This window comes from Rhinoderma darwinii, chromosome 1 (genome assembly GCF_050947455.1).
Source record: "Rhinoderma darwinii isolate aRhiDar2 chromosome 1, aRhiDar2.hap1, whole genome shotgun sequence".
Classification (NCBI taxonomy): Eukaryota; Metazoa; Chordata; class Amphibia; order Anura; family Rhinodermatidae; genus Rhinoderma; species Rhinoderma darwinii.
In genome coordinates this window covers 81,594,343-81,882,700 of record NC_134687.1, presented here as the reverse complement: position 1 = coordinate 81,882,700, position 288,358 = coordinate 81,594,343, and the positions used below count along the sequence as shown (strand labels likewise).

The 288,358-nt window shown below is 42.5% G+C and overlaps 1 protein-coding gene across 1 annotated transcript; it reads right to left on the bottom strand.

The window, feature by feature from the left end:
• Positions 1 to 249,960: 249,960 nt before the first annotated feature.
• Positions 249,961 to 257,198, bottom strand: LOC142657257 (uncharacterized). The gene is made up of 3 exons (XM_075832598.1): positions 257,005 to 257,198; positions 255,550 to 256,119; positions 249,961 to 250,048 (listed from the first exon to the last, which is right to left on the bottom strand). Exons 1-3 carry the CDS (start codon positions 257,052 to 257,054, stop codon positions 249,961 to 249,963), a joined length of 708 nt encoding a protein of 235 aa, XP_075688713.1. The 5' UTR covers positions 257,055 to 257,198.
• Positions 257,199 to 288,358: the final 31,160 nt, after the last annotated feature.

Genomic DNA, 288,358 nt, shown 5'->3' with positions numbered 1-288,358 from the left:
TTAGAGCTGTCAGCTACTCACTGACAGCAAGCATAGTGGGTCCTGACTTTGTCACGACCCACTAGGCTTCCGTCGATGGCATAGCCGGACGCCATTGTTAGGTGTCCGGTTGCCATAGTAACCATCACCGGCCGGTATCGTGTAGCAGGCCGGCGATGGTAAATTAACCCCTAAGAAGCCGCGATCACTATTGAACGCGGCTTTTAAGGGGTTAATCAGCGGGGACACAGTGATCGGTCTCCACTGTAGGAGCTGCGGAAACTGCTGTACGAGACAGCAGCTGTCACAGCTCCTGTATGTGTCGGGAAGATGGCCGAAATGGCCGTTACTCCCGTGACGTACTATTAGGTCATGGAGCGCGAACGATATAGCTACCATGACCTAATAGTACATCCAGGAGCGGGAAGGGGTTAAAGAGGCTCTGTCACCACATTATAAGTGCCCTTTATTGTACATGATATGATCGGCGCTGTAATGTAGATTACAGCAGTGTTTTTTTATTTAGAAAAACGATCATTTTTGACTATAAGTTATGACCTATATTATCTTTATACTAATGACTTTCTTAATGAACAACTGGGTGTGTTTTACTTTTTGACCAAGTGGGCGTTGTACAGCGTCATACACTTCTCCCCATTCATTTACACACCACATAGCGATATAGCTATATCGCTATGTGCAGCCACATAAACAAACTATAACGTTACTGCAGTGTCCTGACAATGAATATACATTACCTCCAGCCAGGACGTGATGTGTATTCAGAATCCTGACACTTCGCTAACACAAACCCGACACCACAGCACAGCAAGCGTAATCTCGCGAGATTACGATGTAGCCTGTCATTTCAAATGAGATTACGTTTGCCTTGCTGTAAATATCATGTAAATATAGCTACAGAAGTGACAGGATTCTGAATACATATCACTTCCTGGCTGGAGGTAATGTATATTCATTATCAGGACACTGCAGTAACGTTATATTGTGTTTATGTGGCTGCACATAGCGATATAGCTATATCGCTATGTGGTATATAAATGAATGGAGAGAAGTGTATGCCGCTGATTCGTCACCATTCCGGAAGGTTTCCGTTTTTCCGACGGAATCAATAGCACAGTCGACTCCGCTATTGATTCCGTCATTAAAACGGAAAATTGCCGGAATGGTGACGGAAACGGAAGCTGTGGTTTCAGTTTGACTTTCCGTTGCGGGGTTCACCCGATGGAAACCTCCGACGGAATCGCGGAACGGAAAGCCAACACTGATGTGAACAGGCCCTAAGTCTAAATTTACTGTAGTATATTTTTTATACTATAGTTTTTTTGTTAGCATTAGTTAGTCATACCGTAGCGTTACAGGGTTAGCGTCAGTTAGTGATGGATGTTCAGTTTGGTTTTTACTGAAGTTCGTTCTCTAAATTTTACATAGCGTAGCTTTATAGATTTAGTCTAAATTTACTCTAGTATATTTTTTATACTACAGTAAGGGATAATTTCTTAGTGTCAGGAAGTTAGAAGTTTTTTTGCAGTTTCATATTGCCATATTGTTTTGTTTTTTACTGAAGTTTATTCAGTACTTTTTATTCTCTAATTTTTATTTTTATTTTGTACATCTATACAAAAAAGCACAACACATACAACCCCCTAATAAAAATGTCCCAATCATATCAAAGGGTCTATTCAGCAGAGGAGGCATACCCCATCCTGGCCTCTGACATTGAATCGGCCAGCAAGGAAGAAGAGGAAATTGCCCCATTCCTCTTGACCTCCTCCTCCTCATCATCCGCATCCAGTGATGAGGAACCCCCTCAAATGCGCCCCAGGACATCAGCTGAGGAAACCCCCGAAATTACTGAGCTCATGTGGAACCCAGCCCCTGTAAATTATCAGCCTCAGATCCCTGATTTCATGGGCAATTCAGGAATTAATTTTGAGACTGAAGGCTTCACAGAAATAGATTTTTTTAAGGTTTTTTTCAGTGAGGAATTTGTGAATTTAATGGTGGCCCAGACCAATTTATATGCCCAGGAATATATTGCCCAGAATCCCACGTCATCATATGCTAGACCCCTCAGGTGCAGCGGATATGAGGACATTTTGGGGCCTGGTGCTGCATATGGGTCTAGTGAAGAACCTAAAGATTAGGCAGTACTGGAGTACAGATGTTTTGTACAACACCCCAATTTACCACATGGCCATGAACCGGTAGCGATTTCAACGTTTTTGCATTATAATGATAATGAACAGTGCCCGCCCCATGATGACCCCATATATGACCGCCTATTTAAAATCAGGCCAGTCATTGATCATAGCACCAGATTTCAAGAAGTGTACACCCCCGAAATTCAATAGACGAGTCCCTTGTACATTTTAAGGGGAGGCTAAAATTCCGCCAATACCTGCCAAGCAAGAGGGCGAGGTATGGGATAAAAAATGTACAATCTGTGCAAGAGTAGCTCAGGTTACACCTACAGGATTCGGGAAGGACTCCAGGATTGAACCTCCAGAATGCCCCCTCCGTCCTGGAAGTTAGTGGGAAAATAGTGTGGGATTTGGTGCACCCACTGCTGGACCAGGGTTATCACCTTTATATGGATAACTTCTACAACAGCATCCCATTATTTAAATGCCTCTCCACCAGAAATACTGCAGCATGCAGAAACGTGCGCAAAAACGAGAGAGGCCTCCCTAAAACCCTGCTTGGCCAAAGTCTCAGAAGGGGTGAGAGCAGGGCACTTTGCAGCGAGAAGGTGTTGTTTGTCAAGTACAAGGACAAGCGGGATGTTCTTCTCTTGACCACAATACATTGGAAAGGCAACACCCCTGTCCCTGTATGAGGTACCAGTACAGTAACCCCCAAGCCAGATTCCATCCTGGGATATAATAAAATACATGGGAGGGGTTGATCTTTCAGATCAAGTGCTGAAGCCGTATAGTGCAATGCGGAAGACAAGGGCGTGGTACAAAAAAGTGGCAGTGCACATTGTACTAATGGCATTGTACAACGCTTACGTGCTATCTCGATGTGCAGGCCGGACAGGGACATTTCTTCAGTTTTAAGAGGTAGTTATCATGGCACTTCTATTTGAAAACCAGGAAGGAGAGGGACCAAGCACATCTGCTGGAAGCGAGGGCGCCCGTATTGTAACAGGGCAGTACTTTCCCAGCATCGTTCCCCAAACTGCAAAGAAGGGAATGTCCCAGAACAGGTGCAGAGCGTGTTCCAAAAGGGGGATAAGAAGAGACACCACGTATAAGTGTGTCACCTGCCCAGAAAAAATGGGCCTGTGCATAGAGGAGTGTTTCAAAGTGTACCACACATCTATGAATTATTAATTTTATTATTCATGTACCCTTTTTTTATACCACCGTATTACACCCTGATGCCCCCACAATTACAAATTAAAATACCAGCGAAACCCCCCAAAAAATACTACTTCTTATTTTTACCTCTAGCTGGAGATGCCCTAAGGGATGTAGTCTCTAAAATGGGGTCACTTTTAAGGGGTTTCTACTGTTTTGGTCCCTCAGGGGCTTTGCCAATGCGACATGGCCCCTGAAAACCAATCCAGCAAAATCTGCACGCCAAAAATTCTCCTTCCATTCTGAGCCGTACCGTGTGCCCAAACAGCAGTTTAGGACCACATATGGGAGTATTGACGTGCTCAGGAGACATTGCTTCACAAATTTTGGGGTTCTTTTTCTCCTTTAGACCTTGTGAAAATGAAAAAAAACTAAGCTAAAACTACATTTTATGGGAAAAAATTTAGGTTTTCATTTTCATGGCCTACTTCCAATTAATTCTGCAAAAAAACTGTGGGGTCAAAATGCTCACTATACCCCTAGATAATTTCCATAAGGGGTGTAGTTTCCAAAATGTGGTCACTTTTAGGGGGTTTTCACTGTTTTGATCCCTCAGGAGCTTTGCCAATGCGACATGGCCCCTGAAAACCAATCCAGCAAAATCTGCATGTCAAAAAATGCTCCTTCCATTCTGAGCCCTACCGTGTGTCCAAACAGCAGTTTAGGACCACATATGGGGTATTAACGTGCTCAGAAAAAATTGCTTCACAAATTTTTGGGTGCTTTTTCTTCTTTAGACCTTGTGAAAATGGAAAAAACGAAGCTAAAACTACATTTTATGGGAAAAAATTTAGGTTTTCATTTTCATGGTCTACTTCCAATTAATTCTGCAAAAAAACTGTGGGGTCAAAATGCTCACTATACCCCTTGATAATTTCCATAAGAAGTGTAGTTTCCAAAATGAGGTCACTTTTAGGGGGTTTCCACTATTTTGATCGTTCAGGGGCTTTGCAAATGCGACATGGCCTCCGCAAACCATTCCTGCTAAATTTGAGCACCAAAAGCCAAATGGCGCTCTTTCCCTTCTGAGCCCTGCCCTGTGTCTAAACAGCCATTTAGGACCACATGTGGGATCAGTGGCGTAGCTGTAGAGGTCACAGCGGTTGCAGTTGCGACCGGGCTCCTAAGCCTGGGGGCCCCATAGGCACCCCATTGCCACAAGGCGCTAACTGTACAATAGATTTTTTAATGATATACTTGCAGTGACGCCGGCACTAGGCTGAGGGAACCCTTACGTGACGTCACGGTCACATGGTACACTCAGTGTACCATGTGATATCACGTGAGGGGCATTCCAGCCATTCAGGAAGAGGTGCAGACCTAGTGCGGACGGTGGGAGAGAGCATGGAAGTTGAAGCCGATCCTCTTATTCTTCAAGAAACAACAACACGTGGTGAGCCGTAGAGGGAGCCTGTAATGTAATGTATTGTATCGTGCTGTCTGTGTTTGTGGTGGAAAGAGGAGAGCACATAACTATACATTACAAACTATTGGTCGCAACTCCGTGGGGGGTTGAGTGAAGAGCTCCGGGGGGACACGAGCCACTCACCGAGGTTCCTGTTCCAAATGCATCTGCGTCGTCAGGACGCATTTACAGTTGAATTCAATTCTGGAGCAAGGAGCTGACGGCTCCTTGCTCCAGCATTCAATGTGCCGTGAGCGGCTCGGCGCAGGCAGGTGCGATGTAGTGACGTAATCGGAAGCAGCCATGGGGGGCATTATACTGTATGGGGCAGCTACAGGGGATGCATTATACAGCATGGGGGCAGCTATGGGGGCGCATTACACAGCGTGGGGCCGCTAATGGAGACATTATACTGTGTGGAGGCAGCTAATGAGGGCATTATACTGTATAGGGGCATTATACTGTATGGGGCAGCTACGGAGAGCATTAAACTGTGTTTTAGGCAGCTATGCAGGCATTATACAGTATGAGGGCAGCTATGGGGGCATTATACAGTATGAGGGCAGCTATGGGGGCATTATACTGTATGAGGGCAGCTATCGGGGCATTATATTGTGTGTGGGGAATTATACTGTATGGGGGCAGTTATGGGGGACATTATACTTTATGGGGCAGCTATGGGGGGCATTATACTGTGTGGGGGCAGTTATGAGCTATGGGGGGCATTATACTGTGTGGGGGCATCTATGGGGGGCATTATACTGTGTGGGGGCAGCTATGGGGGGCATTATACTGTGTTGGCACCCATAGGGGCTGTTGGGCATAGGCACATGCAGGGGTCTTGTGGTGTTGGGGAGGGGTAGGGGGGCCGAAGCTGAATCTTGCACCAGGGCCCATGAGCCTTTAGCTACGCCCCTGTGCGGGGTATTGTTTTACTCGGGAGAAGTTGCTTTACAATTATGTGTGTGGCTTTTTCTCCTTTATTCCTTGTAAAAATAAAAACATTGTATGTTTTATTGGAAGAAATGTAGATTTTAATTTTTACAGCATAATTCAAAGAAATTTAGCAAAAAACCTGTGGGGTCAAAATGCTCACATTACCCCTAGATTAATTCCTTGGGGTGTAATTTACAAAATGGTGTCTTTTTGGGGTGGTTTCCACTGTTTTGGCACCACAAGACCTCTTCAGACCTGACATGGTGCCTAAAATATATTCTAATAAAAAGGAGGCCCCAAACTCCACAAGGTGCTCCTTTGCTTCTGAGGCCTGTGCTTCAGTAAATTACCACACTAGGGCCACATGTGGGATATTTATAAAAACTGCAGAATCTGGGCAATAAATATTGAGTTGCATTTCTCCGGTTAAACCTTCTGTGTTACAGAAAAGAATGTATTACTAATGAATTTTGGCAAAAAAATGAAATTTGCACATTTCACCTCAGCATTGCTTTAATTCCTGTGAAACGCCTAAAGTGTTAAAATACTTTCTGAATGCTGTTTTGAATACTTGAGGGGTGAAGTTTTCAAAATGGGGTGTTTTATGTGGACTTTCTAACATATAAGGCCCTCAAAACCACTTCAGAACTGAACTGGTCCATGAAAAAATAGCCCTTTGAAATTTTCTTGAAAATGTGAGAAATTGCTGCTAAAGTTCTAAGCCTTGTTACGTCCTAGAAAAATAAAAGCACATTCAAAAAACGATGCAAACATAAAGTGGACATATGGGAAATGTTAACTAGTAACTATTTTGTGTGGTATCACTAGCTGTTTTACAAGCAGATACATTTAAATTTAGAAAAATGCTAATTTTTCAAATTTTCTCTCAATTTTGGAGTTTTTCACAAATAAATATAGAATTTATCAATCAAATTTTTTCACTAACATAAAGTACAATATGTCACGAGAAAACAGTCTCAGAATCGCTTGGATAAGTAAATGCATTCCAAAGTTATTACCACATAAAGTGACATGTTAGATTTTAAAAAAATAGGCTGTATCCACAAGGCCAAAACTGTCTGTGTCTCCAAGGGGTTAAATTATTTCTTAACTTTTTTTTTTAGTCCAACTACGGGACTTTACTATGTTATTACTTGATTGCTTTTATATTACAGTCCTGGCCAAATGTTTTGAGACTGACACTAATTTTAGTTTTCACAAAGTTTGCTGCTTATGAGTTTTTAAACTTTTATTGACAAATACATCAAGTTTATGCAAAGACTCAACATTTACAGTGTTGGCCCTTCTTTTTCAAGACTTCTGCAATTCGCCCTCGCATGCTGGATATCAGCTTCTGGGCCAAATCCTGACTGATGGCACCCCATTCTTGCCTAATCAGTGCTTGGAGTTTATCACAATTTCTGTGTTTTTGTTTGTCCACCCACTTTTTGAGGCTTGACCACAGGTTCTCAATGGGATTGAGATCTAGGTATTTTCCTGGCCATGGACCCAAAATGTCAATGTTTTGTTCACTGAGCCACTTAGTTATCACTTTTGCCTTGTGACATGGCGCTCCATTATGCTGGAAAAATCATTGTTCATCACCAAATTGCTCCTAGATCGTTGGGAGTAGTTGCTCTTGGAGGATAATTAGATACCATTCTTTATTTATGGAAGTATTCTTAGGCAAAATTATGAGTGAGCCTACTCCCTTGGATGAAGAGCAACCCCACACATAATTGTTCTCCGGATGCTTTACTGATGTCATGACACAGGACTCATGGCAGCGCTCACCTTTTCTTCTCCAGACAATCATTGTTCTAGATGTCCCAAACAGTCTGAAAGGGGCTTCATCAGAGAAAATAACTTTACCCCAGTTCTCTGCAGTCCAATCCCTGTACTTCAAGCAAAATTTCAGTCTGTCCTTGATGTTTTTTTTGGAGAGAAGTGTATTCTTTGCTGCCCTTGTTAACACAAGGCCAGCCTCCAAAAGTCTTTGCCTCACTGTGCGTTCAGATGCACTGACACCTGCCTACTGCCAATACTGAGCAAGCTCTGCACTGGTGTTGAACCGATCCCATAGCTGAATCCTCTTTAAGAGATGGTCCTGGCACTTGCTTGGGCAACCTGAAGCCTTCTTCACAGCAATTGAACCTCTCTCCTTGAAGTTTTTTTATGATCCGATAAATGGTTGATTTAGGGGCAATCTTACAAGAAGCAATGTCTTTGCCTATAAAGACCTTCTGATTTAAAGCAATGATGACTGCACATGTTTCCTTAGAGGTAACCATGGTTAACAGAAGAAGACAATGATTTCAAGTACCATCCCCCTTTTAAAGGAACCAGTCTGCTCTTATAATTCAATTGGCATGACAGAGTGATATCAGCTGCCTTGTCTCCCTGTAACACTTTCTTCTGAACTAAGGAGAAGATCACTGAAATAATGTTAGCACTGCAGGTCATTCTGTGGCAGGGCTGAAATGCAGTGGAAATGTTTTTTTGTGTGATTAAGTTAATTTTTGTGACAAAGAATGACTTTACAATTAATTGCAATTCATCTGATCACTCTTCATAACAATCTAGAGTTAATGCAAGTTTGCGTTATAAAAGCTGAAGTAGCAAACTTTGTGAAAACCAACATTTTTGTCAGTCTCAAAACTTTTGGCCAGGACTGTACACTGCAATGCTTCTGTATTGCAGTGTATTATGTATGTTAGTGGCAGGGCCTACTATTGGCACCCTATGATTGCACTGCGAGGGCTCTAATGTGGAGACAGAGGGAGCCCCGTCCCTCTGCAACCATATAGATGCCTAGGTCACTATTAATTACGCCATCTAACTGGTTAAATGGGCAGGCTCTACGGGAACTTTTATTACGCACATTAAAGCAGGAGCCCGGCTGTCTTTAAACAGACGACACAGGACACCCGTGCTGGGCTTATGTCACAGCACTGCCTGTGGCATAAGTACCCTTAATGACTGCCATGAAAAGGCATATGGGTTGCCATTAGGGGGTTAATATAGATGAATGAGCAGGGTAAAGTCATTAAAATGCATGATCTATAATAAAAGAATTTTGATATTTTGCTCATCCATAATAACTGCTGCATTCATTTACCATTCTTAATTCAGTTGTTTAAAACAAATCTTTATCCAGAAAAAAAATCATATAATTTCCTATTTTTCTCTTGAAACAAATCATCACTCACAGCTTAATTTAAAAGTCAACACATTAAAATTTATAGGTAATTGCTGTCTTTAGCAACTAGGGGCCTCAGGCAATTTCCTCAATTGCTTTGACCTTAAGTCTTGCATCAAGAATGAGTAAATCTTGTCGCATTATTAAACCATTGATATAGAAAAACATTCATATTACTTGTCTTGATGTTTTAGGTGGACAATAAAGTATATGTCAGGAGAGGTACTATGGAAACCAAAACACAAATGTAGAAATAATGGGATATATGAGGTAATCTATCATAAAAACTGCTTTACTGTGTTACAAAAATGCAATACTTATACTGTGTCCATCACTCAGAAGGTCCAATTTTCTGTACTAATTAATTTCTTAATATATCTTGATAGCAGTCAGGGCTCTGCCTGCAGCCACCACTAGGGTGAGATTTTATGCAAAGTACTGAATAATGAAATAGTATGCAGTAAGCTCATAAGCTCCCCCTAGTGACATCTCAAGTAGAGATGAGCGAACTTATGAAAAGTTCGGTTCGGCAGGTTCGCCGAATTTCATGAAAAAGTTTGATTCGGACCGAACTAGTTCTGACCGAACCTGTAATACAAGAAAGCCCCTAAAAATCGTGTATAACACTGTTTAAAAGCCCTATAAGCCCTGTATAACACTCTTAGGTCACCCATGAGTGTATCCAAGTACTTTTGAGCTGTCTTTAAGGCAAAGTTAGTGTCAAAGTTACGCCAACATGTATGGCTATAGGAAAACGGATGGGACACGGTGATAACTAACAGAAACCACTGCACTTGTGCATGTTGTATGCTTAATGCATTGTTAAAAAAGGTACAAAAATTAACCATTTTAGGCGGCTGATGCCTGCCAGGGTTCATACATATAAGGTGGTAAAAGAAGAAGCAATGGCTTTTGTCAAGCCCTCAAAAAATGTACCCTTTATGGTGGCAGATGCCTGCCGGGGTTCATCCATACATGGATGTAAAAGCAACAAGCAATGGCTTTTGAGTTCAAGCCCTCCAAAAATTTACCCTTTTTATTGGCAGATGCCTGCCGGGGTTCATCCATACATGGATGTAAAAGAAACAAGCAATGGCTTTTGACAAGTCCTCCAAAAATTTACCCTTTTTATTGGCAGATGCCTGCGGGGTTCATCCATACATGGATGTAAAAGCAACAAGCAATGGCTTTTCACAAGCCCTCCAAAAATGTACCCTTTTTATTGGCAGATGCCTGCCGGGGTTCATCCATACATGTATGTAATGTAAAAGCAACAAGCAATGGCTTTTGACAAGCCCTCCAAAAATTCACCCTTTTTATTAGCAGATGCCTGCCGGGGTTCATCCATACATGGATGTAAAAGAAACAAGCAATGGCTTTTGACAAGCCCTCCAAAAATGTACCCTTTTGTATTGGCAGATGCCTGCCGGGGTTCATCCATACATGGATGTAATGTAAAAGCAACAAGCAATGGCTTTTCACAAGCCCTCCAAAAATTTACCCTTTTTATTGGCAGATGCCTGCCGGGGTTCATCCATACATGTATGTAAAAGCAACAAGCAATGGTTTTTGACAAGCCCTCCAGGCCTGCTTGTAGCAGACGGGCGGCAGTGGAGGTGTATTGGTGGTAGTAGAGGTAGCTAACACAGACAGCAAGGGTGGTAGACTGGTAGTAGTAGTAGCAGCACATTAAAAAAAGAGACTGGACGACAGTCACAGGACAAAGCCCTGTGGTGGGGCAGGCCTCAGGCCTGCTTGTAGCAGACGGGCGGCAGTGGAGGTGTATTGGTGGTAGTAGAGGTAGCCAACACAGACAGCAAGGGTGGTGGTAGTAGTAGTAGCAGCACATTAAAAAAAGAGACTGGACGACAGTCACAGGACAAAGCCCTGTGGTGGGGCAGGCCTCAGGCCTGCTTGTAGCAGACGGGCGGCAGTGGAGGTGTATTGGTGGTAGTAGAGGTAGCCAACACAGACAGCAAGGGTGGTGGTAGTAGTAGTAGCAGCACATTAAAAAAAGAGACTGGACGACAGTCACAGGACAAAGCCCTGTGGTGGGGCAGGCCTCAGGCCTGCTTGTAGCAGACAGGCGGCAGTGGAGGTGTATTGGTGGTAGTAGAGGTAGCCAACACAGACAGCAAGTGTGGTGGTAGTAGTAGTAGCAGCACATTAAAAAAAGAGACTGGACGACAGTCACAGGACAAAGCCCTGTGGTGGGGCAGGCCTCAGGCCTGCTTGTAGCAGACGGGCGGCAGTGGAGGTGTATTGGTGGTAGTAGAGGTAGCCAACACAGACAGCAAGGGTGGTGGTAGTAGTAGTAGCAGCACATTAAAAAAAGAGACTGGACGACAGTCACAGGACAAAGCCCTGTGGTGGGGCAGGCCTCAGGCCTGCTTGTAGCAGACGGGCGGCAGTGGAGGTGTATTGGTGGTAGTAGAGGTAGCCAACACAGACAGCAAGGGTGGCAAACTGGTAGTAGTAGTAGCAGCACATTAAAAAAAGAGACTGGACGACAGTCACAGGACAAAGCCTTGTGGTGGGGCAGGCCTCAGGCCTGCTTGTAGCAGACGGGCGCCAGTGGAGGTGTATTGGTGGTAGTAGAGGTAGCCAACACAGACAGCAAGGGTGGTGGTAGTAGTAGTAGCAGCACATTAAAAAAAGAGACTGGACGACAGTCACAGGACAAAGCCCTGTGGTGGGGCAGGCCTGCTTGTAGCAGACGGCACTGGGGGTGGATTGGTGGTAGAAGTAGTAGCAGCACCAACAGCGGCACATTAAAAAAAGTGTGGACAGGATAGAATCCCGTAGTAGCAGGCGGCAGTAGCAGGCGGCAGCGGCAGTAGCAGGCGGCAGCGGCAGCAGCAGCAGCAATGTCAGATCTAACCAGTGGCATCAGGCACAGGGGTTTTAAAATCCTCACCGATCCACGCTTGATTCATTTTCAGAAACGTGAGATTTTCCAAGCTGTTGGCGGACAATCTTGTTCGCTTAGGGGTGACGAAGCCCCCTGCCACGCTGAATACCCTCTCTGATGCTACACTGGAGGGTGGACAAGACAGTACACCCATGGCAAACTGGGCCAGTTCTTGCCAATGATCCAATCTGCTGACCCAGAAGTCCATGGGGTCTGGGATCAGCATTTCTGACAGAGAAAGGGCACAGTCCAGGTACGAGTGAACCTGGTTGCTTAGATGCTGCACCTGGTGATGGTGAACATCCCTTTGGTGACTACGATGTGTGTCAGGTCGGGGTATTGGATGTAAAAATGTTGTCATCATATTTTCCAAACTGAATTGGCTGCTGCTGCTGCCGCTGCTGCCGCCTATTGCAGAGGTAGCTCTGCCAGAGGCTGTGGAACGATGAGACAGTGGGGAGCGGAGAGTGGCCCCCCGGTCAGACATGCTTGCAGCAGGTGTTTGCCGTTTGAAAGCCGTGACAAGCTGGCTGCATAGCTTCTCTCGATAATAAGCCAATTTTGCCTCCCTCTCGGAAGGCGCAAAAAACTCCCCCATTCTGGCTTTATACCGAGGGTCTAAAAGTGTGGCTATCCAGTACTCATCTCTTTGCTTCATGCTAACAATACGACAGTCAGTGCGCAAGAAACGAAGCATACAGCTCGCCATCCTGGCCAGCGTTTCAGAGGGCCCGGTTGGTTCCATCTCCGCCCCATACTGCCATGGTTGTCCATCATCAAGGTCGTCGTCAGACTCGTCATCACCACCATCACTGTCATGTTGTGCGGCTGCCTCGTCCCCTATCCCTTCCTGTGATTCCATCTCCAAATCCAGCTCCCCTTCAGGTCCTGTTTCCTCATCCTTATCCTCCTCCTCCTCCTCAACATCCATAGCCAGATGTGATCCTTCCTCCATCCTTTACTGAATCATCGCTGTGAGCGTTTGCTCCATAATGAAGATCAGCAGCATAACATCGTTCATTCCGCTAGCGTCACGGCTCACAAATCGTGTGGCCTCTTCAAAGGGCCTCAAAACACGACATGCATCTCTAACCAGCTGCCAGTGCCTGAGCTCGAAATTACACTGGCTCCAAACGCTGCCCGTCTGCTGCATCAGGAAATCATTCACGGCTTTCCGCTGTTCGTACAGACGGTCCAACATGTGCAGGGTGGAATTCCAGCGTGTTGGAACGTCGCAAATCAGGCTGTGTTCTGGGAGATTGTTTTGACGTTGCAAGTCCAGGAGGGCGTGCTTAAATGCATACGAACGTCTAAAGCGAACGCAAACCCTCCTGGACATGGCCAGCACACCCTTCAAACCAACATATGACTTTAAGAAGCGTGTTATGACCAGATTGATCACATGTGCCATGCAAGGAGCGTGTGTCAGGTGACCTAGACGCAGTGCAGCCACAACGTTCTTGCTGTTATCAGAGACAACATTGCCCAGTGTGAGTTTCAGAGGAGACAGCCAGCGTGCGATTTCCTCCTTGATGCACAGCAGCAGCTCCTGCCCTGTGTGGCTTTTCTCGCCCAGGCTCAGCAGGTGTAAGACAGTGTTGTGGCGCTTCACCTTGCACCTATGAAAAGAGGAGGGAGGAGGAGTGGAAGATACGGTGTGTCCTGTCGGGGACGGGAAGACCTCCAAGGAGGAAGGCAAGGAGGAGGAGGAGGAGTAGGAGGAGGAGGATGGTAGGCGCCTGGTGTCCGGAGTTGAACCAGAAAGATACAAGCGTGGAGGTGGTAATGCCTGGCATTGCTGCGGTGGTGCATCGGACTGCAAAATATTGACCCAGTGGGCCGTGAAAGACATGTACTGTCCCTGCCCATAGTTGCTGCTCCACGTGTCGACGGTGGCATGTACCCTGCTGCACACGGATAATTGCAAGGACTGGCACACCTTTTCCTCCATGTGCTTGTGCAAGGCAGGGACAGCTGTTTTGGAGAAGTAATGCCGGCTAGGTATTCGCCACCTAGGCTGAGCGCACGCCATCAATTGCTTGAAGCTGGCGGAGTCGTCCAGGTGGTACGGCAGCGACTGCACCACCAACAACTTAGCCAGGTGTGAATTAAGCCGCTCGACAAGTGGATGACTGGGTATATATTGTTGCTTATTGGACAACGATTCCGTAATGGATAACTGACGGGATGTAGGAGGAGCACTAGATGACAGTGATGATGATGATGACAACGACATGGTGGATAAGGCCTGGCTACTACTTAGATGACAGGGACTCGGAGCAGCAGCAGCAGCAGCGGCAGAGGGGTCTTCATTAGATGTACATGATGATGGTGGGGCATGTCGATTGTCCCACATGGCCTTGTGATGCCGCTCCATGTGTTTATGTAGAGCGGTAGTTCCTACATTGCTGCCCTGCCCACGCCTTACTTTCTGCTTGCAGATACGGCACTGTGCCATGTATTCGTCCTCCGGGAAGGTTCAGAAAAATTGCCACACGGCAGAGTACCGTAAAGAGGTAGTACCACGTCCACCACCAACACCACCACCACCACCACCACCCGAGCTTGCCCCTTGTCTGGCAGGCTTTTTTCGGGAGCCTACACCAGTAGCATCAGTGTCGCCGTCACCGGCTGCTGAGCTGACCCTACCGCTGCAACGTTTGGCAGATTGACTTCTGCCCCTACCTCGGCTTGGCTGTTTATCACGGCCAGTGCCACCACTACTACACTCCTCCTCTGATGCCGTCATCACCTCGTCACCTGGTTCCCACGTCCTGTCTAAAACAACATCATCATCATAGCCTTCCTCATCATCCCCGCCACTTCTGTCACTGTGTTGTGAATGTGATGTGACATCATGGCGGGCTCCATGCCCCCCCTCATTACTGCGTCTCCCACCATGGCTACCACCACCAACACCCCCACTACCGCAGCTATGCGTCTCGGACACCACTTCCACCTCCACCACCGCTGCAACACACTCCATTGGCTGACTCGCGGAAAACAAATCATCATCATCACTATGTTGTCCAGTATCTTCCTTCGCACCCAAGGAGATGTCTCTTAGGACTCTCAGGAAAGATGTCTTCCCGCTAGGAAGACATAGATGATGGAATGGAAACGCTAGAAATACCTATATTACTACTGTCACTGTGCCAAGGAACTGTAGAGGATCTGGAATCCAACGAAACCTGTCTTGAAGCCAGATCGTCAGAGTCTTCCTGCTGAGATGACCGCGAGCCAGCCAACCAGTCCACAATGGTCGTATTGTCTAAAGTAACCCGCCCACCGGAGGAGATGGACAAGTCTGGCTTGCTGATACTGCTACTACTACCAGCAGGCACATGGCTGCTGCTACTAGTGGAACTGGGCACATGTCTTGTGCCACAAATGCTGGTACTGGGTCTGGCACCAATAGATCCAACATTTGGACTGGAAGAGGACAAGGCATGGGTTTTTTCCTCTACCCCGTCCTTTCACAACCTTTTTTTTTACCAGACATTTCACTGCTGGAGTGCAGCAAGTTGAATCAAAACCCGGGGGATGAGCCCCTTCTAAAAGCGTATTCACACTGACACTGGCTTGGCAAATGGCAATGAATGAGAATTTCTATCAGCCACGTTGCAGTGCACTCAGGGAATGCTGGGCGTTGTAGTACTACTACTACTACTACAAAGGCTGCCTGTATTGCAAGTTGGATTGTTATTTGTTTGTTATGTTAACGGCCGGGGATGAGCCCCTTCTAAAACCGTATTCACACACTGACACTGGCTTGGCAAATGGCAATTAATGAGAATTTCTATCAGCCACGCCGCAATGCACTCAGGGAATGCTGGGCGTTGTAGTACTATGTCTACTACAAAGGCTGCCTGTATTGCAAGTTGGATTGTTATTTGTTTGTTATGTTAACGGCCGGGGATGAGCCCCTTCTAAAAGCGTATTCACACACTGGCTTGGCAAATGGCAATGAATGAGAATTTCTATCAGCCACTGTGCACTGACTCAGGGAATGCTGGGCGTTATAGTACTACAAAGGCTGCCTGTATTGCAAGTTGGATGCAACGGGGATGAGCCACTTATAAAAGCGTATTCACACATTGGCTGAGTAGTGAGTAGCGGATGAGCCCCTTCGATTGCTGGATTCCTGCCTTTTAGATTCCTAAAGCTTTCCCTTACTGCACAGAGATGCTATCCCTACAGCTCCTGTCTCTAAAATGGCCGCTGAGCTCCGTGCATAGACTTTTATTGCAGGCTTGAGCCCGCCCCTATGCTGCCTCCCGATTGGCTGGGAGAGCCGTTTGCAAGGCATTATGGGGTAGCCTGATGTCAGGTGATCTTGTGAAATCCTCCATTTTAGATGTAACATGTGGCAGGCGCCAAAATGTAGCCGGGTTCGGTCAAAACGGGTTCTGCCGAACCCGGTGAAGTTCGGATTCGCTGCGAACCGAACTTTTCCGGAAGTTCGGACCGAAACCGGGTTCGGTTGTCCCGGTTCGCTCATCTCTAATCTCAAGCACAATTTTATTAACTAACTTTTTTTTAAATTTGATGTCTATCTAGGGGTTTTGGGGCTTTAAAGATGTTTTATGAAATTAATAGTCACAGAACGTTGGCTTTACAAACAACTTGGTTTTAAAAGGTGGACATTCACTTTAAGCCCGGGGCTGAAAATAGACTTTTGTTGCGCTACAGCCTCAATAGTGTCACATAACTTATAGGCAACAGCTTTCAGTAGCAATAGTCATGACACTCATGAAAAACTCACTCAACTGTTTTTTGTACTTTTTTTTTTGCGTTTTATATTTGTCTGCAGAAAAGTCCCTTAAAAGTTGCATTTACATGAAGCTTAATGTATTCCTATGCATAGCTACACTGTTTTTAACCAGTTGCGGACCTCCCATAGACATTTATTGTCCTGGCGATCTGCACCTATCTCTGCAAAAAAATATTCGTGGTGTTGTATATCCCCCACCTGGATAGAGATAAATAAGTTCTCCGTAATATTGAAAGAAATGAAAATAGATCCGGAGTAATAAAATATAACTTTTACTGAACTTGTTAAAAATAGATAACAAAACTGTGTCAAAGAGTAAGGATATCGAATGCCAATACTGCATGCCAATTCGTATTCAATGATTTATATCAAAATCAAACAAAATTACTGAAGACAGCAAGAAAATATCAGTCCGCCTTAAATAAGGTTTCTTCGTATTGTAATGTATTATAATCACTTTCATCAGGAGGTTTTATCCAATATCTTATCCTCTTGCAAGGACCACATTTATAGATTAGAGTAAAAAGACCTGGGGCAGTTGCCCTCCTACCCCTTATTTTCAGTTGGTAGTCCTTTTGGTCAATGTGTCCGAGGATGGTTATATGGCTTCTCCTGAAGTGATAGATGGTAAGTATTTCTCCCAACGCGTTTCCCTGCTGACCAAGCAGTTCCTCAGGGGAGATGGGTCAAAGCAGCAGTTATATCCAGATTTGAGGTTTAACTGCCTAGATATCAGTATTGCTGTCAATTAGTATCAGACGAAAGCTCATAAGACTGAGCCTGCTTGCAGTGGCAAGGGGTATCCTGTTTAAAACATTCTTGCAGTGGCAAGAAGTTTAGTCCTTCCGGGTTGGAGGTAAACAAAAAGACGCCTGTTCCTGGCGTGTGCCGTCACTGCACTGAGGGATTCCCTGCTTTTTATATTTCCTGACACACCCCCATTTGATCAACCCGCCTCCCACACCTCCCTGTGACGTGTCTGGAGGGGCGTGTATCTGTTGTGACGCGGCGATCCACCCCGCGACCGCCAGCCAGCTTCACACGAACAATCCAAGTTCATGCAAAGACTTGGCTGCCGGCCGCACTGTGCCTCGCCTGCCACAACCCACTCTAAGTTAACCTCCTATATCTCACAATAGGAGATATGATGAATACATCCGTGCAGCGATCGGAGTTCGCTGCCAGGATGTATATAGGGGAACAACCCCTCTTTAGGCAACGTGACAGCCACTGCTCGGCTGTGACGTAACCATGGTAACTCTCTCGCAAAACAGATCCGCGCCGCCAATACGACGCCACGGGTCTGTGAGCGAGAGAGTACATGGACCCTGTGTCCATGTGTTAATTATTAACACATGGACACAGGGTCCATGTACTCTCTCGCTCACAGACCCGTGGCGTCGTATTGGCGGCGCGGATCTGTTTTGCGAGAGAGTTACCATGGTTACGTCACAGCCGAGCAGTGGCTGTCACGTTGCCTAAAGAGGGGTTGTTCCCCTATATACATCCTGGCAGCGAACTCCGATCGCTGCACGGATGTATTCATCATATCTCCTATTGTGAGATATAGGAGGTTAACTTAGAGTGGGTTGTCGCAGGCGAGGCACAGTGCGGCCGGCAGCCAAGTCTTTGCATGAACTTGGATTGTTCATGTGAAGCTGGCTGGCGGTCGCGGGGTGGATCGCCGCGTCACAACAGATACACGCCCCTCCAGACACGTCACAGGGAGGTGTGGGAGGCGGGTTGATCACATGGGGGTGTGTCAGGAAATATAAAAAGCAGGGAATCCCTCAGTGCAGTGACGGCACACGCCAGGAACAGGCGTCTTTTTGTTTACCTCCAACCCGGAAGGACTAAACTTCTTGCCACTGCAAGAATGTTTTAAACAGGATACCCCTTGCCACTGCAAGCAGGCTCAGACTTATGAGCTTTCGTCTGATACTAATTGACAGTAATACTGATCTCTAGGCAGTTAAACCTCAAATCTGGATATAACTGCTGCTTTGACCCATCTCCCCTGAGGAACTGCTTGGTCAGCAGGGAAACGCGTTGGGAGAAATACTTACCATCTATCACTTCAGGAGAAGCCATATAACCATCCTCGGACACATTGACTAAAAGGACTACCAACTGAAAATTAGGGGTAGGAGGGCAACTGCCCCAGGTCTTTTTACTCTAATCTATACATGTGGTCCTTGCAAGAGGATAAGATATTGGATAAAACCTCCTGATGAAAGTGATTATAATACATTACAATACGAAGAAACCTTATTTAAGGCGGACTGATATTTTCTTGCTGTCTTCAGTAATTTTGTTTGATTTTGATATAAATCATTGAATACGAATTGGCATGCAGTATTGGCATTCGATATCCTTACTCTTTGACACAGTTTTGTTATCTATTTTTAACAAGTTCAGTAAAAGTTATATTTTATTACTCCGGATCTATTTTCATTTCTTTCAATATTACGGAGAACTTATTTATCTCTATCCAGGTGGGGGATATACAACACCACGAATATTTTATTGAAAATTACTAAAAGGATATGGCAAATTTCATTGTAAACGCTATTAATACAGAAGCATGGCTACATCAAGCTAAAGATGTCTTTTCCGAAAAAGAATTCTCTCAGAAAAAATATACACCATCTCTAAGATCGGCATTCTCCGAATTGACCAAATGCTACAAGGAACAAGCAACCTCATGGTGGGAAGTCCAGTCCTTTGAAAATTACCTGAAGAGTAATATAGTTCCAAGAGGCCTTAGAATTATGCTCTTGCCCGCAGCAAGACTACAGACCCCGGAATTGATGCACAAGTGGGAAATTGAGGCAACGAACAGTTCCTTGAGATTGATACAAATTTTGCTAGACGAAGAAAAAAGAGTTCTGGACATTACAACTAAAAATCTGAAAGAACAAATTGAGATAGTTGTGAAGTTCAAATCTGAACCGGAATATGCTGCAAAGGAGGTCATTTTGCAAAACACCTTTGAGAAATTCCAATTCAATCTTACAGAAAGAAAACACAACCAATTTGTTCGTGATCTACAAGACTTCAAAGATAATAAAATATATACTTTTGAAGCAAAGAAAGGGAGATCAAAAATTGAAACAGATCAATCGTCATCAGACACTGACCACACAGATCAGGAATCTAACTACCAAAATTGGTCCAGAAGTAATAGAGGGAGAAATCCAACTAGATGGAATAGGGGGAGAGGTTCCCAGTCTAGCAGAAATCCTCAAAAACGATGGGACTTTCTACAAAATTCTGGTATCTCCAGTTTTGCAGGAAACAGTCAAAATTTGGGACAGAATACAGAAACAGCATCTTTTTTAGACCGTGAAGACGCACGAACTCCCTACCAACTACGGAACAAAACAAACAACCGGAAGTAGGAAAGAAGGAACTCACGGTCATCAATCTGTCTGAAAGGACACTAACCAACACGGAGATTTCCATTCTTAGTAGAGGACTTTCATTTGTACCGACTACAGGCTTCGATATCTTTAATTGGGTGAAGGACATTAATTTATTCACGAGGAAATTAAAATGGCATAAATTATACAGCATGAAGGATAAAAAAGAGTGTCTTGAGTTGGGAATAACACTTGAGGAACTACCACATGCAAGGGATTTAGCATGCTTGTTAGCCACAAATGACAAGCAAAGAGGGACAGGTCCCTTCACAAATTGCAAACTTAAGAGCCAGAAAATGCCACCTATTGGAGAGACATCAGTCATTGATGTGTTTCAAGAGTTGGTCATAAATGATCTGAAGAAGATCAATATACAAAGAAAATTGACCAACATAACTAGAAATGAGAATAACGCATTAACCTCCTTAGCAAAAGATGAAAACATAATAATTAAGTCATCAGATAAAGGGGGTAATGTGGTGATACTTGATAAAAAACGTTGTGTAGAAATGTGTTATAATATCCTAAATGACTCCGCTGGCTATGAGATCTTAACAGATGACCCTACTTCGAAATATAAGAAGGATCTCTCTGTAATACTAAATGATGCAATAAAAAATAACCTTATCAGTGAACATGAGTACAAATTCATGTTGATTGATAAACCAAGAACCCCCACATTCTATGCTCTTCCTAAGATACATAAGGGCATCAATCCCTTGAAAGGACGCCCAATAGTGTCCGGTATCTTGGGATTGACACAGAATGTGGGGGTTTATATTGATAAGGTTTTGAGAGGATTTGTTGAAACTCTGCCCTCATACACTAGAGATACTATGGATTTGCTGTCCAAAATTGACGGCTTACCAATTGAAAGAAATACCACCCTATGTAGCATAGATGTAGAAGCCCTTTACTCGTCAATCCCCCATGAAATGGGACTTAAAGCCGTACGTCATTTTTTGGACACCAGAGGAACACACTTTGGGGACCATGGCGCGCTCACATTGAAGCTGCTGGAGTTTGTTTTAACAAGAAACTATTTCTTGTTCAACGGACACATTTACCACCAGCTCAGAGGTACTGCTATGGGCAATTCATGTGCTCCTACATACGCAAATCTCTTCCTGGGCTGGTGGGAAGAAACCATTGTGTTCACCGATGAACGACATCTTCTAAATCTACCAGATTCAATGTGGGCGCGTTATATTGACGATATTTTCGTCCTGTGGACAGGATCCACTGAACAACTCAAGGAATTTGTTCAATCCATAAATCAAAACTATATAGGATTGAAATTTACCTTTGAGTTTCATGAGAATTCTCTTCCCTTTCTAGACGTGCTAATATCCACAGACAACGATTGTAAATTAAAAACCTCAATTTACAGAAAACCCACCGCCACAAACAGCCTTCTGAGGTGGGAAAGTTATCATCCACCCCCACTCAAGAGAGTTATACCTAAGGGGCAATACCTCCGCCTCAGAAGGAACTGTTCTGACACACATGATTTTGAGGTGAAAGCCAAGGATTTGAAGGCAAGATTTGTTGAAAGAGGTTACCCGTCTAGAATTCTGAGTGAATCCTATAGACATGCACAGTCCCAAAAAAGAGAGGAATTGCTTATTCCAAGAAAGAGTGAAGTCATACAACAACCTATACGACTAATAGGAACATATGACATGGCGGACCACACAATCAAGAATATATTGGAAAAACATTGGAAAATTCTCCAGATGGATGCAGATCTAAGTGGGATAGTGACACCAAGGGCACAAGTCACTTATAGAAAGGGAAGAAGCATTGGGGATCAACTCATGCATAGTCACCTTAATACCACACAAAAAGAAGGATGTTGGCTAAGTCGTAAAATAAATGGGTGTTTCAGATGTGGACACTGCAGGGCATGTACATATATACAAACAGCCAAAGTGTTTAATAGTGCCCACACAGGAATACAATATCCAATTAAAAGTTTCTCCAATTGCAGTACCAATAATGTAGTGTACAAAATCACTTGTCCATGTCCTTTGGATTATATTGGGAAAACAACGAGGGATTTTAAGAAAAGAATTTTGGAGCACATAGGTGATGTGCGACATAAAAGAGACAAACCAGTATCCCGTCATGTCCACCTTAAACACGAAGGTAACCCAGACTGTCTTAAATTCATAATAATAGAATGGCTAAGACCATCTATAAGAGGTGGAGATATAGATAGAAGTCTATTACAGAGAGAATCAAGGTGGATTTTTAAGTTGGGCTCGATGGTACCAAACGGGTTAAATGAACAACTCGATTTTGGTTGTTTCATTTAATCCACCATATATCCACTCCATAAAACAATTTGGATAATCAATCTATACAATATGAATCTTGTTATACAGTAACAGTGGAATATAATCTTAAATTAGTTTTGAAAGCCTATTTCAATTTCTTAGCTTACTTGATTGTCAATCTACATTTTGCTACTTAAATATCCTCATCTGTTAAGTCACATGACTACCTAAATAGGGTTTTTTCCTTAAAATAAACAAGCTTTTTCCCGTTTGCCCTTTGAGCATTTGTTGCGGTTCTTGGTTACTTTGTGTGCCGATGTATTTCATCTAGATCGGCGCCTTAGTACCGTTCACGCAGCTGGTGCCCTGTATCAGGGCCCCCCTTATTTCCCCTAATCCAATCACCACTACTTGGTGTTGTCCTCCTATTAACACATGGACACAGGGTCCATGTACTCTCTCGCTCACAGACCCGTGGCGTCGTATTGGCGGCGCGGATCTGTTTTGCGAGAGAGTTACCATGGTTACGTCACAGCCGAGCAGTGGCTGTCACGTTGCCTAAAGAGGGGTTGTTCCCCTATATACATCCTGGCAGCGAACTCCGATCGCTGCACGGATGTATTCATCATATCTCCTATTGTGAGATATAGGAGGTTAACTTAGAGTGGGTTGTGGCAGGCGAGGCACAGTGCGGCCGGCAGCCAAGTCTTTGCATGAACTTGGATTGTTCGTGTGAAGCTGGCTGGCGGTCGCGGGGTGGATCGCCGCGTCACAACAGATACACGCCCCTCCAGACACGTCACAGGGAGGTGTGGGAGGCGGGTTGATCACATGGGGGTGTGTCAGGAAATATAAAAAGCAGGGAATCCCTCAGTGCAGTGACGGCACACGCCAGGAACAGGCGTCTTTTTGTTTACCTCCAACCCGGAAGGACTAAACTTCTTGCCACTGCAAGAATGTTTTAAACAGGATACCCCTTGCCACTGCAAGCAGGCTCAGACTTATGAGCTTTCGTCTGATACTAATTGACAGCAATACTGATCTCTAGGCAGTTAAACCTCAAATCTGGATATAACTGCTGCTTTGACCCATCTCCCCTGAGGAACTGCTTGGTGAGCAGGGAAACGCGTTGGGAGAAATACTTACCATCTATCACTTCAGGAGAAGCCATATAACCATCCTCGGACACATTGACCAAAAGGACTACCAACTGAAAATAAGGGGTAGGAGGGCAACTGCCCCAGGTCTTTTTACTCTAATCTATAAATGTGGTCCTTGCAAGAGGATAAGATATTGGATAAAACCTCCTGATGAAAGTGATTATAATACATTACAATACGAAGAAACCTTATTTAAGGCGGACTGATATTTTCTTGCTGTCTTCAGTAATTTTGTTTGATTTTGATATAAATCATTGAATACGAATTGGCATGCATTATTGGCATTCGATATCCTTACTCTTTGACACAGTTTTGTTATCTATTTTTAACAAGTTCAGTAAAAGTTATATTTTATTACTCCGGATCTATTTTCATTCCTATCTCTGCAAAGACAACTCAGAAAGTCCTGCAGACTTCCATTTTTGGCGCTCCCACCTGCTGCGTGGAGGTCCGGGAATGTGATCATTGTAACAGCCTGTCACAATGATCACAATACTTCCTCCCTTGGCGTCTCCCCCTGGCTGTATGGAGCTTCGTGATTCAGTTGTCTTTAGACAGCTGACATCACAGTGTTTTACCAGGAGACCAATCAGCGTGGTCTCCGGGCATGTGATCAGTGTGACAGCCTGTCACAATTACCACAGAAAAGTTTGTTAGTAAATAACAAACTTTAAACCCCTTAACCCCTTAATGACCGCCGATAAGCCTTTTCACGGCGGTCATTAGTGGGCTTTATTCTGATGCAATAGCCTTTTCACGGCGCTGCATCAGAATAAATAAACAGTGCAGGGAGCAATTAACCCCTTAGTGACCACTAATACGCCTTTTAACGTCATTCACTACTGGGCTTTAGGCTAGGCTGACGCCTTTTCACGTCAGCCTAGTCTAAGTCCTGCACGGGTCTCCCGTGCAGGCTGGTGCCGGGGCTCTGCTGTCTGATGACAGCTGAGCTCCTGCTCCAACGCCCGCGATCGAAGTTTACTTCGATCGCGGCCGTTTAACCCGTTAAATGCCGCCGTCAATAGCGACCGCGGCATTTAACTTTGTTTACAGAGGGAGTGCGCTCCCTCTCTCACCCATCGGCGGCCCGCGAATGCAATCGCGGGTCTCTGATGGGGTCTCATGGCAGCCGGGGGACTGATAAAAGCCCCCAGGTCTGCCCTGGACATATGCCTGTTAGGACGCGCCGGAGGCACGTCCTAACAGATTGCCTGTCAGATTTACACTGACAGGCAATAATGCTCTGGTATACGAAGTATACCAGAGCATTATAGCAGCGATCGGAATATCGCACAGTAAAGTCCCCTAGTGGGACTAATAAAATCAGTCATCAAAGTGAAATAAAGATTATTAATAAAAAGTACAGTAAAAAAATAAATAAAACCATTTTTTTCCATAAAAAGTGGTTTTATTTAGTAAAAGTGTAAAAAAAAAAAAAAAGTACACATATGTGGTATCGCCGCGACCGTAATGACTCCATTAATAAAGTTAATATGTAATTTAAACCGCAAAGTGAACACCGTAAAAAAAAAACGCCAAAAACTATGGCGAAATTGCAATTTTTTTCCATTGCCCCCCAAAAAAGTCATAATAAAAATGAATCAATAAGTCCCATGTACCCCAAAACAGTACCATTCAAAACTACGTCTTGTCCCGCAGAAAACAAGCCCAAAAAATCACTACATTGATGGAAAAATAAAAAAATTACGGCTCTTGGAATGCGACGATGCAAAAACAAATAATTTTAGTTCAAAAGTGTTTTTATTGTGCAAAAGTCGTAAAACATAAAAAAACCTCCACATATGTGGTATCGCCGTGATCGTACCGACCCATAGAATAAAGGTAACATGTTAATTACGTCGCACAGTGAACGGCGTCAATTTAAAAACGCATAGAACAATGGCGGAATTTCAGTTTTTGTTTATAATCCCCCCCAAAAAGGTTAATAAAAGTTAATATAAAAATTATATGTACCCAAAAATGGTGCCATTAAAAAGCACAACTAATCCCGCAAAAAACAAGTCCTCATACAGCTATGTAAACGAAAAAATAAAAACGTTATAGCTCTTTGAATGCGACTATAGAAAAACGAATAAAATAGCTTGGTCATTAAGGCCTAAAATGGGCTGGTCACTAAGGGGTTAAATCTCCCTGCTCTCAGTTGCCAGATGTAGCTGAGGGCTGGGGGCATCCCTGCTCGAATGTGTGAGATCGATATTAGTATCGATCTCACCCGTTAAACCCCTCAGATACGGTGCTCAATAGCGAGTGCCGCATCTGAGTGGTTTTGGAGAGAGGGAGGGAGCTCCCCCTCATCCCTCCGACACCCGGTGATAAGATCACCGAGTGTCTGTGTCTCCGATGGCAGCCGGGGGTCTAATAAAGACCCCCAAGTCTGCCTGTAGTGAATGCCTGCTAGCAGGGCCGCCATCAGGGGGGTATTAGGGGTACTACTGTAGGGGGCCCGGCCAAACTTAATTGAAAGGGGGGCCCGGCAACTGCCGCGACTTGCCTTTGGTAGAAAAAAACAGGCCCCTGCAATGGGGCCTGTTCTTTTCACCAAAGCAATGTCGTGAGCTGCGGGCCCCCCTCTCGTCAAACACCGGCGTGAGCTGCGGGCCCCCCTCTCTAACGCCGCCGCGAAACATCGCGCTCGTTACCGCAAATGCGCGCTCACGCGCGAACGACCGGACACGCCGGAAAGCAACCCGCTCGTGCCCGCCGCCGAGAGGGATGCGGTGCGCACGCACCAAAAGTACAGCGACCAATCAACTGGGAAGAACAGCCAGGACAGCGGCGCACAGTCTAATTACCTGCTGGCACGCCTCCGACTCCGCCTCGGCCTCCTCGTCCAGCGCCTCCTCGTCCGACTCCGCCTCCTCGTCCGACTCCGCCTCCTCCTCCTTCTCCAGAGCGTAGCTGCGTAAGGAGAGGGGGAGGAGTCCAGTTCTTGCGCGGCGGCAGGAGTTCTTCGATCCCCGCCATTGCCTGGAGGTGAAGGACGACATCTGGACCGAAGACATCGCCTGACGAACACTGGAGTGGGAGCATCTCTTCTGACACAGTGAGTAAAATGTCTCAAAGTGCTGTTTATGTATGGCCCTGTTCACACAGAGTATTTTGCAGGCCGAAAAAATCTGCCTCAAAATTCCTTAAAGAATTTTGAGGCAGATTTTGACCTGCCCACACTATCTTGCCGCGTTTTTTGCTGCGTTTTTTGCCTGCGGCGATTGAGGACAGCAGACAAAAAACGCAGGGAAAAATGCATTTTCTGCCTCCCATTGATTTCGATGGGAGGTCAGAGGCGGAACCGCGGCAAGAAAGGACGTGCTGCTTTTTCTTTTTTCCGCGACTGGCTCCCATTGATTTCAGATTAAATCAATGGGAGGCGGTTTTGGAAGTTGTTTGGTGCTGATTCTGACGCAGTGTCCGAGTCAATATCAAGGCCCAAAAACTCTGTGAACTGGGCCTTATTGTTAGGGCTTATTCAGACGAACGTGTAATACATCCGTGCAACGTGTGTGATTTTCACGCGCCTTGCACGGACCTGTGTTACTCTATGGGGCCGTTCAGACTGTCAGTGATTTTCACGCAGCGTGTGTCCGTGTGTCCGCTGCGTAAAACTCACGACATGTCCGATATTTGTGCATTGTTCGCGCATCACGCACCCATTGAAGTCAATGGGTGCGTGAAAATCACGGCCAGCACTTCCGCAGCCGTATAAACTATGAATGAAAACAGAAAAGCACCACGTGCTACAAACATACAAACAGAGTGTCATAATGATGGCGGCTGCGCGAAAATCACGCAGCCACGCATCATACGCTGCTGACACACGGAGATGTTATGGACCTTTTGCATGCGCAAAACGCCACGTTTTTGCGCACGCAAAAAGCACACGCTCGTGTGAATCCGGCCTTAGGGTAGGAACACACTAGGCATGAACACTGCGGATTTTATGCAACACATTTTATTGTGGATAATCCGCAGCGTATCACAGTCGCAGCGGAGTGGATGAGGTTTAAACAAATCTCATCCGCACGCTGCAAAAATAATGGACCTGCAGTGTGGCTTTTTAAGCCGCAGCATGTCAATGTATTCTGTGGGATCGCTGCTCCTCTGTTGCGGAAATGCTGCGGTTCTGCCGCAAAAATCACAAAAGAGAAAAAAAAAAGGTACTTTTTTACATTTATAAAAAAGTTTAGACTTGCCCCGGCCGTAGTCCTGGTGACGCGATCCTCTATTCTTAGCGCAGCCCGGCCTCCTGTCATGACGTTTCATCCCATGTGACTGCTGCAGCGGTCACATGGTTTACAGCGTCATCCCAGGAGGCGGGGCTACGTTCAGAAGAGAGAGATGCGTCGCCAGGACTACGGCCGGGGCAAGTCTAAACTTTTTTTTCCCTGCAGGATTCCCGCAGCGGACACGCCTCACGAAACCTGCGCCACTATTTGGTGCGGTTTTGCTGGCAGAATTCCCTGCGGCTACCGGGGTGGATAAGCTGTGTAGTTTTACTCAGCATATCCGCCTAGTGTGTTCCTACCCTTATGATGTCGCTCCTGGAGCTGCTGACGGTCTCTAAATAGGCAGTTGGTCCAGTAGAATTTGAAATTATTTTTTTTTGTGAACCAGCTTAAAAAAAATACAAAACTTTTGTGTTAGGGCCTGTTCACATCACCGTTCGCTTCCGCTCCGGGGTTCCGTCTGAGGTTTCTGTCGGGTGAACCCCGCAACGGAAAGTGAAAGTGACAGCACAGCTTCCGTTTCAGTCACCATTGATCTCAATGGTGACGGAAACATCGCTAATGGTTTCCGTTCGTCACCATTCCGGCAGGTTTTCGGACGGAATCAATAGCGGAGTCGACTGCGCTAATGGTGACGGAAACGGAAGCTGTGCTGTCACTTTCATTTTCCGTTGCGGGGTTCACCCGACGGAAACCTCAGACGGAACCCCGGAGCGGAAGCGAACGGTCATGTGAACAGGCCCTAACACAAAAGTTTTGTATTTTTTTAAGCTGGTTCACAAAAAGAAATAATTCTAAATTCTACTGGACCAATTTCCTATTTAGAGACCGTCAGCAGCTCCAGGAGCGACATCATAAGGGACACACTAGGCGGATATGCTGAGTAAAACTACACAGCTTATCCTCCCCGGTAGCCGCAGGGAATTCCGACAGCAAAACCGCACCAAATAGTGGCTCAGGTTTCGTGAGGCGTGTCCGCTGCGGGAATCCTGCAGGGAAAAAAAAGTTTAGACTTACCCCGGCCGTAGTCCTGGTGACGCATCTCTCTCTTCTGAACGTAGCCCCGCCTCCTGGGATGATGCTGTAGACCATGTGACCGCTGCAGCAGTCACATGGTATGAAACGTCATGACAGGAGGCCGAGCTGCGCTAAGAATAGAGGATCGCGTCACCAGGACTACGGCCGGGGCAAGTCTAAACTTTTTTATAAATTTAAAAAAGTACCTTTTTTTTTTTTTTTTCTCATGTGTGATTTTTGCGGCAGAACCGCAGCATTTCCGCAACAGAGGAGCAGCGATTCCACAGAATAAATTGACACGCTGCGGCTTAAAAAGCCAAAAGCCACACTGCAGGTCCATTTTTTTTGCAGCGTGTGAATGAGATTTGTTTAAACCTCATCCACTCTGCTGCGACTGTGATACGCTGCGGATTATCCACAATAAAATGTGTTGCATAAAATCCGCAGTGTTCATGCCTAGTGTGTTCCTACCCTAAGGCCGGATTTACACGAGCGTGTGAATTTTGCGTGCGCAAAAATGTGGCGTTTTGCGCATGCAAAAGGTCCATAACAGCTCCGTGTGTCAGCAGCGTATGATGCGCGGCTGCGTGATTTTCGCGCAGCCGCCATCATTATGACACTCTGTTTGTATGTTTGTAGCACGTGGTGCTTTTCTGTTTTCATTCATAGTTTATACGGCTGCGGAAGTGCTGGGCGTGATTTTCACGCACCCATTGACTTCAATGGGTGCGTGATGCGCGAACAATGCACAAATATCGGACATGTCGTGAGTTTTATGCAGCGGACACACGGACATACGCTACGTGAAAATCACTGACAGTCTGAACGGCCCCATAGAGTAACATAGGTCCGTGCGAGGCGCGTGAAAATCACACACGTTGCACGGACGTATTACACGTTCGTCTGAATAAGCCCTAACAATAAGGCCCAGTTCACAAAGTTTTTGGGCCTTGATATTGACTCGGACACTGCGTCAGAATCAGCACCAAACAACTTCCAAAACCGCCTCCCATTGATGTAATCTGAAATCAATGGGAGCCAGTCGCGGAAAAAAGAAAAAGCAGCACGTCCTTTCTTGCCGCGGTTCCGCCTCTGACCTGCCATCGAAATCAATGGGAGGCAGAAAATGCATTTTTCCCTGCGTTTTTTGTCTGCTGTCCTCAATCGCCGCGGGCAAAAAACGCGGCAAGATAGTGTGGGCAGGTCAAAATCTGCCTCAAAATTCGGTGCGCGGTTCCAGGCGGTCGCGGGTGCGCATGCGCGGGAGTTTGCGGGTGCGCGCGATCGGTCGCACTGGCGGCAGGGTTTGACGGCCCCCATGACGACCCCCATGCCACCCAGGGCCGCCATCAGGGGGGGTATTATGGGTACTGATGTGAAAGGCCCGGCCAAACCTAATTGAAAGGGGGGCCCGCAGCTCACGACATTCTTTTGGTGAAAAAAACAAGCCCCATTGCAGGGGCCTGTTTTTTTTTCTACCAAAGGCAAGTCGCGGCAGTTGCCGGGCCCCCCTTTCAATTAGGTTTGGCCGGGCCTCTCACATCAGTACCCATAATACCCCCCCTGATGGCGGCCCTGGGTACCATGATATAGTGCTGGACGGAGTACCGTTAACAGGCGGTGCCACGGTAGGGGGGCCCAGAAAATTTAGCTGTAGGGGGCCCTGAAATTCCTGATGGCGGCCCTGCCTGCTAGGCTATGCCAGAGGCATGTCCTAGCAGATGCCTGTCCGTTTTAAACGGCCAGGCAGTTATACACTGCAATACAGAAGTATTGCAGTGTAATATGCGATCATCCGATCGCTTTGACAATAAAGTCCCCTAGTGGGACTAGTAAAAAAAAAGTTTAATAAAGTCAATAACAAAAAAATTTGAAAAAAATGAAAAACCCACTTTTTCTCCTTACAAAATGCTTTACTATTAAAAACCCCCGAAATAAAGCAAAAAAGTTACACATATTTGATATAGCCGCGTCCATAATGACCCCGACTATAATGCTATTACATTATTTAACCTGCACGGTGAACACCGTAAAATATGAAATAAAAAACATTGCAAAAATTGCTGTTTTCTGTGAATCCTGACTTTAAAATAATATGATAAAAAGTGATCAAGAAGTCGCTCCAAAATAATACCAATAAAAACTACAAGTCGTCTCGCAAAAAAAAGCCCTCACACAACTGCATCGGCAAAAAACTAAAAAAGTTATGGCTCTTCAAATATGGTGACACAAAACCAAATAATTTTGAAAAAAAAGTGTGTTTACTGTGTAAATAGTAAAACATACAAAATCTATATAAATTTGGTATCGTTGCAATTGTAACAACCCGTTGAATAAAGTTATTGTGTTATTTATACCACACGGTAAACGGCGTAGATTTAGGACGAAAAAAACAGTGGCAAAATTTCTGATTTTTTTCTACCCCCCCCAAAAAAAAGTTAATAAAAGTTAATCAATAAATTATATGTAACCCAAAATGGTGCTATTAAAAAATACAACTTGTCCCGCAAAAAACAAGACCTTATACAGCTATGTCGACTCAAAAATAAAAAAGTTATAGCTCTTGGAAAGTGATGATGGAAAAACGTAAAAAATGGCTTCGTCATTAGGGCCCAGAATGCAAGCAAGGGGAAGGGGTTAAAGAGGCTCTGTCACCACATTATAAGTGCCCTATCTCCTACATAATGTGATCGGCGCTGTAATGTAGATCACAGCAGTGGTTTTTATCAATTTTGATGGAGTTATGACCTATTTTAGATTTATGCTAATGACTTTCTTAATAGACAACTGGGCGTCTTTTTACTGTTTGACAAAGTGGGCGTTGTGGAGAGAAGTGTATGATGCTGACCGATCAGCGTCATACACTTCTCTCCATTCATGTACTCAGACATCGTGATCTTGCGAGATCACGATGTGCTGTCACTTACTCACACATTAACTTCACTGAAGTGTCTTGAGAGTGAATAGACATCGCTTCCAGCCAGGACGCGATGACTATTCACAATCCTGACACTTCGGTAACGTTTGTGTGGGACTTACAACACAGTATATCGAGATCATGCTGCGCTGTCATTTACAGCGTGATCTCGCGAGATCACGCTTGCTGTCATTAAGTCCCAAACAAACGTTACCGAAGTGTCGGGATTGTGAATAGGCATCGTGTCCTGGCTGGAAGCCAGGGCCGGCGTCAGCCCCCGGAAAATCCGGGCAAGTGCTGGGGCCCACTCCACTTGGGGGAGCCCACTCGGCTACCGGCTGCTGCCGCTGCCGTCTTTAAGGCATCATTGTACATATATAGACAGTGATGTAAGAAGGGGAGGAGTCCCAGGAAGAGCGCCAACTGCTCTGCTCCGGGACTCTGTCTCTGGGAAAGCCCCTGACATCGCTGTCCATATATGGACAGTGAATATGGACAGCGATGCCAGGACCAGAGCAGTGTCCCAGACTGACCGTGCTGGTCCCGCCTCCAACTGAGCCTGTGTCCGCAGGACGCAGATTCAATTGCGTTGTATGCTGGAGCCTTGCTTCAGCATTCACTGTGCCGTGAGCCGCTCGGCACAGGCAGGCGCGATGTAGTAACGTCACTACATCGCGCCTGTCTGAGACAAGTCACTCACAGCACAGTGCAGAGGAGGAGAAGGATCCTCCACACGTCGTGGGAACGGGTGTAGGTAAGTAATTATGTTATTATTTTTCTATTAGGTACATATGGGGGCATTATACTGGCTATGGGAGGGGGGTCCTATTGTAGCTGCTGATTGGGCATTATACTGTATGGGGGGCATTATAATGTATGGGGCAGCTATGGGGGACATTATACTGTGTGGTACAGCTATGGGGGCATTATACTGTATGGTGCAGCTATGGCGGCATTATACTGTGTGGGGGCAGCTATGTGGAGCATTATAATGTGGGGGGCAGCTATGGGGAGCATTATACTGTGTGGGGGCAGCTATGGGGGACATTATACTGTGTGGTGGATTTATACTATGGGGGCATTATACTGTGGTGGTCAGCTATGGAGGGCATTATACTGTGGGGGCAGCTATGGGGGCATTATACTGTGTGGGGGCAGCTATGGGGAGCATTATACTGTGTGGAGGCAGCTATAGGTAGCATTATACCGTGTGGGGGCAGTTATAAGGGCATTATACGGTGTGGGGGGCCGCTATGGGGGCATTATACTGTGTGGGGGCAACTATGGGGAGCATTATACTGTGTGGGGTGCAGCTATGGGGAGCATTATACTGTGGTGGTCAGCTATGGAGGCATTATACTGTGGGGGCATTATACTGTGGGGGCATTCATCGGGTCTGTCGCGCAAGGCAGCTGGGCATAGGTGTGCGCAGGGGTCTGGTGGTTGGGGGGGTAGGGGGGCCTAAGCTGAATTCTTGCACCAGGGCCCATGAGCCTTTAGCTACACCACTCCCAGGCAGAGTGCTAGTAGTGCTCTGCCTGGGACTATGGATCTGGGGTTGCCCCTGACAACTCTGTCCATATATAGACAATTGACATCAGGAGCTGTGTGGCCCTACCTAACATCTATATGGGGGCACAAAGTGACGATTTTTGGCATTTTACTGCCGCAGTGAGTTCCCCCGCAAAGGGGCCCACAAAGTCTGTGTCACCCAAGGGTCCAGATAAACCTGGAGCTGGCCCTGCTGGAAGCTATGTCTATTCAGTGTCAAGACACTTCAGTAAAGTTAATGTGTGAGTAAGTGACAGCACATCGTGATCTCGCAAGATCACGATGTCTGAGTACATGAATGGAGAGAAGTGTATGACGCTGATTGGTCAGCATCATACACTTCTCCTTACAACGCCCACTTGGTCAAAAAGTAAAAACACGCCCAGTTGTCTATTAAGAAAGTAATTAGCATAAATCAAAAATAGGTCATAACTAGGAAATAAAAACCACTGCTGTGATCTACATTACAGCGCTGATCAAATTATGTAGGAGATAGGCCACTTATCATGTGGTGACAGAGCCTCTTTAAGGACCCAGCCTGTTTTGGCCTATAAGACAAATCTGACATGTGTTAATTTATGTGGTATTAACTTTGGAATTCTTTTACCTATCCAAGCGATTCTGAGATTGTTTTCTTGTGACATATTGTACTTTATGTTAGTGAAAAAATGTGGTCGATAAATTCAATTTATTTTTGAAAAACACCAAAGTTTTGAGAAAATTTGCAAAAATTTGCATTTTTCTAACTATTAATGTATCTGCTTGTAAAATGTATAGTAATACCATAAAAAATAGTTACTACTTAACATTTTCCATATGTCTACTTTATGTTGGCATCATTATTTTAACGTCCTTTTCTTTTTCTAGGACGTTACAAGGCTTAGAATTTTATCAGCAATTTCTTACATTTTCAAGAAAATTTCAGTTCTGAAGTGCCTTTGAGGGGCCTATATTTTAGAAAGACTCCATAAATCACCCCATTTTAAAAACTGCACCCCTCAAAGTATTGAAAACAGCATTTAGAAAGTTTCTTAACCCATTAGGTGTTTCACAGGAATTAAAGCAATGTAGGGGTCACATTTACAAATTTATTTTTATTTGCTGAAATTTATTTGTAATCCATTTTTTTCTGTACCACAGAAGGTTTTACAAGAAAAATGCAACTCAATATTTTTGCCCAGATTCTGCAGTTTTTAGAAATATCCCATATGTGGCCCTAATGTGTTAAATGACTGAACTACAGGCCTCAGAAGCAAAGGAGCAACTAGTGGATTTTGGGGCCTCCTTTTTATTACAATATATTTTAAGCACCATGTCAGGTTTGAAGAGGTCTTGTAATGGCAAAACAGTGAAAACCCCCCAAAAGTGACCCCATTTTGGAAACTACACAACTCACGGAATTTTTCTAGGGGTATAGTGAGCAAGTATTGTCAGGGATCATTACCATGTATATTGTTTGAAAAATATTATCCTTACATATATATATATATATATATATATATATATATATATATATATATATATATATATATATATATATATATTTATATTAAGTATATTACACAAAGAGATTGGATTAATGGAGTACAAAGAGCCTGCATAACACGCCTATGGAAGACACCGCCCCCTGGAATGCAAAGAGGAGTGTGCAGAAGAATGTACAGGAGAACTTACAGCTGAGGAGCCAATGGGACTTAAGCAAGTCCCACATCTCTAGGGAAGGGCATGTGTCTTTTCTCTGTGTGTTTCTTTGTTCTGAATAAAGGGCAGTTCTCCTCCTGTCTGATCGAGGGAAAGCTGTGTACCAACACCTTTGGCTGGTTTACTTCTTTCCAGGCATGCCTTCAGCTTTCAATTTACAGAGGTGGTTATTCGGTGTGAAATAACAGGGAGAATGGAGCTACCCTGATATACGGACCTGACATTTTTGGCGCCCGACGGGGACCTCACTCGAGGATATATCAAAATCCGGATAACCGACAATCACAGGGTGAAACAGAGGACCCAGTATTGCCCACTGATAAGGAATTTGATCACCTCCACAATAACACGGTAAGCGAGTTGATTTTATAAATCTTCGTCTTATCTGTGTTAGTGGACAGTCTTGTGGCGATCTGTAGAACCCTTTTGTTGATTTCCTGGATTATCACAGGCGACAGAGGTGATATTTTCCGCTGTGAGGTCGAAAACCTGTGAGACCTTAGTCGCGCCCGACTAACCATCCTCTGGGTAATTAGGGACTAGATAGAAATTATAACCTGTCTTATACAGGGGCACGCGGGCACAGTACATGTGTGATAAGTCGTGGATAGTATTATATGAATACCTATATAGTTACAGACCAAACAGTAACGTTTCAATTAAACGTCCACATATATCAAAAAAATATAGAATGAATACCTATAAATGTACATGTGGACAAATCACACATCCACAAAGGAAGAAAAATAGAACCAAGTACAAATATGTACATTGTAATAATCACATAGCTTTATTTGAAATACATATAAAAACATATTGCCCATCAAGACCTAAAATGAGACACACGGTTAAAATACAAAGATGTGGGGAACGCCCGATTATGACACAATGGAATATACTCAGAAAAAAAACAATGTATGAAAGGTAGTTCTAAAAGGCATACTATTAATGGAAAAATCCAGAAACCACAAATGTGATGTAAGTTGCCATGCCAATACAATGACACAATCAATAGATAAACAGCGAGTATAAAAGGAAGGAAACATACATAACACACTAGTATGTGTGTGAACAGTATATCAAGGGAGTAACCGAGGTTCAAACCCGGTCCCAAAGAATGTACCAACCTGTATAAGTCATAATAATCCTTAGGGTGAACACCACACCATGAGCCCCGACGCGCGTTTCGCGGTAGCTTTATCAAGGGGTACTGACAGGAGAGGAGATAGACGCTCAATTTATACAAGGAGTGGGCGGAGTTAGTTGAGACAGAGCCAATAGTAGAAAACTGCTGCAAATGAATGCTAATAAAATGCAGGTGATATCGTGAATGTACATATCATTAAAGACGGACTATGTATAATTACCTTGATTGTGCTAAATAGACGGCAGATACCACCGATGGTTGCCTAATGTGTGTTCGCGGAGCACGAATGCGCATGCGCATAAACGAAAATAGGAATGCGCCATGAGAGGGAAGTGTAGATGCCGGAGTATGACGTGTCACACTCCGATGGCCATCTTTAACACTGGAAACAGTCAGGGCAAGATGTGTACCGAGACCATGTGACGATTATAGATTTCAGGGTAAATGTAAAAAAGACGCCATAAGAGAGCAGTGTAGATGCCGGAGTATGACACTCCAGTGGCCATCTTTAACACTGGAAACAGGCAGGGAAAGATGTATGCCGGGACCACGTAGTGATTATAGATTTAAGGGTACAACATCTATAGACAGCAGTGGCCCGTTAGGAACAAACAGTGTACAGACACAATTTTCTACCAAATAATAAAAGGAGAAAAATAATTTGTACACAGGACCATAAGTTAATAACGATCATAATAGAACAATTACATAACACAAATACATACACAAGACATAAAATTAATAGAGACAATAATACAATAAGTGAGGTGCACTTATGGTACACTGATTGTTTATATAATTATAAAAAATATATAAATATATGTACACAACTCTAAATTACATATGCACACCATACATACATGTAAACATATACATATACATGGAACCAATGAACCAAATGTTTATATGCACAAAGAATATATATGAGCCCAAAAAATATATATATATGTTAAATAAAGATTAAATAATGAAAAATATATTTTATTATTTTTATTTTTACATTTTTGTACTTTTTTAATTCTTTATATATAGATAAAATATATAAATAGATACTTAAAAATAAATACCTAAAAATAAAATGTGATAAAGGTGAGTGACCACACGTGCACAGTGAAGAGTGAAAAAATCATAGTTTTATTAAAAAACTAGTACAAAAATATAAAGTGATACACACGTGAATAATGACACCTGAAAGAAATTCAATTGATTATCAATCACAACATATAAAATTGAATAAAGAATATATAGAAATATATAAATAGTGTTATGACAGTCAAGTAAATATTATATGTCCAAATAAAATTATCGAAAAAATATAAAGTGTATTAAATAATAATACATAAAAATGTATATAAATATAAAGTGAGAAGGTGTGAAGTGTATGGATACAATAAAAATATATATATATAAGAAATATATGTATTATACAGTGAATTATAATTAGATAGGCCTATCATGACAATACTCATGAGAATATACAAAATAGTGCTAACAAAGATGATTAAAAATGTGTTTTAATATTAAATATGTATATTATAAAGTAATAATTCATGTATATGTATATACATATATCCACAAAAATAAATGGATCAAAAAAGAAAAAAGAAAAAAAGAAAAATACGAAAAAAACCATAATAAATAAATCATTATTGGGCCAAAACATAATAGCTGTGCTATAACACAAGCGCATGAAAAGAATCTATATTGAGTACCCCCTGAGAAAGCTACAAAAGATATGGCACACCACTGCATGAACTAATTGGCAACTTTGAACACAAAATATTTGGACATATATGTGTAGTACAAAGTCCCGGTATTCCAATGGATGGAAGCCAAATGCGACAGCAGATCCTATGGAAATACAAAGAACAATATCAGAAACAAACTCAGATTATCACTATCCCAACAATATACACAGAGCCAACATCAACCTAATCCTATCACAACTCGAAATGCAATATATATACACCAATGGAATAAAAACAAATGATGCCATGGGACCATAGGGAAAATTTATAGAAAAGAGGCAAAGGACATTTTTCCGTTTAGCCCAAAAGGCGAACTGGTCTTCAATTTTGTAATCCATTTGCACTCGATACGTTCTAATTTCCGAAAAGTATCCCCTCCACGTGATCCGGTAATGATTTTGTCAATACCATGAACCTTTAGATCTTGCCAACTACTATTGTGAAATTCGCGAAAATGTCTGGGAATGGACTTCAGTTTGTCTATTTCATCCCAATTATTTCTCTCAATAAGTCCAGCCTTTTAAATGTCCCTGACATGTTCCTGGATTCTCATTTTCAACTCTCTTGTAGTCATACCTACATAAGAGAGACCACATGGACAAGTAGCCATGTAGACCACCCCCGTTGTACTGCAATTAATAAAATGGACAATTTTGAAACTTTTTTTATTTTCAGAATCAAAAAATGTGTCAGTTCTTACAATTAATTTGCAGATTGAGCAGTGGCCACAGGAGAAAGATCCCCATGTGGGCCCTTTGGACCCAAACAAAAAGGTCTTTGGATTAGGAATACTATAATGACTACGGACCAAATGGTCACCCAGAGTTTTACTTTTTTTGGCGGTGAGTTGAGGTTTAGAGGGTAGAAACTTCTTAAGATCAGGATCGCTGAGAAGTATGGGCCAATGGAATATACTCAGAAAAAAAACAATGTATGAAAGGTAGTTCTAAAAGGCATACTATTAATGGAAAAATCCAGAAACCACAAATGTGATGTAAGTTGCCATGCCAATACAATGACACAATCAATTGATAAACAGCGAGTATAAAAGGAAGGAAACATACATAACACACTAGTATGTGTGTGAACAGTATATCAAGGGAGTAACCGAGGTTCAAACCCGGTCCCAAAGAATGTACCAACCTGTATAAGTCATAATAATCCTTAGGGTGAACACCACACCATGAGCCCCGACGCGCGTTTCGCGGTAGCTTTATCAAGGGGTACTGACAGGAGAGGAGATAGACGCTCAATTTATACAAGGAGTGGGCGGAGTTAGTTGAGACAGAGCCAATAGTAGAAAACTGCTGCAAATGAATGCTAATAAAATGCAGGTGATATCGTGAATGTACATATCATTAAAGACGGACTATGTATAATTACCTTGATTGTGCTAAATAGACGGCAGATACCACCGATGGTTGCCTAATGTGTGTTCGCGGAGCACGAATGCGCATGCGCATAAACGAAAATAGGAATGCGCCATGAGAGGGAAGTGTAGACGCCGGAGTATGACGTGTCACACTCCGATGGCCATCTTTAACACTGGAAACAGTCAGGGCAAGATGTGTACCGAGACCATGTGACGATTATAGATTTCAGGGTAAATGTAAAAAAGACGCCATAAGAGAGCAGTGTAGATGCCGGAGTATGACACTCCAGTGGCCATCTTTAACACTGGAAACAGGCAGGGAAAGATGTATGCCGGGACCACGTAGTGATTATAGATTTAAGGGTACAACATCTATAGACAGCAGTGGCCCGTTAGGAACAAACAGTGTACAGACACAATTTTCTACCAAATAATAAAAGGAGAAAAATAATTTGTACACAGGACCATAAGTTAATAACGATCATAATAGAACAATTACATAACACAAATACATACACAAGACATAAAATTAATAGAGACAATAATACAATAAGTGAGGTGCACTTATGGTACACTGATTGTTTATATAATTATAAAAAATATATAAATATATGTACACAACTCTAAATTACATATGCACACCATACATACATGTAAACATATACATATACATGGAACCAATGAACCAAATGTTTATATGCACAAAGAATATATATGAGCCCAAAAAATATATATATATGTTAAATAAAGATTAAATAATGAAAAATATATTTTATTATTTTTATTTTTACATTTTTGTACTTTTTTAATTCTTTATATATAGATAAAATATATAAATAGATACTTAAAAATAAATACCTAAAAATAAAATGTGATAAAGGTGAGTGACCACACGTGCACAGTGAAGAGTGAAAAAATCATAGTTTTATTAAAAAACTAGTACAAAAATATAAAGTGATACACACGTGAATAATGACACCTGAAAGAAATTCAATTGATTATCAATCACAACATATAAAATTGAATAAAGAATATATAGAAATATATAAATAGTGTTATGACAGTCAAGTAAATATTATATGTCCAAATAAAATTATCGAAAAAATATAAAGTGTATTAAATAATAATACATAAAAATGTATATAAATATAAAGTGAGAAGGTGTGAAGTGTATGGATACAATAAAAATATATATATATAAGAAATATATGTATTATACAGTGAATTATAATTAGATAGGCCTATCATGACAATACTCATGAGAATATACAAAATAGTGCTAACAAAGATGATTAAAAATGTGTTTTAATATTAAATATGTATATTATAAAGTAATAATTCATGTATATGTATATACATATATCCACAAAAATAAATGGATCAAAAAAGAAAAAAGAAAAAAAGAAAAATACGAAAAAAACCATAATAAATAAATCATTATTGGGCCAAAACATAATAGCTGTGCTATAACACAAGCGCATGAAAAGAATCTATATTGAGTACCCCCTGAGAAAGCTACAAAAGATATGGCACACCACTGCATGAACTAATTGGCAACTTTGAACACAAAATATTTGGACATATATGTGTAGTACAAAGTCCCGGTATTCCAATGGATGGAAGCCAAATGCGACAGCAGATCCTATGGAAATACAAAGAACAATATCAGAAACAAACTCAGATTATCACTATCCCAACAATATACACAGAGCCAACATCAACCTAATCCTATCACAACTCGAAATGCAATATATATACACCAATGGAATAAAAACAAATGATGCCATGGGACCATAGGGAAAATTTATAGAAAAGAGGCAAAGGACATTTTTCCGTTTAGCCCAAAAGGCGAACTGGTCTTCAATTTTGTAATCCATTTGCACTCGATACGTTCTAATTTCCGAAAAGTATCCCCTCCACGTGATCCGGTAATGATTTTGTCAATACCATGAACCTTTAGATCTTGCCAACTACTATTGTGAAATTCGCGAAAATGTCTGGGAATGGACTTCAGTTTGTCTATTTCATCCCAATTATTTCTCTCAATAAGTCCAGCCTTTTAAATGTCCCTGACATGTTCCTGGATTCTCATTTTCAACTCTCTTGTAGTCATACCTACATAAGAGAGACCACATGGACAAGTAGCCATGTAGACCACCCCCGTTGTACTGCAATTAATAAAATGGACAATTTTGAAACTTTTTTTATTTTCAGAATCAAAAAATGTGTCAGTTCTTACAATTAATTTGCAGATTGAGCAGTGGCCACAGGAGAAAGATCCCCATGTGGGCCCTTTGGACCCAAACAAAAAGGTCTTTGGATTAGGAATACTATAATGACTACGGACCAAATGGTCACCCAGAGTTTTACTTTTTTTGGCGGTGAGTTGAGGTTTAGAGGGTAGAAACTTCTTAAGATCAGGATCGCTGAGAAGTATGGGCCAATGGAATATACTCAGAAAAAAAACAATGTATGAAAGGTAGTTCTAAAAGGCATACTATTAATGGAAAAATCCAGAAACCACAAATGTGATGTAAGTTGCCATGCCAATACAATGACACAATCAATAGATAAACAGCGAGTATAAAAGGAAGGAAACATACATAACACACTAGTATGTGTGTGAACAGTATATCAAGGGAGTAACCGAGGTTCAAACCCGGTCCCAAAGAATGTACCAACCTGTATAAGTCATAATAATCCTTAGGGTGAACACCACACCATGAGCCCCGACGCGCGTTTCGCGGTAGCTTTATCAAGGGGTACTGACAGGAGAGGAGATAGACGCTCAATTTATACAAGGAGTGGGCGGAGTTAGTTGAGACAGAGCCAATAGTAGAAAACTGCTGCAAATGAATGCTAATAAAATGCAGGTGATATCGTGAATGTACATATCATTAAAGACGGACTATGTATAATTACCTTGATTGTGCTAAATAGACGGCAGATACCACCGATGGTTGCCTAATGTGTGTTCGCGGAGCACGAATGCGCATGCGCATAAACGAAAATAGGAATGCGCCATGAGAGGGAAGTGTAGACGCCGGAGTATGACGTGTCACACTCCGATGGCCATCTTTAACACTGGAAACAGTCAGGGCAAGATGTGTACCGAGACCATGTGACGATTATAGATTTCAGGGTAAATGTAAAAAAGACGCCATAAGAGAGCAGTGTAGATGCCGGAGTATGACACTCCAGTGGCCATCTTTAACACTGGAAACAGGCAGGGAAAGATGTATGCCGGGACCACGTAGTGATTATAGATTTAAGGGTACAACATCTATAGACAGCAGTGGCCCGTTAGGAACAAACAGTGTACAGACACAATTTTCTACCAAATAATAAAAGGAGAAAAATAATTTGTACACAGGACCATAAGTTAATAACGATCATAATAGAACAATTACATAACACAAATACATACACAAGACATAAAATTAATAGAGACAATAATACAATAAGTGAGGTGCACTTATGGTACACTGATTGTTTATATAATTATAAAAAATATATAAATATATGTACACAACTCTAAATTACATATGCACACCATACATACATGTAAACATATACATATACATGGAACCAATGAACCAAATGTTTATATGCACAAAGAATATATATGAGCCCAAAAAATATATATATATGTTAAATAAAGATTAAATAATGAAAAATATATTTTATTATTTTTATTTTTACATTTTTGTACTTTTTTAATTCTTTATATATAGATAAAATATATAAATAGATACTTAAAAATAAATACCTAAAAATAAAATGTGATAAAGGTGAGTGACCACACGTGCACAGTGAAGAGTGAAAAAATCATAGTTTTATTAAAAAACTAGTACAAAAATATAAAGTGATACACACGTGAATAATGACACCTGAAAGAAATTCAATTGGTTATCAATCACAACATATAAAATTGAATAAAGAATATATAGAAATATATAAATAGTGTTATGACAGTCAAGTAAATATTATATGTCCAAATAAAATTATCGAAAAAATATAAAGTGTATTAAATAATAATACATAAAAATGTATATAAATATAAAGTGAGAAGGTGTGAAGTGTATGGATACAATAAAAATATATATATATAAGAAATATATGTATTATACAGTGAATTATAATTAGATAGGCCTATCATGACAATACTCATGAGAATATACAAAATAGTGCTAACAAAGATGATTAAAAATGTGTTTTAATATTAAATATGTATATTATAAAGTAATAATTCATGTATATGTATATACATATATCCACAAAAATAAATGGATCAAAAAAGAAAAAAGAAAAAAAGAAAAATACGAAAAAAACCATAATAAATAAATCATTATTGGGCCAAAACATAATAGCTGTGCTATAACACAAGCGCATGAAAATAATCTATATTGAGTACCCCCTGAGAAAGCTACAAAAGATATGGCACACCACTGCATGAACTAATTGGCAACTTTGAACACAAAATATTTGGACATATATGTGTAGTACAAAGTCCCGGTATTCCAATGGATGGAAGCCAAATGCGACAGCAGATCCTATGGAAATACAAAGAACAATATCAGAAACAAACTCAGATTATCACTATCCCAACAATATACACAGAGCCAACATCAACCTAATCCTATCACAACTCGAAATGCAATATATATACACCAATGGAATAAAAACAAATGATGCCATGGGACCATAGGGAAAATTTATAGAAAAGAGGCAAAGGACATTTTTCCGTTTAGCCCAAAAGGCGAACTGGTCTTCAATTTTGTAATCCATTTGCACTCGATACGTTCTAATTTCCGAAAAGTATCCCCTCCACGTGATCCGGTAATGATTTTGTCAATACCATGAACCTTTAGATTCTGCCAACTACTATTGTGAAATTCGCGAAAATGTCTGGGAATGGACTTCAGTTTGTCTATTTCATCCCAATTATTTCTCTCAATAAGTCCAGCCTTTTAAATGTCCCTGACATGTTCCTGGATTCTCATTTTCAACTCTCTTGTAGTCATACCTACATAAGAGAGACCACATGGACAAGTAGCCATGTAGACCACCCCCGTTGTACTGCAATTAATAAAATGGACAATTTTGAAACTTTTTTTATTTTCAGAATCAAAAAATGTGTCAGTTCTTACAATTAATTTGCAGATTGAGCAGTGGCCACAGGAGAAAGATCCCCATGTGGGCCCTTTGGACCCAAACAAAAAGGTCTTTGGATTAGGAATACTATAATGACTACGGACCAAATGGTCACCCAGAGTTTTACTTTTTTTGGCGGTGAGTTGAGGTTTAGAGGGTAGAAACTTCTTAAGATCAGGATCGCTGAGAAGTATGGGCCAATGGAATATACTCAGAAAAAAAACAATGTATGAAAGGTAGTTCTAAAAGGCATACTATTAATGGAAAAATCCAGAAACCACAAATGTGATGTAAGTTGCCATGCCAATACAATGACACAATCAATAGATAAACAGCGAGTATAAAAGGAAGGAAACATACATAACACACTAGTATGTGTGTGAACAGTATATCAAGGGAGTAACCGAGGTTCAAACCCGGTCCCAAAGAATGTACCAACCTGTATAAGTCATAATAATCCTTAGGGTGAACACCACACCATGAGCCCCGACGCGCGTTTCGCGGTAGCTTTATCAAGGGGTACTGACAGGAGAGGAGATAGACGCTCAATTTATACAAGGAGTGGGCGGAGTTAGTTGAGACAGAGCCAATAGTAGAAAACTGCTGCAAATGAATGCTAATAAAATGCAGGTGATATCGTGAATGTACATATCATTAAAGACGGACTATGTATAATTACCTTGATTGTGCTAAATAGACGGCAGATACCACCGATGGTTGCCTAATGTGTGTTCGCGGAGCACGAATGCGCATGCGCATAAACGAAAATAGGAATGCGCCATGAGAGGGAAGTGTAGACGCCGGAGTATGACGTGTCACACTCCGATGGCCATCTTTAACACTGGAAACAGTCAGGGCAAGATGTGTACCGAGACCATGTGACGATTATAGATTTCAGGGTAAATGTAAAAAAGACGCCATAAGAGAGCAGTGTAGATGCCGGAGTATGACACTCCAGTGGCCATCTTTAACACTGGAAACAGGCAGGGAAAGATGTATGCCGGGACCACGTAGTGATTATAGATTTAAGGGTACAACATCTATAGACAGCAGTGGCCCGTTAGGAACAAACAGTGTACAGACACAATTTTCTACCAAATAATAAAAGGAGAAAAATAATTTGTACACAGGACCATAAGTTAATAACGATCATAATAGAACAATTACATAACACAAATACATACACAAGACATAAAATTAATAGAGACAATAATACAATAAGTGAGGTGCACTTATGGTACACTGATTGTTTATATAATTATAAAAAATATATAAATATATGTACACAACTCTAAATTACATATGCACACCATACATACATGTAAACATATACATATACATGGAACCAATGAACCAAATGTTTATATGCACAAAGAATATATATGAGCCCAAAAAATATATATATATGTTAAATAAAGATTAAATAATGAAAAATATATTTTATTATTTTTATTTTTACATTTTTGTACTTTTTTAATTCTTTATATATAGATAAAATATATAAATAGATACTTAAAAATAAATACCTAAAAATAAAATGTGATAAAGGTGAGTGACCACACGTGCACAGTGAAGAGTGAAAAAATCATAGTTTTATTAAAAAACTAGTACAAAAATATAAAGTGATACACACGTGAATAATGACACCTGAAAGAAATTCAATTGATTATCAATCACAACATATAAAATTGAATAAAGAATATATAGAAATATATAAATAGTGTTATGACAGTCAAGTAAATATTATATGTCCAAATAAAATTATCGAAAAAATATAAAGTGTATTAAATAATAATACATAAAAATGTATATAAATATAAAGTGAGAAGGTGTGAAGTGTATGGATACAATAAAAAAATATATATATAAGAAATATATGTATTATACAGTGAATTATAATTAGATAGGCCTATCATGACAATACTCATGAGAATATACAAAATAGTGCTAACAAAGATGATTAAAAATGTGTTTTAATATTAAATATGTATATTATAAAGTAATAATTCATGTATATGTATATACATATATCCACAAAAATAAATGGATCAAAAAAGAAAAAAGAAAAAAAGAAAAATACGAAAAAAACCATAATAAATAAATCATTATTGGGCCAAAACATAATAGCTGTGCTATAACACAAGCGCATGAAAAGAATCTATATTGAGTACCCCCTGAGAAAGCTACAAAAGATATGGCACACCACTGCATGAACTAATTGGCAACTTTGAACACAAAATATTTGGACATATATGTGTAGTACAAAGTCCCGGTATTCCAATGCATGGAAGCCAAATGCGACAGCAGATCCTATGGAAATACAAAGAACAATATCAGAAACAAACTCAGATTATCACTATCCCAACAATATACACAGAGCCAACATCAACCTAATCCTATCACAACTCGAAATGCAATATATATACACCAATGGAATAAAAACAAATGATGCCATGGGACCATAGGGAAAATTTATAGAAAAGAGGCAAAGGACATTTTTTCGTTTAGCCCAAAAGGCGAACTGGTCTTCAATTTTGTAATCCATTTGCACTCGATACGTTCTAATTTCCGAAAAGTATCCCCTCCACGTGATCCGGTAATGATTTTGTCAATACCATGAACCTTTAGATCTTGCCAACTACTATTGTGAAATTCGCGAAAATGTCTGGGAATGGACTTCAGTTTGTCTATTTCATCCCAATTATTTCTCTCAATAAGTCCAGCCTTTTAAATGTCCCTGACATGTTCCTGGATTCTCATTTTCAACTCTCTTGTAGTCATACCTACATAAGAGAGACCACATGGACAAGTAGCCATGTAGACCACCCCCGTTGTACTGCAATTAATAAAATGGACAATTTTGAAACTTTTTTTATTTTCAGAATCAAAAAATGTGTCAGTTCTTACAATTAATTTGCAGATTGAGCAGTGGCCACAGGAGAAAGATCCCCATGTGGGCCCTTTGGACCCAAACAAAAAGGTCTTTGGATTAGGAATACTATAATGACTACGGACCAAATGGTCACCCAGAGTTTTACTTTTTTTGGCGGTGAGTTGAGGTTTAGAGGGTAGAAACTTCTTAAGATCAGGATCGCTGAGAAGTATGGGCCAAAAACGGGTCACAATCTTTCTCATCTCCCATTGTGTATTATAGGGAGTAATGAGTCTCACCGTGTCATCCTTTCTTTTGTGTTTATATTGGGTGAGAAGATTGTTGCGATTAGTGTAACGTGCTCTCTGGTATCCCTTCTCAATATCAAAATTAGGGTACCCGCGTTGTAAAAAGTGAGTCCTCAAACATTGGGATTCAGTTTCAAAATTGGAGTCAGAGTCACATACACGTCTTTCCCTTAAAAATTGCCCAGTTGGAATAGCACGTATTGTGTGGGCGGGGTGAAAAGACGATGCATGTAGAAGAGAGTTGACAGCTGTCAACTTTCTGAAAATAGTGGTGCTCAGCTTACCTGTATCTTGTACTGTTATTTTAATGTCCAGGAAATCCATGGTGGTTTGGCTAATAACGCTTGTTAATTTGATATTTAGTGTGTTGGTATTCAGGATAGATAGAAATCGATCCAATTCTATACGAGTACCCTGCCAGATGAAAAGGATGTCATCAATGAAGCGCATCCAACCCACAACACAACCCGACACCATATCCATAGCCTCCCGTACAATTTCCTGTTCCCAGAAGCCTAAAAATAAATTAGCATATGATGGCGCACAGGTCGGGCCCATTGCGGTCCCACGTAGTTGTAAATAATGTTTGTCCCTGAACACAAAGTAGTTGTGCTCAAGGACAAAACGCATGAGAAGAATCAAAAATTCGACCAATTCATGGTCAAGATTGCATGAGCGCAAAAAATATTGGACAGCATGGAGACCCAATTCGTGGTTGATGCAGGTATACAGGGATTCCACATCGCAGGATACAAGATACATATCCTGCTCAATGGTAACCCCATCAAGACGCTTCAATACATCAGTAGAATCTTTGACATAAGATTGAAGACTCTCGACACAGGGGCGAAGATAATAATCAAGATAGCGACAAGTGGCCTCACATAAACTACCACATCCTGACACAATTGGCCGTCCAGGTGGTTTCTTACAATCCTTATGCACTTTAGGTAAAAGATATAGTGTTGGAGTGATCGGAAATTTTACAATGAGACCATCCATGATTTTCTTATCAATGATGTTATTATCGCGAGCCTCCGACAATAACATATCCAGCTGGCCCTTGAACAAATTGGTAGGGTTATGCATTAACCGCGTATAGCAATCTGCATCCCGTAATTGCAGGGGCGCACGGGCACAGTACATGTGGAATAAGTCGTGGATAGTATTATAACCTGTCTTATACGCGGGCATGCGGGTACGGTAAACTGTGCGATAAGACGTGTGATAAGTCGTGGGACAGGCGCATGCGGGGTGCAACGCACTGATAAGTCGTGTATTAAATTGTAGGTAATATATTAACCAGGTCAGAGAGTTGTAGACCGAAAATTGATATATAAATTACGTGTATAATATAGACTGTTAGAATGGATGGTTTACGGTCCATATTCAAATCTCCAGGATCGTCCGTTTCCGGACAGTCCTATTCGTATGATTTAGTGAAGCGAAGGGAAGGGAAGCAGTATGTGAGTAAAATGAAGAAATTGATGGATGTGTGTGGGATCCATAGAGGAGGTAGGCTCCAAGCCGCAGATTGGGCAAAATGTATTCGTGAGAACAAAGGGAAGTTAGAAGATAGTAAGTTGATGGAAAGTGCTTTAGCATGGCAGCGAACAGCCATAGCGGTCAGCAAAGAGGGATTTGAAGAAGCAGAAGTTAGGAATAAGAAAGGCATTATATTATGTTATATGTATTATACAACAAAGGAGCAGCCCCCACCTTATAATGGCCGCCATCCCTCATTTTAAGTGTGCCCTTATTGTGGCCAGCAAAACCCTCTTACAATTGAACAATGTGTTTCCAGTGGGAGAGGCCGTCCCTCACCTCCTGATGAGTTCACGTCCGGCTCAACCAAATCAGCCTGCCCAAGCCCAACCCCTAGACCAATCCCTTCCGCACCCACCGACACGCCCAGTACAAACGGAACTGACATCAGTACGTCACAGGAAGTTCCTACCCCCGGCGGCCATCTTACTACTCCACATGAAGCTACCATAGAGTCACCATTACCACTATACCCAGTCCTTACACCAGATGGTGCCTATTATGTCCCGAAAGATTTTGTGCCCCTTTTCCCTATTGTCCCCCCAGCCATGACTGGGCGCTTCCCGTCCATAGATGACTTTCTTAATAGCCCGGCCTTTCAACGTGAAATGGCGAAGAGAAGGAGTCAGTGTGAACCGGATGAAGACAAGGAATCCCAGCATGAGTTACATGCTGTGAAAGAGGATTGTACGCTCCCCCTCCCGGTCAGTCAGATCCCGGGCCGTGTCACATTTCACATACCAGTGTCCCCACCAGTGGAAGAGAGGGATACTTTCTCTAATGCAGGACACCCACAGTACTGGGAACCATTAGCAAAAAGACTGGTGTGGCCTACTGACACTTTGTTGATAGCAGGAATGGGTGATATTGTCACCCAGCGAGTGGATGCAATTGTCAACCCAGCTAATAGTAAGCTCCGCCATATGCGAGGGGTGGCCAGAGCAATAGTACACGCCGGAGGTGTCGGAATCCAACGTGACAGCGATCTCATAGTTCAGGAACAGGGCCCACTTAGAGTGACAGATCTGGTATCCCCAGGCCCAGAAAATCTCCCCTGCACCCTGATAGTACATGCAGTAGGCCCTGTGTATGAGGCCGAGAATCACGAGCACTGTGTTCAACAGCTTCAAACAACTGTCCGCAGGATTCTGGATTTCGCCAATTATAAACGTCTCACAACCATAGCACTCCCAGCTATTAGTGCAGGAATTTTCGGGTTCGAACCTCAAGCATGCGCACAGGCAATTGTTCAGGCCATACGACATCACCCAGCAGTGCCGTCCCTGGAGGAAATCAGATTAATTAGCAATGATGATGTTACTGTCCAAGCACTGAAGCAGGCCAAGCAAGTTATCCCCTCACCTTTACTTAAGGAGATGTTCCCTGAAGATCTGGATGAACTGCTACCTGGCCTACCCCGCCCACCGGTCTACCCACCCCCTCCTACAGCCTTACCTCTAGTTCCCATATCCACACCCATCGTGGTACTCCCCGATGCGGCACTGCCTCAGGAGATCGGGATTACATCAGCCGCCTCCTCCGCCATCCCCGACTCTCCTCCAGTCCCTGACCCACCTACGACCACGTCCCAAGGTGACGCACCTAACAAATATGTGGCCTTCAATCCGACGCAAGTGAAAGAGATTGTGAGCCAACTCCCGGACCCAGACAAGAATCCTATGCCGTTCTACAGGAGACTCAGACAAATTCAACAGACATACTCAGCGGCATGGAAGGATTTGCAACTCATCACTAGCATCAAGGCGGGGGACAGTTTCTGGCCCATAATCCAGTCTGCCTTAGATGATACACAAGTCCCAAATCAGGTAACTTATGAATCAGGAGATGTGTTTTGCCGCCAAATACAAGGGTGGGCCAGGGATAGGTTAACGGAATCTTCCACGAGTATTTCAGACTGCACCCAAGACACCACGGAGTCAGTGGAGAAGTTCTATGCCCGGATACAATCCCTTTTCCAAGACCAGGGGTTTGATGTTAAAGTCAAAATGCAACAGGTGTTGTTAGTGACCTCCTTTGTTAATGGTCTCAAGGAGCATATCAAGAAGAAGTTGGTGGAGGGAAGGCCGGAATATGTTGACATGGATCCCAGGAAGGTCCTCCTCATAGCTAAAGCAATTGAAAAGCAACCAGCCCCCCGTGTGCCAGGATATCAATACAATTATGTACGCCGGACCAGCAGAGCAACGCCCCCCTCTCTACCCGCAACAGGCTTACCGTCCTCCTCAACGATCTTACGAGCCCAGACCCATACAAGCGAGACTAACAAGGAAATATCCTGACACTCAGGGTCCCGGAAGGGCCAGTGGAGACCTCGCCTGTTATGGATGTGGGGAACCGGGGCACTTTAGGCGGCACTGCAGAACTCGTCCGGCCAATCGACCCGATCCACGACCTCAAGGAGATTACAGTAGCTCTCCGGAACGCCCTTACCGACCATAGGGAACCGGCAAGCCCGTGCCCACCATGGCCTCTGTTACTGCACAGTCTGTACCTATTTCTTCTGTTAGGATCCTGGTGGGAGGCCACTCTTTGCCTTTTCTAGTGGACACGGGTGCAGCCAGATCAGTCATAAGAACTAAGGATCTACCTGCTGACAGTTTCATATCTGAAGATTATATCTCCTGCGTTGGTGTAGACGGCAAGCCATCTTCTTCTAGGCTCACCTACCCCGTACCTGTTGGGGCCCAGCAAAAGATTCTCTCCAGATTTGTGGTTTCCAATACCTGTCCTCTCAACCTGTTGGGAGCAGACTTGTTACAAAAACTTCACGCAATTATCCGCTACGAAGACTCTGGAATGTACCTCGATTTGGACACTCCTCTGTCCCAGGAAGAGACCTGTCAGATCAGGGCTATCCCTTTGCTTCTACACCAACCCCCTCCCACCCCCATTCCGGAATATTTCTACAATTAGATCCCCGATTCTTTGTGGTCCACAGGCCCGGAAGATATAGGGAGATTACCCGTTCCACCTCTTCAAGTGTTCCTCAAAGAAGGTGTGCACATACCACGGCTCCCACAATATCCTTTGAAGGCTACACAAGAAGCTTCCTTAGGAGCCCAGATTCAGGGACTACTACGGAATGGAGCCCTTATCCACTGCATATCTCCAGCCAATACCCCCCTCTTCCCTGTGAAGAAGAAAACTCCGAAAGGTGAGCCCGATAAATTTTGCTTGGTCCAGTATCTGAGAGCAGTTAACGCTGCCACGGTACTAGAAACTCCAGTGGTCCCCAACCCGCATACTCTGCTGAGTAACATTCCGCCCGAATCTACATACTTCACGGTTATTGATTTGGCCAATGCTTTCTTCAGTGTCCCTCTACATCCTGATTGTCAGTATCTTTTTGCGTTCACCTACAGGGTAGCTCAGTACACTTGGACAGTTATGCCACAAGGAGCACAGAACTCACCCAATCACTTTTCTCAGGCCCTCTCCATGTGCCTGGATCCTTGGATACGAACTCACCCTGAAGCCACACTCCTCCAATACGTGGATGACCTACTCCTTTGTTGTCCGGACAAACAGACAAGTCATCATCTCTCTACGCCTGCTCCAGTTTCCAAATTCATTGTAAGGTCTCTCTGAAGAAGCTCCAGTGGTGTGCCACCAAAGTTGTTTTCCTAGGACACTGCATTTCTCAGGGGGTGAAACACCTTACTGAAGAACGGAAGTTTGCTATTCGAGATATTCCCCTCCCAAGGGGAGTGCAACAACTCCAAGCGTTCCTGGGTATGGTCACCTACTGTAGACAGTGGATTCCCAATGCTTCTTCCCTTATGCAACCACTGTATGCTGCCTTAAAGGATGTAGTCTGGAATCCACATCTACCTGTGTAAGCCGTGGATGCGGTAAAAAGACTCAAAGACCTGATTGTCTCCGCGCCAGCCCTTGGCATCCCCAACTATCAACGACCGTTTTTCCTCTTCGTGTCAGAATACCCGGAGTGTTAACCCAACACCATGGCGGGACACACCGTCCCATTGGATATTACTCTTGTAAATTGGACTCTGTCTCACACAGCTGTATGTCTCAAAGCTGTGCTGGCCGCCAAGGAATTGCTGGATAAAACGTCTGACATTCTTCTAGGACATTCAGTTACGATATTGGCTCCACATGATCTTAAAGCCATCCTTGATCGAAGCCAACAAAAACATCTTTCTACACAGCGGCATATGAGACTCCAATGTTCTCTTCTTCTCCCAGAAAATGTGACCCTACAGCGATGCACAATCCTGAATCCGGCCACACTGCTTCCTCTTTCTCGGGGGGATTATACAGATGGGTTTTCTTCTCACACTCCTAACCCCCCGCTTATGACGGATCATGATGATCCAGATGCCCACGAACACGACTGCCTTCAGGTTATGCACCATGAAACATCGCATTTGCCCACAGTGATTGAACAGATGATAGTCAATACTGACCTTACCCTCTTCACTGATGGATCCAGATATGCGGATGAATGGGGGTCTTTCCACACTGGATATGCTGTGGTGTCCTCTGCCACGGTCATTACAGCCGGGTCTCTTCCGCCGCACATGTCAGCGCAAGAGGCGGAGCTGATAGCCCTAGCTGAAGCCTGCAGACATGCAGAAGGACGAACCGTCAATATCTATACTGACTCTAGATATGCATTCGGGGTGGCGCATGATTTTGGTCAGCTATGGGCCATACGGGGCTACAAGACAGCCACCGGATCCCCTATCAAGAATGCAGAGGCGGTGGAGAATTTACTGGAGGCCCTCCAGCTCCCCCTGCAAGTGGCAGCAATCAAAGTTAAAGCACATGGGAAAACCTATACGGCAGAAGCCCAAGGAAATCTGTTTGCGGATCAAGAGGCTAAGCAAGCAGCCATAGGGCCTCGAGAGGAGGCAGGTGTGTACGTAATGACGAGGAGGGGTAAAAGGAAAGAAGAAGAGCAGGAGGGGGAGAAAATGGATAATCCAGGAGTTAGGACCCTCCAGGAATTTCAAAAACAAGCCCCGACCCAAGAGAGAGAAGAATGGCTCAGAACAGGGGCAATACAATCGTTGCAGGATGAACTCTGGAGAAAAGGGAACAGAATATGTCTACCTAGAGCACTTTACCCATCTACAGTACAATGGGCCCACGGAATAGTACACAGAGGGAAGAATCAGATGATTGCTGCCATAAACAAACTATACGTAGCACCCGGCATTTCCACACCAGTTAAGCAATACACCCAAAGCTGTGAAATCTGCAATACCTGCAATCCAGGAAGAACTGAGCCCACTCCAAAGAAACACTTGGCAAGACCATTGTACCCATTTCAAAGGATACAGATAGACCATATGCAATTACCAAAGAGTGGAAGGTATGAATATGTCCTGGTGGTGGTGGACATGTTCTCAGGATGGCCTGAAGCATACCCAGTGTCCAACATGACAGCAAGAACCACGGTGAAGCGACTGCTGACAGAGTTAGTCTGCAGATTCGGCATCCCTGAAGTCATAGAAAGTGATCAGGGACCAGCATTTATTGCAGATGTGACCAGAGACATTTGGAAGATGGTGGGTGCAGATCTCGGACTACACACCCTGTACCACCCTCAAAGCAGTGGCAAAGTTGAAAGAATGAACGGTGCTCTGAAAAGTAAAATTCTTAAAGCCACTAAAGAACTGTCCCTGCCATGGCCCGAAGTATTGCCCATTGCTTTGTACTCGGTTAGAAATACCCCCAAACAGCCAACAGGACTCACCCCATATGAAGTCCTCTTTGGGGGTCCTCCCAGAATGGGATGTTACTACCCACAACAGCTTAGTCTAGGAAATGATAGTCTTGTTAATTTTGTTATTTCCCTCAGTAAAGAGTTGACAGTAACACATGCTGCAGTGTTTTCTTCCATTCCAGATCCAGATTCTGTCTCAGGGGTGCACAAGCTACAACCAGGAGACTGTGTACTGGTGAAAAGACACATCAGAGGGGCCTTAGAAGCCAGATTCGAGGGTCCATACCAGGTCCTCCTGTTCTCACCCACTGCAGTTAAGCTGGAAGGAAGGCCTCGCATTTCAAGAGGGTCTCTTCCAAAGAATGACTATCACCATGTACATCCTTATCCTTTTTCATGTTATTGCACAGAGTACTGAGGGGGGACATGTAGGAATCTCCCAGGCTGATGGGGTGACCACTTTTTGGTATACTTCTTCTAGTACACATGTAGCTACATACCAGTTTGAATTTGAGTCTGTAACATCCTTCAGAAACAAACATAGTTGTGTCAAACAAACATGCGGATATTGGAATGCTTATCACCTGTGTGATCGAGGCACTCAATATATATGTGTAACAGACAATTATTACGGCAATCATTGTACATCCTGGAAGGCGGTGGGCTGGAACACGGGGGACCATTGGGGATATCGTCCACAGAGTGCCTTAGAAAAGAAAGACATTAATGGGAAGTCACTTCTAACTAGAATGACGTTATCAAGGAAAGCCTGTGGTCTGTCAGGATTAGACTTGATCCTCACCATAGAAAACCCTAGTAAAACAGACCAAGACACATACTGTTAAGGATCTGCCAGGCACAGCTTCTGTATCCACGCCCACAGGTAATCAGTCTGCACCTGCTTCTATGTCTGTGAGACTGACTCCATCTTCCACCACTCAGGATGGCAGGCTTAGGAGTGGGAGAGCCTATCACAGCCTGGCCAGACGGAGCTAGCTCCCGCCCTCTGTCTATTTATACCTGCCTTTCCTGTTCCTCCTTGCTTGTGATTCTTCTCGTTTTGTTTCCTGGCCCTACTGCAGCTTCTTGAACCATTTGACCTTGCTTCATATTGACCCTGGCTTACTGACTACTCTCCTGCTCTGCGTTTGGTACCTCGTACACTCCTGGTTTGACTCGGCTTGTTCACTACTCTCCTGCTCTGCGTTTGGTACCTCGTACACTCCTGGTTTGACTCGGCTCGTTCACCACTCTTGTTGCTCACGGTGTTGCCGTGGGCAACTGCCCCTTTTCCCTTGCTTCTGTGTACCCTTGTCTGTTTGTCTGTCGTGCACTTATTGAGCGTAGGGACCGTCGCCCAGTTGTAGCCCGTCGCCTAGGGTGGGTCGTTGCAAGTAGGCAGGGACTGAGTGGCGGGTAGATTAGGGCTCACTTGTCTGCTTCTTACCCCCTTCATTACACATACATATTAGGGACCTATGGGGGAGTAAACAGAGAAATGGGAAAATTCAAACTAAAAGATATGGTAGACTCCCGAGAATGGAGAAAGTTGAACCCTGATAGACTGATAAAAGTGTTGCTATCCCAAATACAGATGCATAAAAAAATGATGGCCATGGCTGACCCAGGATTGGAAGACACTATGGCCGTAGAACCAGATTTGGGGACCATAATGTCTGGTTAGAGTGGGTACAATATACGACATGGAAAGTGAATAAGTCCAACTGCTTTGTGTGTGCAGAAGCCCGGCCACACCTAGGGATAGTACCACTTAATATTCCTGACGATGCTGAAGAATGTTTCCTAAGCCTATACACTAATATAACATTAGACCACACATTATGCGAGTCCTGGAAAAAGGAATACCCCATAGTCACCACGACACCCAAACAAGCCCAGGGACTTACCATTTACAAAGGCAACTACACATGTTACACCAATACAGAAGGGAATGGCCGGCTCCTAGGGAACTTTCCGGAAGGGTACTGTTCAAAGTACAGCTCATTAAATGCATCTATCACTCAGAATCAGGTGCAGTTTTTGGGCGATATATACTGGATATGTGGGGATATGAAAATCAGAACCAGACTTGAGGGGCAATGGAAAGGAGAATGTGCATTGGCTAGAGCAATTATACCTTTCCACATTCTTGGTGAAGGTTCAGATGAAGACCCAATGAAAGGATCTTACCCCCGCAGAAAGAGGGAAGCATCCCCAAGGGGAAGCTTCGATCCACATGTGTATATAGATACAATTGTTGTCCCGAGGGGGGTGCCAGACGAGTTCAAGGCCAAAGATCAGGTGAAGGCAGGATTTGAGTCTCTTATTCCAATTATTACTGTTAATAAAAATGTAGACTGGATTAATTATATATATTACAACCAGCAGCGGTTTGTAAATTATACCCGAGATGCTTTACAAGGGTTAGCCGACCAACTAGGGCCCACCTCGACTATGACATTCCAGAATAGAATGGCTCTTGATATGATGTTGGCTGAAAAAGGTGGGGTATGCCGAATGATAGGGACAACCTGCTGTACGTACATCCCCGACAACACCGGGCCCAAAGGGAAAGTCACAATGGCCATACATAAGTTGGAGAGCTTATCTCAGGAGTTGAAAAGGAACTCAGGTATTACCGACCCATGGGACCAGTATTTTTCATGGATGACTGGATGGCAGAAAATATTAGCACAAATAGGAGTAGTGATAGTGGTCTTTTTAATACTATTCTCTGTCCTTGTGTGCTGTGTTTTCCCTTGTATCAGGAAAATGATGACGAAAGCTGTAGAACAGACTGTGCCCACTATGTTTACACAAATAGACACCGACAGTCCCTTTAAAGACAATCATCCTATATACCGAGGAGAATAGGGACAGTTAGGACCATTCAGAAACCTTGGAAGTCCAGGTACAAAGGGGGGTTACTCATCAGGAGTAGCTCGTCTCAAGCTGGTGAAGAAATCCAAAACCCCTACCCGCCTGGTTCGAGTGGTCAGTGGTAGGTTGATAGGCAAGATCAGGGATAGAATAATAATATTTTTAGGGGGGACTGTCAGGGATCATTACCATGTATATTGTTTGAAAAATATTATCCTTACATATATATATATATATTCAGTATATTACACAAAGAGATTGGATTCATGGAGCACAAAGAGCCTGCATAACACGCCTATGGAAGACACCGCCCCCTGGAATGCAAAGAGGAGTGTGCAGAAGAATGTACAGGAGAACTTACAGCTGAGGAGCCAATGGGACTTAAGCAAGTCCCACATCTCTAGGGAGGGGCATGTGTCTTTTCTCTGTGTGTTTCTTTGTTCTGAATAAAGGGAAGTTCTCCTGCTGTCTGATCGAGGGAAAGCTGTGTACCAACACCGTTGGCTGGTTTACTTCTTTCCAGGCATGCCTTCAGCTTTCAATTTACAGAGGTGGTTATTCGGTGTGAAATAACAGGGAGAAGGGAGCTACCCTGATATACGGACCTGACAGTATGACACCACCGTTTTTATGCTGAATTTATTGGAATTAGGCCGTGAAAATGAATATCTATATATTCTGAAAAAACATAGAAGTTTTTAATTTTTACAAGGAATAAAGGAGAAAAAGCACCCCAACATTTCTAAAGCAAATTTTCCAGATTATAGGAATACCCCATATGTGGTAATAAATTTCTGTTTGGACCCACTGCAGGGCTCAGAAAGTCAGGAGTGCCAATCCAGACTGACCAATCCCAGCCATCTCCAGGCGGGGACAGCTGCGATCGGTCCCGCCACTAACGTATGTGACAGCTGAAGTCACTGTTCTGTCACAGCGTGTTTACATGCTGTGACAGATTAACTGCAGGATGAGAATGCTCGTCCTAATGCGGCAAGCACCCACCGCTCAGGACAAGTATTCTCGTCCTGTGTCGGCAAGAGGTTAAATTGGTTATATTGGCTGTCAATACAGGGAGAGAACAGTATCTATCTATCTATCTATCTATCTATCTATCTATCTATCTATCTATCTGTCTGTCTGTCTGTCTGTCTGTCTGTCTGTCTGTCTATCTATCTATCTATCTATCTATCTATCTATCTAGTGTAATGACGGGGTAGGGAGACAGACAGGTGAGCCCCAATCTACCCGCCACTCAGTCCCTGCCTACTTGCAACGGCACGTCGTAGGCGACGGAGTACAACTGGGCGACGGTCCCTTCTCTCACTATGTGCACGGCAGACAGACAGACAAGGGTACAAAGAAGCTAAGGGAAAAGGGGCAGATGCCCACGGCAACACCGTGAGCTACAAGAGTAGTGAACGAGTCGAGTCAAACCAGGAGTGTACGAGGTACCAAACGCAGAGCAAGAGAGTAGTCAGTAAAGCCAGGGTCAATATGAAGCAGAGGATAAATAGTACAAGCAGCAGCAGCAGAGCCAGGAAACAAGCAGAATCACAGGCAAAGGAGAAGCAGGAAATGAAGGTATAAATAGACAGAGGGCGGGAGCTTGCTCCGTCTGGCCAGGCTGTGATAGGCTCTCCCACTCCTCAGCCTCCCAGCCTGAGTGGTAGAAGAAGGAGTCACTCTATCAGACTTAGGAGCAGGTGCAGACTGACTAACCTTCGGGCGTCGACACAGAAGCTGTGTCTGGCAGATCCTTTACAGATAGATAGATAGATAGATAGATAGATAGATAGATAGATAGATAGATAGATAGATAGATAGATAGATAGATAGATAGATAGATAGATAGATAGATATGAGATAAATAGATAGATAGATAGATAGATAGATAGATAGATAGATAGCTTGATAGATATGAGATAAATAGATAGATAGATAGATAGATAGATAGATAGATAGATAGATAGATAGATAGATAGATAGATAATTATCCTCCCAATGATTATACCAATTGCTAATGTTGTTAAATATTACAATTGTCAATTTGTTATAGATGTAGTAACCATAGATCTTGTGCTTGTATATCTGTAGGCTGACAATTATGTTTTATATGTACATTTTATTATTTTGTCGTTAACGCTCCATTTGTTGACATTCATATGGTTGTCTCCAATGTCTGAAGCATGGTAACCTTGTCAAATAAATAATACCAATGAATGTAGGAGGGTTTGACCATTACATTTGATTGCAGCTATCTGATTGACAGCATTTACTGATGTTATAAGGCGCTGATTAGCACATATGTACGTACGCACTGACCTACACAGATACTCATACATAGACACAGCTAGAGAACATCATCTGGTGAGGTCCTTAATCGCCTCTTTGAACTTTACAGAATGGCAATATCAGCCATTATGCTTAATCAACCATTCATGCATTACCATCTGCCTTTTCAGCTGCTGATCTGGATGGCAGAAAATTCTGTTTATTGATTTCATATGTTTCTCTAGATTTACTCGCTATAAAAATGTAACAAAATGCACGTGGGTGCTGATTACGTAAGTTTTGCACAAAAAAAAGTTCCCATTGCTCCCTAACAAATGATAGCGTTCAGAGTAAGTAAAAATTGGCTGTCACATCTTAATAAAAAAGTAGAATAGGGACATATATCAATGTCAATGTTAAGTAATATAGCAAATGATGTATTAATTAATACAGCAATGACTTAATAACATAAGGTATGATAGGGGCCGTGCAATGTAGTAGGAAGGGCACTGTCTTACTGTGGCTACGGGATTATCCAGGAGACCAGCACATGTTATTGGCTGGGTGGGGTCAGGTGCCCTCACCTGGGCTATTATAGGTACAACTCCCTGTCTATTAGCAATCGTCTGTACCCTAGATCCTACAGGAGAGAGAGTTGCTGCCATCTTTCCGTCCCTGGTTGTTTTGCACAATTTTGTTTATTGCATTGTTTTTTGTCTGTTTTTAAAATAATGTAAACAAAATAAAAAACAAGAGTGAATCTGGAATGTAATATTTTCCAAATGCTTTCATTAATTTTCATGTGTTGTTAAAGGGGAAAACATGGCTGCTTTCTTCCAGAAACAGCGACACACTTGTCCATGTGTTGTGTCTGGTATAGCAGCTCAGCTCCATTGCCATGAATAGGGCTTAGCTGCAATACCACACACAACCTGTGAACAGGTGTGGCGCTGGTTTTGGAAGAAAGCAGCCTTGTTCTTGTACAAACCCTTTAAGTCACAGCTGGCAGTAGGGATGTCTGAAACCATTGATATAACACTGGGTAATTAGCTATGGGTATATGATGCCAGTGCCAATTTTTCTGTTGGTTAGCCTCTAATGCTTTAAAATAAAAACAGTGGCCAACCCGCAGCCTTGTTTTTGGTTGGGGATAAAATGTAGGCCTGATTTTGGAGTGGTAAGTAAGGAGGTTGTGTGTTCCCACAGTCTAAAAAGTACAGCCATTTGATATTTTTAAAATGTTAATCATAAAAACCTCTAAACTCATCTTTGTGGATGTTAGAGATGGAGGCATTTACATAGGAGGGAGAGCACCATAGATAAGATCAAACTGGGATCTTCCCTATTGATGAATGCCTGTAGGGCTCCAAGATTGAGGAAACGACCACCCCTCCAGAAAGATTGCTGGATAGGCTATGCAGTGTTACATGGTCTACAGTATTGCATATCTTGGCAAATTCTAAAATAGCATTGTAGTTCCCTGTTAGTCCGGAAAAGCTAACAGTTGATAATTTTTGCATTGTTGTAATCCATTGTTTGGATCTTTTTGAGGATCTCCTGCAATCAAACATAACTGCCAGTAGCCAAAAGTGGATCCACAAGAAAATGTTGCCATACTAATGGAAAATGAATAGCATATGGAATACTCAGTGGTGCACAACCTGCAGCCCGGGTCCACATTCGGCCAGCAATGCCTTTTCTGTGCAGCACCCAATCTTCAGGACACAAGAATACTTTTCTATATCCTGGTGGTTTTGAAAGACATTTGTATAGGGGGACACTGTATGGCTGGCACAGTTATTGCGGTTCTGTGTGTCTGGCACTATTATGGGGGAAAATGTGGGGCTGTTCTATTTTCAGCAACTTAATAATTCAATTTAGGCAAAACTTTTACTTTGTTACGCCTAGTGCACACCATGACTGGTATTATCTTTGGTGCACTTTGCATCCATGTGTCATGCATTCCCACCTCAGGCTCTACATTAGGCATAACACAGGGGCATTCCCATCTCAAAGGATATTACATAAATGTCTGCTAGGTTCAGCACTCCAGAGAGGAAATAAATCTGAGAAATGACTGCGCAAGCATGCTCCTTTCTTCATAGGAGTTGTGAAATGCAGATCTGTTTCCATAACTCCTATAAAGTACAATGGTTATAGTCTAATGCACTAGTTCTTCTCTTCTCTGGAGTACCAAACAAGAGAGCAGGGAACCTCCGTCCAAAAGATATCCATCTCTGATAGGAATACCCCTTTAAGTGAGAATGTGGCCCCCAGATGGGAAAAGTTTGTGCACCCTTGGACTAAATAATACATAAAATATAGCAATATAAGAATTGATCACTGATATGCAATAGAGTAATGTACTTTACACCAGAGATCTGATGACTTATCCTTGTACATTCAAGTTGTAAAATACTTTCAGTGGAAATAAAATAAAGGATTACCCTGAGAATAATTATAATTATAATTGTCAAGAATTTCTGTAAAGTTTAGATATTAAAGTTGCAGAAGGTCTTGTAGTCAGTGTTCTTCCAAAGAGAAAAGAAAAGTACTCAACGAGATTTTAATAGAGCAATTTACCTCTAATCAAAAATAAGAATTGAGTATGCCATTTGCATTCTAATAGAAAATGCCATCAGAAACTTGCTGTGGTGTTCTCAGTAATTGATTAGTGGCAGCGGTGAAATGAATAGAACCCCAACCTCTTTAAACTATGCAAGAAAGCTGATTAGTTTTTACTTCCCTTCAGCATTTTCACTGTCAATGTCCTCCCTACTACTGTTTCTTATATTGCTATCAATGGAAAGAATATACAAGAAACATTTATGTATGTGACTATACACAAATGCACACCACAGTCATAAATAAATAAATATATATAGATATACAGTGAAGGAAATAATCCCTTGCTGATTTTGTAAGTTTGCCCACTGTCAAAGACATGAACAGTCTAGAATTTTTAGGCTAGGTTAATTTTACCAGTGAGAGATAGATTATATAAAAAAAAAAACTAAAAATCACATTGTCAAACTTATATATATTTATTTGCATTGTGCACAGAGAAATAAGTATTTGATCCCTTTGGCAAACAAGACTTAATACTTGTTGGCAAAACCCTTGTTGGCACAGCAGTCAGACATTTTTTGTAGTTGATGGGGAGGTTTGCACACATGTTAGATGGAATTTTGGCCCACTTCTCTTTGCAGATCATCTGTAAATCATTAAGATTTTGAGGCTGTTGCTTGGCAACTCGGATCTTCAGATCCCTCCATAAGTTTTCGATGGGATTAAGGTCTAGAGACTGGCTAGGCCACTCCATGACCTTAATGTGCTTCTTTTTGAGCAACTCCTTCGTTTCCTTGGCTGTATGTTTCGTGTCATTGTCGTGCTGGAAGACCCAGCCACGAGCCATTTTTAATGTCCTGGTGGAGGGAAGGATGTTGTCACTCAGGATTTGACGGTACATGGCTCCATCCATTCTCCCATTGATGCGGTGAAGTAGTCCTGTGCCCTTAGCAGAGAAACACCCCCAAAACATAATGTTTCCACCTCCATGCTTGACAGTGGGGACGGTGTTCTTTGGGTCATAGGCAGCATTTCTCTTCCTCCAAACACGGCGAGTTGAGTTAATGCCAAAGAGCTCAATTTTAGTCTCATCTGACCACAGCACCTTCTCCCAATCACTCTCAGAATCATCCAGATGTTCATTTGCAAACTTCAGACAGGCCTGTACATGTGCCTTCTTGAGCAGGGGGACCTTGCGGGCACTGCAGGATTTTAATCCATTACGGCATAATTTGTTACCAGCTGCCTTGAGATCATTAACAAGTTCCCCCGTGTAGTTTTCGGCTGAGCTCTCACCTTCCTCAGGATCAAGGATACCCCACGAGGTGAGATTTTGCATGGAGCCCCAGATCGATGTCGATTGACAGTCATTTTGTATGTCTTCCATTTTCTTACTATTGCACCAACAGTTGTCTCCTTCTCACCCAGCGTCTTACTTATGGTTTTGTAGCCCATTCCAGCCTTGTGCAGGTCTATGATCTTGTCCCTGACATCCTTAGAAAGCTCTTTGGTCTTGCCCATGTTGTAGAGGTTAGAGTCAGACTGATTAATTGAGTCTGTGGACAGGAGTCTTTTATACAGGTGATCATGTAAGACAGCTGTCTTTAATGCAGGCACCAAGTTGATTTGGAGCGTGTAACTGGTCTGGAGGAGGCTGAACTCTTAATGGTTGGTAGGGGATCAAATACTTATTTCTCTGTGCACAATGCAAATAAATATATATAACTTTGACTATGTGATTTTCAGTTTGTTTTTTTATATAATCTATCTCTCACTGGTAAAATTAACCTAGCCTAAAAATTCTAGACTGTTCATGACTTTGACAGTGGGCAAACTTACAAAATCAGCAAGGGATCAAATACTTATTTCCTTCACTGTATATATATATATATATATATATATATATATATATATATATATATATATATATATACACGAGAGAGAGAGAGAGAGAGAGAGAGAGAGAGAGAGAGAGAGAGAGGGAGAGAGAATCTATAGTGGTTTATGTTGCTAAAGATTATAATTCTGAGTTAGTGAAATTAGATCGTGATGTCTTTATTGCGCTTTTGGCAAGTTTTGCCTAAGACAAAGTATAATATTATATTAAAATATTTAAAAGTACAATTAAACAAATATTTATATTTTAGAAGGATTAAAAGATATGGTTGCTGAGGCTTCAACTATGGGGTTATTATTCAGTTTGGTTACACTTATTAACCCATTCATGACCAAGGGTCATTGATGCCCCTGTGTCCAGGTCAAATTTTCCATTTTTGATATGCAAACAGTAATATCTTTGCAACCGCTCTGAATGTCACTACTATTTTTACTTTGTTTTGTTTTTTTTACAAGACTTATGAGGCTTTCATTTTCTAGATTAGTTTAATTAAATCCATGTTTTGTTATGAGCAGACAAATCACAAAAAATGCAAAAAAATGTTTTTCTTGTAATTTTTATATATATTTATCTAATATATATATATATATATATATATATATATATAGATATATACATATATATATATATATATATATGTACATATATATCTATATATATATAGATATATATATGTATTGTATAGCTCTGTAACAATTAGTCCTCTTCTCTCTCCGTCTCTCTGGATCGCTGTGAGGGGAGAGTGAAGAGGGCTATATCCACATGACCGTGAACAAAATGGCAGTCAACAACAGATTAACTGTCAGTTTTTCATGGCTGTTTTGCATCAATGTGTCTCAAAATTTGAATCCATTTCCAGGCCGTCTGACCGTTTTTAACCGCCATTTGCCATCCAATTTTCATGTACGCTAACTTCTTAACGCTCCAAGACAAATATATTCGTCATGGCGCAGCATTACTTAATGTTCCATGATGAATATATTCATCATGGCATCAAACCATCACCGTGTCTTAGTGCAAGGTGACAGAGCTATGATGACAGCTGTTACAGACCGCTGACCATCACCGCCAGCCGGCCCGGGACCAATGAAAGCAGTCCCGGCTTGGCAATCACTCTTATTGGTCCGTGAATTTTCACGGACCAATCAGAGCAATGTCCTATTTAAATGAAGTGGCGGGGGAACGGAGCCTGTAATCTCCGTTGTCAGAGACAGCAGAGGAGCACAGCTAGCCGTCTTGGGACCAATGACAGCAGTCCCGGGTCGGCGATCACTCTGATTGGTCCGTGAAAATTCATGGACCAATCAGAGCAATATCACTTCTGGACGTACTATTAGGTCATGATGAGCGCATCGTTCGTGCTCCATGACCTAATAGTACCTTGATGGGAGGAACGGCCATACAGGAGCTGTGACAACTGCTGTCTCGTACGATTGCGGTGTCCCTGCTGATTAACCCCTTAGAAGCTGCGTTCAATAGCGATCGCAGCTTCTTAGGGGCTAAAACACCATTGACGTCCCGTGGCATGATCGCGGGCGCCAATGGTTGCTATGGCAACCAGAGGCCTAACAATGGCCTCCGACTATGCCATCTACGGAAGCCTAGTGGGTCACTATGCTTGCTGTCAGAGAGTAGCTAACAGCTGTAATACACTGCACTACGCATGTAGTGCAGTGTATTAGAATAGCGATCACAGCCTCCTGCCTTCAAGTCCCCAAGTGGGACAAAAAAATAAGTAAAAGAAAAGTTGTATAAAAATAAAAAAATAAAAGTTCAGAAGTAATAAAAGGAAAAATCCCACTTTTTACCTTACCAGTCTTTATTATTAAAAATAATAATAAATAAACTATACATAATTGGTATCGCCTCATCCATAACAACCTGAACTAAAGTATTTCATTATTTATCCCGCACGGTGAACGCTGTAACAGAAAATAATAATAAAACATACGGGAATCACAATTTTTTGGTTACATCACCACCCAAAAAATGGAATAAAAAGAGGCCAAAACGTTGCATGTGCCCAAAAATGGTACTGATCGAAACTACAGTTCGTTACGCCAAAAAAACAAGTCTTCATACCGCTTTCTTGTTTGAGAAATAAAAAAGTTATGGCTCTTAGAATATGGCAACACAAAAAGTAAATAATTTTTTATAAAAAGTATTTTATATTGTGCAAACCAAACACCATAAGACATAAAATAAAATATAAACATATGATATCGCCGTAATCGTATCGCCACTCAGAATAAAGTGAATATGTCATTTATAGCGCATGGTGAACGCTGTAAAAAAAAAGGAATAAAAAACAATAGTAGAATTGCTGTTTTGTAGTCACCACGCCTCTTAAAAAATAGAATAAAAACTGATCAAAAAGTCGCATGCACCCCATGAAAACTGCAATGAATTCCTCAAGGGGTCTAGTTTCCAAAAGTCACTTTTAAGTGGTTTTAAGGGGTTTTAAGGGGTTTCCCCTGTACTGGTACCTCAGAAGCTCTGCAAATGCGACTTGGCACCCAGAAATTAATCCAGCAAAATCTACATTCCAAATAGTGCTCCTGCCGTATTGCCGTAATCGGGAGAGATTGCTTTTCAAATGTTGGGGTGCTATTTCTCCTTTATTCATTGTAAAAATTAAAAATTTGTACCTTTTATCGGAAAAATATGTGATTTTCAATTGCACAGCCTAATTCCACAAAATGCAGCAAAACCCCTGTGGGGTCTAAACGCTCACTATACCCCTCGATAAAGTCCCTGAGGGGTATAGTTTGCCAAATGGGTCACTTTTGTGGGGTTTCCACGTTTTTTGCACCACAAGACCTCTTAAAACCTGACATGGTGTCTAAAATATATTCTAATAAAAAGTGGGCCTCAAAATCCTCAAGGTGCTCCTTTGCTTCTGAGGCCTGTGTTTCAGTCCATAAGCGCACTTATGGACTGAGTTGCATTTCTCTGTTAAACCTTCTGTTTTACAGAAAAAAAGAAAATAAACAGGATTTTCTGCATAAAAAAATTAAATTTGTAAAATTCACCTCTACTTTGCTTTAAATTCCTGTGAAACGCCTAAAGGTTTAATAAACTTTCTTAATGCTGTTTTGAATACTTTGAGGGGTCTAGTTTTTAAAATGGGGGTGTTTTATGGGGGTTTCTAATATGTAGGCTAAACAAAGCCACTTCAGAACCGAATAGGTACATAAAAAAAAATGCTTTTTAAATTTACTTAAAAATATGAGAAATTGCTGCTTATGTTCTAAGCCTTGTAAGGTCCTAGAAAAATAAAAGAATGTTCAAAAAATGATGCCAACATATAGTAGACATGGGAAATGTGAACTAGTAACTATTTTGTGTGGGATTACTATCTGTCTTACAAGCACATACATTTAAAATCAGAAAAATGCTATTTTTTCAAAATTTTCTCTAAATTTTGCTATTTTTAACAAATAAACACTGAATTTATCCACCACATTTTACCATTAACATAAAATCCAATATGTCATGAGAAAATAATCTCAGAAACGCTTGGATAGGTAAAAGCATTCCAGAGTTATTAGCACATAAAGTGACATGTCAGATTTGAAAAATTGGCTCGGAGCATTAAATAGGATCTGTCACCAAATTTCAAGTGTCCTGTCTCCTACATAATCTGATTGGCGAGGTAATGTAGATAACAACTGTTGTTTTTATTTTGAAAAACGATCATTTCTGAGCAAGTTATGAGCAATTTTAGATTTATGCTGATTCGTTTCTTAATGTTTTTACTTTTGACCAAGTGGGCATTGTGAAGAGAAGTGTATGATGCTGACCAATCAGTGACCAATCAGTGTCATTCACTTCCCATTGTTCCAGCCCAGCTTCTTTCACTGCACAATCACGCTGGGCTGGAACAATTAGAAGTGTATGACACTGATTGGTCAGCGTCATACACTCCTCTGTACAACGCCCACTTGGTCAAAAGTAAAAACAAGCCCAGTTGGTCATTAAGAAACTAATTAGCATAAATCTAAAATTGCTCATAACTTAAAACCTTAATAACCTTAAAACCACTGTTATCTACATTACAGCGCCGATCAGATTATGTAGGAGATACTTATAAACTGGTGACAGAGCCTCTTTAAGGCCAAAACTAGGCTGTGTCATTAAGGGGTTAAAGAAATGGATGCATTTTAGTCATTAGGGTTTTTTTTGTTTCAAAACCCTAAAAACACTACAGTGCCCATGTAGATAGTAATGCAATACCACTGTAGATAGTGCCACATTGCCCACATAGATAGTGCCAGTGCCCACATAGATAATGCCCACTGTAAATAGTGCCACAGTGCCCAAATAGTGCCACAGTTCTCCCTGTAGATAGTGCCCATATAGTGCCACAAACAGTGCCCATGTAGATAGCGCCACAGTGTCCCCTGTAGGTAGTGCCAATATAATGCCACACGTACGCATATAGATAGTGCCACGCCCCCTGTATAGAGCATCCCCTGTAGATAGCACCACACCCCCTGTATATAGTGTCGCCCCCTGCAAATAGCGCCACTCCCGCTGTACAGAGCGCCACCCCACTGTAGATAGTAACATCTCCCCTGTATTTAGCAACATCCCCCCCTGCAGATAGCGCCACCCCCCCATAAATGGCACTCCGTTCCTGTAAATAGCATCACTGTAGGTCCCTGTAGGAGCGGAATCCCTCTGGCCGGGGATTCCGCTACTACAGGGAGGCCCTGATGTCTCTGTCCATATATGCAAAAGTAGAGAGATACCACAGCACTGAACCGCCAGAGTGGTGCACGCCTCCTCAGAACCTGGTCCACGGTCCTCAATATCAGGCAAAAAAAAAATGGACAAGGAGACAGCACTTGCAAAAATGTAACAGCCTTTAATCACCCATGCAACGTTTCAGTCCACCAGAGAAAGGTGGACTGAAACGTTGCATGGGTGATTAAAGGCTGTTACATTTTTGGAAGTCCTGTCTCCTTGTCCATTTTTTTGTCTGTCCATATATGGACAGTGACGTCAGAGATTAACTCTAAAAGCGGAATACCCTGACAGAGCGGGGATTCCACTCCAGGGGTAGCCCCTGATGTTACTGTACATATGTGGATAGTGAAACCAGGGTCTTCTCCAGTAACGAAATCCCCGGCCAGAGTGTCGGCCGGGGATTCCGCTCCAAGAAAGAGTCACTAATGTCACTGTGCAAATGGACAGTGACATAAGGGGCTCTCTCTAGATGTGGAATCCCCGGCCAGTGAATCTGACACTGGGAGGGAGCTTAGGTGGTGCTATCTACAGAGTTTTAGGCTACCTACAGGGGGTAGTGTGTAACGCTATCTACAGGGGGAGGGGGTGCAAGGGCTTAACTAGGAAAGACTGGGCCCCATAGCAAGCTTTCGACTGGGCCCCCCCTCCCCTGGGTGTCACACAACTCCCCCCCTGTAGATAGTGCCTTTTTTACAGCCCCCCTGTAGATAAGGCCATACAGCCCCCCTGTAGATAGCGCCATACAGCCCCCCCTGTAGATAACGCCATACAGCCCCCCTGTAGATAGCGCCATACAGCCCCCCCTGTAGATAGCGCCATACAGCCCCCCTGTAGATAACGCCATAGAGCCCCCCTGTAGATAGCGCCATACAGCCCCCTCTGTAGATAGCGCCATACAGCCCCCTCTGTAGATAGCGCCATACTGCCCCCCCTGTGGATAGCGCCATACAGCCCCCTGTATATAGCGCCATACAGCCCCCTCTGTAGATAGCGCCATACAGCCCCCCCCTTATAGGGAACGCCATACAGCCCCCCCTGTAGGGAACGCCATACAGCGTCCCCAACCCCCCAAAAATATGCGACCTACAGTGTGTCCTACAAAAGACATGTATCCCCTATCCACAGGATAGGGGATACATATGTGATCGCTGGCATTGATAGGCAGAACGGGGGACTGAAAGTCCCCCAATGTTCTCCATGACTAACCTCTGACTTCCGGCGTCTGCGCAGCTCAATAAAAATGAAAGGAGCGCTGGTCACGCATGCGCACAAGCGCGACCGGCGCTCCATTCATTTCTACGGAGCTGCCGACGCAGACCCCGGAAGTCCGAGGTTTGTGATGGAGAACTTGAGGGGACTTTCAGTCCCCCGTTCTCCCTATCAATGCCAGTGATCACACATGTATCCCCTATCTTGTGGATAGGGGATACATGTCTTTTGTTAAATCTAGAGTGGGGAGATACCTCCCTGCTCTGCCGTAGTGTTCAGTGGCGTCGCGCTGTAGCAGCCATAGCGGCTGCTAGCGGAGCCTCCGGCCATGGTGGGGGCCTGTGCCGGCGGGCGACATGGGCCCCCTCATGCCGTGGGCCCCGTAGCAGCCGCTACGGCTGCTACGACGGTAGTTACGCCACTGTGGGGGTGTATTCTGGGGCTCTCAAAGCCCCGGCTGACATGAGAGTGCAGCACTGCTGACACTGAAGCAGCACTGAACTCATTAAACCCGTTCCAGGCGTTCAACGTCTATATACGTGACAACTGTACGGGGCATCAGCAGTTAATGTGTATATAGCCGTATGGCAGTCGTGAAGAGATTAATGATATCTGGATGGGTTCCATTGGATTCCTTTGCATAGGCTACAGGCTTTGAGATGCTCACACCTGTATCGGTGTGTTCTGTTGTTCTGCTCCGTCAGAGGAGCAGAACAAGAGAAAAACGGAAGAAAGTTCCGTTGCGCAACGAACAACGCCGACTATAGTCGGAACAAATTTACTTTAATAGGTTTCTGTCAGGCTTTCCGTCGCGGTGTCCATGATTTTACCAGAGTAAATAGCAGTAATCTCGGCCGGATCTGCGATAAAGGCCCCTAACGGAGCCCCCAACACAGATGTGAATGTGTCACTTTCTGATTTTAATGTGCTAATCATTTTTCCCCAAAATTTTATGTGAAATTACAAGCAGTAATAATAAAAATAAAAAAGTAATAAATAACATTAATCATAATAACAATTACCATCATCTTTGGTACATGTACACATGTTGAAATTGTACTGCCATAAACAGGCACAATAATCAATAACAATCCTCATTTTCAAATGTGCAAATCATAACACTATGAAGACTAATAGGAATCAATGATATAAAGCTTTTGCCTGGTTTTATAAATGAGTGGTAACTTATTTAATATCTTATTTAACATGTTATAGACAAGTTATCCAAACAGTACAGTAGGAAAATGACATTAGGCATAACATACATACATGTATACATTAAAATGTTTTTATGTCCATTGGTAAAAAAACACAAAGATATAACAGTCGGACAAATCATAAGTAAATAAAGTTGCGTTATACAAGACAAAACATTTCAAAGAAGATATAAAAAATAAATTGTTGCAGAGAGAGAGAGAGAGAGAGAGAGAGAGAGAGAGAGAGAGAGAGAGAGAGAGAGGAGAAACCATGTAACATTGACAGTTATATTATTCCATTGTACAGAAACTTCATTAAGAAAAATGCAGCCTTATAAAACCGAAACACCACTGACTACCATAATACACACAATGAATCGGATCATCCAATCACTGTAAGAAAACGTTTACTTTTTTACTCACAGTACTTCAGATCCATTTTTTGGTAGCAATATATAGCTCATATCTTAATTGAATCTCTACAGTCAGTGCAAACACAGATGTAGCAGAGCTGAATTGATCATTGAACTTTCTGTCACAGAGCTCCAAATCCTCTGATTTCCTTTGCGCAGCATGTTACATTTTAGGGCTCATGCACACGGTTGTATTACAACATTGTTTAAGGGCTGCCACTAAGCACATACTGTACCTCTGATTTTATATGATCTCATATGGAGGCATATAGACGTTTTTTTTTCCCCGTTGGATTCCGTGCAAATCCAACATTAAAAAAAGTGAACTCTACATGTACAAAAATATTCTGCCCTAGCATTGCTTCTAGGGAAGAATTGAGAAGAATAGCTCCACACACACGAAGTCTGACGAGCCTGTACAGCAGTGCACAGAGGCTTTACAGTTCTGTACTAGGGAGCTGTACGGGCTCCATGCAGTGCCGTACAGCTATGCCTTGTGCATGAGCATTAATTAAATTAACATAGCTATTTTATAATTAATATAAAATGCTTCAGATTGTGTATTTTTTTTATAATTATTTACATTATTCTATCATAATATATATTTATTATATAGTTAAAGCGTACCTAACTTTTCAGGTAACTTTTCAGAATAAGCTGTCATTTGTGTGTACATGAGGAACTACACTATTTCTGGCCGTTATATGACATTATTTAGCAGTTTGCCCCTATGCATGGTGTAACTCTAAGGGTATGTGCACACACACAAATTACGTCCGTAATTGACGGACGTATTTCGGCCGCAAGTACCGGACCGAACTCAGTGCAGGGAGCCGGGCTCCTAGCATCATACTTATGTACGATGCTAGGAGTCCCTGCCTCTCTGCAGGACAACTGTCCCGTACTGTAATCGTGTTTTCAGTACGGGACAGTAGTTCCACGTAGAGGCAGGGACTCCTAGCATCGTACATAAGTATGATGCTAGGAGCCCGGCTCCCTGCACTGAGTTCGGTCCACTACTTGCGGCCGAAATACGTCCGTCAATTACGGACGTAATTAGTGTGTGTGCACATACCCTAAGGCCCCATGCCCACTTCAGTTTTTTCCTTCAGGGTGCTAGACGTTTTTCTGACGGCTAGCACCCTGACCCATTCATTTCAATGGGGCCATGCACACTTCAGTTTCTTTGACGGTCCGTTGCTCCGTTCCGATCCAAAGTAGAGCATGTCCTACTTTGGTCCGAGATTCCGTGACCTTGAGGCCCATGCAAGTCAATGGGGCCGTCAAAAAAACTGAAGGCACACGGAAGGCATCTGTGTGCCGTCCGTGTGTGACAGAGTCGTTGCCTAGCAACCGCCGGGCGGGCAGAAAAACATTACAAAAATATTACACTAATCGGCAGCCACTCAATCACTGATAGAGAAAAGAGGCTGCTGATTAAAAAGAAAATAAAAAGCATTTCATACGTTCCCGGTCGTTGTCTTGTTGACGAGTCCCTCTTCTTCCTCCAGTCCGACCTTCTTTTGTGACGCGGCAGCCTGTGATTGGCTGCAGAGGCGGTCACGTGGGATGAAGAGTCATCCCTGGAGGCCGGCCGCCTGACGTGCATGACCGCCACTACAGCCTGTGATTGGCTGCAGTGGCGACATGGATGAAACGTCATCGCTGGAGACTGGACAGGAGGAAAGTAAGTATGAATTTATTTATTATTTTTTTTTATTACATTAAAATTTTATTTTCCGCGCGCCGAGCATGGTACTGTCAAGGTTGCAGAAAGAGTTACCTCCGATCAGTGCAGCCCATTAACTCTTTCAGCACCATGGACAGTACCACGCTCAGCGCACGTAAACGGAAACACGGAGTGCACACGGCCGCTAAAACGGTCACACGGATCCGTGAAAACTGTGGCGGAAGTGTGCACGAGGCCTAAGGGTATGTTTACACGCACTGTTTTCAGATGTAATTTGGCCATTTTACGCCTCGAATCATGCCTGAAAAAACGTCCCTAATATGCCTACAAACATCTGCCCATTGCTTGCAATGGGTTTTACGGTGTTCTGTTCCCACGAGGTGTAATTTTACGCGTCTCTGTCAAAATATGGCGCGTAAAAAAACGCCCGTGAAAAAGAAGTGCATTTCACTTCTTCGGACGTTATTGGAGCCGTTTTTCATTGACTCCATTGGAAAACAGCTCTAATAATATCCGTAAAATACGTCGCGAAAAACGCGAGCTGCTACAAAAACGTCTGAAAATCAGGAGCTGTTTTCGCCTGAAAACAGCTCCGTATTTTCAGACGTATTTTGCTAAGCTGTGTGAACATACCCTTATTCTCATGTTTTCCCTCAGCTAGTGGGTGGAGAATAAAAGCTATCATGTCTTCTATACACAGCACACAGAGAAGAGAAGAATCCTGCTCACCTATCTCTGTCTATCATATATACAAATACATAGAAGCAGCAGCATGAAGGACATTATGCAGCAGTACAGAGATTCCAGCACTGGGGTAACACAGCAATCTTACCAGCAGCCTGTGTCTTTCTCACTCTGCTCCCTCCTCCTGCTCAGCCCTCCCCTCTTCATAGACTTTTATGGGCAGTGTTTGTGTCTGACTCACTTTCTCTCTGCTCCCTCCTCCTTCTCCCCCCAGATTTTGCTTGACAACGGGAAGAGAGGGGGTTGGACAGATCTTTTATCTTGACTCTTTCAATTACTTTTAAATGGCTTTTGTTGTGTGATATCACGCTCCAGCAAGTTATTAGAGTAGGGATTAAGATGGCTACATCCGTATCTATCTATCTATCTATCTATCTATCTATCTATCTATCTATCTATCTATCTATCTATCTATCTATCTATCTATCTATCTCTATAGATATACAGTATATACATAAAAAAGTTAGACAAAAATGTTTACTTGTCTGAAATGTAAATTGTTGCCTTTAATTTATTGGATATTTACGAGTGAGATTAGTTATCTAGCACTATCATTCCTAGATCTTAAGATCACTAAAACTAAGGAAGGTACAATTCGAACTAAAGTGTACCGCAAAGCGACAGCAACAAATACCTTTTTACAATGGGAGAGCTGTCATCCCTATCCCCTAAAATGAGGCATCCCCAGGGACCAATTCAGGAAGATACGCCGGAATTGTAGCTCTCTAGATGATTTTGAGCTACAGTCACAAGATCTTGCTACTAGATTGAAGGAGAGGGGTTTTCCCAAAGAGGTAATTAAAAAGGCTTATGAGGTGGCAAGAGATTCTGACAGAATGAGTCTCTTAGTTCCAAAAAAAAAAGAAAAGATGAAAAAAATCACAAGTCATATGCACTTTTGACTCCAAGCAATCAGAAATTATGAAAATACTACAAAGATACTGGCGTATTCTCAGTGCAGATATGGACTTGGCGGATCAGATCACTCATCAGCCATCAGTCACGTTCCGAAGGGGAAAGAATATCAGGGACAGAGTGATGCAAAGTTGCTTTGATCCTATACCACAAAAAGGAACATGGCTAGATAGGAAGATTCCAGGTACATACAAATGTGGTAGTAGTAGAGCTTGCAACTTTATCCAGAATGGGAGAAAATTCAAAAGTGCCACTACCGAAACCGAGTATGATATACGAGATTTTGTGAACTGCAAAACAACAGGGGTGGTGTATCTTATCACATGTCCATGCCCACTGAATTATGTGGGTAAAACTATTCGGCAATTTCGACGCCGAATTAGAGAACATGTAGGAGATGTGACAAATGTCAGAGATGCTCCCATATCTAAGCACATACATGAAAAACATCATGGAAGAGCAGAATGTTTAAGATTCCAGGTGATTGAACTGGTCCGTCCTCCGAAACGGGGAGGGGACTGGAACAATCTAATCCTAAGAAAAGAGGCCCAGTGGATCTATAGACTGGCATGTATACAGCCAGAGGGTTTAAATTATCAGACAAACTATACCTGCTTTATCTGAACATGTATTCATCTAGAGTCATCTATTACAGTCATATGAGCGGACATTGTACTTGCTTTATTTAAATATACATTCATCTGGAGTCATCTATTAATTTTTAAGTCTCAAACATTGGTATACAACATGGACAAAATGTACTATTGTATAAAACACTATTATTGCCTACTCATCCACACCTAGTCTGTGACCAGAGGGTTTGTTAGATTAGGGGTTGCCAGAATGCAGTGTTGAGCTGGACAGCAATCTTTGTTCTCACGTTAATATTTTGCTCCGCCCCCTAGATGTGAGGGCTAGAGGCAGTAATGAGATGCACTCTGCGGCCTCTCTTTGCGCCTGCGCATTCAGCATGACGATGGTGATGGGTACGTCAAATGACGCGACGGGAGTCACATGACCATACGTCACGGTTGACATGGGCAACTTTGATTGGCCAGTTTCGAGGCTTAGCCTCAGCCCAAGGGGAGGAGTATTAATTATATAAACTCGGAGTCCTGAGTGAAGCGTGCCGCTGATATCAATGCGAGCATGATTCCGTGTGTGTAACAGAGTATCTGTTACAAATCTATATCACTGGCGCAGTAGCCAGTCTGACAAAAGTACAGACCCCTGATGAAATTATATATAGAAACGCGTAGGCTCAGATGAAAGAGGGGTCTTAGCGTAGGTGACAGCGGTATCGTTGGGCAACCCCAGCACTGGGGTACATAGGAGCGGTAACTGCAGGCTCTGGTGTGGTGCAGGGTCCCATTCGCTGATACACCAATGGTTAAATGCTGTTTGATCCCATATATTCAAACTTACTCAATTATAGGAGGGTTCGCAAACGAACCAGAAATTGCAGTATATATTTATACATTTCTAAACAAGCACGGTGGGCTCTTCTCACAGTGGTGATTGTACCTCTGTTTTTAGAGAGTTATTCAATAAAAATTACAAGTTTTACTCATTAGTCACTTCAGTGAATTGCAATCTTTAATACTTTGTGGGAGCACAAGTTAAATATCATAAAAACAGTGAATCACACACACACACACACACACACACACACACACACACACACACACACACACACACACACACACACACGTATCTACAGCAACACTACACTTTTGTAGAATATATCGTACGGTGAATATATTCAGCAGCATGGTATGGAAAGCAGAGTAGAATGAAAACACTGGCAGGTGAAATGATAAAAGACTGACTGTTCACAGCTGAAGATGGGGTTACTGTTCTCCATATAACAAATTGCTTCTGTCTAAGCTCAGGGGAACTAGCCACTAGAACACTCGATAAAGAATTCTACAATGATGTCTGTATAATGAAGTGTAATACAAGAGTGTTATCTCTGGACTTTGAGCACAAACCCTGTTGCACATTGATGTTTAAATTTATGTCACGTTCCTATCAGTCTTACACACTTTACACTATTTTTATACATTTAAATTCTCCTAAATAATAATCATATAGGCAAAATAAATTATTATAACGTAGTACACTCAATAAATGTGCACATTTTATACTGTTATCTTTTATACAGATAGTTTGCAGATGGTTACAATGATCTTTCTTGGCTGTATAGATCTGTAACTTTAATACTGTGGTTTTTTTTTTACATTTTTATTTATAAAAAAAAGTATAATCGAAAAAAGCTAACCTAGTAAAAACGAAATTAAAAAAATATATATTTTTAAAAAAAATCAATAAACTCTTCCAGGTAGAATATATATATTTTTTTAATATAGTTTACATACGGGGCGTAACTACTGGGGGTGCAGAGGTAGCAGTGGCATCTAGGCCCTGTTGTCTGATGGTACACAAAGGCCCCTCTGCCACATAAGAAGACACCAGTACTATAAACGGCACATGGTTGATGGGGGGCCTTGTTACAGATTTTGCATTAGGGCTCAAATGCTTCAAGTTAACTACCCCCCCCCCCCCCCCACAATAACACAAAATAAATGTTTCTACTTTTGTTATTGAAATACGTAAGCTCATTGTATATTGGTAATAGAAATACTGTATTCTTCATACATACAATTGGTTGTTACTGAGAGCTTCTGTATTTCTGATAATAGGACATATTCACTAAACTATACTGTATATGTCTATTGGTCATTTTTATACCAGTGAATATGATATTCTGAAGCTTGTTAAAGAAATACTCGAGGGAAAATCCTAGTTTTCAAATGTAATTATTCAATAGGGAATTCTGCAGAATGCCTAGTGAAAAATCTCTGCCAGCACTGGGTCTGTTAGACGGCACGGGAATAAGTTTGAGCAGCTGCCTAGCAGCAAGTCTAACCATTAAAGCTGACCATGATGGGTTTCCAAACTCTTGGGGCGGGACTGCCTCAATAAGACAATACATTCTCTGAAGAAAACTACCCTAGCCATCAGCCTATGACTGGGGGTCTGGTTCCTGAAGACCTTGGTGATCAGATTTAATTTGCAGCCATCGACACATCTCCACTGCTGCACTGCCGCAGGGAAAATGTAGTTTAACATAGTGCCCTTTGAAATCAAGGGGGGCCATGTAATGTATGCAGGGCCACATACGCCCCAAAAAAGAGCCACTATTTTTCTAGAGGCTCTAGCTAATAAAGGGGATCCAGAGTGGGAAAACCCCTTCTATAACATCAATATGCTTTAATAGGGCATATTTAACAGGGATCATCATTGAAGTGCAATTTAATGAAGTCCTTCTATGTGAATATATTTAAATATAACAGTAATTGATACTGATTCCTCGCAAAATTGTGTTTATTCCAGAATACAGGTATACCCACCCCTCTTGTCCTGTGGCTCCTGCAATGAGATGTCATACAAGGCAGTCTCTGTTCAATTGAGCTTGACTCGATGCCTCTTTACAATATGCTTGGGGTGCATATTATGTGCCACCCATCCATCATTTCTATCAGCAGAACCATCCCCTCAGAGGCCAATCTGCCTATATGTTCACTTTTCCAAAAGGGTGAATGATGCATTAAACTGTACAAGGAACTTAATGGCCTGATTTTTTTGACCCTTTACATAACTTGCAGATGATAACATGGTATTGAAATGTTCATTTTTCTAATTTTTATTTTAGACACATCTTTGCATACACTCTAATATTACTCCAGTCCTACTCTGGTAAAACACGTTTGCCTTTGTTGCTGTAAACATTAAAAACCAATTTTTTTTTCAATCCAGGAAATCATTAAATCTCCAACTCCTCATTTGTAGAATCTCTAAGATTACAAACCTAGGGGATGGAGGGGTACCGGATACTGCACCCAAAATTAAAATGTAGCTTATCATTGTACTTAAAAGATTTTAGAGTAAGTTGTGCGATCCCTTCAATAATGAGTGAATGGAAAATTGTTAGATTAGCCATTCCCTAAGTAATCTGCTAATTTATCTTTTTTAGTGCAACGGCAAATTGTTACCTAAATGATTAATAACAAGTTAGCATATTTAAAGTAAAGATATTGGTCATGAAGGAGTCATGCGGATGTGCTGGGATCCAGTATATGATGCAATTAGAACATACTTTTAATGACTATAAACTGTCAGGTAAACAATATTTTGGACAAATAACTGAATGACAAGCGCATGTAAGTATTATATAGATGTGAAATGCTGTATGCCACAATTACGCTTGACATGTGTGACAGCAACAGTATGAGGTGACCATAGGCTGATCACACTGCAATACTAAGAAGGTTTGGATGTAAAGGTCTGAATGTTCTGCGAAAAGCACTAAAAATAAAAAATATAGACACAATGACGACTGGACAAAAGATGAATTTTCTATACTCATTGTGTTGTATAAAATAAGATTTAGTTTGTAGATATGTCGGAAAATAATACAATGACTATATATTTTATTATGATAAAAGTTGTGCAAAATTAATACATTTTAATGGACTTTCATAAAAACTGGAGAAGAGGAAAAAAAAGCAATTACATTTATCTCATAATAGTGGAAAGACTTTTCCTGCACACTTAAAGGATATGCCATAACATTATGATCATTGGGGGGACTCTGACATCAGGGACCCTCCCGTTGATTCCCAAGAATGAGGGGGCCAAGGTCCCATAGTTTTTCCCCCTGCATATCGGCACTCTCTCCCACTCACTCTGCAGGGAACAGGTCTATTCTGATAATGGAGCTGTGTTGCAGTTCCCTTCAGAGTGGATGGATGGGTGCACCTGTAATGGATTTGCCTGACACAGCTTCTTTGTTAACGCCCGTGGTTAATCAGACTGCATCTGTGCCCAGGTCTGTTAGAGTGACTCCATCTGCTACCACTCAGGCTGGGAGGCTGAGGAGTGGGAGAACCTATCACAGCCTGGCCAGACGGAGCTAGTTCCCGCCCTCTGTCTATTTATACCTTCATTTCCTGCTCCTCATTTGCCTGTGATTCTTTCCTATTTCCTGGCTCTGCTGCTACTGCTATTATTATTGACCTTGCTTCATTTTGACCCTGGCTTTACTGACTACGCTCCTGCTCTGCGTTTGGTACCTCGTACACTCCTGGTTTGACTCAGCTCGTTCACTATTCCTGTTGCTCACGATGTTGCCATGGGCAACTGCCCCATTTCCCTTAGCTTCTGTGTACCCTTGTCTGTTTGTCTGTCGTACACATATTGAGCGTAGGGACCGTCGCCCAGTTGTACGCCATCGCGTAGGACGGGCCGTGCAAGTAGGCAGGGACTGAGTGGCGGGTAGATTAGGGCTCACCTGTCTGTCTCCCTACCCCGTCATTACATAATCACAGGCCCATATACCTTTTCTACCCTGGTTCCTGACACAACTATGGACCCCCTTGAGACCCTGGCTCAGCAAATGCAGGACATCTCCCTACAGGTCCAAGCCCTGGCTCAGAGGTGCAACCAGCGTGATGCTACCCTGGTAGTGCCCCCCCACCTCACCTCTTGAACCCCACCTGAAGTTGCCTGACCGGTTCTCAGGGGACCGGAAGACTTTTTTCTCCTTTCGGGAGAGTTATAGGCTCTATTTCCGTCTAAGGCCCCACTCCTCAGGTTCTGAGAGCCAGCGAGTGGGTATAATTATGTCCCGGCTCCAGGATGGGCCCGAAGAATGGGCCTTCTCCTTGGCTCCTGACACCCCTGAACTTTCCTCTGTTGATCTTTTTTTTTCTGCTCTCGGGCTCATATATGACGAGACTGACAAGACTGCCTTTGCCGAGAGTCAGCTGGTGGCCTTACATCAGGGTAAGAGACCCGTTGAGGAGTACTGTTCTGACTTTAGGAAGTGGTGTGTAGCTTCTCGCTGGAATGACCCTGCCTTGAGGTGCCAGTTTAGATTGGGTCTGTTGAACGCCCTGAAAGACCTGTTAGTTAGCTATCCCTCTTCGGAATCTCTAGATCAGGTTATGGCTTTAGCGGTACGTCTTGACCGACGTCTCAGGGAACGACGACTCGAAAGTTTTTGTGCTTTCTCCTCTGGCTCCCCCATGATGGCTCCCGAGGTTCCGTTGCTTCGTTCTTCCACGGAAAACTCGGATGAACCAATGCAACTCGGGGCCTCCGTGTCTCCCCAACAACGTAGAGAGCTCCGCAGGAAGAATGGTCTCTGCTTCTACTGTGGGGATGACAAGCATCAAGTGAACAACTGTCCTAGGCGTAAGAATAAGCAGCCGGAAGAACTTCCGTGCCTAAGTGACCATCGGGGAGGTCACTTGGGCGCACAGGTATTTCCCATTAATATGAAGCCAAATAAATTATTGCTTCCCTTTCAGGTCTCTTTTGGTGGTAGGTCTGCCACCGGCAGTGCATTCGTGGACTCAGGGTCTTCTGCTAATATATTATGTCTGTGGAATTTGCTATGTCTCTAGCTATGCCTTTAATTGATTTGCCTAAACCTGTCCCGGTAGTGGGTATCGACTCCACTCCACTTGCTAATGGTTATTTTACGCAGCATACCCCTCTTTTTGAACTCATTGTGGGCTCTATTCATTTGGAGCAGTGTTCTGTGTTGGTGATGCAGGGATTATCGTCTGATTTGGTTTTAGGCCTTCCTTGGTTGCAGATGAATAATCCCACGTTTAACTGGAATACTGGGGATCTTACTAAATGGGGTAATGAATGCATGACTTCCTGTTTTTCTATTAATTTGGTTTCTCTCGCTGAGGAGGTGAACACTCTACCTGAGTTTATTCAGGATTTTGCTGATGTTTTTTCTAAAAAAGCCTCTGAAGAGTTACCTCCTCATAGAGAGTACGATTGCGCAATTGATTTGGTACCAGGAGCTAAGCACCCTAAAGGTAGGATATTTTATCTCTCTTGTCCTGAATGTGAAGCCATGAGAGAATATATCCAGGGAAGCCTGGCCAAGGGTTACATTCACCCCTCTACTTCTCCGGTAGGTGCTGGCTTCTTCTTCGTAGGGAAGAAGGATGGTGGTCTTAGGCCATGCATCGATTACCGGAACTTGAATAAGGTCACTGTAAGGAACCAATATCCCCTTCTTTTGATTCCTGATCTCTTCAATCAGGTTCAGGGGGCCCAATGGTTCTCTAAGTTTGATCTTCGGGGGGCTTATAACCTTATCCGGATCAGGGAAGGGGATGAGTGGAAGGTCATTTCGAATACCTCGTCATGCCCTTTGGGTTGTGTAATGCTCCAGCGGTCTTCCAGAATTTCATAAATGAGGTTTTAAGAGACTACCTGGGGGTATTTCTTGTAGTGTACCTTGATGACATACTTGTGTTTTCCAAGGACTGGTCCTCCCACATTGAGCATGTCAGGAAGGTGCTCCAGGCCCTTAGGGAAAACAAACTCTTTGCTTAAACTGAAAAATGTATGTTTGGGGTGCAGGAGATACCATTTTTGGGTCAAATCCTCACTCCTAACGAATTCCGCATGGACCCTGCCAAGGTTCAGGCTGTAGCGGAATGGGTCCAACCTGCCTCCCTGAAGGCTTTACAGTGCTTCCTGGGGTTCGCTAATTATTACAGGAGATTTATTGCTAACTTCTCGGTCATCGCTAAGCCTCTTACGGACCTTACTCGCAAGGGTGCTGATCTCCTCCACTGGCCTCTGGAGGCGGTTCAGGCTTTTGAGGTCCTTAAGAGGTGCTTTGTCTCTGCCCCAGTGCTGATTCAGCCTAACCAAATGGAGCCATTCATTGTGGAGGTTGACGCCTCCGAGGTGAGAGTGGGTGCTGTCTTGTCCCAGGGTACCAGGGGTCTTACCCATCTCCGTGTGCCTACTTCTCCAGGAAGTACTCCCCCACTGAGAGTAACTATGACGTTGGGAACCGCAAACTCTTAGCCCTTAAATGGGCATTTGAAGAGTGGCAACACTTCCTGGAGGGGGCTAGGCACCAGTTAACGGTCCTTACCGACCACAAAAATCTGGTTTTCCTAGAATCTGCCCGGAGGCTAAACCCGAGACAAGCTCGATGGGCGTTGTTTTTTACTAGATTCAACTTTGTGGTCACCTATAGGGCTGGGTCTAAAAATATTAAAGCTGATGCACTGTCGCGTAGCTTCATGGCCAGCCCTCCTCCCGAGGAGGATCCTGCTTGTGTTTTGCCCCCAGGTATAATCATATCCTCTGTTGATTCTGACTTAGCCTCCGAAATTGCGGCTGATCAAGGTTCAGCTCCCGAGAACCTTCCTGAGAACAAGCTGTTTGTTCCCCTGCAATTCCAGCTAAGGGTACTCAGGGAGAATCATGACTCTGCTCTATCTGGTCATCCAGGCATCCTGGGTACCAAACACCTCATTTCTATTACCTATGGGTGGCCTGGGTTGCTTAAAGACGTTAAGGCCTACGTCGCTGATTGTGAAACTTGTGCTAGGTCCAAGACTCCCAGGTCCCGACCAGCGGGCTTACTATGTTCTTTGCCCATTCCCCAGAGACCTTGGACCCATATCTCCATGGATTTTATCACCGATCTGCCTCCATCCCAAGGCAAGTCGGTGGTGTGGGTTGTAGTAGACCGCTTCAGCAAGATGTCCCACTTTGTACCCCTCTAGAAACTACCCAATGCCAAGATGTTAGCTACCTTGTTTGTCAAACACATCCTGCGTCTCCATGGGGTTCCTGTCAATATTGTTTCTGACAGAGGGGTACAATTTGTTTCATTGTTTTGGAGGCCTTCTGTAAGAAGTTGGAGATTGATCTGTCCTTCTCCTCGGCCTTCCATCCTGAAACTAATTGCCAAACTCAGAGGACTAATCAGTCTCTAGAACAATATTTAAGGTGTTTTTTCTCTGACTGTCAAGATGATTGGGTCTCCTTCATTCCCCTCGCCGAATTTTCCCTTCATAACCGGGTCAGTAACTCGTCGGGGGTCCCCCCCTTTTTCTGTAATTTTGGGTTTAATCCACGGTTCTCCTCCGTTTCACCTGGTGGTTCCAGCAATCCCGAGGTAGATGTCGTTCATCAGGAACTGTGCACAGTCTGGGCCCAGGTTCAGAAGAACCTTGAGGCGTCCCAGAGCATCCAAAAGACTCAGGCAGATAAGAGACGTTCTACTAACTCCTTGTTTGTGGTCGGGGATCTGGTGTGGCTGTCCTCCAAAAATTTGCGCCTTAAAGTCCCGTCCAAAAAATTTGCTCCCCGGTATATAGGGCAATACAAGATCATTGAGGTCCTTAACCCTGTCTCCTTCCGGCTGGAGTTACCCCGTCCTTTCAGATACACAACGTGTTCCATGCCTCCCTCCTGAATAGATGCTCCCCATCCTTGGCTACCTCGAGGAAACCTCCGGTCCCTGTTCTCACTCCTGAAGGGGTAGCATTCGAGGTGGCCAAGATTGTGGATGGCAGGATGGTCCAGGACTCCCTCCAGTACCTGGTCCATTGGAGAGGTTACGGGCCTGAGGAGAGGACTTGGGTACCCGCCCGGGATGTTCATGCCGGGTTATTGCTCAGTTCCATCTTCGGTTCCCCAACAAGCCAGGTCCACCTAGGAAGGGTCCAGTGGCCCCTCATAAAAGGGGGGGGTACTGTAATGGATTTGCCTGACACAGCTTCTTTGTTGACGCCCGTGGTTAATCAGCCTGCATCTGTGCCTAGGTCTGTTAGAGTGACTCCATCTGCTACCACTCAGACTGGGAGGCTGAGGAGTGGGAGAACCTATCACAGCCTGGCCAGATGGAGCTAGCTCCCGCCCTCTGTCTATTTATACCTTCATTTCCTGCTCCTCCTTTGCCTGTGATTCTTTTCTGTTTCCTGGCTCTGCTGCTACTGCTATTATTATTGACCTTGCTCCATTTTGACCCTGGCTTTACTGACTACGCTCCTGCTCTGCGTTTGGTACCTCGTACACTCCTGGTTTGACTCGGCTCGTTCACTACTCCTGTTGCTCACGGTGTTGCCGTGGGCAACTGCCCCATTTCCCTTAGCTTCTGTGTACCCTTGTCTGTTTGTCCGTCGTACACATATTGAGCGTAGGGACCGTCGCCCAGTTGTACGCCATCGCCTAGGACGGGCCGTGCAAGTAGGCAGGGACTGAGTGGCGGGTAGATTAGGGCTCACCTGTTTGTCTCCCTACCCCGTCATTACAGCTCCGCTGTGGGAAGATCTGTGGATCGGTGGGGTCCCAGCAGTTGGACCCACAGCAATATGTGGTCACTTTTAATAATGGGAAAAACCCCTTTAATGTACACTATATTCTAATTGTTTCTCTATTGTTTTGTCTTGCATTTTAAAACCACACAAAAATACTGGTCAGCAACTACTAATGATCAAATCCAGTCAGTGTGTGGCTTTTGATTTACTCCTAATAGGGTAGATGTATAAGACTATGCCTGCCTTAATAAAAATCAAGCTGGAGTAAGATGCGACAAATTTATTACGAGGCACTCGACTCTTAATACAGCTGTTGCATCCTATTGCTGTTCGTGCACCACTGAATGAAATTACGCTGGTGTAAATTTCCGCTATAAGTGACATTAGTTTCTAGTGTAAATTATATTAAATGCTTTGGGCTGCAGGTAGCCACACCCTTCTGCTAAGCCCTGTCGACTATTTTAAAAAAGGCTAGAGATGGAGAAACTGCAATTTTTGGTCTGTTTGCAAGATTTCTGTGCCAGGAGACTGGCCTAGAAAAGTTGTTACATTCCCCCCTAATGTGTCTTATTAAACAGAAGTCCTGGCTATAAGTCAGTGTGAACCCATCTTCATCTCAGGAATTTGCGGATTTCTATTTTCTAACTAGTCGTACACTGGTGGAGTCCTAATCCAGTGTTTTGATTTGAACAGATCCCTTTCGACTTCACCATCAGCCACTACAGAGCTCTAAATCCTATCCACTCATGCTGCAGTAGCAGGCACAGCACAGTTCCGAGGGTCAACCCCCTACCAATCATACATTGATGACCTATTCTAAGGATAGGACATGAATTGAAAATCCTGGATAACCCCTTTAATTTCTAAGGTTGTACTCTGTGTGATAAGTGAATATTGATGATATTTAGCAAAATTAAAAGTAAGGAATAAAAATACATTTTCCGTTTGCGAGAACATCATCTGTCAGTAACAGGAATTTATTGTCAGACTTGTTCATTGTGTGAGTTCTAGGAGCTGGCATACTGTATGACAATTGAAAATACAAATGGCAGCTGAAGACAAAAAAACACATCAATTAAAACTTTAAATCAAGAAAGCTTATATAAGATATCACAGTTTCAATGGATTATTTGCCAATATTCAACACTTCACATTTGTGAGGACTAAAATAGGATCTACCACATCTTCTGGTGTGCCAACTGTCTGTAAGATCATAGGAAAAATATCTATTACTTCTACACATACAAAGCAAAGAGAATTTATATTTTTCCCCTCCAATTGTCACATTATTGTCACTTTTCATTTTTCTGTTGTCACTTTTCATTTTGACTGTCATCACAAGCACTGGCATAATCTGCACAATTCTGATATTTTTGTAGTTTCATGCTGAAAAGAAGACAGAAACTTTGAGCAGGCTATTCTTTCAAGTAGTTTTGGAAATCTTACCCTTCTTTCTCTTAAAATTTAAGTTAATGTGGAAGACATATTTAAATGCATAATTAATGTCATTGTGCTGTTTTTAAAAACATATGGATTCTTCTTCATATAGAGTCTATTAGTGGTTATAGTAGCATTTGAATATAAGATTTAATTATTGTAATTTAAAAGTTCTGGCTCGTAATGAAGAAAAAGAATATAATTTAGATTTCAATTTTAGATGTTGGGAATATTCCAGCTGTGATAAGACAGAAGGTCATTCTTGTTAACCCTCTTATTTCTATGTTTTATGAGCATTCAAATTTTGCAGGTTTTGCTAGCCTTAATATATGGAAGCAATTCAATCAGTTTTGATTGAGAAAGTAAGACCTAATGCACATGACCGTGGGTTTTCGTCCATGTGCTGTCTACAATTTTGCGGATAGCACATGACTCCATTAATTTCTATGGCCCTGTGCACATGACCATGATGATCACGGATACGTGTAGGGGCTGCGAGTCCGGGCTGCAAAAATTCAGGACATGTCATTTTACTGGCCGTATTTGCAGATCATGTGACCTACTCAGGGGGTTGGGACAAACTGGTGACATCATTTCCAGCCTTCCTTTTTTTCTTTTGCAGATTTGTGAATAGTGATGATACACGGATGCACTATGGAAGGTTTTTTTGGGGTCAAATGGACAGCAAATACAGACAACGGATCCGTAGTTTTGTGGACAATAAAATCACCATTGTCTTGTGCATTAGGCCTAATTCTTGTTATGGGTGAGTTCTTTAAGGCAGGAGCTGCGTAGAGATTTTCTCTGTGTGATGGGCTGCAGGAAAATCATGTGTGATCTTACAGGCCATTAAAATATGTTACATTTTTGCAAGGATGTGATCTTGATGAGCTTGTAATGCAACTATTACATGGAATCTGACAAGGGGAGTAAAAAGGGTTGTCCAAGATTAGAAAAGCATGCCTATTTTCTTCCAGAAACCGTGTCACACCTGACCACAAGTTGTGTGTTGCATTGCAGCTCAGTCCCATTCACTTCAGTGGAGCCAAGCTGCAATACTAGACACAACCCATGCACAGGTGGAGCGCTGTTTCTAGAAGTAAGCAGCAATGTTTTTCTTATACTGTACAACCCCTTTAAAAATGGCTCTGGTGTGGGGCTAGATGACACGACTGTTGTGACATTCTCCACCAGAACCTGAATAAATAATAAGCAATAAAGGGATAAATCGGGTCAGCAAGATTATTTAGGTAACCATTGCTTTTCAGATATGTCCTAACTGGTATCAGAGAACCCCCAAAGTACCAGGAAAAAAAATGACACAACCACTGCTAATTAGAAATGTTGAGACCACATAGGATAAATTGAGAGGAGATTAAATTGGGGGTGTCTGTTGCATTGAGAGGAGACTAAATTGGGGGTGTCTGTTTTATAGTCTTAGTAAGTCTAAGAGGCGGATAAGCCATAAAAAAACATGAAACTATGGTGTGCTTTGGTTTTTATAGTAGTGGTTAAATATCTTGGAGTTTGTTCTGTTGGCCAGTTATGTTAAACTGTATTGGCTATCTCGTGATGTTCTGTTGACTATTGCCAATGTGTATATTTGCCCCCCATCCCCCTGTATGATACATTTTTTTAGACTCATTTAGTGAGGTGTTGTCATTTCCACCTACAATATTCTCTACCCTAGAGGTTTTGACACTCCCTTGACCATATGTCCTCAATTTGCTCTCTTAGTACTCTCCATCTGATTTGGACAAGGAAATAGTAATTTAAATTATATTTTGTCTCCAGATATAAGACTTTTCCACATAGACATGACCCTACCCTCTCCGCAATCTCCTGCCTGGGCAGAGCATTTTAGCTGCAATACAGAAGGCATATCCAATCCTTCTGCCCAGTTAGTTTCCTCTTCTCAAGTTGTTCCTCTCACTTAATACAGTGGAGAGTCTATGTATCTAGGCTTCCATTTGGTGTTTTAAGACGTCAAACTGGTTCATGGTTGCCTTATGGGAGAATGACCTTGGCTTGGCTGATACTTTTGTGGTGAAGGATTCTTGTGTCTTAGTAGCTAATTTGACATCAAGGTGACCACTAGCTTTGGCTAACATTTTAGTGTAATGTGGTGGTCACCTTGCTACAGGAGCAGTACATACTTTTACCTACAAAATTATGAAGGCAAGGCCAGTACGACCTCCCTGATTTTTCCTGTTTGGGGAGTAATGCTGCATCCTTTATTGCCGTTTTTCTCATTTCATACACAGCACTAAGAAATGAAAGCAGAAATTTCCTTTTGAAGAAGCCAATAAGAAAGAAATGAAACATGAATGTTTCCAAAACTGAAAAACAGAAATATTTCAGAAAATAAGTGCATTTTGCAATAAATAAAAACAGGCTTGGGTACAAAGTAAAAGACAAAGGCGCATATAAAAGCTAAAATAATAGTAGTATTTAAAATTGTTCACTGTACAGCAAATGTATATGTAACCAACCCTGCAAAAAGTAATTATGTGTTGTGAAATGTAATGCATTTAATGGGTCTTTTGTTGTTCTTGTCAAGTTTATGTGCATTAGGTGACAACTCATTTTGCTGTTGAATAAACACATTACTATTTACATATATCATTTTGACAGTTCATTTTCAATGATTAAAACCACATATATTAAAACTCTAAACTGATATTTATTTATTTATTTATATATATATATATATATATATATATATATATATATATATGTATATTGTATATTGTATATATATGTATATATGTATATTGTAAACAGTCAGTAGGAAGACTGGTTGAGGGTAGGTATGTGCCACTCAGATTTCTGATCACAGTAGTGTAAATCTTGGAGAAGTCTGTTGCTCATCAAAGTTAGTTGGTGAGCAGGGGTTTTTAAGCTCGATCTCAGGGTCCGGGATTTAGGATTGGCTGTAGAGATTCTGGGTGGGATGGCCATTCCCATAGCTCCACTCCAGGTTTTGGTTCTAGAAGTTGTGAGTCTCAGCTGGCCCTGATTAAAAGGGAAGCTGACAGTGTGATGGTGTTGAAGTGTGCCAGAGAGTAAGGAGGAAGGAGACTGGTTTTCCTCCAGGGAGACTCTGCTTCCAACGAACACCTAACAAAGGACACTTGCACGGTCAGGTGGTGGCTGCTACAGGGTGAAGACTTTCCATATTGTTTTCCATGAGTTATATTGTTTCGTTTTTTTTTTTTGCTTTACCCGGTGGAGACAAGCCCTGTGTAAAAAGGATCTGTTTATTTGGTGCAAATAAAACGTACCCGCTGCTTTATTTAAAACGTTCCCCTGACATTCGCCAAACCCAGACTCGTCCATCAGACTGCCAGACAGAGAAACATGATTCTTCACACCACAGAACACGTTTCCACTGCTCCAAAGTCCAGTGACGGCGTGCTTTACACGACTCCATCCGACGTCTGGCATTGTGCTTGGTGATGTAAGGCTTGCATGCAGCTGCTTGGCCATGGTAGCCCATGCCATGAAGCTACCAGGGCACAATTTTGGTGTGGATGTTCACTGGGAGCAGCTAACAACTAAGGGATCATTTGCTTAGACTAACGAGGGAATATGACAACAACGCTTAGGCATGGAGAGGAAGGGCAGAGCCCTTTATATAGCCCAGGACGTAAAGGGATAGGTTAGGGAACACTTAGTTGGTGTGCGCGCTGGCTCTCTGAGGCCGTGTGTTGGCGTCTCCTGGGAGGGAGACGCTGACAAGCCTTTAGTGTCCCGTGGTCGCGGCTGCCAGTAAGTACAGTGTGCCGACAGTCAGCGACCGTGGACACAACAGTTGTTATCATTGTACACACAGGACATATCATCAAGAAGGTCTAATAGGTAATTTGTGAATCAACTCATGAGAAATAGACCCTAGTGGCAAGTGATTGGTTACAAAGTCACCTCCAAATGGGGTTGTCTTCTGCTGGACCTTTAAGGCCCATTTTTGTGTTAGAGCTTGTTTTGTACACGTTTGCCACTTAAGTGACTTATGGCAGTAGCTAGAACTGCAAGTGAAGCATGACCTATTTGTCCCACTATTAATGATTAAAAAGTGCTGGGCAAGACCTAGGAAACATGTTCTAATGAGGATATTGAGGTGGATTTGGTGGGGAAAAGCAATAATTGTGATGCGGCTCAATGTGGGAAGCATGCAAAAAAAAACTGCTTGTTATGTGTCCTAGCCCAATGTAAGCACTTTTCCCTTTTAAAAAATGGTGACAGGGTGACAGGTGTGGGGGGGGGGGGTCATAACCCGAAACACACACAGATATTCAATGTCAGTGTGGAAGAAATTACTGCAAAATGTGCAGCTGAGCAGCTATAACCCACATCAACAGCCGAAGAGCCATTGAGCAGCAAGCTTACTATGAGCTTACATGTGAGAGGTGCCTGTGCCAAACATGGATTTGTATTTTTCCCTCTATTGTCTTATACGCGGCAATATGTCTTTTACTAATTCAATCATCTATGAAAAAATCTTATTTTTTCTTGGCACTCTGACAGAATATCCAAGAAAACACAAGTAGGCTAATATGTTTTTTTCATAAAGCTCTTGTAAATGTGGATTATGTGAATAATAAATTATAATATCAGGCAATTCAAGCAGTAACAGACATTAGATTTATCCAAGCTATAATTGCTATATATATATATATATATATATATATATATATATATATATATATATTGCATATTATTCATTCATCTATGAATAATTAATATGTTTGTTCATGGTTTTCATTTCAGTGAATGTATAAAAAAGTAGAAATGAATAGATCAGTGGGCTGTTAAATTAAAAAAGAACAATGTAGAAGAGTTACATTTAATACCCGCCTGGTTCACATGACAAGTTTGCACGTTACATGACTCTAAGAGCTTTTAGGTAACACAACATGCAGCTCCCTGTCCAGTGACATGAAGTTTTGCTGGTGTTCATATACTATAATTAAATATGAAAACGCATTAAAGAGCAATCGGCAATACTGATTGTGACATTGTGTCTCACAGTCACCTTATTGTGCATTCTTTCTTTAGACATTCAAAAAATTTGTGAATATGTGGACTGGATAATAAGTGCACATATATTTCATGCATACAGTTGGTATTATTCAGCTACAAAGTAGCAATCAGTAAGACATCATTTGCAATAAAGTAAAACTGCCAGGGACCCGGGAAGACATATGGGTTTCATAGTTTATATCTTCTTTCGTTTCTCAATGAGTGCGGTGTATAGGATAGAGGCAGTGGCTGCGCTGTCAAAAAAGCAGATAGTGGCTTGTTGGCAACACATCACCCTGTGTAACATGGGATGTGCTGTCAACAAGATGCAAATGTATGGGGAGAAATAATTGCATTAACCATCGTTTATCCCCATAGTTTCCAATCATTGCTCTGTTTAAATTGAGCAAATGAGTGCTGTTTAGCGTATTGTCGATCGGCACCCTGTCCATGTAGAAGGGCCTTTAGTCTACTGATACTTTTCTGACCACAAACTCCCTTTCATTGCAGCTGCCATAAAGCACCCCCCTTTCCGAGCTGGACTGTCTATAAACACAATACAGGAAGGATGTGCTTCCAAATTGGCTACCCCCAGGGAAGATTTACAGACCGAAATCTAATTAATGAAACTAAAATTAAATACATGAGACAATTCCTTTAACTTATAATTCGTTAAACAAAATGTTGTGCTGATTGATTTTATAATATATTTTTATAGGGGACGGAGCTGCTTTTTGGTCATAGAGCTCTAAATTCCCGGCTCCCCTGCACATTAACATAACGGCACATGATAAAATTCTGCCCTACATTTATCTGTGCACTGGGTTTGGGATTGCAGTTAAAGAGGCTCTGTCACCAGATTTTGCAACCCCTATCTGCTATTGCAGCAGATCGGCGCTGCAATGTAGATTACAGTAACGTTTTTATTTTTAAAAAACGAGCATTTTTGGCCAAGTTATGACCATTTTCGTATTTATGCAAATGAGGCTTGCAAAAGTACAACTGGGCGTGTTGAAAAGTAAAAGTACAACTGGGCGTGTATTATGTGCGTACATCGGGGCGTGTTTACTACTTTTACTAGCTGGGCGTTGTGCATAGAAGTATCATCCACTTCTCTTCAGAACGCCCAGCTTCTGGCAGTGCAGACACAGCCGTGTTCTCCAGAGATCACGCTGTGTCGTCACTCACAGGTCCTGCATCGTGTCAGACGAGCGAGGACACATCGACACCATAGGCTACAGATGATTCTGCAGCAGCATCGGCGTTTGCAGGTAAGTCGATGTAGCTACTTACCTGCAAATGCTGATGCTGCTGCAGAATCAACTGTAGCCTCTGGTGCCGACACGATGCAGGACCTGTGAGTGACGTCACAGATCTGCACTGCCAGAAGCTGGGCGTTGTGAAGAGAAGTGGATGATACTTCTCATCAGAACGCCCAGCTAGTAAAAGTAGTAAACACGCCCCGATGTACGCACACAATACACGCCCAGTTGTACTTTTACTTTTCAACACGCCCAGTTGTACTTTTGCAAGCCTCATTTGCATAAATACGAAAATGGTTATAACTTGGCCAAAAATGCTCGTTTTTTAAAAATAAAAACGTTACTGTAATCTACATTGCAGCACCTATCTGCTGCAATAGCAGATAGGGGTTGCAAATTCTGGTGACAGAGCCTCTTTAAGTTCTGATTCAATTCCAGGCATAGAGAACAAAAGAAGGTGTTTCTGTGTCTGGTATAAGTATAAGTGTAGCAGCCCCTTGATTACTGGAACCTGTCGATGTCCCAGCAGTCAGACCTGCAGAAATCACGTATTGATGACATATCTAAGCAATGTCATCAAAAGCTAGTAGTACAGAACCCCTTTAATGGTAATACTGGAAAAAAAAAATTTGATGTATAATTAAGACACATTTGAACATAAAAATGACTTTCTTATGTTAATAATAGTTTGTTGTAATAGATATTTATTTAATTTTAATTTTCACTTATGTTTACATTTACAGTACACATTTAATTTGTGCGGATTTCGAGTTGAGTTTTATTTTTTTTGATAAATTTAAATTTAATTTGAAAGAATATATCACATAAAGCTTATAATCAGTTATTTTTTCAATTACTACATCTGCTCATGGAAACATTTAAGTACGTATTTAAATTTTTCCATTTTGAAGATGTCTCTTTGGCAATATTACGGCTTCTTAAAAATTCTTAATTACCATATGACTTAGCAAAATAAACAAGTTTCTAAGAATAATATGTGCAGAATATAGTTCTCATGCTGGGAAATGTACCTTTATTTTTGAAGACTTTTAGCCATCATGGAAATACTCAATTAACCCCTTCCCGCTCCTTGACGTACTATTACGTCATGGCAGCTCTATCGTTCGCGCTCCATGCCGTAATAGTACGTCTTGCAGTTAGAACAGCGGTGCGCGCGCCCGGCGCGTTCATGCGCTGTGATAGCTGCTGTTTCTGACAGCAGGCTATCACGGCATAATGGGACGGGACCATTTACTATGGTCCCGCCTCGCCGATCGCCGCTATTGGCTAGTCAGTGAGTAACTAGCCAATAGCAGCGATCGGTCTCATTCAGCACAGCAGTGCTCGAGCCCGGCGTTCCTGAGCTGTGATAGCTGCTGTTTCTGACAGCATGCTATCACAGCATAATGGGCCGGGACCATTTACTATGGTCCCGCCTCGCCGATCGCCGCTATTGGCTAGTCAGTGAGTAACTAGCCAATAGCAGCGATCATTCTCGTCACTTCCTCTCTCTGACCTCACATCCTGCTGCAACCGCCCTGAACGCCCTGTTGGAGTTAGCGAGGCGTTGAGATCGGTTGTGAGCAGAGAGTCAGAGAGAAAAGAAGTGAAAAAAAGTGAAAAAAAGTTTCTAAAACAACATTTTTTTTGCTTCCCACCACCCCATCCACTACCCACTCCTGTTCCCTTCCTCTTTGAGTTCTACCCACGTTTTTTGGTCAGTGATCTCCTATCACTGACCACTTTTCAGTCTTCAGGACCACATTTCTTGGTCCCTGGGGATTTTTTTTTCATTTTTTTCTATATAAAACATAAAACAAAAAAAAAAATATAAAAAGAAAAAAAAGAAACAAAAAAAAATAGTTAGTTTAGCCAATTTTGAAAATTTAACTGGTTAGTTTAGTATTAGCCCCTTCCCGCTCCTTGACGTACTATTACGTCATGGCAGCTCTATCGTTCGCGCTCCATGCCGTAATAGTACGTCTTGCAGTTAGAACAGCGGTGCGCGCGCCCGGCGCGTTCATGCGCTGTGATAGCTGCTGTTTCTGACAGCAGGCTATCACGGCATAATGGGACGGGACCATTTACTATGGTCCCGCCTCGCCGATCGCCGCTATTGGCTAGTCAGTGAGTAACTAGCCAATAGCAGCGATCGGTCTCATTCAGCACAGCAGTGCTCGAGCCCGGCGTTCCTGAGCTGTGATAGCTGCTGTTTCTGACAGCATGCTATCACAGCATAATGGGCCGGGACCATTTACTATGGTCCCGCCTCGCCGATCGCCGCTATTGGCTAGTCAGTGAGTAACTAGCCAATAGCAGCGATCATTCTCGTCACTTCCTCTCTCTGACCTCACATCCTGCTGCAACCGCCCTGAACGCCCTGTTGGAGTTAGCGAGGCGTTGAGATCGGTTGTGAGCAGAGAGTCAGAGAGAAAAGAAGTGAAAAAAAGTGAAAAAAAGTTTCTAAAACAACGTTTTTTTTGCTTCCCACCACCCCATCCACTACCCACTCCTGTTCCCTTCCTCTTTGAGTTCTACCCACGTTTTTTGGTCAGTGATCTCCTATCACTGACCACTTTTCAGTCTTCAGGACCACATTTCTTGGTCCCTGGGGATTTTTTTTTCATTTTTTTCTATATAAAACATAAAACAAAAAAAAAAATATAAAAAGAAAAAAAAGAAACAAAAAAAAATAGTTAGTTTAGCCAATTTTGAAAATTTAACTGGTTAGTTTAGTATTAGCCCCTTCCCGCTCCTTGACGTACTATTACGTCATGGCAGCTCTATCGTTCGCGCTCCATGCCGTAATAGTACGTCTTGCAGTTAGAACAGCGGTGCGCGCGCCCGGCGCGTTCATGCGCTGTGATAGCTGCTGTTTCTGACAGCAGGCTATCACGGCATAATGGGACGGGACCATTTACTATGGTCCCGCCTCGCCGATCGCCGCTATTGGCTAGTCAGTGAGTAACTAGCCAATAGCAGCGATCGGTCTCATTCAGCACAGCAGTGCTCGAGCCCGGCGTTCCTGAGCTGTGATAGCTGCTGTTTCTGACAGCATGCTATCACAGCATAATGGGCCGGGACCATTTACTATGGTCCCGCCTCGCCGATCGCCGCTATTGGCTAGTCAGTGAGTAACTAGCCAATAGCAGCGATCGGTCTCATTCAGCACAGCAGTGCTCGAGCCCGGCGTTCCTGAGCTGTGATAGCTGCTGTTTCTGACAGCATGCTATCACAGCATAATGGGCCGGGACCATTTACTATGGTCCCGCCTCGCCGATCGCCGCTATTGGCTAGTCAGTGAGTAACTAGCCAATAGCAGCGATCATTCTCGTCACTTCCTCTCTCTGACCTCACATCCTGCTGCAACCGCCCTGAACGCCCTGTTGGAGTTAGCGAGGCGTTGAGATCGGTTGTGAGCAGAGAGTCAGAGAGAAAAGAAGTGAAAAAAAGTGAAAAAAAGTTTCTAAAACAACGTTTTTTTTGCTTCCCACCACCCCATCCACTACCCACTCCTGTTCCCTTCCTCTTTGAGTTCTACCCACGTTTTTTGGTCAGTGATCTCCTATCACTGACCACTTTTCAGTCTTCAGGACCACATTTCTTGGTCCCTGGGGATTTTTTTTTCATTTTTTTCTATATAAAACATAAAACAAAAAAAAAAATATAAAAAGAAAAAAAAGAAACAAAAAAAAATAGTTAGTTTAGCCAATTTTGAAAATTTAACTGGTTAGTTTAGTATTAGGGTTAGTTAGTGTCAGGGAACCGTCAAAAAGCGTAGTTAGGTATAGTGTCAGGGAATTTAGCGTCAGGAATCGGTCACCGTAGATAGGCTTAGCGTTAGGGATCCATCACCGTAGTTAGGTTTAGCGTCAGGGAAGCTCGGAATAATTAGATAGGTTTAGTGTCAGGCACCCGTCACCGTAGTTAGGTTTAGTGTCAGGGAAGCTTGACATAATCTAGATAGGTTTAGTGTCAGGGAATCGTCGCCGTAGTTAGGTTTAGCGTTAGGGAAGTCCACATAAAATTTAGTTAGGTTTAGTGTTAGGAACCCTCGCCCTAGTTAGCTTTAGTGTCAGGGAAGTCCACTTGCTCTCTAAAAACAAAACACACATTTGTGCTAGTTGTGCTATCCTATTGCTCCCAGTTAGGGATTTATTTTTTTGCAGTATATACATTTTGTCTTCGCACAACAAGCATGTCCCAACGGACATTTACTGCTGAAGAGGCGTATGCATTTCTGGCCTCCGACACAGACTCGTCGGATGGCGATACAGTATTTTATTTGTCTACCTCCTCATCCAGCGATGAAGAGGAGGGACCCCCTAGGAGACGCCCCAGGACCACCACCATAGTAGAAATCCCTGAGAGAAGTGACCCCACAACAAGTGATACCCCTGAGCGAAGTGACCCCATTTGGACACCCACACCAGACCATTATGAACCCCAAATCCCTGAGTACACGGGCAGCCCAGGCATCAAATTTAACACGGCAGGGTTCAGTGAGATGGACTTTTTCAAGTTCTTCTTCACTGATAACTTTATAGAGCTAATGGTCACCCAGACTAATTTATATGCCCAACAGTATATCACCAAGAACCCCAACTCATTTTATGCCCAATCCCAGAGGTGGACTCCTGTAAACGCAGCAGAGTTGGGCAAGTTCTGGGGACTGCTCTTGAACATGGGGCTTCTAAAAAAGCCATCCATTAGGACCTACTGGAGCACGGACATCCTATACCACACCCCGATGTACCGTATGGCCATGTCCAGGATGCGTTATGAGGCAATACTTCGCTTCCTACATTATGCCGATAATGAGCAGTGCCCACCCCGAGATGACCCCAGTTTTGACCGTTTATATAAACTGAGACCCCTATTAGACCATTTCAGTGCCCGGTTTGCCCAAGCATACACCCCCGAGAAGTGTATTTCCATTGATGAGTCCCTGGTACATTTTAAAGGGAGGCTTCAATTCCGCCAATACCTGCCAAGTAAGAGGGCAAGGTATGGCGTGAAGTTGTATAAGCTGTGCGAGAGTGCATCAGGGTATACATATAAATTCAGGATATATGAAGGGAAGGACAGCAGTATTCAGCCCCCAGAATGCCCCCCCTTACTGGGAATTAACGCAAAAATTGTGTGGGATTTGGTGCACCCACTGCTGGACCAGGGTTACCACCTCTACCTGGATAATTTTTATACCAGCGTCCCGCTCTTCAAGTGCCTCGCTTCCAGAAGGACTGCGGCATGCGGCACTGCTAGAAAAAATCTTAGAGGCCTCCCTAAAACACTGCTTGGGCAAACACTCAGAAGGGGTGAGAGCAGGGCACATTCTAGTAGCAACATATTGTGTGTCAAGTACAAGGACAAGAGAGATGTCCTTGTATTGACAACAATACATGGCCACACCAGTACCCATGTACCTGTACGAGGTACCAGTACAGAGACCCCCAAACCAGATTGCATCCTGGACTACAATAGGTACATGGGAGGGGTGGACTTGTCAGATCAAGTCCTGAAGCCCTACAGCGCTACGCGGAAATCGAGGGTGTGGTATAAGAAGCTGGCCGTGCACATCATACAGATGGCATTGTACAATGCGTACGTGCTACGTCGATGTGCAGGCCAGAGGGGAACTTTCCTGGAATTTCAAGAGGTGGTTATAAAGAACCTAATTTTTGGCGACCAGGAAGGAGGGGCACCCAGTACTTCTGGAAGCGAGGCCACACGCATCGTACCAGGGCAACACTTTCCAGGAGAAGTTCCCCAAACTGGCAAGAAGGGAAAAAGTCAAAAGAGGTGCAAAGTGTGCTATAAGAGGGGGATAAGGAAGGACACAACATACCAATGCGACACGTGTCCCGAAAAACCAGGGCTCTGTATGAAAGATTGTTTTAAAATTTACCATACATCCATTGATTTTTAATTTACCCTGATGCACTCCGCACAGCTTATCCCCCTCATCTTTCCCTTTTGAGCCCTGCCATGTGCCCAAGCAGCAAATAACAGCCACATGTAGGGTATTGCCGTACCCGGGAGAACCCACATTACAATTTATGGGGTGTATGTCTCCGGTGGCACATGCTGGGCACAATATATCGGACACTGAAATGGCATATATGTATAGGAAATTGCAAATCTCACTTTGCACCATCTACTGCGCATTACCTTTTACACAATAACTGTTGGGTCAAAATGCTCACTACACTCTAGATGAATGTCTTAAGGGGTGTAGTTTTTAAAATGGGGTCACTTCTCGGGGGTTTCAACTGTACTGGTACCTCAGGGGTTCTGCCTACATGACTTAGCACCAGAAAAGCTCCAGTAGGCTAAATGGTGGTCCTTCCCTTCTGAGCCCTGTCGTGTGCCCAGGCAGCTAATAACAGCCACATGTAGGGTATTGCCGTACCCGGGAGAACCCACATTACAATTTATGGGGTGTATGTCTCCAGTGGCACATGCTGGGCACAATATATCAGACACTGAAATGGCATATATGCATAGGAAATTGCAAATCTCACTTTGCACCATCTGCTGCGCATTACCTTTTACACAATAACTGTGGGGTCAAAATGCTCACTACACCACTAGATGAATGTCTTAAGGGGTGTAGTTTTTAAAATGGGGTCACTTCTCGGGGGTTTCAACTGTACTGGTACCTCAGGGGTTCTGCCTACATGACTTAGCACCAGAAAAGCTCCAGTAGGCTAAATGGTGGTCCTTCCCTTCTGAGCCCTGTCGTGTGCCCAGGCAGCTAATAACAGCCACATGTAGGGTATTGCCGTACCCGGGAGAACCCACATTACAATTTATGGGGTGTATGTCTCCAGTGGCACATGCTGGGCACAATATATCAGACACTGAAATGGCATATATGCATAGGAAATTGCAAATCTCACTTTGCACCATCTGCTGCGCATTACCTTTTACACAATAACTGTGGGGTCAAAATGCTCACTACACCACTAGATGAATGTCTTAAGGGGTGTAGTTTTTAAAATGGGGTCACTTCTCGGGGGTTTCAACTGTACTGGTACCTCAGGGGTTCTGCCTACATGACTTAGCACCAGAAAAGCTCCAGTAGGCTAAATGGTGGTCCTTCCCTTCTGAGCCCTGTCGTGTGCCCAGGCAGCTAATAACAGCCACATGTAGGGTATTGCCGTACCCGGGAGAACCCACATTACAATTTATGGGGTGTATGTCTCCAGTGGCACATGCTGGGCACAATATATCAGACACTGAAATGGCATATATGCATAGGAAATTGCAAATCTCACTTTGCACCATCTGCTGCGCATTACCTTTTACACAATAACTGTGGGGTCAAAATGCTCACTACACCACTAGATGAATGTCTTAAGGGGTGTAGTTTTTAAAATGGGGTCACTTCTCGGGGGTTTCAACTGTACTGGTACCTCAGGGGTTCTGCCTACATGACTTAGCACCAGAAAAGCTCCAGTAGGCTAAATGGTGGTCCTTCCCTTCTGAGCCCTGTCGTGTGCCCAGGCAGCTAATAACAGCCACATGTAGGGTATTGCCGTACCCGGGAGAACCCACATTACAATTTATGGGGTGTATGTCTCCAGTGGCACATGCTGGGCACAATATATCAGACACTGAAATGGCATATATGCATAGGAAATTGCAAATCTCACTTTGCACCATCTGCTGCGCATTACCTTTTACACAATAACTGTGGGGTCAAAATGCTCACTACACCACTAGATGAATGTCTTAAGGGGTGTAGTTTTTAAAATGGGGTCACTTCTCGGGGGTTTCAACTGTACTGGTACCTCAGGGGTTCTGCCTACATGACTTAGCACCAGAAAAGCTCCAGTAGGCTAAATGGTGGTCCTTCCCTTCTGAGCCCTGTCGTGTGCCCAGGCAGCTAATAACAGCCACATGTAGGGTATTGCCGTACCCGGGAGAACCCACATTACAATTTATGGGGTGTATGTCTCCAGTGGCACATGCTGGGCACAATATATCAGACACTGAAATGGCATATATGCATAGGAAATTGCAAATCTCACTTTGCACCATCTGCTGCGCATTACCTTTTACACAATAACTGTGGGGTCAAAATGCTCACTACACCACTAGATGAATGTCTTAAGGGGTGTAGTTTTTAAAATGGGGTCACTTCTCGGGGGTTTCAACTGTACTGGTACCTCAGGGGTTCTGCCTACATGACTTAGCACCAGAAAAGCTCCAGTAGGCTAAATGGTGGTCCTTCCCTTCTGAGCCCTGTCGTGTGCCCAGGCAGCTAATAACAGCCACATGTAGGGTATTGCCGTACCCGGGAGAACCCACATTACAATTTATGGGGTGTATGTCTCCAGTGGCACATGCTGGGCACAATATATCAGACACTGAAATGGCATATATGCATAGGAAATTGCAAATCTCACTTTGCACCATCTGCTGCGCATTACCTTTTACACAATAACTGTGGGGTCAAAATGCTCACTACACCACTAGATGAATGTCTTAAGGGGTGTAGTTTTTAAAATGGGGTCACTTCTCGGGGGTTTCAACTGTACTGGTACCTCAGGGGTTCTGCCTACATGACTTAGCACCAGAAAAGCTCCAGTAGGCTAAATGGTGGTCCTTCCCTTCTGAGCCCTGTCGTGTGCCCAGGCAGCTAATAACAGCCACATGTAGGGTATTGCCGTACCCGGGAGAACCCACATTACAATTTATGGGGTGTATGTCTCCAGTGGCACATGCTGGGCACAATATATCAGACACTGAAATGGCATATATGCATAGGAAATTGCAAATCTCACTTTGCACCATCTGCTGCGCATTACCTTTTACACAATAACTGTGGGGTCAAAATGCTCACTACACCACTAGATGAATGTCTTAAGGGGTGTAGTTTTTAAAATGGGGTCACTTCTCGGGGGTTTCAACTGTACTGGTACCTCAGGGGTTCTGCCTACATGACTTAGCACCAGAAAAGCTCCAGTAGGCTAAATGGTGGTCCTTCCCTTCTGAGCCCTGTCGTGTGCCCAGGCAGCTAATAACAGCCACATGTAGGGTATTGCCGTACCCGGGAGAACCCACATTACAATTTATGGGGTGTATGTCTCCAGTGGCACATGCTGGGCACAATATATCAGACACTGAAATGGCATATATGCATAGGAAATTGCAAATCTCACTTTGCACCATCTGCTGCGCATTACCTTTTACACAATAACTGTGGGGTCAAAATGCTCACTACACCACTAGATGAATGTCTTAAGGGGTGTAGTTTTTAAAATGGGGTCACTTCTCGGGGGTTTCAACTGTACTGGTACCTCAGGGGTTCTGCCTACATGACTTAGCACCAGAAAAGCTCCAGTAGGCTAAATGGTGGTCCTTCCCTTCTGAGCCCTGTCGTGTGCCCAGGCAGCTAATAACAGCCACATGTAGGGTATTGCCGTACCCGGGAGAACCCACATTACAATTTATGGGGTGTATGTCTCCAGTGGCACATGCTGGGCACAATATATCAGACACTGAAATGGCATATATGCATAGGAAATTGCAAATCTCACTTTGCACCATCTGCTGCGCATTACCTTTTACACAATAACTGTGGGGTCAAAATGCTCACTACACCACTAGATGAATGTCTTAAGGGGTGTAGTTTTTAAAATGGGGTCACTTCTCGGGGGTTTCAACTGTACTGGTACCTCAGGGGTTCTGCCTACATGACTTAGCACCAGAAAAGCTCCAGTAGGCTAAATGGTGGTCCTTCCCTTCTGAGCCCTGTCGTGTGCCCAGGCAGCTAATAACAGCCACATGTAGGGTATTGCCGTACCCGGGAGAACCCACATTACAATTTATGGGGTGTATGTCTCCAGTGGCACATGCTGGGCACAATATATCAGACACTGAAATGGCATATATGCATAGGAAATTGCAAATCTCACTTTGCACCATCTGCTGCGCATTACCTTTTACACAATAACTGTGGGGTCAAAATGCTCACTACACCACTAGATGAATGTCTTAAGGGGTGTAGTTTTTAAAATGGGGTCACTTCTCGGGGGTTTCAACTGTACTGGTACCTCAGGGGTTCTGCCTACATGACTTAGCACCAGAAAAGCTCCAGTAGGCTAAATGGTGGTCCTTCCCTTCTGAGCCCTGTCGTGTGCCCAGGCAGCTAATAACAGCCACATGTAGGGTATTGCCGTACCCGGGAGAACCCACATTACAATTTATGGGGTGTATGTCTCCAGTGGCACATGCTGGGCACAATATATCAGACACTGAAATGGCATATATGCATAGGAAATTGCAAATCTCACTTTGCACCATCTGCTGCGCATTACCTTTTACACAATAACTGTGGGGTCAAAATGCTCACTACACCACTAGATGAATGTCTTAAGGGGTGTAGTTTTTAAAATGGGGTCACTTCTCGGGGGTTTCAACTGTACTGGTACCTCAGGGGTTCTGCCTACATGACTTAGCACCAGAAAAGCTCCAGTAGGCTAAATGGTGGTCCTTCCCTTCTGAGCCCTGTCGTGTGCCCAGGCAGCTAATAACAGCCACATGTAGGGTATTGCCGTACCCGGGAGAACCCACATTACAATTTATGGGGTGTATGTCTCCAGTGGCACATGCTGGGCACAATATATCAGACACTGAAATGGCATATATGCATAGGAAATTGCAAATCTCACTTTGCACCATCTGCTGCGCATTACCTTTTACACAATAACTGTGGGGTCAAAATGCTCACTACACCACTAGATGAATGTCTTAAGGGGTGTAGTTTTTAAAATGGGGTCACTTCTCGGGGGTTTCAACTGTACTGGTACCTCAGGGGTTCTGCCTACATGACTTAGCACCAGAAAAGCTCCAGTAGGCTAAATGGTGGTCCTTCCCTTCTGAGCCCTGTCGTGTGCCCAGGCAGCTAATAACAGCCACATGTAGGGTATTGCCGTACCCGGGAGAACCCACATTACAATTTATGGGGTGTATGTCTCCAGTGGCACATGCTGGGCACAATATATCAGACACTGAAATGGCATATATGCATAGGAAATTGCAAATCTCACTTTGCACCATCTGCTGCGCATTACCTTTTACACAATAACTGTGGGGTCAAAATGCTCACTACACCACTAGATGAATGTCTTAAGGGGTGTAGTTTTTAAAATGGGGTCACTTCTCGGGGGTTTCAACTGTACTGGTACCTCAGGGGTTCTGCCTACATGACTTAGCACCAGAAAAGCTCCAGTAGGCTAAATGGTGGTCCTTCCCTTCTGAGCCCTGTCGTGTGCCCAGGCAGCTAATAACAGCCACATGTAGGGTATTGCCGTACCCGGGAGAACCCACATTACAATTTATGGGGTGTATGTCTCCAGTGGCACATGCTGGGCACAATATATCAGACACTGAAATGGCATATATGCATAGGAAATTGCAAATCTCACTTTGCACCATCTGCTGCGCATTACCTTTTACACAATAACTGTGGGGTCAAAATGCTCACTACACCACTAGATGAATGTCTTAAGGGGTGTAGTTTTTAAAATGGGGTCACTTCTCGGGGGTTTCAACTGTACTGGTACCTCAGGGGTTCTGCCTACATGACTTAGCACCAGAAAAGCTCCAGTAGGCTAAATGGTGGTCCTTCCCTTCTGAGCCCTGTCGTGTGCCCAGGCAGCTAATAACAGCCACATGTAGGGTATTGCCGTACCCGGGAGAACCCACATTACAATTTATGGGGTGTATGTCTCCAGTGGCACATGCTGGGCACAATATATCAGACACTGAAATGGCATATATGCATAGGAAATTGCAAATCTCACTTTGCACCATCTGCTGCGCATTACCTTTTACACAATAACTGTGGGGTCAAAATGCTCACTACACCACTAGATGAATGTCTTAAGGGGTGTAGTTTTTAAAATGGGGTCACTTCTCGGGGGTTTCAACTGTACTGGTACCTCAGGGGTTCTGCCTACATGACTTAGCACCAGAAAAGCTCCAGTAGGCTAAATGGTGGTCCTTCCCTTCTGAGCCCTGTCGTGTGCCCAGGCAGCTAATAACAGCCACATGTAGGGTATTGCCGTACCCGGGAGAACCCACATTACAATTTATGGGGTGTATGTCTCCAGTGGCACATGCTGGGCACAATATATCAGACACTGAAATGGCATATATGCATAGGAAATTGCAAATCTCACTTTGCACCATCTGCTGCGCATTACCTTTTACACAATAACTGTGGGGTCAAAATGCTCACTACACCACTAGATGAATGTCTTAAGGGGTGTAGTTTTTAAAATGGGGTCACTTCTCGGGGGTTTCAACTGTACTGGTACCTCAGGGGTTCTGCCTACATGACTTAGCACCAGAAAAGCTCCAGTAGGCTAAATGGTGGTCCTTCCCTTCTGAGCCCTGTCGTGTGCCCAGGCAGCTAATAACAGCCACATGTAGGGTATTGCCGTACCCGGGAGAACCCACATTACAATTTATGGGGTGTATGTCTCCAGTGGCACATGCTGGGCACAATATATCAGACACTGAAATGGCATATATGCATAGGAAATTGCAAATCTCACTTTGCACCATCTGCTGCGCATTACCTTTTACACAATAACTGTGGGGTCAAAATGCTCACTACACCACTAGATGAATGTCTTAAGGGGTGTAGTTTTTAAAATGGGGTCACTTCTCGGGGGTTTCAACTGTACTGGTACCTCAGGGGCTTCTGCATACATGACTTAGCACAAGAAAAGCTCCAGTAGGCCAAATGGTGGTCCTTTCCTTCTGAGTCCTGCCATGGGCCCAAACATCAGTTTATCACCACAAATGGGGTATTGCCGCACTCAGGACAAATTGGGCAACAAAATGGGGTGTTTTATTCCTTGTGAAAATAAGAAATTTTGAACAAAAATTACATCTTAATGGAAAAAAATATCATTTTTTTAATTCACAGCCCAATTCAAATAGGTGCTGTGAAAAAACGGTGTGGTCAAAATGATAACAACAACCATAAATGAATTCCTTGAGGGGTCTAGTTTCCAAAATGGGGTCACTTCTGGTGGGTTTCCATTGCTTTCATACCTCAACACCTCTTCAAACCTGGCATGCTGCCTAAAATATATTCTAATAAAAAAGAGGCCTCAAAATGCACTAGGTGCTCCTTTGTTTCTGAGGCTTGTGTTTTATTCCACGAGCGCACTAGAGCCACATGTGGGACATTTCTAAAAACTGCAGAATCTGGACAATACATATTTAGTAGTATTTCTCTGGTAAAATCTTCTGTGTTACAGAAAAAAATGGAATAATATTGAAATTCAGCAAGAAAAATGAAATTTGCAAATTTCACCTCCACATTGCTTTAATTCCTGTGAAATGCCTGAAGGGTTAAAAAACTTTCTAAATGCTGTTTTGAATACTTTGAGGGGTCTAGTTTTTAAAATGGGGTGTTTTATGGGGGTTTCTAATACATAGGCCCCTCAAAGCCACTTCAGAACTCAAGAGGTACCTTAAAAAAAAGGCTTTTGAAATTTTCTTAAAAATATGAGAAATTGCTGTTTATGTTCTAAGCCTTGTAACGTCCAAGAAAAATAAAAGAATGTTAAAAAAACGATGCCAATCTAAAGTAGACATATGGGAAATGTGAACTAGTAACTATTTTGGGTGGTATAACCGTCTGTTTTACAAGCAGATGCATTTAAATTCTGAAAAATGCAATTTTTTCAAAATTTTCTCTAAATTTTGCAATTTTTCACCAATAAACACTGAATATATCGACCAAATTTTACCACGAACATGAAGCCCAAAGTGTCACGAGAAAACAATCTCAGAATCGCTTGGATAGGTTTAAGCATTCCGACGTTATTACCACATAAAGTGAAATATGTCAGATTTGAAAAATGGGCTCTGAGCCTTAAGGCCCAAACTAGGCTGCGTCCTTAAGGGGTTAAGCAACATAAGCAACAGCAGGAATAGCAACATGATATTATTGTAGGAATTAGAGTTTTATGTGATGTGCATACCTGTTATGTACTCACATCAAGAACCAGTTTTTCTTTACTAAGATACAAACATCAAATGTAGAAAAAAATGATCAGACAATATTATATAGATAGAAAGATAGACGTAAGACAGAAATTAAATAGATAACAAACACATTATATCATTCAATCAATCAATCAATCAATCAATCAATCAATCAATCAATCAATCAATCAATCAATCAATCAAATCAATCAATCAATCATTAATTCTCTATTCGTAAAAGTTGATCTATTATAATAGGTCTGTACAGCAAAAAACAGTTTATATACTGTATTCCATGTCATATTTATTTCCTGTATATGTACATATGAAGGTTACACTAGTCATTATTGCCCTGACTGACTTTGCAATTGCTATTCACGATAGTGGCAACACTAACATAATAGTGTTAGAAATTTGTCACCGTAGTTCGTTTTAGCATTAGGGATCCATTCACTGTAATTAGGTTTCATGTCAGGGAAGCTCGGAATAATCTAGTTAGGTTTAGTGTCAGGCACCCGTCACCATAGTTAGGCTTAGTGTCAGGGAAGCTTGGAATAATCTAGTTAGGTTTAGTGTCAGGGAAGCTCGGAATAATCTAGTTAGGTTTAGTTAGGGAATTGTCGCCATAGTTAGGCTTAGCGTCAGGTAAGTTAATAAAAAAATCAAGTTAGTTTTAGCGTTAGGAACCCTCACCCTAGTTAGTTTTAGTGTAGGGAAGTCCACTCATTCTATATTAAAAAAAAATAAATAACAAAAATAAGTTTTGGGTAGTTTAGGTAGCATCCTATTGCTTCCAGTTAGGGAATTATATTTTTATTTTGTTCTTTTCAAGTTTTCGAAAGTTTTTTCTTTTTCTGCTGTATACACAATACACATGTGTAAGAACATAATTTACACGTGTCACACATAAATAATAAAAGATGTCCCAAAAGTCATTTTATGCCGAAGAGGCCTATGCATTTCTTGCCTCCGACACAGACTCGTCGGATGGGGAGACTTTTTTATTTGTCAACCTCCTTATCTAATGATGAAGAGGTGGGACCCCCAAGGAGACATCCCAGAATAAGCGCCACAGTTGAAACCCCTGAGAGAAGTGACCCGGTCGCAGTTGAAACCCCCGAGTGAAGTGACCCCATTAGAACCCCCACAACAGACAATTATGAACCCCAAATCCCCGAGTATACGGGCAGCCCCAGGATCAAATTTAATACGGCAGGTCTCAGTGTGATGGACTTTTTCAAGTTCTTTTTCACTGATGACTTTATAGAGCTTATGTTCTCCCAGACAAATTTATATGCCCAACAGTATATTACTAAGAACCCCACATCATTTTATGCCCTATCCCACAGGTGGACCCCTGTAGATTCAGCAGAGTTGGGCAAGTTCTGGGGACTTCACTTGAACATGGGGCTTCTGAAAAAGTGGTAGCGGACTACCGCCGTTCCTTACCTGGCGACGCCCTCGACCACAGTCGGTTGTCTTCCTGCCAGCGTCTCCCTCCTAGGAGATGCCAGCACTCGCGGCCGGCTGGCCCTGCTCTACCTGGTAAGATGTGCATGCGCGGCCCTGGCCTTGAAGGGGTCAACGCGCGCACATGCTTAAAGTTCCCTAATCAACTCCTGCCCATCCTGGACTATAAGAAGTGCTCCACCCCTCTACTCCCTGCCTGAGCGTTGTTGTAGTTTTCCATGTCTGTATTGCAAATGGTCCCTTAGTGTTTTCCTGCTCCCAGTGTTCCTTTGTCCTGCCTCCTATATCCTGTAAACCGTGCTGTGTGCTGTGCCTTGTTCTGAGCCTGTATAGTACATGAGCCGTACCTTGCCTCACCTGCTGGAATACTCCACGTCGGCTGTCGCCTGTCATTCCGGGTACCATCCGCCATGTCTGGTGCAAACCACCACCTCTGGCCCCATCTGTGCCAGAGCCCTTGCCACCATGCGAACTATCCCAGGTACCCGTGTGCTACACTCCTACCATAGACTTTGTGCGTAGACTGTGAGTTGGTCAGCCCCCTCACTACTAAGGTGGAGCGGCCTAGTGGGCACCACATACCCGTAGATTGTGACACCAACCATTAGGGACTACTGTAGCACAGACATCTTATACCGCACCCCGATGTACCATATGACCATGTTCAGGATGCGTTATGAGGCACTTCTTCGCTTCTTACATTATGCTGATAATGAGCAGTGCCCACCCCGAGATGACACCAGTTTTTACCGTTTGTATAAACTGAGACCCTATTAGACCATTTCAGTGCCTGGTTTGCCCAAGCATACACCCCGAGAAGTGTATTTCTATTGAGGAGTCCCTGGTAAATTTTAAAGGGAGGTTTCAATTCCGCCAGTACCTGCCGAATAAGAGGGCAAGGTATGGCGTGAAGATGTATAAGCTGTGCGAGAGTGCATCAGGGTATACTTACAAATTTAGGGTATATGAAGGGAAGGACACCAGTATTCAGCAGAATACCCCCTTACATGGAGTTAACCCAAAAATTGTGTCGGATTTGGTGCACCTACTGCTTGACCAGGGTTACCACCTCTACCTGGATAATTTTTACACCAGAGTCCCACTCTTTAAGTGCCTTTCTTCCAGAAGTACTGTTGCATAAGGCACTGCTAGAAAAAAATCTGAGAGGCCTCCCTAAGGCTCTGCTTGGGCAAACACTCAGAAGAAGTGAGAGCAGGGCACAATCCAGCAGCAACATATTGTGTCTCAAGTACAAGGACAAGAGAGATGTCCTTGTATTGGCAGCAATACATGGCCACACCAGTACCCATGTACCAGTACGAGGTACCAGTATGGAGACCCCAAAACCAAATTGCATCCTGGACTATAATAGGTACATGGGAGGGGTGAACTTGTCAGATCAAGTCCTGAAGCCCTTCTGTGCCATGCAGAAATCGAGGGTGTGGTATAAGAAGTTGGCCGTATACGTCATACAGGTGGCATTGTACAATGCGTACGTGCTACATCGATGTGCAGGCCAGAGGGGAACTTTCCTGGAATTTCAAGAGGTGGTTATCAAAAACCTAATCTTTAGGGACTAGGAAGGGGAGGGCACCAGTACTTCTGGAAGCGAGGCCACACGCATCGTACCAGGGCAATACTTTTTAGGAGAAGCTCCCCAAACTGGCAGTAAGGGAAAGAATCAAAAGAGGCGCAGAGTCTGCTCAAAGAGGGAGATAAGAAAGGACACAATATACCAATGCGACGTGTGTCCCGAAAAACCAGGGAGTGTTTTACAATTTTTCACTTAATTTTTAATTTACCCCAGGTTTATTTACCCTGATGCACTCCGCACAGCTTATCACCCTCATCTTTCCCTTCTGAGCCCTGCTGCATACCCAGACAGCAGATAACAGCCACATGTAGGATATTGCCGTACCCAGGAGAACCCACATTACAATTTATGGGGTGTATGTCTCCGGTGGTACATGCTGGGCACAATATATCGGACACAGAAATGGCATATATGTATAGAAAATGTCAAATCTCACTCTGCACCATCTGCTGCACATTACCTTTTACACAATACCTGTGGGGTCAAAATGCTCAATACACCTTATCCCTAATCAACCCCTGCCCATCCTGGACTATAAGAAGTGCTACGCCCCTCCACTCCCTGCCTGAGCATTGTTGTAGTTTTCCATGTCTGTATTGCAAATGGTCCCTTAGTGTTTTCCTGCTCCCAGTGTTCCTTTGTCCTGCCTCCTATATCCTGTAAACCGTGCTGTGTGCTGTGCCTTGTTCTGAGCCTGTATAGTACATGAGCCGTACCTTGCCTCACCTGCTGGAATACTCCACGTCGGCTGTCGCCTGTCATTCCGGGTACCATCCGCCACGTCTGGTGCAAACCACCACCTCTGGCCCCATCTGTGCCAGAGCCCTTGCCACCATGCGAACTATCCCAGGTACCCGTGTGCTACACTTGTAATGGGGGTACCAGCCTCCTGCACCCTCATGACATGATAGGGGTCGCAGCCCCCTCGCCTCCCACCATCTCCACGAGCCTTAGGTGTCCTTTTGTGCTCTCAGCCCCTTCTGGGCCTCGTGTTTTCCCCCGTTTGTGTGACGTCAGGCCGCTTGCAGCAAAGGTTAGACATATGTCTTAGAAACAATGTGTAGAAACCGTAAAGTTAACAATGACCACTGGGGGGCAGTGGAACACAGCAGGAGTGAGAAAACAGACAGGCCATTAGGACAGAAAAAGGGAGGAACAAAAGCACAGATGAAGAGAGAGGGAAGGGGAAATTGGCAGGACCCCAGGAAGAGGAAGGAGGAGGAAAAGAGGGAGGAGACTTGGGGAGGAGAGAGGATGCAGAGCGGAGTGGGGACAAGAAAAGAGGACTTGCAGTGTGACAGAGAGAGAGCACAGTGACCAGGCTGCCGCCATTTGTAGGAGAAGTATCCTTGGCTCAACGTTCCTAAAAGAGGACTAGCTGGACATTCACTACAGCTCAGCGGTGTCAGGAGACACAAGGGAAAAGACGTCATCTTCATCAACAGAGGAGCAGAAATCGGAGGTAAGGGTGGTATGCCGCGTGGTAGTGAGTAGCTCTCACTCTGACCCGCGGAGGCGCACGCGGTAATATATCCGCCGGACTCACGCCGTAGCCAAAGGGCGAGGGGCATAGCTTCCACCTTTGGGGATTCCGCAGTGTGAGTGGTAGCACCACAGTGATCCGCGGAGACGGCCCATTCCTTCTTGAGACCTGCCGGGCCGGGTCAGTGAGCGCCAGGCGCAGCCACCCAAGGGCGAGTGGGACTCCCACGAGGGCGAGGGCCCCAGCTACTGAGAGACTTGATTTGAATACTGCATTGTTTCTATTTGGCCTGTTTGAAATTGTGATTTTTCAGTAAACCGTTGATTAGAAAAGAACTGAGTAGTGTTGTGGTGTCCACGTTTAGTCTTACCTAACACGTGGCGTCACGAACAGGATGAGCCAACCAGGAACTTCAGCGGAGCCTGCCATCAGTGCCCCAGCCCCACCCCCAATTCTGTTCCCTATGGGGGCAGCCATGTTAAATGTGCCCAAATATCACGGAAAGAGCGTGACGCTTATGGATTGGGCTGAGAGGCTAAGAGCAGCGGCCCGACTCTACCAAGTACCTCCCCCACACCAAGCGGATCTCGCATTGAGCCTGCTAGAAGGAGATGCTCGGGCAGCAGTAGTAGTCCTCCCAGTCAGTCAAAGAGCGACCCTGGAAGACATCATTGCCAGGCTCGAAACCCTATACAGAGACACTACCTCAGTTACCGATTTACGAAAAAAATTCTATACCCGTAGTCAGCGGGAAGATGAATCTGTCCAACAGTACTCGGTCGCACTCCAACGATTGTGGAACCGACTTAGCAAGAAAGATCAAGAGGGGTGTGCGGCTGTTCCTGACCCGGACAGGGTGCTGCGGGACCAATACGTGTCTGGGTTGAAGAATAGAGCGCTAAGAAGGAGCCTCAGAGACTATATACGGACGGAGCCGCATACCGCCTTAGTGGACGTAGTTCGAGAGGCCATAGAGTGGCAGCGCGAGGGAGAGGATGGTGCTCACGTTAGTGTACACAACTCTACCAAAAGCGGACCACCTCCGAAAATGGACCCCACACCAGAGAGTGCTTTCCTCCGAGACTTTGCCAGGGATGTGAGGGAGTCCATGAGGGAGATGAGAGAAGAGATCAACCAGCTGAAGGCGGCAAGTTCTACCCGGGAGGACCGTCCTCGGCAGAGAAGATTTGATCCGGCCGAAATTCGCCGATGTTGGGAATGTGGCCGACCAGGACACCTGGCAAGAGACTGTCAGGCCCCTAGGATGGAACGGCCACCTTTAAACTAGAATCACCCGCGGCTGAGGGCCAAGCGGCGGGGACCTCCAATTCCATCGGCCCGAATGATCAATATCACCGTATCGCAGGCAGATCGCCCATCTTACAGGCCCGGATAAAGGGGATAGACGTGAGTTGCTTGTTAGACACGGGCTCTGAAGTTACGACGATGGCAAAGGAAGTGTATGAGAGACACTTTGCGGGGTCTGATGAGTTGGAGAACCCTTGGCTCACCTTGACAGCTGCCAACAACCTCCCCATCCCAGTGGTTGGAATGACCTGGTTAGATATGGAGCTGTTCGGAAAATCAATCCCTAGACAGGCCGTGTTGGTCGTGCCTAACTATGCCCGGCCGGGTGTTCCCGTAATCATCGGCATGAACATACTACGAGAGTTAGACGGACTCCTGTTGCGGGAGATGGGAACCGTCTACTGGGAAAGAGTCGGCGGGAACACCCGAGTGCAACAGTCTCTTCAACAGTTACAGAGAATCTGCCGACAAAAAGAAAGAGTAGCCCAAGAGGAAGGACAAGTGGGTACTATTAGGTCACCCCGAGGAAAACCCCTTCAACTGCCCCCTAGACAAGAGTTAACGCTACCATTGGAGGTGAAGACACATCTACGGTTGAGGAATGCTACTGTGATAGTAGAACCACTTAGCGACGCCTCTCCAGCCTCCAACTGGATGGTGGGAAGGACCGTGTGCCGAATAGCGCGGGGCTGCGCCACCGTTCGGCTGATGAATCTGGATGATGTGGTGACTGTCATCCCTCCCGCCACAGCTCTAGCGGCAGTACATGTTATACGACCTCAAGATGTAACTGAGTCGGAACCCCACGGGCAGTCCAACGAGCCAGAGCCCGAGGAGACAGAGGAGGCTGGAGGGACACTGACCTGGCTGTGGCAACAACTAAAATTGCAGGGGGTGGCCCCCGACCCGGAGTCTGAACAAGCACTACGGGCGCTCCTACAATGCTACTTGACTGCTTTTGCTTCTCACGAGGAAGACTATGGCTGTACCGACGCTATAGAACACGCCATTCACACTAGGGGTGCAGTCCCAGTGCGGGAAAGATACAGAAGCATACCACCTGCATTGTACCAGGAGGTCAAAGACCTAATCCAGAAGATGTTGGAGGGCCAAGTGATCCGGGAAAGTACAAGCCCGTGGGCTGCGCCAATTGTGCTAGTGCGGAAGAAGGATGGCACCCTACGATTCTGTATCGATTATCGCCGACTGAACGCATGCACACATAGGGACGCTTATCCCCTCCCGAGAGTGGAAGAGTCACTCACAGCACTCCGTCAGGCTCAGTATTTCACTACCCTCGATCTAGCCAGTGGGTACTGGCAAGTTCCCGTTCGAGAGGAAGACAAAGAGAAGACGGCATTCATCACACCAATGGGGCTATTTGAGTGTAACCGGATGCCATTCGGGTTGAATAACGCCCCAAGTACATTTCAACGGTTGATGGAACACTGCCTAGGAGACATGAACTTCGAGTCCATCATGATTTACCTAGATGACATCGTAGTGTACTCCAGCACCTTTCCAGAGCACCTGGGTCACCTGGAGGCCGTACTGAGCCGTTTGACGAGGTTCGGGCTGAAACTAAAACCGACTAAATGTCGGATTGCGAGACAGAAGATCAACTACTTGGGACATGTAGTCAGCCCAGAGGGAGTGGCACCTGATCCTAGCAAGATTCAAGCCGTCATTGACTGGCCACCACCCAGCACATCTACCGAAGTGAGAGCCTTCCTGGGGCTGGTAGGATACTACCGGCGATACATCCAAGATTTTGCCAAGATTGCCGGTCCACTCCACGAACTGTTACGGGGGCAGCCGGCAGAACGGCGGGGGAAACAGAGTACATCGGTGGCCAACCGATGGGGCCCGACTCAGGAACAGGCCTTCCAACAGTTAAAGGAGCAATTAACGACTGCGCCCATCTTGGCATTCGCGGACTATTCACAGCCGTTCCAACTCTATACTGATGCTAGCCTGCACGGTTTGGGAGCGGTGCTGTCACAGAAGAGAGATGGAGTGGAAAGGGTGATTGCGTACGGTAGCCGGAGTCTGAGGCCCGCCGAGCGGAACCCCCTGAATTACAGTTCCTTTCGCCTTGAACTCCTAGCTGTAGTCTGGGCCGTTACGGAAAGATTTGCAGAGTACTTGACGGGAAGCCGGATAGAGATCTATACTGACAATAACCCGCTTGCTTATCTACACACCGCCAAACTGGGTGCACTAGAGCAGCGCTGGGTGGCACGCCTCGCCCGGTTTGATTATATAATTCGCTATAAGCCTGGGCGCAACAACGGCAATGCGGATGCCTTGTCCCGGAACCCGACAACGAACCCTGTCGGGGATCAGGATGAAGAAGTGGAAGAGGTGGAGATCCCGCCACTGCGGGTGGCAAGCAGGGTGACGCAACTGGAGGTCAGAAATGGAGGGCCCGAAGTGGGTGAACTGTACAGTCGTCTAGAGTGGCAGGAGAAACAGAGGTCTGATAAGGACCTAAAACATTTACATGGGTGGCTTCTGGCCAGACGGCGGCCGACAGGGTCCGAACGTGCTCAGCTGACACGAAGGGGATGCCAAATTGCAAGACAACAGGAGCGGCTGCTCCTTCGAGGTGGAGTCATTTACCGCCGGCTCTGGATGGCGAAAGAGCAACGAGTCGTGTGGCAATTGGTGTTGCCGATCAAAGAAGTAGAGTCAGTCTGCCGGACCCTACATGAGGTCGGAGGACACTTCTGCGCTGTGAAAACGGAGGCCCTGGTCCGAGGTTATTTCTACAGCCCACAACTGAGTGAGACGGTGGAGCGGATATGCAGGACATGCGCCAACTGTGCTATCCACAAAGGACCAGTGCAGACTACCGTGCCACAGGCCATACACACGGGGGAACCCTTTGAACTGTTAACAATGGATTTCCTTACCGTCCATGAAGTGACCTCCGGACACAAATACGCATTGGTGTGTGTAGATCATTTCTCCAAATATGCGATCGTCATCCCCACCAGGGACCAGACAGCACCCACCACAGCCAAACTAATATGGACTCACGTTATACGGCCCTATGGGTGTCCACAGAGACTGTTAACTGACCAGGGTCCAAACTTCGAATCACAGCTGATTCAAGAGCTGTGTGTGCTACACGGCATACGGAAGTCGCGAACGACACCCTATCACCCTCAGGGCAACGGGGCGTGTGAACGCTTTAACCGGACTCTGTTGGGGATGCTGAGAACTTTGGGCGACGATCACCAAGAGCGGTGGCCTAATTATGTGGAAGACGTAGTATGGGCATATAATAATACCATACACAGTACTACTGGATACACTCCTTATCAGCTCATGTTTGGCCGAATGGGACGCCTACCAATAGCCTTACTCATGGAGCAACCTGAAGAAAATAGTGGGCGAACCCCGTCTCAGTGGATAGTGGAGCACCAGCGCAGGATTCAGCGAGCTCGAGATCGAGTACAAGCAGCAAGGAGACATGAACAACCCTCGATAACGGCCGGACCCAGCCAGGCCATAGAACCATTCCACCCTGGGGACAGGGTATTGGTCCGCAACAAACAAGCACAACGAGCCAGTAAGTTGGCACCACGTTGGGAGCGAGTGCCCTATGTCGTTATCCGAAGTGCGAGTCCACAACTCTCAGTGTACGAAGTACAGCGAGAAGACGGAAACGGCAGGGTACGGAAACTACACCGAAACTTGCTGAGACCCTGTTCGTTTCCAGCTGAGCAGATGAGGGAGCTGACACCGGCTACGGCACCTGACACTACCCCCGCTGAACCTAGTGGCGAATGGTGGGTAGTGGTCCCGGTCGCGGATGTCCCATCCTCAACAACAGGTGAAAGGGACCAAGAAGAAGGGACGGTACGTTACCCCCGTCGGGAGAACAGAGGGACCTTACCGTCCCGTTACAGGGATTTTGACTGTAGTGCCGGGGACTGCACTATTTCCTCAAGGGAGATGTGTAATGGGGGTACCAGCCTCCTGCACCCTCATGACATGATAGGGGTCGCAGCCCCCTCGCCTCCCACCATCTCCACGAGCCTTAGGTGTCCATTTGTGCTCTCAGCCCCTTCTGGGCCTCGTGTTTTCCCCCGTTTGTGTGACGTCAGGCCGCTTGCAGCAAAGGTTAGACATATGTCTTAGAAACAATGTGTAGAAACCGTAAAGTTAACAATGACCACTGGGGGGCAGTGGAACACAGCAGGAGTGAGAAAACAGACAGGCCATTAGGACAGAAAAAGGGAGGAACAAAAGCACAGATGAAGAGAGAGGGAAGGGGAAATTGGCAGGACCCCAGGAAGAGGAAGGAGGAGGAAAAGAGGGAGGAGACTTGGGGAGGAGAGAGGATGCAGAGCGGAGTGGGGACAAGAAAAGAGGACTTGCAGTGTGACAGAGAGAGAGCACAGTGACCAGGCTGCCGCCATTTGTAGGAGAAGTATCCTTGGCTCAACGTTCCTAAAAGAGGACTAGCTGGACATTCACTACAGCTCAGCGGTGTCAGGAGACACAAGGGAAAAGACGTCATCTTCATCAACAGAGGAGCAGAAATCGGAGGTAAGGGTGGTATGCCGCGTGGTAGTGAGTAGCTCTCACTCTGACCCGCGGAGGCGCACGCGGTAATATATCCGCCGGACTCACGCCGTAGCCAAAGGGCGAGGGGCATAGCTTCCACCTTTGGGGATTCCGCAGTGTGAGTGGTAGCACCACAGTGATCCGCGGAGACGGCCCATTCCTTCTTGAGACCCGCCGGGCCGGGTCAGTGAGCGCCAGGCGCAGCCACCCAAGGGCGAGTGGGACTCCCACGAGGGCGAGGGCCCCAGCTACTGAGAGACTTGATTTGAATACTGCATTGTTTCTCTTTGGCCTGTTTGAAATTGTGATTTTTCAGTAAACCGTTGATTAGAAAAGAACTGAGTAGTGTTGTGGTGTCCACGTTTAGTCTTACCTAACACACTCCTACCATAGACTTTGTGCATAGACTGTGAGTTGGTGGGCCCCCTCACTGCTAAGGCGGAGCGGTCTAGTGGGTCCACATACCCGTAGATTGTGACACCAACCATTAGGGACTACTGTAGCACAGACATCTTATACCGAACCCCGATGTACCATATGGCCATGTTCAGGATGCGTTATGAGGCACTTCTTCGCTTCTTACATTATGCTGATAATGAGCAGTGCCCACCCCGAGATGACCCAAGTTTTTACCGTTTGTATAAACTGAGACCCCTATTAGACCATTTCAGTGCCTGGTTTGCCCAAGCATACACCCCGAGAAGTGTATTTCTATTGAGGAGTCCCTGGTAAATTTTAAAGGGAGGTTTCAATTCCGCCAGTACCTGCCGAATAAGAGGGCAAGGTATGGCGTGAAGATGTATAAGCTGTGCGAGAGTGCATCAGGGTATACTTACAAATTTAGGGTATATGAAGGGAAGGACACCAGTATTCAGCAGAATACCCCCCCTTACATGGAGTTAACCCAAAAATTGTGTCGGATTTGGTGCACCTACTGCTGGACCAGGGTTACCGCCTCTACCTGGATAATTTTTATACCAGAGTCCCACTCTTTAAGTGCCTTTCTTCCAGAAGTACTGTTGCATAAGGCACTGCTAGAAAAAAATCTGAGAGGCCTCCCTAAGGCTCTGCTTGGGCAAACACTGAGAAGAAGTGAGAGCAGGGCACAATCCAGCAGCAACATATTGTGTCTCAAGTACAAGGACAAGAGAGATGTCCTTGTATTGGCAGCAATACATGGCCACACCAGTACCCATGATGTACCAGTACGAGGTACCAGTACGGAGACCCCAAAACCAAATTGCTTCCTGGACTATAATAGGTACATGAGAGGGGTGGACTTGTCAGATCAAGTCCTGAAGCCCTACTGTGCGATGCAGAAATCGAGGGTGTGGTATAAGAAGTTGGCCGTATACGTCATACAGGTGGCATTGTACAATGCGTACGTGCTACGTCGATGTGCAGGCCAAAGGGGAATTTTCCTGGAATTTCAAGAGGTGGTTATCAAAAACCTAATCTTTAGGGACTAGGAAGGGGAGGGCAACAGTACTTCTGGAAGCGAGGCCACACACATCGTACCAGGGCAACACTTTTTAGGAGAAGCTCACCAAACTGGCAAGAAGGGAAAGAATCAAAAGAGGCGAAGAGTCTGCTCAAGGAGGGAGATAAGAAAGGACACAATATACCAATGCGACGCGTGTCCCGAAAAACCAGGGAGTGTTTTACAATTTTTCACTTAATTTTGAATTTACCCCAGGTTTATTTACCCTGATGCACTCTGCACAGCTTATCACCCTCATCTTTCCCTTCTGAGCCCTGCTGCGTGCCCAGACAGCAGATAACAGCCACATGTAGGATATTGCCATACCCAGTAGAATCCACATTACAATTTATGGGGTGTATGTCTCCGGTGGTACATGCTGGGCACAATATATCGGACACAGAAATGGCATATATATGTATAGAAAATGTCAAATCTCACACTGCACCATCTGCTGCGCATTACCTTTTACACAATACCTGTGGGGTCAAAATGCTCAATACACCTCTAGATGGATGCCTTAAGGGTGTCGTTTTTAAAATGGGGTCACTTCTTGGGAGTTTCAACTGTACTAGTACCTCAGGGGCTTCTGCATACATGACATAGCACCGGAAAAGCTCCAGTAGGCCAAATGGTGTTCCTTCCCATCTAAGCATTGCCGTGTGCCCAGGCAGCAAATAACAGCCACATGTAGGGTATTGCCATACCCAGGAGAACCCACATTACAATTTATGGGGTGCATGTCTCCAGTGGCACATGCTGGGCACAATATATCGGACACTGAAATGGCATATATGTATAGAAAATTTCAAAACTCACTCTGCACCATCTGCTGCGCATTATCTTTTACACAATACCTGTGGGTTCAAAAATGCTCACTACACCTCTAGATGAATGACTTAAGGGTGTAGTTTTTAAAATGGGGTCACTTCTTGGGTGTTTCAGCTGTACTGGTACCTCAGGGGCTTCTGCATACATGACCTGCACTAGAAAAGCTCCAGTAGGCCAAATGGTGCTCCTTTCCTTCCGAGCGCTCCCATGGAACCAAACAGCAGTTTATCACAATGAATTGGGTATTGCCATACTCAGAAAAAATTGGGCAACAAAATGGGTTATTTTATTCCTTGTAAAAATACAAAAAAATCAGTGGGGTAAAAATTGTCACAACACCCATATATTAATTCCTTGAGGGTTATAGCTTTCAAAATGAGGTAATTTCTGGTGGGTTTCCATTGCTTTGATACTTCTGGTGCTCTGCAAATGCAACATGGGATCCAAAAACCAATCCAGCAAAATCTGGACTGCAAAGAACACATAGTGCTCCTTCCCTTCTGAGCCCTCCCATTGACCCAAGCGGCAGTTTATCACCACAAATTGGGTATTACCGCACTCAAGAGAAATTGGGAAACAAAATGGGGTATTTTATTCCTTGTAGTTTTGTGCAAAAACGACATATTATTGGAAAAAAAATTAAAAAATCTAATTCACAGCCCAATTTAAATAAGTTCTGTAAAAAAAACTATGGGTTCAAAATGGTCACAACACCCATAAATAAATTATTTGAGGGTGTAGTTTCCAAAATGGGTTCTTTTTGTTTTGTTTTTTTTTCAATGTTTTGGCACCACAAAACCTCTTCATACCTGGCATGGTGCCTAAAATATATTCTAAAAAAAAAGGAGGCCCCAAAATACACTAGGTGCTCCATTGCTTCTGAGGCCTGTGTTTTAATCCAGTAGCCCACTAGGGCCACATCTTGGGACATATTTAAAAACTGCAGAATGTGGTAATACATGTTTTGTTGTGTTTCTCTGGCAAAACCTACCTTCTGTGTTGCAGTAAAAAAATGGATTAAAATTTAATTTCTGCAAGAATAATGACCTTTGCAAATTGCTGTTTGTTCTGAGCCTTGTAATGTCCTAGAAAAATAAAAGAATGTTCAAAACACGATGCAAACATAAAGTAGACATATGGGAAATGTTAATTATTAACTATTTTGTGTGGTATAACCAGCTGCCTTACAAGCAGATACATTTAAATTCAGAAAATTGCAAATTTTTCAAAATTGTATCCAAATTTTGCTATTTTTCACAAATAAATGCTGAATATATTGACAAAATTTTACAACTAACAGAAAGCCCAATGTGTCACAAGAAAACAATCTCAGAATTGCTTGGATTCATAAAGTCATTGCAGAGTTATTACCACATAAAGTGACACATATCAGATTTGAAAAATCGGCTCTGAGCCTTAAAGAGGCTCTGTCACCAGTTTATAACTGCCCTATATCCTACCTAATCCAATAGGCGCTTTAATGTAGATAACAGTTTTTTGTTTTTTTTAAAGAAACGTTTACTTTTGACTAAGTTATGATAATTTTTAGTTTTATGCTAATTTGTCCCTAATGCCCAACTGGGCATTTTTTTACTTTTCACCAAGTGGGCGTTGTAAAGAAAAGTGTATGACGCTGACCAATCAGTGTCATACACTTCTCTTCATTCATGCCCAGCTTGTTTCACAGCCCCACGTGATCTCGCGAGATCACACTGGGACGGGACTTCCTCCCACAGGTCCTTCACCGGAGCATCGGAAGAGTCAACAGTCATCGCCTCCATCCGTGCTAGGACGTTTATCCGAATCTGCAGCGGCTGGAGGCGATGTCTGCTCTGTCTTCCATGGCTCCGTTGAAGGCCCTGTGGGAAGAAGTCCTGTCACAGCGTGATCTCGCAAGATCACACTGTGCTGTGAAGCAAGCTGGGCATGAATGAAGAGAAGTGTATGACGCTGATTGGTCAGCGTCATACACTTTTTGGCATTAAGGACAAATTAGCATAAAACTAGAAATGATCATAACTTAGTCAAAAATAAACGTTTTAAAAAACAAAACAAAAAAACTGTTGTTATCTACATTAAAGTGCCTATTAGATTAGGTAGGATATAGGGCAGTTATAAACTGGTGACAGAGCCTCTTTAAGGCCCAAACTAGGTTGTGTCATTAAGGGGTTAAACAAAGCATAAATAGTAAGTTTGTATAGAAGTAATTCATAATTTTGCCTCCCCTTCCTGCCTTTTCTGCCATGCCACTCTATTAGTCCAATCATGGTCAAGTTTTATTGAAGTGCTAGAATCTGGAGACACCTGGGGCATCGGTGGAGGGGCAGATATTTTCCAAAAATAGTGCACAAAAATGTTTATAGTAAGTATCTGTCACACATTAACCCTGTCCCAAAATAATCTGCCTGATTCACAGGCACTGGAATCTATATATTATGCGACAGTATACCTCAAGTTAGTCATACAGTGAGAAAATAATACTGTCATACTGTGACATATAATACCTCCATGCAGTAATACAATTTTTTCACTGTAGCATGACCAAATACCACCAAATAGTGACCGTATAATACCTCCATTCTGAACATATTATACCTCCATTCTATTGCCAAATATTACCACCAAATAGTTACTGAATAATACCGTCATGCAGTCACTGATAATACCACCATATAGTGGTCAAATAATTCCATACAGGTGGTGTGCAGACTGGAAAAGTGAGCACAGTACTGATATGATTGTAGTTGCTTGCTATACTCGCTTCTCCATCCGGCCCACACAAAGATGAAGGATTTTACGGCTACAAATTTCCGTAGAATTCCGTTTACATTAAGGATGCCCTGTCTCCTCGCTTCATCACTACCATTCTGTCAACTCAAACACCCTCTTTAACCTCTTCAGGACGCAGCCAATTTTGAACCTTATGACACAGCCTCATTTTTTAAATCTGACATGTGTCACTTTATGTGGTAATAACTCTGGAATGCTTATACCTATCCAAGCGATTCTGAGATTGTTTTCTCGTGACATATTGTACTTTAAGTTAGTGAAAAAATTTGGTCAATATATTAAATATTTTTGTGTGAAAAACACCAAAATGTAGAGAAAATTTGCAAAAAATTAGCATTTTCTAAATTCAAATGTATCTGCTTGTAAGACAGATAGTAATACCACACAAAATAGTTACTAGCTAACATTTCCCATATGTCTACTTTAGATTGGCATTGTTTTTGAACATCCTTTTATTTTTTTAGGACGTTACAAGGCTTATAAGTTTAGCAGCAATTTCTCAAATTTTCAAGAAAATTTCAAAAACCTATTTTTTTAGGGACCAGTTCAGTTGTGAAGTGGCTTTGAGGGCCTTTTATACTAGTAACCCCCACAAATCACCCCATTTTAAAAACGGCACCCCTTAAAGTACTCAAAACAGCATTTAGAAAGTTTCTTAACCCTTTATGCGTTTCACAGGAATTAAAGCAAAGTGGAAGGGAAATGTGCAAATTTCTTTTTTTTTTTTTGCAGAAATTCCATTTTAATAAATTTTTCCTGTAATACTGAAGCTTTTTACCAGAGAAAAACAACTGAATATTTATTGCCCTGATTCTGACGTTTTTAGAAATACCCCACATGTGGCCCTAGTGCACTACTGGACTGAAACACCGGCCTCAGAAGCAAAGGAGTACCTAGAGGATTTTTGGGCCTTCCTTTTCTTAAATTATATTTCAGGCACCATGTCAGGTTAGAAGAGGTCTTGTGGTGCCGAAACAAAGGAAACCCCACAAAAGTGACTCCATTTGGGATACTATACAAAATGAAGAATTCATCTAGGGGTGTAGTGAGCATTTTGACACCACAGGTGTTTCATAAATTTCATTAGAATTGGGCAGTGAAAATGAAAAATGACATTATTTTCCAATAAGATGTAGCTTTACCTCAAAATTTTTATTTTTTTCAACAAATAAATGATGAAAAGCACCATAACATTTGTAAAGCAACTTCTCCAGAGTACGGAAATACCCAACATGTGGTCATAAACGGCTGTTTGGGGAAGCGGCAGGACTCAGAAGGGAAGGCACGCCATTCAGCTTTTGAAGTACAGATTTTGCTGGTTTGATTTCTCAGCACCATGTCGCATTTGTAAAGCTCCTAAGGTACCAGTACAGTGGAAACCACCCAAAAGTTACTCCATTTGGGAAACTACACCCCTAGAGGAATTCAACTAGGGGTGTAGTGAGCATTTTGACCCCCCAGGTGTTTCATAGATTTCATTAGAATTGGGCAGTAAAAATGAAAAATGTCATTTTTTCCACTAAGACGTAGCTTTAGGTAAAAATGTTTCATTTTCTCATCAAATAAAGGAGAAAAATCACCGTAACATTTGTAAAGCAACTTCTCCAGAGTACGGAAATACCCCATATGTGGTAATAAAGTACTGTATGAATACACATCAGGGCTTAGAAGGGAAGGAGAGCCATTTGGCTATTGGAGAGCAGATTTTGCTGGATTGGTTTTTCTGCGCCATGTTGCTATTGCAAAGCCCCTTAGGTACCAGTACAGTGGAAAATACCCAAAAGTGACTCCATTTGGCAAACTACACCCATTTAGGAATTAATCTAGGGGTGTAGTGAGTATTTTGACCCCACAGGTGTCTCATATTTTATTAGAAATGGGCAGTGAGAATGAAAAATTACATTATTTTCCAATAAGACGCAGCATTAGTTAAAAAAATTTCATTTTCTCAACAAATAAAGGAGAAAAAGCACCATAACATTTGTAAAGCAACTTCTTCAGAGTAGGGAAATACCCCACACGTGGTCATAAACTGCTATTTGGAAACACAGCAATGCTCTAAAGGGAAGGAGCGCCATTTAGTATTTGGAGTGGAGATTCGTTTTTTGACACCATGTTGCATTGAGCTATAGTACCAGTACAGTGGTACCCCCCGAAAAATTACCCCATTTTGGAAACTAGATCCCTCAAAGAATTTATCTAGGGGTGTAGTGAGCATTTTGACCGCACAAGTGTTTTGCAAAAATGAGTAAACAATAGATGTTGCAGATTGAAAATGGCTGTTTTCCACAGATATGCCATTTCAGTGCCCAATGTGTTGTGCCCAGCTTGTACCACCGTAGACACACATCCCATAAATTGTTAAGCGGGTTCTCCAGAATACCCCATATGTGGTCATAAATTGCCGTTTGGGCACACTGCCAGGCTCAGTTGGACCACCATTTGGCTTTTGAAGCGCAGATTTTGCTTTGTGTATTAGTGGTATTTCAGCTTATAATGTGGGGGCATATGTGAGCTGGGCGGAGTACATCAGGGTATATGTAATCTGGGCGGAGTACATCAAGGTATATGTAAGCTGGGTGGAGTACATCAGGGTATATGTAATATGGGTGGAGTACATCAGGATATATGTAAACTGTGGAGTACATCAGGGCATACGTAATATGTGCGGGTACATCAGGCTATATGTAAGCTGTGAGGAGTACATCAGGGTATATGTAAACTGTGAGGTGTACATCAGGGTATATGTAAGCTGTGCGGAGTACATCAGGGTATATGTCAGCTTGGCGGTGTACATCAGGGTATATGTAAGCTGGGCAGAGTGCATCAGGTCATAATAGGATGATGTAATAATGGGGAGAATGAATAATCCATGGATTGCTGTGGTACGCTTTGAACCAATCCTTTATACACAGGCCGGGTTTATAGGGTATTATACAAAATATCTGCGCTCCAGTGTTGCCTTATATTTGACTTCTTCACTAGCCCTATAAGCCGCACAAGGCCCTAAAGTTTCCTCATCTCCGCTGCATCTACAAGGTCCACCTGTGGGGTCCAGCAAATGTCGATGTGGGGCATTTAGTGAAATTCTACTGGACCTAAAAATGAGTCTGGGCCGTCATTTAGAATAATTGTAATGATGGGGGTAGGGGAACAGACAAGTGAGCCCTAATCTACCCGCCACTCAGTCCCTGCCTACTTGCAACGACCCGCCTTAGGCGACGGGGTACAACTGGGTGATGGTCCCTACGCTCAATAAGTGCACGACAGACAAACAGACAAGGGTACAAAGAAGCTAAGGGAAATGGGGCAGTTGCCAACGGCAACACAGTGAGCAACAAGAGTGGTGAACGAGCCGAGTCAAACCAGGAGTGTACGAGGTACCTACCGCAGAGCAGGAGAGTAGTGAACAAGCCGAGTCAAACCAGGAGTGTACGAGGTACCAAACGCAGAGCAGGAGAGTAGTCAGTAAGCCAGGGTCAGTATGAAGCAGGGACAAATAGTTCAAGAAGCTGCAGCAGGGCCAAGAAACCAAACGTGAAGAAGCACAAGCAAGGAGGAACAGGAAAGGCAGGTATAAATAGACAGAGGGCGGGAGCTAGCTCCGTCTGGCCAGGCTGAGATAGGCTCTCCCACTCCTAAGCCTGCCACCCTGAGTGGTGGAAGATGGAGTCAGTCTCACAGACATAGAAGCAGGTGCAGACTGATTACTTATGGGCGTTGACACAGAAGTTGTGCCTGGCAGATTCTTTACAGTACCCCCCCTTTTATGAGGGGCCACCGGACCCTTTCAAGGTGGACCTGGTTTATTGGGGAAACAAAGGTGGAACTTCCTCACAAATACCCCAGCGTGAACATCCCGGGCGGGTACCCAAGTCCTCTCCTCAGGCCCGTATCCTCTCCAATGGACCAGGTACTGGAGGGAGCCTTGGACCATCTTGTTGTCCACAATCTTGGCCACCTCGAATTCTACCCCCTCAGGGGTGAGAACGGGGACAGGAGGTTTCCTCGAGGGAGCCAAGGACGGGGAGCAGCGTTTAAGGAGGGAGGCATGAAACACGTCGTGTACTCGAAACGATGGGGGTAACTCCAGTCGGAAGGAGACAGAATTGAGGACTTCAATGACCTTGTACGGCCCTATAAACCGGGGAGCAAACTTCTTGGACGGGACTTTAAGGCGCAAGTTCTTAGACGATAACCATACCAGATCCCCGACCATAAACAAGGGGTTAGCAGAACGTCTTCTATCTGCCTGAGCTTTTTGTCTGCTCTGGGACGCCTCTAGGTTCTTCTGAACCTGGGCCCAGACTATGCACAGTTCCCGATGAACGACCTCTACCTCGGGATTGTTGGAACTACCAGGTGAAACGGAGGAGAACCGTGGATTAAGCCCAAAATTACAGAAAAAGGGGGAGACCGCTGACGAGTTACTGACCCGGTTTTTAAGGGAAAATTCGGCGAGGGGACTGAAGGAGACCCAATCATAATGACAGTCAGAGATAAAACACCTTAAATATTGTTCTAGAGACTGATTAGTCCTCTCAGTCTGGCCATTAGTTTCAGGATGGAAGGCAGAGGAGAAGGACAGATCAATCTCCAACTTTTTACAGAAGGCTCTCCAAAACAATGAAACAAATTGTACCCCTCTGTCCGAAACAATATTGACAGGGACCCCATGGAGACGCAGGATGTGTTTGACAAACAAGGTAGCTAACGTCTTAGCATTGGGTAGTTTCTTGAGGGGCACAAAGTGGCACATCTTACTGAAGCGGTCTACTACAACCCACACCACCGACTTCCCTTGAGATAGAGGCAAATCGGTGATAAAATCCATGGAGATATGGGTCCAAGGTCTCTGAGGAATGGGCAAAGAACGTAGTAAGCCCGCTGGTCGGGACCTGGGAGTCTTGGACCTGGCTCAAACTTCACAAGCGGCGACGTAGGCCTTAACGTCTTTAAGCAACCCAGGCCTCCAATAGGTTCTAGAAATTAGGTGCTTGGTACCCAGGATGCCTGGATGACCAGATAGTGCGGAGTCATGATTTTCCCTAAGTACCCTTAGCCGGAATTGCAGGGGAACAAACAGCTTGTTCTCAGGGAGGTTCCCGGGAGCTGAACCTTGATCAGCCGCAATTTCAGAGACTAAATCAGAATCAATAGAGGAAATGATTATACCTGGAGGCAAAATACAAGCAGGATCTTCCTCCGAAGGAGGGCTGGCCATGAAGCTACGCGACAGTGCATCAGTCTTAATATTTTTAGACCCAGCCCTATAGGTAACCAAAAAGTTGAATCTGGTAAAAAATAACGCCCATCGAGCTTGTCTCGGGTTTAACCTCCGGGCAGATTCTAGGAAAACCAGATTCTTGTGGTCGGTAAGGACTGTTACCTGGTGCCTAGCCCCCTCCAGGAAGTGGCGCCACTTTTCAAATGCCCATTTAATGGCTAAGAGTTTGAGGTTGCCAATATAATAGTTACTCTCAGTGGGCGGAAACTTCCTGGAGAAGTAGGCACAGGGACGGAGATGGGTGAGGGACCTGGTACCCTGGGACAAGACAGCCCCCACTCCCAACTCGGACGCGTCAACCTCCACGATAAATGGCTCCATTTGGTTGGGCTGAACCAGCACTGGGGCCGAGATAAAGCACTTTTTAAGGATCTCAAAAGCCTGGACAGCCTCAGGAGGCCAGTGGAGGAGATCAGCACCTTTGCGAGTGAGATCTGTAAGAGGCTTAGCGATGACCGAGAAGTTAGCGTTAAATCTCCTGTAATAATTAGCGAACCCCAGGAAGCACTGTAACGCCTTCAGGAAGGCAGGTTGGACCCATTTCGCCACAGCCTGGACCTTGGCGGGGTCCATGCGGAATTCCTGAGGAGTGAGGATTTGACCCAAAAATGGTATCTCCTGCACCCCAAACACACATTTTTCGGTCTTAGCAAACAGTTTGTTTTCCCGAAGGACCTGGAGCACCTTCCTGACATGCTCAATGTGGGAGGACCAGTCCTTAGAAAACACAAGTATGTCACAAGTACACTACAAGAAATACCCCCAGGTAATCTCTTAAAATCTTATTTATGAAATTCTGGAAGACCGTGGGAGCATTACACAACCCAAAGGGCATGACGAGGTATTCGAAATTACCTTCGGGCGTGTTAAACGCAGTCTTCCACTCATCCCCCTCTTTGATGCGGATAAGGTTATACGCCCCCCGTAGATCAAACTTAGAGAACCATTGGGCCCCTTGAACCTGATTAAAGAGATCAGGAATCAAAGGAAGGGGACACTGGTTCCTTACAGTGACCTTATTCAAGTTACGGTAGTCAATGCATGGCCTAAGACCACCATCCTTCTTCCCTACGAAGAAGAAGCCAGCACCTACGGGAGAAGTAGAGGGGCGAATGTAACCCTTGGCCAGGCATTCCTGGATATACTCTCTCATGGCTTCACGCTCGGGACAAGAGAGATTAAATATCCTACCCTTAGGGAGCTTAGCTCCTGGTACCAAATCGATAGCGCAATCGTATTCTCTATGAGGAGGTAACACTTCGGAGGCCTCCTTAGAGAAAACATCAGCGAAGTCCTGAACAAACTCAGGTAGTGTGTTCACCTCAGGGGGAGAAATAGAATTAACAGAAAAACATGACGTCAAGCATTCATTACCCCATTTGGTAAGATCCCCAGTATTCCAGTCAAACGTGGGATTATGCAACTGCAACCAGGGAAGGCCTAAAACCAAATCGGACGATAATCCCTTCATCAACAGTACAGAGCACTGCTCCAAATGCATGGAGCCAACAAGGAGTTCAAAAACAGGGGTATGCTGTGTAAAATAACCATTAGCAAGAGGAGTGGAGTCGATACCCACTACCGGGACAGGTTTAGGCAAGTCAATCAAAGGCACAGCTAGAGACATAGCAAATTCCACAGACATGATATTAGCAGAAGACCCTGAATCCACGAAGGCACTGCCGGTAGCAGACCTACCATCAAAAGAGACCTGAAAGGGAAGCAAGATTTTATTACGTTTCATATTTACGGGAAATACCTGAGCGCCCAAGTGACCTTCCCGATGATCACTTAGGCGCGGAAGTTTTCCGGCTGCTTATTCCTACGCCTAGGACAGTTGTTCACTTGATGCTTGTCATCTCCACAATAGAAGCAGAGACCATTCTTCCTGTGGAACTCTCTACGTTGTTGGGGGGACACGGAGGCCTCGAGTTGCATAGGTACCTCCGAGTCTTCCGTGGAAGAACGAAGCAACGGAACCTCGGAAGGCATCATGGGGGAGTCAGAGGACAAAACACAAAAACGTTCAAGTTGTCGTTCCCTGAGACGTCGGTCAAGTCGTACCGCTAAAGCCATAACCTGGTCTAGGGAGTCAGAAGAGGGATAGCTAACTAGCAGGTCTTTCAGGGCGTTCGACAGACCCAACCTAAACTGGCACCTTAAGGCAGGGTCATTCCACCGAGAAGCTACGCACCACTACCTAAAGTCAGAACAATACTCCTCAACAGGTCTCTTACCCTGACGTAAGGTCACCAGCTGACTCTCAGCAAAGGCAGTCTTGTCAGTCCCGTCATAAATGAGTCCGAGAGCAGAAAAGAAAAGATCAACGGAGGAAAGTTCAGGGGCGTCAGGAGCCAAGGAGAAGGCCTATTCTTGGGGCCCTTCCTGGAGCCGGGACATAATTATACCCACATGCTGGCTCTCAGAACCTGAGGAGTGGGGCTTTAAGCGAAAATAGAGCCTACAACTCTCCCGAAAGGAGAGAAAAGTCTTCCGGTCCCCTGATAACCGGTCAGGCAATTTGAGGTGGGGTTCAAGAGGTGAGGTGAGGGGCACTACCATGGTAGCATCAGGCTGGTTGACCCTCTGAGCCAGGGCCTGGACCTGTAGGTAGAGACCCTGCATTTGCTGAGCCAGGGTCTCAAGGGGGTCCATAGTAGTGTCAGGGACCAGGGTAGACTAGGTATATGGGCTTGTGATTATGTAATGATGGGGGTAGGGGAACAGACAAGTGAGCCCTAATCTACCCGCCACTCAGTTCCTGCTTACTTGCAACGACCTGCCCTAGGCGACGGGGTACAACTGGGCGACGGTCCCTACGCTCAATAAGTGCACGACAGACAAGCAGACAAGGGTACAAAGATGCTAAGGGAAATGGGGCAGTTGCCCACGGCAACACCGTGAGAAAACAAGAGTGGTGAACGAGCCGAGTCAAACCAGGAGTGTACGAGGTACCAAACGCAGAGCAGGAGAGTAGTGAACAAGCCGAGTCAAACCAGGAGTGTACGAGGTACCAAACGCAGAGCAGGAGAGTAGTCAGTAAGCTAGGGTCAGTATGAAGCAGGGACAAATAGTTCAAGAAGCTGCAGCAGGGCCAGGAAACCAAACGAGAAGAAGCACAAGCAAGGAGGAACAGGAAAGGCAGGTATAAATAGACAGAGGGCGGGAGCTAGCTCCGTCTGGCCAGGCTGTGATAGGCTCTCCCACTCCTAAGCCTGCCACCCTGAGTGGTGGAAGATGGAGTCAGTCTCACAGACATAGAAGCAGGTGCAGACTGATTACCTATGGGCGTTGACACAGAAGCTGTGCCTGGCAGATCCTTTACAATAATTTTGCATCATTGCGTTTTGAGAGTCATAACGTGTTATTTTTCCGTTGACGGAGCTGTGTGAGGGCGCGTTTTTTGTGGAACGAGCTGTAATTTTTATTGGTTCCATTTTAGGGTACATGCGATTTTTTTATCACTATTTATTCCATTTTTTGGGAGATGAGGAAACCAAAAAACAGCCATTCCAGCACGTTTCTTTTTTTTTTTTTTGACAGTGTTCACCGTGCAGTATAAACAACATGTTAACTTTATTCTGCGGGGCAATACGATTACAGCGACACCAAATTTATATTGTTTTTTACGTTTCACTACGATCCCACAGTAAAAATACTCTTTTCTAAAAAAAATCATGTTTTAGTGTCGCCATTTTCTGTCAGCCATAACTTTTTTATTTTTTAGTTTATATCGCTGCGGGACAGCTTGTTTTATGCGTGACAAACTGTAGTTTCTATTGGTACAATTTTGCGTTACTTGCAACTTTTTGATCACTTTTTATTAAAAAATATTTGAGACAAGATGACCAAAAAATAAAATGCTGTCATTGCTTTTCATTAAAAAAAATTACGGTGTTCACCGTGCGGTAAAAATAATGTGATATTTTTATAGATCAGGCCGTTCCGAACGCGGCGATACCTATTATGTATCGGTTTTTTTCATATTTTCCATTTTTTTTCTAATAATAAAGGAGTTGATCGGGAAACAGGGCAAGTGTTGTTTTTATTATTTATTTATTATTTATTAACTTTTATTTATTTTTATTTTTTTCACATTTTTTTTTACATTTTATACTTTTTCTTTTACACTGACCTGGGGACTTGAAGATCTGGTCTTCTGATCCCTGGTACAGTGCACTGCACTACTTATGTAGTGCAGTGGATCGTAACTGTCATTCTTCATTTGACAGTTAGCGTATTAGGTCCTGCCTCGGGCAGGACCTAATAGGCTACCGTACCTTGGCAACCAGGAAGCCTAGTAACGGCTTCCTCGTTGCCATAGCAACAATCACCACACGCGATGCATCGTGGGGGGGGGCCCGGGGGTTACAGAGGGAGCTCCCTCCCTCTGTCAACCACTTCAATGTGGCGGACGTCATTGACAGCCGCATTGAAGGGGTTAAATGGCTGCGATCGGCGGTAACAGCCATTGCAGCTGACAGCCGCTGAAGATAAAGCGCACACAGCTCCTGTGCTCGCTTTATCTGCAGGGCGTAGCTGTACGGCCAAATGCGGGAACTCACTCAGAATTTGGACGTACAGTTACGCCCAAATGCGGGAAGGGGTTAACCCCTTAGTGACCAGCCTATTTTAGGCTCTAATAACCAAGCTATTTTTTTTTTCGTTTTACTATAGTCTCATTCAAAGAGCTATAACTTTTTTATTCTTCAGTCAACATAGCTGTATGAGGACTTGTCTTTTGTGGGATTAGTTGTACTTTTTAATGGCACAATTTGGGGGGGATCGAAAAAAAAACTGAAATTCCGCCGTGGTTCTAGGCATTTTAAATTGACGCCGTTCACTGTGCGGCATAAATAACACATTACCTTTATTCTATTGGTCGGTACGATTATGACGATACTACATATATACAGGTTTTTTATGTTTTACCGCTTTTTCACAATGAAAACACTTGAACTAAAATTATTAATTTATGCATTGTCGGTTTCCAAGAGCTGTAATAAAGCTGTAATAAAGCTGTAATTTTTTCGTCAATGTAGTTATATGAGGGCTTGTTTTTTGCGGGACGAGATGTAGTTTTGATTGTTACTGTTTGAGGGCACGTGGGACTTATTGATAAACTTTTATTATTACTTTTTTGGGGGGCAATGGAAAAAAAAAATACATTTTCGCCATTGTTTTACGGTTGCGGCGATACCATATATACGTAGTTTTATTTATTTTTTTACACTTTTACTAAATAAAACCACTTTTTATGGAAAAAAATGGTTTCATTTATTTTTTTACTGTCATTTTTATTAATAAACTTTATTTCAGATTTATTACTTATTTTATTAGTCACACTATGGGACTTTACTATGTGATCTTTAGATCGCTGCTATAATTCTTTGGTATACTTAGTATACCAAAGCATTATTGCCTGTACTTGTAAGCCTCTGTAGTGTCGCGGGCCGTCCGGTTTACTTACCTCCCGACGGCTGCAGCCATGGATCTGTGAGGGCTGGTCCCCATCTCCTTCCTAGGAGACACCAGCACTCACTCCTGCTCTGGTCCGCTGTGTCCAGTAGGGTGCGCGCGCACGCTCGTGCCTGCTCTTAAAGGGCCAGCGCGCACACATGAAAACAATCATCATCATCAACTCACATGATTTCCTGGACTATAAGAAGGCCTCTGCCCTTCTGATCCTTGCCTGAGGGTTGTTTGTCATATCCTAGTTTGTCTAAGCAAATGGTCTCCTAGTGTTTTCCAGTTCCAGTGTTCCCTGCTCCTGTATCCTGTGCTATCCCGGTCAAGTGCCGTGCTGTGCTGTAGTTGTGGGGTGCTGTATCTACACCTGTCCTGCTGCTCCACGCCTGACGTCTACCCGCTGCCTAGTCCCAGCCGAGCCTGCCTTGCTACTGTCCCAGCTGCCACAGGTACCTTATACGAACTGTGGACTGTGACCTGAGCCCTGTTGGCCAGCTGCCATACCACAAAGGCAGTACGGCCCAGTGGGTCCACGAACCCAACGTGACAGCCTCTGGTGCGTCCTAATAGGCATATGTCCAGGGCAGACCTTGGGGCCTTTATCAGGCCCCCAGCTGCCATGACACCCCATCGGAAGCCCACGACTGCAAATTACTTAAATGCCACGGTCGGTAATGACCACGGCATTTAATGGGTTAAAAGGCCACGATATAAGTAAACTATGATTATGGCCGGTGGAGCAGGAGCCCGGCTGTCATCAGGCTGTCATAAGCCATGCAGGGCTTAGACTAGGGCGCCATGAAGAGGCAGCGGCCTAGCCTAAGGCCCCTTAGTGATCTCCATTAAAAGGCATATTGCTATGTACTAAGAGGAAGTCCTGCATATATGTATGTGTTCGGTTCGCAATATTATTTTTGTATACATTATAGCATTATTATTTATATGTACAGTATAGCGGTATTATATACAGTACTGTGCAAAAGTTTTAGGCAGTTATGGAAAAATGCTGCAAAGTAAGAATACTTTCAAAAATAGAAGTGTTAGTATTTTTTTGAGCAATTAACAAAATACTAAGTGAATAAACAGAAGAGGAATCTAAATCAAATCAATATTTGATGTGACTACCCTTTGCCTTCAAAGCATCATCAATTCTTCTAGGTACACTTGCACAAAGTCATGGATTTTGTAGGATTTAACCAATTATACCAGACAGGTGATAATGATCATCATTTTCATATGTAGCTTGAAACAGAGTCAATAACTGTAACAGATCAACTGCGCAGGAGGCATAAAACTGGGTGAGGAATAAGCCAAACTCTGCTACAAAGGTGAAGTTGTGGAAGACAGTTTCATGTCACAGGTCCACCATGGCAAGACTGAGCACAGCAACAGATACAAGGTAGTTATACTCCATCAGCAAGGTCTCTCCCAGGCAAAGATTTCAAAGCAGACTGGGGTTTTAAGATGTGCTGTTCAAGCTGTTTTGAAGAAGCAGAAAGAAACAGGCAACGCTGAGGAACACACACACAGTGGTCGGCCAAGGAAACTTGGTGCAGCAGATCAAAGACACATCATGCTTACTTCCCTTTTAAATCGGATGTCCAGCAGTGCCAAAAGCTCAGAACTGGCAGAAACCAGTGGGAGCCAGGTACACCCATTTACTGTTAGCAGAAGTCCGTCTAGAAGTGGTCTTCATGGAATAGTTGCTGCCAAAAAGCCATATGTACCTTAGACATGAAAACAAGGCAAAGCGACCCAACTATGGGGAAAAACATAGGAACTGGGGTGCAAAGAATTGGCAGCAGGTGCTCGGGACTGATGAGAGAAAATTGGAAATATTTGGCTGTAGCAGAAGGCAGTTTGTTTGCTGAAGGGCTAGAGAGCGGTACAATAATGAGTGTTTGCAGGCAACAGTGTAGGATTGTGCAGGTTCCTTGCAAGTTTGGGGCTGCATTCCATCAAATGGAGTTGTGGATTTGGTCAGGATTAATGGTGTCCTCAATGCTGAGAAATACAGGCAGATACTTATCCATCATGCAATACCTTGAGGGAGGAGTCTGATTGGTTTAACATTTATTCTGCAGCAGTGCAACTAACATACAGCCAATGTCATTAAGAACTATCTTCAGTGCAAAAAATAATAAGTAGTAGTTGGTGATGATATGGCCCCCACAAAGCCCTGATCTCAACATCATCAAGTCTGTCTGGGATTATATGAAGAGATAGAAGGATTTGAGAGAGCCTACATCCAGGGCCGTATTTAGAGTTGATGCTGCCCTAGGCACTTTTAGTGCTGACAACCCCCATGAGTCCCGAAGTTATGGAAACAGTGTAGCTTGTTGGCATTGCAGCTACAGCGCTGGACCCAGGAAAGGTAAGTATAATTATTATTTTGGGTTTTTTATGTGTTGCTAATGGTTTTTTTGGTGTTGGTTTGTGTTTTATTTACAGGTTCGGTTCTCAGACTACTTCGGATTTGAGGACTACTTCGAGGATGGCTGTTTTTATTTTCAATAAAATAGTTAACGAGGGTTGTGTAGGTTTTTTTATTTCAGTAAAATATTTTTTCTGTGTGTCAGTGTTTCTTTTATAACTTTATTACCACTGCCTTAGTAATGGCCGCTCTCTGATTGACAGTGTCCATTACGAAGGTGGGGCTTACTGTTAAAAGGCAAGCACTAACCCACATTATTACCCCTGTGACAACTTGGGGTATGTTAGCTCACAGGATCGCCATCTCCAGGGTAAGATGGTTTGCACACTTAAGAATTTTCACTCCAACACAGTGGATTCGGTATGAAACTGTCCGCAACCAGCTTTATTTTCTTCATACATGAAAAGCAGTTTTATAAAACAGTTCAAAAATAAACCCTAGGCCGTCCAGCCTCTAACTAAACATACAGCTTCCCTAGCTATCAGGGTGAAAGGCCTTCTGCCCAGCACTTCACAACAAACAAATGTTCTTACCAGATCTTCTGACTCCCACAGGCTGGCAATATCTGTCTTCCTCAGACTGGGAGCATTCTATGAATAGATCACACTTTTCTTAAAGGAGCCTTAACAGCTGGCAGCTAATGTGAATCCTAAGGCAGCCCAAACCCTGGACTGTCCTGAAGACAGAGTGGAACTTTTACTATTTTCTTCCACTCCAGCAACCCAGACCTTTTAAATAAATAATTCTGGGCCCAAATCCTGCCCCTTAGTAGCTGCACTGCTACATATCCTCCCCCTCTGATCACAACCGTAGGTGGGATCACTTGACTACAACCCCCAGGGTCAAAGTTCCTGCATTGTAGTACCATCTGACGTGAACCACATGATATACCATCTAATTGGAGGCACTGTCCTACATCAGATATTTGCCTCGTGTCTGTCATTCCCTTATCAATATCTGAACTTCCCACTAGGAGAGGGACACAAGACACTTTCTCTGCAATATCAAATAATTGACAACATTTCAATTCATGTTTATGAGATACAGTTTCTTCAACCACATCAAGTGTTACTTTACCAGAGGTTTCAACCAATTGCTCTGGCAGTGGTAAAGATGAGTATACATCCCAGTCATGTGACTCCGTGTGATCCACCAGATCCATTTTGTACTCTGAAGTTTATCTTGATCCTATTGAGTTGTCAGAGACAGATGTGTATACATTACCACTATGTTCTCCACTGCAATCATATAGATGTGCAGCAAACTCTAAAACGTAACAATCAGTTCTCGCAGTTGTGGGACACACTTTCTGTTGAACACACCTCAAAATCACATCTTCTTGGTTGGTTTAATTAAACATTAACAGCATGGGAATAATTTACATCCTCCATATTTGTCTCTTTCTCACCTACCCAACACTGGGGCATCATAATATCAATCTCATCCCGAGTACATGCTATATAGGAAGGTTTGAAGAGGGTTGGATCCAGCGCTGGTTAGAGTAAAATGGAAACTGTTTCCAAGTTTAATTTGGTCGGTTTCTAATTCTGTCAGTTTGGATTCTTCTTGTTTTGTTATTAGTTTCATTAATTTAATGGAGCAGTCTGATAGCGTTTTGTTCCATTCTTGTTGAAAATTTTCTGAGTAAATGAAAGTAGGTGTCTTCCTTAATCGTAATCCTCTCGGGATCATATCTTTTGAAATGTAATTTTTCAAAGTGGTGAGGTCCCACCAGATTTTATCTTCTTGTGCCATGTATTTTTCTAGGCTGTAAAAGAGATCCTCCATATCCTGGTTACCTTCATTTGATTTTTCCGTATTGCCGAAAACTCTTTCGGCTAGTTCTGATCTTGTTAGTTGTACCTCATGTGCCATATTTTTGTAGTTTTGTAAGTTTAAATGAGTTGCAATATCATAGAAGGAAACTCCGTCTCCAATGTAGTTTAGAAAAGTAGGTTTAAAAACAATGACGATAATATTTCTAGCCACGATATTATTTCAATCACAATAATAGGTAATAGATTTTCCTTTTTCCTTTATATCTTGATGTAGCAGACTTTATATAACTACCTCTTTGTACACCATTCACATACAAAATATTCGTACATGCATATGTATGATGAAAAATGTTTTCAATCCCATGTGGGATACTTTGGAGTATGAGCACGAAATTGTTTGTAAAAAGAGAGGGGAAAGGGGGGAGGAATCCTCCAGCTCACCTGACGCAATCATACTCACCAGCTATAACAAAGCGTAGTATTCACTCCTATCAAAATATAGGAGATGTCAAGCCTATCACGGTCCGATCAAAAAACAGCTGTCTTACCGGAAACATATAAATTAACAGGGCCTCTCAGTTTTAAACCTACCACAGCCATGATTAAGGACGCAGGAGACGTCTGAAACGCGTAGGCTTCTTCTTGGATCGATATCCCCTCTTGTACACCAGGACTCCAACCTATGGACCCCTTTTTAGAAAACAACCAAATTAAACTTGGAAACAGTTTCCATTTTACTCTAACCAGCGCTGGATCCAACCCTCTTCAAACCTTCCTATCTACACATCGTGTGCCGACACGAGGATTCGTGCGCTATCAACGACACCAAGCTGAGTGTCAGGTGAGCTGGAGGATTCCTCCCCCCTTTCCCCTCTCTTTTTACATACATGCTATATACTGCAGGTCACTGTGCCGATCAGAACAAGGGGTCTCTCCTCTATCACACACGTCATCTTCTGCGACTATCTTCTCAACAAGAGGTTGTAGACCTTTCTCTATTGAAGGTGCATAAGCTATTTGCTCTGGAGTATTAGCACATGATTCTTTATCACTCCGCATTTTACTTTCATGTGACATTGTTACGTCAGTTACTGCACATAAATGGTCAGGAGTTAACTCTTTGTGTGCTGACATGGATGAGCACGTACATTGACTCGGCTCACTACAATCTGCCTGACTCGCTCTGAGCCCTGGAATCTGAGCATCATAACATATACACCCATTGGATGTGGCATGCAATGTATCATCAGCTACAACACCACTTTCAGTAGCTTTACTCCCTTCCATCTTAGAGTCTAAAACATGTTTATGTTCACAAATGCCAGAAGTCTAGCAAGCAAAATGGGGGAGCTGGGGGCCTTGGTACTGGAAGAAAATATAGATATAGTTGGTGTTGCTGAAACATGGCTGGACTCTTCACATTATTGGGCTGTAAATCTACAGGGTTTTACACTGTTTCGGAAAGACAGGGCGAATAGGAAAGGTGGTGATGTATGTCTGTATGTGAGAGGTGATATGAAGGTGAGTGTGAATGAGATATTAGAGGGTGAAGATTGTGAGGAGGTTGAAACCTTGAGGGTGGAATTACAAAGGGAGGTAAACACTGAAAAAATTACTTTTGGTGTAATCTATAGACCCCCCAATATAACTGAGGAGATGGAAGTCAGCTATATAAACAGATGGAGCTAGCTGCACAGGCTGGTACTGTAGTGATAATGGGAGATTTTAATTACCGGGATATTAATTGGTGTCATTGTTCGGCTTCAACTGCAAAGGGGAGACATTTCCTCAACCTGTTGCAGGAAAATTTTATGGGCCAGTTTGTGGAAGACCCGACTAGAGGTGAAGCTCTGTTGGATCTGGTCATTTCTAATAATGCAGAGCTTGTTGGAAATGTCAATGTTCGTGAAAACCTCGGTAACAGTGATCACAATATAGTTATATTTTACCTATACTGTAAAAAACAAACACAGGCTGGGAGGACAAAAACACTTAATTTTAAGAAGGCCAATTTCCCCAGGATGAGGGCTGCGATTCAGGATATAGACTGATAATAGTGGAAAAAAAGGGGACCACCGGCGCTGCTATAGACGATGTCGAGGCAAGAGATGATGATTAATGTTTTAATGAAATAATGAAAGAGGCTACGCGTTTCGACGCCGAACCGGCGTCTTCATCAGGCCAATACACATTGTGCGATGTGCACACGTTTAAATACAGAATGAAATGAGACATAATTGCTAAAAAAAGAAAAAAAGAACCGCCAATACGGGCGGGTCAAAGGTCACATATATAGATTACATAATACTAATATACAGAACACCGCATTACAAAGTTTGTTCAGAGTAAAAAGTGTTTACATAAATACAATATGTTTAATACAATTAAAAATACAAAAATTAATAGCAGCGTATTATGGATGAACATATTAGATCAAAAACAACACACAATCTTTGGGAGTCTTTATATTAATTGGATTCAGATTACGTATTAGCCTTAGTATTAGTATAAGAATGCAAACAACATTCTATAAAATGTGTTGAAAAGAAGGATTACCGTAATATAAAAGGGAATTTTCAAAGCGTCCCTGAACTCCTAGGTAACGCTAAGATAAGGTGGCCGAAAGGGGACATATATACTGAATGGACCGCATTTGGAACGCAACAAGATACTCACACGATCACATGGGCAGTGAGCCGCAAAATGAAACGCAGGATACTAAATGGACCGCTTATGGAACGCAACAAAGTACTCACACGATCACATGGGCAGTGAGCCGCAAAATGAAACGCAGGAACTATAAGAATATCGGCAAATCAATACAAGGGAAGGTTACAAAAGGTACGTAAAAGGACTAATTTAAAATTGCGATAATAAATAAAATATGGAAATGCAATAAAACTTGATGCATTGATAATCGGTTGCTTATGTTAAATTAAATATACTCTATAAAAAATAATGTAACTGCAATAAGAAAAACAATAAGAGTGAAACGTATATTCAAAAGGCATATATAATATATAAACGTTAATATAAAAACTAGGACAAATCTAACATTAATCGAAACATAGTGAGCAAGGTACAATTAGACCTAGTATGCCTAAAATACGTTTACGTATATATCAGATTCAAATTATTCTAGGGACGTTTCAGTGAGATCATTTAGACCACTAGGGTGTAGAGTCTCAAGTTTGAAAATCCAGAAATTTTCTCTCTGCTTTAGCCTATTAAACCTATTTGGCACATCTAATGGGATTTGTTCTATTGGTGTTATGACGATATTTTCAAAATTGCACTTATGTTTTAATGCACAGTGGCGGGACACACTGTGCTTAAGGAAACCTTGTCTGACATTAAAACGATGTTTATTAACCCGATTCCTCAGCGTTTGGGTAGTTCGACCTACGTATTGTAAGCCACAGGTACAGTGTAACAAATAGACTACATACGAGCTCCCACAGTCTAAATGATTTTTAATGGGAAAAAAGGCCCTAGTTTTGAATGAGGAGAATTTGACTACTTTGTCAGAAATATTAGCGCAACAAAGGCATCTCTTGTGCCCACAGGAATAAGACCCCTTATTAATTGACAAAGGATCTACAAATTCCTTTTTTATATCAGGTAATTTACTAGGTGCTAATATGTTTCTCAGGGTTTTTGATCTTCGGAAAGTAATTAGCGGTTTAGCTGGGAGCAAGGGTTTAAGGAAAGGATCACTAGTCAAGATGTGCCAATGTTTCAAAAAGATAGATCTAATGTGTTTGCTACCTTTATTGAAGGACGTGATAAAATTCAAATTGTATTCAGTTGGTTTGACTTTCTTACTGTCGGTAACACTTGGTACTATTGTTTGGATACATTCTAGTTGTGTCATGCCTCTAGCTCTTGATTCTGCCCCCTTAATCAAAGTCCTAGGAAAACCTTTATCTATGAACCTTTTATTTAGGATATCACACTCTTTATTAAAACTATGATCGTCAGAGCAATTCTTTCTTATTCTGCGGTATTGGCCGAAAGGGACATTTTTAAGCCAGGGAGTGTAATGTGCACTACTGAAATCCAGATAGCTGTTTACGTCCACACTTTTAAAATGGGTATTGGTAGAAAAATGACTGCCATTATTAGTAATCGTAAGATCTAAAAAGTCAATAGTGGTACCCGAAAAAGTATACGTGAAATTTAGACCGAAATTATTATTATTTAAAAGATCCATAAAAGCAATAGCAGAAGCCATGTCACCTTTCCAAATAAAAAATAAATCGTCAATATAACGTTTATAAAAGACGATATTGTTAGAAAAATTATGTGCATTCAAAATATGGGATTCCTCAAAACAGCCCATGTACAGGTTTGCGTAGGAGGGTGCGAAACGCGACCCCATTGCACACCCCTTTACCTGTCTATAAAAATAATTGTCAAATGTAAAAACGTTGTGTGTTAGAATAAAATGTATGCATTCAATAATAAAATTAAGCTGTTTATTGGAAAAACGAAGGTCCGATATAAGAAATGAGGAGATGGCTTCCATACCAAGAGTGTGTGGAATGTTGGTATATAAAGAAGACACATCAGCAGTTAAAAAACTCAGATCAGATATGTCACGATTAGATTGCAATTCGAACAGCTCCCTAATCAATTGGGTGGAGTCCTTGAGGAAAGAAGGTAATTTTAAAACAAACGGTTGTAGGTGGATATCAATAAAATGGGACAAATTATTAGTAAGGGATCCTATTCCAGAGATAATAGGTCTACCTGGAGGGTTTGACAAGGACTTATGTATCTTTGGGAGATGATACATGAAAGGGGTAGCAGGAAAAGGCACAGTGAGAAAACTCCTCTCTTTTTTGCTTAATAAATCATCATTAAAGGCTGACTCAATGAGTATTTTATATTCATGTTCATACTTCGGAATGGGATTAAAAGTGAGTTTTTCATAAAATAATGTGTCCGATAATAATCTCAAAGCTTCATCAACATAATCTCCTCTGTCTTGTACCACGATACCACCCCCTTTATCCGCAGAGCGTATAACTATATCAGACATTTTTTGCAACTTTCTCAGGGAAATACGCTGAGATTTAGACAAATTATCAGGAGTATTAGAAAATTGTTCAATAGTCTTAAAATCATTACTAATTAAATTTGAAAATATTTCAATTGCCGGACCCCGATGGTGGAGAGGATAGAATCCAGATTTAGGTTGTACATTGGTTCTTACAGGCAAGGTAATATCTAATGGAAGAGTAGCCGGAAAAGGCACAGAGGGAGATATTGCAAAATGACGTTGGAGGGTGAGCTTGCGCAAAAATTTATTAAGATCCATAAAAAGGTCGAATTCATCAGGGGAAGACGTGGGGCAGAAGGATAGTCCTTTGGAAAGTAAACTAAGTTCATTGTCATTAAAGATGTGTTTAGATAAATTGAAAATTTTTACTGAGTCAGTCTGTATTTTTTCTTTGGTGAAAGGGGAAGGGTCCTTATGTAGACTTCTGCCCCCTCTACAACCTCTGAATCTACTTCTAATTTTCTTTTTGATGAGGATTTTGGAATTTTTTGAAAATAAGTGCTGATGCTCTGAGTCTTTGAGTGGTGAGATATTGGATGGACATCTTGGGATGGGAGATTGGGGCTGATAGGGGGCATGGTGAGGTGGGCAGACAGACCTAAAAAAGAGGGAGTGTGATTGGTAGAGTCAGGGAAAAGGATAAGATCATCAGAGAAGGCCTGTGAGACCAAGGGAATGGGGTGAATAATGGGTAAACTGGATGGGGGGGGACAGGTGGAACATATGGTGATATCTATGGAATCATTGAAAATGGAAGTGTCAGATAAGAAACCAGGAGGTGTATCTGGAATAAGATTTAGTAATTTCAAATGTGCATCTAAATCATGAGACCTAAATGCATGCTGCGGAATTAAACCCAAGGGCAGATAGCTGGACGTAGGTTGAATAAGAGGGAAAGTTAGACTGGCACTAGATGAGGAGTGAGAATTGGCGTTAACTGGACAAGACAGAGAGGGAATAATACAAGGGAGGGCAACATTAGTTGTAACTGATTGATCAAAAATGGGTCGTCTAGGGGATGAAAAATCCCTGGCGCCTTGTTTGTGATCTAATCTAGATGATGCAGTGGCACCATTAGCGCGGTAAACACTTTTAGGCAATAGTCCTTTAGTTGGTAGAGGTACACCTAATGTTTTATTAAGTGTTTTGGGAGTGTTAATAGGAGGGAATAGTTTGGTAGTAATAGGACGCGTGCAGGTCCAATCGCCAAGTTTATTATTTAAATAATCTTTCCTATCCCTTTCAAATTTACGCATTTTTTTGGAAATTAAAGTTTTTTCAAAAATTTGCAATCGATCCAAGATGGAGTATTCTAATTTTTTAAAATCAGGATGTAGACAAAAAGGGTCAAACTGGCTAATAAGATCCTCTATGGTAGAAGCAAATGTAAGGCATAATTCAGACCTTTTATATATCAGGCGGTCAATAAATCCCATACTGCAGTGTTCAATGTATTTGAACCAATTATCGCTAAAATCCTTATCAGCAGGATAAGGTGAATTAAAAAACAGTCTCAGACCCCTAGGAGAAATCTTCTCAGATACATATCGATTCAAAAAATAACAGTCTATACTATGAAACGCTTCTTCTTTAAGCATGTCCTCCAAACGTAAAAAAAGTTCAGTCATAACTTTGGTTTGTTCAAGGTCTAAATCCATTTGACAGCAAAACTCGTTTTGCTTGTGCACGGACCTGGCAGCAGCTTTCTGGCTATTGAGATACTTAACGGTATCCACTAACAAAGGTGAGTATTTTTCCTACATTAGATTGCTCCTTGTACTCCCTTGCTTTATTGCACTATGTGGCGCCGTGTATCTCTTTTTCTTCTCCCTTAGTACATCGTGCTGAGCGATTGACACACCCGGTCCGTGGGTGTATCGTCTCGGGTCTATCAAGGATTTCTACTTTGGACACAGCTATCGTTGTGTAGAGCCTTGGACACTGGCTGCCTATCCCATTATCTCATTCTATAACCCTCCTTACTGTCGTAAGAATTGATTAAGAACTGTCGTAAGATTTGATTGAGAATCTTTTTGCGACTCAGATTACTGCTGTTGAGTTTACCTTTTCGCTCGGTCATGTTGGAATCTATTACGACGAGGGTTAAAACCCTGGAGTCTCTAATAACACAAATGACAAGTGTGAACTCGGGTTCCGTTGACACAACATTACCGGATGTACCTATAGACCTTGAACAAACCAAAGTTATGACTGAACTTTTTTTACGTTTGGAGGACATGCTTAAAGAAGAAGCGTTTCATAGTATAGACTGTTATTTTTTGAATCGATATGTATCTGAGAAGATTTCTCCTAGGGGTCTGAGACTGTTTTTTAATTCACCTTATCCTGCTGATAAGGATTTTAGCGATAATTGGTTCAAATACATTGAACACTGCAGTATGGGATTTATTGACCGCCTGATATATAAAAGGTCTGAATTATGCCTTACATTTGCTTCTACCATAGAGGATCTTATTAGCCAGTTTGACCCTTTTTGTCTACATCCTGATTTTAAAAAATTAGAATACTCCATCTTGGATCGATTGCAAATTTTTGAAAAAACTTTAATTTCCAAAAAAATGCGTAAATTTGAAAGGGATAGGAAAGATTATTTAAATAATAAACTTGGCGATTGGACCTGCACGCGTCCTATTACTACCAAACTATTCCCGCCTATTAACACTCCCAAAACACTTAATAAAACATTAGGTGTACCTCTACCAACTAAAGGACTATTGCCTAAAAGTGTTTACCGCGCTAATGGTGCCACTGCATCATCTAGATTAGATCACAAACAAGGCGCCAGGGATTTTTCATCCCCTAGACGACCCATTTTTGATCAATCAGTTACAACTAATGTTGCCCTCCCTTGTATTATTCCCTCTCTGTCTTGTCCAGTTAACGCCAATTCTCACTCCTCATCTAGTGCCAGTCTAACTTTCCCTCTTATTCAACCTACGTCCAGCTATCTGCCCTTGGGTTTAATTCCGCAGCATGCATTTAGGTCTCATGATTTAGATGCACATTTGAAATTACTAAATCTTATTCCAGATACACCTCCTGGTTTCTTATCTGACACTTCCATTTTCAATGATTCCATAGATATCACCATATGTTCCACCTGTCCCCCCCCATCCAGTTTACCCATTATTCACCCCATTCCCTTGGTCTCACAGGCCTTCTCTGATGATCTTATCCTTTTCCCTGACTCTACCAATCACACTCCCTCTTTTTTAGGTCTGTCTGCCCACCTCACCATGCCCCCTATCAGCCCCAATCTCCCATCCCAAGATGTCCATCCAATATCTCACCACTCAAAGACTCAGAGCATCAGCACTTATTTTCAAAAAATTTCAAAATCCTCATCAAAAAGAAAATTAGAAGTAGATTCAGAGGTTGTAGAGGGGGCAGAAGTCTACATAAGGACCCTTCCCCTTTCACCAAAGAAAAAATACAGACTGACTCAGTAAAAATATTCAATTTATCTAAACACATCTTTAATGACAATGAACTTAGTTTACTTTCCAAAGGACTATCCTTCTGCCCCACGTCTTCCCCTGATGAATTCGACCTTTTTATGGATCTTAATAAATTTTTGCGCAAGCTCACCCTCCAACGTCATTTTGCAATATCTCCCTCTGTGCCTTTTCCGGCTACTCTTCCATTAGATATTACCTTGCCTGTAAGAACCAATGTACAACCTAAATCTGGATTCTATCCTCTCCACCATCGGGGTCCGGCAATTGAAATATTTTCAAATTTAATTAGTAATGATTTTAAGACTATTGAACAATTTTCTAATACTCCTGATAATTTGTCTAAATCTAAGCGTATTTCCCTGAGAAAGTTGCAAAAAATGTCTGATATAGTTATACGCTCTGCGGATAAAGGGGGTGGTATCGTGGTACAAGACAGAGGAGATTATGTTGATGAAGCTTTGAGATTATTATCGGACACATTATTTTATGAAAAACTCACTTTTAATCCCATTCCGAAGTATGAACATGAATATAAAATACTCATTGAGTCAGCCTTTAATGATGATTTATTAAGCAAAAAAGAGAGGAGTTTTCTCACTGTGCCTTTTCCTGCTACCCCTTTCATGTATCATCTCCCAAAGATACATAAGTCCTTGTCAAACCCTCCAGGTAGACCTATTATCTCTGGAATAGGATCCCTTACTAATAATTTGTCCCATTTTATTGATATCCACCTACAACCGTTTGTTTTAAAATTACCTTCTTTCCTCAAGGACTCCACCCAATTGATTAGGGAGCTGTTCGAATTGCAATCTAATCGTGACATATCTGATCTGAGTTTTTTAACTGCTGATGTGTCTTCTTTATATACCAACATTCCACACACTCTTGGTATGGAAGCCATCTCCTCATTTCTTATATCGGACCTTCGTTTTTCCAATAAACAGCTTAATTTTATTATTGAATGCATAGATTTTATTCTAACACACAACGTTTTTACATTTGACAATTATTTTTATAGACAGGTAAAGGGGTGTGCAATGGGGTCGCGTTTCGCACCCTCCTACGCAAACCTGTACATGGGCTGTTTTGAGGAATCCCATATTTTGAATGCACATAATTTTTCTAACAATATCGTCTTTTATAAACGTTATATTGACGATTTATTTTTTATTTGGAAAGGTGACATGGCTTCTGCTATTGCTTTTATGGATCTTTTAAATAATAATAATTTCGGTCTAAATTTCACGTATACTTTTTCGGGTACCACTATTGACTTTTTAGATCTTACAATTACTAATAATGGCAGTCATTTTTCTACCAATACCCATTTTAAAAGTGTGGACGTAAACAGCTATCTGGATTTCAGTAGTGCACATTACACTCCCTGGCTTAAAAATGTCCCTTTCGGCCAATACCGCAGAATAAGAAAGAATTGCTCTGACGATCATAGTTTTAATTAAGAGTGTGATATCCTAAATAAAAGGTTCATAGATAAAGGTTTTCCTAGGACTTTGATTAAGGGGGCAGAATCAAGAGCTAGAGGCATGACACAACTAGAATGTATCCAAACAATAGTACCAAGTGTTACCGACAGTAAGAAAGTCAAACCAACTGAATACAATTTGAATTTTATCACGTCCTTCAATAAAGGTAGCAAACACATTAGATCTATCTTTTTGAAACATTGGCACATCTTGACTAGTGATCCTTTCCTTAAACCCTTGCTCCCAGCTAAACCGCTAATTACTTTCCGAAGATCAAAAACCCTGAGAAACATATTAGCACCTAGTAAATTACCTGATATAAAAAAGGAATTTGTAGATCCTTTGTCAATTAATAAGGGGTCTTATTCCTGTGGGCACAAGAGATGCCTTTGTTGCGCTAATATTTCTGACAAAGTAGTCGAATTCTCCTCATTCAAAACTAGGGCCTTTTTTCCCATTAAAAATCATTTAGACTGTGGGAGCTCGTATGTAGTCTATTTGTTACACTGTACCTGTGGCTTACAATACGTAGGTCGAACTACCCAAACGCTGAGGAATCGGGTTAATAAACATTGTTTTAATGTCAGACAAGGTTTCCTTAAGCACAGTGTGTCCCGCCACTGTGCATTAAAACATAAGTGCAATTTTGAAAATATCGTCATAACACCAATAGAACAAATCCCATTAGATGTGCCAAATAGGTTTAATAGGCTAAAGCAGAGAGAAAATTTCTGGATTTTCAAACTTGAGACTCTACACCCTAGTGGTCTAAATGATCTCACTGAAACGTCCCTAGAATAATTTGAATCTGATATATACGTAAACGTAATTTTAGGCATACTAGGTCTAATTGTACCTTGCTCACTATGTTTCGATTAATGTTAGATTTGTCCTAGTTTTTATATTAACGTTTATATATTATATATGCCTTTTGAATATACGTTTCACTCTTATTGTTTTTCTTATTGCAGTTACATTATTTTTTATAGAGTATATTTCATTTAACATAAGCAACCGATTATCAATGCATCAAGTTTTATTGCATTTCCATATTTTATTTATTATCGCAATTTTAAATTAGTCCTTTTACGTACCTTTTGTAACCTTCCCTTGTATTGATTTGCCGATATTCTTATAGTTCCTGCGTTTCATTTTGCGGCTCACTGCCCATGTGATCGTGTGAGTACTTTGTTGCGTTCCATAAGCGGTCCATTTAGTATCCTGCGTTTCATTTTGCGGCTCACTGCCCATGTGATCGTGTGAGTATCTTGTTGCGTTCCAAATGCGGTCCATTCAGTATATATGTCCCCTTTCGGCCACCTTATCTTAGCGTTACCTAGGAGTTCAGGGACGCTTTGAAAATTCCCTTTTATATTACGGTAATCCTTCTTTTCAACACATTTTATAGAATGTTGTTTGCATTCTTATACTAATACTAAGGCTAATACGTAATCTGAATCCAATTAATATAAAGACTCCCAAAGATTGTGTGTTGTTTTTGATCTAATATGTTCATCCATAATACGCTGCTATTAATTTTTGTATTTTTAATTGTATTAACCATATTGTATTTATGTAAACACTTTTTACTCTGAACAAACTTTGTAATGCGGTGTTCTGTATATTAGTATTATGTAATCTATATATGTGACCTTTGACCCGCCCGTATTGGCGGTTCTTTTTTTCTTTTTTTAGCAATTATGTCTCATTTAATTCTGTATTTAAACGTGTGCACATCGCACAATGTGTATTGGCCTGATGAAGACGCCGGTTCGGCGTCGAAACGCGTAGCCTCTTTCATTATTTCATTAAAACATTAATCATCATCTCTTGCCTCGACATCGTCTATAGCAGCGCCGGTGGTCCCCTTTTTTTCCACTATTATTGATCCATTTGACAGCAAAACTCGTTTTGCTTGTGCACGGACCTGGCAGCAGCTTTCTGGCTATTGAGATACTTAACGGTATCCACTAACAAAGGTGAGCATTTTTCCTACATTAGATTGCTCCTTGTACTCCCTTGCTTTATTGCACTATGTGGCGCCGTGTATCTCTTTTTCTTCTCCCTTAGGATATAGACTGGGAAGAACTAATGTCAAATAATGGTACAAATGATAAATGGGAGATTTTCAAATCTACTTTGGGTAATTATAGTGCAAAATGTATTCCTATAGGTAACAAGTATAAACGACTAAAATTAAACCCCACATGGCTTACACCTTCTGTAAAAAGGGCAATACGTGACAAAAAAAGGGCATTTGAAAAATACAAATCTGAGGGTACAGCTGTAGTCTTTGTAAAATATAAAAAGCTTAATAAAATCTGTAAAAAGGTAATAAAATCAGCAAAAATACAAAATGAAAGGAAGGTGGCCAAGGATAGTAAAACAAATCCCCAAAAATTCTTCAAGTATATAAATGCAAAAAAGCCAAGGTCTGAACATGTAGGACCCCTAGATAGTGGTAATGGGGAGTTGGTCACAGGGGATCAAGAGAAGGCAGAGTTACTAAATGGGTTCTTTGGCTCTGTATATACAACAGAAGAAAGAGCAGCTGATGTAGCCGGTGCTGTTAATATATCAGTGGATATACTGAATTGGATGAATGTAGATATGTTGCAAGCTAAATTAAATAAACGTACACAAGGCCCCGGGACCAGATGGGTTACACCCTAGGGTTCTTAAAGAGGCTCTGGCATCTACATAAGGAGATCGGCGCTATAATGTAGGTGAAAGTAATGCTTTTTATTTAAAAAAACGATCTGTTTTCACCACTTTATTAGCTTTTTTTAGATTTATGCTAATGAGTTGCTTAATGCCCAAGTGGGCGTGTTTTTACTTTAGACCAAGTGGGCGTTGTACAGGGGAGTGTATGACGCTGACCAATCAGCGTCATGCACTCCTCTCCATTCATTTACACAGCGCATAGGGATCCTGTTAGATCCTTATGTGCTGTCTTATACTAACCCATAAACAATACAGAAGTGTTTAGACAGTGAATAGACATTCCACGGGATGTCTATTCACAATCTCTGCACTTCGTTACTCTGTCGGTGGTAGTTACAGCAGAGGACGCGTAATCTCGCGAGATTACGCGGTAAATGACAGGTTACAACGAGATCACGCTTCCTCAGCTGTAACTACCTTAGAAACAGTAACGAAGTGCAGAGATTGTGAATAGACATCCCGTGGAATGTCTATTCACTGTCTAAACACTTCAGTATTGTTAATGTGTTAGTATAAGACAGCACATAAGGATCTAACAGGATCCCTATGCCTTGTGTAAATGAATGGAGAGGAGTGCATGATGCTGATTGGTCAGCGTCATACACTCCCCTGTACAACGCCCACTTGGTCTAAAGTAAAAATACGCCCACTTGGGCATTAATAGAAATATTTGCCTGCCGGCAAAAGGCCCTTTTTAACAACTACAAGCAAGATAAAATAACAGCTGACAGCAAACTACATTTTTTACAAGACAGCTACATCTAATTTTCATGCAGCTTCCCAAGGAATAGGACGAAGCAGCATTCATGACCTATCTCCCCTGATGAATCAATGGGTCAGAGGAAACGCGTTGGGAGAGAAATTGGGAGAAAAATTACCTTACTTCAGAGGTCCAACTAAATCCAGGATTTTACAGACAACTCCTGAAAGGAACACCATCATCCCATAAATAAAGGGGTAGGAGGGCAACTGCCCGAAAAAATCTTATGTCTCCAGTATATCCTATATGACAAACAGAGCATCTAAGTGCTTATGAGAGAACCTCTGAAATTAACAAATTATTGAAACTATATGGATTAGGAAACCCTAAAAGGTGGACTATTTTTGCTGTCTTCAATATTGTTGTATATGCATACTGAAAAAAACAGAATAATTGCACACAACTGTGACAAATGAATTGAATTTATGCGCACATATCGCAAAAATGCTTATGTTTTAAAGAAATTTAAGTAAAAGTTATTTTTTAATATACTCCGGATCAATCTTGTTTATTTGTTATAATTTACGGAGAATACTTGCTAAGCCAACATTGTCTAGGTGGTAGACGATATACAATACCACGAATATATATTACAGATTAATCCCTAAAGGATATGGCAAGTTTCATTGCAAGTACCATAAACACAGAGGCATGGTTGCACCAGGCAAGAGAAGTATTTTCTGAGAAAGAGTTTTTTCAAAAGAAATATACGCCCTCTCTTAAATCTGCATTTACAGAACTGACGAAATGCTATAAGGAACAATCCACATCATGGTGGGAAGTGCAGTCTTTTGAAAATTATCTCAAACATAATATAGTGCCAAGAGGGTTGAGAATTATGCTCATGCCCGCTCTACGACTACAGACTCCAGAATTGATGCATAGGTGGGAAACAGAAGCCACTAGTAGTTCCCTCAGACTCATACAAATTTTGTTGGATGAAGAAAAGAGAGTCCTGGACACCACAACTAAAAGATTAAAAGAACAAATAGAAATTGTCCTTAAGTTTAAAACAGAACCTGAATATAACGCCAAAGAGGCTACCTTGCAGAATGTCTTTGAAAAATTTCAGTTCAATCTAACAGAAAGGAAGCATAATCAATTTGTACGGGACCTGCAAGATTTCAAGGATAACAAGATCTATACATTTGAAACCAAGAAGGCAAGGTCCAAAATTGAAACGGATCAATCCTCAACAGATACAGATCATACTGATCAGGAAGCCAACTACCAGAACTGGACTAGAGGAAACAGGGGACACAATTACTCTAGATCAACGAGAGGAAGAAGTTATCCAAGTAGCAGAAATCCCTCTAGAAAATGGGACTTGCCACAAAGTTCAGGCACCTCCAGTCATTCAGGAATAACTCAAGGCTCCGGTTTCAACTTGGAAACATCCCCTTTTCTAGACAGGGAAGGTCCGAGAGTACCATACCAGCTACGGAACAAACCGAGCAATCCGAAATAATACAAAAGGACAAACTAACGGTCATAAACCTGTCAAAGAGGAATCTAAACAACACGGAAATCTCTGTCCTCAGCAGGGGTCTGTCTTATGTACCAACTACCAGTTTCGATGTCTTCAACTGGATCAAAGACATTCACTTATTTACAAGGAAACTAAGATGGCATAAATTCCATAGGATGAAAGATAAAAAAGAGTGTCAAGAATTGGGAATTACGCTGCAAGAACTCCCACATGCACGAGATCTGGCGGAATTACTGTCTGTAAACGAAAAACACAGAGGAACAGGTCCTTTCACTTCTTGTAAACTAAAGAGTCAAAAGATGCCTCCTATCGGGGAGACTTCGGTTATAGATGTGTTTCAAGAAATGGTCATTAATGACCTCATGAAAATTGATGTACACAAAAAATTAACGAATCTGACAAGAAAGGAAAACCAAGCATTAATCTCTCTGGAAAAGGACGAGAACATTGTGATCAAAGCCTCCGACAAGGGGGGAAATGTCGTCATTTTAGAAAGGGAGAAATATATAGAGATGTGCAACAACATCCTCAGTGATCCTGGGAGTTACAAAATTCTCACGGAAGACCCTACTACCAAATTTAAAAAAGATCTAATTAAAATACTCAATGACGCCAAAAGTAACAACCTCATCGACGAACACGAGTACAAATTCATGATTATCAACAAACCAAAGATCCCCACTTTCTATGCTCTCCCCAAGATACATAAGGGCATAACCCCTTTGAAAGGGCGCCCTATTGTATCTGGCATTGGGGGATTGACACAGAATGTGGGGATCTACGTTGATAAGTTCTTAAGATCTTTTGTAGAGACCTTACCCTCCTACACGAGAGATACGATGGATCTACTGTCTAAAATTGACGATTTACCCATCGAAAAGGGTACAATCTTGTGTAGTATAGACGTAGAGGCTCTATATTCCTCTATTCCTCATGAAAAAGGACTTGAGGCAGCACGGCACTTTCTAGACACAAGGGGGACACACTTTAGGGACCATAGCGCGCTCATGTTGAAGCTGCTGGAATTTGTCTTAACTAAAAACTACTTTTTGTTTAATGGGCGTATGTACCACCAGCTCAGAGGTACGGCCATGGGTAACTCATGTGCCCCCACGTATGCAAACCTATTTCTGGGCTGGTGGGAAGAAACTATGGTCTTTACTGATGAAAGACTCATAACAAATCTACCAGCTTCAATGTGGGCGCGTTATATCGACGATATTTTCGTGTTGTGGACAGAACCCTTGAAAACATTTGAAGGGTTTGTTGAACGGTTAAATCAAAACGACATAGGTATGAGATTCACATTTGAAACTCACCCAAAAAAGCTCACTTTCCTTGATGTACTTACATCTATTGAAGAGGATGGTAAACTCAAAACGTCAATCTACAGAAAACCAACTGCCACGAATAGCCTTCTGAGGTGGGAGAGTCATCACCCATATCCATTAAAGAAAGGTTTTCCCAAAGGGCAATACCTCCGCTTAAGAAGAAACTGCTCAGATATACGGGATTTCAGAAAACAGGCAAGAGATCTGGAAACACGATTTATCGAGAGGGGCTATCCATCTACGGTCTTAAAAGAGTCATACAAATATGCATACTCTCAGAATAGAGAAGAACTACTGACCCCTAAAAAGAAAGAATTCTCCAAGCAACCGATAAGACTAATTGGGACTTATGACCTAGCAGATCACACGATTAAGGGCATACTCGACAAGCATTGGAAAATCCTCGGTATGGACACTGACATAAGAGAAACCATAACTCCAAGAGCACAGATTACCTACAGGAAGGGGAGGAGTATAGGTGACCAAGTTACTCATAGCCACTTAAACACCATAAAGAAGAGAGGATGTTGGCTGAACAGAAAGATTGACGGATGCTTCAAATGTGGACACTGTAAAGCATGCACCTATATACAAACAACTAAAATTAATCAGAGTGCCCATACAGGAATTTGTTATCCCATTAAAAGTTTCTCAAACTGCAGCACCAAAAATGTTGTTTATAAAATTACCTGTCCATGTCCCTTAGACTACATTGGAAAAACAATAAGGGAGCTCAGAAAAAGGCTACTCGAACATGTAGGGGATATCCTGCATGACAGAGATAAACCAGTCTCCCGGCGTTTTCATCTAAAACATAAAGGGGACCCAGAATGTCTACGATTTACGACACTTGAGTGTCTACAACCCGCGGTGAGAGGGGGAGATCTAGATAGAATCCTATTGCAGAGAGAGTCCAAGTGGATTTTTAAAATGAGATCAACTGCACCAAATGGGCTCAATGAACAGTTGGATTTCGGATGTTTCATCTGAGTCCACTCTTATACATATATGTCCCAGCCATTCATTTTTCCCGTCTAAATAGGATAACACTTGACTCCTACATTCCAATAAAAAATAAAAAATAAAAATAATCAAAAATAAAGAATAAAAAATAAAAAAATAAAAGTAAAAAGTAAAAATAAAACACTAAATACTTTGAAAACATTTGAATAAAACTGGAGGTGCAAACAACTTGCACCTTTACATTTGTTCACTTTTTTCTCGCTGACTAGAACCTATAAACGACCCCTCCATCGGAAGTAATAACATATATAACTTTAAGAGTATAATAATATATATATTTATACAAGAAAATAATAACATTAATGGTGTGAATATTCTGCAGTTCCGTAACCATTGCTTGCTCTAGTGTTTAAATAACGTACTATAGAAAGGAATAGTTTTAAACCAAAAACTTAGCCAGATAATATCCTCTATTTGATTAACCATTGAGTTATGATTATTGTTTTCCCTTGTAAAAAACATCTCTTTTCCATAACACTTTAGTATGGTCTGTAGTGCTTAGGGATAGACGGAAGCCATATTCTTGGATCTGTCTCAATACACAAATCCCCGCACTCAGCCGTCCTATCACAAGGTCCCCACCTACCATACACCCCTCTTTGCCCTTAGATCGCGCACCCCCAATGCAGGCAGAGTTTCTCTGCCTGTATTTACCGATCCCTGTGCAGACCAGTGGCGTCTATTTTAGACGCCTGGTGCTGCACAGCTGATCGGTCTCTTGGGTTACGTCGCGACCTATCCCTGGCCGCGACGTCACCATGGGGGGCGGAGTTATCTCCGTTCCCCTGACTACGCGTCTGCAGGCAGCGATGATATCCATCGCTGTATGCAGACGCTCACTGAACATCTCCTCCACTAGGAGATGTCTAGGGAGCACGATCTGGGGACATAGGACGGAGGCCTGCGGCATGCTTGCGTCACCTCAGACACAGGGAAATCTTCCCTTGTGTCGGCGGCGGCGGCCCTGCGGGTCCCCGCCCCCTTCAGTACACACCCCCCCCCCTACCTCATCTAAACACATCACTGGGGAGGTGTGTCACACCTGGGAGGTGTGTATGGGTGGGAGGGAAATGGATTATATAAAAAGAGACAGGGAATCCTTCAGTGTAGTGACAGCAGGCGTCAGGACCAGACGCCGACACTCTGCCTCCAAACCGAGAGGCCATTCTCTTGCCACTGCAAGCATGTTTTGCAGACAGCAAACTACATTTTTTACAAGACAGCTACATCTAATTTTCATGCAGCTTCCCAAGGAATAGGACGAAGCAGCATTCATGACCTATCTCCCCTGATGAATCAATGGGTCAGAGGAAACGCGTTGGGAGAGAAATTGGGAGAAAAATTACCTTACTTCAGAGGTCCAACTAAATTGTAAAGGATCTGCCAGGCACTGCTTCGGGGTTAATTCCCAGAATTAATCAGTCAACACCTGAGTGTACATCCCTGAGACAGACACCAGCTTCCTCCACTCAGGCTGGCAGGCTTAGGAGTGGGAGAGCCTATCGCAACCTGGCCAGACTCAGCTAGCTCCCGCCCTCGGTCTATTTAAGCCTGCTCTTCCTGTCCATCTGTGCTTGTGAATTCTTTCCTTGAGGTTTCCTGGCCCAGCTACAGCTCCTGCTACTTTTTGATCCTGCTCCATACAGACCCCGGCTTACCGACTACTCTTCTGCTTTTCGCTTTGTACCTCGCACTCTCCCGGCTTGACTCGGCTCGTTCACTACTCTGTTGCTCACGGTGTTTCCGCGAGCAACTGCCCATTTCCCTTGCTTGTATTCCCTTGTTTGTTTGTCGTGTTTGTCATGCACTTACTGAGCGCAGGGACCGCCGCCCAGTTGTACCCCGTCGCCTAGGGCGGGTCGTTGCAAGTAGGCAGGGACAGAGTGGCGGGTAGATTAGGGCTCACTTGTCCGTTTCCCTACCCCCCCCCACCATTACAAATTCACAAGCCCTATACCTAGTCTACCCTGGTCCCTGACACCATTATGGAACCCCGTGAAACCCTGGCTCAGCAAATGCAGGGTCTCTCCCTACAGGTCCAGGCCCTGGCTCAGAGGGTCAACCAGCCTGATGCTACCTTGGTAGTTCCCCTCACCGCACCCCTTGAACCCCACCTCAAGTTGCCCGACCGGTTCTCAGGTGACCGGAGGGCTTTTCTCTCCTTTCGGGAGAGTTGTAGGCTTTACTTTCGCTTAAAGCCTCACTCCTCAGGTTCTGAGAGCCAGCGGGTGGGTATAATTATGTCCCGGCTCCAGGAAGGGCCCCAAGAGTGGGCCTTCTCCTTGGCTCCTGGCGCCCCTGAACTTTCCTCCGTTGATTGTTTCTTTTCTGCCCTCGGACTTATTTATGACGAGACTGACAGAACTGCCTTTGCCGAGAGTCAGCTGGTGACCTTACGTCAGGGTAAGAGACCTGTTGAGGAGTATTGCTCTGACTTTAGGAAGTGGTGCGTAGCTTCTCGGTGGAATGACCCTGCCTTAAGGTGCCAGTTTAGGTTGGGTCTGTCGAATGCCCTGAAAGACCTGCTAGTTAGTTATCCCTCTTCTGACTCCTTAGACCAGGTTATGGCTTTAGTGGTACGACTTGACCGACGTCTCAGGGAACGACAACGTGAACGTTTATGTGTTTTTTCCTCCGACTCCCCCATGATGCCTCCCGAAGTCCCGTTGCTTCGTTTCTCCCCTAAAGACTCAGAAATACCTATGCAACTCGGGGCCTCCGTGTCCCCTCAACAACGTAGAGAATTCCGCAGGAAGAATGGTCTCTGCTTCTACTGTGGGGATGTCAAGCATCAAGTAAACAACTGTCCCAAGCGTAAGAATGCTGTCAGAGAGCTCCCGCGTCTAAGTGATCATCGGGGAGGTCACTTGGGCGCACAGGTATTTCCCGTAAATATGAAACATACTAAGATATTGCTTCCCTTTCAGGTCTCTTTTGGTGGTAGGTCTGCTACCGGCAGTGCCTTCGTGGATTCAGGGTCCTCTACTAATATCATGTCTGTGGAATTTGCTATGTCTCTCGCTATGCCTCTGATTGATTTGCCTAAACCTGTTCCGGTAGTGGGTATCGACTCCACTCCTCTTGCTAATGGTTATTTTACACAGCATACCCCTGTTTTTGAACTCCTTGTTGGCTCCATGCATTTGGAGCAATGCTCTGTACTATTGATGCAGGGATTATCGTACGATTTGGTTCTAGGTCTTCCCTGGTTGCAGTTGCATAATCCTACGTTTGACTGGAATACTGGGGAGCTAACCAAATGGGGTAATGAATGTTGTACGTCATGTTTTTCTGTTAATTCTATTTCTCCCCCTAAGGAGGTGAATACGCTACCCGAGTTTGTTCAGGACTTCGCTGATGTTTTCTCTAAAGAGGCCTCCGAAGTGTTACCGCCTCATAGAGAATACGATTGCGCTATCGAATTGGTACCAGGAGCTAAGCTTCCTAAGGGTAGGATATTTAACCTTTCTTGTCCCGAACGTGAAGCCATGAGGGAGTATATCCAGGAATCCCTGGCCAAGGGTTACATTCGTCCCTCTTCTTCTCCAGTAGGTGCTGGCTTCTTCTTCGTAGGGAAGAAGGATGGGGGTCTTAGGCCATGCATTGACTACCGTGGCCTGAATAAGGTCACGGTAAGGAACCAGTATCCCCTTCCTTTGATTCCTGATCTCTTTAATCAGGTTCAGGGGGCCCAATGGTTCTCTAAATTGGATCTACGGGGGGCGTATAACCTTATTCGCATCAAAGAGGGGGATGAGTGGAAGACTGCGTTTAACACGCCCGAAGGCCATTTCGAATACCTCGTCATGCCCTTTGGGTTGTGCAATGCCCCTGCGGTCTTCCAGAACTTCATAAATGAGATTTTGAGAAATTACCTGGGGATATTTCTTGTAGTGTACCTTGATGACATATTGGTGTTTTCCAGGGACTGGTCCTCCCACATAGAGCATGTCAGGAAAGTGCTCCAGGTCCTTCGAGAAAACAAACTGTTTGCCAAAATCGAAAAATGTGTATTTGGGGTACAGGAGATACCATTTTTAGGTCAAATCCTCACTCCTCATGAATTCCGCATGGACCCTGCCAAGGTTCAGGCTGTGGCTGAATGGGTCCAACCTGCCTCCCTGAAAGCGCTACAGTGTTTTTTGGGGTTCGCTAACTATTACAGGAGATTTATTGCTAACTTCTCGGTCGTCGCTAAGCCTCTTACGGACCTCACTCGCAAGGGTGCTGATGTCCTCCATTGGCCCCCTGAGGCCGTCCAGGCTTTTGAGACCCTCAAGAAGTGCTTTATCTCGGCCCCCGTGCTGGTTCAGCCCAACCAAAGGGAGCCATTTATTGTGGAGGTTGACGCGTCCGAGGTGGGAGTGGGGGCCGTCTTGTCCCAGGGTACCAGCTCCCTCACCCATCTCCGCCCCTGTGCTTACTTTTCTAGGAAGTTTTCGCCCACGGAGTGTAACTATGATATTGGCAACCGCGAACTTTTAGCCATTAAATGGGCATTTGAAGAGTGGCGCCACTTCCTGGAGGGGGCTAGGCACCAGGTAACGGTCCTTACCGACCACAAGAATCTGGTTTTCCTAGAATCTGCCCGGAGGCTAAACCCGAGACAAGCTCGATGGGCGTTGTTTTTTACCAGATTCAATTTTTTGGTTACCTATAGGGCCGGGTCTAAAAATATTAAGGCGGATGCACTGTCGCGTAGCTTCATGGCCAGCCCTCCTTCGGAGGAAGATCCTGTTTGTATTTTGCCTCCAGGTATAGTCATTTCCTCTATCGAGTCCGATTTAGTCTCTGAAATTGCTGCTGATCAAGGTTCAGCTCCTGGGAACCTTCCTGAGAACAAGCTGTTTGTTCCCCTGCAATTCCGGCTAAGGGTACTTAGGGAAAATCACGACTCCGCACTATCTGGCCATCCAGGCATCCTGGGTACCAAACACCTCATTACCAGAAATTATTGGTGGCCTGGTTTGCCTAAAGACGTTAAGGCCTACGTCGCCGCCTGTGAGGTTTGTGCCAGGTCCAAGACTCCCAGGTCCCGACCAGCGGGCTTACTGCGTTCGTTGCCCATTCCCCAGAGACCTTGGACACATATCTCCATGGATTTTATCACCGATTTGCCTCCATCCCAAGGCAAGTCGGTGGTGTGGGTGGTGGTAGACCGCTTCAGTAAAATGTGCCACTTTGTGCCCCTCAAGAAGCTACCCAACGCCAAGACGTTGGCTACCTTGTTTATCAAACACATCCTGCGTCTCCATGGGGTCCCCGTCAATATTGTTTCTGACAGGGGGGTACAATTTGTTTCATTGTTTTGGAGAGCCTTCTGTAACAAGTTGGGGATTGATCTGTCCTTCTCCTCTGCTTTCCATCCTGAAACCAATGGCCAAACGGAGAGGACTAATCAGTCTCTAGAACAATACTTAAGATGTTTTGTCTCTGACTGTCAATTTGATTGGGTTTCTTTCATTCCCCTCGCCGAATTTTCCCTTAATAACCGGGTCAGTAACTCGTCAGGGGTCTCTCCCTTTTTCTGTAATTTTGGGTTTAATCCACGGTTCTCCTCCGTTTCACCTGGTTGTTCCAACAATCCCGAGGTGGAGGTCGTTCATCGGGATCTGTGCACAGTCTGGGCCCAGGTTCAGAAGAACCTAGAGGCGTCCCAGAGCATACAGAAGGCTCAGGCCGATAGAAGACGTTCTGCTAACCCCCTGTTTGTGGTCGGGGATCTGGTGTGGTTGTCATCCAGGAACTTGCGTCTCAAGGTTCCGTCCAAAAAGTTTGCTCCCCGGTTTATTGGGCCGTATAAGGTCATTGAGGTCCTCAGTCCTGTCTCTTTCCGGCTGGAGTTACCCCCGTCTTTTCGTATACACAACGTGTTTCATGCCTCCCTCCTGAAACGCTGCTCCCCGTCCTTGGCCCCCTCGAGGAAACCTCCTGTTCCCGTCCTCACCCCTGAGGGGGTGGAATTTGAGGTGGCCAGGATCGTGGACAGCAAGATGGTCCAAGGCTCCCTCCAGTACCTGGTCCATTGGAGAGGATACGGGCCCGAGGAGAGGACTTGGGTACCCGCCCGGGATGTTCACGCTGGGGTATTGGTCAGGAGGTTCCACCTGCGTTTCCCCAGTAAGCCAGGTCCACTTAGAAAGGGTCCGGTGGCCCCTCATAAAAGGGGGGGTACTGTAAAGGATCTGCCAGGCACTGCTTCGGGGTTAATTCCCAGAATTAATCAGTCAACACCTGAGTGTACATCCCTGAGACAGACACCAGCTTCCTCCACTCAGGCTGGCAGGCTTAGGAGTGGGAGAGCCTATCGCAACCTGGCCAGACTCAGCTAGCTCCCGCCCTCGGTCTATTTAAGCCTGCTCTTCCTGTCCATCTGTGCTTGTGAATTCTTTCCTTGAGGTTTCCTGGCCCAGCTACAGCTCCTGCTACTTTTTGATCCTGCTCCATACAGACCCCGGCTTACCGACTACTCTTCTGCTTTTCGCTTTGTACCTCGCACTCTCCCGGCTTGACTCGGCTCGTTCACTACTCTGTTGCTCACGGTGTTTCCGCGAGCAACTGCCCATTTCCCTTGCTTGTATTCCCTTGTTTGTTTGTCGTGTTTGTCATGCACTTACTGAGCGCAGGGACCGCCGCCCAGTTGTACCCCGTCGCCTAGGGCGGGTCGTTGCAAGTAGGCAGGGACAGAGTGGCGGGTAGATTAGGGCTCACTTGTCCGTTTCCCTACCCCCCCCCACCATTACATAAATCCAGGATTTTACAGACAACTCCTGAAAGGAACACCATCATCCCATAAATAAAGGGGTAGGAGGGCAACTGCCCGAAAAAATCTTATGTCTCCTGTATATCCTATATGACAAACAGAGCATCTAAGTGCTTATGAGAGAACCTCTGAAATTAACAAATTATTGAAACTATATGGATTAGGAAACCCTAAAAGGTGGACTATTTTTGCTGTCTTCAATATTGTTGTATATGCATACTGAAAAAAACAGAATAATTGCACACAACTGTGACAAATGAATTGAATTTATGCGCACATATCGCAAAAATGCTTATGTTTTAAAGAAATTTAAGTAAAAGTTATTTTTTAATATACTCCGGATCAATCTTGTTTATTTGTTGCCATTAGTAACCTGTTCTATATCACATACAATGTCAGTGACAGAAGCATACACTGTAGTAGCATCCACTGAACGCGGCTTGTTGCCATTAGGAACCTGTTCTATATCACATACAATGTCAGTGGTGAAGCATACACTGTAGCTGCATCCACTGAACACGGCTTGTTGCCATTAGTAACCTGTGCTAGATCACATACAATGTCAGTGGCTGAAGCATACACTGTAGTAGCATCCACTGAACACGGCTTGTTGCCATTAGTAACCTGTTCTATATCACATACAATGTCAGTGACAGAAGCATACACTGTAGTAGCATCCACTGAACGCGGCTTGTTGCCATTAGGAACCTGTTCTATATCACATACAATGTCAGTGGTGAAGCATACACTGTAGCAGCATCCACTGAACACGGCTTGTTGCCATTAGTAACCTGTTCTATATCACATACAATGTCAGTGACAGAAGCATACACTGTAGCAGCATCCACTTCACACGGCTTGTTGCCATTAGTAACCTGTTCTATATCACATACAATGTCAGTGGTAAAGCATACACTGTAGCTGCATCCACTGAACACGGCTTGTTGCCATTAGTAACCTGTGCTAGATCACATACAATGTCAGTGGCTGAAGCATACACTGCAGTAGCATCCACTGAACACGGCTTGTTGCCATTAGTAACCTGTTCTATATCACATACAATGTCAGTGGTGAAGCATACACTGTAGTAGCATCCACTGAACACAGCTTGTTGCCATTAGTAACCTGTTCTATATCACATACAATGTCAGTGGCTGAAGCATACACTGTAGTAGCATCCACTGAACACGGCTTGAAGTCTAATTCCTGTGCTTTCCCCATCTCCTTGGAATCAATGAGCGTTACATCAGTCTCCTTTTCTACAGGATAAGAATGACCTGCAGGGGGTATTATTTCTAAACGTGCTTCAGTCACATCTATTGCACCATGCAGATTTTCATCACAATTATTAGGTATGGCCGGGCTGTACTCCAGGTTACCATCAGCAATCCCAACCTCTAGCGAAATCTCCTCAGATACACCTGGTTTATTACATGATACGTCTGTGTCCAAGGACACATCCACCACCGCATACACCTCACTGGCTCCATTTAATAACTTCTTCTCTGCTGTAAAATGTGGAAATGTCTTCTCAGCATCTCCGGTATCAACCTCTATGAGAGAACTTTCAGTTTTACTTGGGGTCACCCCCTACAGCTTGCATTTTGTCAAATTCACCCACTCCTTCCGTGAAACATATTTGATCATAGTCAATCGCAGATGCACAAAGTAGCTGGTTGCCAGTAGCAACCACATTCGTTTCACCCAAAGCTGACATGGCAACATTATTATCTGGGTTACTATTAGCAACAGCACGCACATCACATGTGATACTCTCGACATTCTCAACTCTGGCCTCCAGGGGCGCACTTGAACTCATCTCTTCTGTCTCGGCTCCTATTTCTTTACCAGCCCATTCACACGCTGCATTTACCTGTTCAGTCTGGGAGCATTGTGTGAATAGATCACACCTTTCTTAAAGGAGCCTTAACAGCTGGCAGCTAATGAGACTCCTAAGGCAGCCCAAACCCTGGACTATCCTGAAGACGGAGTGGAACTTTTACTATTCTCTTCCACTCCAGCATCCTAGACCTTTTAAATATATAATTCTGGGCCTTAGAAACTGTCCCTTAGAAACTGCACTGCTACACCCTGTACCCACCGACACCAGAGGTACCAGGAAGAGCTGGGTATGATCCATAATCCGACCATCTGCAGTGATGGTCGGGCACTGGGTTCGCCCATGGCTGATATTTTTAGGCTAGCAAAGCAAAAAAAAACGTTGCCCTACCCACCCTGGTAATGCTAGTTTGCAGCTGCTATGCTGTATCTAGCTGGTTATGAAAAATGAGGGGGGGACCCCATATTGTTTTTATCAATTTTAGAGTAGGGACCCATTTTAAAGAGGTCGCCGTAAAGTGTCAAGTGGGCTAATCCAATTTGATAAAAATGTTCATGTTTATAACTTTTTGCCGAGCGGCTATAGATCAAGGTATATACAGTGGATGTGCAGTCCATGTCTAGTCTCACAATACTGATACAATTATCTGAGTGCGTGACAGTTAACTAAGCAGTGACAGCTCTAAGCTGTAATTGGTTAGCTTACATCCCATGGTCCCAGGTAACCTTAGTTCACTGGCCTATTTTTAAAAGTAGGCCAATGAACTTACGTAACCGGCCATCACGTGACGTAAACTAACCAATGACAGGTAATACAAAGGTGGAGGAAACCTCCAGCTCACCAACTCGCCTCCTGACAGTCCTGCTTCGCCCGGATCTCCGCAACGGTCCACGGTAGGCAATGGTACAAAAAAGAAAGGATTTGATCCAGCGCTGCAGTGATGTACATTAAAAAGGAACGTATTCCCACTTTTATTGGTATCAAAAGATTTGTTAAAATTTCAATAACAGGCTTGGCGTCACTGCTTAGTTTACTGAGCCTTCTAAGTGAAACATAATCACCCGTGATGCGCCAGAATTTTGGCGCATCTCGGGTGCGTGTGCCACTATGAATCTAGTGCTGGAATTCTTTAGATACAATGGAGTCCTCGCGCCAGGAGTTACTAGCATCGGCCCGGGATCACTATTTACGCTTGCCGTTGATGCAGGCTTGGTCTTTTCTGATCGCGCCTGCTTCAGTGGAACAATGCCAGATGGTGCGATGACATCATCGCGACGCCTGCGCCACAAAAACATCGCCGAGTGGCGAGGAAGGGAACTGATGGTTCCCTTGCCTCGCCTGCGCTTTCAATTGTATTTGCGACGCAGATACAATTGAAGCAACCCTCTGGTCCCGGGGACTGGGACATACAACATGGTAAAACAATACATACATTACCTGGTGCCCTCCAGTTGTGCTGTGGGTCTGCCGTTCCCCTCAGCGCTGTCCAGAAATGGCTGCAGCGCTACTTAAACTATGAGTCTTAGCAGGGCCAGCCTTAAGTTGGATGACACCCTATGCAGATCTCTTTATTGCTGCCCTCCACAAGCCAAAATGTAACCACATATATAGACACGCACATGCTGGTACATATATACTGTACATACATAAAGGCACATATTTAGACATACAGGCATGGCCGATTCTAGCTTTTCTGCTGCCTAAGGAGAAAATTGAAATGGCTCCACCCAGATCTTGATTGACATTCCCCTGGCTGTTCTACATCACTAGCAGCCTCCTCCAGCGGATGCGCCGTTGCCCTGTACTCCCCTGGCATGCCTAGTGCAGCAATGAAGCTGGGCAGTGTACACATCGCTGCACGGTGCGTGCCTAAGCAGTTCAAGGCAATGGCGCATCCGAGAAATTTGGAGGAGACTAGTAGTGATGTATAACAGCCAGTGGGATGTCAATCAAGCATTGAAAGAAGGGTTTGGAGGCAGGAATATGTGACTCTTCAGGATAGAGGCACCACCCCATGACCTTTTAACGAGTAATTACCATACAGTGTGCGTCGTTTTAAAGCTGATTTTATAGATTTTGCTGCATCTAAATAAAACATACAAGGGAACGTTTGCAAATATTGTCAGTTCATGTATTACCGCATTCAAGGGGTTAAAACTACCTGACAGGTTGCCATTAAGTATACAATGAATTGAAAATAATTCCATCTACCCTGCAATTTTGTTATTATAAATATATCATATATAATTACAGCTCCAGAACCAAGCTTATACATATATACAGTACCAGAACCAAGCTCAGTACATATATAAGCTCAGTGTAACGTCTGAGGTCGCTGACCACAAACTCCTTCCATCCAGTCGACGCCCTTCTCTCCAGAGATGTCTGCACATGTGGCCATCCTGTTCCACAGTGACCACCAGGGTGCGCTCGCAAGCTCAGTCCAGACAAGGAGCCAGGTTGCACAGATTGAGCTGAATGCTCCCAGAGCACTCTGGACTATAAGAAGGGCCCAGCCCCTTCCTGCCATGCCTGAGCCTTGTTGTCGTTATCCTAGTATGTCTATGCAAATGGTCTCCTAAGTGTTTTCTAGTTCCCAGTGTTCCCCGTTCCTGCTACCTGTAACCTATATCCCGTGCTATCCTGGTCAAGTGCCGTGTTGAGCTGAATTCGTGCTGTGCTGTGTACCACGCCTGTGCTGCTGCGCCACGCCTGGTGCCTGCTTGCTGCCTAGTCCCAGCCGAGCCTGTCTTGCTACTGTCTGAGCTACCACAGGTACACTAAACAAACTATAGACTGTGACCTGTGTCCTGTTGGCCAGCTGCCATACCGTCAAGGCGGTATGTCCCAGTGGGTCCACATACCCAACGTGACACTCAGTACATAAATAAAGCAATAGAACCAAGCTCAGTACATAAATGCAACACCACGACCAAGCTCAGTACATAAATACAGCACCTCAGAACCAAGCTCAGTACACAGATACAGCACCAGAACCAAGCTCAGTACATATATACAACACCAGAGCACAGCTCAGTACATAAATACAGCACCAAAACAAAGCTCAGTACATAAATACAACACCAGAACCAAAATCAGTACATAAATACGGTACTAGAACCAAGCTCAGTACATGAATACGGTACCAGAAGAAAGCTCAGTACATGAATACGGTACCAGAAGCAAGCTCAGTACATAAATACAGTACTAGAAGCAAGCTCATTACATAAATACAGCATCAGAACCAAGATCAGTACATAAATACAGCACAAGCACAAATACAGCTCAGTACAGAGATAATTTGCAAATTTAGTGCAACCCCTGCCATATAGGTTTATAAAACTACAGCTCCCAGCATGGCCTGAACAATGGTAAGGATATGCTGGTAGTTGCTCTTTTACAAAAAAAGAAAAACATGCCACCCATTAACTCGCTGCAGATTATACAGTGACTAAAATACTGATTAGAGGCAGAATAAACATTTACATTTCTGCAGTTTGCCGCTCAGATGTCTTCAGCTTCTCACTTCCAAACATTTCTGCACCTATAAACGAAGATAAAATTATCATGGTGCCACACACTATGGCCCACAAATATAATAGCCCCATACACTGCACCTCTAATTATAATAGCGCCATACAATGTGTCCCTGATTATAATAGCACCATACACTGTGTCCCTGATTATAATAGCATATACACAATGTCCCTGATTATAATAGCACAATACACTGTGTCCCTGATTATAGTACCACCATACACTGTCACACACACACACACACACACACACACACACACACACACACACACACACACACACACGCACACACATGCACACACACACACACACACACACACACACACACACTGCCCCTATAAATAGTGCTCCCTATAGCGTCCCCTGTAGATAGTGTGCTACATAGAACCCCTTGTAGTTAGTGGCCCCCATAGAGCCCCCTCTAGATAGTGGCCCCATGGAATCCCCTGTAGATAGTACCCTACATAAATCCCATGTAGATAGTGGCCCCATAGATCCCCTGTAGATAGTGCCCCACATATAGCCCCCTGTAGATAGTGCCCCACATTTAGCCCCCTATAGATAGTGTCCCATATATACCCCCCTGTAGATAGTACCCCACATATAGCCCCCTGTAAATAGTGCCCCACATATAGCCACCGTGTAGATAGTGCCCCACATACAGCCTCCTATAGAAAGTGCCTCACATAGAGCCCCACATATAGGCCCCCTTTAGATAGAGCCCCACATATAGCCTGCTCTGTAGTGCACCACATATAGCCCCCTTGTAGATAGTGCCCCACATATAGCCCCCTGTATTTAGTGTCCCACATACAGCCCCCCTGTAGATAGTACCCCACATATAGCCCCCTGTAGATAGTGCCCCACATACAGCCACCTTTAGAAAGTGTCCCACATATAGCCCCCCATAGATAGTGCCCCACATATAGCCACCACTGTAGATAGTGCCCCACAGTTAACCCCCTTTAGATAAAAAGCCCCACATATAGCCCGGTCTGTAGATAGTGCCCCACATATAGCCACCTGTAGATAGAGCGCCACATATAGGCCACTCACACTTTTAACAGAAAAAATATTTGACATACTCACCTGATCCCGTTCCCGCGCCGTCCCCTTTCAATTCAGGCCTCTCTTCTAAGCAGGTCTGCTAGGGGCGGAATGACGCAAGAGGCGCGATGACGTCATCGCGTCACTTGCGTCATTAAAAGATGCAGAATGGCAGGGCAAGACATTCTGCCCTGCTATTTAGCGCCTTTCATAGATAGTGGCCCCAATAGAGTTCCTTGTAGATAGTGCCGTACATAGAACCCTCTGTAGATAGTGGCCCCCATAGATCCCACTGTAGATAGTAGCCCCAGTGGATACTCCCCCAGATAGAGCCCCACATATAGCCCCCTGTAGATAGTTCCCTACATATATCCCCCAGTAGATAGAGACCCACATATAGACCCCCTTGTAGATAGTGCCCAACATTTAGCCCCCTTTAGACAATGCCGCACATATAGCGCCCTGTAGAAAGTGCCCTACGTATAACCCTCCCGTAGATAGTTCCCCACATATAGTCTCCCTGTAGATAGAGACACTCACACTTTTAACAGAAAAAAATAAAACTTTACATACTCACCTCATCCCGTTCCTGCGCCGTCCTCCTGCAATGCAGGTCTGCTCTCTTCTAAGCAGGTCTGCTGAGGCGAAACAATGCAAGCGGCAAGATGACATCATCGCGCCACTTGCGTCATTAAATTGTGCTGAAAGGTAAGGCACAAAATCTATATACACATACACATACACAAACACACACACACACACACACACACACACACACACACACACACACACACACACACACACACACACTCATATATGCATGCACATACTGGAACATATACAAATACATAAATAAACGAAATATAGAAGCTGCACCGTAGCATGAAATGTGGGTGCTAGCCTCAGGGGAAACTTGACATGATAGCCCAAATAAGTACAACCACAATCCAAAGAAGAGGCAGTACTCCAGTGGTATAAAAATCCAAAATTTATTCCCCCAACATACAGGCAATGTTTCACCTTCCCATTGAAGTCATTCTCAAGCTTTATTCACCCAACATATACAGTGAAGGAAATAAGTATTTGATCCCTTGCTGATTTTGTAAGTTTGCCCACTGTCAAAGACATGAACAGTCTAGAATTTTTAGGCTAGGTTAATTTTACCAGTGAGAGATAGATTATATTTAAAAAAAAACTGAAAATCACATAGTCAAAATGATATATATTTATTTGCATTGTGCACAGAGAAATAAGTATTTGATCCCCTACCAACCATTAAGAGTTCAGCCTCCTCCAGACCAGTTACACGCTCCAAATCAACTTGGTGCCTGCATTAAAGACAGCTGTCTGACATGGTCACCTGTATAAAAGACTCCTGTCCACAGACTCAATTAATCAGTCTGACTCTAACCTCTACAACATGGGCAAGACCAAAGACCTTTCTAAGGATGTCAGAGACAAGATCATAGACCTGCACAAGGCTGGAATGGGCTACAAAACCATAAGTAAGACGCTGGGTGCGAAGGAGACAACTGTTGGTGCAATAGTAAGAAAATGGAAGACATACAAAATGACTGTCAATCGACATCGATCTGGGGCTCCATGCAAAATCTCACCTCGTGGGGTATCCTTGATCTTGAGGAAGGTGAGAGCTCAGCTGAAAACTACACGGTGGGAACTTGTTAATGATCTCAAGGCAGCTGGGACCACAGTCACCAAGAAAACCATTGGTAACACATTACGCCGTAATGGATTAAAATCCTGCAGTGCCCGCAAGGTCCCCCTGCTCAAGAAGGCACATGTACAGGCCCATCTGAAGTTTGCAAATGAACATCTGGATGATTCTGAGAGTGATTGGGAGAAGGTGCTGTGGTCAGATGAGACTAAAATTGAGCTCTTTGGCATTAACTCAACTCGCCGTGTTTGGAGGAAGAGAAATGCTGCCTATGACCCAAAGAACACCGTCCCCACTGTCAAGCATGGAGGTGGAAACATTATGTTTTGGGGGTGTTTCTCTGCTAAAGGCCCAGGACTACTTCACCGCATCAATGGGAGAATGGATGGAGCCATGTACCGTCAAATCCTGAGTGACAACCTCCTTTCCTCCACCAGGACATTAAAAATGGCTCGTGGCTGGGTCTTCCAGCACGACAATGACCCAAAACATACAGCCAAGGCAACAAAGGAGTGACTCAATAAGAAGCACATTAAGGTCATGGAGTGGCCTAGCCAGTCTCCAAACCTTAATCCCATCGAAAACTTATGGAGGGAGCTGAAGATCCGAGTTGCCAAGCGACAGCCTAGAAATCTTAATGATTTACAGATGATCTGCAAAGAGACGTGGGCCAAAATTCCATCTAACATGTGTGCAAACCTCATCATCAACTACCAAAAATGTCTGACTGCTGTGCTTGCCAACAAGGGTTTTGCCACCAAGTATTAAGTCTTGTTTGCCAAAGGGATCAAATACTTATTTCTCTGTGCAAAATGCAAATAAATATATATAATTTTGACTATGTGATTTTCTGTTTTTTTTTTAAAATATAATCTATCTCTCACTGGTAAAATTAACCTAGCCTAAAAATTCTAGACTGTTCATGTCTTTGACAGTGGGCAAACTTACAAAATCAGCAAGGGATCAAATACTTATTTCCTTCACTGTAGTTGGGTGAATAAATTTTGGATTTTTATACCACTGGAGTGCTGCCACTTCTTTTGGATTGTAGTTGTACAACTACATAAAGGCACAATATATAGACACACAGGCACATGTATACATGCACAGAGAGACATATATACCCACACATTCGTACATATACACAGTACAGATAATGTAATAGACATTACCTGCAGCACAGATAGCACACAGTGATAACTCTCTGAGCACAGATAATGTAGTAGTGTTGCCTGCAGTCTTATATAACATCACAGAAAACACACGGTGATAACTCTCTGCAACTCTCTCAATGTAGCTACTTACCTGCAAACGCTGATGCTGCTGCAGAATCAACTGTAGCCTCTGGTGCCGATGTGTCCTCGCTCGTCCGACACGATGCAGGACCTGTGAGTGACGTCACAGCGTGATCTGGCAGAAGCTGGGCGTTCTGAAGAGAAGTGGATGATACTTCTCATCAGAACGCCCAGCTAGTAAAAGTATTAAAAACGCCCCGATGTACGCACATAATACATGCCCACTTGGACTTTTACTTTTAAACACAGCCACTTGGACCTTTGCAAGCCTCATTTGCATAACTACAAAAATGGTCATAACTTGGCCAAAAATGCTCGTTTTTTTAAAAATAAAAACGTTACTGTAATCTACATTGCAGCGCCTATCTGCTGCAATAGCAGATAGGGGTTGCAAAATCTGGTGACAGAGCCGCTTTAAAGTCCTACTTTTTTTGGTTGATTTTATCTTTTTTTTTTTCTTCTTGTAACAGATGCATGTGAAACACACTTCAGTTATTTTTGCGGTTATATTCTGGTATTTAACTTCTTGGGATTCTTTACTCCATCACCAGAGTCGTAACTTGAAACCCCTGAACTTTAATACAAAATCACTAACAGAGCCACCAACCTACTGTGTGCCATTTGCAAGACTGGTGTGTTCTTACAAGGCAGAGGGGACTTTTAGTGACTGCTGCCTCTGCATCCCTTATAGCTGCAACCCTGTCCACCAAACCAAACTTAGTTTCTGCAGAAGGGACAATTTTTAAATAAATACTCATGGAACTATTTCTTAGGCTGGGTTCACACGACCTATTTTCAGACGTAGCGAGGCGTATTATGCCTCGTTTTACGTCTGAAAATAGGGTTCCAATACGTCGGCAAACATCTGCCCATTCATTTGAATGGGTTTGCCGACGTACTGTGCAGATAACCTGTCATTTACGCGTCGTCGTTTGAGGGTATGTTCACACGATGAGAGGCATTTACGGGTGAAAAGACAGACTGTTAACAGCTGCCTCGTTTCACACGTAAATGCTCCTCATCGCATTTTGCGAGCCGTCTGAGACGCTCGTAAATCTTGAGCTGTGCTTCATTGAGTTCAATGAAGAACAGCTCAAATTACGTGGCAAAGAAGTGCCCTGCACTTCTTTGCTGAGGCAGTCCATTTACGCGTCGTCGTAAATTACAGGGTGTCTGCACAGTACGTCGGCAAACCCATTCAAATGAATGGGCAGATGTTTGCCGACGTATTGTAGCCCTATTTTCAGATGTAAAACGAGGCATAATACGCCTCTTTTACGTCTGAAAATAGGTCGTGTGAACCCAGCCTGACAGCTGTCAAACGACGACGCGTAAAAATACAGCCTCGTCAAAAGAAGTGCAGGACACTTCTTTCAGACGTAATTTGAGCCATACTTCATTGAACTCAATGAAGCACAGCTCAAAATTTACGGCTGTCAGACAAGCCTTGCAAAATGCGATGAGGAGGAATTACGGCTGAAACGAGGCAGCTGTTTTCTCCTGAAAACAGTCTGTCATTTCAGCCGTAAAAGCCAGCTAGCGTGTGCACATACCCTTATATGCAATGATGTAGGTAAAAACTGATGTGCTGATTTTTCCATTAGTTTCTTTTTTGTGCTTTGGATTTTCTTCTCACAGACCTGCAGTATTCTGATAATTAAAATAAAACAGAAATTAAAAATTTGGTAAAGCAAAATGGTATTCATTATAGCATGGACAATAGAATGGTCATTAGTAGTGTGACACCATATTGTTGTCGAAGCAACAATGGCATTATAATAATTTACAAGGCACACCATGGTCACTATGGCAATTATGACAGTATAGTGATCTTTTGTGGTGTGATGATTACATCATAGTTGTTAGCATGGCATTGGTGATATTATTACAATTACCATAATAGCTATGATAACAGTGATTACCTTATGTTTCTTTTTCTTTTAAATTTTCTTTTTATTTAACAGTTTTTACATAACAAGTAATAAATGCAATATTGAGTAAAGTTTTCACAATTTTTTTTTAGTATAAGTGAAAAGTACAAGTGGTATTGGGCAATATAAACTGAACATTAGAAATAGAGTGGTAATACATGGATCTGAATACATTCAGTGTTAATACGATTGGAGAGAGTCTGGGAAGATCCAATCAAGAATGAGAAAAGTGTCCATCATGGACGTGAAGTTATGTGGAAATAAGGAAAGCTGGAAAGGAGGAGAGAGGGGGGGTGAAGGGGGCTACGTGCATTTGAGGGATTACCTTATGTTTGACACATCATAATAATGGCTTCTGTGGAAATTATGGCACTCTTTCCGTAACTCCCATAGTAGTGAATGGCAGTTATGGAAGCAGCGTAGCATGCGAGCTACGCTGTTTTTGTAACTACAATTCAGTTCAGTTCGATGGGACTTACGGAAAGAGCGTAGCTCAGTAAGCTACGCTGTTTCCATAATTCATGGTCGGAAATCACACGATTCAGCCACAACAGAGCAGTGGAATGTGGTTTAGGGGGCCCCGTTCTAGAGATATGTGTGGGTTCCAGAGGTGGAACCCGCATCTATCTGACATTTATGACATATCCTGTAGATATGTCATAAATGTCTCTGATTGGAAACCCCTTGAAAGGGAATGTAGCGTATTGTAGTCATGTTTTGTGGCATTTGTGAATGTGAAGGGAATATAGAGGACGAGCCGTCCCTATCATCTTTTGTCAATGGTGTGATCCTGTGTTCTGTCTCTAGCTTTTTAATAGAGGTATTAACTTTCATTTTAATCCTGCCTCGTATAATAATGGGATGACTGCTAACCCTGCCATTAGTGTACAAAGGATAAGCACAGAAGTGACAGAAAGTGTTAGCCTAGTGTGAGAATACAGTAGCCAGTGTGATTACTATAATATTTTTGTATTTTTTATATATATATATATATATATATATATATATATAGTGACATGGTTAGTAACAAAATAAACACCACTTGAAGTTTAACATGAAAACTTTATTTAAAGAAATAGCTGATAAATAATAAGACTTCAATGTCCTTGGAGTCAAACACATTCCATTTATAGATAGGGGTTTACATAACATTCTTTCTGCTTGCTCAATTCCTTACCTTTTAGGTACATATTAAATGTATAACATATAGAGGCAGTTATCAAAGTGAATTGTTGAATGAACATACATCACTGTCATGCTTAGGGGAGATAACAAGTTCCTGGAATTCCAAATCATGTATTGAGGTTGAATGAGGTCTCTGTCCTATCCTGTGTACTGCTGTTGATGTCTGATATGAAGGTTATTGTCTTTAAAATCTACCATATACTTAGAATTCCCAGAAGTCTATACTCAAAATGTGTACAGCCTTATCTGGTAATTGAGCAAAAAGAAAATATTGAGAAGAAACCCTATTGGTCTACAGGGTATGTACATCTTTGCAATAATTTTTTTTATTACTCCAATGTATCTAAAATAAAATAAAAATAAACAACTTTGCTATAAAAATAACCCACTATTGTATGTCCATAGCACTTGCAGACTATATGCTCTCTCTATGGTTACAGACTACAAACATACTCTGTGTAGTCAGATCCTACAATCATATTGCCTTTCATTTGTCCTCTACTGATTGCTAACATACATTTGCTAAATCAGCAAGCAGTAGGGGGAGACAGTTGGGGGAGGTATAAAATGTGGATAGTTCTGCTGCCAGTGGATGAAGGATGATATGAGATTAAAAGCGGCTTCCAGTGGAGGGGGGATATGGAGAAAGTTGCTGTCGATAGGGAGGGGTGGGATGGGGAAGAATTCTGCTGCCAGATAGGGAGGGGATAAGAAGTGGTACTGCTAGTAATGGAGGGGATGAGAAGCGCCGCAGGGGAAGAGGGTTGTGCTGGGTTATTAAAAAATATCCATGGGTGAGAACGCAGAGGACATGTCAACTGTGAGCAACTTACTGCAAGGAGTCACATTTCTACATGCACAATTGGTACCAGTAAAAGGCATCTGCACACTTTGATGTCAGTCTCATGTGTATTCTTATGCAAGACTAACATTTTTGGTGTATTGGCATAAGAGGCAGGCAGGATAGTTTGCAGTGGCCATTGAACATTACCTGAACTGGAGCTTATTTCATCCTACATGCTGGCTGCAGAGCTCTAAAAAACTAATTTCTTGGCCAAATGTCCATGCTTTTAACCATTTAGCCATGTCCTTACATTATTTCCATGCTTTTGCCATCTCACTATTTTCAGGTTTTTTAGCCATGTTTTTATGTTATTTTCATGCTTCTCAGCTATGTGGGTATTTAATTGCATGTCCTTATACACTCCGCCTAAAGTCCTTATTTTGTTATCATTACTATGCTTTAAAACTATATCCTAGTATCTTGACCCCTTGCCGTCTGAGTCTTTTTTTTTATTTTTTTAATTTCCATTTTTTCATCCCAGTCTTCCAAAATACTTTTTTTTTCAGTTAACATCCCCGCATAAGGGCTAGCTTTTTTGCAGGACGAGTTGTCGTTTTCAATGCTACCAATTATTGTACCATATAATGTACTGAAAAACAAAAATGTTATTCTTTGTGGGGTCGAATAGGTAAAAAAGCGATGGAATGAAGGGCTCCCCCTTCTAACGGCTTAGATAGTGTAGTCGCTATTGACCGCGGCATCTAAGTGGATAAACGGCTAGGATAACTCTGATCCCGGTCATGATAGTGAGGTCAGAGGCGTAGCTAGGGGTTTAGCACAGGGGGGACAAAACATATCTGAGTGGGCCCCAAACCAGTGAGCACCCCCTAACACATGTTTTCAACTGAAGAGGCGTATTCTAATTATATATCAGCCATCATCCCTGTATATAACCCCCATCATCCCTGTATATAACCCCCATAATATCTGAATATAACCCCCATCATCCCTGAATATACCAGCCATCATCCCTGTATATAACCCTTGCAGCACTCAGGTTTACAAAAAATGTGTTGCTCTTTATTCACCAAGCAATAAAAGTTGCAACGTTTCAACCCATGCTGGGTCTTTATCAAGCATAATAACAGTTAATCAGTTCACACTTTATATAGCATATAACATATGCCATCACTTCCTGAACTAATTTCATATAAACAACATGTGTATAACACTAGAAAATACATAGCAAGACAGATAAATATCCCCCATAATATCAACATGTTACGTAATACCCAAATATATATGGATCGCCAAGAGAAATACCTGTATATCAGTACATTTAAGCTCCTAATGTTTGCAGCGTCCACAGCTCTCAACTGCGCATGTCAGGCCCTCCCTGTTATTATTAAACCAAATACTGAAGCCATAGTCTTAAAAATAAAGATACCCATAAGATGAAAATTGTCTTTATTAATCCATATTGGACAAAAACAGTTGACTACAACTGTATATATACAACATATACACAAAAGACATATAAAATAGTAAAAACGTATAGTAGAGCAGTGGAGGACACAGCAGCTTGCAATATCTGCAGAAAGTACAAAAAAGCTACAAATGGGAAGCATAGCTATGCATACAGACAGTGTAGCATAGAGGAGTGTAATACAAATAAGCAGTAAATACTGACACTGAGCAAGCCCAGTCAGTCATTTAAAGATGGCATAGTAAATACTAGTATATAATACTCCATTGATAATTAATTAATCTATGCCATACCAATAGCTATATAAGTCCTAAACTACATAGAAGGTAAAACCAAGCCAAAGCATTGTTGAATATCCCATATGTTTATAATCCCATAAAGAGGGAGATGGTATTAGTCCAAAATGTATAGACATTTAAACATACATCAGTCAAGGATACAAATACTACAGATCTGAATTGGTCATACTGCAGACAAGCCTCCTGCCGTGTCCTCTCATGGCACCCTCCAATGCACGTTTCGCAAATCCTTCTTCAGGGATAAGTAAGGTGAGGGGGTAGAGAGGAGGCATTTATGTGGGCAAATATTCAAATCAATTAACTTACTATTAAGGCGTTAGATGGTAATATAACCATGTCAGTTGATACTTCTGCCAAACCACGCCGTCGGCGCGCTCAGAGAAGCAAATATGACGTCACCCATCCCAATAGCGCGTTGGTGCATGCGCAGTGAGCGCACAACACCACAATGGCCGTCTTGCTAAGGTGCAAGGAATACTTAAAATTAGAACCAAGCAGTAATCACTATTCTGGTTGAGGTCAATAGATATATCCATGGAGAATCAACATGAATAATATAGAGGGACAGTCATATAGATTCTGGGCTAATACCGAACCAATACATGTATGAAAATAGACAGTAAGTTGTATAAATACCTCAATAAATATATTACTGGATTCATACAATTGATCTAGCAATTTAAAAAACAGATTAATCCCAATCATTGGAACATTATTTTGGATAATTAATCTATATAAATACATATACAAGATTATAATAATACATATCCACTAAACCCAAATATTAATAATAACTGTGAAATATCAAATGTGTGTACAAAAATAAATAAATATATATAAGTGATATCGATGTGATAGATAAGCAAATTTTGTAATATTTTATAAGGATAATAATAATATGTGTTAAGGATATATAAATATATACAGTATATCCACATTAACATCCCCTTAAATTATACATACACACATATAACACGTGTATATATAAATATTAAATATAAATAAATATGCAGAAATCAAACGTACTCATACAGGTGCTGGTGAATATGAGAAATAAAAACAAAGTGAAAAAATATGTGAAATGTGCAAAAAGCATATGAAAATATATGTTGATAAGTAGACAATTCTAATACAAATACAGGTGAATGTCAATAATAGAAAATAAGAGTATAAACATAATCTTAATAAAAATATATGTAGATTGATGAAATCATCCGCATTATCCAACGTCATCTTTTAATCCTATATGGTGAAGATCACTCATTCACATACCATACTAAGAAAAGATTTAAAGCATAACAAAAAAGAAATTAGAGTATATAATGTTCGAAACAGTCCAGCAATCATAATAGCATAGATATAAGTCCAATATAACCACCCATACTAATGTCCCTAGCCCTACAATAACCAGATATGCAGCCTACTATGGGGGAATTAATAAGTGCCCCCGTATATATATATACGCCCCATAAATAAAACTACCTCTCAGAGCCCTACCCACCCAGATATATGTGGTACAATTAAAGAACCACAAAAATTATTAGACAATATTCCTATAAAGTTTTATTATTTATTGTGCTAGTTATTAAATATTAATTTATTTGTAAAATTATTTTTGAGCAGGTGTTACTGAAGATCATATAATACTGACAAATACGATGAAAAGGCCAATATGTCATTTAGCCCCATTGTTGAAATCGTTTTCAAAATTCGATAACTATTATCTTCGATGAGGCAGGCAGATAGTCCCAGGACACACAGCAATCCGAGATCAAAACTGATCAGAAATTCTCAAGGCTTCCTTCATAGTGTATTCCAAAATTATCTCCCAAATAATGTGAATTACCTAAAATATATATAAAAACAAGTAAGCAATTATTCAAAAAACATCTGATAATTTCCCACAATAACACGACCAAATGGTCGGGCACTAGATCATAAATATACTCCCAATGATGACGTGGCCAGAGCCCTGCCATAGGGCACATAGTTAACAAATACCCATAGTCCTGAACTTCTTATTCAACCCTTTAGGTTCCAGGGTATCCAATTCATAAATCCACTTCAATTCAAGTTTTTTCACAGCATTTTCCCTGTCTCTCCCTCTCCTCATTGGGCCCACCCCATCGATTATTCTGAATCGCAGCTGCGAGATATTGTGTCTGTGTCTAATAAAAATGTTCCAGGACAGGCAAATCGACCTTCTTACTCCTAATAGTGTACTTATGTTGATTAATGTGTTCAGCATTCCTGAGTGGTCTCTCCCACATATAAATGTCCACATGGACACTGTATAACATATATGATAAAACTTGATTGACAAGTGAATTTTTTTTAATCTTATATGTTTTTCCAGTCCTCAAATGTACAAAAGTATTTCCCCGCATTACATTGTTGCAATTGCAACATCCAAGGCAAGGAAAGCATCCCTTCTTATTAATATTAGTCTTAGTTAAAGGGCCAATATCTGCACGTACCAAGCGATTTGGACAGCATATTTCGAGGAGAGATTGGTGTACCCATCCAGCTTCTTCCAATTTATGGGGGGCTGGATGAGGTACATAGATGATATCTTCTTTGTATGGCACAGTAGTGAATAAAAGCTATAGGAGTTTATGGAGGAAATCAACAGTCATTTCCCGGAACTCCAATTCACTATAATATACTTTAGGGACAGTATGCAATTTTTGGATACAGTTGTTTTCAAGAAAGACAATCGGCTTGTCACAGATTTATTTGTGAAACCGATTGATCGTAATAATTTATTACACTTTAATAGGAGTCGCCCTCGGGGAACAGTGGAATCCCTGCCATATTGCCAACTCCTTAGAGTAAAAATAATAGTCTCAGATGATAGAACTGTTGAAAAGAGACTTAATACCATGTGTAACAAATTCCTTGAAAGAGGTTACCCTAGACCTGTCCTTGAAAGGGCTATAAATAAAGTTAAGGAACGTGACCAAAGTGATCTACTTGTGAAAAACTCTGGTAGGAAGGTATATAAGAGAATTCCTTTTGTATCTACATTTTCACCTATTAGTTGGAAGATTTCCAAAATTCTCAGGCATTATTGGCCTATTCTTAGTGATACATTTCCCGAGAGGATTGAATTTCAAGATTCCCCTATGATTTGTAGATCCCCTAATTTAAAGGAATCGCTTGGTACGTGCAGATATTGGCCCTTTAACTAAGACTAATATTAATAAGAAGGGATGCTTTCCCTGCGTTGGATGTTGCAATTGCAACAATGTAGTGGGGGGAAATAATTTTTTACGTCCCAGGACTGGAAAAACATATAAGATTAAACTATTTTTCACTTATCAAAAAAGTATTATCATATGTGTTATACAGTGTCCATGTGGACATTTATATGTGGGAGAGAGCACTCAGGAATGCCGTACACGTATTAATCAACATAAGTATACCATTAGGAGTAAGAAGGTAGATTTGCCTGTCCCGGAACATTTTATTATACACAGACACAATATCTCGCAGCTGCGATTCGAAATAATCGATGGGGTGGCCCCAATGAGGTTAGAGAGAGACAGGGAAAAGGCCCTGAAAAAACTTGAATTGAAGTGGATTTATGAATTGGATACCCTTGAACCTAAAGGGTTGAATAGGGAGTTCAGGACTATGGGTATTTGTTAACCATGTGCTCTATGTCAGAGCCTGGCCACATCATCATTGGGAGTATATTTATGATCTAGTGCCCAACCATTTGTTCGTGTTATTATGGGTAATTATCGGATGTTTTTTGAATAATTGCTTACTTGTTTTTATATATATTTTAGGTAATTCACATAATTTGGGAGATAGTTTTAGAATACACTATGAAGGAAGCCTGTAGAATTTCTGATCAGCTTTGATCTCAGATTGCTGTGTGTCCTGGGACTATCTGCCTGCCTCATCAAAGATTATAGTTGTTGAATTTTGAAAAGCCTTATTATTGTTCCAAATAATGGGGTTTAACACCATGATGTAATGCTATTATATCGACTTAATATCTTCTGATCCTATTATATGGGATTATGTATATATCCCTTCTACCTTATAGTTAATATACATGTTAAGGCCTTAGAGCTTATGATTATTATATTTCATAATTGTTCCCCTATGGCTTACTTAAGATATTAACTTTAAGATTTTGGTAATATTAACCTGTATGCTCTTTTGGTGAGGCACGCAGAATCCTTAGTAAGGGTAAAATAGAGATGTGATTTGGGCTCCGTTGAGGACTTGCTACCGTCATTTGGTTGCCTTGGCAACCAGCCTGTAAGGGGGTCGAATACTGTACTTCCCCTTACGTAAAATAACTGAGTGTATGTTTTTTATTAAGTCTGTTCCATTGTCTATTTGTTTTGCCTTGTATGTATTGCATGTGTATCTGCTGTAATAATTTACTTTGGCCACTAGATGGCCCCATACTGGCAGGAACAGATAGAAAGGAGGAAGCAGGAAGTGACATGCAGAGCAGTGTGACTGGAGAAAGACTGGAGGCCCAAAACACTGACACCATGGAGTAAGCTGGTGAGCTGTAATAGACACATGTGGCAAGGGCTTGAGTCAGGGACCTGAAAACCCTGAGTACTGAGTGGTGCTGTACAACAACTAGGTCCGAGTAATGACATGGAGATTCAAGCCAGTTTATGGAACATACGGAACGATGAGCAGTAAAGACTTGTCCTCCCCTTTTTATAGCCAAGGACTGTTCTCCTGAGGACACGAGTGAAGTAAGTGCCCACAATAGATGGCTACCCGGATCACAGATAAGTCTGTGTGTGCAGTGCCTAGATATGCCAGGTGGGGCGGGAGCCGCCAAGGACTATAAATACTCGGATTGCTAAGCGCGGCATAAGCCGCGGAGTACTGCTCGAACTGTATGCCAGATGGGGCGTGAGCCGTTAAGGGCTGTAAACAGCCGGATTGCCAAGCGGGGCAGGAGCCGCTGAATAGGCCTAAGTGCTGGATTGCCAGGTGGGGCGGTGGCCGTCAAGGGCTGTAAACACCCAGATTGGCAAGCGGGGAGGGAGCCGCTGAATAGACATAAGTGCTGTATTGCCATGCTTAGCACAAGCCATCAAGGGCTGGTAATGACCAGCTTGTCATAATTACCATCAGCCAATGTATATAGTTGCATTTATTAAGAGACTGTGTTATTGCATTTGTAACCTTCAAGAATTCTGCCTCTCCAAGAGAGTTAATCTCCAGTAAAGTTTGAACATTTAATCAATTTTGTCTATGATAGTCTTGTACCTGTATAAAGGGGGCCTGCAATTTCTCCTGGTGTGGACTATTTAGTTGCAAACCAGACTTGATAAGTTAGCCACGTGTGGCTGCAGTCCATCCCATGCCCCCTCTAACACTTGGCGTAGTCGGCAGGATGAGTCTCAATGGGTCAACCCCTGCATCATCCACGAGTGTACTCACAGTCCCTGTGACAGTGTTCCTGAAATTTGCCGGGCTGGCTATAAGAACTTGCAGCAGAGATTGCACAACTAAAAGAGGCAAGTACAACCAGTGGAGGTTGTGTCCATGACCCCAGAGAGGAAACAGTCAAACCTCGTAGTGGCTGGAGGAGTGGCCAGCTTGGACATTTTTCCAGAAGGTGTCAGTCTTTAAAAGGCCACAGAAAACAAGTTGCTCCCATTTAACAAAAAGACCTTGCTGTGGGACGTGAGCCGTTAAGGGCTGTAAACACCCAGATTGCCAAGCGGGGCAGGAACCGCTGAATAGGCATAAGTGCTGTATTGCCATGCTTAGCACAAGCCATCAAGGGCTGGTAATGACCAGGTTGTCATAATCACCATCAGCCAATGTATATAGTTGCATTTAGTAAGAGACTGTGTTATTGCATTTGTAACCCTCAAGAATTCTGCCTCTCCAAGAGAGTTAATCTCCAGTAAATTTGAATATTTAATCAACTGTATTTGTGATATTCTTGTACCTGTATAAAGGGGGCCTGCAATTTCTCCTGATGTGGACTATTTAGTTGCAAACCAGAATTGATAAGTTAGCTACGTGCGGCTGTGGTCCCCCCCCCCATGCACCCTCTAACAAGCCCTCTGCTATTAAGGCCCCATGGACACGAATGTGCTTTTGCGGCCGCAATTCCTCCGAAAATCCACGAGAGAATTGCGGCCCCATTCATTTCTATGAGGCCATGCACACAACTGTAGTTTTACTGTCTGTGCATGGCCCTGGAGCCCGCACCGCAGAAAGAACGGACATGTCTTATTACGGCCGTCTTCTGCGGTCCAGGCTCATTGAAAATAATGGCCGCGGCCATGTGCATTGCCCGCGGCCATGTGATTTGCGGGCGGCTTGCGGCTGACAGTCTGCTGCCGGCCGACCCGAAAATCACGGGCGTGCACATGGCTACGGTCGTGTGCATTAGTATAATATGTCTCTGCTATGTGAATAGATGCAAGCGCATAGGGGCTCTCAAGCGCGCATGCACTTCCGCATTGAGATTGCGATGTGCTACCTTGGACACGGGAGATGCTGGATGTTAATAACAGGGAGGGCCTGACATGTGCAGTAGAGATCTGTGGACGCTGCAAGCATTAGGAGCTTAAATCTACTGATATACAGGTATTTCTCTTGGCGATCCATATATATTTGGGTATTATGTAACATGTTGATATTATGGGGCATATTTATCTGTCTTGCTATGTATTTTTTACTGTTATACGCATGTTTATATGAAATTAGTTCAGGAAGTGATGTCATATGTTATATGCTATATAAAGTGTGCACTGATTCATTTTTATTATGCTTGATACAGACCCAGCATGGTTGAAACGTTGCAAGTTTTATTGCTTGGTGAATAAAGACCAACACATTTTTGGAAACCTAAGCGCTGCAGTTTTTCTCATTTATATTGCATACAAGTGGTCCCTCTGAACCTGGGACGTTTATACTGCTTGCACCATCCCTCGCTGGCATATTTGCATTTCTCCTCTGGGATATCTATTTGGTTGTGCTGCTGACTTCCGGAGAACTGTATATAACCCCTATCATCTCTGTATATACCAGCCTGGCTAGTATTTACAGATAAGATAGGGGTTATAAACAGGGATGATAGCTGGTATATACAGGGATGATGGGGGTTGTATACAGGGATGATGGCTGGTATATTCAGGGATGATGGGGTTATATACAGAGATTATGGGGGTTATATACAGGAAAGATGGGGGTATATAAGGGCATGGTGGCTGGTATACACAGGGATGATGGGGGTAATGCAGGGATGATGGCTGGACTACCCATCCTCCCTGTATATAACAACCATAATCCCTGTATATAACAACCATAATCCCTGTATATAACAACCATAATCCCTGTATATAACAACCATCATTCCTGTATATAAACCTCATCATCTCTGTATATAGCAGCCAGGCTACCCTGCCGTATAGGTTTCTACGGCGTAAAACTACTGCTCGCAGCATGACCTGAACAATGGTAAGGATATGCTGGGAGTTGCTGTTTCATAAAAAAAATCATAACACCCATCATCTCCCTGCAGATCATAAAGTGATCTTCTCCATCCGGTCCAGACCTCTATGATGACTTCTCCCAGCCACAGCCCATTTCTGCAGTTTGCCGCTCAGATGTCTTCAGCTTCTCACTTTTCAAACATTTCTGCACCTATAAACGAAGATGAAATTCTCATTGTGACACACACTATGCCCTAAATATGATAGCGCCATACACTGCGCCTCTAATTATAATAGCACCATACACTATGTCCCTGATTATAATAGCGCCATACAATTTGTCAATGATTGTGATAGCACCATACACTGTGTCCCTGATTATAATAGCACCATACACTGTGTCCCTGATTATAACAGCGCCATACACTGTGTCCCTGATTATAATAGCACCATACACTGTGTCCCTGATTATAATAGCACCATACACTGTGTCCCTGATTATATTAGCGCCATACGCTTTGTCCCTAATTATAATAGCGCCATACACTGTGTCCCTGATTATAATAGTACCATACACTGTGTCCCTGATTATAATAGCAAAATACACTGTGTCCCTGATTATAATAGCACCATACACTGTGTCCCTGATTATATTAGCGCTATACGCTTTGTCCCTGATTATAATAGCGCCATACACTGTGTCCCTGATTATAATAGCACCATACACTGTCCCTGATTACAATAGCGCCATACACTGTGTCCCACACACACACACACACACACACACACACACACACACACACGGTGCCCGCTGTAGATAGTGCCCCCATAGAGCCCCCTGTAGATAGTACCCACATAACGCCCCCTGTAGATAGTACCCCCATAGAGCCCCCAGTAGATAGTACCCACATACAGCCCCCTGTAGATAGCGCTCTACATATAGCCCCCTGTAGATAGTGCCCCACATATAGCACCCCCTGTAGATCATGCCCTACATATAGCCCACCCTGTATATAGTGCCCAACATATAGCCCCCTGTAGATAATGCCACTCACACTTTTTAAGTGAAAAAAAAAAACTTTACATACTCACATGATCCTGTTCCCTTGCTGTCCAGTGGCAATGCAGGCCTGCTCTCTTCTGAGCAGGTCTACTGGGGCTGAACGACGCTTGCGTCGTTGAAGGGTGCTGATTGGCAGGGCAAGTCATTCTAATCTGCCAATCAGTGCCATTGTTAGGCGCTGAATGGTCGGGCATAGAACATGACCGGCCATTCAGCGCTAAATGCATGTAATTGTATCTGCGTCTTTTAGACGCAAATACAATTCGTGCAGGAGGGGGTGGTGTCTGGTTTCTGTTGCGCTGCCACCCCCTCAGACAGGCAGCTGGCCGCCTTGTGTGGCATGGCCATGGCGGGGGCGGCAGTCATGGCCGGGGTGGTCACGGTAGGGCCCATCTCACCGCGCCCCCTACCCCCCACTAGCTACACTACTGAGTGAGGTGTTGGCTGCAATAAACATTTGACACCCTCTGGGTATGGAGCGTGCTAAGCTGTGAGCCCGCTTTATACCCCCCTACAAATTATGACGTACAGTTACATTGTATGCTGGTAAGGGGTTACTTTACTAATACCTAAGCCCTTTCCATATATAAAGGAAGATTTCTAAGGTACACTAATTTTGAGGTTCCCTCTGGGGTGTGGATTTATTTGTATTACTATAGAGGTGGGAAATTACTGCAGAAGCATGGGGCCAAAGATGTCTCGGCAGGAAACTCTACGGTCGTCAGGAAAAGTTGTTACAGGGGTCTTGGCTGGATGGAGAAGCTAAGAAATGAGAATGTCTACAATCAAAAAAGACGTCACCAGTGAGCCACTAGATTAATCTGTACTGTAATCACTTATATGGTCTGTGGACTGCCTGTGTAGATTCGGTATCTACCTCTATATGGTCACTGTATCATGCTATCATGAAATACCTTACCACAGTCTCTATTGAATAACCATACGCTTTGTTTTTTATGACCATGCCCACAAATATGTGCCAACTTGATAACCTGCTTCTGCTGCTAGCTCTGCCTACGATATCTCAGACCCTAGAGCCCTGGCACTTTTTTGGGGGACTACACCCCCTTTATTCAACCTTATATAACTTTTTAAAACCTTGTCAAGTGCTGTGAACCGATGCTACCAATATTTTCTACCACAGCAACTGTATCTTAATTGATATCCTGTACATGCTAATGAAATGCAAATAAAGGCTGAGTGATAGCATCTGAATGTGTTCTTCTGAATGTATTTAGCAATCTTTGATGCAAATTAAGCATATAGACAAAAACTACATTAAATTAAATTGTCTCCTGAGGATTGATTGCTTATTTATTATGCTAATTATGCATTTGACTCACATAAGACTCCCAGAGGAAAATAGAAAAGAAAAAGTATAGAAAAAGTAAAATAATTGACTTTGTAGTATTTTTGCTCATATACTATTTGTTAAAAGGTTCATCTTGCTGTGATTGATAATGCAATTAGCTTGTGATATCTTAGCTGCAAACAATTCTCAGGCAAATTCTATCATGCTTCCAGATGTCTACCTGCTATTAATAGTTAACAAACACAAAAGAAACAAAACAAAGCAGATGGAATCCCACCGCCTAAATTAACACTGGGTATAAAACCCAGAAGGATTATTTGTTGTGTGGTTTTTGCATTGATTATATGACGTTATCAAAGTTTATTTCTAAAGGAATCGTTTATTCACGCAAAGTTTTATTATTGAATGTACTCTCCTAGAATGCTAATGAACACAATATATAAAGTTTACAACAGTTTTGGACTTGGGTGGATTTGCATACTACATATTTATGTATTTTTATTTTTTTCGTTCAAAGTACTGCATATAAAAAAAATATATTGAATATATGAAGTCTTCCTCTTATCAACCAAAATAATCTATAAACAAATTAAAAATGGGGGGAGATTTATCAAAACTAGTTCAAGAGAAAAGTGAAGTAGTTGCTCATAGAAACCAATCAGATTTCGTCTTTTTTTTCAAAGGGTAGGATAGCATATAGTTAGTACTTTAGCATCCATATTATGGCTACAGTACACAGTTCTCCTGTGGTACTGCTGAACCCAACTTTGATGACCATAGAACTCTATGGTTAATTTAGTTCAGATCAGTAGAATCCCCAGGGAGTTACCAAGCAAAAATTTTATGGTTGTAAAAAATACATTTTTCTCTACGCTTATTTTGCTTATAACCCCATTAGTGTTATGTTATTTCAGCTTCCTCCAGACCCAACATATTTTAAAATAAATAAAATAAAAAATAGTAAAAGCAATCAAATTAAAATAAATAAGTTATAAAAAAAAAAATGGAGAAAAATAACGAAAAAAATAAAAAAAATAAATAAAAATCCTGTGAAATAACCCATCCGCAATTAGGGACTCTTTTTCAGGATATGTACCCAGATAATAATGCAGCATATCATAGAATATATGTTAGATGAAATTTACACAAATTATTACCTGTTATTACTTTTTCTCTCCCTGCTTCCTCCTCTATCTGCTCTTACACCTACAATAAAAAATTCTGTATACAGGTGCTTTGCGCCTATTTACAGAACCAATGTGCTACCTAAAGGTGGAAGGCAAGCAAGTAGAAAAAAATGGCATTTGTTCTTGGGCATTATAACAATGAGGTAGCTGGGGCAAACGTCACATATTTGGCACCGTTATACATGGCAGAGTGCAGGTATTGTTTTATGTCATAAATTTGCCTGGTTAAACTGATTATGTTAAATTAAAAAAAGAAAGGAAAATGGACCCCCCCCCCCATTTCCTCTCTAATTTAGTGATAAAAGCACTGGCCCTTTAAGAAAGGGAGGCAACTTCAGCTAAAGTCAGCAGCAGTGAGCAGTCAAAGTCTCATGAGCTTTTGACTGCTCTGTGAGATTTCCAGCTTCTAAGTTGGGAGACTCCATTGTCAGGGGGGAGACTGTGGGTGTGCAGCATGTGTACACAGTGAAGATTTATTCTGCTATCTTACGTCATGCTGGATATTATATTAGCATCAATGTAATATGATTCCTGTGTATTAACCCCTTCCCGCAAAATCACGTACAGTTACGTGATGGGAACTGGTGTTTTAACACATTCCCACGTAACTGTACGTGAAGGAGTTGGAGCTAGTTCAGGAGCTGAGCCAGCGCCATCACCGCCGGGTGCCAGCTGTATGTTACAGCTGGCACCCTGTTGTAACGGCCAGGACTGAAGCTAGCCTCCGATCCGGCCGATTAATCACTCAGATGCTGTGTTCGATAGAGATCGTAGCATGTGACGAGTTTTTAGCCACCGGCACCCCAGCAACGTGATCGCTGGGTTGCCGGTGACTGCAATGGCAACCAGAGGCCTAATACTGGCCTCCCGTTCTGCCAGCAACGGAAGCCTCCTATGCCCTGCTTGCGCAGCGGGGCCTAAAAGGCTTCCGGTACCATCGGCAAGAAGCTGGCCGGTGTCATCAGCAGTAGGTGTCCACTGTATGTTACAGCAGACACCCCACTGTAATGGCAGGAACCGGAGCTGGCTTTGATTCCTGCCCTTAACCCCTTCGATGCAGCGATCCAATGCAATCGCTGCATCTTAGTGGTTTGTAGCAAATCAGCAGCCTGCCATGCGATGGCAAGGCTGGCGACTGCCACTATGGCAACAGGAGGCCTAACAATGGCCTCCTGTCTGCCATTACGGAAGCCGATTAGGCCCCGTCCGGAGGCGGAGCATGATCGGCTGGCTATCAGTGAACAACTGACAGTTCTAATACATTGCACTACATAGGTAGTGCAATATATTAAAACATCAAACAAACAGTCGAAGCTTCAAGTCCCCTTGTGGGACTAAAGAAAAGTGTAAAAAAAAAAAGTGTAAAAAAAGTAAAAATAAAAGTTGTAAAAAATACAATAAAAGTTTCAAGTAATAAAGTAAAACACAATTGCCCTTTTTCCTCTATCAAGTCATTTATTATTGAAAAAAACAATAAAGCCATACATATTTGGTATTGCTGCAACAGTAACGACCTGAACTATAAAAATATTATGTTATTTATCCCGCGCAGTGAACGCCGTAAAAAATCAAATAAAAAATACTGCCATAATTGCTGTTTTTTTGGTCACCTTGTCTTACAAAAATTGAAATAAGAAGTGATCAAAAAGTCACATGTATCCAAAAATGGTACCTATAAAAACTATAACTCGTCTCGCAAAAAACAAGCCCTCATATAGCTCCGTCGGCTAAAAAATTCAAAGGTTATGGCTCCCACAACATGGCAACTGAAAAAATACATTCTCTTTACAAAAGTAATTTTATTGTGCAAAAAGTTGTAAAACATAAAAAAGTGCTATAAATTAGATATCACCGGAATCGGACTGACACGCAGAAAATACTTTACATGTAATTTATAACGCATGCTGAATGTTGTATACAAAATACTAAAATAATATGCCAGAATTGCTGTTTTTTTGTCACCTTGCGTCCCAAAAAAAGGATAAAAAGTGATCAAAAAGTCGCATGTACCCCAAAATAGTACCAATAATAACTACAGCTCGTCCCACAAAAAAACAGCTCACATACCACTACGTCTATGAAAAAATAAAATTAGTTAAGGCTCTAATAAGTCAAGAAATAAAAATATCCAGTTGTGCAGCCCGAGGGGAACATTTCTTCTGTTTCAGAGGCGAATTATAAGGCACTAAAATTAGGGAACCAGGAAGTGGATGGCCCAAGCATATCTGCTGGAAGCGAGGGCGCCCGTATTATACCAGGACAATACTTCCCAGTAAAATTCCCCAAACTGCAAATGTGCGTAGTGTGGATCAAAAGGGGGATAAGTAAAGACATTTATCAGTGTGACACCGGCCTGTGCAGAAAGGATTGTGTCAAAACTTATCACACATCTATGGATTATTTTATTCTTTTTTTTTAACTTATTATTATACCACCTGACTATGCCCCTGATGTACTCTGCCGGTTTACATGTATCCCCACATTATAAACTGAAATACCAGTAAGACTCCAAACAAAACTACTACCAAGCAAAATCCATGCTCCAAAAGCCAAGTGGCACTACCTTCCTTCTAAACCGTACAGCGTGCCCAAACAGCAGTTTACTTCCACATACCCGTGAGAACCCTTTTAACAATTTTTGAGGTGTGTGTCTCCAGTGGCACAAGCTGGGCACGAGATATTTGCCACTGAAATGTCATATCTAAGGAAAAAATTTAATTATTCATTTGCACCTTCCTCAGCGCAATCATTTATGGAAAAGACCTGTGGGGTGAAAATGCTCACTACACCGCTTAATAAATGCCTTGAGGGCTGCAGTTTCCAAAATGGGGTCACTTGTCAGGGGTTTCTTTTATTATTTCACATCGGAGCCTCTGCAATTGTCAACCAATACTGTGTAAGTCGCCAAATTAGGTCTCAATTTTACATGGTACTCTTTCACTCCTGAACCTGGTTGAATGTCCAGGTAAAAGATTAGGGCCACATGTAGGGTGTTTATAAAACTGGGAAACACAGCATAATAATTAGAGTGCTGTCTTGTTATGGTGGCACAAGCTGGTCACCACATATTGGCAGATCTATGGAAAAAATCTCATTTTCACTCTGCATTATCGAGTGCACACCAATTTCTGCCAAGCACCTGCAGCGTTAACATGCTCACTACACCCCTAGGTGAATACCTTGAGGGGTGTTGTTTCAAAAATGGGGTCACTTCTGGGGGGATCCACTGTTTTGGTCCAACAGGGACTTTGCAAATGCGACATAGCGCCCAGAAACCAATCCAGCAAAATCTGTACTCAAAGCAAATGGCGCTCCTTCCCTTGTGAGCCCTGCTCTGTGACCAAACAGCAGTTTATGACCACATATGGGGTATTGCCGTACTTGGGAGAAAATGGTTTACAAGTGTTGGGGTTCTTTTTTTCCTTTATTTTTTGAGAAAATGAATTTTTTTTTAGCTAAAACTACGTCTTATTGAAGAAAAAGGATTTTTTTTTATTTTCACTGCCTAATAAAATCTATGAAACACTTGTGAGGTCAAAATGCTGACTACACCCCTAGATTAATTCTTCAAGGGGTGTAGTTTCGTGAATGGAGTCACTTTTTGGGAGTTTCCACTGTACTGGTACCTTAGGGGCTTTGCAAACGCGACATGGTGCAGAGAAACCAATCCAGCAAAATCTGTACTCCAAAAGTCAAATAGCGCTCCTTCCCTTCTGAGCCTTGCCATGTGCCCAAACAGCAGTTTATGACCACATAGATAATTTCCTTAAAGGGTGTAATTTCCAAAATGGGGTCACTTTTGGGGGATTTTTACTGTTTTGGCACCTCAAGAGCCCTCCAAATTTGATATGGAGCCTAAAATATTTTCTAATAAAAAGGAGCCCCCAAAATCCTCTAGGTGCTCCTTTGCTTCTGAGGCCTGTGCTTCAGTCCATTAGCACACTAGGACCACATGTGGGATATTTATAAAACTGCAGAATCTGGGTAATATATATGGTGTTGCATTTCTCTGGTAAAATGTTCTGTTTTACAAAAAAAGTTGATTAAAAATGAATTTCTGCAACAAAAAAAAAATTTAATTTGAACATTTCACCTCTACTTTGCTTTAATTCCTAAAATGTCTAAAGGGTTAAGAAACGTTCTAAGTGCTGTTTTGAATACTTTGAGGGGTGAAGCTTTTAAAATGGGGTGACTTATTGGGGGTTTCTAATATGTAAGGCCCTAAAAACCGCTTCACAACTGAACTGGCCCCTGTAAAAACATTTTGGTGTTTTTCACATTTAAATACTGAATGTATCAAGCAAATTTTGCCAGTAACATAAAGTCCAATGTGTCACGAGAAAACAATCTCAGAATCGCTTGGATAGATAAAAGCATTCTGAAGTTATTACCACATAAACATGTCAGATTTGAAAAATGAGAATCTGTCCTGAAGGTCAAAAGTGGCCAAAGAGGGAAGGGGTTAAGGAGTAACAGGAGCAGGAGGAATCTAGAAGCAGCAATAACAGAGGTAAATCTTGTCACAGCTTTCTTCTCAGTGTATGTCTGCTGCTAGCTCTGTGTGTATGGAGAGACTCAGACTAACCCTTTACAACCAGCTGTCTCCGTTTAGTCTAGCAGATTAACCCTTTGCAAGCAGCTGTCTCCTCCTCTAGCTGGGCTGCATAATACAGAGGAAAATCCTTTTACATCGCTGATAAAATAACACTAATCTGTATGAAGTTCAGTCTCCTGGCTAGAGGTGAGCCAATTTTTCCACTTGATTTGCGCTTTGCTGATTCGACAGCCCATAGAAGACATTGGGGTATTAAATCACCAGGTTGAATTTGCAGAATTTATGAGAAAAATAGTTAAATCAATTCTGTTATTGTATTCTACAGACCAGCATATCAACAAAAGGGCACAGTAGGCAAATTATTTCGCTCACCCCCTAATCCTGGCCAGATCTGAGCACAAGGCTCCCCTTCACAGTTGGTTCTTCCCAAAAAAAGTGAATCTAATGAGATTTGGACCTTATTCTGCTGACATAAAAGTAAAAGCTGTGTTCTGTAATACTGAGGTAAACCCTCTATTCTGCTAGTGATATGTACAGGAAATAATTCTCATAATTTAATCTACTGTCACATTTTTTGTTTTCCTCAGAATTGATAGGTCCTCCACTTTGTAAGGAGTTATAACAAAATAAATGTTTGTAATACTACAACCTGAGTATTACAAAAGCATTACCTTTTACCTATATTACAAAGTATTACCTATTAATATTGATACTGCTCTCATGCAATCGTTTTGCTTATTTAATCAGTTGCCAATCAAGGTAAATATATTCCTTAATAAAAAATAAAAAAAACATCTAATGTGAAATTTGAATAAATCTGAAAGCGAGATGCAGATAAAAGATATAGCCATTACCATGAAGTACTGTTAAAATCAGGAAACAGAAAATGAGCCTATTGTAGTGTAACAGCAATAACCACTCAACCATTTTCTTATAAAAGTTCCATGCAGTCAGTTTCATGTTCATTCTTCCAGGTTTACGGCTTTTTATTTAAATTAAATTAGATTCACATTTTTGTCCATGGCTTATCACCTCATCACATTCCAGTTCTGTCCTCATCTGTATGGCTGGCAGCCAAACTTTCCATTTAGTAATTGGCAGTCTGTGATACATAAGGCCAGTAGAGGTCTGTCTTTGATGTCCATGTAAGGCTAAATTCACGTTACATTCGGGACTATGGTTTGAAATGTTGAATATATGGACAGAAGTATGACTTGAAGCTCCTGGGCCCAAGTGTATGTCACCCAGGGCCAGCCTTAGGGTAGATGGCGCCCCGTGCGAAATTATCTTTCGGCGCCCCACACCATTATAAAAAATGCCCCATAAAAAAGCATAATTCCTCCCCACAGTATAATGCCCTATATATTGCCCCCCACACAGTGTAATGCCCCTTTAGTGCTCCACACACAGTATAATAATAATATTTAATAATGTAATATATTATAACGCCTTCAAGGACACAGTATTTTGTCCTCTAATTGTGCCCACACAGTGTTATGCCCCCTAAGTGCCACACACATTATATTGCCCCTACACAGTATAATGTCCGCTTAGTGACCTCCACAGAGTATAATGCCCGCACAGCCCCCCTTGTAGAAAGTGCACCCTGTAGATTGGGCCGTACAGCCTCCCTGTAGACAGTGCCATAATCCCCCACCTCCTCCTAGTAGACAGTGCCATACAGCCCCCACCTGCCCCTTGTAGAGTGTGATACAGCCCCACCTCCCTCTTGTACACAGTGCCCCCCACCTCCCCCTTGTAGACAATGTCATACAGCCCCCACCACCCCCTTGTAGACAGTGTCATACAGCACCCACCTCCCCCTTGTAGAGAGTGACATACAGCCCCCACATCCCCCTTTTAGAGTGCCATACTGCCCCCAGCTCCTTGTAGACCGTGCCATACAGCCCCCCACCTCCCCCTTGTAGACAGTGCCATACAGCCCCCACCTCCTTGTAGACGGTGCCATACAGCACCCATCTCTTATTTGTAGACAGTGCCCCCCAAACCAAATTTTGTTTACTCATCTAGGCCCTGTTCCCACGACGAGTGGAGCTGATCCACAATGCCGATAACAGGATCCTTGCGTAGGCCGGCTTGATCCAGAGATGTCATCACACCGACTGCGCAGGGATCCTGCCCCGGGGCCTTATAGGCTGCAGGCGCATCTGTAGCCTGGTACAGAGTTTCTCAACCTTTCCGGACTTGAGGCACCCCTGGAAAAAAAAAATTCCTCTGGGCACCCCTACCAAAAATTGTTTAGAGAAAGACAGAAAATAGCTAAAAATAAGCACTACATGCTTAGAGTATGTTCACACAGCGTTTTTTGTAAGCCAAAAAAAAATCTGCTTTTGAATTGACAGCGTTATTTGATTGGGGTTTTTTTGCGTTTTTTTTTAAGCCGTTGAAGCTAATGCAAAAGACGCAGCAAAAAAAGCTCCAAACGAACGCCACAGCTGTTTTCTTCCTCCTATTAATTTCAAATGGAGGTCAGAGGTGGAAACCACTTGAAGACCATCAGCCCCCACTCACAGTGAAATAACCATCAGCCCCCCACTCACAGTAAAATGACCATCAGCCCCCCACTCACAGTAAAATGACCATCAGCCCCTCCACTCACAGTAAAATGACCATCAGCCCCTCCATTCACAGTAAAATGACCATCAGCCCCCCACTCACAGTAACATGACCATCAGCCCCCCACTCGCAGTAAAATGACCATCAGCCCACCACTCACAGTAAAATGACTATTAGCCCCCACTCACAGTAAAATGACCATCAGCCCCCACTCACAGGAAAATTACCATCAGCCCCTCGACTCACAGTAAAATGACCATTAGCCCCCCACTCACAGTAAAACAACCATCAGCCCCCACTCACAGGAAAATTACCATCAGCCCACCACTCACAGCTGCCCCCTGTAGATAGTGCCACACAGCCCCCTTGAAGGTAGTGCCACTCACAGATGCCCCCTGTAGATAGTACCACACAGCCCCCGGTAGATAGTGTCACACAGTCCCCTTGTAGGTCATGCCACACAGCCCCCTGTAGGTCGTGCCACACAGCCCACTTGTAGGTAGTGCCACAAATCCCCCTTGCTGCACAGCCCCCTTGTAGGTAGTGCCACACAGCCCCCTGTAGGCAGTGCCACACAGCCCCCTTGTAGGTAGTGCCACACAGCCCTCTTGTAGGTCGTGCCACACAGCCCCCTGTAGGTCGTGCCACACAGCCCCCTGTAGGTCGTGCAACACAGCCCCTTTGTGGGTAGTAGGGATGTCACGATACCAGAATTTGGACTTCGATACCGATACTTCGTGTAGTATTGCGATTTCTATACAAAAACGATATTTTGCCAACAGTAATAAAAAAAAGTTCTTCCATTTTCTGATGTGAGGCGCGAGGTGTGATGATGAATTTAACCTCCATTTGCCTCACATTGATAGTACTCAACCCCATCATGTTTCTCAGTCATAATGGGTTAATGTGTAAGGTACATGATGGGGTAAATTACTACTAATGTGAGGCACATGGAGGTTAAATTCATCATCATCATCGCATCTTGTGCCTCACATTAATAAGTGAAAGAAGTTTTTATTTTATTTTTTTACAGCGTACACATCATAAATGATGCAAAAAAATTGTTGTGCAGGTTATTACGGCCGCGCCAATACCGAATATGTGTATGTTTTATGTATTGAGACTTATTTTAATGTTTATTGTAAAAAAAAAAGGCTTATGTGTTTTTTTTTTTAAATTTAATATTACTTTATGTTTTTACTTTATATTTTAAAGTTTAATATACTGGCATATATCAGATATATGCCTGTACATTAGCCTGTGTATGTATAGTACACAGGCAGTTGTTAGGACATACCTAAGTATGCCCTAACAGGAAATATGGTAAGACAGCCCTGGGGTCCTTCAATAGACCCTGGGCTGTCTGCCCATATATGGTATGGCTGTCGATCGCGTCACAGGAATTCCGCGATCCAGGGGCATCCCCCCATCTCACTTTCCCCTGAATGCTGCAGTCAGCTTTGATCGCAGCATTCAGGAGAATAGCGGCGGAGATAAGAGGTTTCTCTGATCTCCGCCGTTATAGAGCGGGGCTGCGGATGTGTAATACAGTCATTGCCTCGCTCCTGACATTAAGTGCGTGCGCGGTCAGCATGAGGTGATGCGGCCGGCGCTGCACTAATGAGCGGCGGCGCAGGCACCGAAGACAGAACACGGGGGTGTTTTGCAGTGCGGCCCCCATGTTCTGTCTTCAGTACCGCCGCTCATTAGTGCAGCGCTGGCCGCATCGCATCATCCTGACGGCGCGCACTTGTCAGGACTCAGGAGCGGGGCAATGGCTGTATTACACAGCCGCAGCCCCACTCTCATACATTCATGTATTACTATACTTAGCTGTGCGGCCGCACAGCTTAGTATCAAAATACATGAAACAACGGTATCGAACCATTTGGGGATGCACAGTATCGAAACAGTATCGAAGTTTCGATGCATTGTGCATCCCTAGTAAGTAGTGCCACAAATCCCCCCCTTGCCGCACAGCCCCCTTGTAGGTAGTACCACACAGATCCCTTGTAGTGCCACACACCCCCTTGTAGGTAGTGCCACACAGCCCCCATGTAGGTAGCGCTCCCTTCCTGTAGGTAGCGCCACTGTAGCTCCCTGTGGCTGGGGATTCCGCTCCTTGACAGAGTGCTTGATGTCTCTGTCCATATATGAACAGTGACATCAGGGGCAACTAACTCCTGAAGCGGAATCCCTGACGTCTCTGTCCATTTAGTCGGGGGGTGCTATCTACAGGGGTTCTGCAAAAAAATCTCCTCCTCCTCACATCCACTTCACGCTATAAGGAGGAGGAGGAGAGAAAGCACGTCCGTGGCAGTTGTCCAGAGGAGTGTCGCGGCACCCCTGGAGGATTCTCATGGGAACCTCATGTTGGTAACCACCAGCCTAGTAGATCGCAGAGCAGGGAGATACCTCCCTGCTCTGCTATAGTGTTCAATAGTATCTGCGTCTTTAGCAGGGCCGTATTTACAACTCACGTTGCCCTAGGCACTAAGCCTGAATATACCCCCATTAAAGGCCTATTTAGTTTAGCCAATTATCATCATGATTCGCTAGTTTCTGACCAATTATAATGATATTTGGTCAGTGTTAACAAAGGAGAAGATCAATGATAAAAACTTTGCTTATCGTTAATCTCAAATGAGAAAAAAAAAGGTAATACATCCGGCAGTAGTCATAGCGATGCATATTCTGTTCTGAGCGTAGCCCGGCCTCCAGGGATGACGATTCATCCCATGTGACAGCTGCAGCCAATCAAAGGCTGCAGTGGTCACATGGACTACAGCGTCATCGCAGGAGGCCGGGCTATGCTCAGAGAGAGAGAGGGACTACGGTTGGGAGTATTAGCTTTTTTTAAAATTTATTTCTGCAGTCTTTCCGCCCAAAAAACTGCACCAAAATTTGGTGCCGTTTTTCAGGTGAAATTCCCTGCGGTTCTCAGGACGTATACACTGTAGTTTTACGTATCCACCCTGTGTGTTCCTACCCTTATAATCAAGTTGCTCTCCCCCACAAATATTATCTCGAAGGGTAAGGCCACATGGAGCGGCCGTGACACGGTCGCAACGCAGCTAACAACGATGCCGGCACCATGTTCGGTGGGGCTGTCATACAGCCTGTTAGTGGCCGCACGTATTCCAGTTACATTCGCATGTGCACTGCCGCTCCATTTATTCTCTATGGGAGCGCCGGAGATAGCCGAGTGCAGTATTCGGCTTTTTCCGGCGCTCCCATAGAGAATGGATAGGGGGTAAGCTGTTGTAATTTTCAAAATCGTGCGGCCATGAATTAATACACCCTTTATGGCCGCACGATTTTGCAAATTACAACAACTTACCCCCTATACATTTTCTATGGGAGCGCCGGAAAAAGCAGAACACTGCACTCGGCTATCTCCGGCGCTCCCTTAGAGAATGAATGGAGCGGCAGTGCGCATGCGAATGTAACTGGAATACCCCTTAAGGAGGTATTTGACAGCCGCTCCTACATAGTGCCAGCGCGGTTGTTGGCCATGTTGCGACAGTGTGAGGGCCACTCCGTGTGGCCGTACCCTAAAGAATCCTTTCTCCCCATACATAACGCCAAGTTCCCCTCCGCCATGATTCATAATAAGCTCCTACACCACAAAATAAACTATACAGAAGTCCCCTTCCCCACAAAATACATTTATAAAGAATCCCCCCACACTCCTATAGCATTTAGGGCAATGTCCCCTCACCCTCAAAATCGATCAGTAAAGAATCCCCACACACAAAGCACCTATAACCTAGTCTCCCCTCCCCCACAAAATCGATCTTTGCAAAAAAAACAACATCCTGTTACACATCACTTAAAGCTCCCTCTTTCCTCCTCCCTCACACAGCACATAAATAAACATGGATTAACCTAAAGCTGCTGCTCTTACTGGATTCCGGAGCCCCGTGGAGGAGTCTTCACTGTGGCAGCAGCACAGCAGGAAGGAGCTGTGGGAGGCGCTGAGTCTGTGTTACTGTGCAGTACAGGCTGTGCTGATCGGTGGAGCAGACAGAGGCCCCTGCTGCTCCACCAATCAGCGCTCACTTCACACAGCAGTGGAGAGGAAGGAACATTTTTCCTCTCTGATGTGCGGCTCGTACCCGCTGGTGCCCCCCTTGCAGCATGGCGGCCGGCGCCCTGTGCGACCGCACGTGTAGCACATAGCTAAGGCCGGCCATGATGCCCCCCCCTGCTTACCATGTGCGATTTATTAGGGTCTATACTAGGGACTTGAGTCTATTGAGGGATCTGTAAAAACTGACAAAAATAGGGCATGTCCTATTTTTTTCATGGGTCTGTTAAAACAACGGCCGTGTGAACAGCCCCAATGAATTGCATGGGTTCCTGTACTGTTCGTTAAAAAAACTCCCTCAGGCACCAGGGCCCAGGTGTGACTGCTACCTCCTATAGATAAGGCTCTATACATTTGCATACCTCTACCCTTAAAAATAGATATACGGCACTATATATGTTTTTTTCATATACAGTTGTATTGTAAACCATAGTCGACTATGCTTTTCAGTACAGTTGGGACTGAAGGATCCTGACCAATGATAAGCTAAAAAAAAACACCCCTTCTGATATACATTTACCCATAAATTAGGTTTTCGCAGCATATATGCCAACTGCAGCAAAGATGTAGTTTAAATTAACCCTACATTGAATGTCATGTCATCTCTTCGCCTAGGATTGACTGGGAAACTGAACTGTTTACTTTCTCTGTTCTAGTTATGTGTGTTGTCCATTCTGGCTCCTGAGCTACTTTTTTTTTATCCAGTGCATTGGTCCCCACTGCGCATACCCGTCTTGTACTTACAGTACGGAACTACTGGGCAAGCGTGGTATAACAAAGATCCAATGCCCGCATTGAAAAAAAGTAACACATCTGCGCATGCTGGTCTTGCTAAATGTGAACTACGTCAGGACATAACCATTGGCAACGCGATCCAAACACTGGTAGGATTTGTGGTACTTACTGCAATGATTTATTAGGAAAGCGACAATTTGGGGGTTGTGCCATCAATAGAAATTGCAATATATAAACTCAATATACATTTTAGAATAACTTTGTAAAGTAATGCTATTAAAAAAAAATCCTCGCAGAAATATGGTCATTTTGCTTGTAATAGCACCCCTTGGTTTTCAAATGTATAGATCTCTGCACATCATTCTAGAGAATGTCAAAGACTGTCAGATGTGCATGCACAGTACAATACAGTTAAAGAGGCTCTGTCACCAGATTTTGCAACCCCTATCTGCTATTGCAGCAGATAGGCGCTGCAATGTAGATTACAGTAACGTTTTTATTTTTAAAAAACGAGCATTTTTGGCCAAGTTATGACCATTTTTGTAGTTATGCAAATGAGGCTTGCAAAAGTCCAAGTGGGTGTGTTTAAAAGTAAAAGTCCAAGTGGGCGTGTATTATGTGCGTACATCGGCTAGCTGGGCGCTCTGAAGAGAAGTAACATCCTCTTCTCTTCACAACGCCCAGCTTCTGACAGTGCAGATCTGTGACGTCACTCACAGGTCCTGCATCGTGACGGCCACATCGGCACCAGAGGCTACAGTTGATTCTGCAGCAGCATCAGCGTTTGCAGGTAAGTCGATCTTACCTGCAAACGCTGATGCTGCTGCAGAATCAACTGTAGCCTCTGGTGCCGATGTGGCCGACACGATGCAGGACCTGTGAGTGACGTCACAGATCTGCACTGTCAGAAGCTGGGCGTTGTGAAGAGAAGAGGATGTTACTTCTCTTCAGAGCGCCCAGCTAGTAAAAGTATTAAAAACGCCCCGATGTACGCACATAATACACGCCCACTTGGACTTTTACTTTTAAACACACCCACTTGGACTTTTGCAAGCCTCATTTGCATAACTACAAAAATGGTCATAACTTGGCCAAAAATGCTCGTTTTTTAAAAATAAAAACGTTACTGTAATCTACATTGCAGCGCCTATCTGCTGCAATAGCAGATAGGGGCTGCAAAATCTGGTGACAGAGCCTCTTTAAAGAAACAGGCATGTATTTAAGTCTAGACATACTTCTACATCTCAGAGTACACAGAATTCAAGCAGTTAGGGTTAAAGCCATTAAATAACCTCCTCACCAATCGCTGCTACTCTCCTTATCAGGGACAGAAATAAGAACTTTCATTCAGCACAAACAGTGATGTGCTGATCTAATGGCTTTTTCCATCACTGCTTGCAGTCTGTATACTTCGTATTGCCCATGCTGGGCTTTTTTTCTCCCTGTCAACGGAACACAGACGGTGATGTGAACACAGCCTTACAGAGCTTTACTAGAATGATGTGTAGAGACCTATACATTCGAAAAACATGGGGTGCTACTACAAGCAGATAATTGACATATTTCTGCGGGGAAGTTTTTTTTTAATAACAATACTTTACTAAGTTACTCTAAAATGTATATTGAGTATATACACCGTCGAGTCACATTATTATGACCACCAGCTAATATCCAGAGTAACCGCCGTGCACCGACAGCAGCTAGAGGGGCATGGAGTGACTCAATAAGGTGCTGGCGGGTTGTCTCAGATATCTAGAGCCATGCTGACTGCAGTGCATCCCACATTTGCTGGAGGGTGCGTAGGGGAGGATTCATAGAGTGAACAAGACAATCGAGTGCTCTTCCAACCACTGTAAGACATTTCTAGCCGTGTGAGAGTTTCGCATTGTCTTGCTGGAAGATCCCATCTGCCCCAGGGAAGACAAATAACATGTATGGGTGGACACGATCTGCAACGATGGATTCATACCCAAATAGGTTCAGAGTGCCTTCCACATGAATGAGTGGGCCCAGAGAATGCCATAAAAAGATTCCCCAAACATAACGCTGCCGCCACCATCTTGTGTTCTTCCAGCAATGGTTGCAGGGTGTTTGCTCTCTGATGTTTCTCTCCTGACACATCAACGTCCATCCGTTCGATGAAGCAGAAAACGTGACTCATCGGAGAAGGCAACCAATTATCCAATTATCGGTTGTCTAATGCCGATTCTGCCATGCAAATTGAAGCCTTTTTGTTTAATGCATCTTTATTAGCATACAAGCAGTGACCATCCATCTGCTTCGGAGCCCCATAAGCAGTAGGGTTCGCTGAACTGTTGTTTTAGACACACGTCTTGTAGCCCCCTGGTTGATTTTTACGGTGAGCTGCTCCACTGTAGCGTGTCGTTCGGCCCTCGCACACCTTCGTTCACCTCTCACATCATTGGCATGTGGTGCTCCGCAGCTTCCACGTCGATTATTCCCAATGGTGCCATTTGTCCACTCACAATACACCTTCACCACAGCAGCACGCAAACGGTTCACAAACTGCCCTGTTTGAGAAATACTGCCACCCTTGGCCCGAAAGCCAATAATCATCCCTTTTTGCAAATCTGATAAATCACCCCTTTTAACCATGGCAACAATGAGTGATATGTCCTCAGACAGTCTATCGCACACCGTATATACCCACCAAGCCAGGCCACGACACATCACTTCCTTCATGGACTACGCGCTGACGACGTCGAGAATAGGAGTTGGTCATAATAACGTAACTCGACTGTGTAAATTGCCATTTTTATTGATGGCACAACCCCTTTAAGTCTTTCTCTTCATTGTGGGAAACCCCTTTAAGCATCGAATAATTGTTGCTAACCTATATCTTTAATTTCACAATATTACAAGCAGTATGATAAGGAAAATACCAGCAAGAAATATGTTGGTTTTCTACCCTTTCTCTGCTTCTTTTTAAAAGCTGAAGTGGTTGGAAACATGATTGTGAGTTTAACTCTGATAGAATAAAAAACTGAATTCTGAAAGCACATGCAAAGGAAATGGTATCTGACTAGAGTTATCATCAATTGATTGAGGAAGATGTATTATTAGCTGAAGAAGGCATGGCTGACAAGTCAGAAGAGAAAGAATAATGTACTTATGAGGAAAAGAAGACAGTTGTCAAAAAAGATGTATTGGATACAGTTGATTTCTTGAGCAACACTGATTACAGAATTGTTGGTTAAATTCTGAAGAAGCTGTGACATACTTTATCTTGAAGAATAAAGCAAATATCTCTGGAGGGAAGATGCAGCATATTATCTAGGTTAAAAGTTTACCTTATTCTCCAACTATAATAATTCACAGGGTTGCCTAAAAAAAATCGTAGTTTTTGAAGTGAAAATAATAGAGATTTTTTTTTTTTACATTAATTATCTAATAGGTTTAATGTCTGAGCTAAAGCAGTTACTTTACATCAATACAAGCTTGCCGTGCTCATCTTTGGGTTTGTGAAAAGACCACATTATAACCCAAGGCAGAAAATTACAGAGGGTAACAATCATTTTTTTTTAATAGCTAATAGTTTTTCTGTTAGGTCCAGTTCACATGAGGTTTTGTTCATCCTGTTTAGTGTCCATTTTTTTGTTTGTTTAAAGATAAAACATATGTTTAAAAGCAAGATGCCGATCCTGTTGCATCTTATATAAATCTTATATAAGATGCAATCATGTTTTATGTCAGGAGAGAAATATTTTGCATGTTATTTAATTTTTTTACGATGCAACAGTATTGGCACCCTGTTGCATACTGTTTTTAAACATAAATTTTATCTTTAAACAGCAAAAAAAATTTACAAAAACTATTTGCATTGTTATCACCAGGGCCATTTTCAGACCTTGATGGGTCAAGGCAAAAATGCATTAAGACCCCTTCTCCAAATAATTTGTTTCAGAGACTAAACTGGTCCTGATTTAACTTTATGTTACATGTACTGTATATGTCAAGGGGCGGGATATATTAGGCAGCAAGGGAACATTCAGTTCTTGAAGTTGATGTGTTGGAATCAGGAAAGATGGGGAACCGTAAAGATTTGAGCGACTTTGACCAAGGCTAAAATGTGATGGGTAGATAGGTCTTATGTGGTGTTCCCAGTTTTCAGTGGTTAGTACTTACCAAAAGTGGTCCAAAGAAGGACAACCGGTGAACCGGCAACAAGGTCATGGACACCCAAGGCTCATTGATGTGTGGGGAATCAAAGGCTAGCCTGTCTTGTCCAATCAAACAAAAAAAACGATTGTAGCACTAATTGCTGAAAAGCTTAATACTGGCTGTGAGAGAAAGGTGTCAGAACACACAGTGCCATACAGATTTCTGCATTTGAGGCTGTGTGACCGTAGACCGTTCAGAGAGCCTGTGCTGATCCCTGTCGACCATCAAAAGCATCCGCAATGGGCACGTGAGCATCAGAACTGGACCTTGGAGCAATGGAAGAAGGTGGTCTGATCTGATGAATCACTTTTTATTTTATATCATATAGTTGGCCAGGTGTATGAGCGCTGCTTACATGGTAAGATGGCACCAGGATGCACTATGGGAAGAAGGCAAGCCGGTGTAATGCTCTGGGCAATGTTTTGCTGGGAAACATTGGGTAGTGGAATTCATGTGGATATTACTTGACACATACCACCTACCTAAACATTTATCTTTAATGGCAATAGAATTCCCTAAAAGCAGTGGCCTCATTCAGTAGGATAATGTGCCCTGCCAAACTGCGTAAATTGTTAAGAAATGGTTTGAGGAACATGACAAAGAGTTCAGGCTGTCAACTTGGCCTCCAAATTCCCCAAATATAAATCCGACTGAGCATCTGTTGGATGTGCCGGAAAAACAAGTCTGACCCACAGTGCCGTCGTCAGCACCCGGCGAACCCGGGCAAGTGCCGGCGCCCACTACCCTTGGGGGGCCCAGTCGGCCGCCGGGTGCTGTCGCTGCCATCGTCATGGCATCACTGTCCAGGGCCAGTGTCAGCACCCGGCAAACCCGTGCAAGTGCCGTGGCCCACTATCTTTGGGGGGGAGCCCAATCGGCCGCCGGGTGCTGTCGCTGCCGTTGTCACGGCATAACTGTCTATATATGGACAGTGATGTCGAGAGGAGAGGAGTGCCAGGCAGAGAGCTACAAGCAGCTCTGCACCGGGACTCCGTCTCTGGGGAAGCCGCTTGACATAACTGTATGGACAGTGATGTCAGTGGGAGAGTAGGCGTCCCAGGCAGAGAGCTACAAGCGGCTCAGCTCTGGGACTACGTCTATGGGGAAGCCCCTGACATCACTGTATATATATGGACAGTGATGTCAGAGGGAGAGAAGGAGTCGCAGGCAGAGCGCTACAAGTGGCTCTGCTCCGGGACTCATATATGGACAGTGTTGTCAGGAGCAGTGTCCCAGGCAGAGTGCTAGTAGCTAGAACACAAGAGAAAGAAGGAGTCAAAAACTATTGAAAAATATAAATTGCCAAAGGCATAGAAAAATACAAATTTTATTGGACAATACAAATAACATGATTAAAAATAGACTACAAATCAGAAGAACTGTATATCTCCAATGGTATAGGAGGGGAACTAGGGTCACAGTAATTGAACAAATAACAGTACAAAGAACAACTTCTATCAGTCGCTTTAGGTAGTTACAATGTAGTTAATACAAAAGGAACGAAGGTTGTCTACAGACATACACAGTGTTACTACATATCATCAAAAACGATACTTCTAATAACAGGTAGTGAGAAAGAAACACAGTGGTAAACAGAGAAAGTCTCCATATAGTCACACCTGTTATCTAAATAGACATAGGGTATTTAGACTGAGCCTGTCTTGAGCACAAACAGAAAATAAGTGTATTGATAGATATGTAGATAGTATTACAGGTATTGAGTTTGCAGTAAAACCAGCGCTAGTACTAACCCATATAGTTCCACGGATGTAGTGACTCCCAGGTGTGGAGAGACCCCAACGCGCGTTTCGCGTGGATGGCTTTTTCCACACACCCCTTGAAAAAGCCATCCATGCGAAACGCGCGTTGGGGTCTCTCCACACCTGGGAGTCACTACATCCGTGGAACTATATGGGTTAGTACTAGCGCTGGTTTTACTGCAAACTCAATACCTGTAATACTATCTACATATCTATCAATACACTTATTTTCTGTTTGTGCTCAAGACAGGCTCAGTCTAAATACCCTATGTCTATTTAGATAACAGGTGTGACTATATGGAGACTTTCTCTGTTTACCACTGTGTTTCTTTCTCACTACCTGTTATTAGAAGTATCGTTTTTGATGATATGTAGTAACACTGTGTATGTCTGTAGACAACCTTCGTTCCTTTTGTATTAACTACATTGTAACTACCTAAAGCGACTGATAGAAGTTTTTCTTTGTACTGTTATTTGTTCAATTACTGTGACCCTAGTTCCCCTCCTATACCATTGGAGATATACAGTTCTTCTGATTTGTAGTCTATTTTTAATCATGTTATTTGTATTGTCCAATAAAATTTGTATTTTTCTATGCCTTTGGCAATTTATATTTTTCAATAGTTTTTGACTCCTTCTTTCTCTTGTGTTCTACTTAATATTGATTGGAGTTTCTATTGTTACTGGGGAGTTCAATAATCCGCACTTGCTGGTGACTTAGCCCACATATTTCATAGTCCCATGAGACATATGTTGACATTAGAGTGCTAGTAGCGCTCTGCCCGGAACTACAGCTCTGGGGTTGCCCCTGACAACACTGTCCATATATGGACAGTGACATCAGGGGTTTCTCCTGAAGCGGAATCCCCAGTCAGAGCATCGCCAATGTGTGGTACTACCAGGGAGGGTGGCTGTGTGTCACTACCAGGGAGGGGGCTGTGTGGCACTACCAGGGAGGGCAGCTGTGTGGCACTACCAGGGAGGAGGAAGCTGTGTGGCACTACCAGGGATGAGGGAGCTGTGTGGCACTACCTGAGAGGCGGAGGCTGTATGGCACTACCTGGAAGGGTGAGGCTGTGTGGCACTACCAGGGAGGGGGGCTGTGTGGCACTACCAGGGAGGGGGGCTAAGTGGCGCTACCAGGGAGAGGGGCTGTGTGGCACTAGCTACAGAGGGCACAAAATTTATGGGGGTAGAAACTGGAGGACTAACGTCTATATGGGGGGATAAACAGGGCCTAACGTCTATATGGGGGCACAAAGTGAAATTTTCTGCCATTTTACTGCCGCTGTTAGTTCCCCTGCAACGAGGCCTACTAAGTCTGTGTCGCCCAAGGGCCCACATAAACCTGGAGCCAGCCCTACTGACCCATGAAGGCTCCACTGCGCTACTTGTAGGACTTACAGGATCTGCTGCTACCACCTTCACAAGTCTTGTGGAGTCCATGCCTCGACGGGTCAGAGCTGTTTTGGCAGCACAAGGGGGACCTAAACATTATTAGCCAGGTAGATTTATTGTTATCGCTCATTGTCATATCATGTATTAAACATACAATTTGTATGATAGTTTTTAAATCATAGGAACATATAAAATACTGGTTTTAAAAAGTGTTTTGGAAGAAAACCTTTCACTCCAAAAATTATTTGTTTTTGAAAAAAAAAATTATTTGCAATCCACAGACTTAGACAATGTGACGTTTCGGTCAAAATAACCAGACCTTTTTCAAACAGTCGGATTTATTTTAGTATGAAGAGGAGCTATTCTGTGCTGCGACGTCCGCCGCTAGCAAGGAAATGACATTTAAAAAGTGAGCTGAATCTGTTACCTGCACCATATTTATTAAGCATGTGGCTGCCATTTTTTGTATCTTTTCGTCATATTTTCAGATTTCTGTTTATGAGTACTGTATGTCCACACCTATCCTGGGCATTTATACTTTAATCCAGCCACAAACTTTTCGTTGCCAGCATAGCGAGACTTCTGTTTCTGATCAAAGTGAATGAAACTGCAGATGGCTGTGGATAATTTGGCAAATTTATGAAGCATGTGCAACTTTTTCCATACTAATAAACTGTCAGGCTGCCTATGCTATTTTAGACAGGGTGTACATTGCGCAAAATATCAGATTTTAGCAAGCATGTTTCAACAGATCTAATTCACCCCAAATATTCTGATTTCCTGCATTTGGGACGCATCTGATAATTTGTGCGCTGCTTTTGAAAACAGAAAACTTTCAGCATGACTTTTCCTAAGTGTGTCCAATTGTCTCTGTATTAAAGAGGCTCTGTCACCACATTATAAGTGCGTTGTACAGAGGAGTGTATGACGCTGACCAATCAGACCAATCAGCGTCATACACTTCTCATTCTTCCAGCCCGTTCTTACAGTGTGATTGTGCAGGGAAAGAAGCGGGGCTGGAACAATGAGAAGTGTATGATGCTGATTGGTCACTGTTTGGTTAGCGTCATACACTCCTCTGTACAACGCCCAGTTGGTCAAATATAAAAACACGCCCAGTTGTCTATTAAGAAACTAATTAGCATAAATCTAAAATTGCTCATAACTTTTTCAAAACTGATTGTTTTTCAAAATAAAAACCACTGCTGTTATCTACATTACAGCGCCGATCAGATTATGTAGGAGATAGGGCACTTATAAACTGGTGACAGAGCCTCTTTAAAGACATATTTCCAAAACGTAAAAATGTTTAATTCTATTTCAATTTTTACAAGGCTCACTAAAATTTGACAAAAAAGTTGTGGGTTTTCAGCAAGAATGTCATGTGTTTCAAAATATGGCAACTTTTTGAGGTCTGAGTACTTTTCCAAGGCACTGTATTTTTTTTGAATAAAATATTAGTTTCATACTTTTGGAAATTACTAAGTGCATTCAGAATAAAACTGTTGCAATTTTTATAGGATGCCATTAGAAATGATTCTGGGTTTATTATTCTTTTATATTTCTGTGAAACCCCATAATGCATTTCACTATTACTATCGTTCACAGTGGCTGACATAATAGTCAAATAAAGAGAGATGTAGAGGAAAATAAAAAATAAACCTGGGATAGAAGCAATGGACCATATAAACTTTCATGTCTCGTGCTATGAATGATAAATTGAATTTTTCATGCATTGCATGAATTTTTCGATTGTAATAAATGATGCTTGGACCAAGGATGACTTATGGGATCCTGATGTGGTTCTCTAGGGGCTAAATTAATGAACACGGATACTGTGAAAAACAGACTTCTTTTCTTATTATTAAAATCTTACAACTGTTCAACTCTTACAAATGCTTGCTACATGTTTAATATTCCCAAAAGTGCAGATAGGTATTAAGTATATGATCAGAAACTTAAAATATATAAAACATTTTATAAAGGTTCAACTGTAATAATCATGTTAATAAAAATGAAATACAGACTTTTATCATTATATTCTATGTAATATGAGAGCAAAGAAAAAATTCTTCCTCCCAAAGTATCTAGTTTTATTTTACGAGGATGTTAAAAGTGACTATCCAGTCCCCTGACCCGCCAGTGGGAAATAAATGGTGGGGTTAAGAAAAAAAAATACTCACCCAGTCTCAATTTTCTCACAACTCCCCTTCTGGCTCGTTGTTCAGGGGTGTAGAGGCCCCTTGCACTCTGGATGTGGTTTTAAACTTTAACAACTGGCCTATCAGCATCTACGGCCTTTCTCTGCAGCTGCTGCCAACATCTCTATGCATAAGTCATAAAGAGATAGCACTCTTGAGCAGTGCTGTGGCCCCCGAAAGGCCACTTGCCATGGCGGCGATTTTTAGGGTCACATGATCACGACCCTGGTATGGTGCTAGCATCGTGGTCATGTGCTTCAGCATCAGAAGATCAAGAAGGAACTGTTTACGTGCAGGGCCAGTCTTCAAGTGGGTTGAATGGGGCTCCCAATTTCTTGGGGGGTGTGATGGAGGACTGCACATGGGTCTTGTTGCCATGCTGCATGTATCCGGTGGGACCCTCTCTGGTAAGGATTGAGGCTATGACTGGGGGAACCTGAAGGTTTGTGAATTATCATGTGTATCTCAATAATAAGGCTTGATTTGGAGGTGTAAAGGTGTTTCACTTTGCCTCCTTTTTATGGTAGGGTAAAGTGAACCCTATTGCTGTGTATAATTAACATTGGGGCTACCATCATTTTGAATAATGGACAAATGAGTTGTGCTCGTGTGAACCCCATCAGGGTAGAGGTAATGGACTATGGACGGTATGGACGCCATATCTTCTCTGTAGGCTACATGACTGCATTTTTGTCCCTCACCACCCATTAAAAGTAGGGACCAGAGCCTGTGGATGCTGTGAACTCTACCATTAGCTTAATGTGTTTGTTTTGGAAGGTAGGTTGTAGAATCTAGGGAGCTTCTTGGAACTGAAATTCTCTAGAAGGGTTAGACTCCTCTCTCTCTTAAGTTGACCATAGACAAGGAGACATACAGAACGATCCTGAGTACCTGGTCCCAATCACTGGCCGCAGACTTGGCTAATGCTGTGGATGGGAATTCTGAGACTTTCTCCTGTGTATTTGAGCTGCTTATACAGGGTCTATGTGTATGCTACAGTACTTTGCTGCAGGTATGTGATAGGCACGCTACTGGTATGAAGTAAATGTGTATGGTGGCATGCTCTTTCTCAAATAGGGCACCCAATGTTTCAATTCTTAGACTTCGTCATGTCTACATTATGTCCTCTTAAAGGGAGACATCATCAAAGACAACTTCTTTCAGAATGCGGCTGCTGCATCGATCAGACAGACATCTCCCTTGCAGTGGCTGCTGCGCTGGAAATGTAGTATTACATGGTGGCAATTAGGTATACAGCTTAACCCAAATGTTCACTTTTAACCACCAGTTTACATATGGAATTAATCTATAGAGAAAGTTGAGTCACAGGAATAGATTTACTATTCAAATTGAGCCAGAATTCTAGAGTACATGGCGTGCGTCAAATTTTTGACAAGGGGCATGACCTAGCTAAAAGAGGCATGGCTTAAAATGCAACATTGTGCAGAAAAAATTAGACAAAATTTTGGCGCAAGGAAATGCTGTAAACTAAGCATGTCTAGCAAATTTATCATGCAGCATGCATTTCTGGCTGCCTTGTCTAAGTTTATACATCTAAAACTCTGACAGTATTAGTAAATCTGCCCCACTTAGTACATACATTACATATCCTGTATTGATTCTGTATCATACTTCAGAGCTGCATTTACTATTCTGCTGAGGGAGTCACTGTGTGCATACATTACATTACCTATCCTGTACTGATCCTACAGTCCAATAAAACAGGAACCACTCCCATAAAGCAGCTCTCCATTCTGTCTCATAAAGGGCGGGCCCAAGCAGGGTACCCCTTCTATAACATCCCTATGCCATAATAGGACTTATAGACAGGGGATGTCATCATGAGACAACCCTTTTAATTTTTGGGTGTACAGTTTAAACCAAATGTTCATTTTTGACCACCAGTTTATGTATGGAATTAATGTATATAGAAAGTTGAGTCACTGTGTACATACATTACAAATCCTGTACTGATCCTGCATTCGATCCTGTTATACTCCAGAGCTGCACTCACTATTCTTCTGGTGGAGTCACTGTGTACATTACTTATCCTGTACTTATTGTGAGTTACTACATGTATAAAACTGCAGAGTTGCACTCACTATTCTGCTGGTGCATGAAAGTTTTTTTTTTTTGCACACACGCAGTGTATAAATCATGCAATACCTTACCACAATCCCTATTTGCATAACCAGGCTTTTATTTTAATGAACAAGCCCACAAATATGATGCTAACTGCATCTTTTTTTTGGCACTACAGACCCAGGAGATCATTCTAGACACTGCACACTGTTCATAAGAAACCCTTTCTGCATTGATAGATGGGCATTCTTGATTGACATATTTATTGGTAAAGCTTCTCCTTATTTTCGTGGATATAATAAAAAAAATATTCTGCTAATATTACTCTCCACTTATGGTGTTAGATGGTAATTTATGTAAAATTTTTAAGTAGAATGTAATACTATTAACTTTATGGAAAGTGAATGGTCCATCGTAATTACATTTTACTTCAACCTCAATGTATCATTGTTTCTTTTCTATCTGAATGCATTTCTTTTAACACCCTCATTATAGTTTTTACAAAGCACTATGAGAAAACACAGCTTTTATGCTAAAATTGGTAGGGAAGCAAATATGTTAGCTAAAAATGCATTACAGAGGGAACTAATGCATGTAGGTCAAGTACATATAATAAATTAGTAAATCAGTAGAAATTTATGAGGACTTGGATAAATATAGAAGAAATCTTCACTCATGTAAATTATTATTAGTGTTTCAGAAGTGTGTCACAATTTTAATAATTGGGTCCATGTAAAACGTAAAACTTATGTGGTTTCCTCCATAAGCTATATTCTGTAAAATCTATGCAGTGATTCAAACTCCCTCTATGATTATTATAATGTTGACTGGACGGCATAATTCACCACTTCTTGTTCACCATTTAAAGTGAAGCTATTTGTTAGAAATGCTACAGTGGTTACCAGCTGGAGACTAATAAAATTGATTTATGGCAAGGCTGGAATTACCTGCAATTGCATTTCCAACATATTCTCATTTTCTGTGTCATTTCTGGTTTGATTATAATTAGATTATATAGATCATTAAAGTATTCCAAAGCAGTTCAAAGTAGTAAAAGTAATTGCAAATAATGGTGTAAAAAAGTAAATTAGATTCTCATCCATGAAATTCTGTTCATGGAAAGCGCAGTATATATTGAGTATTTCTAAAGCGGGGTTAATTCTAGTATATGACCAATAATGTGTCAAAAAGGTAACTAACATTGTTCAATTACATTGTTTATGGGTTTCTAGCTAATGCTGTACATTTCTTGTATGTTTTGTTTCTCCTTTTATAAAGAGTCCTTCATTTTTCTATTAAAATTGCTAAGGTAAACACAACAAGATAACAACATGGGGACTAAATAAGATATTTGGATATACAGTTAGGTCCAGAATTATTTGGACAGTGACACAATCTTAATGATTTGGGTTCTGCATGCCACCACATTGGATTTGAAATGAAACAACTGAGATGCAATTGAAGTGTAGACTTTAAGGTTTAATTCAAGGGGTTGAACAAAAATATCCTGTGAAACGTTTAGGAATTGCAACCATTTTTATCCACAGCCGCCTCATTTCAGGGGCTCAAAAGTAATTGGACAAATTAACATTACCATAAATAAAATGGTTTTTTAAATACTTTGTTGAGAATCCTTTGCAGGCAATGACTTCCTGAAGTCTGGAACCCAAGGACATCACCAAATGCTGGGTTTCCTCCTTTGTGATGCTTTGCCAGGCCTTTACTGCAGCTGTCTTCAGTTGTTGCTTGTTTGTGGGTGATTCTGCATTAAGTTTTGTCTTCAGCAAGTCAAATGTTAAATACTTCTGTGTCAAAAAAGACAAAAGTATAGAAGGTATGATAACTTTATTGGCTAACCATAAAAGCCTCTTTCGTCAGGCAAGTTAACAAATGAATGACTTAGAAAAAAAGCACAACATTTAAGATATTACACAAAGACAATTAGTACATGAGGTGATACATCATTAAGATAAGCCGGGGCAATAAAACTGAGGTTATAGGGGTGACGACTTAGGAGATAAGGGATCTGGAGTCAGTCTGATGGGGGATGTGATGTGTGTCCATGTAGTGCAGGGGTCTCAAGCACACGGCCCGCGGGCCGCATGCGGCCCCTGAGGCTGTCATCTGTGGCCCGCAGGACACAGAGCCGCTAGTATAGGCTCTGCTCCGGTACTCTGTGAAAACCCTGACATCGCTGTCCATGAATGGACGGACACGTGATGTCAGGGTGTACCCCAGAGCGGAGTCCCAAGCAGAGCGCTAGCATAGGCTCTGCTCCGGGACTCTGTGGAAATCCCCGACATTGCTGTCCATATATGGACAGTTTTGTCAGGGTCATCCCCAGAGCGGAGTCCCGAGCAGAGCCCTAGCATAGGCTCTGCTCCGGGACTCTGTGGAAATCACCGACATTGCTGTCCATATATGGACAGTTTTTGTCAGGGTCTTCCCCAGAGCGGAGTCTCGGGCAGAGCGCTAGACTAGGTTGTGCTCCGGGATGCTGTGGAATCTCCTGACATCGCTGTCCATGAATGGACACACAATGTCAGTGTCTTCCCCAGAGTGGAGTCCTGGGCAGAGCGCTAGCATAGGCTCTGCTCCGGGACTCTGTGGAATCCCTTGACATCGATGTCCATGAATGGACACGCGATGTCAGGGGCTTCCCCAGAGTCGGAGTCCCGGGCAGAAGGCTAGTACAGGTTCTGCTCCGGGACAGCGATGTCTAGGGATTCCCCAGAACTGGACTGTGGTGTCAGAAGAACAGCTGGAGTCCCAGTAGTAGCACTAGTAGTGCTCTGCCCGGGACTCCAGCTCTGGGGTTGCCCCTGACATCTCTGTCCATATATGAACAGTGATGTCAGGAGCAGAGCTGGAATCCCAGGCAGGGTGCTAGAAGTGGCTCTGCTCCGGGACTCCAGCTGTGGGCAAGCCCCTGACATCACTCTCCATATATGGACACTGATGTCAGTTGCTTCCCCAGAGTTCCGGAGTAGAGCCTATACTAGTGCTCCACTCTGGGACACCGGCTCTGGGGTTGCCCCTGACATCACATTCCGGTCCAGGAGGATCCCCTCACGTCACTGTGTATGAACAGTGACATCAGGGGCTCCTCCAGCAGAGGAATCCCTGGCCAAAGCGTCGGCAACGCTCTGGCTGGGGATTCCACTCCTAGAGGGAGCCCCAATGGAGCTATCTACTGGGGGTGTATGTGGCACTATCTACAAGGGGCGTGTGTGGCATTATCTACAGAGGGCACTGTGGCATTATCTACAGAGGGCAATGTGGCAGCATCTACAGAGGGCACTGTGGCATTATCTACAGAGGGCACTGTGGCATTATCTACAGAGGGCATGGTGGCATTATCTACAGAGGGCACTGTGGCATTAACTACAGAGGGCACTGTGGCATTATCTACAGAGGGCACTGTGGCATTATCTACAGAGGGCACTGTGGCAGCATCTACAGAGGGCACTGTGGCAGCATCTACAGAGGGCACTGTGGCAGCACCTACAGAGGGCACTGTGGCAGTATCTACAGAGGGCACTGTGGCAGTATCTATAGAGGGCTCTGTGGCACGATCTAAAAAGGGGCTGCCTAATTTTGACATTTGTGTGTCCGCCAAACGCTGCCAACTGAGCCGCCTGTAAAAGTGGATTGTTGAAATAAGCACGTGGAGAAATCTTGCAAATTTCCAGTAAGTTTAAACCTAGCGCTATTATTATAGTAATGTAGTATTATAGTAACGTAGTATTGTTGTAGTAATGTAGTATTATAGTAACATAGTGTTATAGTAGTTCAAATAACTAATTAGATAACAATAATTTTGTAATGTATCAAATTTGAAAGTAATTCGGCCTGTCAACTTCACATTTTTTCTATATGTGGCCTACTTACCCGGCCGGGTTTGAGACCCCTGATGTAGTGGCTCATAAATTCGGGTGTTAAACTGTTGTTTTTAAAATGACCCCTCAGTATTCGGACCTTTAAATCTGCCAAACTGTGATCAGGTACAGAGAATTGTTTTCCCACGGGTGTATCCAGCTGCTTTTTTATTGTATGTCTGTGAAGATTCATCCTGTCTTGTAATTTTTGTATTGTTTCACCAATGTATATTCCTTTATTGATGCACCTTGTACATAGGATCATGTACACTACATTGGAGGATGTACAGGAGAACGTGCCAGTGATTTTATAGTCCTGCTGCGTGTTTGGTATGTGGATGGTGTTTGATGACAAGATGTTGGTACAGGTCTTGCATTTTCTACTGTTGCAAGGAAAGGTGCCAGTGTCTGATGGTGATGAGAGGGCACTTCTGACCAGGAGATTCCTTAGGTTTAGTGGCTGTTTCTATGCAAGGAGAGGTAAATCAGGGAATATTTCCTTCAGTTTATTGTCTTTGTTAAATACAGGTTGGAGATCAGCAGCGATTTTCCTCAAGATGTTCATTTGTGGGTTGTATAGGACCACCAGGGGCACCCTGCTGTTGTATTCCTTCTTTTTGTACTCCAGAAGATTGCTCCTTGGAATTCTTGTTGCTCTGTAGATCTGGTCATCTATAATCCTTGGATGGTACCCCTGTTGTAGGAATGTATACCTCAGTGATAGCAGGTGTTGTTTTCTGTCTTCACTGTCTGAACAGATTCGTATATACCGCAGAGCCTGGCTGTAGATGATGAATTTCTTTATGTGTCTTGGATGAAAGCTGTTCCATCTCAGATATCCTTGACGGCCTGTAGGTTTATGGTAGATTGTTGTTTGTATGGTATTGCTTCTCATGTATAGGGTCATGTCCAGGAAATTTATTTGAGATGTTGAGTAGTTTATAGTGAGTTTGATAGTAGGATGGAACTTGTTGAAGCAAGTGAAATGCATGCTCGATCGGGGTGATATCTGGTGATTGACTTGGCCATTGCAGAATATTCCACTTCTTTGCCTTAAACTCCTGGGTTACTTTCGAAGTATGTTTTGGGTCATTGTCCATCTGTACTGTGAAGCGATGTCCAATGAACCTTGCTGCATTTGGTTAAATCTGAGCAGAAAGTATATCCCTGAACACTTCAGAATTCTTCCGTCTGCTTCTATCTTCAGTCACATCATCTTTAAACACTAGTGACCCAGTGCCTTTGGCAGCCATGCATGCCCATGCTATCATACTGCCTCCACCATGTTTTACAGAGGATGTGGTGTGCTTTAGCTCATGAGCCGTTCCAAGCTTTCTCCATACTTTCTTCCTTCCATCATTCTGGTACAGGTTGATCTTAGCTTCATGCTGTTTCAGAACTGGGCTGGCTTCTTTACATGTTGTTTGGCAAAGTCTAATCTGCGTTCAATATCGATTGCGGCTTCTTAGGGGTTAAACCACCATTGACGGCCCACTACATGATAGCAGGTAGCAATGGTTGCTATGGCAACCAGACACCTAATAATGGCGTCCGGCTATGCCACCTACGGAAGCCTAGTTGGTCCTGACAAAGTCAGGACCCACTATGCTTGCTGTAGGCGAGTAGCTGGCAGCTCTAATACACCGCACTACACATGTAGTGCGGTATATTAGAATAGTGATTAGGGCCTCCTGCCCTCAAGTCCCCTATTGCGACAAAGTAAAAAAAGTGTAAAAAAGTAAAAAAAAATTGTGTCAAAATAAGAAAATAAAAGTTTTCAAAGTAATAAAAATAAAAATCTCCCTTTTTCCCTTATCAATCCTTTATTATTAATAAAAAGAAATAAACAAACAAATATACTATATATAATTGATATCGCCGAGTCCGTATCACCCTGAACTACAAAAATATTTTGTTATCTATCCCGCGCGGTGAACGTCGTAAAAGAAAATAATAATAAACCATACCAGAATCACAATTTTTTGGTCACTTCACCTCCCAAAAAATTGAATAAAAAGAGATCTAAACTACAGTTCGTTACGCAAAAAACAAGTCCTCACACGGCTTTCTTGATGGAAAAATAAAAAAACGTTCTGGCTCTTAGAATAAGGCAACACAAAAAATAAATACATTTTTATAAAAAGTATTTTATTGTGCAAACGCCATAAGACATAAAAAAAACTATAAACATATGGTATCGCTGTAATCGTATCGACCCGCAAAATAAAGTGAATCTGTCATTTATAGCGCACGGTGAATGCTGTAAAATTTTTTTAATAAAAAACAATAGTAGAATTGCTGTTTTTTAGTCACCACGCCACCTAAAAATAGAATAAAAACTGATCAAACAGTCGCATGCACCCCAAGAAAACTACAATGAAGTCCTCAAGGGGTCCAGTTTCCAAAATAGGGTCACTTTTAAGGGGTTTCCCCTGTACTGGTAACTCAAGCTCTGCAAATGCAACATGGCGCCCAGAAACCAATCCAGAAAAATCGACATGCCAAATAGCACTCCTGCCTTTCTGAGCCCTGCTATTTGTCCAACCAGCAGTTTATGACCACATATGGGGTATTGCCAGTAATCGGGAGAAATTGCTTTACAAATTTTGGGGTGCTTTTTCTCCTTTTTCCTTGTCAAAATTAAAAATTCGTACCTTTTATCGTAATAATCTGATTTTCAATTACACAGCCTAATTCCACAAAATGCAGCAAAAAACCAGTGGAATCTAAATGCCCACTATACCCCTCAATAAGTTCCTTGAGGGGTGTAGTTTGCCAAATAGGGTCACTTTTTGGGGGTTTCCACTGTTCTGGCACCTCAAGACCTCTTCAAACCGGACATGGTGCCTAATAAAAAAAAGGCCTCAAAATCCACTACGTGCTCATTTGATTCTGAGGCTTGTGCTTCAGTCCATTACCACACTAAGGCCACATGTGGGATATTTCCCAAAACTGAAGAATCTGGGCAATAAGAATTGAGTTGCGTTTGTCTGGTGAAAGCTTCTGTTTTACAGAAAAAAATGGAGTAAAAAGGATTTTCTGACAAAAAAATTAAATATGTAAATTTTACCTCTACATTGCTTTAAATTCCTGTGAAACACCTAAAGGGTTAATAAACTTTCTAACTGTTGTTTTGAATACTTTGAGGGGTCTAGTTTCTAAAATTGGGTGGTTTCTAATATATAGGCCCCTCAAAGCCACTTCAGAACTGAACTGGTACCTAAAAAAAGAGGCTTTATTCAAAATATGAGAAATTGCTGCTTATGTTCTAAGCCTTGTAACATCCTAGAAAAAAAAAAATACTGTTCAAAAAATGATGCCAACATATAGTAGACATATGGGAAATGTGAACTAGTCACTATTTTGGGTGGTAAAAACGCTCTGTCTTACAAGCAGATGCATTTAAATTCAGAAAAATGCTATTTATTTCTAATTTTCTCTAAATTTTGCTATCTTTCAGAAATAAACACTGAATATATTGACCAAATTTTACCACTAACATAAAGCCCAATGTCTCACGAGAAAATCGCTTGGATAGGTTTAAGCATTCCGAAGTTATTACCACATAAAGTGAAATATGTCAGATTTGAAAAATTAGCTTTGAGACTTACGGCCCAAACTAGGCTGCGTCCTTAAGGGGTTAAAGAACTGTAATTCCTAAACCCCTCCTCAAATTAGGTTGTGAATACCCTCAAATTACAGCTGAGAGTCTGTACTTTAAGCCCATATTGATTATATAACTGTAACAGAGTAAATATATTTCTAATATTTAGAATAAAACAGCATTTATGACACGATAACTCTATAGCAGATATACATTATGGTTTAGTTTATAAGTCTACAAGGTTTACAAGGTAAATTCTAATCAACAGCTGTTTTTTGTCATTGCCATTATTACTCATGGTTTTACAAGGGATTGTAATAGTCTTTTGCCATTTGACTATAGATCTAGCATTGGTTTTGCAAATTGGAAACACAAATTATAAAAAATGTATGCAACATCTCCAACATCTTCTTAGTACATCGTGTTCTATCAAATAGAAGTAGACTAGACTGATATGATGAATATTTGTGTACAACTGCAATTCACAATGGGTAAAACACATCATCTGAAAAAGTGTGATTTGTGCATTGACGTTACCTGAGAAATGAAACAATTTGGAGAACAATGGCGTAGTGATGCGGAGAGAATCTCAACTGAACAAACTAGGAGTCCCCAGAAGCAGATACAGGAGCTGAGTGAGCCCGCATGTTTTGGGTCTCTGATGACATCACCCTGACCTCTGACAAGATTTTGTCCATATCTAAAAGTCATTTTACACGGCCCAATATGGGCCATGAAAATAAGCGCCGATCAAGAAGACAGCTTGTTGATCAGCACTTGTTTGCACTTTTCACAAGGAGCTATGATCAGGGAGAGGTGAATACCCTGACTGGTTGTATTTCAGGTGTTATCTCAATATACAGTTTATAGGTCATTTGCATACATAGACTATAAAAGCCTTGTGAACACATTGGCATCAAAGTACAATAAAGCTTGGAGAAAGCCACATGATTTAATGAATTATGTTAAAAATTTAGAAAAAGCAGGTCATAAAGGCTGCGTCTTTACTGGTTTAACTGGATCGAATCAACTACAAAGCCGGCATTCTGAACCTAACCACAGCGTGAATTATATTAAAAAAATTACTTCACTACAGCTTCAGCCATGAAGATGCAAATTTCTATGTTGCAGTTCCAGAAGATATATGTAATCATTTGTCAGGTAACAGGAAATATTGATGCTATTTTCTTTCTGGCAGAGACTTTTATTCCATAGAAAAAGACAAGAACTGCTAAAATAATTTTCAGAGAATCAATCACAATTTTTTTTTATGTTAATGACGTTTATTTCAGCAATCTTGAAGCTCTACATCTGTTGACACTTAATACATTTTTGCTGAGTACACAAAGCATTCCGATTTTATTTATTATATCAACATCTATTAATTTTGCACATACCGAATACAGTGTAGTAAGAAACAGGCAGCTAGGAGAGACTCTTATGTAACTTTAATTCCACATAACTATCTAGGACTGACATTAAGGGGGAGTTCACACTGAGTTTTTTTTACAAGTTTTTTGACACGGAGACCGCGCCGGAAACGCGGCAAAAAACATCCGAAAATGCCTCCCATTGATTTCAATAGGAGGCGGAGGCATCTTTTCCCCCGAGCGGAAAAACCGTCTCGCGGGAAAAAGAAGGGACATGCCCTATCTTTGGGTGTTTACGCCTCTGACCTCCCATTGACATCAATGGGAGGCAGAGAAAGCGTATTTCGCTGCGGTTTTTGCCAGTGGCGCTCAATGGCCGTGGGCGAATCACGCCGCGAAAATCGGCGTGCAGGCAGAGCAAAATCTGCCTCAAAATTCCAAATGGACTTTTGAGGCAGATTTTCCGCCTGCAAAAAACTCTGTGTGAACCCAGCCTAAAGGGGTAAAGTATTGAATGGGACAGTGGTGCAATACCTTGCATGGCCACTACAAATGTAATGGCGCGTGCAAGTACGAACAGAGAGTAGAACCATATAAACAATAACGAGGCTGCGGAGCTCATACAAGTGCTGCAGACCCTTTAAACAGCTGATCAGTGGGGGTGTCGACAGTCGGACCACCCAATCAAGTATTGATGGCCTTTAATTGTAAAAACACGGATAACTCTTTTAAGGAAGTTCTGGGCCCAGTACATCAAAGGAGTCTGGGCCCCAGCCTCCCCATTACTATGTGTGTGTGTGAGTTGGGGGTGCAACAGAAAGTTGCAGGAGGTGGGGCAGGAAAGAGATGCACCTTGGCAGGGTCTCTGTAGAGGGACAGGGAAGAGAGAGTAGGTGGTCATGGGCTCTATCAGAGGGGAAAGGGGTTGGAAGGCTCTGTCAGGGTGTAGGGGAACTACATAAAAAAAATAATAAGTGCAATGAAGTGGCTTTCTGTACAGAGCACAGTCACTGACCAAGATTCAGTGCTGGCTGCTTCCGGCTCCTGCAGGTGCAAAGATTTTCCACTGACGTGGCATTCCTGTACAGATTCTCTAACTCTTTCTCCCACATGGCAGCCACATCATCTGCGTAGACCCCAGAACAGATGCCAAAATCACATCTGCTCTTAGACCACATACCAAAATGAATTCATACCCCAAACCGGATCCCTAAATTGATTTAGACACCAGACCCCTAAATTAATTCAGATCCCCAATCAGACCTCATACCAGCAACCAAATCCTTCTATTAACTCAAAGAATCATAGACGACTCATGGCAGAAAAAGATCACATGGTCCATCTAGCCTTCGGTTATATTAGTTGTTTGTTTTTTGTTTTGTTTTTTTAAATCTTAGGATAGATGTATGTTAAAATTTACTTACTGTTGATTTTCTAACTCCCATCAGGTGGAAGTTTGTTCCAAGCATCTTCTACTCTTTCTATAAAATAATATTTTCTGACATTGCTTCTGATCTTCCCCCCAACTAATTTAAGATTGTGTCCCCTTGTTTTTGTGCTTAGTTTCTTATTAAACACTTCCTTCCTGAAAAACACTTCCCTTCTAAGGGGTCCCAATCCAGACTCCTAAACTAATTCAGACCCTGGACCAGACACCTAAATTACTTCCGACCCCTAACCAGGTCCATAAATTATTTTAGACTCTAGGCCAGACCCCAAAATTAATTCAGATCCTGGACCAGACATCTAAATTACTTCTGACCCCTGACCAGGTCAATAAATTATATTAGTCTCTAGGCCAGACCCCAAAATTAATTCAGATGCCCAAAAAAATTCATACCCTAGACCAGATCCCTAAATGAGTTAAAGGGGTTTTCCAGCTTCTGACAACTGATGACCTGTCCACCGGATAGGTCATCAGTACATGATCTGTGGGGGTCCGACACCCGGGCCCCGCACAGATCAGCTGGTCCGGTGCCTCCGTACAAGCCATAAATGGAATAGCGTCCGAGCTGCAGTACTCTAGGTCTGCTCCTATTCAAGTGAATAGGACCGGACCTGCAGTTCTGGAGCACAGCCACTTTGCTATGTACAGAGCCAACTGTTTCCATGCTCCGTACATAGCATTATGTGCCACAACATCCGGTGCCCGCAGGCCACCGGAGCGGCTTATCGGTGCAGGGTTCGGGTGTCGGACCCGCACCGATGACATACTGATGACCTATGCGGTGAATTCAGACCCCAGACCAAACCTTTATGTAACGTACCACCCCTGATCTCATCAGAATGTTGTGTACGGCAGCACATACAAGGTCCTCATGCCAGCATCAAAACTTTGTATGCTCCACCTTAATCAGCGTTCTGATACTGCCTAAATAAACGTAAACAGTATCTGAATACTTTTACTAACTAATCATATAGCGTACAGTATATCTTCCAACAGTAGAATAAACTATGTACTTCAATGAAAAGAACAATTAGACTGGGGTTATAATAGGTTAAAACGTGACCTTAAATATTTATTTTAAACTAAAGCTGTAACAACATTTAATAAAACACATATTGATATATGCAATACGTGCTACCACATGTTATTTAATGTCGGTTACCAACAATAAGGGATGAAAACTGGGACCAATGTTGGTACCTTTTTAGACGCCTTGGTTTCCGATTAATCTGGTTGAAAATCATCATTATTATTGTGATTTGAAAACTACTAATATGTTGTGTATATTTATATAACACTGTTACATTGTCCCTCCCACAGATTGGCTGCAGTGTATCAATAGGGCTATCTAGCTATTCATTGGGTTGACTATCTAGCCCTAGAGGAGCCTCCAGTTTGCTGTATGGCAATAAGCAGGTTGTTGAAATAATCATTGATCCCTCTGTCTGACCTAACAAAGCCCCACGCGTTTCTTCACAATTTATTGTGTGCTGCAGTTATTCATCAGGACATATTCATGTTTTAGTACTCTCTCTGACAATACAGCAGTACTTTTAAACAATGTAGCAACACCCAATCGTGCTCAGCATCGGCATAATTGCAAGCCTCTCTCTGTGGCTATAGACTCCCGGCTATAACAGGACTAAACCCCTCCCCTAGCTGAGTCATAACTCAGACCAGCCAATCCCCACTTAGGAGGGCCGGGGATCCGAAAACCCCGCCAAGATGGTTATGGACTCGGCAGTAAATGGCCAATTAGGCCATTACGTCGATGAGAGCCACAACACCACTGTATAGAAACTATGTCTAATGGATTCGCTCATATCGCCTATCAAATAAAAATAATTAGGGTGGTGCATTCTACATAAAATATTAATTGTATATATTTTACTAATAAATAGAGACGGGATATTTAAACACAAATAGTAATTAACCAGATAGGAGATACGGACAAATACATTAGATATAGTCTCTATTCACACTTATATGTATTATTATGTAAATAGGTTAAATAGCAAACTTATTGCTATTTATATCCCATACTCAGGTTAATATAACTGCCATTTATGGACACATTCAACTGTATTTTAGTTTTTGGGAAAAAAAAACCTTTAAAGGGAATCTGGCACTAGATTTTAGGGCGCTGTTGTTGTACTCTCAGTTTTAACATTTTGTCTACAAAAAAAATAAGTGTGTAAATTACCAAAGAAGAGTCTTGAGATGAGTCCAACTGCATCCTGCACATGCTCAGTGCTCAGATGAAGCCGAGGCAAGTACACCTGGACTCATCTCAAGACCCTTCTCTGGTAATTTACATACAGCGCACAATGTGTTATAACCTCTTTTAAGAGGGGCAGTTAAGAACGCTAAACCCCAGCTGTATTTTTATTATTATTTATTTTAAAGCGCCATTAATTTTAGGGTGTAAAAATGAGAAGGGGTTTAAATTTATGACATGAGACAAAAAAAAAAGTCCAATAAACACAAGCTTAATAATTGACAAAGTGGTACAGAAGAATAGAGAACCCTGCCCATGAGGGCTTACAATCTACATCAGAAAGGGAAAGGAAACAGAAGGTGACGGTAGAAGTGTTCATCCGGTAGAGTAGTTCATAACAACATCCTTGTGGCTTAGTGCCTTCAAATCTAGTGACCGATTCCCTTTAGTTAACTTATAGTGAAATGTTCTATTACTCTCTAATACACTTTGTCTTTCACTTCGTTACCATTTTCAAGATCTCTGTTTGGTTTCAGTGAATGAAAACAGTGCATGTTTACATTCTGAGGCTAAGAACTTGTATTGACCTACTTCTGCTCTCAGCTTAGAAGTTGATGAATTTGCATTCAGTCTAGGCAATCATCTGTGATCAGTACGCCCTGGACTGTAGACTTGTAAATATTGTTTATAAACTGTAGCAAACTTTTAGTTTGAGATTGAATTTTTTTTGTAAAAATTGGCCTCAGAATTCCTTCAGGAATATTGTGGCAGATTTTGAACTGCCTGTGCTTTTTATTTTGCGTTTTTCACTGCGTTTTTGCCCACTGCCATTAAATCTAATGCGAGAACTGCGGGCAAAAAATGCCAAGAAAAAAACGCTTAGCACCTAACGCTGCAGGTTTTTTCTGCCTCTCATTGATTTAAATTGGAGGTCAGAGGGAGAAACCTCAGCTGGAAACAACAAGCTACTATTGTTTCCCGCGAGCAGCCAAAATCCGCCCACAAAAAGAAAAGCCTCTGCCTCCCATTGAAATCAATGGGGGCGATCTTAGCAGTTTTTTGGCGATGATTCCAACGCGGTTTCCACATCAAAATCAGTGCCAAAAAACTCTTCGTGAACTTACCCTTAGAGAGGTTGATGCTGTTGCTGATGTATTTAGCTGTATAAGGTTCCTGTTATATGCAACTCTATGTCATCCTATTGGGCTTCCATTTAAAAAAACCATTATAAAATATAATAATAAAAAATATATAGTATAAATCCTAGGCTACACCATAGAATAAGTCATCTATAACAAAAACCCATTTTCAAATGTCCAATTAGGAAATTCTAAATTAATGGGGGGTGGGCTGTTCAGAATTTATCTCTTGCTAGAGTAGAGAGCAGCTACAAAGATTGTCTCTCTCTCTTTCTCTGGAGGACCTGTCACATCCATACAAATAAAATAGACAGCTCATTAATTTAAATAGGCACTGTGTAATGCTCCTTTTCCCCTATGGTGGTGCCGCAGGGCAGTTGAGTACTTGCTGCCGGGTTCCCCCACAGATTATAGCTGATTACTAGGGATCTCAGGCAGGTAATTATGGGAACTCTCACACTTGTAAAGGAAGCTGTTTTACTACTAACATGATCATATGTAATTGCCATTCATCCATTTTTGGAAATGGAGGAACCATACTTTAAAACATACTGGAAATGTGCACTCAAAGGACCAGATGAATACTATTAGAACTGATTTCAGCAGAATAATATTTTAAAAAAAGGCTTTCATTTTATTCTGTCAGAAAGTTACAAACTTTAGACTCCTAGTACACATATTTTCTCCTGGGATTTCTGCATTTATTTTATCATGCAACGCAAAAAATGTACACATTTTATTAGTTTCTTCTATAATTTTTATTTATTTTTACCTTTTTTAAATGTTAATTGTATGGCATTTCTTGACATTTTATGTTCACTCAGAACTAAATATATTAATTATTTGACCCTTGTTTGTTTATTTCCCTAAAATACCTTAAATTAGCAGATACAAAATACATGAGATTCACTTTGTTTCCCCATACAGCAATCACATTGTCATTTTGTGATGAGATTGACATTTGAGTTACATTGTGGAATTAATTTTTACAATATTATTTCTTCAATCAAAGTTTTTTTATTATTTCAAATATAATAAAAGAGAACGAGTTTGCAAACAGTGCAAACAAGAAAACTTACAAAAAGAATCAATATAAATGTGAATGAAAAAGGGGTGATGGTAAGGCACAATGAGAGTCCCCCAGGGTGGGGTGAAAAATGCTGGGATGGCCCATATAGTGTGGTGATCCAAAAATGATGACATCTCAGCAGGCTCTGGATGCACATACAGCGTGGCTGGAGAACGGGTAACATCAGGTGCAGCTGTGCTATCAGGGTGGGCCCATGGAATGCTCTCTGGGATCAAAGCAGAGCAAAAGAATAGCATTAAATATCACCTGCTGGGGAAGGCACAAAAGAATAAGAAAAAGGAGGGAGGGGTGGAGGTAGGGAGGGGACAGTGTAAGACACGGAGGGCACCAAGGGAGGAGACTACAGGCCCTATTCAAGGGGATGTTATGGCCACCCGAAAAAGAGGGGACAAATGAAGGGCACACGAGGTAAAGAGCACACAAAAGAAGGGATGAAATGGCACTGTCATCCCAATAGGGAGCGGTATATGGAAGAAGATTGGAAGGCAGTCCAGTGGAACAAGTGTTGGCACATCGACTAGATTCCTCTGAAATCTGAGCAGTGAGATTCTTAATTTTCTGTTTCTTGGCCACCTTCCTGTACCATCCTCCAGGGTTGGGGGTTAACAGACCTCAAACGGTGAGGGATAATCTATTTTACTGCTTGTAAGAGATGGCATGTGAGGGATTTTTTATATTTGGATTAGGTCATGTTAATTAAAGTGTTGCTTCAGAGATGACAGGAATGACAATGCTCATCACTTTACGGATGATTTGGAAAATAGCAGACAAAAAAAAAGTCATAAGAATGGTCAGCCCCACCAAATATGCAGCATGGTGCTCCCTTTCTTGGGGTATAGGTCCTGTGCAATCCACACCCAAAGCTTGATTTGTGTATGGTGGCACAGATCAAAGAGGCAGGAATAGCCAGGTAGTATAAGTGGCAATCAGGCAGGCTAACCCCACCCACATCTTTTGGGCAGCCAAGTACCTCATGGCGAATCTAAGGACGACCCTAGGACTACATAAAAAAGCAGAAAGAACGCTGGATTTAGGTCCAAAATGAGGATGGAATGTGCATGAGGATGGTTTGCATGTGGTAGAGCTACTTGGGCAGAAAGTTCATTTTTAAGAAATTATCAGACAATTCTGTTGAGTAGGCAAATGTGCATACAAATAATACCTGAAGTAATTTGCTTATACAGTTTAACAACTTCGGGGGAATTTATCAAACTTTCTATGCCAGTTTTCTGGCTTAGAAAAGTCGCAAAATAGCCCAAAAGACTGTTGGCCTCTTTATGCCGCTCTCAACAGTTTTCTGGAAAGGGAGCATGACTCCAAAAAAAGGAGAGGCCACAGCGGCCCAACAAATGAATTATAATTTAATATAGCAAAAAATCTAGCGTAGATTTCAGTCCGTGGGGCGTAGAAAGGCTCAGACCCATGCCCTGTAACTTGCCCTCCCCGATCTGACTACCTCCTTCCCTCTTTCCTTTCCCCATCTGCCAACTTAAAAGAAAATTTACATGTATATATGTATATATATATATATATATATATGTATATATATATATATTTATTTAGCTCACCGCTCCTCTTTTCGTCTCCCACAGGGGCCCCTCAAGCTCCATCTTCATGCTGTGACTCATTCAAGGGACTGATAACGGGCAGCATCAGTACCTATGTGACGCAGCATTCAATGTCATCAGTGCTGAGTCAGTGCGAATGCCTCTTAATAAATGTGTCGCATCAATTATGATATAACGATTGCGCCACATCACATAAAATTTAAAAAATTCAACCTCGCCTCACCACCTCTCTCCTGTGAAGCAAAACTGATGTCCTTGAGTGCTGCGTCGCATAGGTACTGACGCTACCCAGCGTCAGTCCTTGAATGTGCCGTGGAATGAAAAGGAAGCTGGTGGGGACCCAATGGGGAGAAGACAATAGTACTGGTAAGGTGAGTATGTATAGTTCACCGAGTAAATTGTCAAGTTTGTTTTCCCTAGTAAAAATCTAGATATCACTGATTAGTATCTTTAGGGGTATATATTGTTTGTTTAATGGTAGCAATATAGTTATATTGATTACAAGCTACAACCTGCCTGTGTGAAATACCCCACGCAGTTTGTAAAAAAATGTCTTCACTTAGGTTCAAGTGTTCATCACTTATATTCAAGTGTTAATACGCTTTCTTTGCCACTTTGGTCTCAGTGACTTGCTGGAAAGTTTTCTTGGGTGAGCTCAAAAATTGTGTCGGGCGGACTAGGTGTTGATTGTTTATACTTGGTTTTGATTTTTCTATTTTTGTTATTTAATATTCATTTTTTATTTTGATTTTTCAATTTTTTGTTGATATTTAATTCCAAATGGTGTAAAGTACGTCCGAGTATTGAGTTCAAATACCCTCAGGGGTATCTCCCCGTTCGTGTGATAATTCAGCCTGATAGATGCTGTTATAATATGCACTCTGCCTGTTGCATCTATGTTATAGTGCTAAATCTAGATAGCTGCACTCTGTGAGGATTTCAGCTAGTGTCTATCAGCTAGTGCAGCTGCCAGTTACTCTGCCCTTATAAGGACTGCTTCCTGTGTTCCAGTCGGTCACTGAATACACTGTTATGTTCAGACTGAATTGCTGCGATACATTAAGACTGGATCGATATAAAGTCTAAGGATATAAGCCTGTACTTTTCGGCTGGTGCAGCTATCAGCTGTAGAGCCCTTATAAGGACTACTTCCTGTGTTCCAGTGAGTCACTGAATTCACTGTTATGCTGAAACTGAATAGCTACGTGAACTATGGATATAAGCCTGTACTATTCGGCTGGTGCAGCTATCAGCTGTTGAGCCCTTATAAGGACTGCTTCCTGTGTTCCAGTGGGTCACTGAATTCACTGTTATGTTAGGACTGAGTAGCTACGTTACCTATGGATATAAGCCTGTACTAATCGACTGGTGCAGCTATCAGCTGTTGAGCCCTTATAAGGGCTGCTTCCTCTTTCCAGCCTGTCACTGAACTTGCCCTACGCGTTTCATTGCTCATAAAGGTGTCTGCCGCAACTCATCAGGGGCCTGCTGTTAATATTTGTTTGTTCTGATAATTAGCCTACAATGGCATGAATAGACATACAGTGATGCCTGACGTCGCTTAGCTTTGCTAGCCGCGGTTGGCGGCAGGGTGCTGCATGTTATAAGGTGTAGTGACCTCCCCCATGATTCTGTGTCAGCCTATCCAGAGGCTCGGCACTCATAGCAAGTTACTCCCCCTGGCCGGGGGCTTGTCCATCTAAGCCAATCCTAGCGGTCTGAGGAACCGCTGCCCCAGTGTGACGTATTTGGGGATGATTGGCTGGACGGATTGCACTAAGTATAGTGCACAGACCTCTCCCATACTCCACGACGTCAGAGCCATGGGAGGGGCCTGGAACTGTTTGCTCTGCCTATCTGTATCTGAAGTGCCGTGCTATCTGTAGAGGCTTTTCTGCACATGCTAGATGGGGTGCAGCTGAATAAATATGTAAGTACTCTTACATTGATTGTGTGAGCAGATTTTTTAATATTGACTACCAGACAGCTTGCTGACTGCACTGGACGTTCTTGGTGCTATATATTGACGAGCAAAAGAATCAATAAGTGAAAACTCCCTTAGGGCCAGACGCCCCTATAATGGCACGTTATTTTTACATGCTTAGACATGTTATATGATGACTAGAGAATTAGTAGGTCAACCTTTCGATCGTAGACTTAACCACCATATTTGGACCATCTTGTATGGCAAAATAAAGTAAATGGACCATGTGAAGAAGATTTCACACTGGTCTATATTCGCTCTGTATCTTCACTTGATGAGGCCACAGTGCTGTGATCTGTCTGAATGTGAGTTCAGTTGAGAGTTGGTATCTTTATATGAAGCTGGTGAATGACAGATAGTCATTGATACCTTTAGGACACAGGGTCTGCAGCCTATAGATCCAGCGGCATTCCTTTTGAAGGAGAAGTTTATCCAAATTTCCTCCACGACCAGATGATCTAATAACCTCTATAATTTGGAAGGAGATCTCCTTCTCCCTGTTGTCGTGTATTTCTCTCATATGCCTCGCCACGCATGTGTCCTCTTTGCGTCTAATATTTCCTATATGGTCCAAAACTCTCCTTCTGAACTCTCTGATTGTTTTACCCACATAGTTGAGTGGACAGGAGCATGTGGCCATGTACACTACTCCTTTGGTCTTACAGTTTCCAAATTCTCTATTGGAGAAAACCTGCCCTGTAGATGTACTGCAAAAGTCTTTACTTTTTGTTATGTACTGGCACGCTTTACAGGATCCACACCGGTAGGTCCCTGCCGGTGGGTTAGGTAGCCAGTCCTTGCGAGGATTTTCCTCAGTGAAGTGACTATGCACGAGACGGTCCTGGAGGTTTCTTCCTCTTCTGAATGTAATCAGTGGATAAGGTGCCACTACTTGACTAAGGTCACCATCCGCTCTCAAGATATCCCAGTATTTCTTAAAAATGCTTCTGATTTCATGATGTCTGACATCATAGGTTCCCACCACCCTGACCTTGTTTTCGTTCTTCTCTACCCTGTTGGTAGTCTGTGGGATCAATAGGTTTGTTCTATTATGTGACACCGCATGTTGGTAAGCCTGTTTCAAGGCTTTCTCCGGGTATCCCCTCGTTCGGAATCTTTTACGGAGCTGTATGGATTTGCTCATAAAGTCCCCCAGATCTGAGCAGTTTCTCCTTAGCCTAAGGTATTGTCCCTTAGGGATCCCCCGTTTCAGAGGAATGGGATGATGGCTTTCCCATGCGAGGAGGCTGTTGGTCGCTGTGCTTTTACGATAGAGTGTGGTGGTTATTTGACCTGATTCATTTTTAGAGATGGTAATGTCAAGGAAATTGATCGATGCCTCATGTATCTCTGAAGTGAAGAAGAGCCCTAGGCCATTTATGTTGAGAGTGTTTACCAGTTTATTAAAGCTTTCAGCTGTATCGTTCCAGATGATGAATATGTCATCTATGAATCTTGCCCATAATAAAATGGGTGAGGTAGATGAAGCAAGATTCTCAGCAAACACAACCTGGTCCTCCCACCAACCCAAGTATAGGTTGGCGTAGCTTGGTGCACATGGGCTGCCCATCGCCGTCCCTCTTAATTGATGATACAGTTTGCCCCCAAACAGGAATATGTAAATAGCCTCCTGCAGAATGTTAGCACGTATGTAGACAATGTACTTCGGGATTTTGTTTACGCCCTACCGTCATATCTGAGGGATACCACAGACATCCTAAAGAGACTGGAGGGTTTAGAAATTCCTCCAGGAGCCATGCTGGCTAGCTTAGATGTAGAAGCCTTGTACAGCTCCATCCCCCATGCACAGGGATGTGAAGCTGTACGATGCTTTCTGGAAACTCGGGGAACCCAATTCAAGGCCCATAATGAGCTCATTCTCAATATGCTAAATTTCATCTTAACATAAAACATATTCCTGTTTGGGGGCAAACTGTATCATCAATTAAGAGGGACGGCGATGGGCAGCCCATGTGCACCAAGCTACGCCAACCTATACTTGGGTTGGTGGGAGGACCAGGTTGTGTTTGCTGAGAATCTTGCTTCATCTACCTCACCCATTTTATTATGGGCAAGATTCATAGATGACATATTCATCATCTGGAACGATACAGCTGAAAGCTTTAATAAACTGGTAAACACTCTCAACATAAATGGCCTAGGGCTCTTCTTCACTTCAGAGATACATGAGGCATCGATCAATTTCCTTGACATTACCATCTCTAAAAATGAATCAGGTCAAATAACCACCACACTCTATCGTAAAAGCACAGCGACCAACAGCCTCCTCGCATGGGAAAGCCATCATCCCATTCCTCTGAAACGGGGGATCCCTAAGGGACAATACCTTAGGCTAAGGAGAAACTGCTCAGATCTGGGGGACTTTATGAGCAAATCCATACAGCTCCGTAAAAGATTCCGAACGAGGGGATACCCGGAGAAAGCCTTGAAACAGGCTTACCAACATGCGGTGTCACATAATAGAACAAACCTATTGATCCCACAGACTACCAACAGGGTAGAGAAGAACGAAAACAAGGTCAGGGTGGTGGGAACCTATGATGTCAGACATCATGAAATCAGAAGCATTTTTAAGAAATACTGGGATATCTTGAGAGCGGATGGTGACCTTAGTCAAGTAGTGGCACCTTATCCACTGATTACATTCAGAAGAGGAAGAAACCTCCAGGACCGTCTCGTGCATAGTCACTTCACTGAGGAAAATCCTCGCAAGGACTGGCTACCTAACCCACCGGCAGGGACCTACCGGTGTGGATCCTGTAAAGCGTGCCAGTACATAACAAAAAGTAAAGACTTTTGCAGTACATCTACAGGGCAGGTTTTCTCCAATAGAGAATTTGGAAACTGTAAGACCAAAGGAGTAGTGTACATGGCCACATGCTCCTGTCCACTCAACTATGTGGGTAAAACAATCAGAGAGTTCAGAAGGAGAGTTTTGGACCATATAGGAAATATTAGACGCAAAGAGGACACATGCGTGGCGAGGCATATGAGAGAAATACACGACAACAGGGAGAAGGAGATCTCCTTCCAAATTATAGAGGTTATTAGATCATCTGGTCGTGGAGGAAATTTGGATAAACTTCTCCTTCAAAAGGAATGCCGCTGGATCTATAGGCTGCAGACCCTGTGTCCTAAAGGTATCAATGACTATCTGTCATTCACCAGCTTCATATAAAGATACCAACTCTCAACTGAACTCACATTCAGACAGATCACAGCACTGTGGCCTCATCAAGTGAAGATACAGAGCGAATATAGACCAGTGTGAAATCTTCTTCACATGGTCCATTTACTTTATTTTGCCATACAAGATGGTCCAAATATGGTGGTTAAGTCTACGATCGAAAGGTTGACCTACTAATTCTCTAGTCATCATATAACATGTCTAAGCATGTAAAAATAACGTGCCATTATAGGGGCGTCTGGCCCTAAGGGAGTTTTCACTTATTGATTCTTTTGCTCGTCAATATATAGCACCAAGAACGTCCAGTGCAGTCAGCAAGCTGTCTGGTAGTCAATATTAAAAAATCTGCTCACACAATCAATGTAAGAGTACTTACATATTTATTCAGCTGCACCCCATCTAGCATGTGCAGAAAAGCCTCTACAGATAGCACGGCACTTCAGATACAGATAGGCAGAGCAAACAGTTCCAGGCCCCTCCCATGGCTCTGACGTCGTGGAGTATGGGAGAGGTCTGTGCACTATACTTAGTGCAATCCGTCCAGCCAATCATCCCCAAATACGTCACACTGGGGCAGCGGTTCCTCAGACCGCTAGGATTGGCTTAGATGGACAAGCCCCCGGCCAGGGGGAGTAACTTGCTATGAGTGCCGAGCCTCTGGATAGGCTGACACAGAATCATGGGGGAGGTCACTACACCTTATAACATGCAGCACCCTGCCGCCAACCGCGGCTAGCAAAGCTAAGCGACGTCAGGCATCACTGTATGTCTATTCATGCCATTGTAGGCTAATTATCAGAACAAACAAATATTAACAGCAGGCCCCTGATGAGTTGCGGCAGACACCTTTATGAGCAATGAAACGCGTAGGGCAAGTTCAGTGACAGGCTGGAAAGAGGAAGCAGCCCTTATAAGGGCTCAACAGCTGATAGCTGCACCAGTCGATTAGTACAGGCTTATATCCATAGGTAACGTAGCTACTCAGTCCTAACATAACAGTGAATTCAGTGACCCACTGGAACACAGGAAGCAGTCCTTATAAGGGCTCAACAGCTGATAGCTGCACCAGCCGAATAGTACAGGCTTATATCCATAGTTCACGTAGCTATTCAGTTTCAGCATAACAGTGAATTCAGTGACTCACTGGAACACAGGAAGTAGTCCTTATAAGGGCTCTACAGCTGATAGCTGCACCAGCCGAAAAGTACAGGCTTATATCCTTAGACTTTATATCGATCCAGTCTTAATGTATCGCAGCAATTCAGTCTGAACATAACAGTGTATTCAGTGACCGACTGGAACACAGGAAGCAGTCCTTATAAGGGCAGAGTAACTGGCAGCTGCACTAGCTGATAGACACTAGCTGAAATCCTCACAGAGTGCAGCTATCTAGATTTAGCACTATAACATAGATGCAACAGGCAGAGTGCATATTATAACAGCATCTATCAGGCTGAATTATCACACGAACGGGGAGATACCCCTGAGGGTATTTGAACTCAATACTCGGACGTACTTTACACCATTTGGAATTAAATATCAACAAAAAATTGAAAAATCAAAATAAAAAATGAATATTAAATAACAAAAATAGAAAAATCAAAACCAAGTATAAACAATCAACACCTAGTCCGCCCGACACAATTTTTGAGCTCACCCAAGAAAACTTTCCAGTCACTGAGACCAAAGTGGCAAAGAAAGCGTATTAACACTTGAATATAAGTGATGAACACTTGAACCTAAGTGAAGACATTTTTTTACAAACTGCGTGGGGTATTTCACACAGGCAGGTTGTAGCTTGTAATCAATATAACTATATTGCTACCATTAAACAAACAATATATACCCCTAAAGATACTAATCAGTGATATTTAAGGTGAGTATGTATTTCCTTATTTTATGTGATGGGGGAATGAATGGGGCGCGGTCGTTATGCCACAATTGTCGTGCATGGTCATCGGAAAGACGCAACACATTTATTTAGAGGTGTTTAGCGAATTGGTTATTAAGACTGGCGTATGTAACCCCAGTGTTTGCCACCGCTTTGCTGATTTTCTTTTCAGGCTTGTTCACTCCTCAAACTAAAGTGTTGATTCTCTGACATTTCTTGTGTCCCTTGTCATTAAAATACAATCCCATCTACGTAGTTTCTAGCCAATCACCAAGTACTATGGCAAACGGAGGCCTAACAATGTCCCCCAAGTCATTCAAAGTAAGGCCTCATTTACACGAGCGTATTATACGCGCGTGCGACGCGCGTGCTTTTCACGCGTGCCGTACGCACCTATAATAGTCTATGGGGCTGTTTAGACGATGCGTGAATTTTGCGCAGCGTGAGTGCGTTGCGTAAAACTCACGACATGTTCTATATTCTTGCGTTTTTCACGCAACACGCACCCATTGACTTCAATGGGTGCGTGAAAACAACGCATGCCACACTGACGGTCCTGCGTTGCATGCGCGAAAATCACGCAAGAGCTGTCAAAAGGATGAATGTAAACAGAAAAGCACCACGTGCTTTTCTGGTTACAAACATCCAAACGGAGTGTCAAATTAGAGATGAGCGCACCGAACTTCACCGGGTTCGGCCGAACTCGTTTTAACCGAACCCGGCAAAAAATGTTCGGGTACGCGACGTCAGGAGACAGTCACTGCCCACGGTGCTGAAAGACTGTTTCAGCACCATGGACAGTGACTTTCGATCACAATACACATATACGTGTAAAAAAAAAAAGAAGTTCTGACTTACCGATAACTCCCGGCTTCTTCCTCCAGTCCGACCTCCCGGGATGACAATTCAGGCCAAGTGACAGCTGCAGCCAATCACAGGCCAAGCACAGGCTGCAGCCAATCACAGGCTGCAGCGGTCTCATGGCCTGCCGCGTCATCCTGGGAGGTGGGGCCGGATGACAAGAGAGGGACGCGTCACCAAGGCAACGGCCGGGAGACCGGACTGGAGGAAGCAGGCAGTTCATGGTAAGTGTGAACGTCTTTTTTTATTCACAGGTTGGTGTAGATTGTGATCGGCATTCACTGTCGAGGGTGCTGAAAGAGTTACTGCCGATCAGTTAGCTCTTTCAGCACCTTGGACAGTGACGGGCGTCGACTACCTCATCTCTATGATGGCGGCTGCGCGAAAATCACGCAGCCGCGCATCATACACGGATGACACACGGAGCTGTCAATTGCCTTTTGCGCACGCAAAACGCAGCGTTTTTTTGCGTGCGCAAAATGCACACGCTCGTGTAAATGAGGCCTAAAGCTGATAGTTCTAATACATTGCACTACATACGTAGTGTAATGTAATGTATTATTATTGCAATCAGAGGTCTAGGTCCCCTAGAAGGACTAAAAAAAAAATACGTTTTAGAAAAATGAAAGTTTCGAGTCATAAAATAAAAAAATTGCCTTATTTTCCCTTTCAAGTCCTTTATCAATGGAAAAAAATGAACATATTAAATAAACTATACATAATTGGTATCCCTGCATCCGTAACAACCTGAATTATATGCTATTAAACCTGGGCAATAAATGTCGTAAAAAAATTTGAAAAAACAATACCAGAATTGGTGTTTTTTGGTCACCATGCCTTCCAAAAATTTTTTATAAAAAGTGATCAAAAAGTCGCATTCATCCCAAAATGGTGCCAATAAAGCCCCACACTTGTCCCACAAAAAAGTCCTCATATAGCTCCGTCAATGGAAAAATAAAAAAGTTACGGCTCTTAGAACATAGCAACACAAAAAAATATATTTTTTTTAATGAAAAAGTTAATTTATTGTGGAAAAAGTTGCAAAAAGAAAAAAAACTATAGAAATTTGGTATCGCTGGAATAGTACTTACCTGCAGAATAAAATTAACATATAATTTATAATGCATGGGAATCGCTGTAAAAACTATGCATCCATTTAAAAAGAAAAAGTGATCAAAGTGTCACATGCATGCCTAAATTGTACAAAACCAGCCCCCATATCATTACGTCTATAAAAATATTTAAAAATTAATGGCGTTTATAGGTCTGGGTTGTAAAAACATCCCGATGTGAAGTCCAGAGGGGAACATTCCTTTTGTTTCAAGAGTGTTATCAAGACCCTAATATTTGGGAACCAGGAAGGGTAGGGCCCAAAAACATCTGCTGGAAGTGAGGGTGCCTGTATTGTACCATTGCAACACTTTCCCAGAGAAATTCCCCAAGCTGTGTACTAAAAGCGTGATAAGAAAGGACACCATTTAATAATGATAATAATAATAATAATAATAATAATAATAATCTTCATTTATATAGCGCCAACATATTACGCAGCACTTTACAATTTAGATGGAACATGAAACAAGCAATATCATAGATTACATAGTGACAAAGTTAATTTACAATCTATGGGGAAATAAGGGAGACACAAAGTGTAACAGTGTTTGATCTGCACAATAGTCCAGCCATTTTTATACACATGGGGTGGTACACATAAAGCTGCATGAGCCGGTCACCAGCCAGTATCCTTGTATGACTGACATGAAGAGAAGGAGTGTTACGGAATCTTTTTCTGATGACTAATCTAAAAGGGAGGCCATGGAAAGGAGTCAGATTATGGAATGTTATAGGCCTGTCTAAATAGATCTGTTTTCAAGGCACGTTTAAAACTGTGGATATTGGGAATTAATCTGATTGTCTGGGGTAGCGCATTCCAGAGGACTAGTGCAGCACGAGAAAAATCTTGGAGACGGGAGTGGGAGGTTCGGATTATGGAGGATTTTAATCTAAGGTCATTGGCAGAACGTAGAGCCCGAGTAGGGTGGTGGACAGAGATGAGGGAGGAGATGTAAGGAGGTGCAGCACTGTGGAGAGCTTTGTGGGTGAGAGTAATAATTTAGAATTTTATTCTGAAGGGGATGGGCAACCAGTGCAGTGATTGACACAGATTAGGGGCGTTGGTGTAGCGGTAGGTCATAAATATGAGCATGGCTGCTGCATTGAGGATAGATTGGAGAGGGGAGAGTTTGGTGAGGGGAAGACCGATTAGTAATGAGTTACAGTAGTCAAGATGAGAGTGAATCGGAGCAACAATGAGAGTTTTGGCGGTTTCCTCCGTAAGAAAAGAGCAGATTTTGGAGATATTTTTGAGGTGAAAATTACAGGAGAGTGAAAGTGATTGAATGTGAGGAGTAAAGGAAAGATCTGAGTCAAAAATAATCCCGAGACAGCTGGCGTGCTGCGTAGGAGTTATGATAGTGCCACACACACAGATGGAGAAATCAGGTTTAGGGAGGTTAGTAGATGGTGGGAACACAAAGAGCTCAGTTTTAGAAAGATTCCGATTTAGATAGAGAGAGGACATGATGTTAGAGACAGCGGACAGACAATCACTGGTGTTTTGTATTAGAGCAGGGGTGATGTCATGGGAAGAGGCATATAATTGGGTGTCATCAGCGTAGAGATGGTACTGGAAGCCAAATCTGCTGATGGTTTGTCCAAAAGGAGCTGTGTAGAGAGAAAAGAGAAGCGGACCTAGGACTGACCACTGAGGAACTCCGATAGCAAGGGGAAGAGGAGAAGAAGTGGAACCAGCAAATGACACACTGAACGAGCGGTCAGAAAACCAAGAGAGAGCAGCGTCCTTGAGGCCAATAGAGTGGAGCATCTAAAGTAGGAGTTTGTGGTCTACAGTGTCAAAGGCAGCAGAGAGATCCAGAAGAATCAGTAAAGAGTATTTGCCGTTAGATTTAGCCGCCAAGAGATCATTTGAGACTTTAGTAAGGGCAGTTTCTGTGGAGTGTAGAGTGCGGAAACCAGATTGTAAGGGGTCTAGAATGGAGTTAGCAGAGAGATAGCGGATAAGGCGAGAGTAGACCAAGCGTTCTAGGAGTTTGGAGATAAAGGGCAGATTAGAGACTGGTCAGTAGTTAGTAGCGCTGGATGGGTCAAGAGTTGGTTTTTTCAGTAATGGGTTTATAATGCCATGTTTAAAAGAGGAGCGAAAGATACCAGAGGAAAGAGAGAGGTTAAATATTTTAGTTAGGTGACCAGTGACAGCTGGGGAGAGGGACTGGAGGAGGTGTGAGGGGATAGGATCACTTGGACAGGTAGTAGGATGAGAAGAAGAGAGGAGCCTAGAGACTTCTGTTATTGGGTCAAATGCTGAGAGTGAAGAAGAGGGAGTGCGGGAGGGAAGGGGATTGATGTTTCTAGGGGACTGGGAGATAATATCATGGCGGATGTTGTCAATTTTAACTTTAAAATAAGTGGCCAGCTCTTCATCACTGAGATCTGTGATTGGCATCTGCACTTTAGGACTCAGGAGGGTGTGAAAAGTATCAAAGAGGCATTTTGGATTATTAGATAGTGTGGAGATGAGAGAGGTGAAATAGACTTGTTTGGCTCAGTGAAGGGCAGAGTTGTAAGTTCTCAGCATAAATTTGTAATGGAGGAAATCTGCATCCAAATGTGATTTTCTCCACAGTCGTTCGGCACATCTCAAGCACCGCTGAAGAAAGCGGGATTGAGGCGTGTGCCAGGGTTGTCGTCGTCTTTGTCGAGTGGTTCGGAGTGTAGGGGGGAGCTGCTTCATCCAATGCGTTCTTGAGAGTGTTATTGTAAAGTTTGGCAGCCAGATTGGGACAGGAGAGGGAAGAGATAGGAGACAATGAGGACTGTAGACTGTCTATGAGTTTCTGTGTGTTAATGGAATGTAGATTTCTGTTTGTCTGATACGTAGGGATGACCTGAGAAGGCAGAGTATATTTGATAGTAAAGGAGAGAAGGTTGTGGTCAGAAAGCGGGAGAGGTGATTTAATAAAGTCAGAAACTGAGCAGAGACGGAAGAAGACCAGGTCAAGTGAATGCCCGTCCTCATGTGTAGGAGAGTTAGTAAGTTGTGACAGACCTAGGGACGAGGTTAAAGATAGAAACTGGGAGGCAGATGGGGAGATTGGGTTATCAATGGGGATGTTGAAGTCACCCATGATGAGAGTGGGTGTTTCAGAGGATAGAAATTGTGGAAGACAGGCAGCAAAATGATTCAGGAATTGGCGGGGTGAGCCCGGGGGGCGGTAGACAACTGAGGGAGAAAGGGTAAAAGAGTCTGAGGGTGTGGACTTCAAAAGAGGGAAATGTGAGTAAGGGGACCGGGGGAATGACCTGGAAAGTGCAGTGTGGGGAAAGAAGTATACCTACTCCTCCACCCTGCCTGTTCTCAGGTCTGGGGGCATGAGAGAACTGGAGACCACCATAAGATAGAGCAGCAGGGGAAGCTCGATGGGCGTTGTTTTTTTACGAGGTTCAACTTTGTGGTTACCTATAGGGCTGGGTCAAAAAATATTAAAGCTGATGCTCTGTCACATAGCTTCATGGCTAGCCCTCCTCCTGAGGAGGACCCCGCTTGTATTTTGCCCCCAGGTATAATCATATCCTCCGTGGATTCAGACTTAGTCTCCGAAATTGCGGTTGATCAAGGTTCTGCTCCCGAGAACCTTCCTGAGAAAAAGCTGTTTGTTCACCTGCAATTCCGGCTAAGGTTGCTCAGGGAGAATCATGACTCCGCACTATCTGGCCATCCAGGCATCCTGGGTACCAAGCACCTAATTTCTAGAACCTATTGGAGGCCTGGGTTGCTTAAAGACGATAAGGCCTATGTCGCCGCTTGTGAGATTTGTGCTAGGTCTAAGACTCCCAGGTCTCGACCTGCGAGCTTACTATGTTGTTTGCCCATTCACCAGAGACCTTGGACCCATATCTCCATGGATTTTATCACGATCTGCCTCCATCCCAAGGCAAGTCGGTGGTGTGGGTTGTAGTAGACCGCTTCAGTAAGATGTGCCACTTTGTACCCCTCAAGAAACTACCCAATGCCAAGACGTTAGCTACCTTGTTTGTTAAACACATCCTGCGTCTCCATGGGGTCCCGGTCAATATTGTTTCTGACAGAGGGGTACAATTTGTTTCATTATTTTGGAGAGCTTTCTGTTAGAAGCTGGAGATTGATCTGTCCTTTTCCTCGGCCTTCCACCCTGAAACTAATGGCCAAACTGAGAGGACTAATCAGTCTATAGAACAATACTTAAGGTGTTTTATCTCAGACTGTCAAAATGATTGGGTCTCCTTCATTCCACTCGCCGAATTTTCCCTTAATAACCGGGTCAGTAACTCGTCGGGGGTCTCCCCCTTCTTCTGTAATTTTGGGTTTAATCCACGGTTCTCCTCCGTTTCGCCTGGTGGTTCCAAAAATCCTGAGGTAGATGTCGTTCATCGGGAACTGTGCACAGTCTGGGCCCAGGTACAGAAGAATCTTGAGGCGTCCCAGAACATCCAAAAGACCCAGGCAGATAAAAGACGTTCTACTAACCCCTTATTTGTGGTCGGGGATCTGGTGTGGCTGTCTTCTAAAAATTTGCGCCTTAAAGTTCCGTCCCAAAAATTTGCTCCCCGGTATATAGGGCCCTACAAAATCATGGTAGTCCTCAACCCTGTCTCCTTCCGGCTTGAGTTACCCCCGTCTTTTCAGATACACAACGTGTTCCATGCCTCCCTCTTGAAAAGCTGCTCCCCGTCCTTGGCTTCATCGAGGAAACCTCCGGTCCCTGTTCCTACTCCGGATGGGGTAGAATTCGAGGTAGCCAAGATTGTGGACAGCAGGATGGTCCAAGGCTCCCTCCAGTACCTGGTCCATTGGAGAGGATACGGGCCTGAGGAGAGGACTTGGGTACCCGCCCGGGATGTTCACGCCGGTATATTGCTCAGGAAATTTCATCTTCGGTTCCCCAACAAGCCAGGCCCACCTAGGAAGGGTCTGGTGGCCCCTCATAAAAGGGGGGGTAATGTAAAGGGTTGCGAGACACAGGTTCTTCGTCGACGCCTGGGGTTAATCAGCCATCATCAGCTCCAAGGTCTGCTAGAGTGACGCGATCTGTTACCACTCAGGCTTGCAGGCTGAGGAGAGGGAGAACCTATCACAGCCTGGCCTGACAGTTCTAGCTCCCGCCCTTGGTCTATTTATACCCTCTCTTGCAGCATGCTCCTTGCCTGTGATTGTCTGGTTTCCTTGCTCTGCGATTCCTTAACCGCTGTTACTTGTTGACCCTGACTTGCCTGACTATTCTCCTGCTCTGATTTGCTACTACGTACTCCCCTGTTTTGATTCGGCTCGTTCACCATTCCCTGTTGCTCACGGTGTCTCTGTGGGCAACTGCCCCATTTCCCTTAGCTTCTGTGTACCCTTGTCTGTTTGTCTGTCGGGCACTTACTGAGCGTAGGGACCGTCGCCCAGTTGTACGCCGTCACTTAGGACGGACCGTGCAAGTAGGCAGGGACTGACTTGTGGGTAGATTAGGGCTCACCTGTCAGTCTCCCTGCCCCGACTCATTACAGCTATACAGTAAGTTCCCATGCACTTCTATGATTGTTGTATTATAGCTCCATACAAAATAGAGCAAGACAAAATGTAATAAGAGAAAACCTACATCAACAAAGGAAGAACTTGCAAATTTCATGCAAATGTTGCCATGGTTGGAATTTGAACCAAAAATCAATTAACTCCTTCCCGACCGCGAGTCTTTTGACATCAGGCGGTGCAGGTCCTCAGCATACAACGATGTCTTTTGGCCTTGCTGTAGATCAGGCTGATGAGCGCTCCTGTGAGCGCACATCCTCTAAGCAGGAGCTGTAACTAACAGCTCCTGTTCCTAGGGAAGCCTCCTGAATACAGCTGGGGTCGGAAAACATTCGGACCCCAGCTGTTTAACCCTTTGATTGCTGCGGTCCGTGACCCCGGCATGGTCAAAGGGAATTCCCCTCTTTGATCGCATCACCGGGATTCCGGTGATGCGATCAAACACCAGGGAATCCCTCTGCAGTCAGCGCTGGGGACCTAGAATGGACCCCAGGGCTGGCTGTTCCGTTTGCCTGCTGTTCGGCACACTATTTGCTGCCCTTACAGCAGCTGGTGTTATAGTGACACAGTGTAATATATGAGCATACAGGAGTATGCTAATACAGTACAAGTAAAAAATAAAGTTATAAATAAAGTTATCCCTTAATGAGATTAAAAAAAGTAACCAAAAAATAAATAAATAAAAAAAGTCCCAAAAAAGTTATTATTTTGCATAAAATATATTTTATTGCCCCTGCACTACATAAAAACAAAAAACCTACACATATTAGGTATCTATACGACTATACGACAATTTTTTTTGGGGTTCGTGCGACCATGTGTCCCCCAAGCAAATAGCTCGGGCGGCCCCTGTCATGGTAGCACAGACTCCACAAAAATAACAAACCAACAAATCACACAGGCAACTGAATATTGGATAATAAAGGCCACGATGTTTATTAAGGGTAACATAAATTCAATAATAATTAAAATATATAAATAACCATAAATTTAAATCAAGAAAACCAATAAAAACTCCAGCTTTTATAATAAAAGACCAAGTCCGCCCAGCATTAGATGGGTGACAAAACCCACAAGCCATGCCATTACAATGACATGCCCCCCCCCCCCCAAACACCACAGCCATTCCTCAATCAAAGTTTGTAAACCTAAATTAAACATATCTATCCCTACATCATCAAGTTGCAGCAAATCATTTCTGTATAGACCCTCAGAAAAATCTTCCACGCCATGGTGTCTATACGAAAAACCACCAAGAACCAGACTATATTTCTGCATAGCTCTATTAATCCTTTTTACGTATTTTGTTCAAAAACTTAAAATTACTCGAGGACCACAATAACCTCGGAACAATTTCTGAAAAGCAAACAGTAGCATCAGGAAATAAACATTTGATTAATGCAAGATCTTTTCTCATTACCCATATCATTTTTTCCAAAATCATTACCTCCAGCATGATCAAGTTAGAATCCGGCCAAAAGGAGCTAAGTGTCTTAAAGAGGCTCTGTCACCAGATTCTCAAATCCCTATCTCCTATTGCGTGTGATTGGCGCTGCAATGTAGATAACAGTAACGTTTTTTTTGGCCAAGTTATGAGCTATTTTATATATATGCAAATGAGCTTTGAAATGGACAATTGGGCGTTTTTTTTTTCGTTATGTCCAACTGGGCGTGTATTGTGTTTTTAACTGGGCGTGTTTACGTGTATGACGCTGACCAATCAATGACCAGTCAGTGTCATACACTCATCTCCATTGATTTACACAGCAGCGATGTGCAGCCACATACACAGAGATTAACTTTAATCGAGTGTCCTAGTAATGAATACACATGAAATCCAGCCTGGACGTCATGTGTATTCAGAATCCTGACACTTCTGAATCTTTTCTTTGTGTAGGCAGCCTTTTTTGAATCAAACAGCAGTTTACTTCCACATATATTGCACTGCCATACGCAGGAGAACTCTTTTAACAATTTTAGTGGTGTGTCTCTCCAGTGGCATAAGCTGGGCATGACATATTTGCCACTGAATTGGTATATCTGGGGGAAAATAAAATGTTTTACTTTGCACCATTCGCAGCGCATTCATTTATGGAAAAGACCTGTGGGGTGAAAATGCTCACTACACCCCTTAATGAATGCCTTGAGGGGTGTAGTTTCCAAAATGGGGTCACTTGTCAGGGTTTCTTTTATTATTTTACATCAGAGGCCTGCAATTGTGAACCAATACTTTGTAAGTCACCAAATTAGGCCTCAATTTCGCATGATACTCTGTCTAGAGCTCTGTCTAGAAAGGGTTAAGTACCACAACCACAGAGCGCTACATGCAGTTAGTTATTAGTTAGATTCAAAGGTGTCAATAGGACAATTATTAAAATAAAGGTAGAAGCCCCCCCTATTCACACTTTTGAATCTAACTAATAACTAACTGCATGTAGCGCTCTGTGGTTGTGGTACTTAACCCTTTCTAGACAGAGCTCTTACGTCTGGCACTGTGCTAATTGCTGTCAGAAATGGACATTAACTTTTAAATTTCATGTAGTCTGTCCTTGTTGCAAATTGAATAAAGACTTTTTTATTTTTACTCTTTAATAATGGTTGGAAAACAGGGCTTATTTCTGCCGGCAGGCAGCCTTTTTTGAATTTAACTGTTGCACGCCCACCAACTATTGAGGTCCGCTCCATTGTATTTTTTGTTAAACTGCTGTTTGGGCACACTGTAGGGCTCAGAAGGGAGGGATGATGGCTGCAATTCAGGATATAGACTGGGAAGAACTAATGTCAAATAATGGTACAAATGATAAATGGGAGATTTTCAAATCTACTTTGGGTAATTATAGTGCAAAATTTATTCCTATAGGTAACAAGTATAAACAACTAAAATGAAACCCCACATGGCTTACACCTTCTGTAAAAAGGGCAATACATGACAAAAAAAGGGCATTTGACAAATACAAATCAGAGGGTACATCTGTAGCCTTTTTAAGTTATAAAGAGCTTAATAAAATCTGTAAAAAGGTAATAAAATCAGCAAAAATACAAAATAAAAGGCAAGTGGCCAAGGATAGTAAAACAAATCCCAAAAAATTCTACAAGTATATAAATGCAAAAAAGCCAAGGTCTGAACATGTAGGACCCTTAGATAGTGGTAATTGGGAGTTAGTCACAGGGGATCAAGAGAAGGCAGAGTTACTAAATGGGTTCTTTAGTTCTGTATATAAAACAGAAGAAAGAGCAGCTGATAGTGCCAGTGCTATTAATGTATCAGTTGATATACTGAATTGGATGAATGTAGATATGGTCCAAGCTAAATTAAATTAAATAAATATGCACAAGGCCCCAGGACCAGATGGGTTACACCCTAGAGCTCTTAAAGAGCTTAGTTCAGTTATTTCTGTCCCCCTCTTCATAGTATTCAGAGATTCTCTAGTGACTGGTATAGTGCCAAGGGACTGGCGCAGGGCAAATGTGGTGCCTATTATCAAAAAGGGCTCTAGGTTTTCCCCGGGTAATTATAGACCAGTAAGCTTAACATCCATCGGGTGGAAAATGCTTGAGGGGCTATTGAGGGACTATATACAGGATTATGCAACAAAAAATAGTATTATAAGTGATAGCCAGGACAGAAGTTGTCAAACCAACCTGATTTGTTTTTATGAAGAGGTGAGCAGAAGCCTAAACAGAGGAGCCGCTGTGAATATAGTGTTTTTGGACTTTGCAAAGGCATTTGACACTGTCCCTCATAGACGTCTAGTGGGTAAATTAAGGACTATAGGTTTAGAAAATATAGTTTGTAATTGGCAGTAGCAAAAAGAGAATAAGTCGGCACCACTGCAATAAATAGTCCTCCGGACGTTTGGCAGGTCACTGCCTAGGTAGCATAAACACTGACACGGTGTATGTCAAGGGAGGAACTGGCTCAGCAAGAAAAGTTCATATGTATCACAATGTGAAGAAAGAAATAGAGCCACACTCACCCAGTCTGACGTTTTCATATGTTTAATAGCTCAAAATGAAGTCGGGGGAGAGGCGGAGTAGTACACAGATTCGCAGGCAACAGCTGTTTCGCGTAAACACGCTTTCTCAAGCCTTCTGGAGAAGGCTTCAGAAAGCGTGTCTACGCGAAACAGCTGTTGCCTGTGAATCTGTGTACTACTCTGTCTCCCCCCCCCCCCACTTCATTTTGAGCTATTGAACATATGAAAACGTCAGACTGGGTGAGCGCGGCTCTATTTCTTTCTTCACATTTTGATAGTTTATAATTGGATTGAGAATTGGCTCAAGGACCGTATCCAGAGAGTTGTGGTCAATGATTCCTTCTCTGAATGGTCACCGGTTATAAGTGGTGTACCCCAGGGTTCTGTGCTGGGACCACTATTATTCAACTTATTTATTAATGATATAGAGGATGGGATTAATAGCACTATTTCTATTTTTGCAGGTGACACCAAGCTATGTAATATAGTTCAATCTATGGAAGATGTTCGTGAATTGCAAGCGGATTTAAACAAACTAAGAGTTTGGGCATCCAGTTGGCAAATGAATTTTAACCCCTTAAGGACACGGACAATTTTGGCATTGAGGACAGAGCAATTTTTTTACATTTCCCTCTTTGCATCCCGACGCTCATAACGCTTTTATTTTTTGTACGACGTAGTTGTATGAGACTTTGTTTGTTGCGGGACGAGTTGTACTTTATGTAGGTACCATTTTTTGGTCCAAATACATTATCGTTTAATTTCTATAAATTTTTATTTTGGCGAAAATGCAGAAAAAAAGCAGTTCCGCTGCACTTTTAATATTTTATTTTTTACACCATACACCGATCATCATAAATAATGTTATACATTTGTTGTACAGGTTGTTACGGTCGTGGCTGGCGATACCAAATATGTCTATATTATTTCATGTTTTGGGACTTATATTTTAAAAAGTTTATTTATTATAAAAAATGTGTGTTTCTGTGTATTTTTTTTACTTTTTATTTATTTATTTCTCATTAAAAAAAATGTACATTCAATTAACGTTTTTTTTAATCCCATAAAGGGATTTATCATTTTGATTTTTATTTTGTAACTGTAATGTACTGGCATAGATCTATATGCCAGTACATTAGCCTGTGCACTGATTGTACACAGGCAGTTGTTAAGACATACCTCAGTATGCCCTAACAACAGGAAATATGTTCAGACAGCCCTGGGGTCCTTCAATGGACCCTGGGCTGTCTGCCTATATGAGTTGTGGGCTTTGATCGCGTCACAGTTATTTTCTGTGACGCGATCAATGTCCAGTCCCCCCTCTTTGAACGCCGCGATCAGCTTTCATCGCGGCGTTCAAAGGGTTAACGGCGGAGAGAAGATGTTTCTCTTCTCTCTGCTGTCAGAGCGGGGCCGTGGCTGTGTATTACAGCCGTTGCTCCGCTCTCGATCGCGCGCACAGACGGCTGTCACACATGACAAGTATGCTCGTCCTAATGCGCGAAGTACCCGCCGCTCAGGACGAGCATACTCATCCTGTGTCAGCAACCAGTTAATGCAGATAAATGTAAAGTTATGCATCTGGGTACAAACAACCTGCATGCATCATATGTCCTAGGGGGAGCTACACTGGGGGAGTCACTTGTTGAGAAGGATCTGGGTGTACTTGTAAATCATAAACTAAATAACAGCATGCAATGTCAATCAGCTGCTTCAAAGGCAAGCAAGATATTGTCATGTATTAAAAGAGGCATGGACTTGCGGGACAGCGATGTAATATTACCACTTTACAAAGCATTAGTGAGGCCTCATCTAGAATATGCAGTTCAGTTCTGGGCTCCAGTTCATAGAAAGGATGCCCTGGAGTTGGAAAATATACAAAGAAGAGCAACAAAGCTAAAAACGGGCATGGAGAATCTAAGTTATGAGGAAAGATTAAAAGAATTAAACCTATTTAGCCTTGAAAAAAGACGACTAAGGGGGGACATGATTCATTTATATAAATATATTAATGGCACATACAAAAAATATGGTGAAATCCTGTTCCATGTAAAACCCCCTCAAAAAACAAGGGGGCACTCCCTCCGTCTGGAGAAAAAAAGGTTCAACCTGCAGAGGCGACAAGCCTTCTTTACTGTGAGAACTGTGAATTTATGGAATAGCCTACCGCAGGAGCCGTCACAGCAGGGACAGTAGATGGCTTTAAAAAAGGCTTAGATAATTTCCTAGAACATTAAAATATTAGCTCCTATGTGTAGAAATGTTTCCCTTCCCTTTTCCCTTCCCTTTTCCCATCCTTGGTTGAACTTGATGGACATGTGTCTTTTTTCAACCGTACTAACTATGATATGTCATAAATGTCAGATAGATGCGGGTCCAAGAATGGGGCCTCCTAAACCCCATTCAGCCACTCTGTGAATTCCGAGCATGAAAAAGGTTATATGGTCGTAAGTTACGAAAACAGCGTAATGTGCTGAGCTACGCTTTTTCCGTAAGTCCCATAGAAATAAATGGTAGTTACGGAAATAGCGTAGCTCGTTTGCTACGCTGTTTTCGTAACTGCCATTCATTACTATGGAAGTTACGGAAACAGCGTAGCTCAGCGAGCTATTCTGTTTTCGTAACTCACGACCATATAACCAGGAAATGGCCGGGAGTCAGTGAGATCACACAACGCTAGAATGAGGTTTAGGGGGCCCCATTCTAGAAATAGGTGTGGGTCCTAGAGGTGGGACCCTCATCTATCTAATATTTATGACATATCCTGTGGATATGTCATAAATGTCTCTCATGGGAAAGCCCTTTAAACAACATTAAATGCAGAAAAAAAAGAAAGTAGTAGTAGATTTTAATTTCCATTTTACTCAGATAATAAGCATGTTTTGTATCTGAACAGGTCCATCAGCATAAACCAGAAATTTACTGGCACGCTCCTATTGTTCAACTCTGTTCTGTATACACACAAACTGCATTGACATTTGCTTGCACTCATCAACAGTGTCCTGACAAGAATACTGATACAGATCCATAAAGGTTCTGCTATTTTTCTTGCCTACTGTATTTATTTTGCTAAGCAATAAGTACTGGAAAAATCAATAGATCCAAACTTGGGTAAAAGCTCAGTCGTGCCATTAACTCACAAATAATTGTTAGAAAAGAATAGATTACTGTGTTTATTGACTAAGAAATAATTATGCTTCAAAACTTAACATTGGATATTTGTTATAGAGACAAAGTAGAGTACAAAGGAAGAGAAGAGAGCTTAGTGTTGGTTGTCTCAGATTTGAGAAAAGGGTCTGATTTTTTTCTTTATTACTTTTCAAACAACTTATGCTAATCTAATAGTATATCTGATGTAGATCAACTTTGTAATTTACTTACTGTTAAAATTTTCTTGTTTTATCCATGCAAATTCTGTGGGTTACTGTCATACCAAATGTATGTTCGAATACCAAATCCGTGTCCGAATACCAGTCACGTGCGTGCGTGCATGCGTTTTTACGAACTCTCTGAAATGAGACAGAATCTTGAGGCAAAACTTCCAAGGGTGCAACATGCCCATGTCTCACCATGGTAGCCATGCAGCTGATCAGGTTTTATGCTTCTTGTAGCTCAGAACATCTTGACACTACTTTTTCTGCTTCATTTCTGCGCCTTAACATTGTAGACAATGGGGTGTTTCTGGATTGAATAATGTGCTAGAACTATGTCTTTATAGATGGCAGAATATCTTGAATAACAAACTATTGATTTAGAGAATAAAGGAATTGTATTGCATTTCTGCTAAATCATGTTAGATTCATGACAGATAATCATCAATGAATAGCTTTAACCCCCTAACGACATGCCACATACATGTATGTGCAGCCGTTAAGGGGAAGTATTGAGCGGGCTCATAAGCTGAGCGCACTCCATACTCAGCGGGTGACTGCTGTTGTGAAAGGGAGTAAAATGTGTTTATGTGACTCTATTTTGAACGTATGGTTATGTGCCTCTATCTTGCATGGAGTATTCATCTTGTCTTAAAGAATCGATTTTGTGTTTGAAAAATTTTCTGTTTCTTTAAAAGAAGTAAATTCCTGCTGGGATTGTCTGAATAATTATATGTTTTTATTTCTTAGCTAATGTTATGATTCCTTGTTATGGAGAATATAGCTAAATATTTACCAGTTCTTTCAAGTCTGCCGACCCAGACCGTTTAGGAATACAGTTTGTATACCATTTTTGTTATAGGGAATAGACTGGAGATATGGCAAGTGTGGGGGTCATTATGACCCATCAGTCCGTGATGTTGCATGTTATGGGAAATTGTAGTCTTACATGTAAAAAGCCTTTCATGATTGTGATTGGCTCAGCACGAACAACTCCCCATTGTATGTTATTGGCTGAGATAGAGCCAACATCATATTGTATGTAATTGGCTGAGCTCAAGCCTACTCCCCTTTTGAAAGATATTATTATAATTGCATTTTTATTAATAAATCAGAGAAGAATATTTTGGGGTATACAAAGCATTGTCTCTGTGTCTCTAACTTCTTTCCAATATATCGATATAACGAATGGATTTGGATCTGGATAAGTGTAATACAGCCGACATCTCACTGCAATGGGTGGAATAAAAGATAACTTTGTGTCCGCCCATTTAACACGTTAAATTCCACAATCAATTTAGACCGCATCATTTAAATTGTTAGAACCAGGAGGGCAACCCCCTCCAACACGCCATCGCCCCCCCACAAAGCGAACAGGGGGTGCTGATAGTTGTCACGATAGCCTGGGGACCTAGTCTTCTGCCACCTTTGTACTCCTTTGAAGCCCTGCCTCTATATACATGTACACACACACACACACACACACACACACACATACATACGCATAGTCCTGCCTATCTATATATATATATATATATATATATATATATACACACACACACATACACATAGCCCTGCCTATATATATATATACACACACACACACACACACACACACACACATACACATAGGTAAATATATATATACAGACACATACACACATATATATACATGCACAGAGAAACATATATGAACACACACACACACACACACACACACACACAGACACACACACAGACCCATATATAATAGATGGGACTGCATATATCTTCTACTACATTATCTATGTAACACCACAGATAACCCACAGTGATAACTCTCCGAGTACAGATAATGTAGATGCTAACTGCAGTCCTATGTAACACCGCCGATAACACAGTGATAACTCTCTGAGTACAGATCATGCAGTAGATGTTACCTGCAATCCTATGTAACACCACAGATATCACACTGTGATAACTATACCCACACACACACACACACACACACACACACACACACACACATATGTACACAAATAGTCACTTACCATCTCTCCTTGCTCAGAGGTTTCTTGCAGGACGGGCTGTGGGTGAAGCTTCCTCCTCTGCTCTTGCTCTCTCTGCTTCCTTCGTATGTGTAACGAGGAGCAGAAAACAGTGCTCAAACGGCCTGCATAATGGTGCCCCTACATGCTGGGAGGCTGCAGCGACCTGTGCACTCGCACAGGTCGCACACCTCTAAAGCCAGCCCTGCCTTCTGCCCAATACATTTTGAATGGAACAACATGGCGCATGCGTGACCACTGCTCCTTTCAAACTCTTCTTCACTGTGATCATACAATGAGGAGGAACAGGAGGTTCAGTACCTCATCCTGGAGACCGCTAGGGTCCCAGCGGTGGGGCTCCAGCGATCATACATTTATCACCTATCCTATCGATAGCTTAGAAATGTTCTTAGTGGCAAAAAAAACACTTTAAAGGGGTTATTTGTGATGAGATAACTCCTTCAATATTTTCCTTTATTGGAAGTAAAATGGCCTTCTTAACCAGGCTTCTACTGTTTTTACTTCTTAGCATTTCCACCTTACAATAACAGCACCTAAAGATGAGAGGAATAGCTCTATCAGAGCAGAAATTTGATGAAATGACTTGGTAGGAGGCTGGAATCCAATGAAATTTTTCTATGTGCCATGTTGAAAATCACTGAGCTCTTCAGTATAATCCATTCTACTGCATGTTGGTCTATGAAGACTGTGCAGCTGTGAGCTGGGTTTTAACCCGTTAACGACAAGCAACAGATATATCCGTCACAAGCAGGTGCTAGTTACTACATAGCGACAGATATATCCGTCGCTCTCATCTTGTGGGTACTGCCACTGTACCCACGTGATCAGTGGCAGGAGCATGGCTGTTATACACAGCCTGGCTCTTGCCCCAAATGCTGGAATTGAAGCGCTCTCCGATTCTGTCAGTTTAACCCATTAGATGCCGCTGTCAATAGCGATAGCGGCATCTAATGTGTTTGACAGAAAGAGAGAGCTCCCTCCATCACCCCAGCGGCAGCCCCGCAACGATATTGCGGGGCGTTGATCTGTTTTCATGGCTCCCAGGTCTGCCTTCAGCAACTGCCTATTAGGCCATGCCTCTGGTTTTACACTGACTGGAAATAATGCTTTGGTATACTAAGTATACCAAAACAGTATCTAAGCGATCAAAAGATTGCATAGTGAAGTCCCCAAGTGGGACAAAAAAAAAAGTAAAACAGTTCAATAAAGTTTATAAAAAAAAAAAAAAAAAGCTTACAGTAAAAATAAAATAAAACCACTTTTAAAACTGCACCTTTTCCCGGAAAAAAAAACCAAACCCACATATGGTACATCGACGGAAAAGTAAAACGTTACGGCTCTTGGAATGCGACGATGCAAAAACAAATATTTTTTTTTTTTAAAAAAAGGGTTTTTATTTTGCAGACGTAGGAAAACATAAAACCTTTACATATTTGGTATTCCCGTTATCGTGCCGACACATAGAATTAAGTAAACATGTTATTTATGCCTCATAGTGAACGGCGTAAATTTATAACGTGAAAATCAATGCTGGAATAGCTGTTTATTTTCAATTCTTTACTAAAATAAAGTTAATAAAAGTTAATCTATATATTATATGCACCCAAAAATGGTACAATTGAAAAATACAACTCGTCCCGCAAAAAAAACAAGCCCTTATACCTCTATGTCGACGGAAAAAAAATTAAGTTACGACTCTTAGGCCTCATGCACACGACCGTGGTGTTATTCTGGTCCGCAAATTCCAGGACCGTGTTCCGTGGAATGTCATCCGCAGTTCATCCGTATGTAATCCGCAGTTCATCCGTATGTAATCCGCAAAAATGCGGATGAAAAAAAAAAAAAAAAAAAGGACTTTTAAACAGGATGCCAAAAGCTTGGTCAAACCCCCTTTAGAAGGTCACATGATTGCTCTGGAGCCATTTCCTGCTGCATTTTTCCTGATCTTTGCTTTGTGCGAGTTCAGTGAGATTGCGCTGCTGATATAGCTGTGGTTTTTGTCAGTTTTACTCACTGCGAACATGTCTTCTGATGATGTGGATGATGTACTCCTGCACTGGCTCCTCTCCAGGCGATTTGGACAGCAACCACCAATGCTGGACGAAGAACCGAGGAGGAGGAGGAGATATTGGGTTCACCCCATTATCTCACAACGGCTTAGGAAGGGGCATTTTAACATGCTGTACTCAGACCTGCGGCAGCACCCGGACAAGTTCCTCAGCTACTGCCGTATGTCCGTGCAAACTTTTGACTGTCTGCTGGCGGACCTTCGTCCTGGACTGATCTTCCAGGACACCACCATGAGACGTTGCATTTCTCCAGAGGAACGCCTGATCGTCACTCTGAGGTAAGAAAACCTAAATCCCCTTCTACGACATGTCTCTACCCTGCAAACAATATTAGTATACTTGTCCCCTGTTCATATTGCCGCCTTGCCACCGTGTTGCAGATATTTTTCCTGTCTGTGCATATTTTGTTATATATGTTTTTTGTTTTTTTTTACAGATTTCTTGCTACCGGCAACTCCTTTGCATCGCTACATTTCCAGTTTCTGCTGGGGTGCTCCACTATTTCGAAGATTGTCAAGCTTACCTGCGAAGTCATCTGGCAGCAACTTCGAGCAGCATTTATGCCAAAGCCCAAGCCAGAGGACTGGATTCGGATTGCCGATGGCTTCTTCCAATCAGCACAGTTTCCCAACTGTGTTGGTGCGCTAGATGGTAAGCACATCCGCGTAAAAAAGCCTGCTCACTCAGGGTCTCAGTATTTCAATTATAAGCAGTTTTTCTCGGTGGTGCTGTTGGCCTTGGCTGACAGTGACTATCGGTTTATAATTGTCGATATTGGGGCCTATGGAAGCTCTGCGGATGCTGGCATCTTCAGGGCTTCCAGAATGGGTGAACGTCTAGCATCTAACCAGCTCGACCTTCCGGAACCTAGACAGCTTCCAGGATCTACAGGACCACCAGCACCCTTTGTCATTGTGGGTGATGAAGGTTTCGGACTGTCCCCTCACCTGATGCGTCCATTCCCTAGGCGTGGCTTAGATGAACAGAGGCGCATTTTTAACTACCGCCTTACACGTGCAAGACGGTATGTGGAGTGCGCCTTCGGAATTCTAAGCAGCAAGTGGCGTGTGTTCCAGAGCTCCATTCAGATGAATCCTGAAAATGTGACAAAGGTTATACAAGCGTGTGTTGTCCTCCACAATTTTCTGAGGATTCATGAGTCGGCAGTGGACGCAGAGCTGAACCATTTCTCTACTAATTACATCCCTTTGGACTACACACCACATAGAAGACCTGGAGTGTCTGGACTGGCAGTCCGTAATTTGTATACAGACTATTTTGTATCACCTGAGGGAGCAGTTCCTTGGCAAAGGGATGTGCTTCGTCTGCCAAATTAAAATTTGAGAGGGACTGTTGTATTTCCGGTTTATGTTACAAATGTTAGTAGTTAAAGTTGCAGTAGTAGAGTAGGGACTCGCAAGAGAATGAGGACCCTTGACGCGGGTTGCGAGCTAATGTATTTCTGTTTTTTTTTTTTTAATTCTTTATTAATTAAAAAAAAAAAAAAAGCGATTATTTGCATTTGGCAGAAATGCAGACCAATACCTCATTATGTTTTGCAATAATAATAAAGACAAACACATAATTAACTATAAACTTATTTTATTTCTTGCATAAAATAGTGTCAACAAACATAAACAAAACTATGTTATATAAGTAAATTATAAATTGTAGAAGGATTGCGAAGGTGCAGGTTCATGATGTGGTCGTGGAACTGACTCCCCCTGCTGCATGTGCCCATACTGTTGCTGTGAAGGTCCTGGCATGCCATAAACTGAACGATCGTCACTGAATAGCGGCATTGAGTCTACATATGACGGATGCTGGATGCCTTGCGCGGTTGCTGCAGGTGCTGGAGGGACAGAGTTGAAGGTGCTTGCATCACACCCCCGTCTATGAAACTCGATGGCCTGATGCATTGCACGTGGGTCAGGATGTGTCGCAAATATTTCCACGACTTCCATTAGTGCTGTTTGGCACCTTATCTGTCTGGAAATTGGCACTCTTTTAAGAATATTAGAGAGAGCGCGACAGAAGGTGCCCTCTTCAGTTTCAGTAGCTCTTTTCTCCAAGTGCTCTAATACACGCAAGTCGACTTCCTGCCTTGGCTCTGTACGTGTTGGACCTTTGGCAGAACGTCGACGTTTACCTCGGGGTATAATTTCTTCGTCCGCGGCACAGACTGGATTATCCACTGTTGTTGGTTCCGCTGTCACAGGAGTGGAAGTGGACCTAGCAGTCCCCAAAGCTACGTCAGGCTCTTCAATTTGAGTCTCATCAGAGTCTTCTTCTTCCTCCAGATTATCCTTGGTTCTGTTTGAAAATGAAAACATAATGTTAGGGAATTTTTGTAGTAATTTAACGTCATGTCTACAGCTGGCCAAATACACTATGTATGCATCACTACATGCAGAGCCCTAACTAGGAAAGACAGGGCCGCATAGCAAACTTTTGACTGGGGCCATCCCTCCACTGGGTGTAACCCCCCCCCTTGTAGATAGTGCCTTTTTTGCTGCCCCCACCCCTGTAGATAACGCCATACAGCCCCACACTGTACACTGTATGGCATTATCTACCGGGGTACTATATGGCGTTATCTATAGGGGGACTGTACGGCGTTATCTAGTGAGGGGGCTGTATGCCGCTAACGCCATACAGGCCCCCCTCCCCGCCCCCCGGACAAATGCCACCTATAGTGTGTCCTACAAATACATGCCTTATCGCTGGCAGCGATAGGGTGAAGGGGGGACTGAAAGTCCCCTTAAGTTCTGCCGTTTGCACATCTCCCAAAAATTGAAAGGAGCGCTGGTTATGTATGCGCACAAGCACGACTTTGGCTCCATTCATTTTGACGGAGCTGGCGAAAGTACGAGGTTTGGGATGGAGAAGTTCAGGGTACTTTCTGTCCCCCATTCTCCCTGTCAATGCCAGCGATCACACATGTATCCCCGATTCAGTGGTTAGGGGATACATGTCTGTTGTTTAATGTCAGAGCAGGGAGATACCTCCCTGCTCAGCCGTAGTGTTCAGTTGCGTCCCGCTGTAGCCGTCATAGCGGCTGCTAGCGGAGCCTCCGGACATGGTGGAGTCCCCTCATGCCGCGGTCCCCGTAGCACTCGCTACGGCTGCTACAGCGGTACTTACACAACTGGCTACATGGGCAGACTACAATGATCAAAGTATATAAGCAATACTTACGGGCCAACCTGCATTACATCAAGAAGAAACGAAAGTTGTTTGGTGTACATGTATGGCTTTTTTTTCAGACGTCCGTCTCCGCTCTTCCCCTTGTCATTTATCTCACGCTTTAATTGGTCTCGGCACGTGTTCCAGCGTGTTTTGACGTTTTCGACTATGATATAAAATAAACCAATCACAGATCAACATTTTAGAAGAGTACATTACTAGATATTAGGAAATGTTGTTTATTATATGAAAATGATGCTGCAAACAAATCTGCACCTACATTTGCATATTTGACAGGTAATTCCGACGTTGCAGAAACTACAGCAGACTTACCACGTTTTCCATGTGCCCACACGACAGCGTCCGTAACGGCTGAAATGACGTTGCTGGTTTCAGGAGAAAACATCACCCGTAATTTCAGACGTAAAGGCATGTGCTGGCGCTTTAACGCAGCGTCCTTTACGGACGTAATTGATTTTCATAGGAGCCCATGAATAACGGCTCCAATTATGGCACAAGAAGTGACAGGTCACTTCTTTGACGCGGGCGTCTATTGACGCGTAAATATACACGCCGCTTGAACACACAAACGTCAGCCCATTGCTTTCACTGGGCAGATGTTTGTCAACGCTATTGCGGCGTATTTAGCGTGCGTAATAGAGGTCAAACACCCCCGAATTACGTCCGTAATTAGTGTGTGGGAACATACCCTCATAGTGACATGTCACGTTTTGATCGGTGCTGTTCAGAGCCATGAGACCCCCACAATCTCACGTGCACTTCTGCAGCTTCATTTCAGCGATTGGTGGGTGTTTCAGTGATCCAACTGCCAACAATCAAAACGTCAGGCATGTCATTATGACATGACAGGAGTACTCAGAAACCGCATCAAGGTGTGAAACTTACCCATGCGCTTCTTTTGCACTTTAGTTGCCTTCTCCCACTCAGGATGCACCTCACTGCAGACCTCCTGCCAGGCAAGATCTTTCATATTCCTGTCTGCATATTCTTCCACCCGCTTATTCCACAGACAGGGCTTGTGCTGGACCAGGATGATTAGTTTCTCAACGTTTATTGAAGCCATGCTGCTCTCTGCTGCTCTCTGCTGCTCTCATGCACTGTCTCCAGACTTCACGACGACAGAAGTCATTCCCGGTCGTCGCCTAGCAACACTTCCGCAAATCCGCAAACTGCGGATGACACACGGCGGTGTATCCGCAATTTCCACGGGCCCATTGACTTCTATTGGCATGTCCGCACCGCATTTGCGGCCCATAATAAGACATGTCCGGAATTTCTGCGGCACGGATGTGCGGACATGCGGAGAGCCGTGAAAACACGGATAGTGGGTATAGCCACATAGAAATGAATGGGTCCGCAATTCACCCGTGGATTTGCGGTTGAATTGCGGACGCAAAAACACGGTCGTGTGCATGAGGCCTAAGAATACGAAAGTGAAAAAACAAAAAATAATGCTTGGTCATTAACGCGCAAAAGGGCCTGTCATTAAGGGGTTAAAACGGTTGAATACACTAAATAGATAGGGGGTGTTAAAATACATTTGACCACATTGTCAGTTGATATGACATGGACAACCAAAAAAATTATCTTTTCCTACCACATGGAAAGACACTGAAGTGAATAAAGGGATATAACCATTATGTGAGCACTCCCCAGCCTTATACTCCAACACAAATTGTTGAAAAATATCTGAAAAATAGTGGCAGAACTATCTATTTAAATTCGATTCTATCCCAAGTCATTTTAAACTTGCTATAGTGTCTTCTTTGAAACCTTTCTGACTTATATATATCTTCTTGGACGCCAGAATAATTTGTCCTAATTTCCTTAAGAATCCATTAATGTTGGTAATAAGTTTTGCCATTTAATTATATGAATTCCTGTCAGAAGCTGAGGTTTGACATTTGCTATTTGCTGACAACTGTGCATGGCTTTTAGATAGTAAATCCTATAGGGAATATTAGTGCTGTTAAGACTAATGGCTTGTCTGATAAAACTGCATTCATTCCCTTGTCATTTTGCTCCATTTAATTTCTGATACTCTATAGTTGCTCCTGATTATTGCCTTTGTGATAACTGCCGTTAACATGATTTCTACATTTTACATATATACATTTTTCCATATCTCATACTTATAATGAACATCACTACTCCAGTGGATGTTTTTATTCTAGCATTTATCAATGTCACCTTCAAGAATTCTGCAAACGTTTGACCAGCCTCCATACATGACAAGACATAGCAGCTATTCAGAGATTTTAATTGCGTACATTAATGCCTATACATTGAATAACAATAATTACTGTATGTGCTATCTACTTAGATAAATCTATTTATGTTGCTTTTGTCATGGTAAACCAAAAACTATGCCACACCGACAAATAAACTTACATTATTTAGCAATTTGGGCACTATAGCCACCATTGAATATAGAAGATTTTCAAAAAGTATGTAGCCATCTATAATTAATCTACGTGTTCTTTATTAGTCCAAGAAACAGAATAGAAGTATATAAAGACAAGACATATTTGGCCCATATGGAAAAAGGTACCGTACATTAAAATTTAAAGTAATACATCAGTAAATGTAAGGGTCCTTTTACACCTACCAATTTTGGCCATAAAAATGAGATGATCGTTGCCTTGTTTAAACAGGGCAATGATTGGGAACGAGCGTTCAAAATGGGCCTCTAGTACCATGTGAACTAAATGCTTTAAAGCTGACGCCTAATTCATATAGTATGCTATAAAATAATGACTGGAGACTTATCACAGCCAATCAAGATATCCTAGATAAAGATATAAGGATAAAATAAGGAAAATATAGGAGAAGAAATAGCAAGAGAAGAATAAATGAAGATGCAAAGAAGATAATGGGATATAGCTTGCTCTATTAATTAAAACATATTATACATAAAATATTTAGGGGATATAAGACCCGACACGGTAAGAATAACACGAGGGGAAAATCGCTCCAGACACAGGTAACTGACCCTACAGGACTTGATAACAATATCATCAATCTCACCGATTTCTCACTCACAGAGGCCAATATTTCATTGTTGAATCGTGGCCTTTCCTTCGTCCCTTGTACTGGGGGTAATGAATTTGACGTTTACAAGGATTTCCAGTTATTTGTACGGAAAATCCTTTTATGATTATATCACTCCCGGGGGAATGGCCATGATTCACCAGAAATATCCTAGGAACCCCATGATAAGTTCCTGTCCAATCTTACTTCTCAAGAGGCCATGACACTGTCTGCTTTACAAGACTTAGAAGAATTAAATGATACAAACACTCAACTATACATTATATCATTACTGAGTATTCCTCAATTTACTGAACTGAAGCCGACCTGTCTCACTATGCCTCCAATATCCTCTAATAGGTACGTAAGAGCCTTTATGGAGGGAAATGACTGTGAATTGATTTCTGACAACCTTTCATATGATGAACACCCGGCTTTAAATTAATTCTGTGATGCAAAGGGAATCATAATAAAACCCAGTGACAAGGGGGGCAATGTAGTACTCTTAAATGAGGACTACTATGTTGGGGAAATAGTAAGACAGTTCAGTACCTCTAGTTATAGACGAGTACTAGATAACCACTTACCTGATATTGTACATAAACTTAATCGGAAATTAGAATTTGCATTTGAAAAGGGTTTGATTAGCAAAAATGAGTTTCTATATCTTAGACTTAAAGAACCAAGAATGCCAACTATATATTTCCTAAGGTTCATAAGAATAGACAGCAACAACCAGGGCGTCCGATTATTTCATTGATGGACCAACTGATAAACTTGGACGTTTTTTGGATCAACAACTTGCGATGTTTTTATGATGTGGAATGGCACACGTGAACAACTAGATGACTTTGTATGTTCTCTTAATTGTAATAAACTTAACATCCATCTCACCTATATGGTTAGTGATGAAAAAATTCGTTTTCTTGAGTTATTAATAAAGAAGAATGGTAATAAGGTAGACACTTGTACATTTCGTAAACCTACAGCGGGCAACACATTACTACTGGCAGATAGCCATCATCCTTGGCCTTTGATACAAAGCATCCCTGTGGGACAGTTTCTGCGACTTCGTAGAATCTGTTCAGACCTATCCGACTTTAAAAAGGAGGCACGTAATTTGTCTGCTCGTTTTAGACAAAGAGGTTACTCTTGTAAAAGTATAAAACGGGGGTACAACAAAGCTCTTCGTACAGAACATGAATCACTGCTTAAGAACAAGAACATAGACCAATAAGATAAAGTTAAAAGTCATAATATCTCTACTACACGGCCCAACACACAAAAATAAGGTTCGAATTATTTCTCATTTTGTCCAATACTGGGACAAAATGAAGGAGATCTTAGTTAAAAATGGTCCCCACTTAACTTTATGTAATACCATACATGATATGATAGGTGACTATCCCAGCATGACATCGAGACGAGCTCCAAATTTACTAGTAAAATCCGAACTTAGTAGACCAAAAATACCAAATTGGCCGACCCACTTAAAGGAATGTTTAAATGTAGCACATGTTTACAACGTAAACATGTAAAGAAATCCAATGTATTCTATGACTCTCTGGGAGAAAAATAATTCTCTGTAAAGAGCTTCTTTAATTGTCGTTCGACCACGGTGGCCTATTTGATTATTTTGTCCCTGTAAGAAGTATTATGTGGGACAAACGATTAGGGAACTACAATTGCGGATTTACGAACATATTCGTGACATAAAAAATGCAGATGAAAGAATTCCCCTCGCCATCCACTTGACAATCAACTGTTGGTCTCTCCTTTATGGCTATGTATCAACTCCCAAGGCACAACAGAGGTGGTGGTCGGGACCATTTACTTCTTCAAAAAGAAAGCATGTGGATATATACCTTGAAATCCCTTCATCCACTTGGACTGAACAGTGTATTGAAACTACATATGTTCCTTTAGGCGCGAACTGTGTCCCGACACTTTAACCACACGACTGTATCCAGTGCAGGACAAGAATTGTAGTCTGCACACCTTGATTGTGTTCAAAATTATATTTATTTGTTTCTCAGGATAAATGCCAGAGGCTATACGTGCAACGTCAAAGTTTCGCTCGTGAGACCTTCGTCGAGCACTGAGCCGTACTGGGGACTCGATCTGCGTGTATAATGCGTTGTAGCGCTGCTATAAATTATATATGGCGGCTTACCACTCTTAATGGGCGTGGTCCGACTCTTGGGACTCTGTTCACTCCCTCTTACCTTCATATTCTTTTGCCTTTTTTTTTTCCGTTTTTTTTCTTATTAATTTTTCCCCTTTTTCCTTGCTGTATTGCTTTTTCCTGCGTACGCGACGTCCAATGGGGCAGGGATCATTTTTTTTTTATACATGTGTTAATCTCTATGCACAATATATTCTTGTAAGGGTTAACTACATTAAGTTTTGTACTTAGCTGTTCATTGGCTGGTTGTATATTAAATACTCACCCCTTCCTGGATTTGAAACGCAACGCTCTGAGGAAGTCAGGTAGTGACAAAATGCGTCAGCGCGCGTAGCCTACATGTCCTGACGTCACACGCCCAGGAACTGTGTGGTTGGCCATGCTTGAACCCACGCCGTTTTACACACATGGCTCTAGCCGTTTATGATTTATTTTTTTACTGCCTGCTTTTTCCGCCTACTATTTGCGGACTCGAGATCAGATACCATTCTTATTTACCCTGCATTTGGATGGACATTACATGGACGGATGTCAATTTGACTTTGCTAAATCCATAGCTTGGACATATTCCAGTCGCTTACTATAGGGATCAGCGTGGATGTGATTGACCCCTAACCTCATATACCTGGATGAAAGGTGAGCGATTACATATAAGGCGGCATGTATGGCTGCGTATACAGTTCCTATCTAACGTCGCTTACTTGGATGAACTGTGAGCAATTGTGGCATGCATGGCTGCACATACATCCGAATGGAACATACGTCTGATGGAGTATATAACTCACTTATATTATCTGCCTATGCTACTATCCCAGTCCGGGACATTTTGAATTACCTATCACTAAGCAAATGGGGCATCTTTGTAATGCATAATCTGTCTCGCTGATACGGGCCTTAACCTGGGTTGATGGTCTCCTTTTATATAATATGTATTGAGATTGCTGTAGCTCGTAGTTTTATTGCTTCACAGCATTATTTTGTGGTCATTGACATATATGTAACCTATTGTGATCGTTCATTATAACCTTGCCTTCATAATTATGTTACATTGTATTTATATATTTATACAATTATTTGCAATATGACTATAATAAGATTGCATTTGTCTTATAACACTATTATCAGTATATGTACATTACCTATTATATTATATATACTTAATTCGCGGCCAGGCGTGTGATTTTCATACTGCAATACAGGATCACCCTAGATGTGGTTTGTTTATTTTAATACGTTTTTGTACTAATAAAGATGTTTCTATTGTTTAAGCAAAGAGTCGAGTGCTCTATATACCAGATTGATTTGCAGTCTCTTTCTTCTCTATTAAGGTATCCTGGTGGCACCGTACCATTACTATTGTACTCTTTTTTGCTTTAGGAGATCTTTTAGTTTTTCTTTTTGTTATTATTTTATGTTAAACATATTACTTAAAACTTTTTTGGGGGTGTTTTTGTTTAATTTTTCATTTCATTATATGAAAAATAATATTGCCGTTTTCACACTGCCCACTGTCCTTCCCAATATGCTAACACATCTTAGGCCTTGTTCACATCTGCATCGGGACTCAGTTCATGGACTTCGTTTTGACAAAATGAATAGCGCAGTCGACTACGCTATTGATTCAGTCAAAATGCACTATTCATTCCGTCAAAACGTCGGAACCCTTATACAACGGTGACAAACGGAAAACCTATGGTTTCCATATGTTTCAGTTTAGATTCTGTTCATGGGTTCCACTGACGGAAAGCTCTGACAGAACCCATGAACGGAGTCCTGACGCAGATGTGAACGAAGCCTCATTTTGTATAAATCACATTCCAGCCTGTGTACACCGGTGGGCAGGCTAATCAGTCATCTGATTATCATCAGAGGAGACGAATACAATGAAAAATAAGACCTCTGTTCATTGTTAGACTGTTGTACCTTGGGCCCACCTTCCATCTATAAAGAACATGAGCAAGTCATATCATAAACGTCGTTGCTATTATTTCAGGACAATACATATCATTTAACAGGTTATTTGTGAAGAAACAGATAAGAAATAGACCATAGTGGCAAGTGGTTGGATTCTGTTTACAAGTGGCATTGTCGTCTGCTAGACAAATCTCAGCGTTGAAATAGCACATTTAAGCATATTAAAATTCCAGGAACTGTACATGACGCATGATATACAGTCGAATTTTCTGGACAATTAAATATCTAAATTTTAAAAATAATAGTAAACATATAATCACAGTACCTTCTAAAATAAGGATCTTCAGAAATATTTAGGACTCTTAGATTAGTGTTATAGTCCAACAACAAGTAATTTTAGAATTTTAATTGTACAAAAATGTAGGGTGGACCAACCATTTAAGTATTAGGGCAGTCTCTGGGGCTAGAGGTGGTGCAATTTATAACCCAAACAGATCGAATATGGACCATAGTGGCAAGTGATTGGAATCAAAGTCAGCTCCAAGTGGGATTGTTATCGGCTAGACCTTTGGGAATCATTATTGTGGCTGTGCCTGGGGCCACCAAAGGATCCTCTGGTACTCGGGTGGGTCAGTCTGGATCAGCCTCTATTATAAAGCTGAAGACAGATAGCACAAGATCACACCATTGACAATAGGTGATAAAGAAGGCTCAGTTCATCCTCTCTTGTCCCCTTCCCTGACATCATCATGTGACAGAGCATGCTCACCACACTCCCAAATATAAGTCAATAGGTCATTTTCTTATGTTCAGACGACTGCTTTTAATCAAATATCTGGAACTGCTGTAGCAACAGCAATTAGCAATAAAAAAAAAAGGACATTCTCTTTAGAAAGCAGTCTCTCTCATGATAAAAATATAACCATACAAAAAGCAAAGGAAAGCTGCCTGAGCTGATTCATTGCAGACAGTGATTATAGGGAGGGTAGCCTGCAAGATGTCAGGATCAAAGCAGCTGTGCTAATCATATCTCTCTCTAGTTTCAGGATATCATTCAAAGCGAACCTTACACTATTTTGAGATGTCTAATAAAGGAATTAAAAAGTTCTCTAGTTCACTATAATACAGTAAGTTACGATTGTTTTAGCTACGATCACAAAATACAGCAACAGTTAAATCAAACCACAAAGCAAGAAATGTGGAATGAACATACTGTTATATTACACGCTTTAACTAAAGTATATGCAACTTACATAAAAAATATCACTGTCAGTATTATTCTTAGAGCTCATACACTTAGTCTATGGGGGCCAATACTGTTGTGGAAATCCATCGCTCAAAATATATTAGACTGAAATTTATACGAGTACAAACAGACTCTCAAGGCCAGACTCCATTAGTCAGTATCCTAATTAGGATATTTCACCGATATATATCGAGAGAGGAGAAGAAAACACACAGACACTCTGATATGTTCAAAATGCTCCTCTGAAGGATTTATTATCAGACTCAAACTGTTAAACTGAAATTCAGAAGGGGTGTAGGCTTGAGGTTAACCAATCAGAGACAATGTAACAATATTTGTTATTCAGTAAAAAGCATACAATAAAATTCATCCCAGATACATAATTATAATTCTTCACACATCAGGTTTTGCAGGTGTCTAATCTCTTTTGGACAGAATGTCCTCATGGAGATGGGGGAGACCTTCCTTCACGCATACTTGCCACCTTCCCATCTCCCTCCCATCTCCCTCCCTATCCAACTTCGCATAGGAACCAAGGTCAAAGATAAAACATACGAAATCAACATTACTTGTATTAAAGGAACAATGACTTTTCTATTCACTACAAAAGAACCAAGATGTGAACTCCAGACAAGATGGCTGCTGCACGAAACTAAATCATTGAAACATTATCATCACTTTCACATAATACATATCTTAGTAATTCGGCATCCTGCTTGATAATTCACAATGTAATTTCATACAGAGAATATAAGCAAATAAATCATCCTTCACAAACCCCCCTTTTTCTCATATTAAATTACAGAAATTATATATTATGATTATGAAACTCAAACAATATATCAATAGGGCCACAACTAATATGATGCCATCACCAATGTCCGGTTAGGGTATGGGGTCCCACCAGTGTATTGACAAGTCATTTACATCATCGTCCTCTTCTTCTCCTGTCTTCTGATTAAAACACTTGATACTGCTGATGGATTCACTCAGGTCTTTGGTCCTTACTTTGAACTTTGCTGATGTCATCAGGACTTGGTTTGGTCCTTCTCATCTTTCAGACCCCGTCTGTTTTAGTTTACGTCACCGGGCTGTACACAACACCTCATGCTGTGAGCCTGGTGTGAGATCCCACGTAGGCGGATTAGTGGAGTGTTATTGTGACACCACAAACCCTCCGCTCAGCCGTCTTCTTCCTCCGGTAAGTTACTTGTCTGGGCGGCTGCTTGGAATTGTGACACTGCCGTCAGTTCATGACAAACGCGTTGTACTGGCTCTGGCTGCGCCTGCCGCACCTCAGTAATGGAGTTCATCGTATTAAAAATCTTTTAGTTCATGTTTACTGGCACTTGCTGGGGAACCCCAACCCTTGTCAATTGTTAAAATAACTACTAATCTGGTGATAACATCTACGTACTATAAAAGTTGTTCTAAGTACATACAATAACAATATCAGGCCCTTAAACTAAATCAAACAAACACCTTTTATATAAGAAAAACTTCTCTGTTCCAATGGACAGGGCACCTAGAAGATGTGTAATTATTGGGTACATTTCATTTGCACTTGGTGTCACGCTTTCCAGGAGGATTTGTACCTTGATATGAGCTGATTGCCTGGAACATTTCCAGCTCACCAAAATATACACAGATTCCACATGTTTATCTGACAAATGTCGCAAACCAATTTTTCTTACTCTAATTTGTATTGCATGGGAAGGCCTCTCAAGGTCTGTTCTCTTTGTGGAAGGCGGGTATTATAAGGTTGGCACCGGTCTGCCAGGACTGTTCTGTAGGCAAATCAAACAGCTCTAACAGAATTTAGCAGCAACAGCTGTAAAGCCTGGGACATACCAATTAGATCTTACCAAATCGATCCTTGCAGTTTTGGGGCATATGTGAGGTCATACACCATCAATGCAAGAACATCAAGAGTGCCTTGGGTGTTACCGGTTCACCTTCCCTTATCCGTCCACATTCTGTTAGAATCTGGTTCTCACGCCTTCCGCTCCCAGTTGGACTCTTCCTGTGGAGAACAAGCTTTTTCATTGTATAAACATTAATTGATCTTAATCAAATAATTAATTTGAAGAAAAACATTAACAAATAACATCTTTACATCAAACGTTCACATTGAGCAATAACTAGAAATAATACATGCAAACTAATTTTCCTTCTTTATATACATATACATATATATATATATATATATATATATATATATATATACACACACACACACACATACAAACACTGCACAGAATTTTCCTTTCACAATAACAACGACAAAAACAAATAACTAAAAATGTTTTCAAATGGGAATATTCCGCTTCTGTACCTTTTATCTGACGCATGACTCTAATAGTCCAATGCTAAGGCTGGTCCAGAACTTTACATAAAACTTAACTTCAGTACTTAATATTCCCACAACACTTCTTAAATACAATTATTAAACAAACTAACTTTGGAATAACATCTGGAGAACTGCTGATATCTTATTGTACAAACATCAGGTCAATACTTGGGATAACATTGTTCCCCTGTCACTTACACACAACGTCTGCAGTGGGGAAAATACAGGCCGGGCTTCAGGCCCCCCTGAGAACAGGTCTACACACACGAGCACATTGTCATACACTTCTACCTCGGGTAGTTGTATGTTCTGCAGTCGCTGTGACGGGTAATCTGGCCGGGCTGCACTTTTCACAGGTACCTTTGCTGTTTTACCTATGTCACGCCGTGCGCACATCATGCCGGCTGCTACAAACCTAGTGGTGGCATTATTGTATCCAGGGACAAGCCAATTTACTGATACCTGGCTGCACATACCCTTATTGTCAGGTCTGTTTTCTCTTGCTCTCTCAATTGGCTTACCCAATGATCCAATAAAGTTCCTACTACCAATGGGCCCATAATTGTGGGCGATGCCAAAAGCGTACCTAGAGTCAGTATATATGTCGGCCGTCTTACCTTCTGCCAGGTTCCAAGCCTCAGCGAGCACCTCCAGCTCCGCTCCTTGAGATGAACAAGAAGGTGAGAGTGGTTTCTGAGTAATTTACCTTGTGCCTCGTATCCTGTTCTACACATACTGTATATGATGAAGTATGTCTACATTACAAATTTACATTGGAAACCCATGTCACATATAGAAAGAACATTTCAAAAGGGTGGAGTTTTATTGTTCCACATTCATCTGATGATCCAGAACACTTGTAAATCCCACCCACCAGGTCCTGTAAATACCTGATTAATACAAAAACAAACAAAATATGTTACTGAAATCTGGCATAAAATAAACAATATTCAACCAATTTTTTTGTTTTGCCTTCTCCCTATCTAAATCTGTAAAGACTCATCTGTGAGTGACGTCACCTCTGCCTCCTGTGTAAATTTGCTGGAGGGGGATGGTCTCTTACACAATACCTCATATTGGGTGGAGACTACAGCACAGCTTACCCAGTGCCATATTCACCGTTCTGGAAGGATCTGGAACCATCTACACAGAAAAACCTCAAAATGTAGGTTACTGTCATACACATTTAATCTGGATTACTCATTGAAGCTCATACACATTTTGTAGATCTCCTAGAACCAAATTCATTAATTCAAAACAAAATAAAACACAAAACAAAACTACCTGATCTGTCCCTTCACCATTCCCTCCTATTTGGACTCTGTGAAAGTAATGTAGCAGGGTTCAAAACTACATATCAACATAATGAGATTAGACACTCTATCGGGGGGGGGGGGGCACTAGTTTAACCCCCTGTAATACACAACAGCCTGGAACAAAAAAAGACTTTCTCCTGACAAAAATACATTTTAGCTTTAAAATGACCTGCAACCATTTACCTGTAAAACATCTCACATTTTCAAAAATAACATTTAGGCAGCACCATAACACGTGCCTCATGTGTGAAAAAAAAAAAAAAACAAGACAAATGTAATTAGTTATTCAATAACACAGAAAATAATATATCTGGTAATATTAATTACTGCAAACCAATAAGCTGTACATAAAAATAGGGAACAGAGGGGGCACATACATTTTCAAAACCCTGTGTCTCACAATATCTGTATTTTAATTCATTTGAATTAACAACAAAACATTCCAACATTAAATCTTATCACATTATAACACATTAATATGCAGTATAGCTTTTATCTTTTTACAAACAGATCCAGCCGGCTGTAATATTTTTCTCACTTGGTGTAGTTACAGACGACTGCGCGTGCGCGAAGATAAGACACGTTGCATAAAAAAAAATTAAAATAAGTGAAACTGATTTTAACCCCATACACAAAACACGAAAATTTTTAGACATTACTGCTGTTAAAAATAGGAAACATACAATATAGTTCTGCTTTTATTGTGGCCATTAGTTTCAAACTTCAGACATGTTACATTACACACATCACACAGATGTCTCATCATATCACACATGTTACATTGCACACATCACACAGATGTCTCATCACATCACACCACACATTACACTCGCCCCCGTTCTGACCCACGTTAGTCACTGCAATGTACCCGGCTGCTCCGTTTTCTTCACTCTTCCAATGAAAATTTACACCTGTATTTAAATTGTTCTTTCTCACATCATCTTACTTGTAACCACCTGTAATCACCTGCTTTGTCCTTTTAACTTATGCCTTGTCCTGGCCACCCCACTCCCTTTCTCAACTTTCCACAAACCATTGTCTTTATCACATGCAAACATCCTTCTTACGGCTGCCAGCCTCTTCAACAATGTTTTTTTTTTTTCAGTGTGTTATTTTGCCTTCACATACTTTACAATTAAAGCCCCAGCTCCTTTTGCTCATTCTAATGTTGGCCGGGACCAGTGCCCCAAAGCATCTTTGTCCAACTTCCTCCTGACCCCATGGTCGGAGAGCAGTAGGGTGATTTTCGTTAAATCCCCCACCTCCAGGCAAACAGGCCATGCCACGTTTGCCGACAGATATCTCAGACCAGTCTATCTCCTAGACTGTCTTACCAATACGATATCAAAAGTCGTTCCTCCAGACATTCTAGCAGTAGGATCCTATGATCCCTCACTGTATTGAACATCAAGAACAGACAAAATGCTGCCAATCAACAATTACAAGAGCAAATTCTTCAACACAATCGACATTCATGAACCTCCATTGATTCAAGCAGGAGTTGGTCACTTCACTTATGCAGAACACTTGCTGCCGGGGTGTGTCTTTCAGTTCATACAGCCCGTGATGTAGCATATATCCCAAACTCTTTCCTCTAGCACTTTGCAATGGTTTCACATGCAAATTATATTTGGTAACATATATATATTATCCTCCCCGCTCAGCCGTTCACTCTGTGGGTTGTAGTTTAGGGGGCTGTTATGTATGTTGGTGATAATTTCTTTACGGGCTATGGGTCTGATCCAATACCAATGTTCTTCACTGTAATTACTACTACGACACAGGTGGCACCTGGGATAAGTGTCAGGGTCATTCAATGAATACAGGATGTTATATTACAATGGTATTCAATCCAGCGGTCTGATGTTATACTACTACAGACTTAATTACTTGGATGTTATTTTACATTAAAGTGTATATGCCGGATTATCATGTGCTAGAAATCAGTCTGTACTGATTCCCACCATATGCCAGTCTGGCAATGCATACAACTGGTTTATGGACCCTTACACACAATATCACTGGCTGGCAATACGTTAGGAAAATATAAATGATTTTCTAATACAGTATTCAAAGTTTTCCCTGTTGCACTGGGTAATGGTATTGAGTGCAAATTCAATATAGACACAATTGCTTCTCCTTGCACTTGATTCTACATTATCAGGACTTAACCATTGAAGCCCCTGTGGTACAACATGATATTACTCACAACTATCCAACTGTCCTCTCACCTACAAACAGTCAGTAACTCCCAACTATAATCCCAGACAAACGGGTAACAGATCAACTATTAATCCTCAACAATTTTACACAACTAAATAACAAATGACACTACAACAAAGCAGCAAGCAGAAGTTTTGTTTTTTCCTCACAGTCCAGACTACAATCTTTGCATTTCAAATACTTCACATGTGAGTTACGACTTCTCTCCGCCATGCGCTACGTCACTGCATTCCAAAGGCGGAGGTTTTACACTTCTCACAATGGTTAACAATGTAATTGCTGGCAAAAATTCTCTCATGTCTTTCATATCAACAGTTTAAGATCACGTACACACCTGCAATCCTTCATCACACAAAAAGCTTCAACATACCTTTTTGGATCCATCTTTCAACCCGTTCTGACTAAGGAGCCTCGTCCATAAAGAAGTGACGTCTGACAGCTAGATTCCAAGGCTTACGCAATACATGTGTGAATGGTGTAAGAATAAGCTCCTTACCTACCGCGGTTTTTTGTAATTCACAGATGCAAAGCCAGACCTCTCCAGTGACAGCTTATCAGACGTGCAATCTTCCTGGGTTTTATCGGCACCATTACTGTCGTGGAAATCCATCGCTCAAAATATATTAGACTGAAATTTATACGAGTACAAACAGACTCTCAAGGCCAGACTCCATTAGTCAGTATCCTAATTAGGATATTTCACCGATATATATCGAGAGAGGAGAAGAAAACACACAGACACTCTGATATGTTCAAAATGCTCCTCTGAAGGATTTATTATCAGACTCAAACTGTTAAACTGAAATTCAGAAGGGGTGTAGGCTTGAGGGTAACCAATCAGAGACAATGTAACAATATTTGTTATTCAGTAAAAAGCATACAATAAAATACATCCAAGATACATCATTATAATTCTTCACACATCAGGTTTTGCAGGTGTCTAATCTCTTTTGGACAGAATGTCCTCATGGAGATGGGGGAGACCTTCCTTCACGCATACTTGCCACCCTCCCATCTCCCTCCCATCTCCCTCCCTATCCAACTTCGCATAGGAACCAAGGTCAAAGATAAAACATACGAAATCAACATTACTTGTATTAAAGGAACAATGACTTTTCTATTCACTACAAAAGAACCAAGATGGGAACGCCAGACAAGATGGCTGCTGCACGAAACTAAATCATTGAAACATTATCATCACTTTCACATAATACATATCTTAGTAATTCGGCATCCTGCTTGATAATTCACAATGTAATTTCATACAGAGAATATAAGCAAATAAATCATCCTTCACAATACTATACCTCTATATACCTCAAAAACTGTATGAATGCAACAAAAAAACAATTGTGGCAAGTCCCATTGGATGCTGGATGTACAGATGTATTCTCTCATAGAAGCATTCCTTCCAGGGAATAATATCTCCATAATATGATGCTGTACAGATGCACTATAAAGTAGCACAGAGTGCCTATGGCTCCATACTGTAGCGTCCATGGCCACGGGCCGTCGGGTTTACTCACCTCCCGACGCCCGCAGCCATGGATCCGTGAGCGCTGGTCCAATTCTCCTTCCTAGGAGACGCCTGCGCTCACTTCCGCTCTGATATGCTGTGTCCCGTAGGGCACAAAGGAATTCGTCATCATCATCAACTGCCATGATTTCCTGGTCTATAAGAAGGCCCCAGGCCTTCTGATCCCTGCCTGAGCGTTGTTAGTTTTCCCAGTCTGACTTGCAAATCGTCCCTTAGTGTTTCCCGTTCCAGTTGTTACCCATGCATTGTTACCTGTTCCTGTATCCCGTGCTGTTCTTGTTCCTGTGCCTATTAGTGTCGAGTCGTGCCACGTCCTGTGTCATCTACCATGTCCGGAGGAATCCACCACATCCTGTGTCATCTGCCACGTCCGGAGTAATCCGCCATTTCCTGTGTCATCTGCCACGTCCGAAGGAGCTCCCCACGACTGGTGCAACCTGCCACACCTGTGTCATCCGCCATATTTGGTGTTACCTGCTGCGCCCTTCCCCATCTGTACCAGAGCTGCGGCCACTGTCTGAACTATCCAGGTACCCTTGTTCGGGACATTGTATTGCAGGGGTTTCCTGTTGTTTGGCCAGCTGCCTCCCCGCTACGGCGGTACGGCCTAGTGGGTCCACTAACTTGCTACGTGACACATACTACTGTGTACAAGTGCCCTACATATGGTTTAAATAGATAGATAGATAGATAGATAGATAGATAGATAGATAGATAGATAGATAGATTTATAGATAGATAGATAGATGATAGATAGATAGATTTTTGTTTATTTAATTTCTAGTAAAAAAAAATAAATGTAACATTTAACTTGGGCAATAGTTTTTAAACTGATATCTTTTAACCTCTTCCCGCGCTGCGCCGCAATAGTACGTCCTGCAGAGGGGTTAGTTCCCGCATCCAGACGTACTATTGCAGTGTCCGGGAACTGGGAGGTCAGCTGTCCCTGACAGCTAACACTCAAGCCTTGCCGGTCAGCGGACCATCGCCGCTGATTTCGGCAATTAACCCCATAAATCGTCGCCACATTTAAGTGGTTTGAAGCACATCAGCAGCCCCCACAAAGTGATCGTGGGGGCTACCGATGCTTGTCGTGGCAATCGGAGGTCAGATAATGACCTCCGGGTTGCCATGTACGGAAGCCTCGGAGGGGCAGCCTCCGGCCGGTCCTCCGATGCTTCCTGTCAGTGTGACAGTTACGTCACAATGACAGTTGGAGTGCATTACACTACGTGTGTAGTGGAAAGTACTCTAGCAGCGATCAAAGCTGCAAGTCTAAGTGTCCCCTAGTGGGACAAGTGAAAAAAGTAAAGAAAAGAATAAAAATGTTTTAAAAAAAAGTGTAAACATAAAAGTTATAAGTTATATAAACAAACACTTCATTTTTTTCCTATAATAAGTCTTTCATTATAGGAAAAAAATGAACACGTTAAAAAAAGTACACATATCTGGTATCACCGCGTTCGTAACGACCCCAGCTATAAAACTATAATGTTATTTTTCCCGCACGGTGAACACCGTGAAAAAAATCAATAAAAAACGACACCAGAATTGCTATTTTTTGGTCACCACCCCTCCCAAAATAGAGAATAAAAAGTGATCAAAAAGTCGCATGTACCCGAAAATAATACTGATAAAAACTACAACCCGTCCCGCAAAAAACAAGCCCTAACACCGCTTTTTTTACTGAAAAATAAAAAAGTTACGGCTCTCAGAATATTGTGACACAGAATTTAAATATTTTATAAAAAAGTGATTTTATTGCGCAAACGCTGCAAAACATAAAAAAAAAGTATATACATATGGTATCGCCGTAATTGTACCGACCCGCAGAATAAAATATAATGGTCATTTATTAGTGCACGGTGAACGCCGCATAAAATAAACTAAAAAGCATTGTCAGAATTGCTTGTTTTTGGTCACCCGTCTTGCAAAAAAATGTAATAAAAAGTGATCAAAAAAATCACATGTACCCCAAAATGGTACCAATGAAAAGTACAGATTGTCCCGCAACAAATAAGCCCTCACGCAGCTCCGGTGGTGAAAAAAAAAAGAAGTTCTGGCTCCCAGAATATGGCGATGCAAAATGTGCAGAGCGTTCTAAAACCGGATAACATCCGACACCATTTATCAGTGCGACAGCGGCCACACATCTATTAATTATTATTTATTTACCGCATTATTATACCCTCTTATTATGCCCTGATGTTCTCCGCACAGATTACATATGCCCCCACATTATAAACTCAAATACAAGCAAAACCCAAACAGAAAAACTACGAAGCAAAATCTGCGCTCCAAAGGCAAAATGGCGTCCCTCCCTTCTGAGCCCTGCAGCGTCCCCAATCAGCAGTTTGCGCCCACATATATGGCATCACCATACCCGGGAGAACCCGCTTAACGTTTTATGAGGTATTTGTCTTCAGTGGCACAAACTGGGTACAACATATTATGCACTAAAATGGCACATCAGTGCAAAATTTTAATATTCACACCATCCGCTGTGCATTAACCCCTTTGAGCGCTATGACTTAATAGCACGTCATGGTGCGGGGCTAATGTATGGAGCGGGCTCACGTGCTGAGCCCGCTCCATACGCTGCGGGCGTTGGCTGTGTATTAGAGCTGACACCCAGGACTAAGGGACAGGAACAGCGATCGTGCGGTTACAGAAGCCTGTAAAAATAACAATATACTGCAATACATTAGTATCGCAGCATTTTGTACCCGCGATCCAATGATCGCTGGTACAAGTCCCCTAAGGGGACTAATAAAATGTGTAGAAGAATTCAAGTTATTAGTAGTGAGAAAGAAAAAAAAGTTACAAAAAAAAACCTTTTCCCATTTTTCTTCAAAAGTAATGTCAAAAAATAAACAGAATTGATATCGCTACGTCCGTAAAAGGCAAAATCCAAATGGAGCTACTTCCCTTCTGAGCGCTGCCATGGGTCCAATCAGCAGTTTATTACCACATATGGGGTATTGCCGTAATCAGGAGAAAATGCTTTACAAATGTTGTGGTTCTTTTTTTCCTTTATTCCTTGTAAAAATGTAAAATTTCTATGCTTTTTCAGAAAAAAAGTTGATTTTCATTTTCACTGCCTAATTCCACTAAATTCTGCAAAAAACCTGTGTGGTCAAAATGTTAACTATACCCCTAGATAAATTCCGTGACAGGTGTCGTTTCCAAAATGGGGTCACTTTTGGGGGGTTTCCCCTGTTTTGGTCTCTCCAGGGCGTTGCAAACGCGACATGGCACCGAAAACCAATCCAGCAAAATCCGTGCTCCAAAATCCAAATGGCACTCCTTCCCTTCTGAGCCCTGCTGTGGGTCCAATCAGCAGTTTATTACCACATATGGGATATTGCTGTAATCAGGAGACATTGTTTACAAATGTTGGGGTAATTTTCTTCATTATTCCTCGTAAATATTAAAAATTTCTATGTTTTTTCAGAAAAAAGTAGATTTTCATTTTTACAGACTAATTCTAATAAATTTAGCGAAAAACCTGTGCGGTCAAAATGCTAACTATACACCTAGATAAATTCCTTGAGGGGTGTAGTTTCCAAAATGGGGTAACTTTTGGGGTTTTTCCACTGTTTTGGCACCACAAGACCTCTTCAAACCTGACAAGGTGCCTAAAATATATTCTAAAAAAAAGGAGGCCCAAAATCCACTAGGTGCTCCTTTGCTTCTGAGGCCGGTGCTTCAGTCAATTATCACACTAGGGCCACATGTGGGATATTTCTAAAAACTGCAGAATCTGGGCAATAAATATTGAGTTGCATTTCTCTGGTAAAACCTTCTGTGTTACAAAAAAAAATGTATTAGAAATTAATTTCTGCAAAAAAAATAAAATTTGTAAATTTCACCTCTACTTTGCTTTAATTCCTGTGAAACGCCTAAAGGGTTAAAACACTTTGTGAATGCTGATTCGAATACCTTGAGGGGTGCAGTTTTCAAAATGGGGTGACTTCTGGGGATTTTCTAATATATAAGGCCCTGAAAGCCACCTCAGACTGAACAGGTCCCTGAAAAAATAGCCTTTTGAAAAAAAAAAAAAAATATGAGAAATTGCTGCTAAAGTTCTAAGCCTTGTAACGTCCTAGAAAAATAAAAGGACGTTCAAAAAACAATGCAAACATAAAGTAGACATATGGGTGATGTTAACTAGTAACTATTTTGTGTGGTATTACCATCTGTTTTACAAGCAGATACGTTTAAATTTAGAAAAATGCAATTTTTTGCTAATTTTTTCTAAATTGTGGTGTTTTTCAGAAATAAATACCAAAATTATCGACAAAATTTTTTCACTAACATAAAGTACAACATGTCACGAGAAAACAATCTCAGAATCGCTTGGATAGGTAAAAGCATTCCAACGTTATTACCACATAAAGTAACACATGTCAGATTTGAAAAAATCGGCTGGGTCCTGAAGGCCAAAACAGGCTGGGTCCTGAAGGGGTTAAAATAACTGCTGTTCCGGATAAAAAAGCTAAATTGACACTTTACTTTGAACTCTGCACTTCCCATGTGAATGTATTTGTGGAACTGTTAACAACAAAATTGTATTATGTGTTGCTAACTTGTAAGGGATTATTAATCACAACATGTGATTAGATACAAGATTCTGCAAATATCATAGCACTAAAATCTGAAACCAATTTGAAGAATTGCCTGCTGGACAATTTTTGCAGCTATGGTATGCCAAATTATATTTATAATTTGCTGAGGTAAGAGCAGTCTAATTTTAGATGATGTGACTTATACAAATAAGTTCTCCAAAGGTGCTGAATACAGCAATGTTGTAATGCATTTTATTACCTTTAACTAATATTTCTGGTTGATTTAGCTGGCCACATATGTGTAAGCAATGCTCATAGACTAACCATTTATATTTTAATCATATAATTTTTATATTTGGAATACTTTTCATTTTGCTGTTATGAAACATCTGTCACTATTCATTACTTATTTCTATTAGGCCAAGTCAAATGATACATGAATACTAACAATTATAGTAACTGGAAATAATCTACAAGATTTTGCTTATCTCTATGATACTTTGTCTCTCAGAATTGCTAGTAAGAATCCAGAAAACCTAAATGACGCCTAATAATAGGATTTTCTGGACAAATAAATTTCTTAATAAAAAATGAAATGACAGTACCTTTTGATAGAAAGAACTTCCAAAAAAATTAGGCACGCATAGATTAGTGTTATAGCCCAATAACAAGTTATTTAAGAAATATTGTGCATTAAAATATGGTGGACTAACCATTTAGATTTTAGGGCTGTGTTTGGGGACAAATGGCCAGGGCAGGCCCACAATGCCTTGGTAAAGCATAGTGCAGGGCCCGGTTAATTTTCTTCAAATGTTACTTATTAACTCATACCAAGTATTCATAGAGGTTGGTAAAGAGCCCATGGCCTTGAATATATATAGCCCAGATCACTTTCAGTCTACCACTGCATACAAATAGGGTTTTTTACTTCACTTAGATTAATTACTAATGACAATTGATCTAGTAAAAAAAACTATTTACATTGGCACTAGGTACAAATAGGATGAAAGACCTAGGACATTTTTTCATATGTATTATCCATCTCTTAATACAGAATTTCTACAGATTAAATCAAGAATAACAATGGCATATTCTGCCAAATATACAAGGGGTTAGAAGGCTCCCAGCACCAAAACAATTCAACCAACCGATACAACTTCAAAAGGTAATTGACCGGATTAGGAGACCAGACCCTAAACACTGGAAATTTATTGAAAAACTTTCGACTCTCCCTCTGAGACAACTAGTGTTCACAGATCCTGGAGCTCTCCCGATCCTAAAACTGATAAAACCTTTTCAACTCAAGCACATGGCAAAATTGGTCTCAACACCACATAAGACAATTGTGTGCCCCCATCCCTCACTCCTTCTACAAACTAGAGATCTGTTCCAATTGTGCGATTCTACCTTAAACAGAACGATACTATTTGACATCCAAAGTCAGTCCCTGAATCTCTCTATTATAAGTTGGTTCCATATATAAAAATATAAATATATATACGGAATGAAGTTTCACCTGGTTCCACTTATATATTTATATTTTTATATATGGAACCAACTTATCCAGCAGGTCCATTTACCAGCCATGCTAGAAGAACATCATTTTGCCGTTCTCCAGAATTTGTTTAACACAATCCCTTGACAGTATTATAAGCATCACTACCGTGATATGTAACAATGACATACTCATACCAATGTTATTTTTCAACTACTATATTTATTTTGCACATTACCGAAGATTTATGTGACAGGTGACCTTTGACACCTCCCACTGACAGTGTTTTTCCCGTTCTGTTTTTTCAGTATAAATATATGTATTGCTTCTCACATTTCCTTTATCTTTGTGATACCGCCTGAGGAAGGAGCCGGTTTGGCTCTGAAACGTGTCGCCTTTATCATACCTATTAAAGAATTTTTTATCTACACAGTGTCTACCTTCCTGCCATGTGACTCGAGAACCAAGCACTTCATCACGCTTAAAGGAAACAGCGCCGATTTAAGGGCTGATTTTTGAGCTATCCTCACCTATCCAAGGTGCCATTCTCGCAATACTGCTATTGTTCTAAAAACCAGACAAAGCCTTTGTTTCCGGCACAACTTGTGGCTTGCAGTTCCCTGAGAAAAATCTACAAATTTAAAGATCATATCTACAGGGCTCCTAGCACGACATCACCAGGGGAGCATACTCTTAACTATATCACCTGTTCCACATCCTACGTGGTTAATGCCCTATGTTTGCGCTGGTTTGTACCCCTTTTTCATTTCAGTGCCACAGGATTGGGGATGGCTGATGTTGTACCAATATTTAAGAAGGGTAAGAAGGTGGAACCGAGTAAGTACTGTCCAGCAAGTTTGACATCTGTGGTATGTAAAGTATTTGAGGGTATTCTAAGATATGAACTGTAAAAGTATACAGCGGAAAAAAGTCTAATAACTGATAACCAGCGTGGATTCATGAAAACAGGTCGTGCCTAACTAACATACTTGGTCTCTATGAGGAGGTAAGTGCAAATCTGGATATTGGTCATGCGACTGATGTGATTTATTTGGATTTTGCTAAATAATTTGATACTGTTCCACACAACAGTCTTGTTCTGAAGCTACAGACACAGGGACTGGGGGAACATGTATGCACGTGGGTAAAGAATTGGTTAAGGGACATAAAACAGAGAGTCCTTATAAATAGTACTTACTCAAAATGGGCTGAAGCCAGCAGCGGGGTTCCACAAGGAACGGTGTTAGGCCCAATTATTTTTAATCTCTTTATTAATGACCTTGTGGATGGGATTGATAGCAAGGTGTCAGTTTTTGCTGACGATACAAAACTTTGTAGAATACTTAAACTCAACTTGACTATAAAATATTACAGAAAGACCTAGATAAGCTGTCAGCATGGGCAAAAACATGGCAGATGGAATTTAATATTGATAAATGTAAAGTAATGCACATAGGACACAATAATAGAATTAATTCATATACATTAAAGGGAATAAAACTGGGGATAATGGAACAAGAAAAGGACCTGGGTATTCTGGTAACAAATAAGCTAAACAGCAGCACTCAATGTCAAGCAGCAGCTGCAAAAGCAAATAGGATTTTAGGGTGTATAAAAAGAGAGATAAAAACCCGTGATTCAAATGTAATATTACCTCTCTATAAATCTCTTGAAAGGCCACATCTTGAATATGGAATTCAGTTTTGGGCTCCATATTGTAAAAAGGATAAAGGATAGCTGGAGAGGGATCAAATGCGGGCGACTAGATTATTAAATGGGATGGGAGGTGTCACTCACAATGAAAGGCTAGAAAAATTGGGCTTGTTCATCTTGGAAAAAAGACGTCTTAGAGGTGATCTTATTAATATGTATAAGTATATATGTGCTCAATACAAAGAACTAGCACATAATCTGTTCTTTCCAAGGACTCTACAAAGGGCCAGGCGACATTCATTGCATGTGGAAGAAAGACATTTCAGACATCATTATAGGAAAGGGTTCTTTACAGTTAGAGTAGTCTAACTATGGAAGAGGTAGTGATGGCAGATACTATGTCAGCATTTATAAAAAGGCTAGATGATTATTTACTGACGAATGGCACTGAGGGTTATAATTAATCAAGCAACGATTGACGTGTAATTTATTGAGAAAGGTTGAACTTGATGGACCTGGGTCTTTTTTCAACCTATCTAACTATGTTACTATGTAACCTCTATACAACTAATTCATACAGGCAAATAAACCTCTCTCTCAGAAATAATGCCTGCATCAACGGAAACGTTATTGGTGATCCCCGTCGACGCAGTGCGCGGGGACTACTTTGTGTCAGAAGTCCCCACACTAGGTTTATAGTGGCGTATGCAACCATTATGCGCCAAAATTGTATTTGGCTAGTTATAAAAAATGGCGGGTTCCTACGCCGTTTTAATGAAATTTAAATAAAAAATAATTGAAAAAAACAACATGGTGTCCAGCCCATTTTTTTATAACCAACCAGATACAATAAGGAACCAGCAGGCTAGCATTCCCAGGATGGGAAGACCCATAATTTTTGGACTTTCCGAGCCTGATAATACTAGGCCTGCGACCGCCTCAGTACCCGACAATGTCTTCAGATGGTTGGGTGCTGGATTGTACCCGGCTCTTCCCGGCACCCCTTGTGATGGTGGGTACTGGGGCAATAATGTGGGGTTAGTGTTCATCTTATCACCGGCTAACACTAAGCCCTGCCTTAGTAATGGACGCTCTCTGTCATACAGCCGCCGTTACCAAGGCGGTAGTAATAAAGTTAAAAAAACACCAACACAGAAAAACCATTTTATTGAAGGAAAATCCCCCCACACAACCCTCGTTAACCATCTAATTGAAAATAAAAACACCGTCATCGAAGTAGTACTCGAATCCGATATAGTCCAATGACCAAACCTGTAAAAAGACACACGAAAAATTAGTAACACTAATAACTAAAAAAGCAAAAGCAATATTATACTTACCCCTGGGTCTATGACAGTAAACTAAGAAGTGACAACTCTAAGCTGTCATCGGTTAGTTTACATCAGTGATCTAAGGTTACCTCAGTTCATTGGCCACTTTTAAAAGTAGGACAATGTACTGAGGTAATTTGCTCCAGTCGAGAAGGGGGGCCACTGCAGGAGTGATTTTTTTTCTAAATAATAATTAACTGTGACCTAATCAATAACAGGGGAAATGGACCCCAGTGTTTATGTGGCGGGCAAGGTCATAAATTGACCTGCAGTGCATTTTTTAATTTGCAGCATGTAAATGTTTGAATTCATTGGGGAGGTAAAACCTGCATCAAATAGTACATGTTGCGATTTTTGCTGCGGAAAAGCTGCGTTATCGGTGGGCGACAGCACTAAAAGTGCCTAGGGCAGCACCAACTCCAAATATGGCCCTGGAGGGACCAAAACAGTGGAAAGTGACACCGTTTTGGAATCTACACCCCTCAATCAATGTATCTAGGGGTATAGTTAGCATTTTGACCCCATAGTTTTTTTTTGCTGAATTGATTTGAATTAGTCTTTGAAAATGAAAATCTAAATTTTTTCTGAAAAAACATCGACATTTTTAATTTTTACAAGGAATAAAAGAGAAACGGCACCCCAACATTTGTAAAGCAATTTCTCCCAATTACGGCAATACCCCATATGTGGTAATAAACTGCTGTTTGGATCTATGGCAGCGCTCAGAAGGGAAGGAGCATTATTTGAACACAGATAATGCTAGAATGGTTTTCGGGTGCCATGTCGCGTTTGCAGAGCTCCTGAGGTGCCAGTACATTGGAAACCCCCAAGAAATGACCCAATTTTGGAAACTGCACTCCTCAAAGAATTTATCTAGGATTGTAATCACTTTTATGACACCATCGGTTTTTATTTTTGCTAAATTTAGTGGAAATCTGGGCGTGAAAAATAAAATGTAAAATTTTTCACAAATGCGTAATTTATAGGACAGATTTTTCAGACTCCGTGTAAGTGAGGGAAAGCACCACAACATTTATTAGGCTATTTATTCGTAAATAACCCCAAAGTGGTCTAAATATGTTGTCTGGACACATAGCAGTGCCTGGAAGTGAAGGATTTTGAGGCATTATTTTTACATGGATGACTTTTGGGCACCAGCATAGGCCTAAAGAAATTGTTCAGATCATACACATTTGTTATAGTATTAGGTATTCATCTATGGGTTTAATGGAATTGTTTGGTTTTGTTATAGGGTTTTTTTCAGTGTCCAAATTTAAAAATGGGTAAAAGACCAGAATGATAAAGGGGGGGGGGGGGTGTTGATGGATTTAAAAGTAGCACATTTTTAATCCGGGGAGGTGACGTAGATGCGGAAACAGTCTTTCATGCAGAGTCCAGGTTTGCATGGACAAGTGTCGCACTGATATACAGTATCCTTTCAGATACCCCAGCTTTTTTTTCCTGTGACAGGCACTTCACTAGGAAAGTGCTGCCCAGGAACAATTCGGGAAACATTACTTGGAGGAGCAGAAGTTTCCCTTACCTCGTCTTCAATTAAACTCATTTTAATAAATTTTTCTTGGTACTCAAAGTATCTAGCCAGGTGGCCAGCTTTCCTGTAAATAAAAATGAATTATATAGCACCATCTGGACAAAGTACACTGCCAATTTCTTGTACAAGATTTTGCTATTTCTCATGACACTATAGGGTTTTAAAACGTAATTCATTCAGTTCAAACCCCCCCCCCCCCCCCCCATTGAATTAATTATATGCCTGTATGCACACAGGCTTCATTGTGAATGATGTGATTTCACGTGTGGGGACAGGGGTGCAGCTGGCATATATTTGAGACACAGGACCCCACCTTGCAGCAGTGCCCTGCTTTCGCCAATTTGCAGGGATTAGCTGATAAGGGTCTTGGGAAGGTGCCTCTGATTTTTTCGGACTGTCCCACATGCCACTGTTTTTTTGTCTATTAGACATTTGAACAGGGGTACACTTGTGTACCAGTTGTCCAAGTACAAGTTGTACCCCTGATCAATCAGTGGTTGCAGGAGGTCCCAAACTATCTTCTCACCAGTTGTTATGCAGGGTGGAAAGTCTGGGGGCTGTATTGTCCAGTCCTTCCCCTCATAAATCCGGAAAGCCTGTGTGTATCCGGTCTCAGATTCACACAGCTTGTAGACCTTGATGTCGTACCTGGCACACTTATTGGGCAAATATTAGCGAAAGTTCAGCCTGCCCTTAAGGTGCACCAGGGATTCATCGATAGAGATTTATTTTTGCTGAAAATGTTTGGAATAAAATATTAATTAGGAGCCGAATTTTAAAAAGTATATCAAAATTGGGGTCATCCTGGGGGGAGCATTTGGAGGTATCACTAAAATGCAGACGTTTATAGAGGGCCTCAAAGCAGGGTCTGGTCATTGTATTGCGGTACAGAGGACAGTGATATAAAATGTCTGTGGACCAGTAGGATCTCACTTCAGGCTTTTTAGTGAGACCCATGTTGAGGACTAACCCCCAATATTTATACATTTCGACACAATTAGTGGAATGCCACCTATTGGGCTGGGTATAAAAGGAGTTGGTGTGTTCCAAAATTTATCGCAGGGCATAAAGGTTGGTTTGGTCCACCATAAGCTGAATCAAATCATCAGAATAAAAACTATTTAAAAAAGCCCATTACAGACAGCTCTTACGTCTGCACATGAATTCCTGCCACAAAAGTAAATTCTGGGAATTGGGGGTTGTAATTGGTTGGGGGTGACCAATCAGAGCTGGCAGTTCCAGGGTCAGGCAAAACCTGGGCACTAACCATCCTGCGACTGTGAAGAGGTTCCTCACTGTCACTGGAGGAGGATGAGGGCATGAACTCTGGTTCTTCATCGCTCGCTGTATCTGTATCAGACGCGATCATGGCATATGCCTCTTCAGCAGTGTAACGTCTCGCAGCCATTTTATAAATGTGTGTGTATATATATATGTGTACTGTATATACACACGAAGCTGTGTGAACTGTAACAAACAGTTGTATAACAAAAAATTTATAAAAAAATTTCACATAGAAAACATATGCTAACACTGACACACTAAGTTTTTTTTACATTTTTTCAAATAAAACATTAAAAACACTAACAAACGCTAACACTGACAAACACAAAGGGTTTTTTTTTGTTTTTTTTATAACACTTAGTAACACTTACTACACTTACTAAGGGCGAATTTACACGAACGTGATATACGTCCGTGCAATGCGCGTGATTTTCACGTGCGTGGCACGGACCTATGTTAGTCTATGGGGCCGTGCAGACAGTCCGTGATTTTTGCGCAGCGTGAGTCCGCTGTGTAAAACTCACGACATGTCCTATATTTGTGCGTTTTTCGAGCATCATGCACCCATTGAAGTCAATGGGTGCGTGAAAATCACGCGCAGCACACGGAAGCACTTCCGTGGAACGCGCGTGAGTCGCGCAACAGCAGTAAAAAGTATGATTGAAAACAGAAAAGCACCACGTGCTTTTCTGTTTACAAACATACAAACAGAGTGTCATAATGATGGCGGCTGCGCGAAACTCATGCAGCCGCGCATCATATGGTGCTGACACACGGAGCTGTTAAGTGCCTTTTGCGCGCGCAAAATGCCACGTTTTTTGCGCGCGCAAAACGCACACGCTCAGGTAAATCCGGCCTAACTGACAAGCTCACGGACTGACAAGTCAAGACTGACGCTGACAACTGACGCGAGTAGACTAATTGACAGTGACGGATTGACTCTCACAGACTGACAAGTGATACAATGGATTGACACTGATAACTGATGCTACGAATTTGCACTGTCAACTGACACGACAGATTGACGCTGATGAGCTGACAACTGACGCAACAACTACCTATGAACTAAATCTAAATATTTTTTGTGAACGATGATGAAAAAATATATAATTCTCCCTTATACACTGGGAAGTAGTGGGGTCAGACACTGGGAACAGGGAATAGGTGATTAGAGGAATGGAAGGGGTTAATGGGTGCTTTTTGACTTGAGGGGCATACAAAACTCACAGACTCTGATCTCCTCTACTTTATTTCCCCAACTAAGAGATCAGAGCCTGTCACTGGTATTTTTTACCTGCCCTGGGGAAAACATACTGTGATTGGTAGGTCTGAACAGACCCACCAATCACAGCGATTGCTGGCAATGGACCACTGCTGTTGGTCCATTGCCGGTCACATAAGACATGGGGCAGGGACGTGACATAGTATTTACCGTTACCAGACTTTACTACAAGTACCTGGAATGGTTTTAGACTTAAATACATTGTGATCGGTGGTTCTGTACAGATCCACCAATCACAGCTATCGCTGGCATTGGACCCCTATGATGGGTCCATTGCCGGTGACAGGGGAATGTCAGCTGTCAGGGATAGCTGATCTCCCGGATCCTGGACACTGTCCGTTAGGACATTGAGCTCCGGGAACAGTTCAGTAACTGTACATCCTGGTGCGGGAAGTAACCTCTCGCCAGGACGTAAAGTTACTGGCTAGGGGTTAAAGAGGTTTTCTGCTTTAAAATATAATTTTTTGTTATAAGTGTATCATCTGTCCCCTTATTCCCCCTCTATCCTCTTCGAGTGTCTAGCTGCTTGCTGGTGCATGGTAGTCATTAAAATCACTGGGCTATCCAGCGAGAGAGATGCTCGTTGTATATGCTCTTCTGTTTTATCTATCCTACTATGATTCCAGACTGCCAGATAGTATAATGTGATTTATAACTCCAGGGAACATGTTTCCACTGCTCCAGATTCCAGGGGCAGCATGCTTTACACCACTCCAGCCGATGCTTGGCATTGCGCATTGTAATCTTCGGCTGTTGTGCAGCTGCTTAACTAGAGAACCCCATTTCATGAATCTCCCGAGGCACAGTTCTTGCGCAGATGTCACTTTTCAGAGGCAGTTTGGAACTTAGCAATCAACAGTCCTGTGATGTGAGTTTGCATGGTCTACCACTTCGTGGCTGAGCTCCGAGACTTTTCCACTACACAATAATAGCATTTACAGTTGACCGGGGCAGATCTATGAGATCACAAATTTTACAAACTGACTTATGGCAACGGTGACATCCTGTGACGTATACTATTTCAAGTTACTGAGATCTTCAGTACGACCTATACTGCTACCTATGTTTGTCTATAGAGATTTTTAATGGCTGTGTGCATGATTTTATGCACCTATTTGCCACGAGTGAGGCTGAACCACCTGAACTTAGTAATTAAGAGGAGTGACCATACTATTTACCATATAGTGTATATTAAGAAATTTATCAGTATTGCTATGCTGCCAAAAATATCAGTACATACATGAAATAGAAGATATATGTATGGAGCCGGTAAGAGTTGTTCCTAGCCGGAGTATACTCGCATGTACAAAGTTAAACAGCTATTTGTTTTGGCCACATTGACTTTTCTCTGGTGTTATTAAAAATGTAACCTTTGAAATGCTAAATAACAGCATTATGCTTTAAAAGGAATCTTTCTTTTTTCTTAGTGACCGCCGAAAAAATTGTGATTTGCAACTATTAAAGGTAAATTAAATACTAAAAGACAATCAACTTACTTCTCTTCTTAACATCTAACAACTAAGTTTTGCAAAAGCTATTAAAGCCAAAATTGAAGTCCGCAACAAACATTCTTGGCGTTCTCAATAGAAGGATGCCTTTTGTTCGCCTGTAGCTGTAATAGCAATCAGAAACATAATGACACTTGTTTTATGGCTGCATGTTGAGAAAAGACCATAGTTTTACAGTGAAAGCGCCATCACTAATATGTGCATTAGCATTCTGGGAGAAACATTATACACTATATTTAATAGTCCTAGACGAGACTTTAGGTATGTATAGAAAACATAAATTATCACCTTAAAGGCTTTTAAAGAACTGACCTTACCTTCAAAGATGTACTTTTTCACACAATAAAGCTTACAGTATTAAAAGCACATATCCATTGTGTACATTGTATAAGCTGCGATTATCACTTTTCCAATAGTTTTTTAAATAGAAAGAATGACAAATTACACAAGGAAGTAAAGTAGATAATAATGAATCAGTCTTCATTGAAATTATAATATTTGTTATTTACTTAAATAAAATGTGATCTTTAGCCAGATGTACACAGTACGTGTGTGCCTCTCAGCGTCATGACTGGTACCATGTTTTATACCCCCACAAGTAAAAAATTATACATTATGGAGTCTTTAGATACTAAAACAGATAAGAACATATACAGTTTATCAGTGCGACGCCTGTCCTTAAAAACCTGGGATGGGCATAAAGGATTGCTTGAAGCGTACCACACATCTATGGATTATTAATTGTATTATTTTTATATGCCCCAACATTATAAATTGAAATACCAGTAAAACCAAGCAAAATCCACGATTTAAAAGCCAAATGGCAGTCCTTCCGACCCTAGCAGTGTGCCCAAACAGCATTTTGTGACCA

Excerpts from the sequence above, each read along its gene's own strand:
- LOC142657257 (XM_075832598.1), bottom strand. The coding sequence starts at position 257,054 with ATGTACACCAAACAACTTTCGTTTCTTCTTGATGTAATGCAGGTTGGC. Across the intron at positions 256,120-257,004 it reads GATGTAATGCAGGTTGGCCC|AACCAAGGATAATCTGGAGG; the intron begins GTAAGTATTGCT and ends ATTTTCAAACAG. Across the intron at positions 250,049-255,549 it reads CCAGGACCTTCACAGCAACA|ATATTCTGCCATCTATAAAG; the intron begins GTATGGGCACAT and ends TTGTTATTCAAG.